The sequence below is a fragment of the Meleagris gallopavo genome, chromosome 6, assembly GCF_905368555.1.
Source record: "Meleagris gallopavo chromosome 6, MGAL_WU_HG_1.1, whole genome shotgun sequence".
NCBI lineage: Eukaryota > Metazoa > Chordata > Aves > Galliformes > Phasianidae > Meleagris > Meleagris gallopavo.
In genome coordinates this window covers 24,827,773-25,116,130 of record NC_139409.1, presented here as the reverse complement: position 1 = coordinate 25,116,130, position 288,358 = coordinate 24,827,773, and the positions used below count along the sequence as shown (strand labels likewise).

The window sequence follows — 288,358 nt, the reverse complement described above, 5'->3', positions numbered from 1 at the left end:
CTTTACCTTGATTCTTCATTAGCCATTCAAATTCTTGTAATGACATCCATTTGTTCAAACTAATTCTTTTGACATTTCCCTATGCCGTGTGTATGTCATTATCCTAGATTTTGTATTATACTTAATAGCAAGAAAATGCGTAAAAAATGAATTCACAGTTCTGTAATGTTGATGCAAATATCTTTTCTCTATTTTTTTAAACAAGATCATTTTCAAGAAGCTATAGGTTATATAAATAAAGGAGCATTTGCTTATCCCTTCAGTTTTAGCCTTAGTGTATAGACAGGAAATTAATAGGCTTTTCCATTAGAATTAGCTTTTTCTACACTGAAGCCTTATTCTGTTATTTTTTTTTTTTTTTCATGGAATTTTGCAACATAGGAGAGGGTTTATGAAACTGAAATGTAGTTAATTTGTCCAGTCTAAAGCATACTGAGATCACAGGCATTATTTTACTGAAGGAACTGAAATCATTTGGTGGTAACAGCTTGTTGTCATACTAACTACCAACGTGGCCTGAATTGAAAGAGGATCCCTACTGAGATTGTTACCAGAACTCATTCATTAACTCCCTCTCCTTGTTCTCGTCTGCTTTGCAGCTGTAGCCAGGTGAGAATTAACAGGGCAGTTTACATCAGGCAGATGGTAGATTCCCCAAGACAACTCTATTTAAAGAGTAAGGATGAGAAACTAGTAACTGGATAACAAGCTTGGGGCAGATGGGAAATACAGAGATTCAGGATTTAGTATACTTCGAATTTACGTTTGCTCCTGGGTGAGTGTCAGTGGAGGGGAGAAGTACAGAGTCTCTCAGGGGTTATTGTCAGTTATTGTCCTAGTTTCAGCAAAACAGTACTGATTATACACCAGTGTTTTGATGGGTGATGAGAGTATTCTGTGTGCCAGACCTACCACTACCTTTATGGTTTGATCAAAAAGTCTCCTTCCTTATCATAGTCTTTCCTTGCAACCCATTTCCTAGTACTGCCAGCTACTATGAAGTTACTGCACAGTTTACTATTTTCTCTAATGTTAACTTTTTGTCTTCCTTTTAAATGATTACATTAAGACATATTTCCACCATGCAAAATATGTCTTCCTTCAGCAAGCAAGAGGTATAAACACACTAGCTTAATGCATTTGCAGCTTGGTATTCTATGGTATCTGGATTCCGAAGGAGTTGTGTTGTGCTTGTGGGTTTTTTCTTCATTTACTTGAAAATTCCTATTTGCTATTTTATCTACCAAGAGAAATGTAGATAAAATGTTCTTCTTTTGCACTCTGTTCATTCACACTTTTTGTCAGAGTAAACAGTAAGACTCTATTAGTAACCATACAAGTAGTGGATATAATGCAAAATACAAAGATTCAGCTTTTGCATTTCTTATTGAAATAGTTATCGTAATAATATAGAGCACTTAATTAAAAAATTACAAACTTTTTTTTTTTTTTTTTCCCCAAAAGTAATCAAGAGCTAAACACGTGATACTGTTATGATACCCTGTTGGTACCCTCCATTGTGGGATTAGAGAACTCAGGAACATGAGCTATTTTTGTCTCTTCTGAGTGGCTAGGAAGTTTTCCATCAATACCTAAAACTCTCATTCTGCCAGTGACTGTAATTCCTGGTGAAATATAGATAAAACCCAAAAACATGCATGGAAACATCAAAATTAAAATGTAGTCTGGTTCTTCAATGTTAAACACAATATCTATTTATAGATACCAGCACAGACTGTGTATTTGGAGATATAATTTCTGCTTGAAAATTTTTAAGATTTTAATGTAATTTGAAAAAATATGCATAGATCTCTTCTTTAAGTAAAGATAATTTGATTGAAAAAAATGTATCAACTTCTCTCCTGTTTGCAAATTACACTTCTCTTTGACTGGAATGATATCTTTCTTCTATCATGAAACTTGAATGTTTTGAATGTGTAGGTTATCCTAAAAATTTAGTATCTGGCTGGAAATGATCTTTTCATCAGTTCTTCCTCCTTTGGTCATTTGTTTGTCTATACTCTCAGATCCTAGTGCCTTTAGAAGAACAGAATATTTCCATCAATTTCAATTTAGGTCTTCGTATAAGGTCTGAGCAATTAAAAAGAATTGTGGGATTTATAACATATTCTGATGCTAACATTTGCCAGCTTAGAATGTCTATATATTTTCATTTCAGATAATGAATATAACAATGTGCTCCTCTGTGCACCTGCTTGAGATAGCTCAGTTTATTCTAACTGCATGCACACTTATTGCTATGTTATTGCACACCCTGGAAGGAAGGATCACAGAATAAAATACTGTAGTTAAGAAAATTAAGCATTGTACTCCTGTATTAACGGTCATCTGCTTAAACATCTCTCTAGCTGCCTCATACTATGCTATAAATAAGATAAACAGAAACAGGATCTGTTCATATTCATTTCCATCTTCATTCATCATGTAAATGGTTACTCATTCCATGTAGTGTTAGCTCTAAAGCGGAAAAAGAATTTTTCACTTTAAAAATTTGTGTTCATATTCCTTTAATATCTACTTTCAAGCAAGGAAAGAAAATTTGAGCATCATCAACAGTTTTTTATGACCTTTTAATATACACTGTGAAAACATAGTCCTTAGTTACAATAACTAGAATTTCTATCCTTATATAATTCAGAGGATAGGGATATTCCATTTTAGTTTTATTTTGTTTTATTGCAGATATGAAGGATGTACAGCATCGACAAAGTTTAGGTTCCACACTTGAGGCATTTCATTTCTCCTGCTGGAATGGTTAATTAAAAGTCTTCCAAGAACAAAATAAATAAAAGCAATATTTAATATTAATAGTCATTTTGAGCATTTTCCAATCTATACTGCCAAGCAAGCTTTACGTCAACTTTTGTTTCTTCCCTATTTTTGCAATTCTATTTGATTTCAGAACAGAATCTCTGTTAATTCAGAACAGCCCATGCCTTCGCAGTTCACCTTTTCCAAAGCCCAGGCAGCTCACAGGTGCTCGTATGCATTCATTCTTGATTAATCAATCTCGCAACTTGGTAGAACGCACAGCAGGAGCATTCTAATATTGCCATGAATTGCACTCATTTGTATACATACTATGAAAGAACAGTGTTTCTGATAAACCCATCTATGTTTTTCTTTGAAAAGTATTGGTTACTGTTTATTGATCTCTAATTTTAAATGTTTATTTTACTATTGAAGTAGTAGTATTTATTGCTCACACCTGAAAGACTGCTGCTTTGTCTGCAAGTTTTGTGTGTTTTTCCAGCTACAACTTTTCTCCAAAAGTAAGTGTTCCTTCTTCATTACCTTTTTTTAAAATTCTGTTTATCAAATGAATGTGCCCATAGTATGTAATTTGTTAAACTGTGGTGGAGGGGGAGGAGGGGAGAAAAAAGTAATATTGTAACAATGTCTATTTCACATATTTTGTTTAATTATTTATTTGACATTAATTACATGCATGGGAAATATCTAACATACTTCTGAAGTTAGTTCTTATTCATCTTGGAAATTGAAGAGGAATTTGCAGACAGCCATATGAACTTCTGAAGACTAAACTGTTTCAAATTCACCTTGGTAGGATGCAAATTTTCTATGTAAAGTTTCAATATTCCAATAAGCACACTTGTACCTCCAATCCAGGATTTATCTGTTTATTTGGAAAGACACACTTTTTTTTGTTTGTTTGTTTGCTTATTTTGTAGTGCTGTATATTCTTACAGAAAATCAAGTACTTTGGTGCCTTCTTCTTGCAACAATAGGACACTCATTTAACTGTAAAGCATCAAGGACTACTTTATATGTAAATCACCTGGAAATACAGGTTGTACATGTGTGATGGGAAAGGGGAAAGGGGAAGTAGGTAAAATTAATCACAGTCATCTTCCTCTCAATTTAGATTTTGGGAAAATCATTGTTCTTTCCTCAGTATCCTTCCCACATTTAGAAGGTGAGGTTAAAATAGTTAGTCAATTAGAGACATGCAAGCGCAAGAGAAAATGACTAAAAGTTTTATAACGCTATTTTTAAACTGTGTCTTTACACCAAATAAGTTCTTGCTGAGAAAATGCAGAGGTCAGCTCAAAAAATATAATGCAGTCTTCCAAAATTAGTAATTTTTGCTAATCCTAAAACATTGTATGTAATTCATAATAGGATTACTTTCTGTTTTATTGGTCTGCATTAGAATTAAGGTAATTTCATTACTTATGTTTCTATACTTAGAAATGGTTCCAATAAAACCAAATAATATTAATTTATAAATATGTTTAGTGTTATTTGTATTTGAAATATATCAAAACATAACAGCAATAAAATTTAAAACAAAAGGACTATATCCTTTTATTATATACCATCAGAAGAAACTGCCCTGCTTGATTAATACAAAATGAAGTTAATAACAAAAAGAAGGAGGCCAGCTTGTGCTGTGTCTTAAGCAACAGGTTATTCTAAGCAAGGAACAGCAATTCATTCATCTGGAGATTGAAGAGTTCTGATCAAGACTCATAGATGCTAACTCATTAATTTTAAATAAATAAATGAAAGTAAGTACAGGAAAATTTCCCTCTGTGTGATGCTTCAGAAACCACAGAGCAAACCCAATTTGTTTTACTCAGGTAAGTATTTTTTTTTTCAATTGAGTGAGAGGGCAGTCTTGAACAAGTAGACTTGCAATTCAAAAGAATTACATCTGAAATCGATGTAAGTAGATAGCTCTGAAAGTAGTACTTCCTATTAATTTCCATAGAAACTGCAACAAAGGGCACAAAAACACTATTTGACAGAGGAAATCTCAGCTACAAAACACTTGTTTTCAAAACACTCATTTTCAACATAGTCATCACTGTTAGCTGTGCATTTTAGACAGTGGAAAGCAAGAGTTTGCACGAGGCGGTTGTAAAAGTATTCACCAGTGGAGGTGACCCACTATTTCACAGCTGCTATGAGAGCATCATTGCTGAAATGTACCACTCACCACTTCACTGTTCTCACATCCACTGTATGGCCTCCATAAATGTTCAGTAAACATCAGCGAATGTAATTGAGTGCCATTTTTTCCTCATGCTCCTTTGCTCATGACACACTTTTGCTTCATATGCACTTCTATGCCAGATGCCATTTTGTCAGATTGCTCCTCTGCTGCCATCTGTTGTATGGAAACAAGATGTAATGGGATATTGGTGGGAAGATCTGAATGTGACTGCCATGGCACCAGTATCTGTGTCTGAAGTTATGGGCAAACATAATAAAATAAGAGGCATTATTTTCAGAGTGGTCCTCAGAATAGGATAGCAAGGGATGTCTGATTTTGTACTCTGTAAAGCAGACACTTCAGCATATATACCAACTTTATTCATCTACTAGTACAGAAGAGCATAGAAGGTATCATGTAGGAAGATAAAGTAATATTTGTGTAAGCTGTCTAGGTACAACAATCAGTTCAAAGTCCTAGATCAAAGCCTTTACACTAATGCACACAGCATGACAAATAAGCAGCAGGAGTTGAAAACAATGATGTGCTTGGATAATTATGATCTGGTTGCTATCATAGAAACGTGATGGGACAAATCTCACAACTGGTATACTGTGATTAAGGGATACAGGCTCTTCAGAAGGGATAGACAGGGTATGTTGTATACAGTCCGCAGATGCTATTAGATAGTGCCTACTTGCATGTTTAAATGTATTAATATCCTGAATGGAGACCTTGATCATTACAGAAACTCCTCCAGACAGTTCCAACCTTAGGACTGATGAAATTGTACATGGAAAACATGCTTGCAATTATTCAGTGGATATTGTTCTTGCAAATGTGAAATTGATCATATAGGATCATGAGTCATTTAGGTGCAAGGATCCAGCAAAAAGTGCTTCAGGAACTTTCATTCAATCCAACTGGAGTCACTGTTGCTCTGGATATTGTGACTGTCACTGGTTGAGCAGCAGCTAAACTGTCCTGCTTAAGCAGGATGATGTGCAAGAAATACCAATGATTTCATTTTTTCACACTCTGTGTCAATGTTAATTTGAGCATATTTAATTAAAATAATGAGGAAAAGAGTAGAGAAGGATGGTTTTAAGTACTTAGCAAGTGGATTGGCACAGTTTATATTCTTCATACGTAAGATAGGTTTTTCATTTCACAGGCATTTGCAGCTGCTTTCAAATAGTCACATGTCTGTATGAAGATATTAGACTTAACAGCAACTTAAAAGCTTTTTTGTGTGTGTGAGAGGAATTTTATTTCAGGAACAGTATTTATGGCTTTTAATTTAAACATGGTTGCAACAAAGAAAGCAGAAAGAGACCCAATTTTTATGCATTGCTGGTTTAGTTTCCTGAAGTAAAAAATGGCTCTTGAGTCATGCAATACTCCAGTCTTTCAGTACTGTCTTTTATATTATTGGTAAGTGAGAGAAATTTAATTTAACTAGAGGTTTATGCTTCTAAAGCAAATTTGATTTTGCAATTGTCTCAGTGATTTTTATGATTCTAAACTTCTGTATGCAACTGACTGCAGAGACTTCAAAACGCAACAATATCATAACTATGGAAAGGGGTCAGGTCCAGTGACTTCTATGACATTAGTAACAGCCCAAGGAAAACTGACGATTACCTTGAGCTTGAAATGTAACATTCATCCCAAAATAATTCAGTAGTATCCTGCGAAGGATAGTGTGGTTTTGACCTCAAATGTTACTCCTTCGCCAGTTGTCCTAGACCACTCTAAACTGCCCACTAGTGATGCTCTAAAAGCAGCACGTAATTGCAACAAATGCAGGATGTTTTCTTCTAGATGTTACTACTAGCCTAAGGCTCTCTGAAAGGCTTTCTTGTCTAGATGTCATTTCTCTTGTAGTTTTACTAGTTTTCACCTTGTTTGTACAAATCAAATGTATTTCACTTGATTTTTGTCAACAAATTAATTAATCACCTTCCACCATCTGTTTGTTGTCAGCTTCTGTATACATGAAGATTCTATGACGGAACAGTACACAGCTTTTTCTTCTGCTGTTCACCATTTTGAATCCAAACCAGCAATTTCCAACTAAGTTCTTTCCAATCTTAGGATTGTGGTACTTTTATGTACAAACGGATGGAGTCCCGTTATTTCTGAAGAAGTACAGAATTTCCAAGACAATTTGGAGACTGACTAATCAAGGTCATTTTACAGGCATTAGTTTTGAAACAGGTAGCAAAAGTGATTTATAAACATTCAGAAGGTCATAGCTGAATTTCAAGGAGTATAAAACATTTTTAGTTTGAAACATAAGCCACAGCAGCTGCCAACTTTTGATACAAAAACAATCATTCCTAAAACTCCTTTCAGCAGATTAGAAGTATAAATTACTTTCTTCTCTACTCAAATTCACATTTTACTTTGTTGCATAGACTTGCCTGATATTATTCAAAGTTCTCCTTTCAGTGATGATTCTTCATTTTAATATTTTATTTACCAACTTATACTGTTGTATGGATTTAAAAAAATACATAAATTTTGGGGTTTATAACACTTTTGTATCAATTTATTCCCTCACTAAAACATATCAGAAATCTTGAAACTACAAGCAGTCCGAAATAAACTTAGGAAAGTTTTCAGCATCTGTTCTTCCAATACTGCTTTTCACTAGGAATATTATAAATTTTTCTCCAAGATTTCCTTGCAAATGGAGAAATTTATTTACAGTTCAACCTATCAAAATTACTCTGAGCCAACAGAGACTTGTAATAAGAGCATTAACAAGCACTTTCTGTTTACCAACAAGAGCAGTATTCGTTGCCTTCTTTGATCACTGTTCCTGCAGCCCTACAGGGAAAAGGATTTTCAGGAAAAGTATATGGTTTGCTTAAAGTGGTAAAGGGATGAACTAGTCTGTCTGATTACAAAAAACAAAAACAAAAACAAACAAACAAAAAAACACCTTTATGTATTCTAATTGTGACATTTACCATAAATATCCTATCACATTCATTGCTCTTATATAACCACTCAAATGATTATTACCACTGATTTTTCATTGTTTGTCTCAATATGAACAAGACTTTATAACATGCAAGGACTGTAAATATTAAATTTGTCCGAGCCTCTTCAACAGTTCAAATTTCATAGAATCATAGAATGACTTGGGTTGGGAGAGACCTCAAAGATCATCTAGATCCAATCCCTCTTCCATGAGCAGGGTTGCCAACCACTAGTTCAAGCTTCCCAGGAACCTATCAAGTCCGGCCTTGAACGTCGCCAGGGATGGAACATCGACAGCTTCTCTGGGAAGACTGTTTCTGTGCCTCACCACTCTCTAAATGAAGAATTTCTTCCTAACACCTAACCTAAACCCCCTTTCTCAGTTTAAATCCATTTCTCCTTGTGCTGTCACTAACTACCTAAGTAAAAAGTCAGTCCTCCTCCTGCTTGTGCACAAGCTACTTGGGTAACTTGGAGATCTATTCTTATTTTCCATCACTTTTTTACCCCTTCTCTTGAAGATGCTATTGTTGAGAATGAATTTATTGTAAAACAGTGATATTTACCTGTCAGGGACTTCACTGTTGTGTCCTATTCTCTTTGTCCCTCTAAAGGAAAAACAGATAAAAAGATATTTCATAAAAGAATCCATCACTTTTCTTTTTGGTACAGTCCTTTCCAATATTCCCTGGTGCTTTAGGATTTAAGCTCTTTCTGGAAGGAGTTTTATGCTAGTATTTGTCTACAGAGTGTCTACACTATTGTTCATTTTTTGTTTGTTTTTTATTTATTTTAATTAATAATAAAATAAAGGAAGGTATCCAAGATTCTTCTCTATTAATAATGGGTTAAGTGTGATCCAGTCCTCTTTCCTGGTAGCTGCTGTTGATACATAAGGACTCTTTCCATCTATCCCTTCACACACAAATGAGCCAGTATGTTTGAATTCGTTACTGAGATATTAGTGGCTACATGGTATACATAAAAGCACTCTTGTGCTCTCTTTTATAGTTAATTATGTTTTTGCTTAAATTCTCCTTTGAGAATAAATGATTTAACCCCCAAGCTACCTAGAGCCTTGTGAATTATGCTCACGCCTCACTTTTTGATTATGGTAATGCTACTGATACCATCAGCACAATAATTAATAGCAGGTTTTGTCAATTTTCTGCTCGAAAAATCCTCCTCGAGCCTTACCTACATCTTACCACATCACACAGGATTACATTCTTTCCCTTCTCCTTTTAACGTTCTTTCACTTTTCTTGTCTGCATCTGAATATCTTGAGCTTAATTTTAAATTGTCCTTATTTCTTTCATCTGCAAGCAAAAGAAATAGAGTATGGGGGGACCCCAAGGCTTCTGCTTACTCATTTTCAGTGTTTAGTAATGTTTTACCAGTAAATCCTTCCCAAAATAAATAAGGGTACTCTGGAACAATTTGTTTTTCAGCTGCATCTTGAAACAGCCAGTGCACAATAGGTTAAACAAAGCTATTGACAATTTCAATTTACAGCCAGCAGCAGAGAAAATTTTAATAGAGAAAAACAGGAAATATCCACAGCAAGACCCCCATTATCTGACAAATTATTTGCTTTCAAAATGTATTAAAATCACGCAGATCTTTGCAGGACTGTCTGTAGCACAACACTTACCTGCCTCCTGGCAACACAGTTACAAAGGCGAAGTGTGTCTCATTCCACTTGTGATATTATAATGAGATGTGAGCCTACATTAAAGAGTAACATGTTTGTTTTCTGTGTGAAATTCCCCAGGTATTCCAGGATGCCAAGCAGCCTTTCTATCTGTCTGTTCTATTGTTAGCATGTTTCATAAATCTAACTCAAATGCAGCTGAATCTTTTCCTTTACAAAGCATTAGTTTTGAATCTAAGCAGCCATCACATGCATAAAATGGTTAATTACGTTGTGGCTTTCAAAAGCAATCTTAGTTTAAATCATTTGCTATTCTGTGAGGAAAGGGTCACCTATGCACCATAACTACAAAGGGAAGGAGGCATTTCTGCTGTCTGTTCTGTCTCCATTTTGAGTTCAGGCTGCCTGCTGATTATTTTGCATTCACTTCTCTAAAAAGCTTATTAATGTGGTCTAGAGGGAGACTGTCAGAAATGGCAGAGTGAATCAAGGGATTTTCCTTCAACATCCAAATGACATGCTGCAGCAAGAGAATTAAACAGATGACTAACCAGTGCCCTTTTGTCTGCAGATGAAGATGGGATTGCCAACTTGTAAACCAGAGACTGACATTTGGGTGGATTAAATTGTCCTGTTATTGTACTGCTAGTTTCTAATCACTGGTGCTTTCTTGTTCTCAAGTGCCTCAGCTGAAAGCCTTCTCAGTTCTCTAAGAATTGTTTGCTGAAACCCTCAGCAGAGCTTTTGCTGTAAACATTTATCCATAGAGAAGTACCGCTCTGAAGCTGACTGAGGAGAGTAGTTGGCTTCTAGGTATTTAATTAAAACATTAAGTAGAAAAAAGCTTTAGTGTCAACATTCACAAGTGCTTTACTATAGCTGTGGGTTCTTATAATTGAGTTTTCCTGCAAATGCTTTTTTCCCTCTTTCCTTCTCTAAGAGCTGGAATAGCTTGAGGTTCGCTTTGCCTCATGCTGTTAGTTGTGGCTTTGAGACTGTGCCCCATGCTGTCATCCTCTGGATTCTTTCAATCTGGTTGTTAGCTTTAATTTCTAAAATCAAGATTGGATGGCAACAAGGGGCTCTAATGAAGAGTGGAAAGAAAAAAGTCATTTATTAAACAGCATTAAGAATTCTTATTTGCAGCAGCACATAATGTGGTCAAGCTAATCTGTTCTGATTTTGTAAGCTGTCAGATGCTTTTCACTTTGCAATTAATATTAACAGGAAGAATACACTGTTCAGGAATCAAAGGTACAATGACACCTATAGCAGTTCTGCCCAGGTATACTTTTGCCATGATTCAGATGCTTTGTCATTTAGAAAAACAGACTGCACCTTCCCGTGAACATTGTCATTAGAAAATACTGTGCTCACACAATTAATTGTTGTCAGTTAGTTCATCAAGTTTCTACTTTCAAGAATACTGCTTTATTTAAATTAGACAAACAAGCAAACAAACAAACAAAAAAAACAACCAGTCTTGTATCTTCCAGATTGGAACTAATAGCAGAGTAATATCCTTTCACAACACTTCTGAATTAGATCTGTAGAGAGTATGCTTTTCTTCCAGCACTCTGGGAAATCTCAGTTCTACTACCTCAAATGGTCCATGCATTTTACATCTTCAACATAATGAGTTAAATAAGAAGTTGTTGTCCCTGAAGAAAGCAGGGAGGTGAAGATTTAACATAACATCTTAAGTCATAGAGACAACTTTTCTGAGATCGTAAGCCACTGTTTCCGAGTTGTCCCTGGTATTCTGCATATAGAAGTATAGAATCTGTAGGTTACATAAATTAAAAGAACTTGTTAAGAAACATTCTGAGATGTCTACTTTTGTAGTTATTCTTGCTTTTACCTTAATCCTCACTTCCCTACCTCGGACAAACAGAAATTAAAGGGAAAATTTTGGTACAGCATACTTTAATATAGCCAGCTACCTGTTCACAGCCACTTTACAATCAATATATTTCACACACTTCAATTAGAAAGGAAATTCAGGTTTAGGCTGGTACGAAGCTGCCAGCTGTGTGGTGTGTTGCTGGAGCTCTGGGTTTCTGGAGCCTTGGCCTTGCCTCCCTCCCTAGCCTGTGGTGCATTGCAGCTGGCAGCACAGCTCCTTTGCTGCAGCTGGCTGATTCCCCCTAACTATTCCTGACATCAGGAGACAAAGTGTGTTTGCAGTTCTTTATAAAGTATTTACAAAAAGCCCTGGAACCCAGGGTATTACTCTATTAAGCAACACAGTTATGCTGTATAGACATAGCATGAATTAGCATGACACAACTACTGCATCCAAACTCAATTCCTTGTGACCCTCAGCCATTTCACTGCAGTGATAGATATATAGAAAAGCACAACAACAGTGTTACCACTCATATGCTAGGAGATCATCCTATTATGATGTATGTTCACAATAGTTACCATTCAAAATCAAAGCAGTAAATCATTTCTTTTTGTTATTGTATTTACTGTGAGAATAACCATATACTTTCACCATCATCCCAAGCCTTTACTACTTTGATTTGCATAACTCCAAAAAACATTGCAGATACTTTTTGAATCTGTTAAATAAGCTTTTGAAGTACTATTACAAGATGAATCAGTCACATAAACAACTTAAACAACAAGATTTATTATTATTGTTTCATTCTGTAAAAAAGGAAACAATGCCAATACTAGAATATCTTGAGAGAAAAATCTTTGAAAACTTTGAAAATGTTTCTTTGGAAGGTGGAAATAACAAGTAAACATACAATAGAGAACAAAATTGAAAAAGAGAGAAAAACTCAATAGAATTAATTTAGTTGCAGAAAGTATACTAATTCTGTTCAACTAAATTCTCCTCTCTTTACACCTGCACACACACACAGACACACAGACATATGTTGTATTGTCAGAGAAATGCATATCCTTTTTTGCATCAATTTATGAGCTAGCTTATTAAGATTGGAATGCCTGAGTAAACATTTACTTCTCCCTTCCCCCACTTTCCAAGAACTGCATTTTCTGTCAAAGATCTGCAAGAAGGAAAAAGAACACTGGCTGAAGACTGCTATTTTTCTTTCTTTTTGTTGCTATTATTAACTACTATTTTTAATAAAATAAAAATTAATCTACAAAAACATGACTCTATTTGAAAATTTCTCAAAAAGAAAATTCTGAGCAAAATAATTTCACAATAATAAATGAAAATTAAAAAGCGATATTTATTCTGAGATTTAAGTGTAGGAAATAATTAGGAGAGACAGTACAATATGCATTCTTACAATTATTTTAAAAAATATATATGATTTATGATTTGATGAAAAGTTATGAACTTATGTTTATAAGTAAATTAATTTAATTTCGATATATGGTTTTGATTGTGATAAAAAGTCCTGTCTAAACTGTGGAAAATATTTTACAATGCATTAATAAAAATGGATGATATCTCTTTAAAACTTGTATTAGCAAGCTGGAGAAGTCATTAGTACACAGCTGTAACCCTAAGAGCGTAGACTTGAAAGAACTGTTTATTTTCTGCCTTGCAGCTGTGTGTAAAACCCACTGAGAGAAACTTGTTACCAATTACTGGTTTAGAGGCTTCAAGTAAAGACAGCAGGTACCAAGAGAGTAAAACAGTCTAGCACATAAATAACTATAAAACACTGAAATTTCTTAAGAACAGTTGTTGAAGGAAAGGAGAAGAAATATAAATGCTGAAAAGAAAAGGAAGGGATAAAAGGAGGGAAGAAGGAAGGGAAGGAAAGAAGAAAGGAAGACAAAGCAAAGTGAAAGCAAGAGATGAAGAGGAGAAACAGTTAACTGAGATAGAGAAGGAAGGTTTTGCTTCCATTTGCAAACATCAGATCAATACTTGCAATCCAAGAAAGCAATGCAATTCAAATAATGTCCCAGTATTTGTAATAACCAATTGGAAAGTCACACCTATACAACATAATGTAAATGAAGAATATATTGCAAAAGGAAAGAACATTTAAAGAGTGCAAGAGAAATTATTAACATGAACGACTGCAAAGAAAAATCCAATTCTGACTTGGGAGAGATTTTATCAATCAGTGAAAATAACGTGATTTTGTTAGCTGAAAAGAAAAAAAAAAAAAAAAAAAAAGCAGAATGTTTCAGGTCACACATACACACAAAAAAAGGATTATTAAATGAGAAACAACTGATAATCCTGAAGTGAATAAGATAAATGAGCAAAGTGAGAAAAACTCGGAAAAGTCATGTACAGGTAGGAGTATAGAGGTAGTCTGATATGCTCTATAGCAGTTGTGCCCAACCCATGGCCCACTAGCTGCATGCAGCCCTGGACGTCTAGTAATGCTGCCCCACAGTATCTTAAACCGTTAACATTACTATGTGATGTTTAGTATTGTTTTTTCATGATTCAATTGTGTGTAGCTCAAGTGCAGTCTGCACAGGCAACAGTGGAAAACTGGATGGAAGGGTACAGTGCAGTGTTAATTCCACTTCTCCCACCTGCCACACACACTCAGTTGAATCAAAATTCTGTGTGTATTAAACATCACATGCGCTTGTGTCACTTGGTGAGTAAAACACACTAATTGCCAATAATAATATTTCAGCCCACTTATATCTGCCAGTAAAGATGTATTTTTTTGTTACTAAGAAGACATGCAGGTTTTCTTATTTCTCTATTAAACTTGAGCCTGTGTTATTTCAAAAAATAAGTCAACACATTTGGTGGAAGAAATATCCAGAACATGTGTGTAGTGCTGACAGATTTCATTGTCTCAAAAGAAAGCTGAACCCAAAAAGAGAAAAAAAGAAAAAAGACGAAGGAAGGATGAAGGAAGAGTGTTCAACAATAAATGAACAGATGTCAGCAGATTTGTCGACACAAATAATAAGGTGGTATGCTTAATTTGTAAGGAAATAATATCATTTTTCAAAGATTACAATTTGAAAAGACACTATATGAAAAAACATGCTGTTTAATTCAGTGCTTATCAAGGAATGTTTTGTAAAGATAAAATAGAGGAACTGAAAAAATGTCTGTCATCTTTACAAATTTTTTAAAATATTACAACTCAAATGGACTCTATTATTAAAGCTAGTTATATGGTAGCAAAACAGATGGCAAAAAAGAACAAAACCACATATTGAAGGTAAGTTTATTAAGCAGTGTATGGAAAGCAAGTCATATACAATTAGTACTGATGAAAAATAGATTTTTCTAAAATCTTTTTTAAAATCACCAAAATACAGTTCAGGAAAACTGAAGATATAGGAAAATCTACTGAATGAAATTTGGGGAGTAAAGTTACTAATTTCAAACTTCATACTTTGGTGATGAAAGAACAGATGCTACAGATATGGATCAACTTGCCATTTTTATTAAAGTTATGTGGGCAAAGATAATGTCATGAAGAAATGCTTCTTTGGTGCTATTTTAAGGCAAAACTACATCTCTTTATTTGTATGAAGTGGTAAAAATTACATTAAAGTGATTTTATTTAACCTTTGTCATCACATCTGGTATACCTACTGATGGCAGCGTGTGTGGTGATGGCTGGTAAAAAAAAGTGGGGCTTTTTTAAAATCATTAGAACCTGGGGGTTATAAAATTAATAGAACATGATGCAACTGCCACCAGCAATTCACGTTTGATGAAATAACCCTGCAACATACAACAAGAAAATTTATGTATGAAAATTTTAACAATAGATAACGTCATGCAAATCATTATCAAAGCCGTGAATTTCATATAATCTAGGGGATTGAAGCATCACTGATTCCAGGAGTTCCTTGAAAGTATGGATGCTATTTATGGGGACATCGTTTACTTTTCTAGAGTAAGGTAGCTAAATTGGGGTAAAATGCCAAAAAGATTTTATGATCAGGAATTCTTCATAAAATCTACCACTTTGGTTAGCTTTGTTCATAATACCTTCAGCAAAAAAAACAAAGAGTGATAATTTCTCTAACCATTTGAATGTGATACACAAATGAGCCTCAAACTTCTTTCTTCAGATTTTGGTCTACTTCTTCCTTTCTTCCCCCTCTCATTTATGGATGACTGCCAGTTTCATATAATCCTTGCATTCAGAGCAAGCAAAAGCTAGATATTGTGCTCAGAACTGGTAAAAAAGAGAATATTGTGGGTATTTTCTCTTCTCTTTTACATCCTCACATTAACAGGATGAAGTCCAGCTGCTTGTACATTATGTTTCTAAAGCAATTTTCATCAGAGGAGCTCAAAGTGCTGAACAAATATAAGCCCTATAATACTCCATGGAAAAGAAGACTTTCTACTGTATTTCTGCCCATTCAAACATAGAAAGGGAAAGAAGTTTGAAGACAAAGTCCAGTTCAGTGAGATATTAAGCAGAAAGCAAAAAGAATCAGAATCTGTTAAAACATTAAGCTTCTAAATCAGGTTGCTCTTGTCCCTATCCAACCTGGCCTTGAATGCCTTTAGGGTTGGGACATCCACAACTTCTCTGGGCAGCTTTACCAGTGCTTCACCACCCTCTGAGTAAAGAATTTCTGTGTAATGTCTAATCTAAACCTCCCCTCTTTTAGTTTAAAGCCATTCCCCTTGTCATATCACTGTGTAAAAAATCCCCCTCCTGTTTATAAGCTCACCTAAGTTTTGGAAGGTTGCAGTGAGGTACCTCCAGAGCCTGCTCTTCTCCAAGCTAAAACAGTTAAAAATTTTATTCTCCATTACACTATGTAAGAAAATGTCTTGAAACAGAAGAATGATTCCAAAACCTGAATACTGAGCATTAAACATTCTAGAGGAGAAAATTACACTTCCTCATCACCATCGAAAAAGGGCTCAGACTTGCTATTACTTGCCTACAAACCAGCTGCTTTTGGAATAATCTTTTATGAATGTATATGGGGTTTTCTAATCTCGGTTTTCATTTCTTCATCCCTGGGCATCTATACTATCCATGGGTTTGTATAGACTTTTCAGTCTCAGAAGTATCATCAGTATCAAGGCAAAAGAAACAACTATGAGAGGAGTGTTTGATCCACTCACAATCACTATCACAATCAGAATAATATCAGACAATTCAAGAAACATATACAAGGGTTATTATATCAAAGCAGAATACTAAAACAAGAGCTCTGGACAAGACAAAAGACTTGAAGCCACAGGCAGTTTCTAAAATCATATGCCTACTGAAGTCAGCAGGTAGATACTCCCAGTAGGAACTGGCTTGAGCAAACAGAAGAAAAATTCTCCTGTTCGTATGGTCTTCTATTAAAGCACAGTTTAAAATGTCTGTTCTCATATAGACTTACTTTGTTTTTTGGTAACCCATAAATAAAAACTTTAAGTTATTTTTACGTATAAAACGCTGATAAAATTAGAAAAATTAGGCAAATACTGATAACAAAATGAAAGTTCTCACTGCACGTGCTATTTAAACATGTATCACTCATTACATCTGTATATCATAGGCACACATACGTAGTCTTTACATAAGCTACTACTCATGTGACAGAAGGATTTCTGATTATACATGGAAATCATTATGAGAGTAACTGAATTATTTCCAAATTTAAAGGAGCTTTGTAAAGATCGCTGTTGCTTACCCTAAATGCTTTTTATGTGTTTTCCTTTAAGGTGCAAATTGTGACTGCATTGGTTTTAAAGGCTTGCTAAAAGGATATTCCAGTGTTTACTTGAAAGAGGCTGCTTAAATGTTTAATGACATTAGCTCTTTGCAAACGGCATTCATTTCCTGTATATGCAAATTTTCTTAATGTGAAAACCCCATAACAGGTAGAATGTAGAAAGTTAATGAAGCTATGTAATTACTATCACTATAGTGACTGCAGTCCCCAGAGAACAATAATGTGATAAAATACATGGGTTTTGACTTTCTTTGGAAACAACAGCTTATAATTTGAAAATAGATAGTAAAATATTTTCATTATCTTCTGCTGCTTTCTAAAGCAAATGGCAGGTAAAAATAGATTATGCTTTTATTAACTTCAAAAAAGGAAGATAATGTAATTAGGTAACATTTAATTGTATTCTATTTTCCATGACTGGCATTGTTTTGGGTTTAAACTCTTCTTTCAGTCATGCTGTAAAGCCAAATTCAAACTGACTTCAGCTTGAAAATATTTATTTCTAGGAATGGAAAGGTACACATTGAAAATTATTATTTATAACTCTGTAGTATTTAAAAAGAATCAAAATCTAATCACAAACTCTGAATGCCATTTGAAACTAAGATTTAAAGAGCTTTTTTCTGAATTTCAGTGCAAAATTCTAATATGTTTTGCAAACAGTCAGGAAAACAGTCATGAAGAAGTGTTTAATGGGTATATTTACAGGCTATTTTTATTTATTTGCCTGTTTGTTTGTTTGTTTGTTTGTTTATTTATTTATTTATTTATTTATTTATTTATTTATTTACTGATTACAATGAGCACTACGAAGAGAAGAAGAAAGAAGACACAGAAGAGCTCTTTCCTCCAAAAGCACATTGTTGTGGCAGTAGTATGGGACAAGTCCTGGAGCATCAGAAATCAGATTTCTGATTATTCTGAGAAGATTGGAGCTGGCTCACAAAGAGCTTTTCTGGCCTTTCACTCCCTATCCAAGAGAAGAATCTAACTTCAGAATCTAGTCAACCTGAAATCTCTGCAGGATAAGAAAATAGAAAAATAAATAGATAACATAGATTGTCTTCTGGAAATACAGAACGGAATCAGAAATTCCAATAGAGGATTTTTTTCTTCTTTTAGTGGTCCTTAAGCACTTCAGGTAGGTGACCAAGGTTTTCTTCAATCCTTACTTGTATCTTTACCCTTCTTGCACAACTTATTGATCTCAAAGCTGTGGAGATATCATGTCATTTTATTATCTGAATTGATTTTTGGTTTTCTAGATTTCTTGTGTCTCAGAATGGAAATTTTATTCGTATTTTGCTATCATAGAAGATGTATTTTTAAAGGAAAAGGATACTTTATGCCATTGCAGAGTAGTGAACCCTTTCTTAAGTGACAAAATGCTGTCTTAAACAAAATCTCTCATCATCAAAGCATTATTACAGATTCCACCACAGTACTCTCATTTCCCACAATACAATTTTGTGTCAAGTAACACAGAGGTTCTCCTATGTAGTGTGTGCCCTTCCTGCTTTACTTTATGTACAGCTTGCCCACTGTTTAAAGAGATCTAATAAATAATATTTATTTTACTCTATCATCAACAGATTTGCCCTGTGTTTTGCTGACCTTAACATCTAAAACTGTAGTGCCAAGGAAGCTGTAATAGACTGACTCAAAGTAAAGCAAGCAGCTATAAATTAAAGTCAGGGCTCTCATGTGTCATGTTAAGTCAGCAGCAGCAGCTCTTGTAAGAAATGTCCTGCCTGACCAACTTCATCTCCTTCTATGACCATGTGACCCACTTGATGGATCAAGGAAAGGCTGTTGACATAGACTGATGCAAGACTAGACTTCAGCAAATCTTGTGACGCTGCTTCCCATAGTATTCTGGAGAAGCGGGCAGTCCATGACTCAGATGGGGAGCAGTATTGAGATGTAGTTAAATCCAGTTGATGACTGATCATGAGTGCTTTTCCCTAGGATACTGGGGCCCATTCTGTTTAATATCTTTATTGATGATGTGGATTAGGGAATTGAATAAACCATCAGTAAGCTTGTAGATGAAACAAACTTGAAATGAAGTGTTGATCTTGAATGTAGGAAGGCCCTATAGAGGGACTTGTCAGGCTGGATCGATAGGCTGAGGCCAATGGGATAAAGTTCAACAAGAACAAGTGCCAGGTCCAGCACTTTTGTTGAAACAATCCCATACAACACTACAGACTTGGGGCAGAGTGCCTGGTGTGCTAAGTGGAGTAAAAGGATTTGAGAGTGTTTGTCGATGCTCAGCTGAACATGAGCCAACAATGTGTCCAGGTGGTCAAGAAAGCCACTGGAATCCTGATTTCTATCAGAAATAGTGTTTCCAGAATGAGCAAGAAGGTGAGGGTGTACTTAGCTCTGGTGAGGCCACAGTTTGAGTGAACTTGCGTTCAGTTTTGGGCCCTCCACTACAAGAACAGCGTCAAAGACCTGGAGCACGTCCAGAAAATCTGGTAAAGTGTTTGGAGCACAAGCACTATGGGGAGCAGCTAAGGGAACTGGGGATACCTTATCAATCTCTACAAGTACCTGAAAGGAGGCTGTAGAGAGGTGGATGTTGGCCGCTTCTTCCAAGTAACTAATGATAGGAGAAGTGGGAATGGCCTCAAATTGTGCCATGGAAGGATTAGTTTGGATATTAGGAAGAATTACTTCTGAGAAAGAGAAATTAGACATTGGAATAGGCTGCCCGGGGAACTGGTAGAGTTGCCATTTCTGGAAGCCTCTAAGAAAAGGGTAGATGTGGTACTTAGGGACATAGTTTAGTGGTCAATATTGGTAGTAAGCAGACAGTTGGACTAGATGATCTTAGAGGTCTTTTCCAACGTTAATGATTCTATGATTCTATGATCCCATGTAGCATTACCAGTGGCAGTAACAAGAATTGCACCTTGATATAACATGGTTAAATCATCCTAATGATGAAGCTACAATATCGAGTATTAGCAGCCTGTAATTTTTCCACAAAGGTCAAATCTGACACCTGTTAAATCTAGTGCTGATCTGTGTATTGCAATTGGATGTGGGCTGAGCTCCACAACATGTTCTGGATGCACAACCTGCAGTCCTGTACTAATGGCTGCAATCCAGACTAGAAGGGCAGGTTTTGTCTCTTCCACTCCTCAAACCAGCCTTGAAGGAGACACTGTTATGTAGCTCTGTCCTTGCCCATTAATGGGAAAAGGATATGTACAGGTTATGCATGAGAAGCTTCAAAGTTTCTTGTTCTATAGCAATGGAAATTGGACAGCTAATTTCCTGAAGCACTATCTAAAACCCAGCCACAATGAGCATTTTGCAGTACATCCATTTATTGAATTTCATTTGCATAAAATGTTCACACAGTTGTTAAGCACAAATAAGTCAGTAAAACTCCATGTCAGTTTCTGAACACTTCGCATTGAAGGAAAAAACTGTATTGCTTAGATAAAGTAATTGTTGTGAATTCTTCATCCACCTTAATTTATCATTTACCTCATTGTGAGGATTAATTAATGTCAGTGAAGCAATTATGAAGATGAAAATTGTTAAGTATTTAGAAAATATTTGTTCTGGAGAGACTGTGAATCATATCAAAATATTTCTCATGCCATCTCAGAAATATTCTACACTTATATTTATTCCGGGTCTTTTTAGAACGTGACAAGTTTTTTCCACAGATAGAGGACAGATTCCTAATGGCATCGTTGTGTCAGGATTTCAGCGATATTCAGTCTCCTAAATGTCTCCAATGTTTTTAAAAAGAAGCATGACATTTAGGAGACTGTCTCTAAGTTTGATATACAAATGTAACCAGTAACATTCAACTAAAAGAAGCAAAGGCTCCATTTGATATGGAGCATGAAATCATACTTTTTGAACAAAAATTTTAGAGGGAGACCTTAGCTTAAAAGGAGTGTCTCTGTCCTATTTATTTTATTTCTTAAAAATAATCTATGAGGGGAATTTATTTCACATTACTCTAACTAATATTCTGAATTAAATCCAGGTGGAAAATTGAAGGATACATTCTGAACAAAGGTGTGATATTTTAAGAAATTCCATTTAGAGAATTCCTTACTTTGAAATATTTTCCAGGTGTTTTTAACTTTAGAGAGAATGTTGTGCTGTATGTTTCTTCTTTTGTTGAAAGAGAAGAGAAGAAAAAAATTTCCAGCAGTTAAGAGATTGAAAACCTGAAATTGTTTACCTTAATATATTCAGAAAGTTAGTTTTACTTTGAGATTGCTTCAAATTACATTGAAGATGTTATTTCAAAAAATGACCTGTTCAGAGTTATAAAACATTTCAAAGATGTATCTTAGGGGAAAGTACCCTTACCAGATAATCCATAACTTCTAATGTGATTCAGATCAAGTTATATTTCAACATCATTCAAAAATTTGCAAAACTGTGCCTTACACTCAGCTATGACATGTGAATACAAAGTCCCCCTGAAGTTAATCAGTAGTGTTTGATGAATGTCAGTTGGACTTTGATTTGGATTTTCATGCTTTTTCGTTTTGCTTTGTTATCTTTCATGAATATTCATGAGATTGCACCTCTGTGCCTGGAAAAAAATGGCATGCTTCATTGATACATAAATATATAAGTATTATGACATTGTTAAACTGGGAAAGGATAGTCAGGAGTGGGGAAATAAGTGTTTAATTTTGGGTTTGCAACAATGCGTAAATAGGCCTCTACAGAAAGAGATAAAACAAATAACCATAAGTTTGAAACATATTTTAATTGTATTTGGAGATAGAAGACACGTTAACTCCTTCAGCCCCTTTAGAGACACCTGCATGCAGCTTGGATTCCATTTTGGAGATAGACACAACATGTTAGGCACTACCAAACTTTAAGGAGATTTTTCTTGGATCTGAACATTAATCTCAAATCTGTAAGGGACACTCAGCACAGAAGTGTGAAAATGAGAGAAAAGTCAAGAGCAATAAAGACAAAATGGTTTCTGTCTAAATGCCAAGCCATCTGTGAAATTTTTCTTTCAGCTCTATGGACAATTATTGTAGTACTTACATTTGTAATTATATGAGGCTTATAGATTTCATGGAAAGAATCTTATAAAAAAGAAATATAACAAAATTTAACACTCAACACAGGGCACTTTTTGGTCAATAATCAAAAAATACATGGTTTATTCTAACAGATTATTATTTTAAAATATAATTTGTGGAATTGAAATGCTGTACACATCATTATTCCCCCAATTTCACACTAGTATAAGAATGAACGGAAGGCAAAGTTTATTTTCAGCATCATCACACAGTGCGTAATCATGAAGATATTGGTATGAACAAAACTAAAAACTTATCCCAAACAGGAAGGTATTAATAATACCTTCAGTCTTTTGCTAGTTCCATACAACAAACAGAACAGTTCTGGTCTTATATATAATGTGAGCAAAGTAATGCATCATCATCTAAAAGGGAATAAACACCTAGTGATTTTCCACATGGTATTAAGGCTTCTTTGTTTGAATATTTGTTTTTATTTATTAATTTTTTCTTTTTTAACAGAATATATTTATAAATTCATGACAGTTCACAGGATAAGATATTCTGATTGATAACATTCTCCTACAATTACAGTAGGCTTATATCTCATTTATTTAATTGTTTTAAATTAGCCAGTGCTAAGCGGGCGCCAGGGAAGTTTATTGTTAGCAGAAATATTTTTTTTCTTATTGCCTTCTGTGTCCTTGAGCAGGTCACTTAACTTCCTTACTGTTCTGGTTTAAGCCAGCAGGCAGTTCAGCACCACACAGTCATTTACTCACTCTCTACTTCTAGTTGGATGGGGGTGAGAACTGAGAAAAAAAGAAGAATTGACATCATTGGTTGAGATGAAAACTATTTACTAAGACAGAAAAGGAAGAGAAAGAAATATTAGTAATGATGATAATAATGTTTGTTTATATATATACATACATATACAAAACAAGCAATGCACAACACAATTATTCACCATTCGGTAACTGATGCACGACCATTTCCCGAGCAGAGGCTGCACCCAGGCCATCTCCATACAGTTTTAAAGTTTTTTTCAAATGATGTCATGTAAGTAATATCTCTCTGGCCATTTTAGATCAGATGTCCTCGTTCTGTCTTCTTGAAGCTTCTTGTGTCCCCTCAGCCCTCCTCACATGCAAAACAATACAAGAAACTGAAAAACTGAAACATCTCTGAGCAATGCAACATTGCTCAGCAACAGTTTAAACATCTATATGTTATCAACGTTGTTTTTCTCCTAAAGCCAAAACCACATCATACCAGACAAAATGAACAAAATTAACTCTGTCTCAGTTGAAACAAAGACACTTTGGACTTTGATTCTGTAAACTAGGACCAGTAATGCTTTGATTTTAAGTGAATTGTTTCCTAGCCAGTGTTTGAATAATGTTTTAAGAGGTGAGAGTTGCCAGTGATGACTGAACAACAAGCCTAAGGAAAATAAAATAAATCCAAGGTGTTTATGTAGTAATATGAGTTGTTTATGAAGTTCAAGAGTTATAGATTTTGATCATGTTAAATTGTATTATCTAATAGATTGAATTGTGCATGTTTGTTAATTAGAATTATCATACTACGATATAATATGATAAAGGATAATAAAAAACGCTTATTCAAGATTGTTAACAGCAAAAGTATGTTAACAGCAAAAGGAAAACTAGAGAGAATGTGGGCCCCTTACAAAGTGAGGGGGGGGTTCTGGTAACGGGGGATGCTGAGATGGCAGAGATACTGAATGCCTTCTTTACTTCCATCTTCAGTGAAAAGGCTCTCCCTCAGGTTTCCCACACCCTGGAGGTTAGTGAGAGGGTCTGGGGAATGGGAGACTTCCCTTTAGTCAGGAAAGAGGATGTGCGTGAGCGCCCAGGCAGTACTAAGGTCCACAAGTCCATGGGACCTGATGGGGTGCATCCACGTGTGCTGAGGGAGCTGGCGGAGGTCATTGCCGAACCGCTCTCCATCATTTTTGAGAGGTCTTGGGTAACAGGGGAGGTCCCTCAAGACTGGAGGATAGCCAATGTCACTCCGGTCTTCAAAAAGGGCAAGAAGGAAGATCCAGGTAATTATAGGCCTGTCAGCCTCACCTCTGTCCCTGGAAAGGTGATGGAACAGCTTGTGCTGGATACCATCTCCAGACAACTGGGAGAAAAGGAGGTTATCAGGAGTAGTCAGCATGGGTTCACCAAGGGGAGGTCGTGCTCGACCAACCTGCTGGCCTTCTATGATGCTGTCACATTCTGGGTGGATGGGGGAAGAGCGGTAGATGTAGTCTACCTTGATTTTAGAAAGGCATTTGATACTGTCTCCCACGACATCCTTATAACAAAGCTGAGGAAGTGTGGAATAGACGAGTGGACAGTGAGGTTGGTTGGGAACTGGCTGACTGGCAGAGCACAGAGGGTCGTCGTTGGCGGTGCAGAGTCTGGCTGGAGACCTGTAACCAGTGGTGTCCCCCGGCGGTCTGTGCTGGATCCGGTCTTATTCAACATCTTCATCAATGACCTTGATGAGGGGATAGTGGCCACCCTCAGCAAGTTTGCTGATGATACGAAGTTGGGAGGATTGGCTGACACGCCCGAAGGCTGTGCTGCCATTCAGTGAGACCTGGACAGGCTGGAGAGCTGGGCAGTAAGAAACCGGATGAGGTTCAACAAAAGCAAGTGTAGGGTCTTACACCTAGGGAGGAATAATTGCATGCACCAATACAGGCTGGGGGATGAGCTGCTGGAGAGGAGCTGTGCAGAGAGGGACCTGGGCGTCCTGGTGGACGACAGGTTGGCCATGAGCCAGCAGTGTGCCCTCGTGGCCAAAAAGACCAATGGCATTCTGGGGTGCATTAAGAAGAGTGTGTCCAGCAGGTCGAGGGAGGTGATCCTCCCCCTCTACTCTGCCCTGGTAAGGCCTCATCTGGAGTACTGTGTGCAGTTCTGGGCTCCCCAGTACAAAAAAAGACAAGGATCTCTTGGAAAGAGTCCAGCGGAGGGCCACAAAGATGGTGAAGGGCCTGGAGCATCTCCCCTGTGAAGAAAGGCTAAGTGAACTGGGTCTGTTTAGCCTTGTAAAAAGACGACTGAGAGGGGACCTGATCCAGGTTTATAAATATCTGAGGTGTGGCGGCCATAGTGGTGAGGCCAGTCTCTTTTCAGTGGTACGTGGAGACAGGACGAGGGGAAATGGACACAAGCTGCAGCACAGGAAGTTTCACACGAATGTGCGTAAGAACTTCTTCACGGTGAGGGTGACGGAGCACTGGAACAGGCTGCCCAGGGAGGTTGTGGAGTCTCCTTCTCTGGAGATATTCAAGTCTCGCCTGGACGCTTACCTGTGCGACCTGGTGTAGGGAACCTGCTTTGGCAGGGGGGTTGGTCTCGATGATCTCTAGAGGTCCTTTCCAACTCCTACAATTCTGTGATTCTGTCATTCTGTCATTCTGTGATAATTTTGCAATTCTAGGTGAAATTTTTTTTTTATTTCTTAATTAGTCTTTTCTTTTCTAATTTGTCCCAAAAATATGCACTTAAAATGAAAGCAATAACCCAGCTGCCAAAAAGATATGTAAGTATATACATCTCATTTTATATACATATATATATTTGGAAGAGTACATTCATATTAAGATTCCATAGCAATAAACTATGTAACAATATGATGAGCTAGTTTTGATTTGTAGATTTTGGTTCGTCTGCAACGGTCTGTGATAATAAAATGCAAAGAATGTAGCAGCTCTGCCTGTGCAAGTACTCCTGTACATTAGATATACCCTGGTGTGAACAAATTAGGAAGAACAAAGGACAACAAAATATACTATACTGATAATCCTCTAGAAGATTGCATTTATATATTAAATGTAACATGAAACTTCAGAAATATTTAGAGCAGAGAGTGTAAACTTTCACAGCATGATTTAATAAAACTGCATAAATAAACTGAATAAACAAAACACTGAAAGAGTCATTACTTTCATTAAGAATATTACAGTGAATAAATTAACCTATAACAATAAAACCTGAGCAGCAGATATATGTAAGTCATTTACATCGTGTAGTAGACTCATTTGGTGTAGGAAAGAATGAATATGTTATGGTAGAGGTTTCATTAGTACTTGCATTTCAATTGACTTAGAAGCGCACCATAATACAAAAGCAATAAATATCATCCATAAACAAGAATACTGTAAAAGGCTTTTTTTTTTTTTTTAATAATAAAAAAAAACAACAACAAGATGTTCGGTGCCATTACACTTTAATAGTCATCTTGCCCTTTCAGTATAAAAAATGCTAAGAAAACTTGCAATTTTGTCATCAATGAAATCAGTGTTTGTAATTTACATGACTATATTACATAATTCCAATGTTAACTCCATGTATGTATTGTCATTTGATGAGACAAGATTCCGGGAAAGCAGACTTTATCACATTCTGTTTAGGTCACACTGAACTACCTATTCTGGACAAACTTTGCCCTCATTTCTAAGAATTTTCTACAGTCTAATAAAGTAGTCCACTGAGTCTTTTATATGTTTATGTTTACATCAAGAAGTATTTTTCATTATCATTTTGTTATCTGAGCAAACAGAGAAATCTCTTGATCTATTTCCTACAGGATAAGAAGACTAAAAGGATTTCTTGACCAGGGGACTGAACTCTTTTGCACACTGTCATTTCTAGAAATAAAATTCAATATAGGCTGAGTTATTGGTTTGGACTGCTTGAATCTTTTTAAGCATCAAAGATGACTGAGGAACTGCCTGTGGATTATGTTTATCAGCTGTGATCTATTGCTCTAGAACTCTATTGAGCATGTCTGGCATCCTATGCAACACTGCAGTACCTGATGAACTGTCTCTAAAAACTAAGTATGCAAGGTACTATACGATTCAAGCAAAAGAACCAATGTTGTCGTAACTTTATGAATATATACACACATCCCATGAAGGTGATTTTTTCTATAATATTTTCATGAAAATGAATAAGAAGTTTAATGACTCTACAAGTATTTCCATTTTTCTTATACTTAGAAACGGCTTGAAAATTGTTATTGCAAGTAAAAGTGAGTGTCCTTTTAGCCCATAATCATAGTTGAAAAGTGACTACTAACAGTTTCTGTAGAGAAAATCTATAAGAATAGGGCAAGAAGTGCTGTATGATTTATTTTTTAATATACCCACCCACTTTCCAGAATTCAGAGGAGCATCTTCATTACTGTGTATGACATTCCATGTTTGCTCCTTATTTCCATTTAATGCTTTAAGCATCCAAACCACCTTTGGTAAAGTTCAAAACTTAATGAAGTACTTAATGATAAGTATTCTATCAAATACCACTCCCTGCTTTGTCTTTTTTTCAAGTTGAGTTCTAATCTATTTCATCACTCCTTATACAGAAGTCATTCAATATCTCTAATTATTCTTGTTGCACCTCTCTGTAACTTATGAAATGCAATTATATAATTTTTGAGAAGGGATTGATTGAACTGCTACACAGGTCACATTCTTGATAGCTGTTCATCACTAATTTAGTTGGGTATAAGTATTTCTTTTCCATTCTCTTTAATTTTCTTTATAAAATCTAATATGTATTTGTCTGTCTGGAGGAAAGAAGATAGAGTCCACCATCATTCATGAGCATTCAAGATTTCTCATTCTCAGAGTGACTTTTCTGTACTTTTTAAGAATAAATTCATTTCCCATAATGACAATTAGACCTTCATGAGATCTTCATCTTTCAAATGTTAGCGATGTAAACATAGAGTAACTACATTAACAACAAATTTATCTTTATTCATTTTCTTTTTTTTTAGATCATATATGAATATATTAAACACAATTGAGAGTGAACATTTCTGTTTGGGATTCCTCTAATAATTGCCTTTCTTGAAAGCAAATAAAGGTCATATTTTTTTATGTTTTAAACATAATATATGACTCTTCTTGCTTCAAGATTGGTTAAAATTCCTTGCTGAAAAATCTTCTTGGAAGATTCCTGAATACATGTAAGATAAATAATATTTTATCATGTGTCTTTTAATTCTTCAAGGAATTCTAGTAGGTTAACAAAATGTATTCTTCCTCTGGGAAAGCCATGTAAGTCTTTATCAATATACAAATCTATCTATCTATCTATCTATTTATCTATCTATCTATCTATTTATCTATATACAATGAACCTAATAGTTGCCATAGTTTCAATCAATCTGCCTGTTACAAACTTCAGAATTGCTATCCTGAAGTTCTCTAAATTTTCTCTTGAGACTTTTTAGTGTGCTAGCATGTTTACGATATTTCTTTGTTCCTAGTACAAAGGCTGATTCAGTAGATAAATTATAAACTACAATTTTTATTTTTGCTGTTTCATACTGTGATTCCTCTATAATGTTGGGGCTAAAATTTCTAGTCATGGAGATATCAACATTCATTGCATCAATAATTTCTAAAACTTTAAATACTGGCAGCACAAAATGCAGTAGTCCATCTGTCCTATCCCCCTTGGAGAATAAGGTCTAGATTTTCATAAGCTCTTTTGCAATGAACAGAGTCAAATAATTCATTCTGATTTTCTGTAGTGTCCGCATCCTCCTTGAGAACTCATTTTAGATCCTGAACTGTATATAAGAGCTACCAATTCCCTGGCAGGCTGCCAGTTTTTTACTGTGTTTGAAAAGTTTTAAGAAAGCTGCTTTTCAAAACCTGCCAGTGCTCTACTACTAACACATGGGTATGCCTAACAGAAAGACGTATGTACAGTATATGATATTCTGTTTTCCACCAAAAAATGCTGTGGATGAAGGGTATGTTTGTCTGTGCTGAGTGAAAAAGACAAGATTGGCAAAAGAATTTTCTTCCCTGCACTTAATAAATGAAATTTTCAGACTGTGTAGAGTCACACACAAATACAGTCATGAAGACAACAAAAGATTTTATTATTTCACATCTGGGCCTAAAGAAGACTCTGCTAGCTTTCTTAAGCTCAGAAATTAGTTTGCCTACCACTTTTGATGCCACAAGTGGTAGATTAAGCATAAGTCTACAATTATGTCTTCTGGGAGCTCTTCAGTGTGCATGGTTTTTTTTTTTGTTGTTGTTGTTCATTTGTTTTTTTTTTAATTTAGGACTTTTAGAATATATTAGTAACATAGTATCATTGAGAAAGAGTTTTTAATAGTCCTGTTTCAATTCACTTACCAGGACACATAACGTTATACCTCCAGATGTTCAGGCTTTTGTCTATCTCTACCTCTTTCCAGCAATGTTTAAATAATTTTTTTTTTTTTAAATGAACATATTTCCAAAACTAGATTTTCAAGGACTAACTAGGTTTTTATAACTCAGAAGACTTTTAAAATTTTAAGTGTATATAAGCTTTTTTCATTACGTTGTGCTGCATAATATACAAAAGTGTAGAGTGAGAGAATGCTGACCACATCCCTTGTGCCAATGACTAAGAAAGATCTGACCGTATGTTGTCAGTCCCAGATATCACATAAGCATCTAGTCATATTTTCTCTGCACTCATGTGTATATTGAAAATACTCCCATGAAATAAACGTAGAGAAAAGTACGTGTTCTGATAGAGATATGGATAAAGATATTCAGCCTACAAATCATTCATCCTGAAACCAAGCACCAGCCTAGAGATAATAGAAAAGGTCATTAAACTGTGACTATGTAAGTGACGTCACCTCAAGAGCATCTGGCAATTGAAATTACTGCATTCATGGAAAAGTCTTTTATCTTTATTATGCAGGTAAGAATGCTAACCAGTGACTCTATGGACATGAAAGATACGCATTTCACTTAATATATCCTATCAGTCATTGTATACTTACAAGTATTTTCTATGTTTGTTACTGTTAGAATTAAAAAGTGTGACATGAAGAAGAAAGATATTAAGATTTTGAATGTAAAAAGAAACTATAAAGCTCTAATTCAGCTTCAAATCTGTTAATGAGACCCCTTCAAAATCCAATAAGGGGTCCAGGGTTGGAAGGGACCTCAAGGATCATGAATCTCCAACCCCCTACCACATGCAGGGCCACCAACCTCCCCATTTAATACTAGTACTGTGTACTGTAATGACTGTAACATGACAGCTGAAGCGTATATAGTTGTCTCCTGATGTTTCAGAGTTTTTTAGTATACAAAATAGTTTATTCAGCTGTCATATACTTTTCTTCTCCTGTATGTTCAAGAGTTAATTTTAAAAGATTTTCCTGCAGATTCTATACCTAGTAGTCAGAGGTTTATGATTGTCATCAAATGATTTCATAACTATATTGCAGTGAAGACATGCCAAGAATTTTGAAACAAATAAGAGCGATGAAACAAGTGGTAAAAGATATCAGCTAAAAATCTTCTAACTTGGGAGCATCAGTGGAGTGTACATTGAACTATGCATAATTTTGTCACAGTATTAGAGCTTTTGTTTATTAGCAGGGCTAGTACATAGTTTTTATTTCAAAATTTGAACAACATTTTACCACTAAAGTTAATTTGTTTAAGCTTTGTGTGGGGTTTTTTGTTGTTTGTTTGTTTGTTTTCTTTACAAGAAGTTCAAGAATTTGGCCAAATTTCATCAAATATTGAGTCATATTTTCAAGAAGATTTGTGTTCTGTCTCAAATAAATTTCCATTCTTTTATTGATTCACAGTTTGTTTGAGTTAGGCATAGTGCTGCAATTTAAACTCTTTCACTTTTCGTGCTTTGGTTGATTCAAAATGCAAAATATAAGCAGGAAAAAATATTATTTTTATCCAAAAGAAGATTCTGATAAAATTTTATTACAGTGAAAGCATTTTGTTGCTGCTGTTAATGACAGAAAAATGTACTCTGACTTGATTTCCCTTGGCTTCTCTAGGTGACAAATTTGTTTTTACCAGTTTATCTAATCTCATTCTATTAACAATGAATATTAATTCAAAGATCTCTCATGAAAAAGATTGAATTACAAATATTTCTCAGAGTTAACATTTTTTTCTGCCAAAATTCATGGTAGCAGAATTTCTAGCTCACTGATACAGAATGTCCTGAGTCAAAACCAACCAAAATATTTTTATTAACTGCAGGAGAGCCCTGCTCCTCCACAAATTCAGTACACATTTCTCACTTCCGTGTCTGCTGCTAGGAAAAACATGTATTAAGCATGAGGAGACATCTAAAAAGCAGTCTGGTGATGGCTCAAAAGAGCATAAATTTCATTCTATGAAGTTTCACTCCACATCACCTATCTGTTTTCCCACAGACTGTGTTGGAGCTAGACAACATGAATTCTTTGTGCCTTTCTTTCATCATTGTGTCTCTTCATTTTTGTGCCTTTACTCATTGAGCAGAAACCTTTTGAAGAATTCAGAGTAGAGCTCTTAATTCATTTATCTCTCACCACTGAAGAAGCACATACACTGGATAAATACCTGATCCTATATACTAGTCTTATAGTAGGCTCTTGTGTGAAGTCCAGCTGGTTTGATGGGGAAGTATTAACACCCACATGAAGCTGGGAGATGTTCTTTGACCAGGGACACCCCTAGGCAGCACATTTGTCAGTATACCCCATGTGAGATGGGGAGAGATGGCTGTCAGAGATGATGAGGTAATTAGCCACTGTGAGCATTTTACAGTTGATGCATGAGATTTAACCAGCCTTCTTCAATTGGATTTAGATACCAAGACATATTTTGAATGTCTTTTTATTGGTTTGCCTTCAGGGACTGAAAAACAAGACCTTTATTTTAGACTCTATTATTTCCCTGCTTAAAGAATTACTGAAAATCTTCCATTTGTGATAAAGTTTGATAAATAGAAAGTATAAAGTGCATCAAAATTATATTTAAAAATCCTCTTCATCTGCAGAAGTCCTGCTTACTAACTATATTGCACATTGGACTCCAAGGGTTCTGATTATAATCAATAACTAATCAGAAAGTAACTTACACAAATCACAATGAAGTTCTGAATAATGTAAAAGTCATAACTTCTCCAAGTACATAAATACCAACCCTTTTCTTGAAAAAAATATGCAGTTAACACTTTTTCCTTTTTGTTGTGGCATCTGTTTTAGAAATAAATTTTAAAAGAGTTTTCAGAAGCAGCAGCCTCTATTTTCAAGTGCTCAGTATCTACAGTAGTGAATCCACTTTAATCAGAGAAGTTGGATAAGTGCCCTATCAAAAGCATAGTGTGGGGGAAAACATGCAGATGGAAATGATTGGAATGGAGGGTCCAGGGGTAGAAAGCTCTCCTTAATAGACAACCTCTCTGAAGTGGACAAAAGTGAAGGAGAAATCCATCTGCAGAATATGCAAATTAACACTTGTCTCAGCTCTGAAGCATAACTCAAATGCAATGGTAAAGAGTGTGGTGAATAGAGTTATTTATGGATGTCCAGGGATGAAAGCTTTGCCTATAAAGAAAACTCACACATACTTCAGTGATGTAAGTATCAACAGCGCAATAAGATTTAATGTGACCATCAAAAGAGAAATAAAATGGAAAACTTTTTGATCATACTTTCTATAGTGAGGGCAAACTGCAGGAATGACCTTTACTGTTAATGCCAAAACACTGAGCCAAATTCACTTCTGGTGCCATAGTGCTGAATTCCAGTAAATTACAGCTGGGATGACCTTGGTCCATTCTGTTTATGTATCCTAGCTATAAGCACCCAACGGTAGCCAGAGTGTACTGTGTTTGAAGCAATAACATTTAACAGTCCAGAGGTGAATTAAAAAAATAACAGTCAATTTTACTGACAACTCAATTCAACTTAGGTTTAATTGAAATGGCAACAATAAACTGGAAGTAATTCCTGCTTGGGAAATGGCTTCACTACACACCCAAGACACAATATCAAGAATCAAACATTTCACTATCAGAAAACAAAGCCAAACAGAATACTTCTCATTTCTATTGAACATCCTGAAGGAAGAACTCTTGGTATCTAACGGTTTTTGAAAGCTGTTGCTTTTAACTATTTCATGGAAGCTCTTAGGCCAGTTGTGGGATATGTACAAGCATTAAATAATACTATTTTCATACTATTTATAAAAATACACAGCTAGTATTAGGATCATTTTAAAAGTCCTGGATATGCTGACCTTCCCATTTAAGTTTAGAGACTAAACAAAATAGAAGACCACTCTATATGAGCAAAGACTTAAATTTACGTGCATGGTATTTCCCTTACACAGTCAGAAGAATCTGCATTGCATATGCAGTGAGTCTAGACTGCATAGACTGTTAGCCCACCATGCCAGAGCTGCCAAGTACATTCAGCTTCCTCTTCACTAGGACTTAGACATCCAGACTTAGCTCACAGTCAGATCAAGGTCTCCTTTTCAGGCCAGAGTCAAGTGAACTTACATACAAAAAATGCCAATAACAAAAAGTAATTTTCAGCCATTAATTTTTTTTTCATTACACTTTTAATCAGATACATCTTTTTACTCCCTGCTCTCTCTTTACAGATAATCAGAAGGATAGCAAGAAGGCTTATTAGATACATTCCTGGGGTTCAACTCACGCTGTCCAAACTAGCAGTGAAGTGATAGGAACAATAAACCGGTGCTGACTACTGAGTCATTCTTCCCCCTAGAATAAGGCTAGGTAGTGCTGGTGCAACAGTCTCTAAGACGTGGAAAACTGAAAACGTCGTGATGGAGTTACATATTAATTTATTGCTATTGTTACCCCTTTAAATATTATTGTATTTAATTCTGCAGAATCAATGTGAAGTTCAAAGAAGTTAGAAACAAATTTTAAGGTGTAGGCAAAGACTATCACAGAATCCAGGAATCACATAGGATGATTCTTCATATTTTATTCCAAGGATTCTTAAATATTTCCAATCATAGTTTGAATTATGCTTCTGTTACCTTGAAAAACACAAAAATAATTTTTATATATGACTTGCTTGATAAAGGAGTTGTATCAGATAACTCTCAGAGGTCTTTTTCAACCTCAGCCATTCTGTGATTTCAAAGTTTTTCAATGGCCTAATTTCTGGCAATTGCATAGGAACAGGAAGTTATGTATAAAAATAAAGATATCTCCCATAAACAAAGATATAATTAAGGATGGTTATTTGAAGGCTTTCACACATAAAGGACTGAGAATATTCTGTTCACTTGCACCAGTTGATAAAGGAGGAAAAGTCACCTTTGGAAGAGTGATTACCACAGAATTAGAGAGAGATAGAATAAGAAAACAGAAAGGATATTAAACAATTACTTAAGCACAGCCTGTACAAATGAAATCAATGAACATTTGGCTATATCAGAAATTGGATTTATCAGGACAGAAGAGAAGAAATTAGAAAGTATCTTGATAACAGAGTTAATGATTATTAAAAGGTTTGAAAATTGCACAATGCTAATACTCATAGATCAGAGTGTATAAATTCAAGTCCAAGAATGCTAAGAGAAGCTAGAAAACAAATTAGAGTAATTTAGTGCATATTTTTATGAGTTTATTAAGAGAAGACATTTAATCCTAGAAAGTAAGAAAAAACATTACTTGCAGAAGACCAACAATTTTCACTAGACTTATCACTAGATAAATTTATTATTGGGCACCACATAACTTTAGTCAATGTAATTTCATTCCCTATGAAAATTCAAGTATTCATTGTGGCTAGAAATAGGAGCATCAATCTTCCTCAAAGGAGGAACTCTCTGATGATGTGCATCAACTCATTTTAGCTACTAGCAAGTCAAGATCAGCCATCAGCAAACACTGGTTTCTGTGCATTCATTAAAGAAGTATTTTTGAAGAGTCATTAGGGAGAAAATGAACAAAAACAGGCTCTGTTAATGTAAACTAACTAGCTGATCTAACAACTTGTTGTACTCTATCACTAGTAATCAATAACCAAGGAGATAGATTCTACTGTATTATCAATAAGAAATTCATTGACTTGCAGCGTCTGAAGTCTTTTCTATGCTCCTGCTGTATACCTTCCCTCTTCACATTTGCCACATGACTTGGGTAAAGACAGAGAGAGTAAGGCAGGACACTGTCATGTACAATCTTTGTATCATAGAATCATAGAATGGTTTTGAAAGGGAACATATTTGTACTTAAGCAAGTGCAAGTCTTCATTTCTCATTTATGACTAGAAAATGTTACTTTCAAGGTAGCTAATATTGTCTGGTCCACAAATGTCTGAAGGAGATTTTTCATAAGGTCATATGCAAATTATAAGATGTTTAATTCAATCTTAATTCAATCTGTGCTGTTTTTTATTATTATTATTATTATTATTATTCATGTCTTCATCCAAATTCTCAGAATAAAAATTGCATGGGACTTTATATCAAGGACCAAGTGGTAGTCAGTCGCATTTTCAGCATCTCCACAATGCAAACTAGAGAAATCTAAACTACATTTCATTGGTTTACTCAGACATGCAAGAGCCAACTAGCTGCAACAGCTACAGAGTGAAATCGAAGCCTACTTTGCTGAAAAACATCCTACAGAGAAGGTTAATTTAGTCTCTATGGTACTCTCTGATACTGTGTCTAGAGAGCTCCCAGTACCATGCTAATTAACTTTAAAGAGGCTCACTGGATATGTTTCTACTGTATTCTTCAGTAGCAGCATACAGGAATAGCAATAATCAAACCCACAAACCTACTCTGTTAGATATAAAATGGACATACACAAATACATGATATTGCAGTTGTGCAAAGAAAGGATTCTGAAAAAAAAAAAAAAAAAGAAAAAAAAAAGAAAAAGAAAAAGAAAAAGAAAAATTCTTTCCTGATGTGAATATTAATCACAAATTAAAGCAAGATGAAGAAAATATTGTGTAGGTAAAATCTTGTCAAGTTTAAAACTCATGCATATGCTGAAACAATTTGAGATTAGCTATAAAACTGCACATGGAAAAGAAGAATCAAGAACACCATTTATTCTTACATATTCTTTCTTCAATAAAAGCAGGATTGTGATAGTGAAGAGAAATCTACAGACAAATTTTCTATAACAATGTTTGTTATATATGTAGGTGTTTTCCCTGAGACAAATAGAAAGTCTGTTACCACGTATTAGAAATGGAAACCAGGAATGATGCAAAATTCACTTGAAATGTATGGAAGGCTGGCTCTAAAATTGATGCGACAGAGTAGAGATCAAAACTGAAAGTCATTTTCTACTCCAGTGCCCAAAATACAAAAAGCAGAAGAAAGATACTTCCTCAAAATATCAGGAATAATAAAAGCTCTCATACAAAGAAGAAAACAGCTGTAGGAGAATTAAGTTTAGTTTTAGAAAAATTGCAGATGACAGGAATAGAAATGAAATGCATTGAAAGCAACTCTCAGTTTGGAAATAAATGATAATTCTGAACATATATGCCAAAAAGAAGCATACTTTTAAAGAAATTGGACTTATACAGTTGCTGGGTTTTTATTGTTTTCTGAAAATTCTGCTTAGCTATTTAAAATACCAAAGCATGAATGTATAATGAATTATTATAATAGTGATGTGATTGTAAATAAATTAACTTAAATATCTTTAAAATATGTTAAATACCCTAAAAATAAACCTTTAAATAAAACAAAATTCCTGAGGAAGTACCTAGTGCAAATGCTTTCTGTATCTGTACCTGTGTCTAAGAGTTTTTCTGCAAGCTAGTTTTTTTTAGAAGACAAGTAATATAACTAAGTTTTGCCTTTCCAATTCATAAAAAATAATTATTCAGTGTTCATTGCAGTTTGTAGCTTCTTAACCTCATTCCCAAATCTTGCTGTGAAGTTTTAAGTATGTATATACATAGGTCACTCCAAAAGTACTGCTTCCTTTTTGTTTTCATGGAAAATACAGCAGACGTAATGAGCACAACGCTATCAGACAGAGCGTTTGTAGATTCTCAGCTACAAAATGCTATTTTTCAACATAGTCGTCACCACTAGCTATGCATTTTGGCTAGTGATGAACAAGAGCCTGCATGCTGCACTTGTAAAAATATGCATGACTGTCCAGAACATGGCTTGTCCTTCACATCTCTGTTGCCACTGTTGCAATTCATGACCCACCTCCTCACTGTTCTCACATCCACCATTTGGTCTTCATAAACATTCAACAAGCATTGGTGAATGTCAGTGAGTGCCATTTTTTGTGCATGGAGGAATTCAGTTTCGCACCTTAGTTTCATACACGCTCCCGTGTCAGATGCTATTTTGTCCAACTGCCCCTCTGCAGCCATCTGTCACGGGCAACAACATGTAATGGAATATTGGTGGGAAGGTTCTGACATCATAGGCCAAAAAAATAAAATAGGATACATTACTTCCAAAGCAGTCCTCATAATACAGGAAAAGAAAATACAAAATCTTTATTTACATGCAATTGATAATCACTATAGAATCCCATCAGGGAGAGATGGTGGTATTCATCATGTATTTTGTTTTTGATTTTAGAATAGTTGAATTTTGTGACTGTACACCAAAATTTGTTTGTTTGGGCAGGTAAATTAGATAAGAACATATCATCTACTTGTATTGGAATTGAATAGTTTTATCCAATCAAAATATAATTTAACATATTAACATATTGTGGCACATATGAATGCATAGGTAATTAAGCATGAATTCTCTAAAGATCTTAATATTAATTGGAAGAAGGGACAAGAAGACATGTAGAAGTGTGTAGGTGAAAAAAGCTAGGGTATTTTTTATCTTGCGTAAGATCTTGTATGGTTGATTGCTCAAGATAGGCTGCCCATAAAGAAGAACAATAGCTAATGAGGATGGATGCATCACCTAAGCATATCAGAAATGGCTGCAGCAAGAAGAGAATTGTGATATATGTAGAGAGCTCTATTTTTGTTCAGCTCTCTCTCATATGACTGGCTTTGAAAATGGAGAGAAGTACTGTGTGCCTTCATTCCACTTACTAAAAAAAATTATAGAGGCAAATATTAACCTTATTTAAATATTTAGATTTTATACTTTCTTTGTTTTCCAAAGAAATAATTCAAATGATATTCCCTTACTACTGGTAAAAAAATAAATCCTTTAGTGGAGAGTGAGTTAACTTCAGTCATAATGAAGATAAGCTAAAAAAGATAGGGGAACTATTTTATAAAGCGATAGAGACATACTTACAAAAGGATTTAGGTAGCAGAATAGTGACACTGCGGTCAAATAGCGCCTGTTTTTATCAGTAAAGGATGTAAGAAAAAGTAATGTATAAGAAAATCATATATTTTTGTCCTTTCTGGAAAGCAAAATACACTGGCTTAATATGAAGGGTCTTCCTGTTGCTTTTTCTATGAACTCAGCTACATGAAATAATATAAAATTTGGCACTTGTTACAGGTGTTTATTTTGATATCCAGTAAAAATAAATATCCTGAACAGGCTTGCATTTTCGTCTGTGAATAACAAATTTGAAAAGGTATGGGAGGCTAACAATATCAAGTTGTTTCAGAACAGAAGGAAGGTTCATCAGCTGGATGATTCATTTACTTGTTTTAATAGTATAAATAAATAAAACAAAAATGTTAAAAAAAAGAAAGAAATTAGATTTATATATCTTAAACACTTAAATCTAGAAGAATATGTTTGTCTATTTGTCTTTTAAAGCAGTGTAGAATCCAAAAAGACTATCATTCCTGAAAAAATAGTCTGTTCACTTATGTAGAGAACAAGATGCTATTTTTCCTTGGATGTAGGTATCTACTGCAGCTGAACCCTAAACATGAGAAATGAAGCAACAGGCTTTACTCCGATAAGCCCCAAGCTGATGAGGATGCTAAGAAAATTACAGTAAAGGCATCACCTCGGGAGAAACACAAACACTTATCCGCACTGTAAGTTCTTCTCTGTCTCTCTATTTCCTCCAGGGAACTGCTTACACTTTGTTGCTGACCACTATTAGCAGTAAGAATGTTGCTAGCTCAGATGTTCAGGCTGCCATGCACAGGGGGTGAAATATTTTTTCTGTCTCTCATCACCCACACAGTGGTGAGAGCATTCATCTACTTCCCCTGAACCATATGCTAAAGATTCAAACACTCTCTGCCAAGGCCAAAGGCACATAAACCAAGTGTGAAATCATTTAGTTAGTACATGACAATGTGACACAAACAAAAGTGTAGCACTCTGGGTAACTTTCAAAAGATTCGGAAGAGCAATCCACTTCATAGGTAACAGCTATGATTTTTATATAAGTGTATCTTTTTCATCTGTGGCCTTCAAAGCCAAAAAGAAAAGGGAACAATAGCTTTCCAGATGAAATCATGGTAAGCATGATTTCTCACATGAGTGTGGGGTCATCAAATGTTATTGATTGGTTACATATACTTTACCTTGTATATTTTTTTCTGCCGAAGTTCATAATATTGCATGAGTCATCAATCTATCCTTTCTCCTCATGCTTCTCTGTGTAAAGAGATCAAACAACTCCAGAAGTAATTTCTAAATCTTGCTTTATGTAATTATAAATGCTCTGTAGTCCAGACAGTTATGATGCTGGCTTCTAGGACACAGTCCCAGTACTCTCTCCTTCATCTGATAAAGCTGATTAAATAAAATAAACCACTAAATTACATTGGAATCCACAGTCAGTTATGTTCAAAATCCTTAAACATCAGCAGAATATTTCAAATACTTTTACTATAGTAGACTTGACTGATCCACGCAAGTGAAGCTGCACTTACCTACAGGTCGACACTCATTTCTGTCCTCAAATATTGCTCAATTTCTGTTAGTTACTGCAGTATTTTCACTGCTAAAGGTTTCAATAACAAATTTAACTTAATATAAATATATCACCAACAGCAAAATCTGTTCAGCCACAAGCAGTATTTAAGCATATCCTGACATATAACCAACACTGTCAAAAATAGTACTAAGAACCACATAAATGAATTACATATAAATTTTCATCTAGAAAATTTCCTTCTAGGATAAAAACCTAAGGTTCAGTTGTTGTTAGAGCTAGTATTTTCTACTTCTTCTACTCAATATCTTAACATTATTATTAGCATGAAAATTGCTCTTGATATAGTTAATATCAAAATGACCAATACTTAAACTGATGGCTAAAATAAAAATAACAGAACTAATGTGACAGTGGAGGGAGTAATATAACATTATAAACTTCAAAGGTCATAATGATGATTTTTTTATTATTATTATTTTTATTTTTTAGAAAAAGTGCTTTCTGACACTGGATTGTGTCATGAAGTACTCTCAAAGAAGCAATGAGAAGTTATACTAGCTCAACTGCTGACCTACAGCAATCTTTTTTGTATTTAAAAACTATTAGTCCTTAGTCAAGGTGTTTACTACAAAAAGCTATACTCCTTTTTTTTTTTTTTTTTTTTTTTTTTTTTGAAGTACTGTAGAAAAATGAAATATGTTGCTATATTTAGAAAGGAAACCTTTTCCACTGCATAAAAAAAAATAGAATACACAAATGCTCTTGCTCTAGAGACTTAAATCTGAAGTATCAAGACAAAACTGTTCCAGTAACCTTATCTACTGCTTTCATGTGTCTATCCTAAATATATCAGTGTATTTTTATTCCAAAGAATTTTCAAGAAACAAGAATAGATCAACTTCTTTACTAAAGGCTGAAAAATATATAATCTTTGTGGGATTATCAGAGGGACAAGAAAATAGCCAGTTTCTACTGGCACTTTATAAAAGATCTCAGTTTTCAATGTCTTGGCATTACTTTGTTTGTTTACCAAGTTTAGGAAGCACAACAATCAGTTTTCACCTCCCATTAACAAGAAGTGATTTTGTTACTAAACTGTGTCCAAATTGAGTGATCATTAATCTTGTACCATTCATACAATGCATCATATCATTTACACTTTATAATTTTGAGCCAGGCTTAGGCATCAGAGTGGTAGTTACTTTGTAACATGCTAATAATAATAGTCAATCATATACATTTTGGTACCATTACTTTTAGCTTAAGAAGAAAAAAAATGAGAGAGCCTGAAGTCTGCTCTGTATCAAAGTCAAGGATATTCGGAATGATTAGAGTTTTCCATATATGACGCAGTAATTGAATGTCTCTGCTTTTACACCACTAAATCAATTTCTTCCTTTCTGTTCTGACTTTACACCTGTCTGCATTTTGGCTAGAATCAACCCCAAAACAACTTTTCTTGTATCTTTGCAAAAACTCTATCACATTAGTTCAACATCATGGCCTTAAGGAACAAAAAGCTTATTCTTAAATTCCAAGTTACCCAATAGAAAGAGAAAACCTAGAACACACATTCTTTTCTTCCAAGGAAGCCTCAGGAATAATAATCTCCAAAATGTGTGTCCCTATACGGGCCGAACCAGCCTGTAAACCATTGACCATGAGTCAAGACTACAATATTTTGAGTCTGCATATTTAATTAATAATTATACGAAGAAAGGAAAATGAAGGTAAAGGGGGAAGAAACAGTCTGAGAACACTGGTTAGCATAAATCACCACACATAAGAACTATATATTTTTCTCTATATTCTGTTAAGTTTCTGCTAGGATTTGTTAAGATTGTGTCTACTAGAAATTTCATTATTGCTATGTAATCTTTAAAGTAATTAAAACAATGAAACTTCCTCCCTTTTTGTCCCAAGCTATCTCTGCTATAAACAAATTTAATAAAAATAATAAGTAAATATTGCTAAGGAGTTTCAAATAAGCTTTTATGTTTATGTTCAACCTCTCAAGCCCATTCTTTATGGCAATTCCTCTCAGAAAGAAAAGGCCTACCGCTGAAAATGATTCAGATGCCAATAGCAAAAAATTATTCATAGCCTATAATTATGATGATAATGACACCATCAGTAATCATAAATCATCATTATGAACACTTGATGACTGATTATTGTGGCAGTGGGCTTTTAGCAAGTGCCCAATATTATTTAAGGAGTTATATGACACACTGAAAACGTTGACTGCAGTGAGGCTGCTAATTATCAATGTAATGTTTCTTAAAACATTATGGTTTCTTGTTTAACTGTTTTCCTATTAAAATACATTCAAACATTTTGTTTGTGAATAATTTACTCTAAATTATTCAAATGTTACAGCATCATGCCTTTTAAGACAGAACCAATTACGTGAAAGAACTGGAATCTTCTATAATCTGGAATATTGTTTTTTAATCTAATTCTGCTTCTAAGATAATTACTCAGAATCACTCACTGTCAGGATTATAGCAGTAATCAAATTGGAGTTAGAAGCTGTTGATAATATCTCAGAGTCCAATTTCTTCCCATAATAAGGAGATCAAATCAATTCAGCAACTGAGAATTACATTAGGTCTAAACTAAATATAGTTTATATGCATCAATTTTCTTTTTGATTTTTTCTTTCTTTTTTTTTAATATGGATCTGAGTCTGACATTCATTTTATATAGAATAAGTATGTCCAGGTTCCAGTACTGATTTGTGATACATTCAGAAAGAACACAACTGAATGGATCATGAATGATTATCTTTGGGCCCTGGATAATGCACAATGACAAAGAAATGTCTGATAAACCAATATTTTGTAATTTCCACATACATGTTAATTCACTGTTATTAAATCTATAATATCTAAGTATTAAGTTATCATTAAAAAATTACAACTATTATTCGTTTTAAAATGATTTACTAAAAAAAAAAAAAAAAACAACAAAAAACCAACAGCAAGAAACACAACTAAATCAAGATCCTCCTTGATTTACATAAGGCTTGAAAAAAGAAAAGGGTTGAACTCTATTTTCCAATGAGAATAATAACTTAAGTATAAAATCAGAAGTAATCCAAGCTTTTTAAGATAAAAATAATTACACTTAGTGAATAGAATTGTAATAGTGAAATCACTTTACTGAAAACAGGCTACAAAATAACTTTCACTTTTTTATCTACTTTTCTTGTAATTGCTTACATTTGTTTACTGGATTCAGAAGCTATTTCTTCAGCTTATTTTGTATTCTTTTAATTATTTTGTATCTTCATTTGCTCTATTTTTCTAGAATAAATGGGTTAGCAGTTCACCATTTCATTTGATATGGTCTTGAAAAGTCAAAAGTACAAGGTCAGTTGCAAATCTGCCTGATTAATGCTAGTTTATTATTTTATCCAAGGATAGTTTTATTGGTAATCTTTCCAACAGTTACCATGTCTATCATTTTACTGTTTGTTATCTCCTCAGCAGAAGTGGCAAGATGATTCCCACATAGGAAAAAGTACATTAAAAAAAAGGGCAGAAAGGAAAAGAGAAAATAAATCAAATAAAATGAGATTCCAAAAAAGATAGTAGAGGTAAAATACATTTTAAAATACATTTTTTGAATTTTAACATTTTTACACAAAATAATTTATAAATATAGTTAAAATCAATTGCCTTCAATTAAGAAAATATAACATTCTATTTCATTTAAGTTAAATATTTGATTTGAACCAAATAACTCACTTCGTTTTTTTTGCCAAAAATAAAATGTTGCATTTTTCATAGTATCGACAATGCACTTCCCCCAGATATGTGACCAAAAATCATATGTAAATACATTTATAAATGGATATTTAAGTATTACTAGTACTATTATTTTCAGCCCAAATTTAATTTCTATGTAGCAAGATTCTGGAATGATACCCATACCATTCTAAGTTATTCTTACACTGTGAAGAAACATTAAATTGGTAATAAATTATGCTACATTCACTTCATGTTGATGCTATATTATATGGACAGAGACAAGTAAAAGAAGAAATAGATTTTCAATATAAAGAGATTTGGACTTTTAATATCTACCTAGTAATAAAAGCTAGACCTATTTCAAAGTCTGAGATGAAAGAAACTAAGAAGGTAGAATAATTTAGACAAAAGTTGTTAGATTTTAAGCTTTCTAGCTTGTCTTCTGGTATTCATTAATTATTATATTATATCACATTTATGAGAGAAATTTCATATCTAAAACCATTTCATATATAAAACCATTACATAGCTTTTCTTAAGGCAAGTAGGCTTTTCCAAGTGGAAGGCTGAATGAATACACAAGTGACAGACAGTTATCAGGGTTCCTTCAGAAAGTATGTTTCTAAAAGTTACAAATGTAAAACCTCCAGAACTAAGCAGGAAAATATTGTGAGCATGGGAGGCAGTATGTATATTATGGACTGCCTGACAGGAGGTGTCTTTGAATTTGTCATTTATTTGATGGCAAACTCAAGCCATATGCAAACAAGATTCCAACTAAAATCAGTGAGAGTTTTGTTGTAGAACTCATGAAAGTATTAAGAAGATTTTATTTTTGTTTTTGTCTTTTTCCAAATTATATATTCTCATTTTTTTCCTCCACATTTTACGTAAAGAAGGATTACTCTTAAGTCTTTCGTGTGCAATTTATTTCTCAGGTAAGTCATAATCAGGACTTTTCATTGCCAGTGTAAGATCATTCTGGATGCCATGAGCCACACACAGCAAAGAAAAAAGCAGAGCCTCTGGACTTAGACATTTGTGCTGCTGCGCCATAACTTCAGTGATTCTGAAGTGCCACAGCTCTGGGAGTTACTCTAACAGTTATTTCAAAACAGTTGTGGTTTGCTTGTTTGTTTAAACAAAAGGCCGTGTTGTGATGTTTTGAACCTAGGAATCAGACTTCAGGATACCATATGAAATATCATATAGGTGTTTCAAGTCTCCAAAAATTATGCAGGGTGAAAAAAGATCTACAACACATAATGTCTAAATGTGTTTAGTAATATAGAGATAGTATAGGACAGAGAAATACAGTATTTTCATCCTGCAGCACTATCATTCTGTTATGCTTCTGCACCTAGTTCATTGATTCACGCATAAGGTGTAGGCCATCTGACATCACTGAAACAAAGAAGTTTTTGATGACACCATAACAATGAATTGTGACACCTAAATTCACTTGCTGTTTGCAAGTATAAAGCATCAACTTAAAGCTTTAACTCACAAGCTTGTTACTTTGACCTGCCTGCCTTCCTTCACTAACATCACCAGACAGTCTCCAATTGGAAGCATGCAGCCTAGTTGGGTGCTTACATCTGCTGTGGCTGAATATCAGGGTTTGAGGTCTGATGACACTATCATTTTCTCCTGGAATGAAAAATCATATGCACTGAAAAGTACAAATTGGTATTCATGAATCATCTCCTGATGATTGCAGTCTCACTGAGTTTTCAACAAAGCAATATGAAATCTGCTGGCCTTAAGTTCTCTGAAAATTGAAGTTGGGTGAAGATTGACCAGAGCCTGATTTAGACCTATTTCCCCTAGGAGGAAATTCACTGAGACATATCTGGGGAGACAGAAAAGCCACAGCGCTGCTTGGCCCAGTGGATCCAACAATCTGCTCTAGGGAAGAAGGCCAAAACAAAATTAAATTTAAATCCACACATGAAAATTATAGAGGTAATTAACTAATGTGTTTAATAATCAGAAAATTCCCATTGTAACTGAGCAAAACAACAGATGTGTCACATATTTAAAGCAATAGCATCCAAAATGGCAGTTTCCAAGTTACAAGATATGGCCGTGTTCTTTTTAAAAGAAAAAAATACTTGACACTCCATCTATTTTTTATATTATAGATGACACTGGAGTGGTTTTATATCAGTTCAAGTGAAATAAACAACTCCCTGATGACACTGTAGCTTTGAAATATAGCTTTCCCCCATTAAGTCAGAGAGAAGTTGGAGCTACATCTAAACTAGGAACATTTTGAAGGTAACAAGGTGAGATATATCAAATATGGATACATATATATATTCTGAGATTTTATCAAGTAGATATTAATGAAGCATATATTCCTCCTCTCCTTGCTTTTAGAAATGTTATATATGCCCTCCAAGTTACAGTAAACATTGTTGTTATATAACTATGATGACTATTGCCTCACAAATCATAGCCCAGGGCCCAAGTTTCTTCAGCGAGTAGCACTTAATCAGTCAGCTGCTTTTACTGACATCACACATTGCTGCTAATATGCAATGGTTAAGTACATATTACAAAGACAGGACAATCACCATTCCCTTAGAGCATTCTTTTACTCCTTGACTAACAGAGCAGGTCAAACAACAGAATTTCTCATAAACAGTTTGATGTTGTGCCCCAAACTGGGATAAAACAAATTAAAACAGCAAATTACTCCCCCTTCAAATATGCCAAAATATGTTTCCTTCTGAAGGAAATTTTCCTTCAGTAAGGCTTCAAAGAAAGACAAAAGGTGATCTTTGAGTTCACATATCATTTTTTTTTAATACTATATCTGAATTAAGAATTTATAGTACAAGTCTCATGTAATAAACCGATATAATAAAACAAAATATATTATTTTATTTTTTTAAAATGCAATCAAATTTATGCAGAAGTGTTAATATTATTGAAAGAATGAACATTTTCCCAATGTAAAATTGTTTCAGTGCAGGAATATCTACAAGTTGTAGAAATCCATTCCCTGAAAATGAAAGAACTTTTAGATATGTAGCTAATCCTATTCCAGGGTGAGGAGTTGTGTTTCTAATCGTGGTGATATAGCCTTCATTTATTACAAGTTCAAATGAGAACAATTTCTTAGATATGATGATTAAAATGCATAACTCAGCGGCTCTGCATTTCTATATATGTAGTTAGGTGTCTCCAAAAGTAATGCCTTCTACTTATTTCCATGGAAACCAAAACCACAACAGATACAAAGTGCACAATAACACTATTTGACAGAGCTCATTCTTCAGCATATTCACCACCATAAACTATGCATTTTCATCAGTAATGAATTAGAGCCTGCATGATGCACTCATAAAAATTTGCATGGCTTCCTGATATTTTCTATATAGATAACAGTAAACACAAATAATTCTGTGAATTCTGAGAGCACTGGCTGTTTGACATGCATAAAAGAACTTTGCAACGGATCTACACTGCATGTGTAGCACCATGTATGAGGTGCTGATCCTCTAAAGCAATATGCAGAAGAACAAATTTTACACAGTCCAGATGTGCTTTCGCATTGTTATCTTGTGGTAACTGCAATAAAAGTTACCACTGTTGTTTACTTAGATGATGTTTAGGTTGTTTTAGGATCTTAGCACAAGATTGCAGCCAGGATGCCCATCTCATTTCTAAAGCTTAGATGTCTCCATTATTTACTCTTTTTCAGAAATCTATGTGGTCATGATGTAAATAAATCCTGTGTCTATTAGTTTTTGGGCTTTTTTGGATACCAGAGTAGTTACTACCTAGGAAGACAGTCAGATTTTACAATCTGCACATCTGTGATTGACACTTCCTTACTTTAATATTCTGCATGTAGAATTGAATGCAACTTTTAAAATCCCAGTAGGTTCTGAGTATAGTAGACCATCTGTGAAAGCCATGAGAGTTGCCAACAACAGTATTCCTCCTGTGCTCTGCTTTTTAAATAGGCTCCTCGGAGAATAATAGCTGAGAATCACACTGTCTCAAAGCAATCCAAGAATCAAGAAAATGAGATGCCCAATGGCATGATGGCAAATTCTTCAGGCTTTGCTGTTAGGTAGGATAGAAATTATGATGATGATGACAGTACACTAAAGAGGCTAATGATATTGTAAGTTGGGTAAGTTATCAAGGATCCCTTAGAGATATCCAAAGCAAGTAACTAGTAGTCTCGTTTAGGTTTCTTTCTGATAGCTCACATGTATGTGTAAGTATTTACTTATCCTTCTAAGGGTTTTTGTCCTTAACCTTACCCAGACTCTTTAAAATTTCTATTCAGTTCTAATTTTTGATCTAAGTAATTTAATGTCCTTGTTTCATGCCAGCTTGGGCTCTTTCTTGTTACAACAAAAATCCACAAAATATTTTAAAGTTAAATTAAAATGTATTTCACCTTTCACCTAGAAAACATATAATGCATTTACAGTATATGTAGGTATCTCCAAAAGTAAAGCTTCCTATTTATTTCCATGGAAAACACAGCAAATAGAAAAAGCGCAATAACACTAGTAGATAGAGCCCATTCTCAGCTACAAAAGACTGTTTTTTCAATACACTTACCACAATGAACAAGAGCCTGCGTGCTGCCTTTGTAAAAATCTGCATGACTGTCTAGAATACGACTTGTCTTTCACGTCACTATCAGCACTGCTGAGATGCATTACCCACCACCTCATTCTGCTCAAATCTGCTGTTTGGTCTTCATAAACATTCAGAAAACTTCAATTAATGTAAATGGGTGCCATTTTTCCTGTATGGAGGAATTCAATTAAACATCTTCATATGTATTTCTATTCCACTAGCATTCATTTCTTACATCGTGGGCCAACATAATAAAACCAGAGGCATTACTTTCAGATCAGACATAGTACCAAATTTTTATTTCTTTTCAAAGATGGCACATAATCTGCATTCTGACAGAATTTTACTAAGGCAACTGAAAAATCACATTTAAATCAATAGACATTATTCTGTATTAATCAAAGTCAAATAAAATTCTTGTATGGATCCCTGCAAAGAAAAACCTCCAAGATTCACAATGTTTCAAAGCAATACAGCTTACTGTAAAGATATCCACAGTTAATACTTTCAAAATTCTAAAATTTCAAAATTCCATGTTGTCAGATTTTCTAACATGCTGACATTCTCTCCAAAGAACTTTATACATTCAACGTACATGGAAGCATATTTTCCAGTCAGTAATAGCAAATTTATATTGTCTCTACCAGCTGAACAAAAACTGTATTGTGAGGGGCAGAAGAAGAAGAAAGGACCATTAAAGATGCCTATGTCTTAGAATGGGTTGGAAAAGATCTCAAAGACCATCTAGTTCCAGTCCCCTGTTGTAGGTAGTAATGCCACACACTAAATAGGCTGCCCAGGGCCCCATTCATCCTGGCCTTGAACACCTCCAAGGGGTGGGACATCCATAGCTTCTCTGGACAGCCTGTGCCAGTGCCTCACTTCACTCAGTGAAAAAATTTCCACCTAACTTCTAATCTAAATCTCCCCTCTTTTTGTTTGAAGTCATTCATGCTTGTGCTGTATATGTCTGTTTCCCTCCTGCTCATAAGCTTTTTTTAATTACTGGAAGGCCACAATAAGGTCTTCCCAGGCCTTCTCTTCTGCCAGCGGAACAAACCCAGTTCCTTCCCTTTAGTGACAAAGGAGGTGCTCCAGCCTTTATCATCTTGTGAATTAACCCCTTTGTTTCCATATATTTTTGTCAATCATACTATGGATTTCATTTTCACTTAGCAAAACATTCATTTGCATCAGAAAAAAATAAGCCAATATTCCTTATTTTAGCAAACACTATATTGATTCCCAATTTGCATACACTCGGCAATATCATGGATATCTACTATTTTGTACTCAGAGACTACTTTCTTTATTGACAGGATATACCAATATATATGATTGCAAAGGTTTGCGTCCTGATTAAGATTTGTTTAAAAGCTGTGTGTGTATTTAGAACTGTCAGTTCTAATAAGGAAACTGGATGATCAGCATATCTGACAAAAGTCTCTGAAACTGCATTGTACCAAATTGTCAGGTTCACGCACTGTGACTACCCATTCCCTTATGCACTGAATTGCAGATAAGGACTCACAGTGATTATGTAAGTGTAGTCAGACTTGTATGCTTAAAAGGAAGTATTAAGCTTATATTGTTTTAACATTGCAAGTACATGCACAGGAAGGCCCATGAAACAAATTAAGGTCCCAGCCCTTGAATGAGTTCAGCAAAGGTGGACCTCTCATTTAAATTATGTCCTTGTGAATCCCTGATCAAAATTCATCACTAGATCAGTAGTCAAAAAGACCATTATAGTTTCTTACTCTTTGTTTCTGGATGCAATCTTATTTTTGGGTAAAATACTATGCCTGCTCACTTCCCTCTTTCTTTCCTCTCCAAGACACACTCATTATAACTGAACATCTGAAAGTCTCGTCTTAGATTTTATGTAGTCTTTTATTTATATTTTGTCATCTATACTACAGATACTAATCATCTAATATCTGGCTTTAAACAGTGAAGCTTAGACAGCGTTAGATGTTAATGGTCAAAATTTAAATATACAGAACTGCCAGTAACTCCTGAATGTTACTCTCATATTACTTATGTTTCTCCTAACAATTATATGTGAAAATGCTTTAGAAATGTCAAGTTACAGAACTCAAAGTAAACCCTCAATGATATCTATAATCTGAATATTCATAACCTATCTCCTGTAATATATATGTGTATACCTAAGCATTTTTGTACCTTGTCATCTTTGTCTTGTAGAGCTAACCTAACTTTTCCATTCCTTTTTACCCCTAAATTCAAAAACACTCCTTTAGATATCTGGCACCTAGAAGTTGTCAGTACTGTGGTGCTTATGAATGTAATTCAAGCCTCACATTTTATGTAGTTTTCTCTAATGGAGTTTATTTGTTTTTCTTTTTTACTTCTTCCATGTTCTCCTACCAAAAGCTCTCATGCAAAAGAATGATCTAGCATCACTGAAACAGTTTCCCATATTTTTAAATTTCCCCTCACAATAAAGTACCATACTACAATTTTCATACTTTTTTTAAGCTATATTCAACAATCTCTGTTATGAAGCTTTATTTGTGTACCTGATTCCAGTTGAAGAATATTATGTCTACAACAGTGCAACAGAAGACTGAAGGCAGGCAGCAAAATAGAGGAATAACTAAGGAATTAAAAAAAAAAAAAAAAAAAAAAAAAGCCCTCACAATAAATGTAGTTATTCAGGCATATCCAGGCATATCCATATCTTAATGGGATTTTTAATTGGAATTGTGGTTATTTTCTTTATCCACTGTTCAGAGATGAAATAACGGAATGACTTTTTAGGACAGTTTGGAAGAAGGCACTAGAAATGTCCTTACATAAATGTGATCTGTTTGGATCTTTTTTGTTAAAACAACAAGTATATTGAGTGGAACAAAATTATTTTCAGTGAAGCAAAACTAATGAAAAAGAAACTCTAAAAATATTTACTTTTTACTTCAAAATCATTCCTGTCATATTGCAAATGCCTTCCATGAACTATCCAGCTTCATCAGGTTTAGAAGTAATTTAGATTCTTTCATTGCTATATAAGCTTTTCTAAATCTTTTTTTTTTTTATAAGAAAACTATTTCTAATTTGTAGTTTAAATTTATACATTTGTACCCATTTAATTTTCTGCAAGTACTATCCTTCAATATTTATGCTTTCACATTTATTTTCTGAATGTATTTATGAAAAATAATCATACCCTTCTCAACTTTTATTTTGCTAGGCTGAACAAACCAATTCCCTTTAATCTCTTTATATATGATAAGTCCTCCATTTCCTCTAGTTATACAAGTAGTCGTCTTCTGCTCCTTTTCCAGTCTCAGGGGATTTTATTTAGTTTGTTTTAAATACAAATTGCTTAACCCAGTATTACAATATTCTAACTGTCCTCTTACTAACAGCCTTTTATAACAGTTGTATAGGGCTTGGAGTAACATTTCTCCTGAAAGTATATGCTGCAAAACTGCTAGCTTTTTCCACGACTGAGGTTTAGCTTTCATCTTTCTCATTCAAGTTTTTTTCTTCTTCCATCATAGTAAATTCATAAACAACTTTTACATAAAGCAAAGTTTGTTATCCAGCCTAACATATATGATTAGAGTCTCACTGCTAACACTCCATCCCATAAAATTATACTGTGTGATAATCTTCTATTTCCCCACACTGATTGTGCTGATTCTGTCTACACTGTCAAACTCATTAATGAAAATATTTTACTGTCAGTATCCAAAAAAGCATCATAGAAAGAAAACAACCAATCATATATCCTCATTCTTTTTTTTATATTTTTATATTTTTAATCAGATTTTTATTCACCAAAAACTCTGTGCATCCCATTGTTCCTACTTCAGTGATTACTTGTGGAATCTAAATCAAACGCATTTTCTTAAACCTAGCTATATTAAGAATTTACTGTTTTAAAAATAAATTAGCTATCCTAACAGACGCTTAGTTTATTCAGTAGAAATTACCTTTGATAAAACTGTGGTGAATTTTAGTTTAACTTGCATTTATTACTGTATCCTTTACAAAATTTTCTTTGGCTTTGCATTAGGAAGGTTTTTTTCCCAGACTATCTTCGCAACACAGTATTTCAAAAGCTTGCTGTTTAATTCTCTTAACAATTTAAATGAAATAATTACTACTGGGTTTTCAGTTTCATTTTTCCAATTCTTTTAGGTTAGATTTTAATCAGTTAGCATTCTAAATATTGTTTATACCAGAGTATCTCAAGATCATCTACAACTATCTACATGAGCATTACTGTTCTCACCATGACTTCAAATAAACTTTCGTTTATTCTTTTGTTCACAAAATTTCTTTAGCCTTATGAACACCAACTGTATTTGGAATGTGTATGCCTCATGTTCCTACATTTTCTCTTTATATTTATGTGGCTGAAATCTCTCTTACTACTGCTGTTATTTTTCCTCATCAGTTGAAGAACCCCTCAGCTTTTAGATATTCTCATTTTGTTTATTAATTTCAATAACAAACTCCTTTGTTCATCAATATTTTCCCAAATACTTATCTGTACCCTTCTTTTGAATATCTGCATTACTTTTTAACTTCGATTATCTTTTGTCCTTTATAAGGTTATTTCTTTCTGTCTGAGATATGCACTCTGGAAAACATGGAATAATTGTATGTGGAATAATTCAGGGAATCCTTTTTGTATGAAATCTTTGAGCGTGCTTCTTAGTTAACAATTTTCTTTCTTTTCCCATACTTTGCTATTCTAAGTTCTAACACCTTATCCAAAGATGTATTTTTCTATAAGAAACTCTCTAAGAGGTATCGAAGCAACTCAGAATTGCTCACTCCCACTCTTTTTTCCATGGACTTTTCTCAATGAACTCTACTGTTTTCAATTAATTCTTAAGAGTTAATTAACTTCTTAAAATACTGATTATCAGAGATGATTATGCAGGTGATACATATGCATCTGTCACTACCAAAGATACAAAGCTATGACTGGAAGAAAGAACTAGCAGGGGTGAGGTGGTAAGGGAAAAAAAGAGAATAGAATGCAAAAGATTTAGAAGTGTGTTCAGGACAAAATAAAGAAAGAAAAAAAAGAGGAAGAAGAAGAATTCAGGCTAATCTACTTAGATGGAGAGGGAAGAAAAGGAAAAAGAAAAAAAAAGAAAAAAAAAACAAACCAGAATACATACATTTTCCAGGCAGAAACCTAGACACTCAAGATAGGAGTGATAGTGGAAAGCAATTTAGACAGCAGCTTGAAATATGGCACCAGAACCAAGCCAATGCAATTTCAGACTGCCTATGTATTGGTATCATGACACAGTGGAGCATTCTGTCATCTAGAGAAAGGAAAAGTAACTCAAGAATTTAAGGATGTTTCTATTGTGCACCTTATATGAGGAAAAGTAATAGCATCTTTTACTACAACCACCACAGCATATCTTACTATATCTGGGAAACGTCTGTCTCGGATTAGATTCAATATCTAAAAGCAGACTTTGTTGAAATATTGTTTTTAGATATCCAGTGTGGATTCCATGTTGACTGCAGTATTGCTGGATGCAGTAATAACAACTGAGGAAGATGGAGAGAAGTGCAGTGTATAGATTCAATCCTTACTAATTTCTTTTTGCTTTACTAAACCACTGCTAAAGCACTGCTAAACGAAAAAAATTGCTAAAATATATCACCCCAGGGCTTTTGGATTCATCCCAGGAAGTCATATTCTACCTCAGACCTACAGAAAATACATATATTTTAGCATTAAATTAGGTAATTCCAGACTGCCAGACAAAAGTCAGACTCATTTCAGTACATCAGATTAGTGCTTTCTCCACAGTGTACAAGCCTTTGAAAAAGAGTTTCTCCGGTAGCTCCGGTAGCTCATAGCCTGCCTCACCACAATTGGTCATCTTGACTGATCAGGTAGTAAAAAGTTTTAAAATATTTACTAATACCATATAGCAGAAAGCTAGTGTATCTGGTATGCAGAAAGCAATGATGTTTATTACTTTACTCACTGCTAAAAAGGGCTGACATCCCTTAACGCAGAAGCATCAGCATTCCCTAAGGAAGTGATATCATGTAGAATAACCAAAATTCCCATCTCATCCTCACATCTCTTTTCCATCTTTTTCAGAGTGAGCATCTGTCCTTTGTGCTGTAGATTCTCACGGTGTTTTGTTGGCTGAGCCACCTAAGACAGCAAATATGATAATCACAGTGACATTGTAGCAGAGCACTAAGCCTTTATCAGGTGCTTGTAAATCACTCTGTAAATACCTACCATTGGTTTCTGCTGTGCATTCTCTCTTTCAAGGAGACCTATACTTGCAAGGCCACTCCAATAGGGAAATGCCTAAGGCTGTGATCCAAGCAATATATGCAATGTAAATACATCCCAGAATAGCAAAAAGTAAGATACCATATCGCCCCAACCTCCTGAAACCTCATCCAGATTTCACTGTGCACTGTGCTAAAATGTGATTAAGGTACAAGATACCAAGGACCTTCAGCTTATGGTCAACTTGGCTATTACTTGGCTAAAACAAGTATCTAAATGATGCTGAACCCTTTGTTTATATTCTATATTATAAATATAATTAACTAAAAAAACAGCTGAGATCAAAATATCCAAAGACAAATCTCTTAAAAACCACTGAAAAAAACAGTCAAGCTGGAATTAAAGAGTCAAGAGGAAGCTCAAAGAAAGCCTGTCACTGTCTCCGAACCAATGCAAATTCTTACTGTGAAACATTCCCATACTTCCTGAATTAATATTTTTCCCCTGTACTACATGTGCAGGAAGTAAATCCTGTAGAAAACATCTACAGCACACTGATCATGTAACTCTTGTTAACTAACAAGCATTTGCACTGACCAGTGTCATAACAGCCCTTTTAGCTGAAATCAAACTGTATACAGATTCAGGGTTAAGAAGGTGCCTGCTGAGAGGAGTTCAAAGAAAACTGACATAGTTATCTATGCAGATTTAAGAAATGATGGATTAATGGAGGATTCTGGGACAGACACTGTTATAGTAGCTACACTAATTTAATGTGTCTAAAAGCTTCAAACTACCTGATTAAAAGAAGTAATATGGCTGACCAATTGTATAATAGAGATTTTGTAAGCAGAATCTAGAAAAAAAGTCTAGTAAAAACATACAGTAATAAATCATAGAATCATAGAATGTCTTGGGTTATAAGGCACCCCAAGAATTATCAGATTCCAATCCCCTTGCCACAGGCAGAGCCACCAACCTCCAGATCTGGTATTAGAATCAGGTTGCCCAGGGCCCCATCCAACCTGGTCTTGAACACCTCCAAGGACAAAACATCACAGTCTCTCTGGGCAGCCTGTTCCACCACCTCACCATTTTCTCTGTAAAGAGCTTCTTCCTGACATCCAATCTAAACCTTCCCTCCTTGAGTTTAAAATCATTCCCTCTCATTCTATCACTGCCTACTCTTGTAAAAAGTTTATCCCCCTCCTGTTTATAATCCCCTTTTGAATAGCCTTCTATTCTCCATGCTAGTAAGCCCAGCTCCCTCAGCCTGTCTTCACAGGGGAGGTGCTCCAACCATCTGATCATCAAATGCTCTGATTTTCATTATTTGAATAATTTTTCATTATTTACTAAATTCAGCAGCCTTTCTTGAGACCTGAAGGAAGTATTTTGAGTCTGGTTTGAATCTCAAGTGAGAAAATGAATGGAGCTTTTATTTCAGATTGCATGAATCATAGGTTACATCCATTTGTCTGTCCTTATTTGCAATCCCTAAAGCCATTCCCAGACCCATACAGTTTTAGTTTTGGAATGGAAATCTTTTGTATCATTTGTCTTCCTACTTGAACTCCATATTTCAGCTAAGGCTTTATATTTCCCCATTCATCTCCCCCCCTCTATCATTTGTGCCATCAGCAAATGAGTAATTTTGGAAAATGTTTCAATAACTACCTTCTCCAACTATGCTCTCCATAATCAGTTTCCAGATTAGTCTTGAGTGTGATCTCCAATGAGTTATAATCACTGAAATTGTATTCGTATTTATACAAAAACCCTGCTTCAAAATTTCTGCCAAAGTCAATCTTAAGCCCACCTGTTTTATGGATTAATTTTCAACTGCACTAGAATCTGTAGATGTTTGCGTTCACTTATTACTGAAGGATTTGATAGACAGAGAGATACAAAGTTTTAGTAACTTAAATGATCATCTGACCTATAGTTGGATTTTGATTCCCACATCTACCTATGTCCATAATCTTTAAAGCAAACATGGATTACAGAAAGCTTGACTGGAGATTGATATTGTAGTGTTTATTTTCAGCAGAACTATTCCACAGGCTCATTGGATTTTCAGGAAGACAGGCAGCGTTAAATACATCCCTTGTTTGTCTTGATCTAAAGTAAATAGGATTTAGCTGAGAAATTAATATTTGTAGTCATTTGTAAAATGGAATCATAAACTCAATAAGAACTTTTTATTACCCTGTGTTTTGTATCAACTTCATTTATTGTACAATGAGTAGCTTTCATGAAGACAGTAGCTTTATATTAATCTCTAGAAAATGTAGCATTTATCCTTATCCTGATAGAAAAAAACAAAAATGACTGAAAAGAAGCCATATTTTCTTACAAAATATTACAGTACTTTGTATTCTTTGTATTCCTGCTTACTGCCATGTGAATTTGGATAGAGATTTTGTTTTAATTTCTGCACCTTTAAGATGGAAACTACAAATATTTTTCTGTTTATCTGAAATGTTTACAAAAAACGAATGTATTAAGACCTGAACAAATTCCTAATATAAAGCACAGCTTTTAAATTCAAATGGAAATAGAAGTATTTAAAGTATATTTCCGATAGTGAGCGTGATGAAAGAGTGATTACACTCTCCTCCTAGTGACATAAGAATGGGAAACTTGTTTGGGTTTCACTGCTCTTTATAGTAGTTTCCATAAAAATAAATAGGAGACATTACTTTCAGAGCAACTTATCCATATAGTTGGATTGTGATTCTAATTCTTTCTTTCACAAGACAAATTGTTGACCAAGTCTCCAAGTGCCAAAAGAGATTATTTCAGAGATACCATAGCTATTCATATAAAAAATATTCAGTGGTTAGTAATGCAGTAATATGAGTAAAAAAGCAGAAGACAATGTATTTAAAATTTATATTTTCTGTAAAGTTCATGAAGTTATTAAATTCTGCTCTGTTATTTTTTTCTTTTTTATTCTAAAGGCTTAGAAGCATTTGGAGATTAAAGAAAGATTAATTTCAAATCTACTTTCTCTCTCCCATAACTATTAAATGAAGATTTGTACCCACTTTTAAATCAGAGATTATATCTGTAGAAGTCACCCATGATTAAAGCAGCATCGTTTTACTGTCTTTTAAAAATGTATTTATAGTTTTCAGTGTTTTTGTATTTTTAATATTCTAGTAGTGAAGCAACATATTGCTTAATTAAAACAAGTCAGATTAATTTATAAATCTCTGATTTGAATTTGTCAAATAGTGATTAAGGTGTAATAGAAAGATGCAATCATAGCTACCAAGAATTTAGCAGTTGTCTCACAGCAAGAATCTCTTGACCTTACAACTCATTTACTCTTCAGCTTGGCCTGGTAATCTCCAGAAGGAAATGATGTGGAACACATGAGAATTCAGGTCAGAACCTTGTTAGAATCGGTGTGAAAGAGCAAAAGATTATTAGGACTCTCAATAAATTATGACTTAAAATGACTTCAAGTGAAAATTATGCTAGGATGCAAAAAAAAAAAAAAAAAAAAAAAAAAAAAAAAGGAAGAAAAACCATGTTCCTTCATTCCAGTGAAACTGTACTAAGTGAGTTCTCTATAAAATATCTACTTAGGAAAACCTTCATTTTCTGTAGTATACTCTAAATATTTCTGGTTTTTTAAACCTCTTTCTATTTGTGGTGAAAGACATCAAGAAACCTAGGGATGAGTATCATAATGCACATGTCCAATTTTCTGTTTGTTCCATTGTTTACATTGATAAAATCTTGCAGTAATGATGTGCAAAAGTGCTTATACAATAAGTAGAATCAGACATGGCTATTTACAAACAAAATCTCTCTTGAAACATTACAAAGCTCACTTGTTCTCACATTCTGATACTTTGCATAGTCAAAGTACTCTGCACTGAAGAGAAGATCAGCAAGTGGAAATTTGTACATAAATCAGATGTAGAACAATATGTCCAAAAGGCTTTCTTCAGCCTAAAATCAGTACTGACAATATGTGAAGAAACTATGTTCTCTGTGGTAGGCTGCAGCATTCTAGTTTTGCTTTCCACATGTTTACTTTTAATTCTTACATAGGTGTGGTTAAGTGTTGTTTAGCATAATTCTTTTCAGGATTATTTTCCCACTCCTCAGCTTTAACTCCGAAACCAGAACTTACCTAAACTTTCCCAGTTCAGGGAATGAACATCTCATTTGAAGCTATTACATCTGCCTCACTGCTGCTCTAAGTCTCTAACTCTAATGGTTAGGTCTTTCAAACCCCTGCAAATTTTCACAATCTTCATGCTACTTAAGAATGCCTGTTCTATTCACAGTGGTTGTAAATCAAGAATCCAGCTATGATTCACCAGTATTTTCCCCTACTTACTCACTCGTGAGTGACTGCACTCCCTTCATTACCAAGATCTCTGACATTCCTGAGGTTCTTTATCCCAAAAACAACAACAACAAACAAACAAAAACAACAATCTGTATTAAAAGAGGATCTTCTGTGACCTTTTGGTTTCATTATGTAATTAAAGACGAGAAATATGGTTGTCTTACTGAGTGCCAAGATAATCTCCAACAGAATGTGTCCTTTCTGCTTCCAAGACAATCTCTGACGAAAGACAACAGTGAAACAGTGTTCACATTTATTCACACAGGTAAATGCAAATATAAAGTAAATGATTTTAAGCAATCATCAAAAATTGGAAAAATCAGTTGCTCAAAGACCATGAGATAAGCAAAAAAAAATAGTAAACAGTATATGTAAAAATACTTTAAACTTATAAATAGGGCTTGTCATAATAATATGTTCTCTTAAATAGTGGTAAATACGCTGTGGCTTGGCTCTTACTACCAAATGCTTAATGGAGTGAGCTAGGGGAGAAACTCTCCAGTGGTAAGAGCTAGATCTTCATAATGCTATGCTTTCAAAGAGCATTTAAAAGGCATTTTAGAATCAGATAGGAGATGCTATTCTTATATATCCAGTTACAAGCCTTTATTCCATCCAGAAAATAAGCTTTTGTCTCATTTTTTATTGTGCTTGGTGCAATCCTTAAAATAATTTCATGATATTGTATCTGCCATCAAGATTTTCCCAAATTTCTTGCCATTGTACAGAAAACCACCAGATGGCGACTGGAAATGCAGCTCTTCATCATTCCCTGAGATCATATAATGCTGTGTTCATCTGTCTTCAGACTCAGCTTCTTGGTGGCCTAAAAGGGCATACAACCTAGAATGTATGAAAGGAAAGCATTTATCACCTTCTGCACTATACACCTGCTTGCTAGCCAAAATTGTTAAACAGCTGCAAGGGAGTTAAATTTGCATAGCAGTTCATAATGTCATATTCCATTATAAAATTTATTCTGCGAGCTCTCCTTTGTCCCAGTCTAGTAACATATAGATTCTCTGAATGTCACAAATGTGTGCTGTGTTATTCCTTAAATTCTACAGCACCTATTAGCAGTGTCTGGGAGCAAGTTGTATTACAACAGCTGATAAGAAAGATAAAGTATATTAGCAGCAGAAAGAAAAACAAAAGAAGGTATAGAAGGAAAATAACTGGTGGCAGAAATGGGGAAGTTTTAAACTATGGCAATAATGTATATATGTATTATTTTATCTTAGTCTTGCTTTAGTCACAAAGCAGTGGTTATGTATCAAACGAATGAGAGTATCTTCATAGCCAGTGAATCAGCTTAACCGGTTTTATGATTCTCTTTGCTATAGCTGCTTCATTAGTTTGCTTTTTATGACCTGATAAACTACTGGCAATATATTTAACTGTTAAATAAGCTATATGAATAGTAATTAAAAGTGGATATTCATTCTACATTTGTCTTCCTCTGAGTGTGCTGTATTCCACTCCTTTGAATATCACAGCTAATAAAAAAGGTTCACAGTTCTTATATCCTCTAGCCTGACTAGCTTTGTGTCTTCCATGGCTAGTGGCACTTATATTTGCTCACACTGCAGTATGCTACCTCACTGTATTAACTCCACAGACTTTAACTAGTATGAGTATGAGTTCCCTGGGTCTTACTAAGGAACATACTAACCAAACTAGCTTTGTCTACATATTACAGATCAGAAAACTAAATAAACTTTTGTACTTAAACTCTTGTTTATACAAGGAATGGTAAAACAGATATATGGAACAGTGTATTTTTATGTATTCAGAAGTTAACTTTTCTTCTTTTAACCTACAATTCGTAGCTATTTACAGCACTGTCTCCTTGGAAATCTATATCTTCTAGGAGCTCAAATGGGAAGAAAAGATATCTGAAGGACAACAATTATGTTTGTCAAACTATATCCTTTCACTAAATCCTATGCAAATATATGAATTTCAAGGACTTCCTGTCCCACAGTTGGTGTATAACCAGGAAGAACTATTCTTGGAGGACAGAGTAATACAAATGGTTAAGCCATCCAGAGAGATGTGGCAAAATACTTCATGTCTATCACCCCAGGCCCCTGAGTAAATGATTGTCAAATTTCACTGCCAGTTCCATGCAGACAATAGTATACAGTTTATTTAAATAAGCTATCTGGGATTAGAACTTTGAAGTACCTGTAGAGATACATGCAGATTCTGCAGTCATAAATTTACTCTTTCATCAGTTTAATTCACATATGAAAGGAAGCAGGATGCTTTTAGCTATCAAAGCTTCTAACTTCCCATGCTTTCTACCACTTAAAATTACTGGGGGAATAATACACTTGGTTAGCATAATCTTACTCATCAGAATCTATAGATGTTTAGAGTTGGGCATTCACTCTACTTTACTCAGATGCTGCTCACAGAATGTAAGATTTCTACTGTTATAAGATCTGTGACAGACAGTGTAGAATTAGAAATGTATATTCAGTGGAAATTATGACTGCATGATTTCAGTAAATCCTGAAGGGCAATTGATCTACTTCTGACTGAATGCTCAGAACACTGACTAACTAGATTTTAGAAGGCAGAAGTAAAACCATCTCAGACATTATTTTTCTCAAGAAATGTAATGTCTGTATCTACCATGGTTGAGTTCTTCATTTGTCCAATGGCTGGATAAAGATGAATGTTTTCTCATTTATGATTTTTGTTTGTTTGTTTGTTTTTTGCCATTGCCAAGCTCTTTCAACCAGTCCTCACAGGAGAGATGTTCCATTCCTTGGATCATTTTCTTGGCCCTCCTCTAGACATACTTCAACAGGTCTGTGTCTCTCCTGTACTGAGGACTTCACATCTGCACACAATACTCCAGATGAAGACTCACCAGTGTGGAGTAGGGACAGAATCAACTCCCTCAACCTGCTGGCATACTTCTTTTGATGCAGCTCAAAATATAGTTGGATTTCTGGGTTGTGATGGCACATTGCTGACTCACATCCAGCTTCTCTTCCACCAGTACCCCTAAGTCTTTTCCAACTGGGCTGCATCCAATCTTTTCATCCCCCCAGCTTGTATTGGTAGCAGTTGTTGCCTCAACTCAGGTGCAAGACCTTGCACTGGGATTCGTTGAACTTCACGAGGTTAACCTGGGCCCACTGCTCAACTGCGTCTGGTTGGCCTTCCATCCCTCTGGTGTGCTGACTGCACTCCACAGCTTGGTGTCATTAGCAAACTTGCTGACAGTGATCACACTGTCAATGTCATTGATGAAGATATTAAAGAGTATCAGTCCCAGCACCAACCCCTGGGGGACATCACTCATCACTAATCTCCATTCAGATATTTCGCCATTGATCACCACTCTCTGGACTCAATCCTGCCAGCCAGTTCTTCATCCACTGAATAGTTTACCCATCAAATCCGTATCTTTCCAATTTAGAGAGAAGGATGTTGAGGGGTGCCATGTCAAAGGCCATACAGAAGTCTGGATAGATTTTATCAGTGTCTCTTCCCTTGTTTATTGCAGTACAGTATCATAAAAGGCAACTTAGTTGGTCAAGCAGGATTTGCCCTTGGTGAAGCCATGCTGGTTCTCCCATCTGACCTCCCTAACTTCCATGTGTCTTAGCATAGTTTCCAGGAGGATCTGCTCCCTGATGTTTCCCGGAACACAAGTGAGACTGACAGACATGTTCCAAGGGCCATCCTTTTTACTGTTCTTAAAATGGGTGTGATGTTGCCATTTTTTCCAGTCACCAGGGACTTCACTTGCTTGGCACGATTTTTCACATATCATTCAGAGTGTCTTCACAACTACATCAGCCAATTCCCTCAGGACTCTGGGATACATCTCATCTAGGACTTGTAAGTGTTCAAGTTCCTCAGATGGTCATTAAATCTGATCTTTATTTACAGAATGAAGGCATTCCAAATTTTAGTTATTTAAACGTGTGGTTTATAATTTCATTTATATTGTAATTTACATAGTCGATGTAACTGCAAATTGTCATTTAAATTTAAACACTATTGCTGTAACTTCTTGGTCAGGGATCAAATTTTAAAAAAGAAATTCTTGTGACCTCTCATTCAATTAATCATCATACTATATATTTTTAGGAATTGGGCTTGACCAGAGTTTTCATAAAAATTCACTATACATTATAATATATATTCATTTGATAATTACATCCAGTTGCAGTGCATTTTGGTGGTACTGCTTTTATTTTTTCTTTAACCTAACAGCTGCACTGAGATATGCCCAAAATATTGATCTTAAATGAAAGAGAGAAAAGATTAATATTTTATCTAACAAGTTGGAAGCTACCCACTAGTGAATTACAATACAACCCAGAGCAATTTGCTCCATTTTCAGACTAGCTCTCTGACAAATTTACCTTTCAGAATAAAATGTAGAAACAAACATATAGTATTTTGAAATGCGGCTGCAATGTATTTCTATTTTCCAGCCAATTCTGTTTACCACAATAGAGATGATTGTTCAAATTTCCCTAAACTTGAGATAGTTTTGTTAACACTAGACCCACCTGGTGGGTGGAATTTGAGTTTTCTGTTTGTTTTACAGTTCTTATTCTAAAATTTTTTTCAAGAAGAGACTGATCCTGATGGGTAACAAAAGCAGAAAGTTAACGTAATGTTGCTCCACATTGGAAGTTTTGGTGAACAAGGTCTGGAGCTATAAGTTCTCAGTAGTTCCCTAAGGACTCCAGCATACCTTCCCCCTTTCTTCAGACATATAGAGACATGGATGAACTAAGCCCTTTACCGTTTTCATTCAGGTACACCTAAACCTTATTTAAATATTTTTTACTACTCCCGCCTCTCTATACAATCACTGATTGTGGCATAAAAAACAAGACATTGAAATGTGAAAATTCATGAAGGAAACTATATAAATAATACAAGTTTCAATTACAATTCCCGCTTACCACGCACTTCAGTAAAACCCCCACTGACTTCAGTAGAGGTCTTGATCAAGTAAGTACTTAATTGGCCCAATGTCAGTAAATTCACAGTAGTCTAGGGAGAAATCTGCCCTTGTGCTTCTTCTCTGAACAATCAAGGTGAAAACGCTGATAATTCAGGCTGGCAAATTATTCCTAAGAGCCTTACTTCCAATGAGACTGTGCAGCTCCTGACAGCTGATGGTGTTCTGGGAATGTCCTTATGGTAATAGAAGGTGTTCAGGAGCTGAGAGTAATACTTCACACCTAATGCAGCAGCTATATCCAATGATCTGAGTCATCTCGGAGCAGTGTTCTGTCCTCTTCCTATTGTTGCTTTGTGCTGCAACATGGAGCTGTGTTGTGTACGTGTATACAAAACAAACAGACAGACAAACAAATAAAATACAGTAGTGGCTGAAAATTAGCTGGAAAGATCTTTTACAAACAACTTTGAAAATGTTATTTGAACAGGCTAAGAGCTAGAAGTAGGTGAAGGCCTAGACAGAGACAAACTGTTTATTGTATGCATTTCTTGTGTCTGGAAGACTGGAATGCAATTGATGTAACCTCCTGAAATAACTGTAATATATGAAGCATTATTGTCCCCATTTCTGAGCAAGGAATTGAAGCACTGGGAGATTAAGTGAATTGCCCAAAGTAATACAGGTAGCAAGAAATAAATCCTAGTCTTCTGACACTAACTCAGTGCTTTAGTAATCCTCTCAGTTACAGTTGCTGTAAGAAAAAAAGCCTGATCCCTTGTAAATATTACCTAGGCTTTCCAATGTGTAATCCTAGCTTGAATGCGCAATGTCTGCTTCAGTGGCTGCAGAACTGAAATGAGCTAACCATATATAGGCATCTTTATAATGCTGTAACACTGTCCATGATTGTATTGGAACACTTTTACTATCACTATTCTGCATGGATACAGTAATGTCATGTCAGAAGTTGCAGAATTGGGAATTTATATGTCCTTCTATCAAAATATTAATTTTTAAAATAAGATTTTAAAATTTCACATGTCCAAAAATTATGATTGTACACATGCCAAATCTAGTACTTTTTTTTTTTTTTTTAAGGTCATATCCACTTATTAACCTTAAAATATCTCCCTTAGACTATGATCAGAGTCTACACATTCATCTGAAGTTCCAGCAGGGAAGAGATAAGAAAGAAAAGCAAAAGTAAAATTCTATTTTACATAACAAAAATGTGCTTATTAGCTCTATCACTTTCAAAGGACAGACTAGATGCTAGACTAGACAGTGTTCCATCATCACATCTTGTCATGTCAGGTAACTGAGCAAAGCTGGCTGATCTTAGCTTCTCCAGACTCTTCTCCCCACCATCTCATTACAAGCAGAATACCACCTGTCTTCAGGCGTCTTATCTGCTCTAGAAAGGTCTATCACCATATCCACAATTGTTCATGTAGAATGAAGACAGATTGTACGTAAGATAAGAGGAAAGTGATAGTAAAGCAAAGTTAAAGGAAAGCAAAATTAAGTCTAAAATATTAGAGATAGTGCCATTTGTATGTTTTCTTGTTTTGCTTGTCGGATTTGTTTTTTTTTTTTTTATGCCATGTACTAGCAGAGAATGATTTGAAAAGCAAAAGTTACCTTTAGCAATAAGTGTCTGTCTAAATATTGAAATTCAAAAGTCACTTCTTAGTACTGTGTCTTTGGCATTTAACAATAAAAATATTTCCATATAAAAATAATAAGAATTTTGAATATTGAACCATCTTCTCAAAAAGGAAGCTGCCATCTGTCACACAGCGACAACATGTAATGGAATACCGGTGGGAAGGTTCAACCTCTACTGCCACACCACCAACACCTGCCTCTGATGTCATGGGCCAAGATAATAAAACAAGAGGCATTATTTTCAGAGAAGCCCTAGTGATTCTCTTGTAATTGCTTTAAAGGAAAAATATAATTGACACCAAAAATTTTAAATTTCCTGGGATAATGAACAATGAATTCAGAGGGAAGGAAATTCATTTCTGTGAAAAGTAATTGGAAAACTTCAAACAAAATTCTCTGCCCCAATCTTATTTGCACCACACCTGTGGAGAAACAAGGCCAGGAGGAAAGCAGAGCAACAACAGATTTGTTTCTATGTAAGGAGGAATTTGTTATTATCAACAAAAGCTTAAAAACAATAGATTGAAAGTTTGTCAGTGGCCATTGAGAGAAAATCCTACCTCTCCTGAAACAAAACTGTTTAAACTAATACAGCAGGAATTACATTTTTACTGGAAAGGGAGTGTAGGTACACATTAGAAGTTTTATCAGAACAAAAGAAAGAGAGACCTCAACAGATGTAGCCATATCTCAGTAGTTGAGCATTTACATGTATACAAGGGTTCTTAGTGTACAGACCTCCTTTCCCAAGATCATATAGAGACTTGCCTTACGTCCTAGCTGTGTGTCTTGGCTATGGGTTAACATTGTGACATTCTGTGCAAATAATTCTTTGGGTCAGCTACTTAAAGGTTGACCAGTATAATGTCAGAAGGACCAGCATGATGTGAAGATATGACAAAAGAAGGAAGAGAAATGCTCACCCATCTCTGAGGATCGTGGCTTGCAGAAGAAACTCCACAGAGGGGAGATCTTCAAAAATAAATCCTTCCTCAGTGTCAGTCAGCCTTTAAATGAGGTCCAAGAGAGGTCCATCCCTGCCAGTTGCACAGGTGAACTGCCTTCTTATCTGCACTGTAAGTTGATCTCTGTCTCTTTATTTCCTCCAGGGAATTGTTTGCACTTTGTTGCAAAATATTTAATCAGTTATCTGATGTGAAAAAGCTCCATTAAGAGAGTCTGGAAATAAGAGAATTCAGAAAAGACACCACATTCTGACAGCTGCTGAACATATTTACTTGCCAGGAAACACCTTGCATATCTTGATCAAAATATAACTATATGTCATAGGAGAAAAGCTGTGATAACAGAAAGCTTTCCATTCTATCACACTATTTTGATCAGCATAAAGGCTAGAAAAGTTCATCTAGGAAGTAAGGGAGAACATTTTAACTAGAACTGTTTACTAATGACAGTGATGGATTTTTCATAATGTCTGTGTATTTTTAAATCAAGATGCATTCTAGGTTAAAGGAGGTATTGTTCGGGGAAATCTCGTAGCCAAGTCAGTCAGAAGGTATGATTAGGTCATTACAATAATGTCTTCTGGCTTTGTAAGTTTAGAATTTATGAAGACAACAAAATGCAAAGAGGCTAGTCAGCATAAAAGGACAATGAAATATATGTTTCCAGCTTTCTGTAAGTGACCTACTGCATTCATTGCAATTCTACACTATTAGATCTAAAGAAGGTACAGAGAAAATTTTCAAAAGATGGACAGAGCTCTTTCAAGTTGGACGATGCATATGCTAGGCTGAAGATTTTTTATGAGATTACAGACTGAAAAGGATCCTGCAGGCTTCTCACCATACAGCAAGCTGAAATTATCTTTTTTTCTTTCAAACCTATTTTCTATTTTAGCAGTCAGAGCTGTGACAACATTGAAAGTACTACTTCTCTATGGAGTTTTTTGATAACTTGAATGCTTTGCTTGTATAGAATTATCTTATCGATTCTGGCATTTCAGACAGATTTCATAGCAGTGAGGAACAGATGAGAGTGTGGAATTCTTACCCTATGCATCCACAGTCTAGTCTAATGTTGGCATCAGACTTGCTGTCTGGATTCCGTTATAGTCTAGGAGAGCTAATCAATACAGGTAATCGAGTTTAGAGAACAATTCATCTGACCAAATTTAGGACAAGATGAACTCCTCTCTAGATGTGTTTGACTGTATTGGCTAGTCCTCCATTGACTATAATGGGACTTAGATAATTAATTCAAACACGAACAGATCTGTTACATGTAACCAAGGCAAGATGAATCCTAACCGCAGTTTTTCCATTATTGTGGATAATGAGAACACCTACAACTACATCAGACTATGGACATGATACGCCTGCAAAAGATCTTTTTGTTAAAATCTCTTTGTTTTTTTTCACAATAAATTGGACTGAAGACTGTCCTCAGTTTTCATCATGACAAGGAAACTGAGAGTAATCAGACATTGCTAATAATACTGTTGCTTGAGTGGCATGGCAAAAAGAACTGCTCTACCTTATCAGTGCTAGGTGGAAAAGTCATTTAAGTTTGAGCAGTTTATTGACTTTAATCCATGTGTGAATATACATGCATACACACTTCAGCAGTCAACCTGTCCTCTACAATAATAAAATAAACACACTACCACAAGAAAAGGCTGGACTTCAGAGTATAAATTTTCAAAATAACAATATTTAACTGTCTTACCTTAAAATGGAAAGAAAGAAGAAATTAGATCTCTAGTACTATCCTTAGATCTTAAGATTTCCTTGGTTACAAATGACATAATTACTTAAATATGAATTTGAATCACAATGGATGAGTACAAAAATTCAAATAAATAAAATAGAAATAGAAATAATAGAAATAAGAAATAGAAATAAATAGAAATAGAAATGGAAATAGAAATAGAAATAGAAATAGAAATAATAGAAATAGAAATAGAAATAAAATGGATGATTCAGAATGAGCTATGTAATTCAGTGAGTGCACAACTGGTCTCTTCTCACTGGTGACAGGTGACAGAATGAGGGGAAATGTCCTCAAGTTGCGCCAGGGTAAGTTTAGGTTGGATATCAAGAAACACTTCTTTACAGAAAGGGTTGTTAAGCACTGGAATAGGCTCCCCAGGGAGGTGGTTGAGTCACCATCCCTGGATATGTTTCAAAACCATTTGGATGTGGTGCTCAGGGACATGATTTAGCAGAGGGTTGTTAGAGTTAGGGTAGTATGGTTGTGTCACTGTTGGCCTTGATGATCTTTAATGCCTTTTCCAACCTGAGCAATTCTATGATTCTATGATTAATGCAATATTGTAAACCATGCTAGAAGATGAAAAGTTCCTTGTGAAAATTGCTATCATGAGGTGTATGTAAATGTTCACTATGATTAGTATAATCTTATTATACTCTCTTTTACCATGAGTATATATTTGGCTTAAACTTTAAGAACTTAGTGTTGAAATCATATCAGCCAGATGACATCATAATTGTGGATCTGTGGAACATGGACTAATATCTTCAGGTGAAATCTTTTCAGACAAGACTTATCTGTAAGTGGTCTTCTCTTACCTTTAAAGTTTGTGTCATGGTCTTATGGTTTTTTATCTGTATTCCACATCATAACATCATGTAGTGTTCTGGTAGTTAAAGAGTTAATGCTCCAGTTCCATGGATTATGGATAGTTCTGGGTACCTGGTTCTCAAAAGAAAAGAACTACATACTACATGTCCCAGAGGACTTGTTTCTGTTTTCTGTTCAGAGGGGAAGATAAAACTGTACACATACCACTCTTTTCCTTTCTGCTCAGCCTGGCTAGATGTCTTGCCTCAGCTTACTTAGAGTAAGGCCTTCAGTTTTTGGACACTCTCTCTCATTTTATTTATTATCTTCAATTCCAATTATATTGTATTATATTGTATTAAATTGTGTTATTTTGCACTCTGATATCTTTTTTAGTATATTATTTTGTTTCTTCTCAGATCATTGCTGCTGTTTTCCGTTTTTCCCTTTTTCCCCTTTCCCCTATTTCAGGGCATGGGTCCATGTGTCCCCTGCCCCACTAGACATGGAACCAGGCCAAACCAGCCCGTAAACCATTGACAGTTTGTTTAACTGAGACCAGTGTATTGTCTAAAAGTACAGTTATACAGCTAAGTCTAATTCCAAAATTTTAACTGATGGGAATACAATTTCTTAGAGTCATCTGGGGCATTCCATTTTCAGTAACCAGAAATAATCATTGAGTTGTTTTCAAAAGTTCAGTAACATAGAACAATGATTTTCTAGAAAATGATAGATTTCATGGATGTTATAGATTGAGTATTACAGTTAAATTATTTTGGTTTTGTTATAGACAGTATTCTCTAAGTACCTGTTTTTAAAGTATTATTTTGGTCTCCAGAGAAAAATTATTTCTGGCAAAATTAAGTAACAGGAAATTTTTTCCCCAGATTCATGGGCCAGCTTTCGGCTCACTTGTGAGACAGCAGCAAAGGGATTCTCAGCAGTTTTATAGCTGAATGTAAGAAACTTGAATATGCAGACTAACAACTATTTCATTTTGCTAACTTAATTCATGACATTTTGAAAATGAGGTTATCAGCAAGCACAACTGCTTAAGATTAGTGTACAAACAAGATTGTTTGCAAAAGGAGAGAGAAACTCAATGTGAGCATGTAAATCCATACACAGGTTAGAAAAAAAAACCAAATATATTGATCTATTAAAAACAAGCTTCAAAGCACAATACGAAGCCATAGATGGACCAAGTGGTCTACACAGACCACAAGTGAAATTGTGGAAAATAGAAAACAAATTGAAAAGAATGTCAGAAAATGTAGGCCTATAGCTGGGGTGAAAGGTAAATATTTTCATGCAGTCTGCCAAAATGCTCTATATGACCTAGAACTACAACCTTATCATTGCAAGCATGATCTTTTTCACCTGAGAGTTTGCCTAAGAACGTGAACACTGAAAATAATTCCATTAAAATGATGGGAAAGACTGAAGATGGATGTACATGGATGTTACTCATTTATAATCTGAAGTTATTGAATCCTTCTTGTAGAAAGTATATGTTCCAGTTTGACAAAAACAAAGGAATATTTATTGAAAATATGGCAACCTTATTTGTTTTACTCAAAATTTGGGCTTTAAAACAGTTCATGATTAGCACAAAGCATACTTTTTTTACTCAGGAGAATGACTGGAGGTTGTTGATGTTAGGGAGCAATTTCTCACATAGAACTATGTTGCTAGAAGAGGAACTTCAAAGATTACCCTATTTTAGTCCTAAGCAGAGACTACCTGTAACTTGGCCAGAAAAACACCACAAATTAAGCTTAACTGCTAAGGGAGTACACAAGCATTAAACCACAGCTCTTCCTCCATATTAGTGAACCCCCATGGGATGCAAAACTAATCACAGTAGCACTACTGAAGTCTTCTAAAGATGCTATGTTATTAGGCTCAGGAATAATGACCAATCTGACCATAATCTTCTACTTATAAAATGCCTATCAGTGTCTCAAGTATTGTGATTGCCCAAGAAAATACTGTGCTGCTACCAACATAGTATTCATATAATATGTATATTACCTTAGCATTCTGGTATTTTCAAAAGAGAGACTTGCAAAATGCTTCCTTTTTTACTAATTTATTTCCACAGATTCACTGTGCTGATCATCATCTTCATTCCTCAGTCTCTAGGAATAAAACAAAGTAACCAAAAGTGACAGCAAACAGCAGGGAAATGTTTTCAAAGCAGGAGGAGAGGAGAAGATATTTCTGAGCATGTTTTTGACTTGCCACAGAGACCCTGCAGAGCAGAGTAGAAAACTTAAAGAAAGGAAACATTTGTTTTAAAAGGTCTCTGATTCTGCTGTAGCAGAAATTCTAGGGTGGTTGTTTTGTGTTTTTTTTCCAGCAAGTTATTAACCATATTCACACTCAAGTTGTAGAGTCTATTCTTGGTCCGTGCCTACCCTTTCTACTGATGTTAAGCAGTAAGTTCATTTTTTGTGTTTCACATATCCTACCTATCAAAAATTACTTTTCAGCGTATTCATGCAGTCATTTTGGGACAGTCTGTGGGCATAAACTTAGTCTGATAACGTTTCTTTCATATTTACTAACTTAACAAGCAGTGCAGTGCATTTCTAGATGTTAACTTCAAATAGTTGTAAACACCTAAATAATTCCATTTGTAGAATTTCAGAATAGAATAGTGGCATTAAATCATAGTAATCCTGCTTTGAAGCAAACCTTCATTATCCAGCAGTAACAATCACCATAGTAGGGAAGACAGTAGCAGTAAATCTTCTGATGCTCATACAATTCAGCCTCTATCTGTGAGTTTAAGCAAAAATATCAATCCTTGATTTTCTGAAGCTAAACTCAAACATAAGACAAACTAGCTCTGTTTCAATTCCCAGCTTCCAAAGATTTTTCTTAGTTTCCTTTACAGTACTTATAAACCCAGCTTACCAGTTCTTAAGACCCTTCGATTCCATAATCCTCCCTTTGCTCTGTGCTCTGTAACCTCTGAATGCAAATCAAGGATCCTCTACTGATAGTTCTGGCTGGCTGTTAAACAGTCTTTCACATTGAAGTCTTTTATCATTACGCAGATAATTCTCCCTAGTTCACTTACAACTACATTAAACTTCTATTTTCTTGCTATGTTATTTAGGCTTGAATACTTTCATAACATTTTTTATACTTGGAGAAAAACCTAGATCAAAGTCAAGAGGAATCCAAAAGGAATTTGAATCTGATTCATTCTAGTTCATCTAATTGGCCAGAGAGCATCTTCAGATCCATCCCTCTTTCTGACTTTGAAAATGACTACAATCTAGCAGTAAATTTGAAGGCTGCTTCCCTATTTTACTTCAAAGATTTTACATCTGTTTCATTTTTGTTTCATTTTCTCCAAACAACTATAAATCCTCAGTAAGATCAACTAATACTGAAAAAGACACAAGTAGAGACATTCAACAATTCAGAAAACTGTTAATGAAATTTGTCTACACAGCAGACCAAACTTTCTCTGTAAGAAAATTCAGCATTCAATTAATCCTGTTTAATCACCTTCTTCCCCCCCTTTCTTTTATATCAACTTTCCCAGGGCAAAAAGAAAAGCTGATAAATGTCAGCAACCTGAACACCTATAGGCCACTTGGGATTATATCTCAGAAGACCTCAGAAGAAAAAGAACTACAGCATAGGTTGTCACAAGGTGTTGTTACATAGCCCTGCTTGCCAGAGGTGACCTGTTCCAGACTGAGGTTCCTGCTGCAAATTTTTGAAGCTTTGTTCAGATGTTATTACAGTCAGGACTCATTAAGTTCTCTGCAGACCAGGCAACATGTTTTGAGCTTATACTAATAGCTTTCTAATATCCCTGCAGAACGGATCTCCAGGAATTGCTAGTGACAAATCACATGTACTGTTAGAATATAGTAGAGAAAATACAGCTGAAGACAGATATTGTACTTTTTCTTCCACTTACTACAAGAGAGGAAATACAGTCTTTCTTCATGAAGAAGGGTCATCTGAGTCCTTTTCGCTCCCAGTGTGAACAACAAAGTTCACAGATGTTCCTCTCTGGAAGGAAAGAAATGATGCTTTCTTGAAATATAGAGGACAGACAGGCCAAAATTATGCCTTTGTTGCATAAAATTCAACCTTTTTGACCAATATTTTAATATCAGATTTTTTACCAAAAAATATTATACCTTCTAAACAAGCTGATTTAGGAAATGACGATACATCATCAGGTGGGAAGTCTACTTTGTAGGGTTCCTGGTCTCCTCTCTTGGAAAAAGCAGATAATGCTACTGGGCTCCCTTGTCTCCTATCCCCGAATAATGGCATTCAGATGAAGACCCAACATGCAGCATAGGAATATAAGTCAGCATAGTTCTTATAAGGCAGCAGAAGCATTTTAGACTTAAAATATTTAGGTAGGCATTCCAGGTATGGGAGTGATTTTCTGAACTCTTCCTGTGGGAGAAAGAAAAATGTCCCCATGTTGCTGGTCTTTGTCAAAACAACTTCATCAATCTTCTTGTTCTCTGCCTCTTCTACAGTGATTGACTACCTATCTAGATTTCTTGGGAGCAGAATAGTCAGTTCCTCTGAAGCTAGGTGACTTTAGAACTGCCTAAAACTGACTAAGATACTCAAAAATTATACAGCAGAACAGATAGACAAAGGTGTGAGCATGTGAGCACATATAGACACATTGTTCAAATCCAGGTATACAAGATGGTCACCTAGATCTCATCTGCTCACATGGGCAACAGGACTGAAACACGTTAATAGAATATGTATAAAGGCATTTATACAGTGTCTGGTGAGCAGAGTATTATAATCTGTCTCAGTCATTAAGACACAATAATTACATAGGCTGGCATTTCCTACAGGCAACAAAAAAAGAGCTGCCATCATAAAAAAATTTGCATACATGTAAGAAATTTTTTGTGAAGAAATATTATTTTGTCTGTGGCAGGAATAAAAGCATATGGAAACCGAAAAGTGTTTTTTGCAAGATTAAAGCAAGGTATTCTGATTCAACCACTCTCTGCTCATGATTTTAAAGATACCAAAACTCAGAAAGAAACTGTTGCCTTCCTACGTCGCTCAACATTTCTTTATACTTGAGCTTCTTTCACCACTTGCAAAGTAAAAAATCTCCATTTTAACAGAGTAAAAGAAACAACAATTGAACTCTTTTTAAGAGAACGGAGTTACCCTCATATATTAAAAATTCCCTATGTAAAGGCCATACCAATAGAAACAAGTAGAGGGTCTATTTCCCTGTACCATCTGCAGACTTCCTTTACACCACAGTGAAAATTCCAGAACAGACCAGTACTATCCAAATAATTAGACAAATTATATAATAGTAATAACGAATAAATGACAATATTGAGACGTATCCTAGTAATTTCTCCCAAGGACATTCTATTTTTTCCTATTAAAATAAAACAAATGAAAAACAGCAACATTTTTATCTATTTTGAACGTGTTACTTAAAAAATGGATCCCTCTTAGAAATTTTGTTAAAAAATGTTAAATATATTCTGCTTTTAAAAGTGGAAATGATTCTGTGCTTTTAATTTCTTTCTGAAGTAACAAATGGCTCTGCACCAGAATGTTGCTTACCATTACTGGTCCTGGCCTTAGGGAATGTTACTTTATTACCTTTCCAAACCATACTTCAGAGGAATTAATTAATTGATGCTCTTAGCAGCCTCATCCTGACAAAAACATATGATACTCAAATGTTAAACATGGAAGCTAAGATGAAACTGTCAGGAGAAGGCTGAAAGTGGTTATTAATATGGGTTTTGATAAATATCTTCTCAGGCTCACACTGTGCCTCATCTACTTTCATCTTGGAAAGTAGTTAATCTGATTGATGAAGATTCTGTTTCAGATTGTCTCCATGCTGAGTTTAATAACTGTGCTTTTTTTTCTAAAAAATAAAAAGTCCCTTATTGCAAGGCAAAAATGCTTTGCACTGGCAAGTTTTGTGATCATGTAAGAAGTCTAATAGTGAAACCCTTGGTTTTTGCTCCCTCCGTGCTTGAATAGTGTTGCTTAATTATCACACCATTCTATACACGACAGCATCCCATTCACTTCCCCCTCTCTGTGCACTTTGGAAAGCAGACTGATAGGAACGTTGTCATATGTTGCTAATGTTAAGCCCTCAGGCTTAAAAGAGCAAGCTCATCATGGCATCCTATCAGGTCTCCAGCACAAAGGGGCAACACAGCGAGACAGTTTTGTGCCATTACTAGTATTACAGTATTAAAAGAGAACAAACTGATTTTTTTTTACTATTATTTAAACATGTTACCCTATACCAAGAAATTATTCATGTTATAAAATATCACAACAAAAAAATTGATAAAAGAGAATCTCAAATATACAGCATTGCTGAACATAAAAAACAAGCAATAAGATTACTATTAACTACTAGTTCAGCTTTGGCTGTAACCATCACTGTAATGTGTCTTCAGAAAATTCTTCTGTTAATTTGAACCTCAGATACATTCTGCATGAATATCCTGATTAATATTGACAGCATATATCACCTGTGATTTCCCTAATCGTAACAATTAAGTTCCCCATGCAGTCTATTCACTGTGCTACATAAAGGTGACTTCCTCAGGCCACTACTTTAACTACGCTGTGTCTTTCTTGAATCCTACCACTGACTCCACCTTTTCCATTATTTCTTTTGTGTCTTACAGACCACAGCCTACAAAACAGATTGCAAATTCAATCCAAGCACACCATTGAGCTAATCATACACTCCTGGTAATGCTTTCTTTACTCCTGAATCTGACAATTAGGGATTTCGCACCCTCTTAAACATCTTTTTACTGAAAAGACTGGAAAATCTTCACAGCCCTTAGATTTCTGGAGTGTGGAGACCACTATCTGTTATGACGTGCTTGTTTCATTCACTTATACTTTGGGGCCCAAAACTGAACACAGACCTTGAGGTGTGGCCTCACCAGTGCTGAGTACAGATGAATGATCACCTCCTTAGTGCTGCTGACTACGCTATTTCTAATACAACCCAGGATGCAAGTGGCCTTCTTTACCATCTGGGCACACTGTTGCTCATGTTCAGTCAGCTGTCAAGTAACATTCCCAAATCCTTTTCCTCCTCTCAGCTTTCCAGCTACTCTGCCTCAAGCCTGTAGAGTTGCATGGAAATATTGCAACCAAAATGCAGGACCTGACACTTGATCTTGTTGAAGCTCAGTTTATTGGCCTCAGACCATCAATTGAGCCCGTCCAGATCCCTCTGTAGGGCCTTCCTACTCTCAGGCAGATCAACACTTCCTCCCAGCTTTGTGTCATTTGCAAATTTACTGCCAATTTATGTCATCCCGTAGTGATTCTGAAATGTCTTTACTGACTGATACTTGTAAGCCTTGGGTAGCAATTGTTTTATTCTTAAGGAAAAAAGGTCCCACAATTACAGTGCTAAAAATAGGCCATATTCAAAATTTGTATAGAAGTTCCCATTAAAGTATCTTCTAATCTGCTAAATCTACAGCTAAACCTGTATAATACTGAAGTCCAATGTGTGGGTTGAAGTTAAAAGGCAGTGCAATACTGAGGAGCAAGTATTTTGTTTTATTAACAGTCCAGTCAAGAATACAGCCCTTTAGGAAATTGTCTGGGAAATGTCATTTTGTGCAAAAATACTGATTCATCAGAAAATAAATTTAGAATTTTTCAGATTAAATTGGCCTTCTATTCCAAAAGCTAGGTAATAAAAGTTCTCTTCTGAATATTTTTTGTTGTTGTTGTTTTTTAATCTGAAAGAGTTCTTCATTTCAGGCTTAAGTTTGTTTAATGATTATTATTTCTTATTAAAATGAAAAGTTGAAATATTCCTAAATTATTGTAAAAAAAAAAAAGTTCCAGTCCAATCTAAACTTATTTACATGCTGGTACTACATAAATATTTTTGAGAGGAGCAGTAAAAACTTTTTCATGTCTTAAAACTAGACAGAGAAACACAAGAATTGCATTACATCAGGATCAGAGCCTGCTGAAGTCTTCTCTCAATGATGTCAACAAACTCAGGTTTTTTTGCTGCAAAACTAAGGTTCCCACTGGAGCCAGACTGTTCCTTGTTCTAGTAGTTGGGATCTTAGCAGATGTATGAGTGAATAGAGAAGACATGAATCCATGCACATTCTGAGATCTCCTCAAACATGTTGGAGGAGAGAGAATCAAATGCTGTTATTCTTACTATCCTGAGAAACAAGGAGAAACTTTCATTATATTTTGGTGGGAGTTTCGTATAACCTAAAACATAGAATCTGTTTTCCGTGCTGAAAAATGGAAGAATAAATGCTGTGTGGAATGAAAACTACAGAGAGGCAGAAAAAGAGAGAGAGAGAAAAAGAAGAGGAGGAATTTCACTTAGGAGAAAAAGGAATTAATGATGAATGGAAAATATAGATTTTTTGATGCAGTAAAATTAGATATTTTATGTGGGAAATTGAAAGCTATTGTCCTTGGTAGGCAGAGAGGAGCATATTTTCCTTTGGACTGGGCAGCATCTTTCGTACAAGGAGTAGAGGATGGAAGAGGAGTGCTGGTTCTCTCCAAGACAATGTGTAGTCGATAATCTCTTCCCTTTCTCTTTCCTAGCTCTTGGTCTTCCCTCTTCTTCTTATAGCACTGAATGATATGTAGCATAAGAAAATTAAGAAAATTTTCTCTTAAAATTTCTTAATCATCAGGCCACTAGATCTTCCCTCTCCATCCTCATCTCCTTATTTGACTTTCATTTCATGTATTTTCTTTCCTTAATGAAACTGATGAGTTTTATTGAACCTACTAAAATTGTACAACATGATTCAACTCCTCTCCTTGGGTAAATCTCAGAGATAACTTGTTTAGAATCTGTCAGATCATTGCTGAAGGGGCAATTTTCTTTTTGTAAAATAGTGCGTTATATAACATGTTTAAAACTTGTTCACAGAAGTTAATTGGGAGTATTGGACCTTATTATTTCTTTATGTTTATTTATTCTTTTGTTGTTCTTAACAAACATAGAAAGCAATCACCTTTAGGAGCTGAAGTATAACAGAAAGTACTACAGAATAGAAGCTTTACCAAAAAACCACCACAATATACTGGTGGCAAACAATTATTAAGAAATGAAATTTTAAAAAATAGAGAATGACATTTAGTAGTAGCTCTGAGAAGCTGTGAGGATACATATTAGTTGCTTTAAAAGCTGTGGAAGAAACATTAGGCTTGAATATTTTCCTCCTGTTTGTATCAAACTCTGTGACTGTTAAAGTGATAACAGTTAAAGTGATAAAGTCACCGCTTTGTGACTAACAAGAAGTTGATCTCATTACCTGCTTCTTGTATCAGCCTGGTGAAAGAGTAAATCTAAAGTTCAATTTCTCAATCTTTCTTCTTAATCAGTCTGTAAAAATTGTCTTTAAACTAATGTAACTGATTCCAGAGGGGGTTGAGGGCTGAGGAGGAAAAATAACTGTTCTCATCTTTTGAAATCTAGGCTTTAGTTGAAAGCTATACATTTTATTAAGATAACTTTTATCAGCCTAAGAAATTAAGTAGTCCAGAAAGAACATTTAATAATACTGCAGTTAGGCTCTGAAAAGCACTTAGGTATGAGCAAAATGAAATTAAATAAGAAAATTCAGTACCACTACAAAACATTCCCAAAACCAATACATGGGAAAGAGCATATAAAAGTGCCAGTATATGTAGATTGTTCTGAAAGTAATACCTCCTATTTATTTCCTTAGAATCTACAACAGCTAGAAAAAGCACTATAACTCTGTCTGATAGAGCAAATTCTCAGCTACAAAGCACAATTTTTCAGCAGAGTCATCATCATTAGCTGATTTGAGCTGACTGAGACATTCTTTATTTCATGCTGTGACAGCTGTGTATGACTGTCTGGAACATAGATGTCTTTTACATTACTGTTGCCACTGTTGACACCATGGTGGGATACTACCCACTACCTCACTGTGTTAACAGGCACTGTTTGGTCTCCATAAACATTCAGCAAACATCAGTGAATGTCAGTGGATGCCATTTTTTCTGCATGGAGAAATGTAATTTCACACCTTTCCTTCATATGATCTTCCTCCTCAGACACCACTTTGTCCAAGTGCACCTCTGCTGTCAGCTGTCTCATGGCAACAAAATGTAATGGAATACTGGTGGGAAGGTTCAACCTGCACTACTATACCACCAATATATGCCTTTGGCATAGTGGGCCAACATAATGAAACAAGAGACTTTACTTTCAGGGCAGCTCTCATAACCATATTCACAGCTGCAGGAAGGCTATGGTTGCTATTTTCACCTTATTAAACATCACAGAATTCAACTGTGAAAGCCAAAACTGACAAAAATATAATTTGATCATTCTTATTAGCCGAGAAAGTTTTCAGAGGACATTATTGGTATTTATTTATAAAGATTACACATATATATATTGTATACCATATATATTATATATATGTGATAGGAATAACTGGCAGGTTTTTTGCAACTCAGCCAGAAGTAGAATCCTGAGTATTATGGCTAGCTGTAGTAATTTACTGTGTTGGAAGTGCAGAGGTGTAGACCTGCAGTTAGAAGCCATAGTTTTGTAGGACGCAGCTGCAAAGGGGAGACATACCTCAAAAAAGTACTGTCAGAAAAGGACTTTGGAGAGGACAGATTGGCCAGCTACTGCAACTGCCATTAGGCAAAGCTCATAGATAGAGGAGCAATACAGCCAACTTATGGGAGAAGGTTTTATTTTCATAGTGAAACATACTGATTACTGAGGGGAGAACTTCTGCTTCTGTATGAGCACAATTCATAACATTTGTTTACGGTTCTATTAATCAGTTCCTGTGGCACAGATTAAGACACTGGAATGCAAGCCTCTAATTTTTGTCCAAGGTTAGTCCACTGTGTTTAAAAAATTGGAAAAGGGAAGAGAGTAAAGACAGTTTCAAATCAGGTGATAGGACAGAGAAATGGATGAAAAGGATTTTGCCATGCTCACCTTCGTGGGTCTGAACTCTTAATACAATATGATTGAAAGTGAAGGCGACAGATTAAGAAGACATTTGTGTGACCTGGCAAGAAGAAAATAATGAAACTAGACAAAGGTCTTGTAATATAGTGCATTGATAGATAAGCAATAAGGAGCTATGGCAATCTAGGTTCATTAGAAAAGACATAAATCAGAATGACAGGATTCAGTCAGGACATACAGAGTTATCACGTAGCAAAGGAAAAAATGCTAATACTGTGACCTTTCACTGTGTAAGAATTATTAAGGTAGCAAAACCAGGGACTAAACATGAAGGGTATTTGGATGCTATTGAAAGCTCATCCAGGCCTGGCAAGTTCTCACAAATCCTGGTGTGCAAGAAAAGAAGTCCTATCAGAGCAGTTCAGAGTCTTCTTTTCCATTTTTAATTCCCTTGGGCAAGACCTTGCCAATATAGGATTTTTTATACAGGTGTGTGAGCACATAAGGAAAAGAAAAAATCATAGTGAGGTTTATAAAAACATACAATTTAATGATGGATTAAATAATAAAATTTAAAATGAAAAGAATAAAATGTGAAAATAAGTCTCACAAGGTAGTTAAATACTCTTAAAAATCTGAGCCAAAGTAAATTTAGATTTAGAAACAACTTGAAAAAATCAGTGGGACTTCTGTTTCTATGTTATTTATTTCAACATGTCACTTTTGGATTCTGATGAACTATTTAAATTCCCCAGTTCTCGAAACATCTTCTTATGTCTTAAATAGTCTTCAAAGAATCATGCAGATATTTTTCCTTGTTTTCTTTTTCTTTGCTGTACTAAAAAGAAAATATGAGTTGTATACCACATTCTTCTGGTAACCCAAGAGCATGAAACAACATTCAATAAAATGCAAGAATTAACTGGACTGTTTCAGTGTCCACTGATGACTGCTGCCCCTATCAGTGTCTATATTTTCCAGAATGAATTATTAGTCTAATGAAGATCAAAAAAACTTTTAATGTTCTGAAAAGCAAAATGAGTGATGAGCCATCCTTATGTTTGGATTCTATTTGAACTGTAATTCATGACATTTTCTTACAAAAGTTACAATTAGTGTCATGGACATTGCTGTAATTTCACTGCAAATACTGTGTTTCTTGTCTGTCAAATTCAGAGCAGCTGTCACAATTCTACTGAGTTGAAAAGAAGAGTAATTAAAAATCCCTACTTTATAAAATTTCCAGTACCCTTTACTAAAGTCAAAGTAGTAATTATACAGATTTCAGTCAAAAATGTATTCTTCAAGCTTTTTTAACAGAAAATATTGCCGCCTTCTTCTTTTGAAGTGCCAGTTGTGATTCCCCCCCAAAATTAAAAAAGTAAAAATAAAAATAGAAGTCGACTAAGAAAAAAGAATTGCAGTGTATGTCAGCATTAGAAACTAATACCATGCACATAGAAGGCAAAAAATAATGGTTTATTAAGTATGATATTTTATTTATTATTTATTACATTTACTATTATTCATTATTATGTATTATGTGTTCATTCTATCACTTAAATCTTCTTTGTGCTTTGAGGCATTTACCATGTAAACTAATAACATGTCATTAGAGAGTCATTCAGAATCAGATACTGACTTTATATCACAGTTTTCTAGGCCCTCAGAGAGACAGAATCACCTAGAAAAATTTTACCACTAAAAAAAAAAACAAACAAAAAACAGAAAACTACCTGATGCGGTCACTCTCTCCACAGACCTACTGGCTCATGTAGAATAAAGCCATGAGCCAGCAGTGTGCCCTCGTGGCCAAAAAGGCCAATGGCATTCTGGGGTGAATTAAGAAGAGCGTGTCCAGCAGGTCGAGGGAGGTGATCCTCCCCCTCTACTCTGCCCTGGTAAGGCCTCATCTGGAGTACTGTGTCCAGTTCTGGGCTCCCCAGTTCAAAAAAGACAGGGATCTCTTGGAAAGAGTCCAGCGGAGGGCCACAAAGATGGTGAAGGGCCTGGAGCATCTCCCCTATGAAGAAAGGCTAAGTGAACTGGGTCTGTTTAGCCTTGAGAAAAGAAGACTGAGAGGGGACCTGATCCAGGTTTATAAATATCTGAGGTGTGGCGGCCATAGTGGTGAGGCCAGTCTCTTTTCAGTGGTACGTGGAGACAGGACGAGGGGAAACGGACACAAGCTACAGCATAGGAAGTTTTGCACGAATGTGCGTAAGAACTTCTTTATGGTGAGGATGACGGAGCACTGGAACAGGCTGCCCAGGGAGGTTGTGGAGTCTCCTTCTCTGGAGATATTCAAGTCTTGCCTGGACGCCTACCTGTGTGACCTGGTGTAGGGAACCTGCTTTGTCAGGGGGGTTGGTCTCGATGATCTCTAGAGGTCCCTTCCAACCCCTACAATTCTGTGATTCTGTGATTCTGAAAAAGGGAGACCTTTCAGCTAACCTACAGATCTTTACAAGAGCTGTTGGTTTAAGGGTGACAGTGTGGCTTCACGAGATGTCACACAATTTCTGACTAGCTCTACAACTGTGACTGGACTCATTTATTCAATAAAAGGTACTTTACATGTGACCTCAACAGCAAGACTTAGTTGAGTAAAAGTATATGAAAAATTCCTAGGAAAAAAAAATATTTGCAAATATTTCTGCCTCTTGAGAATGTTTCTTGAAATTTAAACTTAATTCCTTATCAAAGATTTTATTCAGAAAATTTCTTATTGTGGTTTGTTTGCTTATCTCTAATCTCAGCAAATTCATCAGCACATTTCTAACAGAATAACAGGTAGATAAAGCAAAATAATATATCAATCTTTCTTCCCAAAATTTCTGAAGGGATATCAAGGGAGTTGAACATGAGAGCTCTAATCTGCTTAAATACATTTGTGAGCAGATATAAATATCTAAATTTGTAAAAAAAAAATATTCACTGTTAATAATTCTTTTGTTTCAAGCCATACTTGATTTGTTTCTGAGTGCAATGTCCTTTCACCTTTTCCCAAAAATTACCAGTCTCCTTTTATACAAAACATCGTATTTTCAGAGCACATGTGGGCATCCATATAACTGACCTGATTTTTAGAAATGTTGAGACTCAGCTCCCTCTGTAATCAATATATATTGATTCCTCACACTACATTCTCTTTATGCGGTTGAATACATACCAGTATTGGTATCCAGTATTTCACTGGGCTGCTATAAAAAATCTTAGATATCTGTGCTATTGATAAACTAAAAATAAGTGTCAAACTATAATACCAGTAGTGTTAGTAATGCTCAGCATAAATATTTGTTAGAGATCTTATTCTCTGATATGTAACAAAGACTTTCCAACTGAATGCAGTAAACAAGAGCTGAAAAAATTACCTCTGACCTCTCAGATATTTTGCTTAAAAGCTTTCTTAGAGATGTACTTCTTAATTTTATATATTTATATCCTACATTTTGTGTAAGAGTAGTTTTCCCATTAAACCAAGTCACTGATCCTAAAAGGTTTGTTATGTTTTGTTCCTATCATTCTTATCATTCTGAAAATGCCATAACTTCCCTCACCTTAAGGCTCTTACTGGATTATAAACTGAAAAAATCGACGTCCTATCTCTGTTAACCTTTGGCAAAGCTTGAGGAACAATTTCTTGCTCATGAAAAAACCATCTAATTGCTAATCTATAATCCTTTTAATATGCTCTACATTTCGGATTGATCTATTGCCAGCTGACCCAGCAGTGCCTGTGGCTATATTAATCCTATTATTCACATGTTCTGATGGAACTCTTTAATGAAGTCTGAAAGGCTTGCATACTACTGATATTAAGGATGGTTACACTTGTATTGTATTGTACCTAATTATGGAGCATTCTATTGTCCCACCTAATTGTTCAAATTACGTTTTTTCCCAAGGCATAATTTATTTTCATTATAAGCACTATCATCTGTGTTCTTTTTTTTCTTTCTTTTTTTTTTTTTTTTAAGGTGATGGGAGCTTATTTATATTGGTAAGCATTACAGTGCTTGACCAGACTATCTGAAAATAAAACTAAATAAAACTAATAAGGTAAACAATGATACCTAGAAAGATAGGAGTAGTAAGTAATAATAATATCTTGTAAATTTAGAATATAACCTGAGGATTCTAAAGCATCCTAAAAACAAAGAAATCACTTGATCTTAAAAATGCTCTTTTAATAAAGAGCATTCAAAAATATCTTTGCTATTGAGAGAAATGAATGAAGCATATTAATAGAAAAGGCAATTTATCTCAACTGCTGCAGTTCTTAAGTCCAAATTCTTCATTGCTTGTTTGTTTAGTTGTATTTGTTGTAGTTGTCTGCTGTTTGCTTTTTTGTTATTTTTTGTTGTTGTTTTGAGGGTTTTTTCCTTCAAATACAGGAATAGAAAGCATTGCATTGACTTATCATTTAGTAGTATCATACATTTCACAACTTCGGAGAATGATGTCATCACTTCAGTGTCCCACATTAGAACACAGATCTATCTTTTCATTCCACGCACTACACAGCAATGAAAGCATGCCATCTGTAAGTACTGCATAAGAAAAAAAGTTTCTAATCCAGCTATCTCTATTACAGCAGAAGTTGGAAAATAGAGGCCCCTATTCCCTACACTGATGCCCTTCACTGAGTCTTATTATATCTTGGGTCATGTATCTCCAAAATCCTGCCCTGCAGTTACAAGAGAAATCACTTACCTTTCATGATGCCATAAGAAAAATAATAGTCTGGCCCCTCAAAAAAATCACTCAAACTGATTGTCACATGTGTTATTCTGTCAAGCCTCCCAAGAAGCAAGAACATCAAGATCAGGATTACTGTTTTCTAAACTTGGAAATGTACTCCATTTGCTTTGCATTGTCAAATCATGTTTGTTTTATTTTAAATCTTAAATATTAAAGAAGATTAAGGATATTGCAATGTCTTAGCTGCTGAGTGATCAGCAGAATACATATGCTCCCATTGGCAAGAAAAAAAAAACAAAAAAAAACCACCATACCTCAGCCAAATAGTAACCGTCAGCTACTTGTGCTTTCTCTTTCGGATCTGCTTCAAAACAGTAAAACTTCACCACCAAGGTCTAACCTTAAACAAGTAATGTCACAATGGAGTACTCATCAGTCTCTTAGCCTCGCTAACTCTTATCAATCTTTATATACAAAAATAAATTAATAATAGAGTATATTTAAAATATTTTCCAACCTTGGTGATTCTAGGATTCTATGTGGCTTATCCTGCACAGTATTGTGCAATTGTTTAATGGCTTGTGCTTCCTGCATTGGGATTTCCATACTGGATTCTTTCTTCTCTGCGCATACATCTGAATTTCCTTACAAATTGTACAAGGGAGACTGAGGAATTTGGTATGTATCTTCACAGCATCAGAAATTCAGGAACTATCTCAGAGGACCTGACTGAGGCAACATTTTCCATAGCAATTGTGGCTAAATTCTCCTACCCTCTCTACATCCTATGCAACGTGCTACTCTCCTGAGGTACTTTCTACACTGAAGGAATCACCTGCAAATGAGGTGTACAGTACTTAGAGTCTTGAGAAGCCAGAAATGGAGACGGAAAATTCCCGTGGGATTTCACAACAACCCAGTTTCCCAGTCTGAGTCATAATGCCTTTGCCTTACCAGTAACCTTATTGTCATTCTAAGGATCCACTCTCTCAGGTGAAATTCACATGGGCAACAGTGTAACAACTAGGACAGAGAGTTGTTAACTGATATAAGTGGAAAAATAAGTAGTTCAACTGAGGGAAATCAATAGATTATTCAACCCTTGGCAATACATGCTATTAGCATAAATGTGCTCATTAGTCTGCTAATAGACTTAACAGCCAAAAGCATCTTTCCTTTCAGGGGCATTAACCCGCAGAATGTAGCAGAGACTTACACTGATTCATTGTATCATCTTAAGAGAGCAGTGACAACAAACGCATTGCCTTTGACCAACATTATCAAACACTCACCAAATTGGATGGGGGGAAATTCTCTATGCAGGACATTGGCATTGCTCAGTTGATGCATTAATTGGAACTTGCTCAACTGACAGTAATTAAATAATTCAATCAGCCATTAAAGGGTTGGAGAATCAAGTTTGAACAACGTTCTCATCTGGTTTTCAGCTGTGATATTTTTCCTCACTCTAGTTCACACACATCCAACTTTTTGACTTGCCTGGCCCACATTGAATGAATAGCAATTGCCTTGAGCTGCATGAAAAATATATAATATAGATAATGTATGAGGTCTGCTTTAAAATTAATGTCTCTTATTTTGTTATGTTGGCCCATAACATCAGAGCATCAGAAGATGTTGGTGGTACAACAGTAGAGGCTGAATCTTTCCGCCAACATTTGAATTTTTCCACTGTTACATTTTATTGCTGCGCAACAGATGGCAGCAGAGGGGCAGTCTGACAAATTGGCATGGAAGTGCAGATGAATCAAAGGCGTGGAACCATGCAAAAGGTGTGAATCCATGCACAAAAAAAAATGACACCCATTGGCATTTATTGATCTTTGATGAATGTTTATGGAGACCAAACAGTGAATGTGAGTACAGTGAGGCAGTGGGTCATGCATTTCAGCAGTGGTGACAGCAACATGAAAGACAAACAGCATTCTGGATGGCCATGCATAGGTGTCACATCATGAAATGAAGGATATGTCAATTTATCCATGCAAACTGTCATATTATTAACAGAGAACTGTGTATGGAGCTGAATATTAGCTTCAGTATGTTTGACGCAATGATGGCAACACTCAAATATTTCAAAAAGTTTGCACCAGTCCCAAGAATACTCACACAGGAGCAGAAAGAAACCTATATGAAGTTTATCAGACCTATTGAACCAATATGAGGCTGAAGGTGACAGTTTCCTGGATTGCATCATTACTGGTCATGAAATATGTCACCATGATGAGCAGACCTCAAAAAGGCAGTCCATGGCAGTTCATTCACATGGCAGCATGTGATTTCCCCATTGAAGAAAAGATTCAAGCTGCAGCCCTCAGTGGGTAAAGTAATGTGAACTGGCTTGTGTGGGAAAGGAGTGATCCTTCTGGATTCCCTGGAATCTGGATAAACCATAATCTCTGACTGCTACATTGCAACACTGATTGAGCTGAAGGCTCCAACTTCCAGAGTCAGGCTTGAGAAGGACACCCTTACTTTTGCAAAATGATAACTTCAAGCCCCACCTCAATTTGAAGACCTTGGAGCACATTGCCAGTCTTGGCCAGGCTGTCCTGTCACGCCCACTATACAGTCAGGATTTGGTGCCTTCTGACTTCCATCTGATTGAGCTAATGAAAGATGGACTGTTTGGGCAACGCTTTCCTAGTGTTCCTAGCAATGACACTATCATAGGAGCTGTAAAACAGAGGGTCACCTCTGCTGGTGTAGACTTTAATGAGCAAAGCATGCAGGTGCTTGATCGTCATTGGTGAAGGTGCATAACTAATGGTGGTGTCTACATTGAAAATTTAAGTTTTGTACCTAATAATGTTCTTTGACAAATAATATTATTCTCTTCTTTGTATACGTTGTAATTGTCATGGAAATAAGGAAGAGGAATGGTAAAAAATAAAATAAAATAAAATAATAAAATAAAATAAAATAAACCTTGAAAGTAGTGGGATAATTGATTTGTTTTTGTGAAACTGATGCAATTAATTGCAATTTTTACAAGTTCTGAAAGTATTCATCAAGATTTCTAATGAAATTTTACTATTTCTATACTTATAGTTTTTCACAAATGTATGTATTGTCAAAAAGCAGTTGTGTGCATCACTTTTTCTTTGTTTTGTTTTGCTTTGCTACCTTCTCCCTTCCCTTCTCTTCCCTTCCAGTTAAACCATTTTTTATCTGCTCTCAAAACATCATTTTATACTTCTACAAGAAGTAAAATAATTACCCATTTTTTAACATTAAAAATGAGATTATATTTTCCTTTTGGGAGTTAATGAATGTTTAACTCTGCAGATTGTCAGTTGGCATTCTGGATACTGCTTAACTGAGCTTTGAACATCTCAGCAAGAAGGCTTTGTAACATTCCTGTTGTTTATGATACAGTCAGACAGTCTTAAAAGAAGGAAAATGATTCAGTTACTTCTACTAATATATTGATGGATTTTCCTGAAATTACCAGATTCACAACTATGCTGCACATAATGTGCCACTAAACTAACTTTACACCTGATGCTGACTGGAAGAGGTAATGGTACCAACCATCAACTCCTGACCTCTGACTCTGTAATCACTTGGAAATGTTGAAACATGTTTCTACTTTATGTAAAATTATAAATTAATTATATGTTCTTTACTGGATTGCATTTGTTATTTATTTTTACCAGAAACATGTATTAGAATTCACTTATAACCAGTTCATCATGAAGAGTAATTATTAATCTGTCATAATAATTTAGAAGTGCAATATGTAGTACTTCTCCATACAAAGCGCAACACAATCTTTAAGTTTCTCCAAATTAAACTGATTGTCCACTGTAAAATATTCCTGGTGCCACGCTGTATTCTAATTTCTGTCAATGTCCCATGAGCAAGTAAAGAAGTTACAAAATGTGTGTCAGTAAATCCACAAATTAAACACCCATTCTAAAGAACATATCAACTATATTTAAAAGTCAAGAATAAAAGTTATAAATTGTCATTACTAACTGATTTAGGAGTTGATTGATGAAAAAAACTTAAGCAGCAATATGTTTCATACAATAGTGAGAACCTTGTGGCAAAGCTATCAAACATTAATCAAAAATTGTGCAATGCAATAGCTGAAGGTTTAATAAGTATAAACTTATATACTGAAGCAAAACATTTGGTTAACCCTACACACTCTACTGAATCAGCAAACTACACTGAAGATTGTTCTAGTACAGCATATCAATATCACATAATAATTGAAAATATCAGTTCCTATAGGATCAACAATTTATTCATTTTCATTACAAAGAAAACTATATGAGCAGAGGAGGGAGAAAGAGAAAGAGATTGAGAGTACACTGGCTAACAGTAAAAAACAGAGATAATTTGTTTATGCTAAATATGTAGCTTGCCACAAAAGTAATGCCTCCCATTTATTTCAATGATAACTACAACAGATACAAAAAGCACTATTTGATAGACTCCATTCTCAGCTTAAAAAAACACTATTTTTCAAGGTAGTCAGCACCATTAGCTATGCATTTTTGCCAGTGATACACAAGAGCCTGCATGCCACTCTCGTAAAAATCTTCATGGCCATCCAGAATGTGACTTGTATTCTATATCACTGCCACAGTGGTTGAAATGCACTACCACTGCCTCACTGTGCTCATATCCTCTGCTGGGTTTCCAAAAACATTAAAACATTCAGCAAGTGGTGATGAATGCCAATGGGTGCATTTTTGTCTGTATAGAGTTCAGTGACACACCTTTGTTTCAAACATACTTCATGTCAGATGCCATTTTGTCACACTGCTCCTTTGCTGTCATCTGCCACACAGTAACAAAATGTTATGGAATATTTGTGGAAAGGTTCAACTTCTACTGTCATGCCACTAACATCTGTCTCTGAATTCATGGGCCAACATAATGAAGTAGGAATCATTACTTTCAGAGCAGCATTGGTATAATGGAAGATTTTGTTTCCTGAATGCTGAATTCAGGTTGTTTCTGGAACATCTTATATATTTTCATTACAATCTGACAAAAATCAGATTCTAGTTAAATGTTGCCAAAAGAAAAGGATGAAAGCATGTAAATAATATTTTGTGTCAAGGATAGTAAATATCTGGCCATATCTTCATTTGTTTCATTATACTGTTGCAGACTTTTTATCACTTTTTTTTCCCCTATGGGAGAATTTTAAAGATCATCTCTGAACAACCTACTTATTTTGAAACACAATTAGCACTCTCAGTGGGCAGCATCCGACTTCCACAGTGCAATGGGTATGAAGAAAGAAAAAATACAAAAAGTTCACACAGGGAAGAAAAAAAATCAGTTTGTAAAATCTGTTATTTTGAAATATGTTTACTTTAAAGATATCATTTTTTAACTGTCATTTTTTTAGATTTTGTTTCTTCTTTTTTTTTTTTTCCTGCTAAAATATAAATCCATTTCAGATACCAATTCCAGGCCCTAAAATTAGTAAAAGCAAGAAAAGTAACTAGTAAAAGAACGAAAGAAAGAAAGAAAAAAAGAGTAGTCTGCAGTTGAAAAATGCAAGGGATAAGCTTATGAAAGCTTCTGCGGGGACACAGAAATGTGGAAAATAAGTAATGGCTTTGGATGGTTACTGTTATCTCCAGGGAAATCTGATGAATCAAGGAACTGTACAGACTGTACTGAAAAGGAAAGTTACATTGTTTATCCAATTCCTAAACTTCTGAACTATTAAACATACAGGATCCCAGAATCATGCACTACAGTCAGAAGAGAATAGTTAACCCTCAGCTGAATCCTTGGTCATCTTCTATTTGCAACTATCCATCCATCCCATCAGTTGCATGATATCATTCTTGAGGCTGCTGCTTGGTGGCACAGGGAATATTCACATCTCAAAGCTGTCCATGCACTATGAACTGAAAGAGGAATTTTGCATTTTCTACTGGCAGGAAAAGGGGAGATGGTGGCGAGAAGGAACAGATATCTCAGAATATGTATTAATTCAGAGGGCAATAACATGAGGTAAGAATTAATTTATTTTTCTTTTCCTCTTCAGCACTAGGATTTTACTAAAAAATTTGCACAACAATAAAAGATGTAAATAAATTTAAAAGTTTGCTTATTGGAACACACATTTGAATGCTGGGACACAAGCATTTTCTGTATTCAGACAAGAACTTAGATATCATGCTTCATGTTGAAAACCAGTACTCTGACAAGTTGCCTACTGGATAGTCTCCAAAAGATGTTTCTTGATAACTCCTTCTCTTTTTTTAGAATTGTCAGTGGTACACAATAACTGCCAAAAAACTCTATATAATGTGTATCTGTATGGTAAGATATGTAGAGGAAAGTAACAATATCTCATGCATCAGACGAAGTCTCTAGACTTGGCAGACAGATTTTACAACTCAATTATTTTCCAATGTTAAAAAAATAGCAGCAAACTCAAAATAAATCACAGTTTAAAAGAACAGATTTAAGCTAAAGTACTCCACGGAATGGTTTTCAAGGGAAAGATAGATAGAAGATATAAGAAAAAGTAGTATGATCCAGAAGTGATAGGAGAAACCTGCAATGTACAAGAAAAACAGAATTACAACTAAATCTGCAATTTGCAGTACATTTCAGAGTTACAATTTTAATCCAAAGACATTATTTTTGCAAGTGTTTTGTAGTTTTCTTAGAGCATCAAAACTAATAGATTGGGAAATGGCTATTCTATTAAAAATATTCTCCCACTGAGTTTTATAAGCTGTCCGAGCAAATCCATTTTGACACACAGTGATTGCATTTATTCCCCTGCATGTGGCTCTAGATATAGCAAATGAAGTCCCATTGACAGAAAGCACATGTTTGATTCATGAATTTTGATGTTACCTTTGGGATAGACAAGAAAGGGGTTGATGGTGTTGTCAAGATGTTAGATGTTGCTCTGCAAAGTTCTGGATGACATCAGCTTGCTGGATGCTTTGCTCTTGTGACGAGCTTGGTGAGATGACTTGAAAAGAAATAAATTTTTCTGTTTTGGGGGACAAGTGGAATAAATAATTTTGGGATATTTCCTTCCAGAGTCAATGATTATCATTTAATGATATTCCTATTGATTATTTTATGTTGTAGCATGTGAAAACTGAACAGTAATGTTTATGATGTTTGGGACTTTTTTGGCTTATATTCATTTTCTGCTTTGAATTTATACATGGCGTAAAGATATTGAGAAACAATTTTTTGGACATTCAAGCAAGAACACATATTCACAGAAGTCTCCATTCCAGATGGAAAGAGACTTCAAACAGAAAAATCTCTGTTTGAATAATAGATAAAATGAGGATTTATTAACAGTTTTATTTGGGATATGCTAGATTAGCCTATAAACAGTCACTGTCCCAGTTGCTTGAATAAAGATTGTCTCTTTAGACAACAGTTATTAATTTAGCATGTGGCAGTCCTGAAATCAAGTTCCCAGTACTTTCATTCTTTCATTTTTTTCTATTCTGTTAGTTATCTTGGCTAGAATCCGAGAAGTTATGTGTAAAAGTTATAACTAAAAAGCCTCTCTGCACATTTCTGAAAGTATGCCTCATGCTTGTACAGTTCCATAAAGCAAATGCCTTCTGATGGAAATTTTTCTCACAGTCTCTGGTCAGGAACACAGTAAATAGTTATTGTGGGAACGGGTTATCCACTGAGTTTGGGTGGGTATCTTAAAATATAAATACTTGAGGACTCTAATGAAAAAAAAGTCAGCAACTGATATCTTCATCCCGTGGTAAGCCCAGAGGAAGAGAGATGAAAATTCAGGGAACAAACTGTCAAATTAATATCTCTTACAATTGTATCTTGAGTTTTACTAAACAAGGGTGTAGTGATTAAATTAAGTTGTATGTGTTTCTGCATATTTATTTATCGCTATTTACAGACTTACTCTTTTATATTTTAAAGTCATTTGATAGATTCACCATGAGACTTACTTGTTTAGTGAAAATAAATATTATATATATACATATATATATATCTTATATTTGTGGCAGTTACTAGACTAACAGTTTGGAAACCATCTGATATATTTTCAAGACCTGCATTTCTCTATCTTTATTTTTGTAATAAACCATTCTATACACTTTCAAATTTGACAGAATAAAATTAAACTTTTTGGAAAAGCAAAACTCAGAATACTTGAAATGAGTAAGCATTTCAAAATATCATAAATACTTACCTTTCTGCATTTTCCTGACTTAAAATGGCATCACCTTTTTGATAACACAATAAACACAAGAAAAAAGTTACTATAAAAGAACTATAACTTACTATTATGGTATAAAATTTGGTTTGACATGGATAACAACATCAACAAAATATATTCCTTATTAACAAAATATCAACAAAATAGTAATTCCTTATATTAAGAAAAATTTTGGCAACTGAAAACAGTGTGAGAGCTTGTCCAGTGAAGCAAACAAACAAACAAAAAAATCAATTTCTTTGCATTTTATTTAAAATAAATAAATAAATAAATATAAATAAAGGTATTCTATTATAAGTGTACCTAATGCTTTTAAAGAAAGCCTCTCGATTATATTTGAAACTTCAGTTTAGAAAAAATCAATTATTCAAATGGGTGTTTTCCAACACAGAACTATTGAGAATAATAAGAAAAAAATATCATTTGTGCACGACAACAATCATAAATAGAGAAAAAACTTTTCTATTTTGGAGTATTTGTAATATTCTTATTAAACATTATCCACCTTCTCTAATGCAGAATTCAATTTCCAGCACAAAAGAGATAAAACACTGATATTGGTAATAGATTTTAATCTGAAATAAAATGAAGAAAACATAGAAGTGTGCATTAAAATATGTTAATATTAGTGTTTGCCTAATATCCATAATATCACAGTATGTTTTCAATGTATTTGGGCAAACTGGAAACAACTGACATTAACAGCAGATAATAAATCCCTTTATTTTGTCTGTCCAGATATAATTTACATGCTGCTACTGTGTTTCTTGTCATGCATTTGCAATGAAAACAGCAATGAAATAAATTAACCTAGCACTATTGAAGTGGGCACTGCAGTACAGTCTCTCAGTGTTTTTCAGCCTAAAAAGTACATCAAGCATACAGACAACAAATGGGGATACCTTACACCAATGAGTTCTCTCAACACATGGCAAAACTGCCAATATGCCTTTGGAAAATATATTGCACTAAATATGTCAATAACAAATTCTATCAGCTTAATGAAACAGATGTTCAGGATTTCAAGTGGATTGAATGACACTGATAACTTCATTCACAAGCAATAGTCAATATAAAATATGATTTTCTTAATAGAGTAGAGCACAGTATTGATAATTAAATAAACTTTTAATAATGAATCTGTCAGAGAGCAAGAAGTGCTATGAATCATTCATAGTTACATGCTTGAGGGAAAAAAAATGAAAAATGGCCGATTTTTTTCACTTTCTTTTCTGTCAGATTTGCTCTTCCAAATTAGCCAGTCAAACCAGCTGAATAATGAGGTCAAATTTTTGACAGGGTTAAAATATCATGGGTTAGGAGTAATAAAACATAAATAATTTAAATAAGAAGACAACATGGAATTACTTCTCAGTAAGTTATTCAAGATTTTTTTAAAGAAATAATTGTGATGGAGTCTAAAAAGTTTTGCACTGCAAAGTTGGAGTAAATATCTTCTCTTCATATTTCACTGTATCTACATCCTCTGAATAGCCTTTCTTTCCACTACTCTCGCCCAATATCGTGTAACTACTTGAGCTAAGAACTGAATTGCAGCACAAATCGCTGTCCACAGAGTATACAACGGGGTATTTAATCCCCTGTGGTCATCCTTGATATAACAGGAAAGACCTGAGGCTTCTGTCAAAATGACCCTCTAAGATGCTTCAATCAGGCACCTCACACAAAGCTATACAAAAGACAGCTCTTTCCCTCAATGAGTTCACTCAGAAAACTGAAGGAAGAGAAAGATGATGGTAAGTTTGCAGGTGGCACCAAATTAGGTAAGGCAAGTAAGAAGCTCAAGGCACAGCTGCAATCCAGAAGAACCTCTGCAGACTAAAGAAATGAGTCACAAGGGCCTGAGAAGGGCCTATATCTTGATCACAGCATTGGAGGGGTCCTGACAATGACCCAAGTCCCCAGGATTATTTACAACTAGAGACTCAGTTCCTCCTTGGGAGTACCACAATCAAATAAAAGTTAGAAGACTGCCAGTTTAGGTGCATGTCCAACACCTGAGGAAACCCTGACTATATCACTGGATCTAAATGTGGTGATATCTCTATATCTTCACTTTCGTAACTTTCTCTTTCTTTTTATCACTCTTTTCAAGGTGTATCATCAGAGCTTATTGCCAATAAATTATAAATATATAGATCTTATTATCATAATGAAGTACGAATATTTTAACTGACCATTTGGTGTGGCTTCACCCTAATTGACCCCAAGAGGATCTCAGATCTTCTAACCTTTGCACGCTACCCAAGAGTCAGGTCACAACAGGAGAAGCTTCACTGAAGTGTCTGTGGGGTTCGCAGAGTGTGAGCTGAGCATGAGTTCATGGTGAGTCCTTGCAGGAAACAGGAAAACAGTGTGTTGTATTGTGTGGGCAGGAACTCAGGCAGAAGACTGAGGGGAGTGATTTGTCACCTCTAGTAAGTATTCATTATGTCACATCTGGATTCTGTCCAGTTTTGGGCCTCCAGAATAAGGCATTCATAAATTGGAGCAAGTTTAGAGGAGGACAACCAAGATGATCTTGAGCGCCTGTGAGAAGAAGCTGAAAGAGATACAGAGAAGAGATGACAGCAGAGGTGACAGATGTGTGAGACCAAGTAAGCAGAGACATGCTTTTCACAGTGTTGCATGGTGGCTGAACAAATAAAACAGACTTAGTTTGAAATAAGAAAGGTTCAGTCTGATTATATGGAAAAACTTGGTCACCATGAGGTCAGTTTGACAGGTAAGCAGATTGTTATGGAAGGTTATGTAGTCTCCATGCCTGGATATTTTCAAGATTTCACTTAATCCTGAGATCCAACTCACAGGTGACTCCACTGTGAGGTACTCCAGATGTACTTAATCTGTAATCTTAAATTATAATACTAGATATATTAGTTTGCATCATGCTTCATACTAATCTGACTAGTCCACTACTGAGCTCACTGTCAACTACTTTTACCATATCAACCTGCAGATTGCAGGACAGAAACAATTTAGTAGATAAATAGTACTGATGGCCTCTAGTATTGGATTGTCTATGATGTGTCAAGCATCACTGCTTGCAACTTTTTACACACCCCTAGAGCTTTTACACTTAGCTTTCCCCAGAAGTTTGATTGTTTGACACAGATGTATTCTAGTCTGCCTACCTTTTCTCTGCTGTGCCATGTTCCTTCAGTTTCTTTTTTCAACAGAATTTCCTCTCTTACAATCAAGTACATACGGTAAGTAATGCAGTATCTCTGTATTATACTCACGTTCTTAATTAGTTCCTCCCTATTGAAGAAGTAGATCCAGGACAGTTTCTTCTCTGCATGGATTTTCTACTTTCTGGATCATAAAGCTGTCTTCTCTGTATTCTAGGAACTACTTTCATGTTTTACTGTCTTCATTACCTAATGGGTTTCAAAACGGTTATTGTTAAGTCCCTCATGAATCCAATATCTTCTGGTTTTTAACACTTCAAGAATTGATGTAGGAATTTTCCATTTTAATCCATTCTATAATCCATTCTATAAAATCTATAAAAAATATGCACGGCTTACTATAAACATTTATTTTTCCAAGGCATCCTCCGCAAATAACTTACAGCTATGTTTTCTTATTTTTCTATATAGGGTTCAAATATTTTATTTCAGCCTTTATTTTTTACATATTTTAATACAGACCTAGTTTCCTCCTCTGTTTCTGTTTCTTGACACGGTAAGTTAAACCTTACTTTTCTGCTATTTTGTCTAAATAGTCTAGAGTGTGAGCAACTAAAGATCTTTTTTTTTTCCTTTCAAGTGATAATTAATGGTTTTTCCTTATGGGCTTTGCCAGAAAAGATAAAGATCTTTGTCATCCGTTTGTATTTGTATTTTCTTTTGAGAAAGCTTGTTCTGTATATTAACTAGAAGATATAGTGAGACAAGGTAGTTGCTAGGAGATATTTTTTTCGCTGCAATAAAAGAACAAATAGTGATTTGTCTGAATATAATTTATAGTTACCCCCAGGCCACAGTAAATTATGCGTATTCTTTTATTCACAGAATGTCTTACAAATGTTTACTTCAGATACCTTTTTCCACCTGTTTTTCTCCTGTAGTTCTACATATCTTTAATGCAGAGTAGTAATATGTTCACAAGAAACAATAACATGCTTTGATAAGTTAACTTCCATAATATGTCTGGTTTCTCCATAAACATAAGTGGTAAAGTAGTGAACGTCTAGTTACGTGTAATTTTTGCTAATGTCTAATTGTTACTGATGAACAAGAGGGAAGTTCTAGAATGTCTGTTCCTTCATCGTCCTCCTCAAAAGCATTAGGGACATTCTATAAACATCTGAAGTACTTTGGAGAATAAATGCTAAGCTTTCAGAATTTGTACTTATATATTATTTGGTTATTTTAAAACCTGCACTGAAGAGTGTTGAAAATTGAAATTAATTTTTTCAATTTTGTCTTGTATTAGATTATTTCACAGGGAATATTTCTAGTATGTGTCTTCATTATTTATGTCCCCAAAGCAACTCCTGCAAAGAGAACTCTGAAACAACTCCTTTGTTCATGTCATCCAAAAATGTCTCTTGTTCAATCACTCTCACTTGTGTCTCTCAGAACAGATTTACTGGCATGGTAGACCTCTAAAGTTCTGAAACTAAAGAAACTAAAGTTTCTGATATCTTTACATCCATCAGTTTACAGAATGCAAACTTTGGCAGAATAATTCTATCATATACATGTGGAAGTAATTTAAGCAGTTTCCAAAGGAATGGCAAGTAATGAGAATACTTGCATCCATTAAAACTGTAGCTGCATTTTATTTAGTGTAACAAGGAGACTGAAGATAATGATGTTTTTGATGTATGCAGGCTGTGAAGTCTTAAACACTGATCTTCAAGACTGATATTTTAACAAGCCGTGAGAAAAGTGATAAAACATAGAATAAGAAACTTTCTTACTTAAATCTTTCTAAAAACAAACAAACAAACAAACAAAACCCACACCTCTCATTTTCTAGTAAAACTTTTATGCACTCTCTTGGCTTCTGGAGTTTAAGAGTCAATATAAGATATCATTTATAATAGTTCTCTTTAATAAGAATATTTTTAACACAGTCTAGAGTTATTGATAAAAGATACTTCCTCTGTAGCCTACTGGATGAAAGTATAATTAGTTACTACCCCTGTTTTCTTACATCCACACACTAAGTCATTACATGAGCATTACTTATGATCATTAACATTTAGCTTAGATTTACAAAGCAAACCTGTCTGATCTCTAGTTCTTCCTGTATTTCTAGGTTACCATCATTCTTGCTTGCTTCCTGAGTTTTGTGAGAGTCATGTATTGAGTATTGCTTGTCCCCTCTTGTATCTAAAAATGTATTTTCTGAAATGTAAATTTTCTGTTGCATACAACGAAGAAGTTGAGCAGGCTCAGAGGGGCTTATAGCAGCAGCTGTTTTATTATGTGTTTTTCTTGCAGTTTTTACCAATTTGGAACATAGAACCTTAAGATAAAAGGTCTCAAGTGACTTATAATAGAAGTCTTCAAGTAGGCCTAAGTGTTTTCTGAGTTAGTGGCTGACCTGTCTCCCTGCATATGGAAATATTTTGAGCATAGGCTGGAACACGTTTCCCCTTCCCCTCTAACACTTGAAGAAAGGTTTGACTGTCAGCTGCTGACAAATGTAAATGAAGTTCACTGTCTTGTTGTTAACTTGATTGATATTTCTTGGGTAAAAGCGCTGTGGAGCACTCCTGTTATGTAGTGATATTGGGTGAAATAGCTGTTTTGCACCTCTCCAGTTATCATTATGTTAATTAAGTTAATAATGTTATAGCCTCTAGCTGTAATCATATTCCTATATGTGTATCTTATTTGCCTGAAGTGTTTGAATCAACATGCTAGTCTTATCAAGTCTGACAAAATACACATTCTGCTACAGAATTACCAGTTTAAGAAGAAGTTTTGGGGGATTGGGACGTATTGAGTTACTGGCACCTTGATGCTTTTTTTTTTTTTAGGAAATATACCAAAGGGATATATACAAAACTTTCTAAATGCCACTGCAGTCCCTGTATGCAAACTTCATTCACAACGGTGAATACATTTTACAGATCACAGGAGAGTAAATAAATTCATATTACTTTGTAAACAGTATTTGGTAGATTTTTACATTAAATGCTGTCATCTCCACTTACTTAATTAGATTTTGTTTTCCTATATGTTGGTGAGAATATCCAACCATCCTAAAATTTATCATGGCTTTCAAAATAAGTTGACTGTATGATTAAGAGATTTTGTTTTCCAATCTCTCTCTGGATAATGATAATGCAACTGGATTTAAAATTAAAATGCAAGTGAAAGGAGAAAATTCACTTTAAACTAATGCAGGCTACAACTTCTTATTCTTCCCAGTGGTTCTGAATTGGTATACAGAATCCAAAAGATATTTTTGAAAACTAACTAGCTTTATAGTAGTTTTACCTGTCACAGTTAAAAAAAAAAAAAAAAAAAAAAAAAAAAAAGATAGATACATAAGAACTTGCATATAAAGTAAATTGAAAGATTTTTGTTTAGATAAAAAAAAAAAAAAGAGTATGTATGAAATTAAAGATACTGGTGAGCAAGATAATCCAAACGATTTCTACAATATTCCTTGTCCATCCCTCTGAGACATCCATTTCTAGTCACAATTTGATACATGCCATAAGGTAAATATCCTTCCATTTTACCAGAGAATATTGCTATATGGGGCCAACAGGATAAAGAAACATCTTAACTTTTCTAGGGAATGCTTCCTCACCTGTTTTTACAACTCACAGCACACAGTCAGCCTAGCTTTGAATTGAAAATGGCACTAGCAACTAGACTGATAAGGTGTACTCATATAGCATTGATCTGTTGGCTTGTAGTCCTGTTCAGAAGGCTATAAAGGCCTTCTACTGTAGAAGAGATGCTCAAAAAAATCATTGTGGATGTTTAGAGATAAATATGGGACTGCACGGTGGTTAGGAGATATGGGTAGAGAAGGAATTGGTAGGTTGTTTGGCTCCGAAAACACATACTATTTTTAGGAAAGATTTAATAAACATGTGGAAATAGGCTGAACAGTGAAAGGGAAATCGCCAGAATAAGTTGTGAAAGTGGACAATGTTAAGTATTTTACACAAAGAATGGAGCAGACAAATTCAGAAACTAAAAGGCCACACACAAAATGCATCCATTAGAACATTAGAAACAAATAATTCCATTATTTTGGAACTGAAATCATTGATATCTTGGAAAAGATAGCTGACTCGTGAATCGCTTGGTTTGGAAACAAAGTCTTTTTGATGTTTTTTTCCCAGATATCCAGTAGAATTTCCAAGCTAATGCTAAATGCAGCTCTTCTGTGTTCACAAGATAACTACTGAACATAACAGAACAATCAGGTGGTAAACTCTAATTTGCTAAGATATTATGACTGTGTTATCCACAATGTTGTGAATAAAAGTCTTTCTTGCTATGGAAACCATTGAAGTAAACTGAAGCTGTACTTCATGGATTTATAAAATTTAGGGATCAAATAATAAATTTCAGAGCTGGTCTGACATTTTCTATAGTCACTTAAAAAAAAAATATCCAGGAGGCTGAGGTGATCTCGCCCAGACTAGTTCTTTTGGAAGGGATCTACAAATAATATCAAGTCTAATTGTCTGACAACTTAAGGGATAACCAAAAGTTAAAGAATAGTATAGAAGACATAGTCAAAATGCCACTTGAGCACTGAGAAGCATCCACCTCTCCAAAAATCCTGTTCACATTTCTGACCGCCCTCACAGTGAATAAATTTTTTCCAGTACCCAGCCTGAACCTCCTCTGGTGGGACTTAGTGCTGTTCCCTCACATCCTATCATCAATTACCAGGAGGAAGAGGCTGACATGTTCAGATCTATTTTCCCCTTAAGGAAATTCTAGGTAGTAATGAGGTTGTTTCTTAGACTTAGCTTTTAGTCTGCTTTTCTGCAAACTAGAAAAGTATCATCCAATCATCCTCCTCTCCTCCCAGGACAAGCCTTCATTCCTTTTTACCAGCCTTGCTGCCTTCTTCTGGATGTTTTCAATGACCATAACATCCTTCATACCTTGTGGAGCCCAGATTGGTTATTCTGCATCAACTCTAAACATACGGGGAGAATCACCTCTATTGAAAAGCTGGCTATGCAGTGTTTAATACATCCTAAGATATGGTTTTCCCTCTTGTCTGCCAGTATATGTTGTTGGCTTCATGCTCTGTGTGCTGCCACCCCAGGTACCTTTCTGCTAACCTATCTCTAGCCACTTATCTCCTATTCTGTGCCTGTGTCTTGCTTTACTACAGGTGCAGCGCTCAGCATACTCCTTCATTGAACTTCATGTCGTTGCTGACTACCCTGTGCTCTCATCTATCTAGATTCCTCTGCAAGGCCTGTGAAACCTCCAAGTATTCAACAACATCTCTCAGTCTAATACCATCAGCAAATTTGCTGAGGATGCATTCAACTCCTTGTTCCAGACAATTGATAAAATCCTTGAACAGCACTCACCTTAGAGTTGAGTCCTGGGGAACACCACTGATGACTAGCTGCCAGACACATATAGCCCCATTCACTACAAAATTTTGAGCTCTACTGCTCATCCAGTTCATCATGCAGAGTAGCATGAACTTGTTTATCTCACAGTTGGACCATTTATCCATCAGGATACTGCTGAGGGACAATAGAAAATGCCTTACTAAAATCTAGAATATCTACTACCTTCCCTTCTTCCATTATACAGGTGATCATATCTTAGAAGATCAGATAACTAAGGCAAGACTTTCCCTTGACAAATCCATGTTGATTATCACTAATTGTTTTGTTCTTTAAATGCCTCTAAATAGCACCCAAGATTGTCTTCTACATAATTTTTCCAGGCACTGAGGTTAGACCGATAGGCCTGTAGTTTCCGAAGTCTTCTTTTATGCCCTTCTTGTAGATTGAATGACTTCCAGTCAGCAGGGGCCTTCACATAATCCCAATCTCTGTGGTAAATTGTTGAGAGAGGTTCAGCTATAACATCTGTTTCTGATAGATTTATATGCATTTATTTATTTTTTCTGAAGGAGCAATTACATCATATTGTACACCGAATAGTGTTCATCGAAGACAACAATTACAACAGGCTTGATGATTTATTGAAAATTTTGTTTGTTTGTTTTCCCAGCTAGTGCATTCTTCTTCCATTGTACGTTTGCATCAAGTTGTTTAACTATTTGCTAAAATTTTAAAATTTAGCTAAATTCTTTTATTATCCAAATTTGCCTATTCTCACAGTAAATCTGTTTACTAGCCCCTAAAAATGTATGGTATTTGATCAGACTGGTTTTCTTTAATTTCAACCCGCAATGCTAATATCACAAAAATTTAACTCTATACCATTTTCAAATCTGCCACTCGCTTGAAAGTTCTTTCTTGGGTTGACATGAAAAGCATGGACATTTACACTTGAATGGCATTTGGGACTGACACTGTCTGTAGCAATGGTATCAGCACATCTATAGTGTGCAGATTATTCCAGTTTTACTGTAAATGTCTCTTATTGCATCTGATTCTTTTAAATGCCTCAGTAATCATAAACAACACATACATTCATGAAAGCTTGTTTTTATAATCAAAATTTTAACAAACTCTTCAAGGATACCAATTTATAAATGTTCTCAGTCTCTTTAGTTTTTAAGGAACAAACTTATGGTGTGACTTTAATGTTTATATTTAGTTTATTCCTTTTCTATGGTTTTGAGATTTTTGAGGGGGGTTCATTTCCCATTTGCCTCTGTTTCAGCCAAATTATCAATGTGAGTTTTAGTGCAAATCGCAAAGTTTTGGTATTGATTTCACAGACACCTCAAACAGGATTTTGAAAAGGAAAACCGATTAGGAAACTTAATCATTTGTAGTAAAATTATGTTAGCTACTACTTGGCAAGATTGCTTTAGAGCTAGGGCTTTGAAGCCTGTCACAGGTCTTAAAAATAAAATTGCTTGAGTAGTTGAGGAGAACTGTATTAAAATGCAAATTTCCAGCTGTTAATATTTCTTCAAAAACCAATAATCCCTCAAGGCCACCAATATGTCAAATACTTAATGGAAAAATATCCCTTAGGCAGAATGGCCTTTTTAAGTTGACTTTTGATTAAACTTAAAATACTATATATAAAAAAAAAAACTTAAATCAGAAAGGGGATATAAATATAGTACTAGACTAAAATGTCATAGAGAATGCAATTGGAGGGGCAAAATTAAGGTCACTAATTTTTAAGTAATTTTCTACTCTTTCTGAGGATTAGCCAAAGAAATAATTGGTAATATAAGGTATACCTTAAATCACACACTTACAAATGGGACCTGAATAAAACACGGGTAAAAAAGAACCTAATACTTTTTCAAAGAAGGAATATATGTATCTATATAAAGTTAGGGTATAGTTGGCATGTATAGCACGGAAGTTAAAGTCCCCACTGCTGAAAATTTCTATTCTAGTGAACAAAATCTGGAACTTGATCAAAATTATCAAGTAAAAATACTTGCTATCAAATTTCAGGACTCCATATGTCTCTGTCAAACAGGATTCAGATTTCCTTTGAAAAAATGGCATAATCAAAAGTACAATCCTGTTTCCATGAAAAGCAGTGATAAAACAACAATGTAAGCAGAAATAAGATACTAATTTGCTCACGCTGAGGTATGCAATTTTGAGGAAAATAAATTGTCGTTTATATACCAAATCAACTTTAGGACCAATAGCTGCCAACAACTTAAGGTACTTAATTCCAAAGCTTTGGCCTATAGAAAGTATTTACAGAAAAAAATACTGGTTAGCAGTCTGTACTCTGTAACATCTGTGCTGCTGTAGTAACTTTTTTAGGAAGAAAACTGTGCCAGCTAGGTGAAAAAGTGGAATGGGTCTACATTGCATTCAGTGTCAATGACTAAAGTGTATTTTGAGTTGCAAGAAAAGGCAACTGAAGTATAATCCAGTCTCAGTTCATCTCTATGATACACTTTTTTTAATTTAAAAAAAGGAATTAGATAACTGTTTTTATCAGACAAGAAAATCATGAGACAACAGATGCTGGATTCTCAGGTGGTGCATAGCAGAGTAATAATAATTGATGTATCACGAAGATAAGAAGAGCTACACCCATAAGGACATGACATTATATTCTGTTTTCAGAAGATACGTAAGGATGTCTTTAAGCTGTAATATAATTTCACAGAACATGCTTTCAGTAAAGAAACTTTCTTATAGTCCTTCAGAATCTGTAGAACTACTGAGGCTTCAGACACCAGTGCCTTAAAGCTGGAGAATGTGACTCACCCAACCACAATGAAAAGACCCAGGGAGAAAAAATAATAGTAATAATTGCTGAGATAATTTTCACGTTCTTGTTTTAAAATGGAAGGAGTGCTGAAATCTGTAGTTTGCACCCATAGAATAAAAATATCAAACAGAAGTTTCCTTCTTCTTTTTATTTTGTAAATAATTCTGAAGCAAAAATTTACTGGTGATGACTTACATGATACTTTAATCAAAATTGGTTTGTTTCAGTTTTGAAAGGTCCTAGAATTTATCAGTGTAATCTAGAACTCCTAGGCACCTGGAAAAAAAAACACGATTTTCCAATTTCTCTTAAATTTCTGTAGTTTCTGGATTTCATCCGTCACTTAATAAGCAATTTTGGCAGCATTCGATTGCAGGTTCAGAAAGGGATGTGAGAACCTAAGAAGGACATCAGGTAATTTATATACCCAACTCCTTCCTCTATGTGCTTTAAACAACTAGAGTTCTCTAAAATGACTGTGGGTAGAAGGTGGATGGAAACAAAGTTATAACAGCAGATGTGGGAAAATAATGGAAAAGATATAAGCACATATCTTTACAATATATCTCCAAAGACTGTGTATCGAATCTGTAGAGACTCTAGTTCTTAACATTCCTAATCTTAGCATAACCTCCCTAAAAAGTTACAGAAGTACCCTGAATTCTGTATTCCCATCATCATTTCTCAGCAGTTAAGAAAGTAACACCTTTAGATCTTGTCTTAAACATCTGACCATCTTCCTGTGTAACCTCACACATTCATACAGAATTCTAGATTTTACCTTGAGTTTAAAGACTATATGTTTTAATTCAGAAGCTAATACTCTACTTTAGGTACTTTAAAAGAAACTTCAAAAAGAGCACCCATTGTTTTGAAACCCCAAGTATTTCATTTTTGGTGAACATCCAAACCAAATAAAATAGAAATTGAAAAGGACATTCTGTGTGATCAGCAAGTTTCCAGTTTGGTGATAGCCAAGTTATGCTCTGTGAAAAGAAACTGATGTCTAAAGAAACAAGAAACTGTATTTCAGTTTCTTATGTTCTTATATAAACTACTGTTTTAGACACAAAGAAGCCACTTACTAGATGTTGAGGACACCATGCTAATGACAATGACCAGTTTTGATTATGACCAATGATTATATTCAAATCTTGGCTGTGACCAACTACCAAAATGTATTTGCTGACATAGCGTGTCACAACAGCATTTCTCAGAGCATCAAAATAGCTATGCAAGCACTTTTATTTCACCAGCTGCAGGATGAATAGTAGAACTTTGACATTTTCAGTTTAACAAATCTCTGCTTCAGAAAGGGCAGAAAATGAAAATGAAATATATTTAGAATGACAATAAACAAAGTTATTTCACTTAAAGTATTGTTTGAAAATTTTTAAATGAAAAGTTCAAGAGAATTTCAACATAATTCTCTTCTTGTCATAGAATTTTTTACCAATTTATGCTGAAGTTTTAGCTGCATCTCCAACCAAAGTACGTCATCATTACCGTATAAGTCTCTTTGTTATCCCAGCTTCTCATCATGTTCAAAAATGCTTTTTTATAAACTCATTTTCAGTTGTTTGTGAGTCAGACTTAGAAGCAATAAGCAGTTGTGATTAGTATTGTGAAGCTAAAGATGGAACCACACTGCATTCTACGTTCAGTTCAGGGAGTTTTATATCTCTCTCTCTCCATAATTTCAGGGCAGAAGCAGAGAAATTCTCTTTTAAGCTTGGATGTATTCCAAATTAACAGCTGTCATATTTTCATTCTTTTAAAACTTTTTTGTATGTTCTCTTGTAATTGATTTGAAGCCATGAATAGGTGATCTACTATTGTATATGTAGAAGAGTTACAGATTTATTTCAGCATCACTGCCATTTTTCCTTTCCTTGTCTAGCACAAAGTTCTGGCAAGACTTTAAAAGTTAGTTGTATTACTCTTTTATTTAGTTTATTTTCTGATATTTCCCTTTATTTTCCTCAGGGCCCATGGCCCATTTGGAGTTAAAATTCTGCTTCAGATATACCCAAACACCCTTGTTTATCTTTTCTCCGAATATCCTTTTAAAATTTAATTATTCTTAAAGGGCTCATTTTACATTTTAAATGGTTGATTGAGAAGTTACTCTTTTTCTCATTTACTTTTCATCTTTGAAAATGGATTTTTGTCCCAGTTGAGTTTTTGGTTTTGTTTTTAGTTAAACATTTCAGAATGTTTCTTGAACAATGTCATATTCCTAATTAATTCTCCAAATAATAGTATTGTCTGAGGGTTTGGTTTTTTTTTTCATTTGGGTGTGAGGCAGGTTTATTATAATTTTTTTGTTTGCTTTTTTTGTCGTTGTTGTTGTGGTTGGATTTTTATATTATATTTAAATGCATATTTGTTTTATCCAGACAACTTTTTCATATTTTACATTTATTTTATTTTTTTTTACTATTCATATAGCAAGGGAATCAGGAAGTTGTTATACAATGGTGTATATTTAGATATATGGGAATTTTAACCTTCAAATTTCAAAAGAGCCTTGTTATTGTGAGAACCCTTCTTTGTTTTCTGGCTCAAAGCTTGCTTCCTGAGGTATTTCTTGTGATAAGACTCCAACTGCTTTATTGAGGAAGCAAGTGATGGGTGTTACTGTGTGACAATCAACATCACTTTATGGACATTTGAAAGCACCTTCCTTCAGACCTGCTTGCCTCCGGAAGAGAATGCTCAGGAGTGTTTACTGACGGAAGATCTGGCCTGTGACTTAAATAGCTCCAGCTTGGTATGGGAAAACTGGGGAATGATACTGTCATGTCCTGTGAAAAAAAGGATGCAGGTGGGCATCCCTGCTCCCTCTTATCTTCTGGCAAGGCCCAGAAGATGGGAACAAAGGAGTTTCTGCTGAGATTCCAGAGCCAGAAGTTGCCACTCCAAGGAGACCTGGCTCAACCACTTTGGATTTGAGCTGTCACTCCAAAGAAAACTGATTCGATCAGTTTGGACTTATAAATAAGTTGGTACTACCACTGAAAAGTTGTCATAGTCAATGGAACAACAATGCCTGACAACGTACCGCTACTGAAGATCTGACTGAACTACGAACCACACTGGATCCATGGTGGTGACTATCTTCCTCTTGCTTCCTGTAAAGACTCCTCACTTCTATTTCCTATCTCTTCTATCATCCTTCTTCCCTTCCCCATTTCCCTGATTAAGATTTGTAATATACTGGTCAGACCAACATTCAAACTGTTGTTTCTTAATCTCACATTGGATATACATATATCAAAGAACCTCCTCTCTCTCCTATAAATTGGAGAGAGACAGTTATCATAAAAAGTTTAGAAACAATTAAGGTTTCAATCAGAGAAGAATATGAATAAGTTAAAAGCAATGTTTTTCCCTAAAACACATCCCAAAAATAAGAGTTTTCTAAAATTTAGATAATGTTCTCATATAAATTGCTTAAAATAAAAATTTTATCATCAAAGAAAGATGAAAACAGTAAAGAAAAAGCCCAGTAAGAGACTTGCATTTAGTAACAAAGAATAATACATCTTCTGAATTTCCCTTTTGAATCATCGTAACTAAACTTGTTCTTCTTGTTTGGTCTATTGGTTCACTTTCATTTTGTTGTGTGAGTGAGATTACATTTATCTGAGGCCAGGTGGTTCCTTAAAAGAGGAATTCTTTTTCATATGAGCTTATGATTTGTCTGTCTTTTGACAAAGTTGGTAAACAGATTTATAACCTGTTACTTCTGACTACTATTTGTCCTTGGCCAGACAATCACCAAGATGCTCTCCCTGTCTCTCTCCTCAACTGCAGAGTGGGAGAAAATAACATGAAAAAAGCTTGTCAATCATGATAAAGACACAGAGTTCACTTGTGATTTACTATCATGGGCAAAACAGACTTGACTTGTGGAACATTATTTTAGTAGTGGTGAATTGAAACAGATTTAGATGGTGAGAAATAAAGACAGTTGAAGTAACATCACATTCATATATTCCATTCTTCTCTGGTTTATCTTCATTCCTTCATTTCCAACTCCTCTACCTCCTCCATATTCCAAGCAGTGCAGACAAATATGGAATGAGTCTTACATAACAGTTCCTCTCTGTTGTTCCTCACTCATGCTAATCTGCTCCAGTGCAGATATCTCCAGGGGCTGCAGTCCTCAAGGATAAAATTCGTCCAACATGGGCTCTCTACAAGCCTGTTCCATTAGGAAATATCCACATATTCCGTTGTGAGATCTTCCATTAACTACAGCATGTTTAAGACAAACAAGTTTAGTAAAAACTTTTATGACTAACAAAGTATAATATTTCTGGATATTCTTTTTTCGTAAGTAGCATAAAGCGTAAGTGTTTCAGCGTTCCCTTATTTAGATTGAATAAATAAATTGGGCAAAGACTGTGCAATGTATTTTTATATCATTTTACGTATGCTCATCAAATATTGTATATGAAATTGAATGCTTATTCAAGTCAGTAAGTATAGAAGTTCAACAACACATATTTCTCAAAATAAATTGGAATTATTTTATTGACAAGTATTTTTGCATCTCAGTTAGGATTTTCTTCCTGTATTGGTTTCACAGCATCGTGCAGTTGCAAGAATTTTATTCTTGCTGTTAATGAAAATTGAGGTAATGATATTGGATGGATGAGGTAACAGAGGGTCATATCCACCATCAACAGAAGTGTCAGAAGAAATCTAATTCATTTTCAACTTGTTGGTAAATGAGTAAGGGCCTTTTCAGCCAAAAAGGTGTCTGTAAAACTGCAGTCATAGGTAGACACTTGTTATATGCATTTTACATGAGAATATGAGCAATGCCATATAAAGGGCAAAGATATATGCAATTGCATGTAGGAGGGATCCAGGTATTAAGAAATTTAATGTAAAGAACAAGAGCAGAGGACTGTAACCACGTAGGATTACCACGTCAAATATTCAAAAAGGGTAGACTCATTTCTGAAACATTTGTTACAGATTAACAATTGTTTATATGAAGTTATAATAACTAATAATACATAAGTGCTAAAAATCTACGTAAAATATGGGAAGGGTAGTGATTGAAAGTGGTAAGTTTTGGTTTTTGACATTCAGTACACTAGTTTTTTCAATAGATTAAACACTCCCATGCATCAATCTTCATTATATCTATACATGTTGATGTGATTATTTGAAATAAACTTCATGGAAGATCTCCATCAGCATATTTTTAAAATTGTAACATCCAAGGGTTTCCAAAATTTGAAAGAATTACCTCGGTAACACTATACAAACTTTTTAATTCGCTTTTCATCTGAGTTTTTTAAAAAACAGTAAAAAAAAAAAAAGAAAAAAGAAAAAGAAAGCAAGTAAATATAATACTTAGTGGACTGTCAGCCATTTAAGGCTTGTGCTGCGGTAACTCCTGTTAGTTGAGCACAGCAGAAGTTATGAGAAATAACGGCTTTGCAAGGCATTTTGAAAATCTCTCATGCTATGACTTGTCAATTTAAAAAAAGGAAAACGGGGATAATCAACAGTTTAAACACAATGGATTCACTGTGACTGGTTCATAAATAACAAAAAGAAAAGGCTACTTAATTTAAAATAACCATATGCAATTAGAAAAGGAAAATGATTAATGTGTTAATGTTTGTTAATGGATTACGGGCTGGTTTGGTTCCGCGACTTGTGGGGCAGAGGAATCCACAGATCCATGCCTCCAGAAAAGAGAAACAGGGGACCCCAAATAATTAAGAACAGTTGCAATAATCTGAGGAGATACAAACTAATTTACTAAATATAATACTGGAATGCATCACAGAGTAATACAATACAATATAATTAGAATTAAAGCTAATATATCAAATATAATGAGAGAAAGAGTGTCTGAGAATTGAGGGCCTCAGCATATCCTAAGGCGAGATGCGCATTTAGGGCGAGCAGCACGGAAGAGAGCCAAAGGAAGAAATGTCCATCAGGTGACCTTTCCAGGGGTTACATCTCCTCTCTGAACGCAAAGTGTTCTGGGGTAGGTAGTTGTTCTTCTCTTCCAGACAGGTGCCCAGAACTGGAGCATTAACTCTTTAACTCCCAGTACACTACATGATGTTATGATGCAGAATACCAATAACCAAAAATCATAAATCCATGAAAATGTGGCATAGTTATGAATATTGAAGATTGTGAAGCATATTTTCATTCTTCTTTTATTGTCTAATTGAACAAAAGAAGGACAAGTTTTCATATGTTTACTTTGGGTAGAAGTAATGGATAAGATACATCCATATGTCAAATATGTTTCTTCAGTTATAGTGACAGTCCTATGAGATTAGTCTCCATAATTTATTTGCTTCAAAAGGCTGAACTCAGGATTAGGAAAACAACTCATAACAAAGTAGAATTTCTTAATTGTCACCTTGCTGCACAGTTAGGTCATTCATTATTTCCTGGTAAAAAAAGAGATTGGACATCAGATTTTCCACCCCAGAAGAAAAAGACCCTGAAATTTGAAAGTAGTTAGATTAGCTCCATATGAAAAAGTTATCCTGATATAACTTTATTTTCAAAATAATGCTTTAGTTTTCCAAAAAAAGGGGAAGGAGAGGGGAAATCACAGGAAATGTGTTCTTATGTGTCATTTCTTTCCAGTGAGTAAGATTTAACTTAATGCTTCATCCTTCTGGAATTGGAAAAAAAATAATATGCAGCAATTGAGATCTTTAGAACCAGCTTTCAAAACTTTGGTTTTGAAACAACCTAGACCAGTGTTTAAGCTTTTTTAGATTTTTTGGTCTCAAATTCCTCTTACAAATTTGTTTTTCTTTCTTCCCACATTTATTTCCCATTTCTGATTCTGAACTGGACTGAATTTCTTCTTTCAACTCAGGCTTCTCACCTCTCTCTTAATCAGCAAAAATCAGCAAAAATCTCCCGAGACACTGACCTTCTAGTGTTTCAAAATATTATTGCTGTGATCTTTTCTGCATAAGAGCTACCAGACACAAATGATTCATGTTGAGTTTGTCAAATGAGATGACTAATGGGAATGGACAGTGGATCTGTAGATGGACTTCTTTGTCTCATTCTACCCCATGCACTTGCAGATATTTCATCATTTAGTTGACTATCATTTTCTTATTTATAACAGTTTTTATACATTCAAACTAGAAAATAATCCCCCTATTTTCAAAATCATTATCTCAGAGATTACTATCCTCAAAGTCATATTAAATCCTACTATAGGATATGAAGGCTTTTTCTAATTAATTCAATTTAGTTATGCAGATTTGGTTCTGTCTACATAATTTTTTCACATAGCATTTTTAATATTACCCCTTTTACAAAGAGATCAGACTTCAGAAATTAAAATAAAATCTATGTGAAAAATAGGATGTTGTTGGTCTTGCTTTAACCCTAGCACCTACTTCCTCTGTAAGCTAATGGGTACTGAAAAAAAACTACAGCTCTTAACTTGAAATATGACTGCATAAATCATGCAAAACAATTCAAAGTTTCTAGACATCAAGAGTCTTGCAGATTTGAGGTGTGATTGAAGAGTAATAATGTACTTTAGTCAGTTAGTTAGCCTGAGACTGAAAAATAGACAAGCTGATTGAAGGACTTGACCTAATGATCTCATTCTTTTCACTCTACTCTGTGCTTGTTTCCAGTCCACTCTAGATCTTTGTTCTCCATTTCTTAGTAGACAAAAATTCTCGCTCAATTCCACTTATGTAAATGTGTTTCACTGAGCCTGTCAGTTTGGGTGAGATCACTTTTTACGGTACTCTTACTATTTTCAGCTGATGTGACAGAGGTAATAAAAATGCCTTTAGCATGGAAGTGACAGGAGGTTATTTTCAGTAAAAGTTCAAATGACTTAAAAATCTGTTTGACTTGAATAACAACATTTTAAACAAGTTAAGTAAGATTCCAGGGAAAAAATAATATTCTCAAAAATCAAGAAGAATGAAAAAATATACCTATTTACATATGGCTATTTAGACTTATCTTGATTTCATTATCTGAAAGAAAGATTCATGCGCTTTCTATTTCATTAATTATTCCCAATCTATGAATTATTGTTATGTGTTTGCCAGGACTTTTCACAGACCCTATCAATTACTCTGCAAAGGGTCACTGCTAGTATTTAAAATCTGCACTAATGGATCAATTGAAATTTCTCTTAATGGCCTAGACCATGCTTTATTCATCTTGCTCTAATAAAGAAAAATAAATAAATAAATAAAAAATCTGTGACATGCATCTTGAAAAAAGAAGGAAACAAGACTACATTCAATATATTTTCAGTGCAGATAAAGATTTTATCAACAAAATACAAATTGTTAATAAAAATTAATTTTAAGAAACCAAATATAATACTTATTTCTTAATACTTAGTTCTTGTACTTTTTGTAATTTATCCACACTTGTCACATATGTTATCAGAGAAGAAAGCTATTCTGAATTTCATTAAATGTATGCTTTTATAACAATTCACAGGTGATTCTAGATTTTGGGGTTCATGTAGAAAATGTAGGCTTGATTTTAAATAATTAACAGGAGAATGTAACAGTGAAGGTATGTGATATAATTTAGGTATAACTGAAAATGGCTGCTCAGGTAGTATCCAAAAGTGCATTTCCTCTGAGCTGATCTTTCACAGAAAGATCATTTACAGTATCTTTCCATCAACCGTTTACTATATGCTTTGGCTATTTAAAAAGTCATTGAACAACTGTTGCTAAAGACGTTGCTTGAAATTAAAGGAATAGGGTTGGTTCTTTATATTTTGTCGTTTTCAGAGTATAAAGAGTAACCAATTTATTTTAATATACATTCATAAAGAACAGTTGTAATTTTGTAAATGCTATTTCTCTGCGTTCTTCCAATATTATATGTGCTGCTTCCCCCACAAAAAAATCATCCATAAAGAAAAAACCTGCCTCCCTTTTCTTATTTTTATAAATGATTTATTGCTTCTGGAGATTTAATCAAAGTTTTCCCATGGAAGTCTAATTTTTGAAACCAATTTACAACTTACTAGCTCTTATAGAATGAAATTAATCAGCTGAAAATGCAATTTTATGTTTAATTTTTTTAGCTGAGAAGAAGATTTTGTAAGCGTAAATTCATCCAGTACCAAAAGCTTTGCAGAGATCTGCTTTCACTATTTACACCATTTTCAGGCTATAAGTGAAACTGTTAATGATGCTTGCTCAGAAGACTTTAACCCAATTAAAAAATCCTTGACAAAATAGGCTACTGCACTTTTGGCTCAGTTAGCCTCAGGAGAAAACATCAGGGGTAGGGAGATGACAACTGGTCAATTAACATGGCTTCAGATGTGTTATCCTCACTCCACAATGACACTAACTAAACTAAAGTGAGCTAACACAATTAAACAATAGAGACTCTTTATTCATCCAAGTGCATCCCAAAGAGTAAGAAAGATGACCTAGTGCCTGGCAGATTAGTGAAAAATTCAACCTGCATCTACATCTCATCCTTAGATATAGTCATTTATTTAAGTAAAATTGGAAATCAGTCTTCAGTATTGCACTAATCCACTACATCTCCAATCTCTTTTGCATAACTGTTTACCATTCCAAATCTTTATAGCTGCATTGAAATAAGAGGTCTGCTCTGACAGTAATATCGCCTATTTTATTAGGTTTACCCACAACACCAGAGGTGGATGTTGGTGGTATAGGAATAGAAGTTGAACCTTCCCACCAACATTCTGATCTTCAGACTGCAGCAGTGGGGCAGTTTGACAAAATGGTGTCTGACATGGAAGTGCATATGAAACAAAGCTGTGCCATTGAATTCTTCCATGTGGAAAAAATTGCATCCATTGGCATTCACCAAAGCTTGATGAATATTCATGGAGACCAAACAACAGATGTTGCTAGTGAGGCAGTGGGTAGTGATGTTCAGAAGTGTCAATAGTGATATGAAAGATAAGCCACACTCCACACAACCACGTAAATTTTTATATGCATCAGCTCTTTCTTATTGCTGGCAAAAATGCATAACTAACCACTGCTGAAAAATATTGTTTTGTATCTGAGAATTTGCTCAGTGAAATAATTGCATTGTTATTTGCGCTTTGCAAAGATTCTGATAAATTCTCCTGAGAAAGAATTTTTGCTTAAGTTCTCCTTTTCCTTAGTCCCCCAAAATAAATAGTGTATATCTGTGTCTCTCAGGCTTTATCTTTGAGCGTAAATAAGCCAACTTAAGATCATCTAATGTAAAGCAAAATTTCACTTCATTTGCTCATCAATCTTCTCTGTAACTTTTCTAGTATGATTTTACCTCTCATGAAGAACAAAAATTCTTTGATTCTGATTCTTCCATGAGATTTTTTGTCTTAAATGATTTCACTCTCATTTTTAACTTCTCGAAGTTAAACCTATGAAAGTCAAAGCTTCTCAAATTTATCTAGAATTCTTCTGCATTCACAGTCATTGAAGAAGAAATATTTTCCTCTTTTTTTCTTTTTTCTTTGTTTTAAATTTTTCATTTCTATAAAATAGTCCCAAAATTTAAAAAAAAACGTATTAGTTAGATCTCACCAGCAAGTCAGTAATTTGTTTCAAAACTATGTTACTGTGCATAGTAACATATTTTCAATTCTCCAGCTAATTTTTATTGATATTCTATATTCTTTATGCAACAGAAAATTTTCTTGCATTGTTGTTCAGCATGCCATTCTCCATTTCTGTTATACAGCCCTGAATTCAACTATTTCCTTTGCATTTTTCACCTTATCTAAGTCATATACACTAGTGAGTTTTTGTAGCAGGAGACTCTTCTGAACCTCAAGCACCTCTGAGATTTTTCTGCCCAGATTCCTTCCAGAAAAAAAAAGTGTTCTCCTTTAAAAGTACAATTCATAAGCCTGTTTTTGTTTATCTTTTTGTTATAATTGAGTCATCTTCTTTGACTAACTCTCTCTCAGCACCTGCAGAAAATGTTAGTACCATTGAAAGTTATTTCAAATTACCATTATTGAATGCAGAGGAAAACTTCTTTGCCATCTTTCTAATAGGCCCTTATCCAAGTATTCTAGTTTTAGTGAAGAAAGAGGTGTATGAGCATTTGTGAATTTCTTTAGTTATCTATGGGTTTAAATGGAGAAAGAGTAACTAGAAAACAACAGGCTGAAGAGATTAAAAGGTTATGCTGAGAGGTACCACATGACAGTCTTTCAAGAATTGTTATGCTTCAGAGACCTATTGGTCTCTGAAGATCCTGTTGAATCTACACAAACTTATGAACTGAAAGCACTAAGTATTGATCAAATCTTTGAAAGACCACCAGAACACACTGGCATCAACAACAGGTAATTAGAGGTAGTTTATGCCATGTGATGGCATAAAAAACTTCAGGAATTCTCATAAAAGAAGGGACCCACTGAGGGGCCTTCCAAATACCTACCTAGATATCACTAGTATAAAAGATTTTAAAATTTTTATTTGGAAAGAATTTGGATATCTAGCCCACAAGAAAATGAAGCAGGTAGCTAAAATTTGTGTATTAGGATGATCTCAAATAAAGATAAAGATGAGAATAAAATTTAAATTTCTTGACCCCATTGTGAATGGTAATGCCCACGAACAGGTTTATGAGAGTTTTACTTTCAATTCTGGTTTTTTTCACAAATCTATTAAGCCCAACCATTCACACAAAGAAGGAAAGCACTTTTCAACATCTTTAAATACTGAATATGTCATTTTGTGTTGTCCTGGACGTCTCATTTTCCGTACTGTTTCCACAAACTGGAGATGATTTCTCCTGTCAGTTAGAGATGAGCTATAACTTTAAAAGTCCAAGATAAGCATAAACTGCTATTTTGTTTTATTCTATGATTTTACATTATTGCTTTGACATGTAATATACATCAATTTCATTCGAAGTTTGTACTGTCTTTCCAGGGAGATCAATTAAAGACAGCCAGACAAATTCTTGATTATATTCAGAGAGTCAATTTTAATATTACTTACATGAGGGGATTGTAGGATTGTAATCTTATCAAAGATGTAATCTCTCCAGTTCTGCTTTTGGTTACTAGAAAGTTTAAGAATTGTAATTCAAACCAATGTGATAAGAAATGTGAGCAAAGTCCAATTTATCGGTGTTCAGTCACATAAGCTAAGTAAATAACAGTGTAATGAAGAAAAATCAAACCTACAGAAAAGGATTTCCATTAAGTTGCCCAGCAGTGCAGTGGCATTTCTAAGAGTGTATTCTAAAATGCCATGAATTCTAACACCAATGCAGAAAGTGAGAGAAGAATCAAAGTAATACCAGTTTCAGACAGAGGAATATGCAATATCATATTGGATTCAGAATGACAGTTTATCATCTTTATATTCAAAAGACAGCATGGTAGCCTTGAAAGAACAGAGCAATGACATAACTTGACCCTACAAACTGCAACCTTCACTGAATATGGAAATGTCAGGTACTTGCTTTTTGCATGAATGTTCAAATTCAGTAAGAATTTATTGATGAACACTGATTGAACACTGGACTCAAGGTGGATAAGACCCTCACTGTACTTAAAATCAAACCTCTTATCAAGTGTATAATTTTAGTTGTATACCTTGATATTTCTGCAAACAAAATTGTAATATTTATGCTATATTTCTATCATTTTGAGGTTTTATACAGTCATTTTGTGGCCCTGAAAATTCAATGTGATTTCTATTGAACATAAGTAGACATTTAGAGCATGAGGAAACAGTCTCAAGTTATATTAGGATAGGTTTAGATAAGATGTCAGAAAGAACTTATTCACAGAAAGACTGATGAGGCATTGAATGGGATGCATAGAGAAGTGATACAGTCACCATCCCTGGAGGTATTTAAGAGATGTGGATGTGGTACTTGTGGACACTTTACATGTGGTACTTCTCATGGACTTAGATGATGGCTTGACTTGATAAGCATATTCTTTTTTTTACATTTTCTATGATTTTATGATCTGACAACTGATGAAATGAGCTAAAGTCTGATGTGAACATTAATGTATTGAAATTTTAATAAGATTCAGATAATCATTTAGTAATTTTTGAAATGTATTTTGGTCATCATTTGCACATGTGTGTAGATCAACAGGGCCCTAAGAAGTTTGAATCATTTCTTGTACTGAAGAGGCCTCATCCACATAAGGCTAGTCCCTCTGAAATAAATAGAACTGTGTGTATGAGTAACAGTGCACCAGAACATCACACTGTCTAAAGTTTACCACTACTTTCGATTTCCAGTTGTTCTTCACTGAATCTAAGATTTAATCTAGATGATGGGACAACAAAAAAAAAAAAAAAAAGAAAGAAATATGCACAACAATATTTGAATGACTGGTCAAGGAGTGAGATGACATGGCTTTTTTTGTACCTTTGCTTATATTTTTTTTTTAAGAATGACCTTTTGCCTTTGCATCAGTAAAGTTTAATGATGGCAGTTTAGCCAGAACAATATGAGTCAGGGTCCTTCCCCTATACTCAGCACTGGTAAAGCCACACGTAGAGTGCTGTGTCCAATTCTGGGTTCCCCAGATATGGATCTACTGAAGATAGTCCACTTAGAGGTCACAGAGATGATTAAGGGGAATGAAATACCACTCATTTGAGAGGTTGTGACTATTCAGCCTGGAGAAGTCCCAGGCTTAATTTCAACAGTGTATAAATATCTGAAGGGAGGTTGTAGAGATGAGGGAGCCACCTTCCTTTCAGTGGTGCCCAGTGGCAGAACAAGCTAGTGTGCACAAACTGAAACACAGGGTGTTCTATCTGAACATAAAGAAATGTTTTTACTGTGATTGTGGCCAAACACTGGCACAGGTTGCCTAGAAATGCTGTGAACATTATATACTTGGAGACACTCAGAATTTGCCTGGACCTGGTCCTACACAGTCTGCTGTAGGTAGCCCTTCTTGAGCAGAGGAAATAGGCAAGTTGACTTCTTGCATTCCCTTTCAACCTGAATCATTCTGTGATTCTGCTTCTGTGACTCAAATATCTCTTAATCATTTTGGAAAGTAACTGAAGTATATCCAAGTCCTCAAGACCAGCTTTGTCAAATATGGGACTTGCAAAAACAGAGAAGTGGGAAGAATGGCAAAAAGGGAACTGGGCACACAGGTCAATAGCACCATACTTTTGCAATTTCTGAGCTACATCCCACATGCCAGGTGTAAAGGCCTCTTGGGATCTCATGATGTTACAAGATCAGTGTTCGTGACCACAGCTTCTATAAGTTCACAGAATCACAGAATTGCAGGAATTAGAAGGAACCTCAAGACATCATCAAGTCCAATCCCTCTGCTAAAGCACCATACTCATCAATAGGTTGCACATGTAGGCATCCAGACAGGTCGTGAATATTTCCATGGGAGACTTCATGTCCTCTCTAGGCAATTTGTTCCAGTGCTCCATCACCCTTACTCTAAATAAGTTATTCTGCACATTAGTACAGAACTTCCTACCTTCAAGTTTTAGGACATTAGTCCTTGTCCTATCTCTGCACACCATTGAGAAGAGCCTGGCTTCAACCATTTGCTTCCTACCCCCTTTAGTTATTTATATACATTAATCAGATCCTCTCTGTCTTCTTTTCCCCAGGATGAACAGATCCAGGTTACTCATCAGGTTTCTTCTCTGCCCTGTCCATCCAGGTATGGTTGAATGGCAGCACAGCCTTCACATGTGACAGCCAGTCCTCCCAGCTTTGTATCATCAGCAGTGATCTGAAAGTCAAGTGATGCTACAAGCCACAAGTAGCTCCACACTTAGCCCAAAATAAATCTGTATGACCACTTAAGAGAATTTTCATCTGTGACAGTAGAAGCTTTTAAATAAGTCTTTGGGCTCAATTTTTTAAAGGGATTTATGGGTCTTTTAGATGATCAGACATGCTTACAATGGTCATAGTTAGAATAGTGCCTTGTGAAGTGCCTTGTGAAGTGCCTTGTGAAATTTGACTAAGTTGATATGTAAGCCTATGTGATCCATCGCATAGCGGTTATGGAAAGAGTGGGAGCAAAGAGTGGAAAGATTAGGAATCTGCATCCGATAGCACCAAAACAGAAAACTTGTCCTATGTGGATCCCACATGAAGTCAGGCTTCTCAATCTCTCTTACCACTTGCAGTACCTCTTTAAGACACAGCCGGTACCATTTGGCTGTTACTTATGGAGATATTTGAGATGCTGGGGACTTCAGTCTGACTGTCTTGCCACAAAGTTTACAGAATGGAAAGCTTGTGTGATTATGCATCATTCACAAACAAGACATTCCCAGCATCTTCAAGACTTTAAGGCTGGAGCTAGTACTACAAAATGCTGATCAGTATTTTGCAGCAGTACTTTGGTTGCTTTGACAATGCCAGTTGCGAGAGGCTGCATGTACTGAATTGGAGACCTAGGAGGTAAGGATGTATTTACAGCTGTGAAAACAGAAGCACCATCAATACAATGTGTCTAAGTACCAATCTGTTGCTATGGGAGTCTGAATTATTTTGAAATCCATACGAAAATATCTCAAGGAAACTTACTGTTGCAGCTACACAAACATAGCTTGTGATGAGATGTTTCAAAAAGGCTCTATATCAGGTTCTAAGTTTGAGCAGTCATATCAGTTCAGCTCCACCACAATAAGTGTAACTATCCTCTAAGAATGGATTGTTTGTTTGGGCTAAGAATGCCACTGAGACTGGCATAACTGCTGAATGGAAGCAGCTTTATAGCTAAGCAGGGTAAATACCCCAAAACCCCTATGTCTCCCAGGAACTTATGAAAATTGGATTTTAGGTTCCCAGGTTATTTTTTAGTGGATTTTAAATTCTTGTTCTGAATTCCTAGAACATAAATAATGATTCATCCACCAATAAGGAATAGATGCCACTAGCAGACTTAATATGACATATTCAGGACTTACAGTCCTGTGAGACATATCTCACAAGACTGCAAGACTTTCAGTTCCACTAGCAACAAATGCAGAAATATTTTATTCAAAGAATTCTGCAATACTGTTCAAAATCACTTTTATCTCAGTAGGTACAGTGTGGAACATTATCTTCAGATTCTTGCATGTATTCTTCCTGCTTTGGGAAAATTATGGGATGTTAATTCCCAGTATATGATTTTAAACTCGTATCAGTACTTCATGAAAAAAGTCTAAATTTTTTTTTAATTTACAATAAAAACAATTATGCCAATATGCTTTCCATTTAGAAAATCTGAAAAAAATTTAAATTATACTGAAGTAACAGTAAACACAGCATATTTATCCAGTAGTTTTAAATAAAATTTTCAACCCAGCAAGGCTAGCTACAAAGCATTTCTCTTCCTACAATGAGACTTTTAATTCAATTACGTACTCATAGGGGGAGAAAATGGTGTGTGTTCCAGACTGCAAACCCCATTGTCCACATGTGCATTCTCTGATCAAACAGATCTAATAATTCCTTGTTAAAGTCATCATTTCCCATTAGATGAGCAACTGTGGCTGGTAAAAGGTAATGGTTACAGTGTGTTACACAATTAACACAGTGTGAAATGAACTGAAATATGTGTTCTAAAGATGATTTTCAATGGAAATAGAGTACTTAGACACTATGTATTGAAAATACATATCCGAATGTGTGCTGTGATGAATGTTCTAACAAAATTGACTGTGCTTATTCACCACACATTCTACACATTACGATTACTGTGTTGTCTAAAGCATATCAAACGTTCTTTAGTGCTATGAAAGAGAAAACTTGCTTTAGAAGAAAATTACTTGAAGTTGTCTGGATATGGATAAATGACAGAAATGTTTTCAGGCTTTTTAATGGTTTCTGCCACAAAATGTAGTAAAAATTCAGATAATCACAAGGAATGAGATGTATAATAGACAGCCAGTTTAGTAGAATGAATTAAAAAGAAAAAATTACATGCCTCTGAAAAAAAAGTTAGCAAAACCATGAGTGAACAGTGTTTTCTACATGATGTGTGCCAAATTGTGCAAATATAACTCGAGTAGTCAGTGAACCACAATTCCAGTTGTTCATAGATACAGAAGTTGCAGCTTCTGTCTGTCATAATAAATAAAGAGAGCAGTCTGGTAGCAATTATCTGATCTGATAAAAAGTTCCATAAGTCCTTTCACATAGCAGAGCATTTTCACAACCTATATGCTAAATGCAACTCTGGAATTTAAGGCAGTGCAACCATTTAATATTTCACCTAAGCAAAGACACATTTCTAGAAATTGGCAGTGCCCTGTGAGATAAAGTTGCAAGTTCTATTGTTCAACTGCGTAAGTCTGTAGCTTTCTAAGAAGATTTATAGCCATTCTACATGGGCAACTGGTGACTGTAACACACCAGATCCATGCACGCTCCAAGCTACAGGAGATGGAGTTATCAGAGATTCCTGAGTGATTTAAATCAGATGGTACTTGACTGAATCCCTATTGAAAATCCTTTTTTCTCAAATAGATTTTTGGTATGACCCAGTGTGACTAACTCAGAGCACCAGTAATGTTAAAGTCTAAGTGGCAGCCTTTAATCCCATAGACAAATCCTGAAATACTATTGTTCTCAAGAGAGCAAATATCTATCCTTGAGACAGCCACACGGGTCTTTGGTGCTATAATACCTTGAGTTAGCAAGGTACGGAGATATTGTTAAGCATCTCAGAAAAGAATTTCAGAAGACAGACATATTCTGATATTCTGTAGTTGAGAGAATCCGGCTGAATTTGTAATATTGGCAGCAGTACTCTTCAGGATACCTTAGTGCTATAAAAACCAAGTTCACCTTCCAGTAGGGGTGAGATTAGGCCAATCAGCAATTAAATTACACAAAGTAGGGAAAGAAAAAGGAGAAAAAAAAATAGATACACATTCAAGCATATCTTTCTGAAACAACTTACTGACCAGGAAGACCTTTCAGATGAAAAGATGGAGAAAAGCTAGGAGAGTCTTAAAACCAAGGTTCTATCTATACTGTGTGATGAAGAACAGTACAGAAATTCTCCATCTAGCTACTGGTAAGTTTTATCTATTTTTCTGTCTTGTACTTACACTGGATTTCTTTTCCACATTCATTCTTTTGCTTTTCTCTTGAGTGTTGTTTTATTGTATACACCTGTGCTTGTCCCTGAGGCTCTTATTTTACAAGCCTACAAGGTATCATGTTTGATGACATCAATTCAGAGCATACTTATGAGATACTCCCTTTCTCCTAGCACTAGTGCATGGTAGTACTTAGATGGTTTTTAGATACTAGCCAATACCTCCATATCTGCTTTTCCCCCCTCCTTTTCTTCCCTTGCTTTCATTTTTATCATCCACAATACATGGGCCACTCTCTTTTTGTTTCCTGGAAGTGGGATGAAGTGGTGTTCAGTTTTCAGAATGAAAGAGATGAGACACAAAGTAATCTGCTGACTAGATCTTGCCTTTCAAGCACAGGAAAAAGTGATTAGACTGTCTCTTCCACCTAAAAGAAAAGATTCATTAATGTTAATTTACAAGACACATCATTATGCAACCTATAATGTCTTTGGGTTGTGCCAGTATTCACTAAAATCTGGACAGAAAATCCACTGATTCCAGTGTGAATACCACTACAGATTTCAGTGGGCTTGAAGTTAGTTATCACAAAAACAGATACGTTTGCATTTGAGACTACTCCAAAACTGAGTACTTCAAATCATGTCAGTGTTTTTATTTAAGCAAAGAATGGCAAGAAATACAGCCCAAAAACTGGTCCAAGGGGACAAGTGCAAATATTTTAGAAGAGTTGAATTTCTCACAGGGTATAAATGCAACTTTGAAACTGTGACCTTTGCAAAAATGATGCAACATAACATGCCCAAACAGTGAAATGCATGACCATGATACCTCACTCCAGAGTTAAAGATACACACAACAGAACAAACCAAATCTTAAATCAAGCACGCTGCACCCATTTGTGGTTGATGTTCAGCTAGGTTACTTCAATTGATTGGCAGACAGACAGAGTTTACAGCCAAATCTCTTATGAACAGCAATTTATTTTCAGTCCACAGAACTTCCAAGCTCTTTGTGATTCAGATTGTCCATAGATGATTTTTTTTCAATACACTAAGGGCATCTGATAGTTCAAACTTACAAAGAAAAGATTGCCAATAATGAGGTTCCTCAGTAGCTCTTTTCAGAAACTTCAAAACAATGACCTGTTATTGTAGATGAAGAACTGTTGTCATCTCTCAGCACAATGGCATTTCTTCAAGTGTAATATCTGCAACAAAGGACCTTACATAATTGTCTAGAATAGTGCAAAGGGGACAGAGGAAAGCATAAGGATTGCAGGACATGCAAAAACAGCAATGGGTAAGAAAATGAGACAAAACTATCTTATCTCCTTGAACAGTGGGAAGCAGCCTGAGTAAGAAAAAATCATACAGCTCAGGAGCTGATGCAGTGATACACAAAGACGTTGCTGGGAGGTCATTGTCTCCTCCCAGTGATAAAGACCTCAGAAATGTGAGGATCCACACTGTACTCTACTTAGACTGGTGGTTAACAGGATTTATAATAACAGAAATATAAATAATGTAAGAGTGGAAGGACCCACTTCTAACAGCATGTCTTCAGGAAATGAGCCAATTTATGCTGGTCGGGAGCAGCACTGCAAATAAACCCTGAGCATATTGACTATTCAGTAAACAAGTAAATAGAGAGTAAAACTGTCTTCCATTGCACTGCAAATGGTGTTTTCTCTGTTTAATTAAACTGTAGAGGTTAGATCTTCAGAAGGACATATACACCTTGAAGTCCATCAAGTTTGTTCCAGTGATCACTGAATCCAAATTTTCACAAAACAAAACTCCAGGACAATTGCAAACTCCTGCTTAAGTACTGACCACAAAGAACATTTAACATCTAATGTATACATAAGCCTGGCATATTTCTCATCTTGAATGACTGGAGGTTTTTAGTTTGGTAAGTTGTTTTATAGCGCATAGAGCAGAAAAGATGGGATTCAAAGTACTAGAAAATGCAATGACAGTAGGAAAGAGAGTCAGTAGGAGTACCAAACTCACTGCTGCTTTCTAGGCAAGTGTTGTAACGAGATGGTTCTTACAAAAAACATGAAGATGAACCTTGCGTATTTTAAAAGGGAAATCTTTGTTCAGTTCTTTGAAGGAAAGAAATGACCGAGGGTTAATTCAAAGTACATTGCAGCTCTCATGAGAACTGATTCAGAGAAAAAGATAATACTTAATGGTGGGAAAAAAACAGGAGAGGAGAACAAGAAATGGAAAACTGCTCTCACCAGTCTGCAGAAACTAGCCTGTTGTTAAATGAAATCACTTCCTCTCTTTCAGTTCAGACTCCACAAATTGTTATTTGATTGTGCTTTTTGTTTGTTTGCATTTGTTGTTTTAAATTTTTTTTACAGCAATGATTGAACGAACTTTATGGACTATCTTGTGAGATAACCTTACCTCCCTCCAGACCAAAAACTGTGCAACTGCATCACCTCAGTGATGTTCTCACATTTAAACCTATCAAAAAGGTTTACCAGCACAGGAGAGTGTGTTATGGCTTATTTCCATAATGATATTTATTATTATAGAAGCGCTGGCAAAGATTTTCTCTGCATGCAAGTAACCACACAGACCTACACAACTGTTTCCACATGAAGCTGTTCCATATGTCATTGCAGACACTTTAGAAACAAACGGAAGTATACAGAGAGTTGATAATTAATAGTAAAATAGTGTAGGCAGTAGCTGTAGGTGAGTTTTGTCTTTTTTCATTTAAAAAAAATTAAAAATGAGGATCAAACTCAATTTAAAGCTAAATTACCTATCTTCAGTGATCAAAATTAAGTAATATTTGTAAGAGTTGAAATCCTTGTTTTGATGAAAATGTAAACATGTATCCTAGCTTTACACAGTTTCTCTTGAGCACATGGTACATGTTAAAATCTTCTTTTAAAAGGAAGCAAAAATCATTTCCCCAAAGTGAAAACTCATCCACACAGTGATTGCATTTGTAAAACACACATACAAATGGACCAGAGGTAAGGGTAACTTCTAATCCATTAGCAGCTCTCAGCAGAAATCTCCAAAAGACTACTACTCTTCTGTAGAACTTATTCATTTGTTAATGTGAACAAGAATTAGGCATTTATTAATTGTGGATAGTTCCAATAGAGACAGTTTTCTTCACTTTACACAAAAATCTACTTAAGGTTTGAAGTTGCTGACATTTTTCTTCCTACAAGAAGGCAAATGATGAAATTATCTCATTCCCTCAACATGTGGAAGTCACTGTTTCTGGTGAGTTTACTGTTTAGTCCCCAAATAATCATTTCTTTAAACTTGTGTGTCTGTAGTGTAAAGAGTAACTGTAAAAATGCCAGCTTGGTTATTCTAGAAACTTTAAGACCCCATCTGTGCCATTTTGCAGTGATTTACAGTATCATTAAAGACTATGAAGCGCTGATGTTGTAAGTTCGAAAGGGAAAAGAGGAGGAGAAGGATGCATTATTGAAAACCAAAATCATGTTGATAAATGGGAGGAATGGTCTGAAATCAATAACAGGAAATTCAATAGAGATAAGTGCAAAGTACTACACTTGGGGCTTGACAACACAAGTAGGTTAGTACAGCAAACTAAAACATGAGTTTGCAATACCCTTGCTGCTGCTGCATACTAACTTTTCGTGTTAACACTCCTACTAAGCACTAAGTATAGCTGTGTGATGCTATTTACTCCACATGTCGCACACAGCTTGCACTAGAGCACACCACAAGTATCCACAAGGGGAGCTGGCAAAGAGAAATTAGCATGCTGTATATTTGTATCCCAACCTACAGCAATTTACTGGTTTATATACTCATTTAGGCAGAAAAATCAAATGCAAATGCAAAGTATGGAGTTACAGGCTAGACAACATTACAGCATAAGCAAGATATAGTCAGCACAGAAAGCACAGCAAGCCATCAGTGATAAATTATGGAAAATAACCATGATATCTGTATTGCATACAACACAGTTGCTGACATGGAGTTAGAACCAGAAGATAATTTTTCATATTATGCTTTGCTCACTGTTGTTAAGAGTATCAGCAAGAATAGACAGTTTCTTTTGGGATTCCAAGCTTGAAAGATAAGGCAAGTTTTGGAGCAGCTGTAAGAATACAGTCAAATATCCTATAATGGGAATTTAAAAGAAATGAGACTTTACAAAATCTATGACTGCTGTCTGAGTCTGGCTTTCAAAAAAAATATAAAAGAATGCTTTGAAGGGAGTCTACTGTTTTTTTTTCTTTTAGTCCATTAGGAATTGAAAGGAAATATATGTTCCATTTGCAAAGATGGAGATAGTCAACTACATTTGAAAAATGTTGAGGTGTTATCAGCCTGAGGGGTACATGAACAGGTCAACAAGAAGAACAGCAGGAAGAATACTTGGGCTTATTATTTTCATTTCTAACCTTGAAACATGACAGTTCTACAAAAAGGAATAAAGAGGAAGTGGGAGGAGGAGAGGAATAGAGAAAGAGAGGCAGAAAGGAAGAGATTAAGAGCAAAAGAAGGAGAAAGAAGAGAAAGAGAGAGGAAGGGATTTGAACAAGCTTCTAATGGGGAAGGGGCAGAAGAATATATGCTTGAGAAATACTGGCTAAGTTTTGAGACAGCTTACGTTCACAGAATGAGGAAACAAATATATTGGAGAGTTTACACAAACATCTTTCTGTGTGGTCTAAGCATTCTTACACCTTCTTGGCAGGAGCTCAGAATTAGCTTTGTAACTCCCTTTTCTCTATCTCTTGATATCTATAAAAACCACACTAGAATGTAGACCCTCCAGTGGCCTATATGTGATTTAAGCATATGTTTTGCAATTAGGTACAGGGCAGAAACATCTATTATTTCAAATGTAAGAGGAAGCTACCCTAATTTTCTACTTGATCAATCATGCTTCTGTTTTCAGCGTCTCTTCTAAGTTATCTTCCTCATCTTTGCATTATCACACTTACAATTGCAAATCATAATAAATAATTAAGTTTATGGTTACATATAAAATTGTGATTATTGGTGGTTTATGTGCCACCTGGTTATTCAGATAATATTTCCATCACAGTACTGTTTCTATACTATATATATATATTTGCAGTTTGCATGTTATAATGGGTTCAACAGATCTTATATACAGCTAATCTTAAAATAGAAGCCAATAGAATGTGTTGACAGTATTTCTCATTCAGACAGCAGATTGAAAAGCTCTTGAAGTGGAAGATGAAAAATCCATACCTGCTTAGATAAAGATGGAGAGTTTAGTTAAAGTATGCAAACAAAACAAAATAGAAGTTCTAAAAATTCACAAATTTGTAATGTTTAAGGATAAATGGTGATAACAAAGTTAATTGCCTTCTCTTGGCCACTAGCCATCAGATGTTTTAAGCCATATATGAAAAGCAAAGGGAACATAATATAAAGATTTTTTTGAAAACAATGTTAACAATATCTTGGGGAGAATGAGAGAAAGTAGAAAGAAGCCTACATGCTGGTGATTTCAACTATATGTTAGCTCGCTACATAGAAGCATACAAGAAATAGCTGGAAAATAAATGGAAATAGTGTATCTTTACTAGCAAGTGAGATTATTTTGTTGATTTGCTCTACCTCCAAGGAAATCGTTCTGCCTTTCAGTGATATTTAGAAACTCAGAGGCAACAAGTTTCTGTACTTCCCAGCCCTGCAAATATGGTGGTTTTTTTTTATTATTTTTAAAGCCTACTGATGTCTTTACCTAAGGATTAATTAAGAGCACCAATACTGTTTGTTACTTTGCATTTCTAAATGAGTTAATGCAATCATCTCATTACTTCCACTTTAGTAAAATAAGTAGTTGTATCTCATCCATTCCGCTGTATATAATAAAGTAGTGCGGAGCACTATTTGCATGTAATCTAAAACAGGCAAAATGAACAAGAACGAAACAGTAGTGTAAGAAAAAACACAGACAAGTAATAAGGATAATAGACAAAGCAGAAATCAGTAAGTAGTGAACCATAAAACATTTCTCACCTCTGACATAGCAACAATCTAGAAATAGGTACAAGTAATTGTCTAATGAAGTTCATTAGGTGGTTCATATACCTGTGATGTTAAAAGTATATTGAAAATAGGCATAAAGAGGTAGAGCTGAAGACAATAGCATAAGCATCTGAAGACTGCTATTTCAAAACTCAAATGATGAAATAGAAAGAATACTGAAAAGCAGTATAATTAAGGCTTGTCATTTTTATAAGAATTAATAGTGGAAAGCTCATTAGAAGTCTTTTTTACAGTTTGAGACCTGAGAGTGACCACTGAAACTATGAAAATGGAGAAATTTATTAAAAAAGCATATGATGAGCAAATTTGTTTTTCAGAGTCCATCTAACATATTACATTAATCTGTAGATCTTAACTGCAGGAGACATTGAGGAAATGGAAGTTGTTCAAAAAGATGAACATGCATCTTTCAGAATGCTTAATTGTCAACTGTACAGGTAGTACTTATTAATTTATGCAATAAAACTGGGGAAAAATCGTAATTCCCATAAACAAAAGAAATGGATTTTTTTTGCCTCAGTATGAGGAAAAGTCTTCTGTCAGGGACATAAATACTTATATAGTCTGTAGTGAAATATTTAGAGACTTGCATGACACTTCTAAATCAATGTTAGAAAAATTAAGAAAATAATACTTGTTAAAGGGAGAGATTATGTAATAAAATGTTTTTTACTGTAATAGCTTTGATTGAAGAAATAGTGAATAATAAGACTCTGATATGCAGAGGGGATAGCATCATCCCATAATATGGGTAGAGTTACAGTCGGAAAGTACTCTTAGGAAAACAGTTCAAAGTTTACTTTTTGAAATGTCTAGTTTTCAAATCTTCATTGGTGTGTTTCACATTTATGACTTTTTTTGATCCCTCTAATTTCACACCAACAACAGAGAGGAGTTCATTTCACACATCACTAAAACTCTCCCTCATATCACTACCTCTACTTGCTGCAGGGCTGAAGTACTTTTTGAATAAACAGTAAACATCACTTATGCTGCAACTTCTAGAATCTTATCCTTAACATTTACCAGAGCACACACCTTATTCAGCAGTGGACCCACATTTTCCCTAATCTTCATTTTGCTATTGATATACTTAAAGAAATCTTGTTATCATTGACCTCCCTCACCAGATTTAATTCCAAGTGGGCCTTAACCTTCCTTGTTGCATCTCTGCACACTCTGACTTCTTCCCAAGTGGACAGACCTCTTTTCCACATTCTTTAGACTTTCTTCTTCCATTTGAGATTTTGCAAGAGCTCCTTACTCATCCATGTGGGTCTCCTTCCTAATTTGTCTGATTTCTTAATCCTAGGGATACCGAACTTGAGCCTGGAAGTAGTGATCAACAACCTCTTTTTTTGGGCCTCTTTACTTTTCAATGCTCTTACCCATGGCATGCCTTCAAGTAAGCCCTTGAATAAGTCACTGTTCACTTTCCTGAAGTCAAGGGTTGCAATTGTACTTATTGTTTCTTCCATGTAAGATCCTGAACTCCACTATCTCATGGTTGCTGTATCTGAGGCTGCTCCTGACCTTCTCATTCCCAACATGTCCTTCCTTGACTATAACAACAACAGGGTCCATCAGCACACTCTCCTCATTGGCTCCTCCACCACCTGCATTGAGACAATCATCTTCCATGCACTGAAGAAACCTTCTGGACAGTGTGTGTGTGGCAGTTATGCTTTTCCAGCAAATATCGGAGTTGTTGAAGTCCCCCATGAGAACCAGTGACTGTGAGCGTGAAGCTACATTCAACTATCTGTAGAAGGCCTAATCAGATTCCTCCTCCTGTTAAGGCAGCCTGCAGTAAGCACCCTCAACTGTGTCACTCAGATTACCCTACCTCTTATTTCGCTCCCATAAGTTCTCCACTAGTTTATCAGTGATCCCTAGGCAGAGCTCGATACTTTCCAGTTCTCTCACATAAAGATCATTTCCACCACCTCACCTCCTCATACCACATTGTATTTATAGCAGTTTGTAATATTCCTATAGAATACCAGGTTACAGCATGAGAGTCAGAGAATGCATGAGAATGCTGTGATTTAATCACAGTAACATGTACTCCACCTTAGAGCAGTATTGTCTAGGCCAGCATACACCAAAACATCACAAAACCTCCCTTCTGTTCTCCTATAGGTGGAGTTATAATATTTCTCGGTTCATCGTAAATAAGTACAATGAATTTCAACATTTTCTGGCATTATATTTTTTCACAAGGGAAATTTTAAAAGACAAGATTTTTTTAAAAATGTGAATGTACTAGTTTGTTTGCTATCCGTTCAAACCTGGGGAAAAAGGGAGAAAGGGATAATATGTTATGAGTCATTTCATGAGCAAAGAAGAAAGTGAATTTTCTGTTCTGTGCTGAAGTATTTTGATATAAATAACAAGCTAAAGTCTTTCAAGTTTTCATCACTGTATAGAAGTTTGATCTGAGACAAATGCAACCTCCTGTTTCTGGTATCCTAGACTTCTTGCCTTAAAAACATGGAAGATTATAAATAAGCCCTAATGTTGATCCACCCAAGGCAAGTTAAATATATTGCTCCTTGCCCAATTGTATGATCCATGTATTTTTGCAATGATTTGTTTCACTAATATACACATTTGCAAACACTTTATATTATTAAAAAAAAAAAAAAGAAAAAAGAAAGAAGGAACAAAGCCACTATCCTCATTTTGTAAAAATCAATACCTTAACCTTCTTTAATCCTAAAAATATACCTTTAGAGCTATGCATCTTTATAATGTCTAGAATTGGTGACCTGTAGTAAGGCAAGATTTGCCTAGTCTAGCACTCCATTAAGGCATTGTTCATGTACTAGAACCAGATATCCATACGTACATTGTTTAACTGAATTAGAAATACTCATGCTCACTGAATTCCTTTTTCACCTATCAGAGACAAAAGCATTTTTTTTTGAAAGTTAAAAAACACAAAATATTTCCCGGAGAAACTGAATGAACTGCAATGTAATACTAGCAGATAAGTAACGCATTGTATGCTTTGATTTCAGATCCCTGTTTCACAACCAGATCATCAAAACAACTCTTCCAAGTTCAATCTCAAGAAAGCTTATCAGCAGTAGCAAATTCTTTTAAGGCTTAAGACTAAAAACTTTGTGACTGGCTATGAGAGAGGCAGATAAAGTATCAACTACCACAATTAGAAGAATCAAATCTATTGCTTGAAAAATAACTCTTTTGCGTCTTGGAGTTACTTGAAATCTATCTATCTATCTATATCTATGCAGTATATATATATGTATATAATTCATACACTTCATAGAATGCAAATACTTCATATATTCATGAACAGTATAAAAAAAATATAACAAAGTTGTACCAGTAGTAATCATTCACATTCACTCTTCAGGAATATAAACAAGAAACCACATATGTAATGTTCAATCATAATACAGGATGCTAATCATATTTAAAACTGGACATCTTTATACTATTAAATGTAAATTAGTACCCTATCTAACTAGATAGCAAAATTTTCATTGACTTCAATGGAGCCAAGATTTTACTCCTAGTCATAGAATGTATTACACTGTGGTATATATTCACAGCAGTTACTTTCCATACAGCACAAATGAGGAAACACTACTAGTAAAATCACAGTTCCTGTCAAAGAAAAAACAAATGAACTGTAGCCCAACATACACCTGAATGTAATCAGAATCTGGACTGTATGGCTTGGACATTTTCTTTCTCTAAATCTACACATGGTCCAGGACCACAAGGTTGTCTTTGGAAAGTCACATATAATGAAGAAATAATTCACACAGGCATATACGTTTGAAGGACCCAAAGCATTAATAATATGCAAGTCTCCTCTCCTACTTGTACATTATTAGGAAAATGTTTACTTGTCAAACATATTATTTATTCACTTTGTTTCATTCTCGTTTATGTTCTGCATGTTTCAGCAAGAGATGTCCACAACTGGATATTGTTTCAAACTTCTCACTTCTTGAAACATTAGTAGATTGTTTATTGGGACTTTGTAGAAGATGCTCATGATGTTGTGCACATTTGGAAGCTGACCCATCTCTGTATTCACAGCTTTGACAGAAGAGCACAGAACCTGGGGTAAGAGTGAGAGGGGGAAGGAAGCATTGCTAGGAAGGATAATTCTGACAGATAAGAGAAGAAATACTGAGTTCTTCCTTAGGCAGCCTTGTTTTAATCATGGCGTTGCTATAGTCACTTGTTAACCGGCTAGTAAGGGTAAAGTGTGCCAGTATACGCACAAAAATCCATAAAAGCTAGGAGTTTTTCATTCATATTAAGAAAATTCCCTTAATCCATATACAGGAATCTCTTCATTCCATAAAGAGAAATCAGTGCCTCAGAGGAGGCTAGAATTAAGGCAATTGCAGGCCTGAAAACAGTGTGGCATCATGTTTCCCCACTTCTAAACACTAATGACTCATTTCAAACAAATCCTAAATTTTGTAATTCATCTGAACGGGGTCTTCCACTCAAGTTATCAACACCCTTCATAGTAATGACATTTTCTTGCTAAGAATCGGGCCTGAGAAGTTTTTATATATTCTCCATATATGTCTACAAGTATTTACACATACTCTTATGCACACACGTATATATACACACACAAACATGCCCACACGCAAATTTATAAATATATGTACATATGCAAAGAGGCAAGATTGAAAACCATGTCAGATTTGGAATGTTACCCACTTTTCCAAATCATTTAAACTACCATCTACACAGTACATATTGAAACTCAACTTTAAGATTTCTTTTATTTTTATGTACAGCTCATTTTTTTGTTTGGAAATAAAATATCTAAGTACAGACAGACTGTAATGTTTATATGTATAGCTTTCAACAATACTTTAGCTGAATAAATGCTTTGTACATAGTTCTGTCTTTTAATGAGTTTACAGCTACATTGATAAAATGGATTCCTCATTTCCTTGATTGTTTTTAACCAATAACAAGCAGAGAGACAATTACAAGTTAATATTAATAAGCAGCTCAAATAACACTGGTTAAATTATGTACAATACAAACCATTCATACAAATCAAGACTAGGATATTGAATTTGTTACAATATTTTGTAATAAAGATAAGACAGCCACTTATAACTTACATGTCCTTCACGAGGCATTTTCCTTTCTAAAGATCATTGGGAGGATTTTAAAATAGCTTTGCTGGACTAAACTCAACCAGGTTTAAAGAATCAGAGCTTAAAGAGTCAGAGAAACATAAAACCAGAATGTCTGCCCACATGTAAATTCCAAATGTTTGCCCATCTTTACTGGTAACAGGCTCACTCCATGGAAAAAGAGCCACCTAACACCACCTTGAATGTGCCTACTGTATGCTGGAAAAAAGTCACTATGCTTTGCTGTGTTCATATAGCAAGGAATACTGAACTCTAGACACACATTTTTTCCCCACTTTAACAAGTATTTAGTCCTACGGTATTATTTACTGGTACAGCTACTCCAAGCAGTAGAATGCATGAGTTGGGATTATTCGTATATACTCAAAGGACTTTCAAAGAGATTTCCACCACAGTCTGTGTAAGAAACTGTTCTCTGTCTAGTTAATCCATTTTGCTTGATGATAGTTTATCCCAAAACTTTAGTTATCAGACAATGAAAATCTCTCTTAACAGGAATCTCAATAGATATGAGCTGAAGAGTGTGTGTCTCTGTGTTTATGATTTTATTTCAAATCCATAGTGATTTACAACTAGATTGATACATGGTGCTGATTGGGCAAAAATTACATTAGATTGTTTTCCACTAACATATTTGCAGCCATATGACATCAGCAGCAGGTAGACACATTCCAGGCAATAGATGTGGCTTTCCTCCTTGAGGTTACAGCCCTGTCATACGAATTCTTTTATTCCCCAGGCTTCAGTCTCAGACATGTGTTTATCCTCACCCTGAGGGGAAGTAGGGTGTGTCACTGTGGTAGTTGTAATCAGGACACACCTTCTGTACTAGTTTATAATCTGTACTATAAAAGGAAATGTAAATACAGATTACTTTAAAGGGCTTGGAGCAGAGCCATGACACGTGGCTCTGGGTCTGCTCCTGATAACAGGTTTTTGAAGGGTCATAGTTGCAGAGTGTGTTCTTGGTAGCCTTGTCAACCTTTTCGTACTCGATTCGACAGTTAAAGGACTTGGAATCTTTGGCATCAATCACTGTCTGTTGTGCCAAGTCAAATTCCACTATTTTTGTAGGGGGCACTAGGCTCACAGATACATTCCCTTGACCTGTGGAGTTATGCCTGAAGTAAACGCTAAACGTCCCATTGCCATGGTCAACGATTTTCCCTGTTATTAACAGATTTAGCTTCACAGTCTTGATGTTGGAATGAAAATCGCCCCAGCCAAACATTTTCTTAAATTTCCCAGTCTTGACAATAGGCCGTCTCTTTGCCCTGGGCCGAGGCTCTTGTAGGTCTGTGGAGTTCCTCAGCCAGTCCCAGAGATCTTGCTCAGTATAAGTTTCTGGGGCATCATATCGCAGGTCCAAATCTGTATCGTTCTCCTTTCCACGAAAAGTCTGTGACAGCAGTCGGCTGATGGACAAGTCTTTGCTACTTTCTGTCCATATGTGCTTTAGTGTGGATTTGGAGCTTCCTGATTTGAGGAGTTCTGATTTACCTCCATTTGTTAAATTTGCACAGGTAACCTGAAAAAGAATGAACAAAAAAAAAAGAAAGAAGACATTGAGATATATAATACAAAACCCACTGTTTCCACCTGAGAAAATGAGCAGATTTCAAAATCATAAAGAACTATTTTGGGGGAGAAAAAACTACATTTTCTGTACTCAAATAGAACAAGACAGAACTGTCTATTTTCCTCTTCTTTCCAAGTAGTTGTTATTTAATTCTCTTTCATCAATCTTTTGCCTTCAGAATTAATTCTGACCATTCATTTAATTCTTCAGCATACAAGCTACCTCTTCATGACGCCTGTAATTGATGAGTAAAGAATGAAATGTGCAAAAACTAAGGTACACAGCTGTGCCATCCTGCTTTCAGTGACAATTTCTAACCTCAGAGTGAAGTACTTTTGTTTTAATGTTTTCTCCTCACAGTAGCTGTGTTTTCCCCTATCTGAGGCACACTCATTTATCTTTACTGCCCCTTGAGTTCACTGTTAGGGTGTTGTCTTGATGATGCCAATCTGACCATGCTCAAAGTCCATGTCACTATAAATCCAACAATAGCAACCTAATTTCCCTACTCCTTTTGTAAAAAAGACATTTGTCTGCAGTCCAGACTAAGACCTTCAGTAACAACTACAGTATAAATAATAGAATAATGTAAGTTTCAATGAGTTTCTTCAACAGCAATAAACCAACTGTGAGTTATACCCCAATTAATGCAAGAGGAGTCACGCTCTTTTGCTCCCTTTCTAGATCAGCTACTGATTTGCCTTGTCTGTATGAAGTTTGACATGTATTTCTCCCTTCCTCACTTCTGTTTCTTCACACCTTTCTCCATGAACCAGAGTGGTCTGTGCAAGACAGAGAGTCATTTGTTCAATTTCAAGAAAAAATATGGCCACTTATCTGAAAGTAATAATTTTAAAAAATCATACAAAGCACATTTAATTTTTTTTTTTTTTTTTTAAAGAGAGAGAGAGGGAGAAAGAAAACTTTGGACCGTGTTCCTAAAGATCATAAATTTCAGAGATAGGTTTTCACAGAATTCACTCTCAGAGCATTTTTTTCTTATTTATTTTCTCTTTAACTGTGTGGAAAACCAAGAACAGATGCAGCCTCACAGCTGTCTAACAGCAGTGATGGAGAGCAGGAAGGGCTGGAATTAGCAGAGGACAGCAAGAAAACAGGATGCATCTACAACACCCTTAGACTCATTTCTTTAAAAACTTAGACCAGGTGCACTACCACATTTTTTTAGTATTTGAACTGACGTGAAGAAGCCATTGAGCTTCTTATTTCCCTTTTCATTACTCATTCTGAAAATGCCTGGTTTATAACTCTGTGTTCCAGCACTGAGTTACATTTGCTTTCATATTTTCAGTTACATCTTTCTTTTCACTTAAAATAGAATAGCGTATATTCCCAACTAAGGAAATATATTGAAAATTAGCTAATATTTAAGCCATGACCTCTCTCTACTGGTATAACTAGAGGTATATGAAATGGACAATATCTATCACAGCTTGACTTTTTCATTTCCTAACAATCATGGAATCGAAAATGCTTTCATTAGCTTAAATACACTTTCAAGGCCAGTTGAAGACATATACATAAAAGCAGACTAAGTAGTCTTAGTATCCTCGGATAGGAGGTATGTCCACAGCCTTTACAGTAAACAAATAGGTAAACTGTTCTGTCACATCCCACACTACAGCTTCTCAGTGCAATTCCAGTGAGAGGAGTCAGTAGAAGTAATAGCTAAAATATGGGTTTTATTTAAGACCTTGCCAAAGGGATGACTTTTTCCTCTTTTGAAATGAAAGAAGGATAAACAGCCTAGCATTTTGATAGCCACTTTCTAGCTGCATCTTAGAATCAACACAGCGAGCCAGGAGAGAAGCTGTAATGAAATGCACTGATGGTGCACTGGTTAATGAAGCAGCAATGAAAATGTCACAGGGAGAGCGAACGATACTCAAAATATAATTTTGCAGTGGCATATGGGGAAGGCGTGCAAAATAAGGGAAGATATGTGGCTAAAAGGAAAAATGTGCCTGTCCAGCATGAATCTGTCAACCTGTTATGAATCTAAGCAGTTAGTTAGGAGAGCTAGTCTACCTACAATCTGTAGGTAGGACACAGCTTATCACCACTATATTTTTCTTCCCTCAGAGCTTGCTTTTCCTTTGTTTTTCTTTCTGCCTCCAATAATTCATATTTCATAGGATTATGCAGCGAGTTCCACGTAACAAGATGTAAAGGAATAAAAACCATTTAAAAATAAGGTCTTTTTTCTGTCTCTCTGAACAACAGAGAAGCAAGGCTTTTTTTTTTTTATATAATTGCTGACTGTTCCAATACAAGTACATTTTTGAAAGCCAGTATATTTCATGGAAATGAATGATTCAAATCCTATGTATGTTCAATAGCTTCATACTTGACCTAATAAATACAACTGATTGTTACTGTCATTGATTTAGTAACGTCTCAAAGGTTCTGGTCATGCAGTTAGCCCTGAGACCTCTGCAATTTTCGTTGTGGGTAACTGACTACATTCATGACGAAAGGCCTGAATCTGCCCTCCCTAGTCAAGTGTTTGTGTGAGTACTCGAGAAACAACCCACAATTGTTAATAAAAAAGCTCTAGAATTCATAGCTCTTCACTAACATTTTCCAGCCAAGTGCTTTTTCATGTACTGTTAGTGCACTATGTGCTATGGAAAGCAGCTAAATTTATCCTCAGAGACTTGCACACCCAATAATACAGAGCACTTCTGTGTAATAGAATTTCTGCAAGTGCAGCAGTTATTTTCACATGAACTAATCCACAATTTTCTTCTGTCTCTCTTCTTTCCAACCGTAAGTCTGAAATAATACAGGAAAGATCATAAAATCCATGTGATTTTGCACTTAGCATTGTGAAAACCAGCTTACTGAAACACAGACTCATTTTACCAAAACCTGAAAAAAGATTCAATTTAAAATGTCTAATTGAAGGTTAAACCCCAGAGTAGCCAAAATTCCATCCTGGCTTTTTTCCTTCTTCTTTGACTATATGTGCATATAATCCAGAAATATGTGTACAGTCCCTTAACAAGTAATTCAACATAAAACGAGTTGCCTTCTCTTCCAAAACTACAGCCACTCACAGTCTGCAATGCATTCCCCTTCATTATTTGTCTTTTTTTCAGTAACAAATTTCAGTAAGAATTCACTGGGACTATTGAAGCCTATACAGTAGGGGAGAGAATGAGCATTTTTCTCTATATTTACATTATAAAAATTTATAGGGATGACTGGAACAGATTTATGTCTACTTCACTCTACAGAAATAAGATCTATTTCAGCTTCTGTTGGCTGAAGTGATCAGGGTCCAGGCTTGTTTTTTATTGTATGTATATACAGAGCTTTCTATGATAGCCAGTCTTCACTGGTAGCTTAAGCTTTATTCTAATGGAGGAACAGTAGAGTATACAAGAAACAACAAAAAGTTTTGCCAAGTACAGTGCAATACATCAATGTTGCAAAAGGGCTGAGGAGATGAATTTCCTGTGACTACATAGCTAGAAGTGAATAATTATGATGTCAGTAGTGTCTGTATAGAACAATAGTAAGGAGAAAAAAGATTTAGGAAAGCTTAGCCATTACGACAAATGTTACTGGAAAAGCAGCTCAGTAAGTATAACAAATTGACCTTTGCTTCCAGTCTTGTATCTTTAATGGAAAATACGACTTTCCACTACCTAGTAAAGCTTACTGATATCAAAAAGGTACAGGGAGCAGACTGCCTGGAACCTTTTTCAATGAATAATGACAAACAGCTATTCCATTTCTTCCTATGTTTTTAGGCAGAAATATAGACAGTGGTTTCCCTGGACACAATACATCAAAACACAATTAATAAAATACATAGGAACTGATCTGTAATGCAGTTTTTGCTCCATTAAAACAGAATTTTCTATTCATTCTATATCCTTCTTTCTAACGATGAAGAAATTCTCATGATGACGTTTAGCTTCATTAATGTGTTTTAGTGAATATCTGCAGTTCATTTAGGACTTCCTAAGGGATAGGTAGAATTTGTCTCAAAAACCTTGGAGTCCTCTTTAAGACACTGAACTCTGAATGCTTAGTCAGATCAAATCTGAACGTTTGAAACAAAGAAAACAAAGTTGGAAAATTATGTCAGGAAGTCATCAGGGTCTCAAGTGGTGATTTAGGCTCTATTCTCATCTCAGGGCAAAATTAACCATAGTAGTATTAATATTAAGATTAATAAATTTGAGATTTAAAGAGTCATTCAAAGAGATACACAGTGTGTCTTGATTTCTCACTTTTCTCTAATACAGTTCATTACCTATAATTACAGTATTGGCTCAGAAATTATGTATTTGTTTCTCTGAATATATGACTACTTGAGGGCAAATGAAAATGTAAACAACAATCTAATACTCAAGGTAGAAAATCTCTCTCTTCAGGTAAACAACTAATCAAAACTGAAATCATTTTTGTTGGCATAGCTCTGTAACAATTTGGCAGCACTGTTTGTATACTCTCTGTACACAAGAACTTAGAACTTCTTTCCTCTGTCAAATATCCCAGCTGATAGAACAGTACTGTTGGACATAACTGTAAGGTAGACTCAGTGAAGGAATTGTGGCTGCTGTAAATTGATATGTGAGAAGAGGGCAAATACAGAAAATCTCCCAAGTTTCTACCTCACATAAGAAGAAATCTGTGTGTCAAACTTAGAAAACATCTTTCTGTTTGTCCAGCAAAAAATAAGTATTTGGATTTTTTTTCTTTTTAAATCAAAGCATGCAAATTCAGATGAATTTGACAAATGAGATAACAAATCCTAATTTACTCAAATGAGAGCACAAAAATGGTTATGCGGGATCAAACCAAAAACTCAGAAAGGTTTCTGGCCTCCAACAGCAGCTGGAGGCCATTTATAAATATGTTCAACAGAGGTCCTTGCACAGAGCCCCAGAGAATTCCATCGGTGATCTTCTTTCATTACTTATCATTTTAAATGAAGCACCTGAAGTTTTCAATATTATGTAAAATAGTCATTTGGGATCATTCACTTCACTTATGTGTAAAAAAAATATTTATGTTGCACAGAAACCATAGGGAAAGTAAAATTTTTTTGTTGTCTTTTAGCTGTGAAATAGAATTTAACATATGCTGCAGTCCTTTTGTAGATTTTGTTTCATTAAGATTTGCTTTGTGCTGTTCAAATTCTTGTTTTAATTTTTAAGCTATACTGTTTGTTCCAAATGGCTTTTATTTGAAGGAAAATTTGAGCTTTTTAAATATTTTGCACAATAGAGATTATCCAAGACCAGCAGCTGATATGAATTCAGTGAAATTTAATAGAAATTTAAATTAGAGTGCTTGTATCAGTTGATATCTGATTTGGACCTGACTAAGAATCAAAGGGTAGTTAGAAAATTCATATCCACAGAAAGATGAGGGCTCTGATATATCAATAGGTAGACTTCTTTATTTAGGTGTATTACAATTCTTTGTAATTGTATTGTTGATTATAAACACAATGTTAGTAGCCTATTATATGTAAGTATGAAGACTAGTTAGTTTCAAATAATTTTCTGAAAATGCAAAGATGATACAACATATTCAGAGGTAGGTTTCCAGTAAGAATATTTTAGAATTACACATCAAATTTTGTTTTAATCTTATTTACTATCCTTTGAATTTATATTGCCTGTGGCTGTTGCCACAAGCTCTGTGAATGTTAAGAAACAGACTGAAGAAGGAAAGTGGAAGACTGCCACCGCCTTTTAAAAAGGAGTCAGAACATATCCTGTGTCAGTCCAGTTTATGATTTAGAGTGAGAATCATCTCACTCACCACCTCACTTGCACGGGATTTAGGTGGTAGATACAAACAACTCTTCTAGGCTTATTCCACAACTAATAACGTGAGAAACAGAATGAACTATCTCAATTAGCTATTGATGGACCTTCAAGGACTGAATAAATGCTCATCATCTTGTACTCCTACAGTGCCTATCACTTATGAAATTGCCATTGAGAGAATACTGTGGAGGGAGCACAAATATTGCAGGTTAGAAGCTGGACAAGTTTGCTCTATCAAAACCCTTTCCACGGGTGTGACTACAATCACACCAAAGTCTACCGTACCCAATACTGTAAGTGCGCTGAAGCTAGTGCTGTGTTATTTGTACAAGTAGTGTAGTCTTAGAATCATAGAGCCACAGTATAATATAATTGTTTGGATCAGAAGGGATCGCATGGATCCCTTGCCATGGTCAGAGATACCTCCACTACCATCTTCCTCCTATCTACACTGGGCTTGAACACTTCTATTATTCCACTTGAATACTTTCTAGTATTGCTCATACTTTTGGATCTAGGAAATTTCCTACAGAGGGCTTTCCTTTTGACGAGAGTATAGCTTTGTACTATTTTGTTATCTTTGGGATTTTATTTGATCTTTGATCATACAAATCATTTTCACAGGTGTTTATAGTCTGAAAAATAACCTTCCTTGAGCCTGTTTTGTTAACTAGTGATTAGAATAAATGCTTAATACCTGGGCGTTCAAAGAGTGCTTAGCCTTCTAAAGAGAGATATAGGCACTCAAAATCAATCAGACAGACTATGTTTATGGGGATATTTCTTCTAGCAACACTGCTCTGACACATTTTTTCTTTCTCAATTTTCTCTGCTTTGCCCTACCCAAGTATTGTCTCTCAGCTGTAGCAGCAAAGCTCTTTGGAAATTCCTTGTAATGATTTTCTTTTTCCTTTCACAAACTACCAGAGTGGAAAAATGACTTGAAGTTAAACACCCAGACTCCTCTAAGTACCTGGAAAAAGCTGGGCACTTTGAACCAGGAATCAAAACCACAGATCCATACCAGAAATTCATGAGATATCAGCTCTAAGAAACATTCTCCCTTTATCTAGAAAGCAGAGGCAAAAAAAGGAACTGCTGTCTCTACTGCCTTTCAGAAAAGGATCTCATTGTTTTTCTTCAAAAAGTATCTCCTGAAAAAAAAAAAAAAAAAGAAAAAAAAAAAGGAAGAGATTGCCATTGAAATTAATTTAAGAGCTTGAGAACATCAGCATGATGCCACCTAAATTCTTGTCCTGAAGACCACAACAAAATCTAGCATAGCACCTGCATTTCTCTAGTGTAGTTCAGGGAGAAGTTCGGTACCTGGATGCTCAGACCAACCAGAGCCATAAAAGAAAGCGTGGCACTATGCTTCCAGGGTCCAGGTCAAGAAAAGGAAGCATTGCCTCATTTAAAGGTATTTCAAGAACTGGGCAGCTCCAAAGGTGGTAGAAAATGGACTGTATAAACACACTATCTAACTGTGGTTCTAGAATACATGAAAATTTATGAACTGTCTCTGCTCAATTTATTAGTCAGTTCTGACCCACCACTGAAGTCAATTATAAAACTCCTAGAGGAGCAGAAGAATGAATATAGTGTGGCGTTATGTAGTTTGTTTTCATTTTCTTGACTAGTAATATAATTAAGGTAGAATTGATGCTGTTCAACATCATTTCTGTATCTATTTAGAAAACATTACACTACTGCACATAACAGCCTGTGAACTGAAGGACCAGCTGAGTTACAATACAGTGTGAAATTCTTCTCATTACAATTTTACAGCTTTCTGCTTTCTTCCATAGAAGTGTTGGAATTTGCTCCAAATATTTCTAATGGTAGAGATGCAAGTGAACTTATAAAGATTTGGAAAATGATTGAAATATATCTGTATGAAATATCCTATTAACTCTTGCACTACATTTTGCATTTTAAGAAAGAATTAAAACTAAACTGTTGAAGCTTGCTGCCTGTGTTGTCATTAAGGATTTTTTACTTCACTGGATTATGGCTTTTGAAAATTCAACCAGCTCTATTCAGCAGGGGATTAAACTTCCATGGAATAAATTAAAGTGGGTTAAAAATGTCTAACAGAGTTTTATGACCCTTGTATTATCCCAGTATTGCACAGTGCTAACTTTGAAATGAAAGTCTAGGTAGGTAAATAAATTTTGTCAAGGATATATTTCTCTTTCCATATTCCTATAAGCCTTCTTTTATTAATATTGGTATGCCATTTTCTGCATACATGTATAAAGTAATATTAAATAAAATTAGATTTTATTTGAAAAGCCACAGAGCAACATTTTAATCAAAATTTGCACTGTATTTTTCTTTACAGATAACACACTAAAGAAAATGTCTATTTTCGTATGGCTACACATACCTTCTGATGAGGATAAAAAAGATTGTAGCGTGTTCTACACTGGTTAAATGGAAGATAGCCCAGTACTATATAGTGGTATCACAGTTCTGGTTGAGATAATTTTCTTATGATTCTCTGTTTTGGGGGGGGGAGGGTGGCTGGTGAAAATAGTTGTCACAATACACCAGAGCAGTGTTTACACAGACTGAAGTACTCTTCTACTTCTCATGACAGTGCCCTGACAGTGAGGAGCAGTAGATGCACAAGGAGCTGGGAGGCAGCATAACCAGGACAGCTCAATCCAACTAACTAAAGAGATCTTCCATACCATATGATGTCATGTTCTGCAATAAAAGTTGTGTTAAAGAAAGATGAAGGGAGAGATGTTAGGAGTGATGGCACTTGTTTTCCCAGGTAAGCGCTATATGTGATGGGCCCTGCTTTCCTGGAAGTCGATGAGCAAACCTGTTGCAGTGTTCCCAGATGGCAGAAATGTTGAAGACATAAGGAAATGGCAAAATTTGCTCTTGATCTAAATCTGAACAGGACTCAACTACCAGTGCACATTTGATCAGCTGGGATGCAGAAAGACCAAGCAGCCTCAGACGAATACTGCTTCATTTTATATACATTGTTGGCCTTTCTGTAACTCTGAACACAGATATTATGCAATATCTATTATTATCTTAAGAAGAATAAAGCTACAGACTACTAGAAGAGGATACCATATACCAATTTCTCTACATTTGTAAACTACATATATTTATTCAGTTAATTACTCCTTTGTAGTATAATCCCTGAACTTCTGCAGATTAGTTTTTAGGTCTGTGGTATATTTCTGAGTTGATCAAAGCAGATGCTGTGAAGGAACCTAGCATAGTCAAAACAAAATAGAATACCCAACAGAAAAATCAACATTTTCTATGCCTAATAGTTGTCTTGTATTTTCTTCCTACAATAGCATCATAGCTAATTAAAAGTGAAAATTAATAGCCAATAGGATTAATCAAATTCCATATGCAAATATCTGGCTCATGAGAGCTTTGGTCCAATTGCTAGTACCATCACTAAGGTCATTAATTTAAATTGAGATGAGTTACGAGTCTTTTGGGCATTGACACATAAGTTGAAGGAGGTTACTCATTGCTAAGTTTTTCATACCAAAAATGAAAAGTATAAGAAGAAAATACATGAACAGAAATCAATATGCTGAAATGCTAAGATAATGAGCATTCCTATGAATTTGTCTTTGGAGGACCACAAGTACTCTCCTATAACATGGAGTAGTTCTGACACATAGTTTTACATTCACATTAAGATGTACCAAAGCAAGTTGAATACAGATATTTCAAGGTCTACTAGGCTGATATCTTTGGGATTATGTTATGCTTGCTGATCTCTGCCTAGCACCTTCAAAGAACAGAGAAACTTTTTTTAGTCAAAACTTGAGTCCAAGTTTCATAAACCCTTCAGAGACACTTTCATAGTCTTTCACAGAAAAGGACCAAAGTATTCCAGTTAGCAGAAAATATAAACATAGCTTTCAAATGGAAATACAGGAGCCCTAAAGCATTAATTATACTAGAGGTAAATGAGTGCATTCTCAGACTAGCATCTCCTCAGCTCACTTCAACTACTCCAGTGTCTTGATCCATAACTGCATTTCCAGGCAGGATGACTAGAAGAAATTTAGTCTTTCAAGGCAAATAATTATGGACTGCCCAAAACCTATGAACTTTCTCCAAATGCTGATGGCTGAAATATTTTAAGTTGAATAGTTAACAGAATGACTGCAGAGTAATAAAGTAGTGATGTATAAAGTAGTGACTATATCACATTTCCTACATAAGGAATAAAAGTATAAAATTTATTATTCTGACCTTGTATCACAGTGGCTTCTCAGTTATGTAAAAAATTCAACTGGTCTATCAAAATGAATTAAGAAAACAGTGAATTTCCAACACGTGTAGCACTCAGAAGGTTTTGAGAATTAGAGAAAAAAGTGGAGTCCAGAAAATAAGGCTGGAATCCTTATATGTGTGGGTTGGAGTATTTAATCAATAGTACGTATGTAGAGAATCATACAATGTCTTATGTTGGAAGTGACCTTAAAGATCATCTGGTTTCAATCCCCTACTATGGGCAGTGTTGCCACTCCTCAGATCAGACTGCCCAGGGCCCCATCCAACCAAGTCTGGAATGACTTCAAGAATGGGGCACCTACAGATTCTCAGGGCAGCCTGTGCCAGTGCCTCACCACACTCTGAGTAAAGAATTATTCCCTAACATCTAACATAAATCTCCCCTCTTCTAGTTTAATGCCATTCCCCATTCTTATCACTAATACTATTAGACCATGTAAAAAGTCAGTCTCCCTCCTGCTTGTAAGCTCCTCTCTAGTACTGCAAACACTAAAATATAACAAACTCAGGGTTCAAGAAAAATCAGACATTATTAATTCCAAATCAGCATGAATCAGGAAATGCGGGGGTTCTAGAGATAGATAGAGAAGAAGGAACTTCTCATATCAAGTTTGAGAGATCCTTCATCTTGGAAACAATTCTGCTTTGACCTCAGATCGTTCTGAGTGTCACTGCCTTGACCACACTGAATTGTTTGGGCCAATTCTGTCCGTAGTTCCATTTGTACCATCTCTTGTTTGAACTGCCTTTCAGTGGAGTGGCTCAGATAGGAATTAATTTCTTCTACTTTCAGAGAATAAATATTTCTTTAAAGGGAGGTCAAGACCACAATACATAAACATCTGCCCCCTCCCTAAAAGCAAATATATTTCTTCCATTATTGTATTCTCTATATTCTGTGAGGCTGAACAACAGCACAAAACAATTTAACCTTAGCAAGTAAATTTCATTTGTTACCTGCCAAGTACCAGTACAAAAGATAACTATGAAAAAGCAATAAAATCCTCATTCTAAGGCAATAGGTAACATGCTTTTACTATAATATACTTGCTAAATAACATTCAATGAACTCATAAGAGCATTTAATTTAAATTTAAATGCCTGGCAGTTCTATTTTTCAAGGAGTAAACTACACCTTTCCTTGAGTTCCTTTGAAATGCATTTGCAGAATAGACATCATTTCAAAATCCACTAGTGCTATATATGATTACTATTACTGCAGTGCTCGTGGTCCATCCTTTCATCAGGATTAGGACATACTAGAAGCTGCAAAAAAGTACAGTTCCTGTCCTAGACAGCTTTATCATAGAAATAGAATTTGCCAAGGCAAGAAAAAAAGAAGAATTATTGGTGATGTCACAGTTCAACTACAAAGCTAAGAGTTTGTACAAATCTCTGCACTTTTATTTTGAATATCATATCCAAGATGTCCCAAAAATGTTGATTTCAATCACCAGCAGAGACATAAAATGCCACTAGTTGTTTTGAAAACTATACAAATTCTGGGAAAAAAAAGACATCTCAGAGGAGATTTTTATTGTATTTTAAGTCCATACGATCAAAGGAACCAAAACCCACTTATAGGGCACTAAGAGATATGAATATTCTCCACAGGCAAGGATATCTCTCCTTAGTTGTGAAACATGTATGACTTGTTGCTTTGACAAGAATTGTAGTAAAGGTAATGATATATATATACATATATAATCCATCCTTGAAAATGTGAATTCATCAATTCCCCCCTCATTTTTCAGCTGTCAGTCAATAGCACCTCTCGGTAATTTCTAAACTGCATAATAAATGACATTTTCTACTTTTTTAAATTTACTTAAAGTCTGATAATATAATTCCCATAAACTTACTGAAAACCAGTAAAATCTTATTCAACTTAAAAGGATAGTTGCTTTTTAAAGGGTTTCCTTACTTTATCGTATAAGTAAGACAGCAAGAAAAGTCCAATTTGTACTTGTTACAAGATTATATCCATTCAATGAGTTTTTTTGAACCCTCATCTTACAGATATTCTTTCTAAAATAAGTTTATAAAATAGTAGAATCCAGCAATACACTGGATGAACTAATAGAATAAATTGTTCCAGTAATCTCAGAACAATATTTTCTATGGAGCACAATGTATACAGAGATTTGGTCTAAAAGACATCATGTTTACAAAAGAAAAGATATTCAGTCACTCACTAGTTGCAGGATAGTATAAGATCAGGCTTTGTAATTTACAGTATCTGTATCATGGTAGTAAATATAACCAAATGTCTGAAGCCTAAACTCCAAATCAAAGACCTAATCCTTAGCCCCTAAATGTGTTTGGTGCCTAGGAAGTAGGAGAAGGGTAATGACTGTTAGGTTCTAGAGAGAAAACACACACGTGTATGCAAATAATTCAGCTATGGCATACTTTTGTCTAAAATTACCCATGCCTTTTCAAGCATTGTCATGTACGTTGAGTAATGCAGAAGCAGATCCTTTGACAACATCACTGACTACCACTTAACTGATTTTCAGTAGGTCCATGCCTGATTAATCCAGTTGAGGATCTGACCATACATATTTAAAATTACCAAGTGCTTCATTTTTAAGTTACAATCAAATCACTTAAAACAATTTTTAACACTGAGGACAAAAAATTAACAAATATATCTACTGAATGTAAAGAATTCAGGCAGGAAAAGCAATTTTTCATCATGTCCTTCAATCCAAAAATGAGCGTAATTTTCGTTACAGGGAAGAGCAGTAAGGGATGCATAGCAGTCTCTGCGTCTGTTCAATTAACTGCTCATTCTAATCAGATTGCCAGCAAGGGATCATTAGGAATTTAGTGTTTATGATGTAAAATATCTACTAGGAATTGGATTTTGATCATAACTTCATTTCACATCTGTTTCACACTAACCAATAGAACAAAAGAGTGTTAATCACTCTTGACCTTTGCTGGATTTGAACTGGTAACTTAATTGTTAACCCCTACTGAAGGTCTCTGAAGTAACTGTAAAGCCCTTGAGGCATGCAGTTTGACCCCCTCTTTTTAACATTGGTTTTAACCAACAACATCATCAAGAATATGCTCAGACTTGCCAATGCTAATTACAGCTTTGGCCATAATTTTTCAGATGAAGTATAAATGAAACTGTCTAACTAGAAATATTAAGAAAATATGCTGGGCTCTTTGTGATTCTACATTAATCAAAAAGTAGCTCCAGCCAAGATCTTGCAGCCAAGAAGATCTTGCAGACTCATGCAACTATACAGTCAGGCTGCTTCAAAGAAATGCCCAGTTCCTGGCAATTGGAATTCTTAAGGAGCCAGGTGGAAATCTGTTAGTTTTGGCTTGTATCAAAATCTTCCCCCAGATGGTAATACAATTCCAAACAAACTGAGATTCACTTTGCAGTGAATTTCATTATAAGAAAGGATCATACAGCAAAGAGATGAACAAAAGGTTTTCCCCTCCTCAAATTTCAAGCTATAGTATCAAGAGCATTTCTTTGAGGCTTTATTCTGAATATGATTATCTTATTCTAAGTTTCTTATCACCAAATCGAATCTTTTTTTCTTGGTTATTTTCAAATTTACATTCAATTATATTTTAAACAATTACTAACTGAGAAAAGAAAAGCAAAGAAGCAATAAGGCCTACCTTGCACTCAGCACCCAAACCAAGTTCTGGCCAGTTGGAATTGGGAAGGACTACAGCAGAAGCTAGTAGTTCACAAAGGGAAACATATTAAAACATACTTCCCAGTTTGATGGGCTACCAGATACTCAGTGTACACATCAAGGGACAAATAGCACGGTTTACCAATGTGCAAATAAAAGCAAGTTATGCTGACTGTGAGCTGACAATACTTCAGTGGAGTTATTCTAATACTGCACATACACGACTGAAGCCTTAATCAGTTCCATGTGTTCCATGTGTTTACTGAATAGTCCACTGAGTATCAACTTTCTGAAATAGGCAATTAATTTTTGTCAGAAGCGAGAATATTTTCCCTTTCCGGATGTCTTGGTAATACTGTGACATGCCTGCATATGTAATACAAACTACTTTAAAATTAATAATTTTGACAATTAAGGCCTAAAAAAGAAAAAAATCCTTATTTTTTGCCCTAAACTCTTGGCAAGAGAAACACGTGAGTACCTAAAACCAAAAGCTGACTGTGAAAATTTTGTGGTTTGTGTTTTATTGGAAATATTTCATCAACTAGTATTTTTCAAACTTTTATACACAAAATCACACATCAATCTCAGTCAGGCCCTTCAGAGAACCAAAAAAAACACTTCAAGAACCATGAAAAGACTTAGAACTTTTGAACCATTCCCAGCCCTCCTATGGTTGCAGCAGCTCGCCAACTTCCACAAAAAAAAACCCTGAACAAGGGAACTGAGGTATTGGATGGACTGTAAACAGAACTTGTGGCCAGCATGCCAGGCCACCTGTTCTAGGGGGAATTGTGCCATGGAAAGAAGCTGGATTCAATTTCCTTAGCAATTCCCTTTACATGGCTTCCCAGTATTTATCAAATCTCTGCCACCTGGACAAACTCCCATTGTGTCTAGCAGAGAAAGGGAACAATGGAGCAGAATGTGTATTCCCTCTCCCCATACAAGTTTGACGTCAGAAAGCCCTAAGTAACTAATACAGATCTTACAATGGGAATGTAAAATCTGTTTAAATAATAATAATAATAATAAAAAATAAATAAATGAGGAAATTCCTGAGAGATTTACCAAAAAAATAATAAAAATAATAAAAAAATTTTGATCATTTTCTGCAAAAATCAGTGAAAACTTCAGGGGACTGAAAGAGTGAAACACCTACAGATATTCCAGGGGGAAAATATTTGTCCATTGCTCTTATATTATTTAACACACTAAGTCTTAGATGTTTGGAGGAACATAAAACCATTCACCAGCAAATCCTCTTTGTCTTACTCCTCAATATACTCAAAGATATCAACAACATACCACCAGAAAATTATATCAGACAAACACGTATGAGAATTACTTTCTTCCTTTATCTTGCAACAAAAAAAGCAATAAAAAATTCTTTCAGTGTTTGAAGGAAGTATTTAAATTCATTTCTTCTTTTGACCATTTATAAAATGTAGCTTGAAAAAACCTTAGTGACATAAAGTTTGTAATACCGCGGGAACATAATATACAAATAATATGCTCAAATACAGCACTTTTTCTTGAAGACATCAAAGTATTTTACAACAGAATCAAGTCTGTCTACTACATAAGAGTTATTACTATCATTAAAAATATAAATGGCAAAATGAAAGTACTGACACAACTTGCTCAAGAGAATCCAAAACTACCCTAAATGCCACTTTGACTGAAAAATTGTATCATCAACAAAAATCAATCCAAGAATAATCAAGGCCAGTTATGTGGCATATTCGGTGAGGATATTAATTCAAATGTGGTCCTAGCAGAAAACACAAATAGAAGAGTATTTGTAACTGGAATCAATTTTAAGCTAATAAATATCTGCTCTGATTATTCAGGAAATTCAGGAAATAATTGCAAGGTTAAAAATAGAAATAACTAATAGCATAGTTTGAAAGTAAATGTGTACACTGAAATCCAAATAATGCAAAGATTTATTTTTTTTTTCCAACAAAATACCTGACTTGGGTAAAAAAAAAATGAGACAAGTAGACAAGGGTACAAAGCTGTACGGTGCTGGTTCATCATTGACAAAGTCATATTGAGAAAGGAAGGTTTATAGTTGGTAAGGACCCATGTGACACATTCTGGAGACTGAAGCTTTTTATTCAGAAAAGAAACAGATGTTTTGGCAGATAGCATAGAAAGAATCCTGTCAAAGACTATAAACTAGGCTTGAAGGGAAGAAAAAAGAGTGGGGGAAAAATGTGAAGTATAAAACAAAAGAACCAAAATGACATGGATAAAATAGAAATGCAGGAAAAAAAAAGACAAAGGCTTTGTTAAAATTGAAAAGAGAAAGTAATGTTCTAAACTCCTTGTAACTTTGGAAGAAGTTTTAAGGCAAAAAAAGTGAAACTGATCTCTCTTCCACTGGCAAAGCTCATTGCAGCATAAGACTGGGAGATTAATTTTATAACTGCAGACAGAAATCTAATAAAGGGAAGAGTCAATGCCCTTTTTAAGCATCAGCAGAGAAAAATCACAAGAACCCAGCCAATATTAAAATGCAGCCAAGGTTTATGGCCAACATTTATGTAGGTTTATCCTGGAATAACAGAAAATAGCTGACTTTGTAAGTGAAGACAGGCGTACTTCAATCATCTGCCCCTGCACCTTTAAGTTTTCCTCGTTCATTTATTTGTGATAAAGACATTCCTTCTGAGCAAAACAAATACACTAAAGAAAAACGCCAAGACAATTTCTGTGCATACTCTCAGCCTTGATAAAGAAGTTTGCCAAGAAACTTCTAGCTTGTTCCATTCCAAAGTCTACTTCAGATGGACAATTACCTGCAACTACTTCTAAAAATACCCTCTTTAACTCTCAACAATAACATTTTTTTGGAAAATTTGAAGGAACTTGGTGTCAGGGTAGCAAAGTCAGTTAGCCCCGCCATTTGCATAGAACAAAGTATCAGCTGAAGATACTTTGATATGTGTTGGGGTAATATATCTAAATTGCAATGCAATAAGGCCTCACATAATGCACACTCCCAGCTGTGTATCTATTGTGCTCTCACTGACACTTAAACAAGTTATCATAAAGGATTCAAATACTATATGTCAGCTTCTCCACAGAGCCTTACATGCCTGTCCTTAATATATAGTAGATTCAAGATATGGCAAGGGCATACAAATGCATAAACAACAAAACTATATCACAAGGACAAAGCAAGATTATAAGTTGTTATTATGGAATAATCTTAACTTCCATTGCAATAAACTTCCTACGCCCTAAATTAATATGAGTCAGCCAACAGGATTGCTGTTTAAGGCACAATTCCTGAAGGTATCTTCAATTCAAAGATTAGAATTAGTATTTAAATGTTGCCCTATAACGAGACACTATGAAATGTAACAATAACCTATAGTTCTCATACACTGCACAAAAGAAAGAACTAGAAAGGTAATATTGTTATGAAAGTGTTACACTCTTTAGTCTTTTGCATGATAACCCTTATATCAAATCATTAAGATGTGCCATGTCTTGAACAGCAAGAAATAGAATACATCTGTAAAAACAGGAAACCATGACAATATTCACATTCAAAGGAACGTACAAGGAGTGATAGCAAGGAAATTAGTATATGCCTCAATTAATGACAGGAAGAAATAAGGTTCATCTGGATAAAAAACTGACCATACAAACACATTTTTGCTTTTCATATGTATTTCCATCAGAGGATCCCATTTGAAAAGTTCTCAGTTTAAGTCAAGACCAGATTTTCCTGTCTGGTGAGCATGAAAGCACAAATTCACATCTGCACATTAACTATGTTCTCTGTGCTTCAACTGTTACATGCAAAATTATTTCTGGAATTGTATCTTAGCTTATAATTTAATGGTTATTGTACATTTGGGAGAAGAGAGTGCACTTTAGTTTGCCACAGCTACATTTTTATTGACTGTGCAGTACTGAATGGGGAAATCTCTTTTTGTTATCAGATTGAGCACACATAACTTGGAAGATTTACAGGATGCATATACAGCATCAGTGATCAATTAGCATTTGCAATTACTGTGGGATTGAAAAAGTATCTGCATATGTATCTAGGATGCTATTCCAACTATTTAGCAGCAGAAGAAATTTTTGTGTCAGAAACGTTAAGGGAAGGCAGTATAGCACTTTCACCATGTTTTTCTCTGGGAAGACTTTTTGTACTCTTACCACCACCCCAGCCCCACATTTCCAGCTTGTTGTTCATCATTAAGAGAGAGTATGAAGTATTCTCTCCAGTGGTTTCCACTGACTATAACTTTTAGGTATTTTTATATGATCAGTCCTCCCTGGGAAGATCTATATCATTCTAGTTTATTTCTTCCAATTCAGAAGGTATGAAATAGACAATAACACAAGATCTTTCACCTTGTTTTCTCACTTCCTCTGAGGCATTTAGCTTCCCCTCTTTCCTTCACCTCCCTCAGACTTCTCAAAATTTTCTTTTACTCTGAAAGTTAAGTCTGCGCATTCTGAGAAACAAATCCTTCCTTAGTCTGATTGAAAGTTCTGATTAAAAGTAAATCTCCCTTGTTCTGTAAAGAGGAAACAACTGAAATTAGTTCTTACTGATGGAAAAGTCCAAAATGCCAGAGGACAGATGAACTGATCAAAAAGACAATGAAATCTTTCCACTAACTTTGATAGACTTTTGCATTAGGTCATTAATCACCACTGTTAACAACTTGAGGGGATGCTTTGCACTGGAAAAACAGAGGCAGACAATACAACCTTGACATTTCTACTGCACAGGGAAAGCTCAGGAGATGTACCCAAAGGCAGTGGGTATGTTCTACAGTTTTTAGATTGTAATAAGCTTTATATTTAAATATAGTAGAACAATGACATATTAAGTATGGAACTAATGGTATTTGGTTGGTCACTGAGTTTTTCTGATTAGTTGCAGTACTGGGTGATCATCTTTATTTTCACTTTAGAAATAAAAAGTGTATCTACAATAAAAAAGATATGTGTCCTTTGCAGAATTATTAGTTCATGCATGCTTATTCTGAAGTCTTCTATGCACCAAGTTATTAATACAAGACTTATAATGACAAAAACAATAGAGATATTTGCACCTCAGATTTAGAGATTTTTAATAGCATGCTAAAATAATTTGTATTCAGTACCTAAACTTATATATTGAAGTTGCTATCTTTGTTTACTGCTATTACACCCTATGTAGAAAAATGAGCAATATGCATAGCATTTCTTCATCTTGATCTTCCATCTGATTAATGCTATTTTGCATGTGACTATGGGGAACCAGTCATTTTTACAAGTTATTTTTACTTCTCTAACACTCTTCTACCTGGTATTTACTAGCCAGTTCACTGAACCATGTTCCTCAGTTATTCCAGGCAAGTGTGAATTATTCCACTTACCTCTGTTATAATGCCACATTCTTCACAGCTACAAATCATTACCACTTCTCATCATTTTACTCACCTATACTTCTTCATTGTATTGCTCCAGTAAGTGAAAATTACCATTGTGCTGATAGTCACAAAATGTAGCTGAAGTCATTTGCCTTCATTTATATTTGCCATTACCAGCTAATTCCAGTGTTCTTTCATCAGCTGAAGTTAATCATCTTCCCTTATCCAAAAAATCTCAACATTTCAGTGGTTGCTGCTGTTGACACTGACTTGTACTTATTCCAAATTGGCACCATTTGTACTATGGGTGTGATGAGTGCAGAGTCTTTGTAGCCCCACTGAGCACTTTGAACATAGTTAGAGAAATCACAGACTTAAAAGGTGGGATACATACATTCAAATAGATGTTTACTAGTACCTCTTTCAGATTGTGCTGTAGCCAATGCTTGTCAGAATAAATTACATTTGTTTTCCTTTTCTCCCTTCACTAGTTAACTTTTAATCCAGCTGAGGTAACAAGACAAGTACTTGAAATTAATAATTTCTTCCTTTTATTTTTGTGTTTTAATCATGATCAAATAATACCTTTCTGAAACTGAATGTTTGGATCTCACTATCCTGAAGAGCAGAAGTAATACTTAAATATCAGTAATTTCTTGCTTCCCAGTTTCTAGTCACTTCTTTTAAGTCCTCTAACATCTTCCCTCTTTTATAATGTAATTTTTACTACACTTGCTCAGGTGTTTTGGATCCTTAGAACAGACTTATGATGGCCCTTGAGCTTTGCTAAATTTTAGAGATTCTAATATTCTGATCATGTGCTCAGGTATGGCCTTGATTTCCCTCAGTATTTCTTCTACCTCTCCTAGGAAATTTACATCAATTCTCAGTATCTGTCTCCCACTCCTGTGAACGTTCAGGCAAACCATTAATTTAATGTCTGGAAGTTCTGACCATTAATTATACTAGCTGCTTACTCCTGCTATCTTTATGAACTTCTCATGTAAAGTACTTTAAAATGACTTCACAAAAAAGTTCAGCATGTCTTCTCCTATGTTGATACTTTCTATAGCTTTAGGCTTCACAAAAGGAGCACATATTTGCCACCTTCTTCTGTAAAACTTAAAAAATGAAATCTGTTTTGTGCACTAGTTTTTCCCAAATGTACTATTATCTCCTGGTCTCAACTGTGGGATCTAGTAATAGATCATCTGCATTAATTCCCCGATTTTCCAGAAACTGACCTTTTTTTTTACAAGCATTTAGATATAATGTATCTTGCAAGAGAATTTTTAATGGTGAAGACCATTAAAAATTGAAACTAATCAGCTAAAGCTGAATAAGAAAATAATGGGATAGCATAAGTATGTATCAAAAATGTGCAGAATTGACTTTTTGTCACTACTACCAGTGCTCACACTGTATTTTTGTACATAAGCGAATGCATTTTTATTCACACGTGATTTTTTAAATTCTTTCATTGTCTTCATTCAAACAAAGAATTTAGATTTACACACTAGAAAGGATGGACACTGTTCCTCTGACATAACTTCCTTTCAGTGCCAATTAGTGTTTCCCTTTTATGTATTATAAAACTGTATCAAATACCTCTAGAAATTGGGATCACATAATATCCTTTGTAAACAAGTCAATACTGTAAATGATGCTAAATATTTTCTCATTTTGTTCAGCATTTCTGTAGATGTTTCTGCATAGTATCTTTAAAGAATACTTGTTCCTATTCACCTACAAAGCCGAAGGTATTATCCAGTCTGTCATAAACCACCTCAAATCTCTATTATTTTAACATCTATTCCTCTGGTGAAACCTGACACTCTCACACAGAATCAAATAGAACAAAATTGTCAGCTTGTTTGACCAACTTCTGCTTATGATTTTCTAAATAATCAGGTATAAGTTGTTTGGCTTCATCTTCAAATTCCCTCTTATTTTTATCCTACCTATCCAGTGAGATTTTTCTCCAGTTAGACAAGAATGTTGGCTTCCATTACCCATTTGTCAGATATTTTTAAACAATCTCCTCTGTGATTTTTTTCCAAGCATCTGCCTCACAACCTCATTATCTTCCTTCAAATCCCTCATTAAAACTCTCTTGCTGTGATGCCTACAAAAAACATGAGAGAATGTTTAAGCTAATAATGCACTGAGACACTTTCTCTCATGCTAACCAATGTTGCTTCATCATTTCGTTGTACTTGGCTGTCTGGATCTATGTGTTGACTCTTATCTTTGATTTGAATCATAGCCTCCCCATGAGGTCCTAGTTTATGATTTATAGCTCTTTGGTGCTGAAAATATAGATAATCAGAAGATAAGGCTTTTCCTTCTCATTATACATTGTTACCTCCTTAAAACCTGTTCGCACTTCCCTTTTCTGTTAGTTTCTAGCAAGTAATTACAGAAAGTCATGCAATATAATCTCAAATTCCTCTCTCCTTTTTGCAAGGAAACACACAAATGAAGGGTCAGTTCATCCTCTATTATGAAAAAAAATCTTTGAAAAGAACTATGGGTAAGAGGGAAAAGCCCAGGTTTTCAGCATAATTTCTTTTTCTGAACAAGACAAGGAAGTTCAACTATATTTTCTTGTGACCTTGTTCCTATCCATGACACATTATTGCTGCGGATTGTACACATTTAAAAATTACTTTAAACAGAAGTACAACTCATTAACACAGTTCACCTGATAATTGTTGATTACCTGGAGAAAAGCTAGCACTTTTCTAATCAGAGATACATAGTGTTCAAACAGAAAGCTTTTTTCTGCCTATAAGAAAAATGTAAATATAAATATACGTAACAAATATCCATGGATGTTACAGAATACATTATTTTGCATGTAAGCAGCTTTTATACCTGCATTTACATACCAACAAAGATACAAAAAGTTAGACTTTGTATTGCTCAGTTAAGTTTAAGTCTACTCAAATCCATAGAAAAAATTTTCCTTCCACTGCATTTTGTAAAAAGAGAATACTAACAATGCAATCTGGCAGTTTGTATCAGTTATGTTCATGAATTCTGAAACTGAATTCTGTCATTTTAGTCAGAGGTATCAGAAAATAGTTTAGTTATGAGAATTTAAGAATTTGTAGAGATTTAGTAGTTCATTAATCCCATAGCACTTCTATAGGAGGCAACTCAAGTGGTAGGTAAAGCCAGACACTATTTTAGCACAGAAGCAGTTTGAAGACAACACGGAACAAGTGTAATCACCACTATAAAAAGCATTTCAGACTTGAACTGTGGAGCTGCAGAATGTCTCATTGTGCTTGTAGGGGAATCAGGCAGCTCCGTGCTGTTAGCATAATCTCACTCTACAAGCACAGTAATGTCCCCTCCTTTGATTATATGCTGACAACCCAGTCTCCATTTAATCATAAATTATTATCTCAAGAAAATTTCATGTCTTTGTGACTTTTAGAATATAAACATGAAAAATATGTTATTGAGTAATGCAAACTACCAGGAAACTGTTTCTTATACCAGTATCTGCTAATGACTTACTAGCAGTTACACATATTATAAAAGAGAAGACTTTCAGTCCGTGCAGCATATATTAAAAAAATAATAATTGTGTGTTACAAACACAGTAGAAGCTCAGTTTTGACAGCTCATAGTGCAAGACTTTCATTTTCACCTAAGTATTTCCAATAAACTTTTTGTCTATCTCCACACAGCATAGGAAAGCAATCGGAACTGAACAGATCCATCTTAAAATGTTGAGCAGCAAAAACAAAAACAAACAAACAAACAAAACCCCAATTTCCAGAATTTCTCTTTACCTTTTTCTTACTTTCCTCTGTGGGTTTTGATCACTTTCCTAACATCACTTTCAATGTGTCTTATATCAATATCAATTTCAGTCAGTCTCCAAATTCAAGCAGATATCTTCATGTGAAATTCTGTTCTGATTCAGCAAGAGAAATGACCTTGCAAGACAGCATGAAGGGTAATTTAAACAAGCAGAAGAAATAAGGATAACAGATTAAGATATTAGACACTGCTTTATGTTATTCGCATAACAATATCAATATTAAAAAAATACTCAAAATATGAAAAGCAATGCTATGATCATATAATGACTGAAGTCGAGGAGAAAAATCAATTATATTACTTGCATTCTATGGATCAAATTTAAAGTTATGCACCATTTACGAAGATCTTTTGAATAATTCGCTCATGGAAAAAAAAGTTCAAAAAGTACTGTCCAATAAAGCACAAATCTTTACACTTCATTTAAGCTATGTTTCTTTATGCACAAGTGGCCATTTCTCCATTATGCATTCAAGAGTGCATAATCACAAAACAAGGTGGACTGTGACAGAAAGGGACATGACCTGTTCCAGTACACAAAATATATGCATTACCAGTGCTCATTTAGAAAAGGGAAAGAGGTATAAAATGTCAAATTGCCCGATACAGCCTTAACTTAAAACAAATGTCCATTAGCTTTGAGAACTTTATTCTGAGATTTGCTGCAATAGAAATAGAGGATGAAGAGGAAAGAAAATAAATGTGATGACTTCGAGAAATTGCACAAGTTATTTATGTGAAACCTCAGTCATGCAATTTGCAGTTTTTGTGACCCATATTTTTTAAAAACATCCACACTGATCTAGAAGTAACATAAATCATCACTGATAAAGGCTTTAGATTACTCACATCTTGATGTAAGTGAAAGGTAGCAAACCTATTAGATGAACAGCCAATACAAATCCAACAGGACACTTTAAGTGAATTGGATAAAAACTGAAGAGATTTTCTAAAGGTTAAATGAAAATATAAATTTTATGAAGAAAAAGTTTTGTCAGAATCTTACATCACACCACGTACTCAAAAACATTTGTTGGAGAGGAAACCAAATCAAAACCCATGACAATACCATTCCCAGAATTTTCAAGGAAAGGGATTTCAATGAAAAGTATTGTGATACTTCTTTGTATGTTTGGCAACATCCTAAGCGTTGCCAAACACACCATCTCTAGCTGCAGTGTTTCAAGAAGAACACTGGTACATCACAATCAGTTGACAGAAGAGCATTGCGCAGGCCTAGCAGTTCAATTCTGTTCGTAGCAAAATATTCCATGAGCTCAATATTTTAGAGAAGATTAGGAATGATTTTATCTACAGCTTAAAAGGATGTTTATGGGTAACAGAAATTTAGTAATGGCTTCTTTGATCTGTGGTAAAGCATAATTTTAGGGACATATCTGAAAAACTTCAGAAAAAATGCAGATAATATGAATAATTGCCATCAAATGTGAAAAGATGAGGAGAAAGACAGAAAAGACTAGGAATTAGAAAGATGGAACATTTAACATTATTTAGGTCCAAAATTCCTGAATTTTTTTATGGAGAAACTAAAGCAGAGTTGTGCATAATTGGTAGTCTTCTCAGAGATAGGATACACAGAAATTTATATATTCACACTGGACAACATGAAATGGGAACAGTTAAATATACTATCAAAAGCCATTGAAAGTCATTAGTGGATAAATATGTAAATAATATTAAAAGGAGATAGCTCAGAAGTGATTTCATCAGTATATTTACTCTCACTAAAGTTTAATATCTGATCAGTGCTCTGAATATTTTCAACAACCGTATGATGTCTTGTAATACCCACAGACTTAGCATGCTAACTGTAGAGGTAAAAAAAGAGATGATTCATGATACTGAAACTACATCAACATGAACAGATCATACTATATATACAACATATATTCTGGGAAAATCAAATACAAGATTAGGGGCTTTTCATGGTTATTTTGGAGGAGTTATTTAGTATGGTATGATGGACGTCATCGGCAAATTGTACATTAGTTCCTCAGGCAAGTCTGAACAATTACCATTGTATTTTATAGAGATTTTGCTTCTGACAATTGAGCCAAGGGATACAAGAGACTGTACAAGACTTTTACAAGAGTATCAATGCATGAAGGAAAGAATATAAATAATGAAAAGTCTGATAAATAATAAAAATGGAAATAATTTTATTTCAAGGAATACCACTACAGAAATATTATAGGAGTACTTAGACAAGCTCCATAAAGAGAATGAAAAGGCTAATAACAAATGGCCATTTTCCAGACAGCTGAGCCAAATTTTTGAAGAGATTCAAGAGGTAATCAGAACTCTTAGGAATAACAAGCACCAGGTGTAAACAGTGCTGCTGCTGCAAATCTAAACAAACAAACAAAAAAACCTATAATATTGGAGACCTCATTTATGATTTCACCTTTTATATGGAGGCCTGTGAAAACGCTAAAGGAATTAAAGAAAGCAGACATATTTCTAATTTTTAAAAAAGAGAGACAAAATGTAAAGTGACTGCTTTCTCTGTGCATTATGATTCATAGAATTCTAGCTTTAGACAATTATATAGATTTTCCTCTTACAGACAACAAACAATAGGAGAATGCAAGTGTTTCTAGACATATATGACATTTCATATATCTCATCCTTATGTATCAGATATTTTTAATGCTTCAATGACAAAGAAAAACTGTAGTTTGATTAGCATGCAAAAATAGATTTTAAGAACTGTGTGATAGCACTTTTCCAACGTAATCTTTGTACTACAGTGAAAGAACTGCCTAATAAAATTATTAGCGTTGTACAATTGTATCTTATACTACTGAAAAGTAGACTGTGGCATGGGAAATCCTTATGTGATTTTGCAGTGATATAGGATTAAAAAAGGGAAAACTATGTGTACAAAAAATCTGGTGATCTATAGGTTATATAGGTTATAACTAACCTGAGATTAAAAAATAAAAATAAAAATTGAGTCCCAAGCAAATTCAGTGTCTAAGCATATAGTCAGAATTAGGGAATATGTTCCAGACACAAATCTTTTGGAAAACTGTTCTTAAAGAGCCATCAAATAAGCATGTAAGGTGCTGACCAATAAGGGGGCAGAAAAATACAACAAGCACTGCTAAGGATCTTTAATGTCCAGGCGATGAAATAGAAGAAATGAGAATCTGAGCTTTATTCATCAGAGTGATATTCAAGTTTTATAACTTTTGGCCTTCATTGAAATTGATAGTTACATGAGTGTAATTTCAATAGTGAAGCTGAACATAAACTCAGTAGTAAGTTGTGTTATTCATTGAGCTATGCTTCCTTTGTTATGTTTGTTATTTATGGCCTGCCCTTGGAGTTATACCTTGCTTGAAGTATGTTTCTGAATTATTGTCAGACTTTACTTGATATTAAACTACATAACATTAAAATTTTGCTGATGGGTAGTTTTAATATTCATACGAATGATGCAACTGTACTTTGTCTTTATTATTTATATTATTTTTATTTAATTAAGGTTACCTACCTGAATAATTTTTGTCTTCTCTTTTTCTTTCAGTGACCATTTCATGCCTGTCTTCTTTATCTAATAATTATTGCTCTAGGCAGTTTAGATCCAGTTAGATTGAATTCTTTTGTTACCAATTTTGGTTTGTCGAGTCATATTGTTATTTCAAAATCAGAAAATGAGATACCTGATATGCTTTTTGGTACAGATATTTATACATTTAGAAATTATTGTCTATATAGATATAGACAATTTGTAATTCTTATTCCTTTTTAATAAACAAGATTTAAGAGGAAGAAAGAAACAAAATTGGCATCTCAGAGCCAAAGGAAGGATGAGTATGTCATTGATCCTGGAAAAGACTCACATGTCAAGGCTATCATGTAGCATTTCAGCATTTTCTTCATTCATTATAATATTCTTCAAGAGGTACTCTCCTTTCCAAGATCATGAATAGTTTTTTAACCAAGAAAAATTTGCTGAAGATGATATGATTTAGCTAAGGCTATATAGTGATCTTTACAAATCTTTCCTGAATATATTGTCATTATGAAATAACTCTGTGCTTGTTATTTTATTTATTTTCTAATTTCTGCCTTCCATAATGCCTGACTACTGTGCTATGAAAATTACAACTGAATATTACACCTGAATAAAGAATAGAGATGCCTTCTGGAACAACAGAATAAATTTCATCTTTTTCTCATCCTTTCTAAAAACAAACACTGATTGAATAGACCTACTTACAAAATAACATCAAGTTCCTTAATTGTAGTCAAGAGAAAAAAAAAAACATTGTGCACCAATAAGTTTTTCCTAATCTTCAGTCCTTAAATCAGGAATTGCTCATTTAAATTTCTTCTCTTAAATTAAACATTTTCATAAATACAATTTTAAATATACTTCTAAAAACAGAGTATTTTTGTGCAGACAAAAATCAACTACAACCTGCAGAACAGTTTCTGAACAAAGTTTAAATGTATTTCAAGAGAAAATCAACTCTGTAGAACAAAGATATTGTTTAAACAAGCTATTCCCAGATGAGGCAAAAATGGAAAAATGGGAATATGTGACTTATAGGGTACTTGTTCAAACTGACAGAATACAGTGATAATGCTGAGATGTAAGGGGTTCAATGCTTTAAACAAAAGCTATGTTCATCCAGGAATTTATGTGTTTTGTTTTTATATGATTTGAAGAGTAAAATTCTCCCTCTACTCAAAGCACAGAAAGTCATAGGTATAGTTCAAATGTATAAAAAATAGATATAAATTATTCAAATGTATTGTTGCATAACCAAAAAAAAATTCCATAATTGCATTACTAGTTTATTATGAATTTTAGGAAAGACTTCCTAGCTTTCACAGTACCTGGCAGCACTGAAGAGCTGAATTTAAAAAAGGACAAAACTGATTCTGTAGCTGATTGTATCCTTGCATGTATATCCATGACACCACTTTCCATTACTTCGATGTCACCACTACGCATCTTCACTATACTGTCAGATATTTGTCCTTGAATAGTAGGTCTAGTTATGCGTAAGGACAATTGTAGCTTAACTATGAAGAGCAAAAACTTGTTTTGCAGAGTTTAATTTTTGAGTTCTACCTATATATTTCACTTTTAAATTATGACTGCTTCTTAGTTATTTTTTTATTCTTTCTTCATACCAATATTGTACTCATCACCTGAAACTATTACTTCCCCAGGGAAACAGAAACACAATATATTTCATGAACGTAGTAGCATAGCAGTGTATACTCATGTACACATATACGGACCAAATGAAATAACCATAATGCGCAAACAATATTCTTTCAAAAGCAATATTGCACCTGATGTCAAGAAAATTATCCCAAGAAAAAATATCATTGGTCTGAAAGCTACTCATAACAGCCTCTATTTAGGAAGACTGAGAATTGTTCCTTGCTTAGTGTTAGTCTTTGGAATGAATAAGCATGCAACAAAGAAGAGTAGAAACGCAGTTCACCTCTTCTCTCACACTAGTCATGGAGTGAGCCAGGTGAACCTGTGTGCCTTGCATCTAAGAAAATGGCACAGTAGACATCTTACTACATGAAAGAGAGCGCAGGGACATAGCACCTTGCAGAGGCTCTCCTATTTTGGTAAGGCTCCTAACATTAAGCTTGTTTTAGCTCATCATCAAAATATCAGTTGAAATTCCAATGTAACTTTCTTTCCAGATCAAACTTTTTGCAAAACTCTTCTCAAAAAAAGAGACAAAAGAATGGCAGAGTATACTGTTCCACTCTGAGCTCGGCCATTTTTGCAGGCCATTAGAGTATTTAAATGTCCAGAACTTCCTGGATTGCTTTAGCAAGTAGAAGGAATTGTGTTTAGACCCCCCTGAGCACATGCTGTAATTTACTGCTTTGGCTTCCAGAGAGGACTCTGGAGTGAAACAACAGATCATTCCCATGTTCCACGTAGAAGATACTACTTACTACTCTATTGGAATTTCACTAAAACAGTGGAAAACTCATATATAATCACTTTCATATCCCTTAATAGCTTTAGATGGGTTTTCACTCTGAAGTTTTTGGGCTTTGAACAGCAACATTTCGCTTAGGGTTTCAAAGCTGTTACACTAGGGAAGTGCATGCATGAGTCTCAAGAAATAGAAAACAACAAATTTTGAATTATTTAATTTTGAATTATTTACTATGCGTTTCAAAATTCTGGAATGGAATGTATTCCAGCAGATTAAAGTTTTTATATTTAGCACTGTCCAGTAGTCTGTCAGGGCACAACTCTTCTCCATTTCCAAATCTGATATTTATAGTACTGTGATAAGGTTATATGGATAACTATATAGTTCTGATTGCAATGACACCCTAGCATTCTGATGTCCCTCCTGTACTTTGCAAAGATCCCAAAATCTTCAAACAATTTCATTTCACGACACCTTTGAGAAAGTAATCTTTCTTGTCTTATACAGTTGGGAATGAATGACAAATTTTGTCAAACTACAGAGGCATCTAAAGAAGTAGATTCTGGCTTCCCTGAATTTTCAAAAATATCCAAAATATCTATGCACCGGGGCATGAAGAATTATCTCCAAAAAGCAAAAGAAAATGAGACCCTACACATCTCTGAGAATCTCACCTTAATCATACCTTAAAAACATAAAAGCCTGATCATTTTATTTAAAATCATTAGAAAGAAATATTCTCTAAACAGAAGATAGATGTAATTTCAAGAGGCTATTGTCCTCTTCTTGAGACAACTTTCATAGTGTTTGCATATGCAGGGTTTGCATATACAAAGTCAGGCTCACACTAGAACTGTAACTAGGTGTACAGACATAACAGAGTTGTCAAATATACTTGAGATGCTGAAAAAGTGTCAAGAAGACATCATGCATTTAGATATAGGCCTCTGGTACCATTTTAAACATGTAAAGTTATTCAAGCTATCAGATACCCTAAGATGACAAAAAAGAAGTCTCTATGCAACTAATTTGAATCTTTCTTGGTATGACTTCCAGGAAAACAAACTCCATAGCCTGAACTCTATCCTGCAGGTACACTTCAGCTGACTAAAACTACCTAGGCTGTGTCTATCATCCAAAGCAGGGCTATTTTGAAAATTATCAAAAATAACTATAAGCTTGTAAGACTTTCCACCCTATTCCTTATGATTTTTCTCTGTTCAAAAGTTTTTTTATGCTAATATGTGTCCTGATCTTGCTACTGTGACAACTGTACTTATATTCCTATGGAGATATATAGCAGCTTAATTAGGTCTCTATACAGATCTAAGGATTCAGTTAAAGACTTGATCCTCATAGAGCTATAAGTTCTTTTGTGTGAAGAACAGAGGATACTTAAAAGTATTTAGATCTAACAATGAACAGATGAGAAGTAGTAATAATACTGTCCTTCCTGACAAACAAAACAGAAAGTAGAAATTAAAACTGGAAATTCATTCAATGCCATCCTATGTTGCTATTTCAGCTAGGAAAAAAGACTCATATAAGCTCCTGGAAACTGTTTCAGTTGTAAACCAACTGTAAATGTGTTTCTATCAGTTTTTGGCACAAGTGATCTGTGTTAATTTTGACATGCCACAATTTAGCTGGTAGAAACAGTCTGAAGTAGTCTGGATGGACAGTCTGGTAGAAACACACTGAAACCTATATATATCTGTGTACATATATATATGTGCGTGCATGTACACAGACACATATTTATATATAAAATACATTTAACTGTTATCAAAAGTCTGAATATACATCTGGCAATGCATCAATCTTATGAAATCATGAATGTTCTTCCTAGATATCATGATCAAACTCTAAAGAGGAATATATTACAGCTAAAGGTAACACAGTGATAAGATGAAACTGGAGTAAACCCTAGAAATTTATGCTGAATGCCTTTCTAGCCAGACTTCTCCAACAGCCCAGCTGTAAGGAACATTCATCACAGAATTCACTTTCAATTATTTCAACCTCTAGGAATCTTTGTACTACTATTTGGTTTCTTTCAGAGACAGTGCCTACTCTGTAATACATACAAAATCCTCAAACCTTGGGATTAGTACTACTGACACTCAGCCCTTTAACTCACTGTGAAGAAGAGGCACAGAAAAGTAATACTTGAAGGTAAAGTTGCATAAATCTGTTGGTGCATAGCTTTAAGTAAGTAACATCCGTAGAATTATTCCCAAAGGCAGGAAAAGAAGGAAAACTTCTACGAAACAGACCAAGAAGGTGTTTCAATTGCTATTTAGATTACGGAACATATTTGTTAATAGGTGCTCTCTAGGAGAATCCTCTACTAGCACAGCTCACCTTGGGTGTCTGCAGACCTTTGTTGAATCAAGGGACTGCTGAACCAAATGATCTCAGAATTGAAGCCTTTACAGAAGAGTAGGACAATTGACATAGCAATAAATCAAGTACAAATAAATTTCACATAGATACATAAGCTAAGAGGAAAATTTCAAAACTGCAGAAGATACATTATGTATGACAGAATCACTGTTCCTGGAAATCTCCCCCAGCTCTGTTTCTCTGCCTCCTAAGTAACTTTTACACAAGATGAAGTAATTCCACGCAGAGCACTGTTCTCTCCTAGATAGGCTCACTTGAGCTCCCCATGCAGTCCTTCACCCACTTGTTTCTTCTCAAAACCACTTAATTAGTTCAGCTGTCTGGAACATCCATATTTGAAATTTCTTTTGAATTTGGATCATACAACAAAAGCAGCATGCAGAGGACCCTACCAGGAATGTTTGTGTCCACATGGATTTGCCTCACTCTTGGATGTGTAAACTTGCTGGCTGTGTCATTTTCAGCTAAGGAGGAAAAGACTATCAGACACCAAAAAAAGGACAGACCCCAGTAATTAACTGTTCTAATAGAAGTTCTGCAGTGTATCGTCTGGAAAACAAACTCTCATCTGACTCACAACTCGCCCATCATTTATACAGGGTCAATTTAAGAGCAGCAGAGCAAATGGACAATGATAATAGTCACTAAGGCCTTGATAATGGATCAGAGATACATTGCTGCACTGAGGAATGGCTGGAAGTCAAAGGATTAGGGATGAGAAGGGAAGAGTAAGTAGCAGCTCCCATTGGTAATGCTCCTGGGGTAGATTTAGAGATCATAGACCTAGATCTGCAGCTAACCCCATGCCCTCAGGCAATTCATTTTGTTCCTGTTTTCCCTGGCATTTATTTTGGGCTGTATGCTGGTTAGGATAGCAGCTGTTCTTATACAGTTCGTAACCAATGGCGCTCTGCACTTACAAAAGGCTTCTAGACACTCTTAGAATTCAAATGATAACTAATCTTAATTTAGTAAATATTTATTGAGTTCTCTCAGGTATTATACCTAATTACTGCCATTCTCACTTAAAGAATTAAACCATCACTCTGCTGAAGAAAAAAAGACCTTTTCAAACAATGGATTTAAAATCTATCTACTTGGAGAAATAATTTGTTCTTATTTTCTTCCTATCTTTTTATGCAAATTTTTTGCTTCCTTGAGGGACAACTCTAAAGCCTCTAAACAGTATTGAGCAAGTTCAGATTCCGTACTATATGAAGATGCAGAGAGAAATTTTCTATTTCTAAAGATATTATGTACCTACAAGGTCTACATTCCACTCAAAAGTCATTAATAAAAGAGCTAAACTATGCATAGTATCACAATCCAACCACCTAATTTGACAACAATATATTAACAGTACATGTTCTTCTATTTCTGAAGTTTGTAATTACAGTTCCATAATTATCCATTTCCACCAGCTCTATCTTTTAGCATTACACCCTACAGTTAACTACAGTTTTGGTAGGGAAAGACATATTTTTGGGAGTACTCCTTTTTTTCAAGTGGACCATTTTGAGAGTCTAAATTTAGATATTCAAGTACTTATTTGCATAACTAAGTAAATGAGGCGTAACTCTCAAGAAAGGCCAAAAATATTTGAAGTTTGGCAGCCCACATAAGAGGTTTGACTAACTAGAAACTGTTTACTTCAGCTAGTTACAAAGGGTTTGCTAAAGTTATCAATAGAAAGATTCCAACGAACTTCAGCAGTACTCATCATACACAGACAGAAAAAAAAGTAGAAATTCTCCCTTCTAGTTGAAATAATAGCCTAGTGAAAGAATGAGAAAATTTTTCCTTTTGTTTACAAGTTTTTAGTCTATGTCAAATATGGGATGCATCAATACAGTGACACAAGAACTGATCACAAGTTTCTGTTCTACGAAGATAAACACATGTAATGTGAAAAGGAAATAAGTTATATATAAAAAAGTTATAAGTTATTTTGTTATCGATTTATTTTTTGGAGGTTTTACGTCCTGTTCCATCTGTAATAAGCAATTTGAAATAGGTGTTATTCTGTTACTAACCAGCTCATATAGCTGTGATAATCAAAACAAAAATTTTGGTTGATCCTCATAATTAAAATTCATTTATTGTAAAGGTTTGAAAAAGGGGCATTAACGTAAAAAAAGGCTGATGGTAATTCCAATTTGAATTTTTTTTTAAGCTATCAATTTCTTGTAGAGTGTTATAGAACAGATCCAGATGGTAAAACAGATCAGCCTAGAAAGGGTACTGAAAAAATTGGCAAGTTTATCCATTTATCTTATTCCACGTGTATCATTAAACTGAGGGACCATAATGTATTTTATTATAACAACAATGGACCAAAATAAGATTATAAAATAACCAATGGTCCCTACGACTACATTCATTGATCCTGTATAAATGTGTTCTTAGTAGTGGATTGAATCTCATGAATTAGGAAACTAAACCCAATTTGACTACTATGTGTTGTGTAACCATCACCATTTCATGATATGACATTTTGTCCCATTCTGACCGTCTGCTGTCCAGACTGCAAGTTGTGTGTGGGGGTACTCTCATTTACTCTTTATGTACACGTTTTCTAATATAAATGGCCTCAATGTCACTCGAAGCCCGTAGGTAATTCTAAAACTCAAAACATACATAATCATTAGCTCCATCAAAGCAACTCATAACACATCCAGAGACAGGTTACATAACTACAAACCTGAGGAACTCATTCACATCCCAGATTTACATGGAGATGAAAATGATAAACGTGCTGAAATGCCATCCAGTTACTGGACAATACAGCTGGTTGTCACAACTTTTTGTCATAACCAAAATCAACATGAATGAGAAGATTTAAAAGAGGAAGAAAAGGCAATAAGAAATGAAAGAGAGGTCAGGACTGTGGGCACTGGAAAGATGAAAGAGGGCTATCCATGATCAACAAGTACAAACACCACCAGAAAATAGAAAGGCCATAGCACTCATGCAACATTGCTGCTCATGCAACATTGACTTTTCTTAGCAAGATTTTTAAAGGCCAAGACTTCTACATTCCATACATGACTTAGGGAAATGATAGGCTTTGTTCTTATGTACAGCTTCAATATCAATTTGTTTTCATATGATCAGTTTTTGAAGTTCAGAATCAAATTGTGTCAAATTAATTAGTTCTACAACAGTGCTCCAATCTTCTGAATTCCTATTGATTACATTGAGTCTGCAAGCAACATAGCAGGTCTTAGAGCTCCTAATTCTCTTTGAGAATCAAAGCTGATACCTCTAGATCAGTTTAGCGTAGCTCCTACACAATATCTCTGCATTCGAATTTGATTTTTATCCTACTCAAACATACAAATTAAAAAGACAGAGAAAGGTTTGCACTTTTAGTCATACGTTTCCAGTATCTATATGACAATTACCTGAGCTTTTGATTTTGTGTCTATTATTACAGTGAGTCTGCAAGTATGTCAATCTATTAAAAACTAGGATCAAAATCAGCAGACTTTCTATGGCAATGCCATTATTCAAGTTTATATAAATTTAGAATTCTTCTTATTATATCTTACCAAATTTAGTCCTTGGTAAGGAGCTTAGTCTGAGATGTAAAGAAAACACTGGGAAGTGATTTCCTACAGATCTCAATAGTCTTCATATTTTAGACCAAGATGCATGTGCTCCATAATACCTGTTAAGATTGTGAAATTGGTTTATTTCTGTTATTTCTTTTGTTTGCTTGTTTGTTTGTTTTTACCATTCTCATTTTAAGAGATTCGTAAAAGTCTTGTTATAATTTCAGTTTCCCATTCAGGCTGATTTATGGACTTCCCCCATTGTTTATGCCCTTTTAATGCACCACTTTATAGAAGCCATGAATACATCAGGAGTTGCACCAAAGAACTTGTGTAAGTAGATCAACACCAGCTGATAAAACAACATTCTGATTTAACAAGACTTTTTCTTCTTCAGGTTCTCTCAGTCTGCTTTGCGTCAATTACAGAAAGCACGGTCAGAAAGAAGGCTTAACTCAGAGTTTTTCTGCAGAGACTTTAGCAATGCCATGTTCAGAGCAGTTTTCCTGGTCTTTATTATACTGTTAGCCCAGCAGAGGAAAGAAACAGTTTAAAAAATGTCACAGTAGGAGCTGGAATAACTTAAGTGTTAGATCATTGATCACAGATGTGAAATATTCCAGTTTTGTTGGAGCACGTGAAGGCTTTGTACAGAATTTTTAAATAAAGTAACATGATTTTACTTTCTTTTTTTTTTTAGAAAAAAATAAATGAACATGAAGGAAGAGATTATTGCATGCCCTTATTAACATGAGATGAGCCAAAACCTGGGAACACATGATGGTAGATGATAAAATGAATACCTTAGAAAAAGGTCTCCTTTGCTGGGCATTTTTTTTTTTAACTGGTTTGTATTAGGTCACTCGTAAATCTCTAGGTAATAATCAACAGGAATTATTCTTATACAAAGTAATAAAATAAATTCAGATATGATCAAACCAATATTCTAAAATCCAGTGCTGTCACACATTATCATAATTTTTGCCTTCAAATTTGAAAAACCATAAAAATCAAAATCTTTAATAAAACTTTAAATGATGAAATGATAGTTCCTTAAAAGGATAATAACAGTTTGTAGGCGTCTTAAGCAATAAGGAACAAAATACCCTAAACCGTGCAAAATTTTGTGATACAATCTCCTGACAATTTTCTTTCCCTAAACTGGTATTATATTTGCCATAAAGAAACTCATCCAACCTATTTTTCATTTTTTCTGTATTTCCCCAGCAAATACTTTCTGCTTTTTAAATATTTTGATTTTCACATTGAAAAATCTGCAAATTAAATTTATACAATGGTTGCAATGCAAATAATGTCTCCTATATTATTACGATAGCCCACGACATCGAAGGCAGATGTTGATGGCATGGCAGTAAAGATTGAGCCTTTCCGCACATATTTTGTCATGTTGTTGCTGTGTGACAGATGGCAGCAGAGGGGCAGCCTGACAAAATGGCATCTAACATGGAAGTGCATATGAAGTAAATGTGTGGAACTGAATTCCTCTGTGCAGAAAAAAAAATGCACCCACTGACAGCCATCAATGATTGTTGAAAATTTATGGAGACCAAAGAGTGAATGTCAGTGTAGTGAGACAGTGGGTGGTGCATTTCAGCAATGGCGATAGTGACATGAAAAACAAGTTGTGTTTTGAGCTGCCATGCAGATTTTTACATGTAGCATGCAGGTTGTTGTTCATCACTTGTGAAAATGCATAGTACCAGTTTTGGCTATGTTGAAAAACAGTGTTTTGTAGCTGAGAATTTGGTCTATCAAATAATGTTATTGTGGAGGTATTTCTTTCAGAGCAACCTGTTTAGATTTGATAACAGTATACAGACACATCAGCAATATAAAACAATTTCCCTACATGCAATAGATGCCAATTTTTAATTTTTTTCATGGCTATTACAAAGAGGAAAAGTGTTAGTCCAGTGTATGACAACAAACAATGTGCCTTCTAGTCCTCAGCTGTAAATATACCTGGAATATGGACAGAAGTAGCACTCAGCCTGAACATCCATCACTACTGTGATTGTTTGAAGTGTATCTGGTCCTCTGGAGTATATTTGCTGTGATTTACCCAGTTCAAGTCTTTTTCAGCTATTGTGTGTGTCATAAGATGACAGTAATGAAAATAACTGCAGTCATTATTATAGGATTTAAGGTTTTGCCATCTGTTGAATATTAGCCTTTGCCTTCCCTCAAATGGCATGTACTTGTGCCAAAATCAATACATAAGCAGTGTCACTATATTACGCTTGCACATATTTGTGTATCTCTTTTACTTTTACATATCCTAAGGAATTACACAAAATAGTTTTAATAGAGCCAAGTAATCACTAAGGAAAAAGATCAGACAGAATAAATGTAGTCCAGGTATTGATACCCAATTACAGTGGAACACAGAACTGGGGACTGCAGTTGATATAAGTCTATACAAGCTATACATGCATGAAAACTTAGTGCAACTGTGTTTAGCATATGTTAAAATGCAGTAATGTCAAACACAGATCCTAACAGATTTTTACTATACAATCAACATCACTTGGCATGCTGTAAAGCTTAGCTACAAAGTAATGTAGAATACTAGCAATTGTACACTGCAGTACAGTTGAATACAATATTCATCCTTACAAAATATCAATGTTTTCTCACATATACAAAGTGTGCCAGTATCTGAATGCCTTGTATGATTGTCCAGACTACAAAAGTTTCTCAAGTCTTTGGGAGACTTACTCCCTTCTTTTAAGATTAAAAAATATATATATGAAAATATTCTGGTACTGGTTAACTCCTCCTCACATACAGCCTACTTCACCATAGGCTGATGGAGTAGGCTGTACCTTCCATAGCAATACATACACTACACATACCATACAAGAGATCATTCTAAGCAAATTCATAATTTATGCATTACTACTCTCCAAGCTGGACCAGCTCTGAGCAACGTGATCTAGCTGTGAATGCCCGTATTCTTTGCATGGGAGGTGGACTAGGCGATCTTTAAAGGTCCCTGCCAAATCAAAGGATTCTTTGATTCTATAATTTTGTAAAAATTATATGGTACTTCCTGACAAATGCAAGATATTAGTGGTGACTACTTCAACAATAGTCCTGTGGTTGGTGACTCTGCACACAGCAGGGGGGTTGAAATTAGATGATCATTATGATCCTTTTCAACCCAGGCTATTCTATGATTCTATGATTTTATGATATGACTATCAATGGAAATGAACTCTGTGAGATATAAAAAAATCACAAATCACAATCACCAAAGAACTTTTGAGTATCCCTTTTCTGGATTAGACTGACAGGGAAGATTGGGCAAGAGTCAAATTGCTTTAGTAGGATCAAATTTTTTGGGTAGCATCCATAGTCGTCATTTCCTGCCCTGTTTCTGCCTGGAATATATTATCTTCATTACATTTGTTTTCAAATATTATTATTTTGGGAAAGTTTTGGCACTACAGTTTCATGATCCAATCAGTAAAGATGAGAAAAATGAAGATGCCTCAAGCTATTGTCCTCAGCCGAGGAAACCACCTTAAGTGAGAATATCATTGTAGTGAATCTGATTGAAGAGAAAAAAATTGTGAAGGAGATTCTACTAAATTTCTAGTATTAAAATCACTCCCTACTCAATACTGAAAATGAGCCAGATGAGCCATGAGTAAGTATAACAAAAAACTATCACAATCAAAAACAATACTGAGGAAAACAAGCACAATTCCTCAATCTCCAGGACACACTGTAGGACTCAGAATGCAGCCTGACTTTTCCTGAAGAATAGCTTGTTCTGTTCCCAGTTAATCAGAGTTTTTGGTCTTATACTAAAATAAAAATACAGTAGCTTATATTGTATAACTCATTCAAGAACTTATTAATGCTAGAACTCAAAAAAAAAAAAAGGTATTTCAGTAAACACTATGATCATTAAGCACTTGGAATTGCGTTTTTTTTTTTTCAGAAACAAACTAAATCTATAGAATATATCTATAGAATATAGATATCATCTATAGAATAAAAGTACACTGAAACGTAGTCACATTGATCTAGCAATATATTGTCTGCTCAGACAGTAAGAGGTTTTACAGCAACAGGTATCAGCTTCTATAAAAATAATGCAGTTCGCTTAACTCTAGAAGACTCTCATGCTATCTTTGTAACCCTAAGATTTAGGTTACTTAGACTGAGCAAAAGAGGAAAGAAGAATTAAAACATGTGGAACTACTTCCAGGTTTTTCTCTTGGTTTTCTTCCTAGTTTCTTGTCAGCTTGCCAACATGTCCATACAGTTCTTCAGTATTTTCCCTATTATTGTTATCCAAATTTTTCATCTATGTTTGAATTGAAAGATGTAGAAGATTCAAGATAGTAACTTGCCACCGTATATGGAAATGCCACTTTCCAAAACATGGAGAAAATGAGTGAGAGTCCAACATCCATAAGAGTTGACATCCTAAGGAGGAAAGTTCTTACCCACCATTATGATGAAGTCTCACTTTTGGTTCATTTTCATACTCTCACCACATTAATGTACTATGAGATAGTAGCTCTTGGTAACAGCAGTCTCTCCGTTCATCTCACTGTTTTTAAGCAGAAGTTCTACCCATGAGGAAAGTAACCTTCTCCCTTAGGCTTACTAAATATTTGCCTAACTGTAAAAGATTTTGTGTTCAGTAACTTTGGATTATAGAATCATAGAATTATTAAGGTTGGAAAAGTTCACTGAGATCATCTAGTCCAACTGAGAATCCATTCTCACCATACCCACTAACCATGACCCCAGTGCCACATCTGCACATTTCTTGAACACTTCCAGGGGCAGTGACTCCACCACTTCCCTGGGCAGCCTGTGCCAATGCATCATCACTCTTTCTGAGAAGAATTTTTTTCCAATATCCAACCTGGTAAAACTTAAGGCCAAGGATGTTTTTAAGATGCACCGTTTTATCAAATGATGCCTAAGGAACGTAATTCTTTGGTACTAGATAGATCCGAAGGGAAAATAAATAAATAAATAAATAAACACACACAAACAAACAAAAGAAAACACCACAGTCCCCATAATGGAAGAAAGGCAACATGTAACTGACATTTCACCACAGGGAACTGTAATCAGGTTAAGTGCTATAAAATGTAGCTGCAAGTATTTGCAGATGATAAAATCCACATACAGATATTTCTTAAATCAGATTTGAGGATTAGAGGTCACTCTGCCTAAGAGCATTTTAGTGTAATATTTGTCAAGGCTCTGTCACTCAGGATTTTTGTAGTTGATTTTGTAAGAAAGAGTTAATGATTCTAATACACGGCACACAACTTCTTTATACTCAAATGCAAAGTCATGGACAACTCAAAATGCTGCCAAGAAAAATAGTGCTGCAGGCCATCTTCACTGACAGAAGCACAGCTGGAATGAGAACCTTCACTAAGATCTCCACTGGAGCATAGGAGTACAAAGATTAAAGAAACAGCCACATAACTGGGCAATGGACAATCTGTTGTGTTTCTAGGGATACAGAATTTGACCAAAGTAGAGGAAATTATGAATCTAGACTATTCAGCCATCTGTGAAGTCAATATGAAATGTAGTGGGATTAGACAAAAATTCCAATAGTCTCACTAGATTTTGTAGCAGAGTTGTGTTTCAACATTTCCCTCATTCATCCAGGAATGACAGAGACAAGAACTTTTATCTCAGGTGGAAGGACACTACCCTGTACCATCCACATCTCTAAGTATAGAGAGCATATTATGTGAGGGGGAAATGTGATAGAAGAAACAGTAGATGACAGAAGACAACAGAAGATAAGTCCATTCAGGGAATCAATGAGGGGAAAAAAAAGTCTACTTAAGCTACTACCCTGAAGAAGCCCATGTTTTCATGAGTATAGCATTCACATATAAGTAAAAATTAGTTTTGTTTTGTTCCAACTATCCCAGCTGATTGCCACAAGATTAATCCTCTAGTACAGATCCAAATTTTCTGAAAGCCACAAAATAGCCCCAGTTAACTGAGCCTGGTCAGCATACATACCCTCATTCTGACTCAATAGCAAGATATATTTTTTCATTTCTTTCCAAAATCAGTATTACACCAATAGCTTGAAAAAAATAGTGATTTCACTATAATATCTTGAAACAGAATTAAAACTTCTATCAGAAGAATCACTGTGATCTCTATTTGTTAGAAGTAAAGCAAAGGGCTATAAAACAAGCCTTATACAACAAATACGCCATAGAGTAGAAATATATGACAGGTAAAAACCTGAAAACCACTTTTGCATTAATTCAGTGGCCAAGAGCAGTGACATGGAAATAGATGCGCCTGAAGAAACACTTACAGAAATTATCCTGAATTGCTTAGTAAATGTGGAGTTATTTAAAAAGAAAACAAAAACAAAAGATAAATATGCTTCGTTCTTAATTCTGTGAAAGATCCTGAGACCCTAACAGACACAGTGAATCAATCAATTCATCTATACAATCAGGTGGTATGGTAGTTATTGTTCATTCATTGTGGTGTGGCATTCTTGAATCCAAATTAAAAGAATGGGAATGAGATATTAAAAAAGGGTTGCTTGTAGATTGACACATGCCATTGTGCTACATTAGATCAATTAAACTATCCAGACAGTCCTTTGAGAATAAATGGGTATATGCTCAAAGAAAATAACTGCACAATCTGATGAACACTTTGAAACAGCAATTCATCATTAGTTTCAATACGAATGGCAATAAAGACTGAGCAAATGACAAATGTTCTATGCAAAGTTAGCCACTGTAGAAGAATGCAAGAGATAAGACACTTCAGCACTTTCCAGTAATGACTGTAATCACAAAGCCAAAACTCCATGGTTATAGAAATATTATTTCACTGAAAAAAAGAATCCTCTGCCATTAGTATGGCTCAGTCTGTTTCACTAAACTTCCCTGAATGCACAGCCTGGACACAAATAGACTAACAGAAGTTACTTTTTACCAGCAACAGACCTTGTAGTAATTATCTAACACAAGCCACTGTTTGGTTAAAGGGGAACATAATGAATCACAAGAACCACCACATCACTAGAATTGCTCGCAAAATAATAAGGAACACTTATGCACCAGACTAATTTAAGAGGATTCTGGAAGTGAGTTTCCACAAGACAGTCTCAAATTCAAACTAATTCTACAAGCAATTCTCAAGGAGACATTATAAGACCCATGTCTTCTGAACTCCTCTTGTATTAATCTCTTTCATCCTGTCACATTCACTTCTTCTTCCCTGACTATGCTTTAAAACGGCAAGTTGGCTGCCCCTTGAGAGCCAAGAAATGATTCAGAAGGGACCATAAGGTCTCAAAGTGTCATTTTAAAACAGCTTAAGCCAATCTCCTTTCCCATGGCCATAGATTGTTATTCCCTCATTTTCATCAATTCTAACACTAAATAGAGCCATACAGAGGCACATCAATTTACTAACCCAAAGGAAAATCTGTTTTTTGGAGGGTTGACTTCCAGCGTAAGTCATCACACAGTCACACGCTCACTGTTTCCAACACAAGAAGCTGAAAGGGTAGAGGGAAGAGCAAAATCACTCTTTCATTTGCAATAGTCAAACTAACATAACCTGAACACAGCACTAGTGTTGTGCTTCACTGAGGGGAAGTAGAAGCTTAGAGGAAGCTCTGCTTCTACAAGCAGTTCTGTTCTCCCCAGAGCAGGAAAGTGAGAAGCTACTCCTAATTAGTAGCTGAAAATGTTTACACTAGCCAAGGGACTACTAAATGCTTGTAATTTCTGGCAGAAGCTCAGATGTTCCAGGACCAAGTGCATATTCACACCAGTTAATGATTTTGTATTGACTGTCTTTCCCCAGCCTCAAGGGTATGAGCTGCTGCCAAACATCCAGAATGACATACATGCAGGGTAGCCCAAGAGGGTCTCATAAGATCAGAAAACATCAAATAAGGGTGCTTCCTTCATACAAATATTTCCTTTCCAGGAATGAGGATCCAGAAAGAGATAGAAACTGAATGCTTCTGAAGACTGCGGAATGTAAGCATTTTTCCATCCCTGAATAGTTCTGCCAAAAATTGCCGATAGTTTGAACGTAAAGACTTTTTGATGTTTCAGCAGTCAGATTCAGTTGCCTCAGAGAAAATCCTAGACAACCTGCAGTGACAACACCCAGAGCAATCAAGAGGAGTGTGTAAACTAGACATTTGCTCTTTCTGTCACCAGAAGCTATTAGGATTCTGTGCACCACAGCATCAACACTACAATGAGAGGTCAAATGTCCTTCCTCAACATAACCCATTCAGCTTCCTAGCACAGCTATGAACTCAAGTTTTAAAGGTGAAACTGCAAGGCTTGAGGAGCACAGCACAGCTGTGGCAAGCAATAAGACCTTTGCATATTTTGTTGCAGATGGCAAAATCCCAATGCTTTAATATAGAAACTACTGCTGGAGTTAAGATAGGGAGTAACTGAAATAAAATATTCAAAATTAGTGAATGCCTGCACACTCCCACTTGATCACTAACAAGCCAGTGTCAATGAAAGTTTTCAGGGCAGATAAGCTGTTATTTTCTCATTTGTGCAAAACAGCAGCATCTTCCAAAACAAACACTTTCTCTTGCAAAAGAACACAAAAAATGTTTTCCTTCCTTTAATTATCCTAGTGATTAAAAGGCGGAATATTGAAATTAACTAGAGAATATTTTGTGCTTTCTCTATTCCAAAATATTTCCTTGCTTCTCATTTGTTTGGCTCCTTTTTTCATGACCAGGTAAATTAATCCTCCAAACATACTCATCAACAGAGATCCTTTTAGGTGCCAACATTTTCAAAATCTTATTTTCCAAATACTTTATGAGCACACATTTTAGTACCTGGCAGTATCATCACAGATGAGAAATTTTGTAAAGATGGACCTTAATATTTAAATGCAGTATTACACAGTAAAAGTGTCGATTTTAGTCAATAAAGCAGTCTGCAACATTTGGAACTTGCCAGAGAGGAGGCTTTTTTCCTAGCCAAGCCAGCATTTGAAATTTCCATTTTCCAGATTTGTCCTAATTGTGCATTGTGTTGGCAGAATGACAGTGTGCCAACTGTAGTGCTATGGTCAACATGGGTTACTAAACAGGAATCTGGTTCGTATCTTGAAAAGACAACGAATGGAAAGATAAGGAATTGATTTTGGAGTGTTATATCTTTTGAAATTACTTACTTATAAAGTATAAAAAGATTAATCCTTTTTTCTTTTTAGAAACTTTTTTAAAAAATCTTCCTTATTAGACTATTTTTAATATGTAACAAAGGTGAAAATGAGTGATAAATTCAAAATTATCATCATCTCAAATCCCATGCAACGCAAGTGATTTTCTCGAGTCAGACTTTTTGATCAATTGTTCATCATCTCCAACACTCATGAGTAAAATTCATTCACATCACTTGTCCTACCTCTATCATAAGTCTTATCTGTAATCCTCTGTCAGAGGATGTCTGTTAACTCTAAATTGTTTGGAAAATGAAGATGTATTGTGAAGAGGGATCTCTTCATGTTTTAGATTTTTTTCTGTGCAGCTGCTTTTGGTCACTCTCTATGAGCAGAGGTTACAGAGCCAGGTTTACCTCTAACTTTGACAAAAAATCATACAGGCTGGACATCTTAAAATTTGCACTGACAACTGCTTTATACAGTGGAATATACCACACCATAACTGAAAGATCACAAACAGAGCTGTTTCAATACTAGAATAAAATGAATAAAGATTCCAAGAGCAGATGATATGTGGCAGTAACTATCAGTAGAAACACATAGGCTTAATATCTAATGTCCAAAATGACACATCAGGAGTTAATCTGAAATTTTTCAGAGAAGAATGACATTACCATAAGGCAATTAAAATACTTTATCTTGTGAGGTGGAACACCTTGGATCATAAAGACCAAATATTTTTATCTTTCTGTTGCACTATTTCCTCAAAACTCTTCAAAGTGCAAAAAAGTAGGCATTGGAGAGTTCGGATTCAAAGACTGGTGCAGATCTGATATGACAAAATAGAGGTTATATAAAATTAGAGCTATGCTAATGCTTTCTAGTCTGTAAGGGAAAGTAATGCATGCTATCAGATCCCCATTCTGAAATACCACAGAAGATTTTTCCATAAAGCCTATTTCATTATGCTTTGCATTGAGGTAGCCAAAACTTACTTTTACTTCTGTTCACCATTAGTTTACTTCAAAAGTATTTTATAAACAAGAAGCTTCAGAAAGCCAAAGCATATATCTCTTTTATGGGTTATTTTTATTCATGGCAAGGTTTTGCTATGAAAACTCCATTGCAAGATTTTTCTATTTTCCTAATTTTGTAAACCTAAGAAGAAAAGCATATCCAGAATATTAATCAATACCTAAATCACTCTTTAAGGTCAAACAGAATTTTTGAAGTTGATATATCTGATAAAGGATTATGACTGTAAGAGTCACACCTGTACCTTAAAAGCAAATTTGAGTAATGCCAGATTATTCCAATTCTAGTTATAAAGTCAAGAAAAAAAACACTTTCATGCAGTACATTTCAAGTTTTTTCAATAAGTCACTCAGGTATTCATTTTCCAGAATACGTGTTAAGTATACAACAGTTTCAACTTTAAGGCTTTTGTTATCATAAATTATGTCACTTAACAATCAGTAACATCTGAGAATACATAAAAAAAAATACAAGCAAACTAAAATATAAATATAAAATAAAAAAATAAAAACCAAAAAACTATTCCCTCTCCCTCTCTTAGCAGAGCATTTGAGTACAACAACCTGCCTTGCCTATATGTGATATTTGACAGCATTAGCAAAATGTATAATATACAAAAGTATTGTATAGTATACTAGTATTTCATTATCTCTTTTTAGCTTTGTATTGGGCTAAAAAGAAGAGTCCCACATTGTCTTGCCCTGCTATTTTATTACTTCAGTTGTACCATTCTTTCATTGTGTATGATTTGTATAAGATTGAGGCATTCTTCTTCAGAGAAAGAGAAGCTAGCTTATTAAAGCAGAATATCACCCGATTATCCATTCGTACTATAGTGGGGTAGACCCCTTGAAAAACAAGAGCATCCAATAAAAACTTCTACTTGGAACCGGTACTGTGAAGTATGTTAGTGTGGGCTCTGCAGCCTACTTTTCTTTCCATTTCTTCACTGAGATATCTATCCTGAGGAGCTAAGATTATATTTGATTCTCCCTTTGTCCAGCTGGTACATGGTACCACCATATTGATCAGTGAAAGAAAAAATTGGTCCTGATGTTGGCTTCTCTTAGGGGAAGGATGCATTAGTATTAATGCTCTAATCTCCTTTGGAAATGAAACAGGAGATAAGAGCCTCCTCCCAAGGAGAAAACATTGAAAAGGTCATTTTTTTAAGCAAACAGCTGAGCAAATATAAGCCTAGAGGCAATTTTGTGCCAAATCCTATTTTGAGTTCTTTTTTGTTTTTCTAAAGTAAAAATATCATCTGAACTGATTTTATTCATTTTTGTGCTCAGTTCAGATTCACCACCTTTCACGATGAATAAAGTAAAATGTGGCTTTCATGAAAAACTGCCATTTGTGCTTTAAAGAAAATGTCCTTGTCTTTTTTTTTTTTTTTTTTTTTTTTGCATAGTGCTTAGTCCAAAAAGTTATCTGGCAAGCTTCAAATGGTGTATTTAAGTAGTCAAAGTGGAAGAGTTCATACTTGACTGACTTTAGAAGTAATGGATAAGAAAAAATTAATTAACACATGAAAACATATTTTGTAGCATAAGCCAATAAGGGCCATACTTTGTGCCTATATCTATATGGAACACTATAGTATAATAACAAATCTGATTTAATGCCCCAAGACAACAGAACTACAAGTATGTTTAAGGTACTAGGAAGTCATGGCTTCAGGTATTAACCCAGTTCTGTGACATCAACAATAAGAGTATTGCATTACGTACTTAGTACATAGAAAATGTATCCTACCCGTAACATAAGCACAACAATTTCCTTGTCTTTACAACGCTAGTGATCCGACCTTACAAATACACTGTATGGCAACCGTGGGTGCAATTAGTTTAAAGGAAGTAAAGCACCCTAAAAGAATATTTTTATTATGTTAGCTTAAGAAATTCACATTCTCCAAAAAGTAAAGCAATTCAAAGTTATGATTTCCATGGCAAACGCAACATCCATGCTGCATGTAAGCTTGAAAATATCTGCCAAAGGAAGTGTTAGAAAATTCTTTGTAAGGTAAAAGAGGACTATGTTAAAATTCCTGTGAGAATCATCATTTCAAATTCTCTGACTCCTCTCTGCGTGTACATTCTTATCAGGACATTGCACAGACATACTTTTTTGCATTTCATACTAGACTTCCACTACATTTGTAACACTGTGGAATATTTCACTCTGAATGTTAAGCACAGGAATTCTAAAACCTTGCTCTTATAGAAAAGGCTTACCAGAGCAGAAGCTGAGTTGTATTAATTTACTGTCATGATGAAGAGGATAGTGAGAATCAGAAATGACACTAACTCTTTCTATTTTCTCCACTACTTTTTGATTGCAATCATTGTGGTCTCCATGGATGTCTTATCCATAACAGGCATACCAGCATTTGAAGCCGTTTACTGAGAGTGGAAAACAATTCTGATCAAAAATGTGCTGCTGCCAGAACTTGGCATATTAGAGTGTCTGAAAAGATTGCCAAGGCTGGCATTTTGCCTGTGTTGCTCAGGGCTACAAAAGATTGGCATAAACTAAAAATAGTTGAAAAGATCAAATATATTTGTTTTTATGAGGTACTTTTCTTTAAAAACACAACTTGCCTATCAAATCACAAAGGCCTAATGTGACAAGGTGCTGACGATTTCTAGAATGGTGCTACAGATCATATGGGTTTCGTAAAGTTTGAAAGGATCCTGCATAATTGGACCTACAGCACATGCAGATATGTAAAGTGTTATGCACAAGGTGGACTTTGAAAAAGATCTAAAGGAATCAGAAAATCAATTTTCAACGAAAATCTCGTAAATAATATCAAAGTTGAAGGAGAAAAACTAAGGACAGTTCAAGAATTAGCATGCGATAGAGAATTTAAAATGTTGCGGCCTTTCTATACCCACAGAAAATTCAAAACTTTAGATGCATGGAGGCTAAGCCATAGCACAATAATTTTTATTCCCAGTTCTGCAAAGATCCTCTCCAGAATTTTAAAAAGTTTAAAAAGAAATTGTCCCAGTTCTTGTAGAACCATTTGGTTGTATGCAGACAAAGAAAATATATATTCATTTTCTTTGGAATTTTTAAATCATTTTCTTCCAGTTTTTGTGTTTGTCTGTCATCATGAATGAAAGCTGTATAGGCAAAAACATACAGAGAATGCTAACTACTAAATCAATCAAAATTATCTAACTGGTAAATGCAATAAGCTAACAACAAGTATCAGAGGATTTTTCAGACTACAGAGTTTACACTTTAATTAATTACTTTAGGATATCAAGGAAAGATAAGCATGGGACAGCTTTCTATTGGATGCTTTATAAATAGAAACATACGTTCACTCTGAGATCAAATGGTTTACAATGGTGAGCTGTTTACAAGTTTTAAATCTAATGCAGTCATGCAGAAGAAAAAATATATACTGAAAACAGCAGTAGGTTAGTTAGTTTTCCAGTATCCACAGTTTCTGTCAGTTTCTTGCCTAGATCTCAACCTACATTCTTTTGAACCACAAGAGTTTCATAATTTACAAATTCATATTGTGTAATCCCCAAAACTCAAAGTAATTTTAGGTTTCTTCTAATGGATTTTCATAAAACTGCCAGAAGCTCCTTCTAGGTTCTGTACATACAGATGGCGTAACCACTTTGAACTAGGATCTGGTGATCTTCAGCACCTGAAGGTACTGAAAGATATTGCGTGTTTGAGGAGGAAGCAAACCATACAGACTGGAAAGCTGCTTCTAGCAAGCAGTTATAACAGGAGCAGTAGTATATCCAAGGAACATTATGATTTTCAAAGACATTGCTATTCAGATATGGAAAATGGAGGGGGGAGAGGGGTGGAAAGAGGGGGGTTCAATTATTTTTTATCTGATAAAGATGAAGTACTGACTTACTCAAGGCAAGTAAACAAGAAAACTTATTTCAGTAAGATGAATTTTTTCTGGAGAACCAATAAAACTTCATTTCACAAACTTCTCTCAACTGCTGATCCACACATTTCCAGTTACTGGTTTTTGGGCAGCTGCCGAGTCATCACAGTGACTGACATCTTTTTCTTTTCCCCATATACTTTTGACTTAAAAAAAAAAAATTTAAAATGCTTATTTGGTGCATCACTAGCAGTTTTCAGTACACTGGTTACTGTGCCCTACAGACCTCAGAGTGGAATTCGACCTTCTCTTGGCCCTTAGAGGCAGTCTCCAATTATTATTTCTGCAATATTGGCTTCCTCTGCCTCTTCCAGAACAATAGCAGGTTGAATGCTGCAAAGCACAGATGCCACTAAACTCACACCTACAACTCTCTTCCCTACTACCTGCAAATGTTGTACCACACAGCAACAGTAAATAGTGCCTCTTAATGCTGAACTAGATCTCTAAAATTCTGGATTCAGATAGCCACCTCTCTTTTTCCCTTCCTCTCAGTCTCTAAGAGATAAAATTGATATGTAAATCAAGTTCTTTTTTTTTTCTTTTTTTTTGTTATGCTGGCAGTAGTGGAGCTTGTCCCTATTGGTGGCTGTGATCACACCTGCATGTCTGCATGTTATTGGCCTACTTTTCATAGAGATTTTTGGCATGCATGGATGAATTTTACTATAAGAAGTTTCATACTGAATGTTGGCCACATGGGAAATGTGTTTGCAATCACTAAGAATGATGTTAAATATATAAACACAATTTATAACACAATTTATTTCCTCCATTAGGAGATTCATAGATTTTAAATGACTTTTTTTGTGTCTTGGTAGCTACATAGATAGGAATACATGTTAAAGAAGTGTTATCATGCATTCAGAGACATCCTGATCCAACTAGAGTGTCACTGATGGATTCCTGATTGCGATACACTTCAGTCTCTGATTTGTGCTCCTATTTTCTCCAAATCTATATAAATAAAAACATAAAAGCACTATAAATGCACGTTATTAGCGAAATTACTTTTACAGAAGTGCTTTTAACTTCTTACAAATTATATTGTGTCTGCCATTAAAGAGGAAACAATTTTAAGGGATAGTCTCTCTTTAGCACATGGAAAGTGAAAAGTTATTAAAATGCTGTCCACCATAAATGTTTGTAGTATATCTGATTTTATACTCTGTATTTAAAAGTTAAAAACATTTATTCTCCTAAACCAAGCCAGGTGTTCTAATCAGAAAGCAACTTAGAATAAAAAATATCTTGTGCCATGCTTTAAACAGCAATTAATACTATGATCAATGATCATACAAAATAGAAATATTAATGCACAGAAAATCTTTTTAGCAATAGCACATTTAGAAAGATGCTCCAGTTTTCAAGCACATTTTCACATACAGCAGACTTTACCCACTCACGGGAATCCGTACACGTAATATCTACCTCCGAGTCGATCACAAAAAAAATTTATTTAAGCATACCACATTGATCTAAAGGCTACAAAAACTTCATAATGTAGCAGCTGTCATCTGAACTATCATAACACTCTACCTCAAATCCAACATAACAATACTTGCTGTACACTTTGAATATAAATCCATTAACAGGCAATTGTAGTAGAACACACATGTCAAGTCTGCCTATTTATCAGGTGACTTAAATGACTTCTGATCATATGGGATCAGGACTAGATCTCCAGGAATGTTCAAAGCCTGTTGGAGCTTAATTATTAACTTACATAAAATCTAACTTAACTTACATAAAACCTAACATAATTAAATGCAAAACTAACATGGTACAGTTTTTCAAATGAAAACATTTCTGCCATTCAGCCTGGGACCTAACAATCTGGCTCATATGTTGCTCCAGAGTCAGAATTTTTGTGAAGAGATTGTGCACGTTATACCACACCTCCAAGTGTGTTCTCTTCTGCTCTTGCACTGAAAAGAGGAATTTTGAAAGGCCTTCAAGAAGGCAGTGAGACCATCATAGGAAAGTTCTCCTGATGTTGTTGGCATATCTGATGTGCTCCCAAATAGTTACAAATACTGAAGGTGAAACTTGATCTAACTAGTGGAGCCGTCAGGTTTGTCTATTAAAATTACGCTGAAATTATTATTGAAATGCTGAAATCAGCATGAATAACGCAGTCACTCAACCTCTTGAGTGTAGTCACTTAGTCTCAGCCAGAGAAAAGTCTTCTTTACAGAGTTATTTTTTAGTCTGAGAGTTGAGCAATCCTATAACTCATTGCTGTTCTGGTTGGTTCTTATTTCTTTGCTTTCGTAAACGATGAATTAAGTCACCCAATGGTACTCTACTAGGAGAGATTTGTAAATCTCTGTTATCTAATGTAAAAAGAAAACACGAAAGCATTTGATCCTGGTTTATCTTGGTCCTTTAACAGCATGAGAAATATTCCATCATGAAACTGGAGACCCATTAATTCCTGTAGAATGAATATTCTTGAAGGATGGATTCATCAAAAAGAGAAAACACCATCTGGCATTAAACTTAGCAAAAATAAAAAATAAAAAAATAGCTGTAATGAAAACTTACATGCGTTATGCATTAGAAAGTGCATAAAGTGTATAATCCTGCATGAAATATACATAGCTTTATGGACTATGCAAGCTCTGGATACTAGTTACACAGCAGGCAAGCTGACATGTTCAGATGAAAGATCAAACTTCAACAGAAAGAAAATACCAAAAATAACTCTACTATGAGTTGAGAACAAATTCCTTGCCTTCATCTACCACCACCCCTGGTTTCTGGACATCTTCCCTCTATGAGCCATGTATACCGTAAGACCCATTTCCCTAATAAACCCTTGTTTCTTTGTTCCATTTCTCAGGACTATGAATTATACCTTGCTTCTTTAAAACTTTGCTCTTTTCTTCTACTTACTTGCCACTTAGATATGCATAGCTGACAATAAACAATTCCACTCTAAAAGTTATGACCTGGGTTTCAAAGCCAAATCACAAACCAAACTCAGAATAGTTCAGATTGATTTCAGTTTGTCCCTGTTGAAAATAAGATCATTTTTCTCCATAACAAATGAATTGTAAATATTTGGACTTTTTATCTATCATTATTCGGGTAATCAGAAAAGATCATATTTGCCTTCCCATTCATTCACTCCCTATTAAATTATTTAGGAAGATAACTGACACATTTATCTTTGCAGCACTTTTCCTTGTACAGTACCCATAGCAGCATCTTGTTCATATACTGCAGCAAAGAACAGGAAAACTTTGAAAAGGTGAGAGTAGTTGATATTGGCTTTCAGGTGTGGTCATTATCCATATGTTCATCTGATGTATTTATGAATGATCCAAACCTACTCTGTTAAAGTGGACTAAAAAATGATGCTCAATGTAATTCATCCTTTTGGATGAATTAGAATTATTTTTTAATTAGAATTATTTTTTAAAAATAGCATATTTCATGTGGTATATCTACATTTTTGCTCTGTCTTAGGTGAAAAGGGGAAAATAGAAAATGGTAAAAAGTGAAGTAACACAAGCCATAGCTCTTGAGAGATATTAAATATTTGTCCTAGATTCAGTTGCGATTTTTGGAGGAGGTTGTTTCATATCTAGCTCTGTTTGTCAAAGCCTTATTTTACAGGGAGGATTTCCAAAAATAAATGCAAGAAAATATTACTTTTCCTTTCTCTAAATACACACAAACATTTAATGTACTAAACTAAGCTACTGTGCAGGCACATCCTGGTTATTGTGCAAGAAACCGCATCTGTGCAGGTGATATTAAAAATCTGATCATGTACACAAGATGCTTTAAATCAGATGATTAATTACTTTTAGAAGTGGGTTCCTCCTTCTAAGATGAAAGGAAATATTTCAGTTAGTTGAGATACCTTATTATTTCTCCATAATATAAGGAGGTTTATAGAAAGATTAGGTTTATTAAGTCAGACTCACAATGCAGGCTTTCAACTGCCATTTCCAATAAGTACACATTTGTTTAATAGTAAAGTTCCCTTTCAAAACAAAGTAGTTAAGCCTACCCTCACATTTATACATCTGCAGTTTGTTTGATAACTTACAGCATAATTACAGGCTGTCCTCCCACTAAATGCTGTATTCAGACTTATGAAACAAGGTAGTAAAATGTGCACTGGAGCCTGAGTACTAAGCCCGTAATTTTCCACAAGTACCAGGAAGAAAAGAAACAGAGGGGAACCCTGCTATTTAAACTGCTCAGTTATCATGTTTCCCTCCCCCACATACACAGTAGCATATAACCCATTCATATTTCAATTTTACATTTCCTAAACTGTCATCTTCTCATGTTTCAAGTTTATCTGAAATGCAATCTGCTTATCTGAGCAGCAGTGAATGCTTTTGCAGATCAAGCGAGGGCTGTCTCTCCCCACTAACAAATAGGTCTGCAGCAAATGGGTTGGTAGCATAGGGCAGGTATTGTGGAGTTAGGTAAACTACCTAGAGAGTTCTAGAGGGGAGAGCTGTGCAGACCCTTTCTTGCCTCCCAAGTTCAAGCAGTGAGAGGAGAACCTCTACTGGAGATGCAGCTAAAACAAATAGGTAAACTCAGATAGAACAAGATCACATGGAATGGCTGAGTGGCCACACTTCAGACAGGTTTCCCTCATAGGGTAGCCAGCCATGGGGACTCAGAGAAGTGGCCAAGCTCCCAGAGCCCTGGGTTGCCCACTGGGAACTGCCTCACCACCCCCTCTTTACTTTGGGGCTGCTTGCTCAGGCAGGGAACAGGGTTCACGTGGAACCTGAGCTCTTCCCTTCCTTGTCCCCCAGCCCCTTTGTGCAGGGCTCTTGTGGAAGAGAGCACTTGCACACTCTTTTCTTCAGGGACAGGGAGCCACTTGCCAGAAACAGAGCTTTCCACACAAATATATTCTCTTTCTAGTTTTTTTGTTTGTTTGTTTCTTTGTTTGTTGTTTTTTTTTTTTTTTTTTGAGTCCATTCTGTTATCATCCTTAACCACCAGTTAGAGGTTTTGAAGGGTGAATTTCAGCTATATGTATATGTAAAGCTCACCATGCAGAAAAACGTTCTCTGAATATCCCTGTTCTGTAAATGCGTCAGCTCACTTGGTGCTGCTCCAGCCTGCATTTGTCTCATCCACTGCATATAACTCTAGCAAATTATTCAAGTTTTAGATTTTAAAAACTGAAAGTCACATCTTCACATACTGAACACTTCCTGCAATATAAAAGGAATGACTGTTAAAAAGCATATTTATCTTTCATTTGTTTTTTTTCCACCTCCTTTCTTCTCCCTAGACCTGCAACATAAATATCAATGAAAACACATTCACTTCTGATTCCATTTTCAAATCTCTCATCTACGTTTGGCAGGTTGCAAACATGAAAGTCTTAGCCTGCTGCAAGAAAGTATGTTGCACCAGAATAGCATCTTGAAAGTGGGTGTCTGACTTTCATAACAGTGGTATCAGGGAAGAGAAAGAAAAGATGTTGAAAGCTGAATGCTTTAGTGTACCTTCTTTGCTAAAGCATCTCTACAAAGCAAGCCTAGGAAACATGGGTCCATACTCACTTGGTTTGAAGTACTGTGAAAGGCTGGGAATACCAGGAAAATGTAGTCTAACCCACTTGCTCCTTCTTACTACTCTCGTACTGATTTACCCAGGACACACACCTCAGATTTTGCTTGAGCTTTCAAAGGCAAAGAAAGGACATTTCAGTCATGCCCAAATCCAGACTGTTTTTGTCAACAGGCCAGATAAGCAGAAAAAACTGTTAAAGACACAAGCTACAAAGAAGTTATGGAGAACTGTTGAAACTTCATCTCCATGAATTACATCCAAAGTTGCAGCCTTAGGGAGAGCTTACCTTTTGTATAAACCAAAGAGTTATCTGATAATTACTCAGAAAGTAAGGATTTGAAAAGGTAACATTTCTGCTCAGACCTATATGGATGCAACAAGTGGAACACAACTGTCCCTGTTCCATTTAAAGCCTTGATCTAAGGCTTTTGTAGAACACTCAACTCCCATCACTGCCTCCAAAAAGAAAAGATTAAGGAGTATTACTGAAAATGAGAGATATAAATTTAGATGGCTAAAGGAAAAAAACAGAGGAGTTCATGAAGCATTTTTTCAAACTAAGTCAAAGAGCTGAAAAAACTCAGTGCATGTGTTACAAAATCAGAAGAAAAATATGGCATTACTGTAAAAGAAAGGATGTGGAGAGCCTGTCAAAGTACTTTAAAAAAAAACTGACATTTTTGAAGCAAAGTTTCTATATAAAGTTTACTATAATCTACATACATGTATCTCACTATTATGCACCTATTATGAACCTGGCCACATGAGAATCTGAAAGCATATGTAATATTGATCATTTTAGGTACAATTTATGCTCCTTTCCCTAAACCTTCCGTATGGTAAATGTTGAGTCACAGCCTGAACCACTGATTGAGTACCTGGGGAAAGGACGGGATCAGCCCAGGGAGCAGAGGTGAAGGCAATTCATCTGTGTGTGTAGAAGTGGTGGAGCCTGAATGCACCTCTCTTAGACCTTTTTAAGGGCCAGATTCAAGGGCTGACTGCCACTGTGGAAGGATCTATGGTTGGAGATCCCTCTGTTCTGGAGTTTTTCCTGTAAGCCTAGATCTTTGCAGATGGGTGAGCACCTTCTCCTTTGAAATACCATCCTATCTGTACTAGTGCCTTTGCTGTTCCACTCCTGTATCAACTTTCCTCCACTTTAATCTCTCCTATTGTAACACCTTCCCCCAGCAAAATATCTTATTGTCAAATATTCTAGCTGTTCTCTTTTCTCCACATCTATCAATTGTCCAGAAAATATTTTTCATTTGGTGAAATAGACTGTGATACATACAGCTGAACTATCTGAGAGATGTTCTGTATGACACAAGTTTGTATATGGGCACATCATAGAATCACAAGGTTGGAAAAGACCTATAAGATCATCTAGTCCAACCGTCTTCTCATTACCACCGCTACCACAAACTACTAAACCGTATCTCACAGCTCCTCATCCAGACACCTCTTGAACAGTTCCAGGGGTGGCGACTCCACGACTTCTCTGGGCAGGCCATTCCAGTGCCTGACCACTCTCTGAGAGAAAGACCTCTCTCTTCGTTCCTTTAGGTTTTATATCATCACCTAATTGTCATATGCCAATAGTTCAAATAGCAGTAATTAAAAAAAGAATGAATTACGATACTCAGAAAAGGAAAGGAAACACATTATAACTAATTCTGAAAAGACTTTTTGCATCTGTGTACTGACCACTTGGTGTGAAAATAAAAACAGAGGTGCACACGCATCATTCTTTTGGTCTGCATAATTATCTGACCATACATTTTTGTCTCCTGTAATTAGGTTTGCTACAGGGAAGGGTACAGCACTTATGGCTGGATTCACAAGAAGGTGAATTTTTTTTTTTTCAATTTCTGCCAGCAGCAGCAATCAGCTACTGACAGATGTACTATGAATCAGAGTTAAATTACTAGGTGACTGGGCACTATATTGCCTGATGTTTCTTCAAAGTTCAATAGCAATGATCTTTGGCAGCAGTGCCCCTGCTTCCCCAGCTAATGCATTTATTTGGGGTTTATTCGCACTGCTCTGTTTCATAGCAGCATCTTAAGTCATCAAAGTGAGCACCATGAAAAAATAAGATGTGACAACAAAAGTTGTTCTGAATTCCTGTTGCAGTTCTTGATCTCAGAGGCCAAAGTTAAAGCCTTCTCCTATTGGAGATCTTCTCACCACTCCCAACCCCTCAGCACCACAGCTGTGAACATCAGCACTTCAGTCACAGTCCTTCTCTCTAGACAGGGCTCTTTGCCAGAAAGATGGAACAAGAGCTACTGCAATCTAGACAGATTATTCAATTATTTAAGGCTAATGATCAAGGCAAAGGTGGATGCTGACTCCTCAGAACAGCTGTGTGTAAGGCAGAAAAGGTCAAAAATGCTGCTGTAAAGTCAGCTAATAGGGAGACACAGTTACTTCTCAGCACATTGGGCCCAAAGCTCAAGACGGAGAAGATCAGGAAGCCAAGACCCTACGTGACCTCTGATGTATGGAGAGGGAACTGCAGTGCTGAGAAAAGGGTTGAAATCCTTCTCAGCTGAGCTTCTGAAACCTAGTCCACTGCAGACACCTTAACAAGCTTGATTCATCATTAGGGAAAACTCAACATCAGGCAATTTTATATTATTCGCCCTATTCCAAACCTTCTCTTTTGCCTCTGGAAAAGATTTCCTTCTTTTAGTATCATTATAATAATTAAATCTGCAGCTCACACAAAGTAGGAGCCTGTTTATGAAAGAAATGCTTTTACATTGTCTCTTCTCAGAACTGCACTAGAAAAGAGACCCTATAGTTATATATTGACATTAATGAGAAACAATTTTTTCCATACCATCTACTGTCTGCTCATAGTGTTCAGCTTGTAAAAAATTAACTTGGGTTAAGAAAAAGTAATACTCAGGAGTGAATTTTCAATTATTCCAGATTCTTTCAGTTACAGTAGAAGCCTGAACACACTGTTAATCCTACAAAAATATACATACAGGCTGTGTACAGTACTACTGATTTCCACTTATTAAACAAGTTATGAGTGAAGATGCTGAAGAGCCATTAGGGAAGGAAACACTACCACGAAGTATTTTTATTCAAAGAAAACTTCAAAATGGATTGCAACAAGTGTGAATAGTAGAACATGCAAGTCAACAAGTCAAGGATAAAGACAGCAATCTACACCACAAATGCTCCTTTAAAACAAGGCTAATCAGACCATTGCCAATACTTAACAGCCAAATTATTTCAGCTAGTGTCAGCTTCCCAGACAGTCACTAATGCTGACTGACATGCAAAGATATTGCAGAAATATCAAACAGTAGTCCAATTCTTGAGGTCCTGACTCATGCATTTTTCTCAGTTGTTACTAGGGCAATTTTTTTTATTGAAGTCAATCCATTCTGACACCCTGTTCTGAATGCTTGTTGGACTTGGCAATAATAATTCCTTCTGCTTCTTTTCATGTGTTATCCCTTCAGCCTTGATCCTTTCATCTGTGTCCTCTGTAGAAACGATGTGAAATCCCTACTCTATTTCCAATTATTAAGACATCTGGAGATGGCAGTGAGAAGTCATGACAACTAAATATAACAAAGGATCCTACATTTAAAATGCTATATGACCTAACATTTACAGAGAGAGAAGAATGTCACGATAATAAATGTATCATCTGATAATCTACTAGTTTTCACTGTCTGAAGTATGTTTAATTAAAATGAATAAAATAAATTTACTCTTATTAGTCAAATAATTTATGTAAGACTTAGATATTGATGGAAACTCAGGATGTTAGAGGGCTGAAAACGTCTCTACCACTTGAGAAACAAGTAAATAGAAAGCTCAGGTCTCCTTTAAACTGCTTCTGCAGAAATTTTATGTTGATTGAAATTTTAGTCAAGTAATGCTGAGATACAAAATATTTTGTATCAGATTTATAGATTATAGAACCCTTTTTCTTCTGCAAAGTAAGAATATGGCGTATTATTTTTAATCTTTTATATAAACCACCCATGTTCTGCAATTATAAGAAATGAAACAGGGGACTGTTAGATAACATTTAAAATCAGGACAATAGGGAGACTGACAGCAAATACTTTGGTACACTTTCTCATGGCTTATAGTGAATATCACCATCCCAGAAGCTTGACAGAATATTTATGTTCTATGTGCAAAAGGGGAGGATTGAGGACATTTTGTCATGCCTCTGAGATAAACTGTCTATAAACCCATGTATGAGCTACATCAATTTCTACTTGTAAAAGATTGTATCCTGAGTGTTTATGGTTTGTAGACAGCCCACTGTTTGTAGGTAGCCTTCATTTTCTGCAACCCACCTAGTTGCATGTCATGAGTGCTCTGCTCTGTGCCTGTCAGCCACAATCTAATAGATGTGCAAAGAACCCTGCCTAAATTCTCATCAATTATTTCCCTGCAGGATCAGTGAAGGTTCCTGAAAGGAAGGAGGAAAGTCTGTTTTTGAAGCCTATATCATGCTGTGCAACTAGCTCACAGATTTGTGTCATGCAAACCTTAATCTCTTCACAACCTGTCTAGTTGCATCTTAGTCTGTTCTCAATATTTTCTCTCAGCTGAGGGATCTGGATTTCTCATGATCTAATCATATCCCCTGTCATCTCAGTACAGGTTATTTCCTCTATATCTTTATCACAGATACATTCTTCAAAACATCAGTTAAAAACAATGTGACAAAATCAGCAAAAGGCTTTGCTTTACTGAGTGCAAGCAAACTAGCTGTTGGGCATTCTAGCAAAATGCCATAGTCTTTTTTCTAATCTTTAATCTTAATGTTTGCCTTTTCAAAGCGGCTAGTTGCTTCCTTTCCACTTATCTTCTGAATCAGATAGTGACAGTGTGTTTTTATACTACATTGCATTTTCATAACCCATGTAAGCTGAAATGTTGTTTGTGTCAAGTTTTTTCCCATCATTGACTACTATAAAAGTAAGTATTCATCCACTGATATTCACAAAGCATTTTTTGTGTGTATCCTTGAATATACCTTCAAAAGCAATCATTCTCTCTTGCTCAGAAATATAAAAGCTTTTCAAGTATATTACCACCAAAAGAGCATACATCCGTGGGCTCTGTGTGTGCTTCTTTCTTTGTTTTTCACTGTGGTTTTATTTGAATGTTTTATTGATTTTTTCCTCTCAGATCCAAAACCATAAAAACAGAGGAAAAAATGTCTACTTGTAAGTGACAGGAAAGGAAAAAGGCAGTTATGGGCAAGAGCCCATAACTAAGTCTGAAAGTTGAAGGAAGAATCCTAATGAGATGGCATGATACAGCTGCTGAGTCTCTGCTAGTACACAGATAAGAAAGTGCCTTCCTCAAATTTAGCCTCACTTGTAGGAGAAAGAGAAAGGCAGCAAACCCATGTCTCCATGTGAGCAAAGAGATAGAGGCAAGAAGGGTAGACCAAACAAAAGCAGCACATCACTGGAAGCAAGCTGGCCCCTAACAAACCGAGAGAAGATCATCCTTTCCCCAAATAGGAAGGAAGCAGGTGAAATATCTGTTTGAGGAGGGGTGCAGTTACACTTCATGTATCCAGACCTTTCACAGGTACACAGTGCTGCCTTCAGTAGCTCATTGCTGTGAATGCATTATAGCACAGCTATCAGCCAAACGCAACCAGCCAATTCACAAGCAGGCAGACTGAGCACTTCATATATCACTCTATCCAGGACTTTGCCTTTAAATCCTCTTATTTCTCTACCTCAAAGGCACCTCAGTACGTCCTAGTTGAATTGGCTGCACCATTTATCAATAACAGCAGTAGCTGCTGCCACTTCTTGCAGTTACTTGGAACTGTAGCAATCCACCTATAAGGAAACAGCGAAAAAAAATCAACAAGATTGCCTCAGATCTGCACAGCTAACAAAGGCAGGGCCCTGGTTTAGAGAGGCCAATAACATGCTCCAATATCGCAAATTTAAGTGAAAGTGACATTGATTTCTCCTGCAGCTCAGTTCTGTAATTAAAGCTATAACCGAAGACTCTGATTCATTGTTTTACTCAGGCACATTCTCACTGCAGTCAGAGGAATCTATCCAGTGAAAGACCAGGGAAACGTGAGCAGCAGCTCAAAGGTTTAACCTTGCTTGGTTTATTTCTAATCACACCCTTTTAAAAGCATAATTAAAGCCACTTGACATGTGAGGTGCCATATACTTGCTCCAACATAACATGAGAAAGATACAAGATAAATTCTTCATGAACCAGAGCCATGATTTCATCTTGACTTCTGATTCAGACCTCTCTATCCCCTGTCCCTGTAACCCACCTTCCCTACACCCATGCATTTGTAGAGACCTTTCATTGCTCTCCCCATCTTGCCTCTCAGCGTTCTCCCTTCTACATTACAGAGGAGCAGACATTTCCCCCACTCCTGAAACTTGGATTTTTACCCTTATTTGCTTGGTTCCCTTTTTCTGAATGCTGGAGATGACCACCTGGTATTGCGTTTGTCACTGTGTTACTGCTGCCTTTCATAATTACAGGACAGTGATCTCCCTGTGTAATTTAAAATGCAGTTTAAGGATTAATGATATTACATTTACTTTTCTCCTGACAAAGTTGAACTGTTTTCTCCATATTGTTACATATTTATAATGAGCTCTGAAATTTCTGTAGTGGAAGGAACAGTAATATTGGAAGCAATCACCAATAGTGGTATGTATTGCGATATCAAATGTGTATTTAAAATAATGGATAATGGTAAAATTTAAATGTTTAAGTCTTTTTTTTTTTTTTTTTTGGTATACATTCAGAAAGCATTTAATACACTAAAAATAATGGAATAGGTCACTTAGCAGCAAAGCAGTCAGTGAAGCTATCCATCTTTACAGCAAAATATTAATGCCCTTTGAAATAAAAAGGCAAAGGAGTTGTTCTCTTTATTGTCTAATGTTTTGTACATTTTCAGACCCAGGTCCAGAAGTATTTATCTTTCACCTCCAAACCTGATTGCTGTGCTAATGCTATTTAAAACTAAATGGAAGAAAATTATATTCTCTGCAAGAATTCGATTTATTTCTTTCTTTGGATAGAAAAAGAAATAATAGTCATTTTTATTCACACAAAGCCCTGTATAGAAACCTCTGTGTGTAAATCACATTGGACCTCTATAATTTGTTATTAGCTATTGGTTATAGCTGGGATAAATGCATGGGAACACTATGTATGTAATTGTAAGCAATGTTACTTTTGGATTTGGGACTCAGACCTCCTGCAGCTTTCTACAAATCATTACTCTTTCTCTAGTTTGCTCTTTTTCCTGTAAATCTTTGCACTTAAGCCAAACAAGAATACTTTTCTTAGGCACAGGAAGAGTCAAATTAATTCTTGGAGTGAGCAAAAAAAGAGTACTCACTACACAGCCACATCAACCTTGTGCAAAATGTACAAAGTAGCATTTGAGGAATTAAATGTGCTGAAACATTCAAGAGCTATTCAAGTATTCAGTGACCCATTGCATGCCTGGCTCAACGTGAACACTCTTGACAGGGAAGTCTAACATGTTTTCCTGGCTTCTGACAACCAGCATTCCAAAGGAGACAGTTGAACACCACAGACCACACTAATCCTCATTTTTTCTCATATTCTGTCTTGTGATCTTACCCATTGTGCCGATAGTATGCACAACTTAACATGGGACAATAGGACCAACTCACTGATACACAGCTACAGAAGATTTCAACAGAAAATTTTAATATTTGTGTATGATGCTCAAATATCACCTTCCAGTTGAAGCAGGAAAGGCACTGAGTGCAAAGATCTCACTCTGCTATGCCCTTTCAGTCATTATCTTGAAACGTGCATCTTCATATCCAGAATAAAATTTGCAAGTTTTCTTTACAAAGAATTGTTAAAATACATCATGGAGAAATATTTTAAGTTTTAGCACATAGAAATCCATATCCATGTTGTCTGCATGAAATAAGGCTCCAGAGCAATGAGCTTTAGTTACATACGCAGGTAGCACCAATACATGATCATATAGTTTATATGTAAATAGATAGCTGAATACCTACTTAGGAGTTAAGTTTACATGCCCCAGATACAGAAATTCTGCATTGAGTTTAGTTACTTAATTGCATACTCAAAGCTTTGACTTTCTGTTTGTTAATCTGATCTTTATTGGATTTTCCCTGGATAACAGATTCCCAAAGTACATCAGCCTTTGCATTGCATGAAATTTCTTCCCCTCTGACTCTTATTACAGCTCTCTGGGGCAAACGTATTGTTTACTATCTCAAAGCACGTTCCAGCTCTGATCTTTCTATTTGCAAAAGCAAGAAATCATTCTGTTGATCTCCAAATTGTCAGCAGCAAGAAACAGTCCCTTGATCTCTTGATTAGAGGCTGTTTTTGTGCCCAGGATCTGTAAAGTGGGACATGTATGTGAAGAAAGGCTCCTTGCTCTCTCACCTCTTGGATATACATGCAAACACCAGGCACAATGTAAGCACCAGAAATTAAAAAAAAAAAAAACAACAGCAGAAGTGGATGTATCTGAACTACAATGCAGGCAACCTAGTTTCTTCACTCAGAAGAAGCCCCATGCCTCTCTGGACTCATTACTTTACACATGCAAAAATTGGTCTTTCACAACTAAGAATTCTGAACTGTCTCACAGTTCAGTTCTCACACATCAGCTGATGATGTATGTTACAGTCCACTAGGAACAGATCTGAAATAATTTTATTTCATCTCACCTCACGTCAGACAACACATTAGCTTAGCACATTTTAATGGAGTGGTGCACAGTATCTCTTTCACTTAATGCGACCACATTCTGATGAGAGACTCTAGTGGGTTAAGGAATCATAACCATAATGAAATCCAAGGTTTTAGGTTTTGGTTCATTAGGCAACAAGGATAGCTCTTCAGAATGTTTGGTTCCAAAAAGGAATACAGATGCCAAGATTTTATATCTCTCTGGAGAGTTTTTCCACAAACTGTCATTACTAAAGAAATGTGTACTGAAGGGAAGTGGGAAGGAAAGAGGGATTAAAGAATTCGGCTGGGCTACAACATATTAATCTATCCAAACAGGATAAAAAGTTTGTTCCTATGTTGCGTAAAGGGAAAAAATACCTCGTGAATTGATAAACTTACACTGGCTAAAGAGCAGTTTCTATTTCCAGAATAACACATATCTTACATATATTCAAGGTATGGACACCAACTGACAGTTAGGTGCACCCCTTTCCACCATATATAAAATACATACAAACACCAAATATGGTCAGCATGCATATCACCGATCTTTCATGGATCTTTTCCCAGAAGAAAAGAGAATTGTAACTAAACTAGAAACAGACAACAAGAAAAATGATTCTGGTAATAGAGGAGGATGGAAAGGTTATGGATTTTCTTGCCCAGATATGGTCCCTCTGGTAAGGTAAGCCAAAAAGCTGTACAATTTTAAGGAAGGCTGAAGAAAACGAGATAAAAGAGAGCAGGAATTTATCCTCCAGTGTGTTCATGTCCACTTTTTTCCCAGAATCTAAGCCTTACACTTGAAGTAACAAGTAATTGTGCTCATTTGAAAAATAGTAAGCAATATAGGAGAAGAGCGAGCAGTTTACATACTACAGAATAAGCAACATGCCTTCCATTAGCAGTGTGGGAATGCTACAAAATCAGATGGAAGAACTGGAAGCACTGAACAGTTTTTATTGCTGCAAAATATAAAAAGATTTTTCTGTTCTTCTTTACATGTACAAGTCATGGACTACACAAAATCTCACAGAAAAGAATATGCTAATACCTTCAATTTGTGAAGAAATGAAAACAAAGTACAATGGATGTAGTCAAAGCTTTCATTTCCAAGGTTAACATTCAGACCCTACTAGTCCTCCAGACATAATAATTGAGCAGAAAGGATGATTAAAAGTCATAATGCATATTTTTTTCCAAATCCCACACTTGACTTTGATCAGAGCCTCTGATTACGAGGCACGCATAATCAAAAATACTGTAATTAAATTGCATCAAAGACTGCTGACCTTTTGGTGCAATCTTTAGTGTAAAATTCACAGTATACAAACATGCTTTAATCTACATGAAACATTTATCATGCACAAAGAAAGGTAACTTTGTGACATCAACATAATTAGCCCTGGCATATTGACTCTACATGTCAGCCCTTGGCTGTAAGCTAACTTGTGTGAGATCTTGACATAATCATGTTAAGTGCTGCCAGTTTGTGTAGCTGCCATGGAATAAACAGGAAAAATGGTATCAACAACGTAGGCGTATGTTCTGTGCTGAATGTTAATGAAGCCATTTGCACTAAAATTGTTGATATTTAGGATTTTCCTTTGTTTTAATCATGTAAATAATCAATACTATAGAATCTTTATACTTTATTAAAAAGGCCATTAATTAACCCATGTATTATTGTAGAGAGTGGGAGAAATATTATTTTGCAAATATATTCACTTTTCCAAGGACTTCTCTATTCCTTCTAAAATGCTGTGATTTACTGGCAGAATAATGTGGCCATTTTATCATATAAATAAATAGCCATAATAGCTACAACATAATTTATAGACTATTTCAGTTCTCCTTGAACTAAACCACCTACTAAAAGAAACTTGCCATGAGAAAAAAAATTGGATTTATGTCCATTGAAATCACAGATTTTCATTCTCTCAGTTTTATCTGAAAGTTACTTAGTAACAGCAGGAACCTCTGAAGAGTTTTCAACTTGACCTGTCTTCCACCTTTTAATTTACATATTTGATATCCTACAATCACCTTCTGAAATCTTAGAGTACTGCCATTTCTGTTAGCAGTAAGAGATAAGAGGATGTACTTTGCACATTTCTTATGCCTGATAGAATTAAAATACTGTATCTTGATGTCAGGAGAAACTTCTTTGCAAACATCATACTGTGGTTTTTAATACATGCAAGGTTTTAACTATCCATTTTTGGTTTTTTATTGCTGTTATTATTACAGACAATGCGGTATTAATATTTATTTCAGAATATATATTGGAACTTTGATGATCTAGAGTAAGGCAGCAAATATTACTGAGTACAGAATAATGAAGAGACCTCATTTTAAGGCATTAAAACACAACTTCAAGCTTCTCCTCTATTTATAGCACACAAACATCAAAGTCTGACTGCTAAACACAATGATGACGTAAACATAAGACACAACCTCAGGATCAGCAAAATCAGTGTAATAAATCTAGCATTATCTGTTATTGTTATAAAATACACTTGCACATACTGATTGTTTCTGAAATGATATAGTATTAGGAATTCTAAATGTGCCTTCAGCCCAGTGCATTGCAGGGTGAATAACTTTTATTTCATAGATCTGAGCCCACTATAGATTCCTAAGCCAAGTGTTAGTTTGGACATAAAATTTTCCTTCTCTTTTAGATCCATCTTTTCTTCAAAATTTAAGTATAGGAAAATAGAAAATCCCTATAAATAAGAACTGCTGCTTTCTCCATGTTTCCATCATTTATTAAAAAAAAAAAAAAAAAGTTATGAAGAGTGACTGAGAGAATTGAGGCAGTTTAGTGTGGAGAAAAGGAGGCTGAGGGGAGACCTTATTGCTCTCTAAATCTCCCTGAAGGAAGGCAGCAGCAAGGAGGCGGTTGAATTCCTTTCTCAGGTGGCCAATGGTAGGACACAAGTAACAGATATCAAGTTGTGTTAAGGGAGGTGACATTAAGGGACATAGCTTAGTAATGGAACTCATTAGTCAGGCTGATGGTTAGACTTAGTAATGAGAAAGTTTTTTCCAATCTAGATGATTCCATGATCCTATGATTTTAATTCTGAATCCCCTGCAACTGGTGAATGCTCCTAATCCAAATCCAGCTCTAGAGCTAATTCTGGCTGAACTGTGCTATTCAGGTTCTGTACCTCTGAATCTGAATCCTGTTATAGGGATTGTCTTCAGAGTCCTTTTCCACATGGATTTAAACCTGTGCCTTGACAAAATAGTCTTATTATGTTATTAATTTTCTTTATTTAAAAATACCTCTGAAAGTTTGTTTAATCTTCAAAAAAAAAAAAAATAACAAAACAAAACAAAAAAAAAGAAAAAAACCTGAAGCAGAGCATCTTAATAACCTGACTGTTCTGGAACAGGGGAAAGGGTGGAATTATATATCTCCCTATTACAGAACATTTTTAGGGTGCTTTAAGGCAGTTGTTCTGATCTTGGAAGATAAAGCTATATTAATTTACCTAAAAATAAGTATTTACTGCCACTGGGACAGTCTAGAGTAGCCTGACATCCAGTTGCCCCCTATAAGAGGACCAGTACTGATAGCACAGACACCTACAGTGCCTCAAACAACACTAGGTGGGCAACAGAACTGAGCACAGTTCCAGGGTAGGACTCAGCTGAGGAGTGAATATGCACACCAGTTGCCCAGGCTGCTTCTGTTGTCCCTGGAGAGCTAGTGAATGTAGGCAGTAGAATCCAGACTTCTAGCTGATTAGCTCAATGCCTATTTAGGTTCCAGTAATCATAAATACTTTGGGCTCAATTCAGTTGCACAAAATTGATACTTTTTGCTTCTAGGTGCACAAGTGTAAATTTAATGCAAATGTAAATGTAATATAAGAAAAACGGGAAATCCAAGCTCTTCTGAACCAACATCTTGCAGCCATGGGCGTCTGATTTTCAATTGCACCAGGTAGCCATGCTTAAGCGACTGAATTAAAAAAGCCCTGATGATTATACTGTGAGTAGAGACTCCCAGCTCACATAAAGACACCTAGATTTAAGTCTCTGATCTGGAACTAAATCTAAAAATGATGTCCTAATGGCCTGAGAGTTTTTCTGTTACTCTCAGCAGTTTAAATGAGAAAGAAAAAAAACAAAATGTAAATTAAATTATTTTGATATGCAGCTGAGAGGAGAATCATCTGTTTGACTTCTTTTCCTATTACTGCCCATTAATGGTATACATTTTACAATTTTGCAAACCATAGACTTATTTCTGACATTCCACGCATCAAATCAAACCTAATTCCAGAATAAGACTTAAACTTCTACTACCTCTCCATCCCCTTCCTGCACAGTATCTTGTTCTGCTGCTTAGGGCATTATCTGCACAGAAAACTTACACGAAACCAAGTATTTTCAATGAAACATTCCTGTTCTGCTTCTCCCTCTTTATGTCTGCTTATTCTTTAATAGCAAAAGAACATTTCAGGAGAAATTGTAGTATGCCTTCCTGTTTTGCATTATGTTTATTAAAAACACTTCACAAGCAATCTTCACAGTACAAATATTTAGTGAAATTACTTTCTTTTACTTTGTGTATTACTGCAGAGGTTATTGGTTCAGGAAACTAAATGTAATTTATTTCCAAGTATCTCAGACATTTTATCACCTTAGTATTTATCCCCCTCATCATGAATACTAGATATACTTATACTTGCAGGACTTACCATGCAACTTTGATGTAAAAAACAGTTGTTCTTTCTTCTGCAAAGAGAGAATGTAATACTTAAAGAACCCACTGTGAAAACACTTATTCATCTTCTATGCACAGATGTAAATTTTAAATCTTCATATGAAGTTATGTATAAAAAAAATATTAATTGTCAAATTACTCTGGCAATCTGTGCTTGTTTCTGACTCCACTTTATATGCCAATATCTTCAGATTCCCTGATGAAATATGCAATCCTTTCCTCTTTCTTCTCCTATATTTCAATGAGATCTAAGATAAAACAAATAGCTGACACCAAACAAGAGGTATAGGTCTCAAAAACAAGGCTAGGTAATTTGCTATGTTTTTCTGGTACTATGTTCAGTAGCAGCATGAAAGGTGTCATGGAGCAGAAGTTAAAATTCTTCCTGATCAATCAACTTCCCAAAAAATCATTTGAGATGTGATGCTAAAACATGTTTTATGGGACTCCTTTAGATTTCAGAATTCCTCAAGCTGTAACAGCTGAATTCCTTTAAATGCAATAACTTGAGAAAGTTTTCCAAACCTATGTCTAACCCAGTCCTCTTTTTTCTCAGTCACTTTTTTTAATGAGAAAATAAGGAATATTCAAGAAACTTTGAAGTTTCCACTTTTCATTATCTCTTTGAACTATACTAAAAAAAAATAGTAACAATATTGGAAATTGGAGTTCTATATCAGTACATAGTCCATATCAAGTATTCCAAACAAATTTTAATTTACAATAGTTGATTTTATATCTGACTGCAAAACATTCTTCATCAGTTGCTGATTCCTGATTTGGGTAAGCTTCTATGACAAGTTCTAATTCTTCTTGACCTGTGTTTTTTTTGTGTTTTGTTGTTGTTGTTCGTTTGTTTGTTTTTGTTTTTTTTACCTTCTAGTCATCTCCTTTTTTCTTCTTACATTTAACTAGGAAGAAATAAAAACCCAAAATTTCAGTTTCTAGAAATCTCATCTGCACTCTAGGCACCTATTACTCCTGAGTGATCAAGGAGAGTTTTTGTCCATATAACAGTTGTTTAACATCTTAGAAAAGTTTTCTTTCAAGTTTGTCAGAGCAGGAGAGTGTTTTTGTATCTAAGGTTTAGTCATGGAGTTACTGATTTCTTTAAGAACACAGTTTTTACCTACAATCCAGTATCTGACACTTAATCAAAAACAGTGATTAACCACAACTGTGTGTGCAAAAATCTGCAGACTCTCAGAATGTCCCTCATTTTCCTGATTACCATTATGTATATAACCCAATATATATACTCCATTAATAATCAACATCCTGCATACACTCATTCTATAAAATTGATTGTCAAAATATCTAGACATTTTTAAAGCAATTTTTATCAGTGTTTTATATACATACATTTTATGATATTTATAATTGTGTAGACTACCGCAACCTGAATGAGATTTGCCAAAATTTCTTGACTTTCATACATTCCCATCTTGACTTTCCTGACATAATGTGTTTGACACAAGCATTCATGTTATACATTATGATTTTATAGATCAGCTTATTTCTGATACACTGTCAAATCCTTATCAGAAAGGCTGTTAAACAGCATGTAGAGACACATTGTTATCTATTGATTCAGTAATTCACAGAAGAAGCCAGGCAAACATGTCAAATGATGCTCCTTTTATAATCATTTCCAGCCACCTGTGTTAGACTGAATTCTTCTGAAATTTCATCCTGCTTTCAACATGCCTACTACTCTCTTCTGGAGGCTTATGATTAAATCCTGCATAGCAACTGCTCCCTATATACTCACTCACTGTCAGGAGGTTAACTGGTAGATCTGCATTTACCACATTTTCTCCCAGTCTCCAAAGCCTTCATTCCCTCTTCAGTGATAAACGGAGACCTTAAGAGAACCACTCTAAGTACACGTGACCCTCACTTCCATCTCTGCATGAGCTTTCTCTTCACTGTTCCCTAAGCATTACATGCAGCAAAACCACATGCTTTTTCCTGTTATTCAAACACACTATGCCTGCTGAGGGAATGAAAATGACTGGGCCATCTTTATAATAGTAATTGTCAGAGCAAAGCCCCTTGGACAAAGCACAACAATTTCACCTTATAAAGAAAAAAACACTACTATTTGTGTGGAGGAAGGAGAGGTAGATAAGCCTGAAGCATCTCTCATACTCAAAATTAATAGCAGTCTCTGCATCCAAAAATTGCATCAAGTCTGAAACTTCTTATAACATGGGCTTCATGAGGATTTCTGTCATCACCACGACATTCTGAAAATCTTAGTTTACCTCTATTTATTTTTAGACATGAAAGAAAAGAGGATTTCTCTTTAACAAGCTTTAAAGAAAAACTTCTGAAGATAAAAATAGTTCTCCAGTAATAATATGCTGAAACCTCAAACACTTCATGCTAATTCCTTAAAATACTAGATGGCAAGTTTTACTATTTCAGTTACAGACAGGATATATATATATCTGCATGACAGAGCTGTGGTCTCTTTGAGCATATCATTACAAAAGTCAGTTTCAAACTTATCAAATGTTACAATGGGAAAATTCCTCTTTACAACATGTATGAAATTTCTTTAATACTTTATCCCTAGATCACTATTTATAGAGAACATATTATAAGATCTCCAGTACTTGAGGTTGATTTGCTTCATTATTGTAGTGGGCAGTAGAGATAAGAGGATACAGATATTCTCATGTATACAAGGCATTCTGGATTCCATTCTCTTCTTCAGTTACTTATACATCTAAAAAAAATCCTACATTAATATTTTTCATGTTTCAAAAATCTTTTTCTCTGATCAAATTTAATTCATTCCTGACGTTAAGAAAAGAGTAAGTCTCAGTGTGGCATTAGATGTGGAAAAAAATGCACATTTAAAGATACTCAGTTGGTGTAACACAGTTTTGGACCAGAGCACTGAGAAATATAGTTCTCCAATGATGTTCTTCAAAATTGGCTCGTTCCTTCCAGTAGGTTTCCAATAGAGCTAAGAAAGCATATTTTGTCTTCCTACACTGAACACAGTATGATTTTTTCATTGAAGAACAAGAGTGAAGTGTGGGGAAAAAAAATGGCTAGCAATGCTAGTATTAAAATTCAATATCATTAATTTTAACAAGATCTCTAGATCAGGGACAGTTTTTGTAGCCACCGAAATGAGTATGAAGGCACTTCAGAAAATTTTGAATCTGAACAGCATTTTAATATTGGTAAAGTCCATTTCAAAAGTTGAATGATTTCTCTCTTTGAACATGTCTCATTCTCCCATCTCAATAAAATCTATACAAATCCCAAACTGAAGACCATTTAAAATGTATTAGCATGTTCCACTGCAGTTTACTGAAACACATTACAAAAACAGGTTTTCTGAAGTACATACCACAACCTGGTATTTCCAACTAGACAGAAGAGTTGACTTTTCAACCTCAGTAGTCCTTGATATAGCTAATTTCACCAGAATACATGAAAAGAAATCCCTTTTTTACCAACAGCTAGTATCTTTCATAGAAAGATTTATGTGTATTTTTCTAAGGAATTATCCTGTTTCACACTCGTAAACTAATGTTTGTCTTCTAAGTGATAAACAATTAGTAGACATTATGACAAGAATAAATGCAGTGCATGATACTACAATAAATCTGTAAACTTCAATCCTTGCAGAGTACTCTACCAAAATACCCTGTAGCAATCAATAATGTTTCACACTATCTTCATACTATCAATGAACAGCATAACACAGTGAAAGATGCATGGAAGTTTTTCCTATACCCAGTAAATTATGTTTCATAAACAAATATTTACTGTAGAATGGGCTGCAGCACAAAAAAACTCCTGGGAACTGTAAGTTCAGGATAATTCTTATAATGTCTGCAGATATATTTATGTCAAAACTGGAACATCAGGTTCCAAAGCAATTTGATCCATAGAGAAATTTGAACAAATGCTAGACCAAGGGCATTTTCTTCAGCATCAATAAACCCGACATATAGCACAGCACAAAGTTACGCTAACAAATATATTTTCAAGGATGATCCTAACTGCAAATAATAGAACAGATCTTGACTATAAATGTTTTTCTGTGGTAGTAACAGCAAAATACTCTATGGTTATGCTCTCTACCTAACTTAAATGCAAGTTTTCTTAAACTCTGACTAATCTTTGCAAGGTTTCCTTATAATACTAGTTAACAAAACATTTCACAGAATCACAGAATCGTAGGGGTTACAAGGGACCTCCAGAGATCATCGAGACCAACCCCCCTGCCAAAGCAGGTTCCCTACACCAGGTCAGACAAGTAGGTGTCCAGGCAGGTCTTGAATATCTCCAGAGAAGGAGACTCCACAACCTCCCTGGGCAGCCTGTTACAGTGCTCCATCACCCTCACCAAAGAAGTTCTTGCGCACATTCGTGCGGAACTTCCTATGCTGCAGTTTCTGGCCGTTCCCCCTTGTCCTGTCTCTACACACTGCTGAAAACAGTCTGGTCTCACCACCCTGCCCTCCACACCTCAGATATCTATAGACCTGGATCAGGTCCCCTCTCAGTCGTCTTTTCTCAAGGCTAAACAGACCCAGTTCACTTAGCTTTTCTTCATAGGGGAGATGCTCCAGGCCCTTCATCATCTTTGTGGCCCTCCGCTGGACTCTTTCCAAGAGATCCCTGTCTTTTCTGTACTGGGAAGCCCAGAACTGGACACAGTACTCCAGATGAGACCTTACCAGGGCAGAGTAGAGAGGGAGGATCACCTCCCTTGACCTGCTGGCCACGCTCTTTTTAATGCACCCCAGAATGCCATTGGCCTTTTTGGCCACGAGGGCACACTGCTGGCTCATGGCCAACTGTCGTCCACCAGGACACCCAGGTCCCTCTCTGCAGAGCTCCTCTCCAGCAGCTCATCCCCCAGCCTGTATTGGTGCATGCAATTATTCCTCCCCAGATGCAAGACCTTACACTTTTGTTAAACCTCATCTTGTTTCTTACTGCCCAGCTCTCCAGCCTGTCCAAGTCTCACTGAATGGCAACACAGCCTTCAGGCGTGTCAGCCAATCCTCCCAACTTCATATCATCAGCAAACTTGCTGAAGGGGGCCACTATCCCCTCATCAAGGTCACTGATGAAGATGTTGAACAAGACCGGACCCAGCACCGACCCCTGAGGAACACCACTAGTTACAGGTCTCCAACCAGACTCTGCACCGCCAACGACGACACTCTGTGCTCTGCCAGTCAGCCAGTTCCCAACCAACTTCACTGTCCACTCATCTATCCCACACTTCCTCAGCTTTGTTATAAGGATATAGTGGGAAACAGTATCAAACGTCTTGTTGAAACCAAGGTGGACTACATCCACTGCTCTCCCTCCATCCACCCAGCCAGTGACAACATCGTAGAAGGCTAGCAGGTTGGTCAAGCAAGACCTCCCCCTGGTGAACCCATGCTGACTACTCCTGATAACCACTTTTTCTTCCAGTTGTCTGGAGATGGCATCCAGCACAAGCTGTTCCATCACCTTTCCAGGGACAGAGATGAGGCTGACTGGCCTGTAATTACCTGGATCGTCCTTCTTGCCCTTTTTGAAGACTGGAGTGATATTGGCTAATCTCCAGTCTTCGGGCACCTCCCCCATTCTCCAAGACCTCTCAAAGATGACAGAGAGCAGTTCAGCCATCACCTCCGCCAACTCCCTCAGCACCCATGGAAATTTGCAACTGTGTAAGTATACTTCAGATGAGAAACATCACTTGTATCAGCTATTTATATCATACCTGAATTAACACACACGCATTTCTCAAGAAGTAGTAAAACTCACCCCGTTAAAAGTTCCTGTTAAACTATTCCTGCTGTTTCCCACTTCGACCAGGACCTAGTTACATTTACAAAAGAGCAATAAGCTACTGACAGTAGTAGGGAAAAAAAAAAGGGAAAGGGAAAAGTTGCTTAACTAGAGTGCAGTTCCATCTGAAGTGGCTTAAATATTTAAATCACCATGCCAAAACTTATTGGTATTTCACTTAGTTTTGCACAACAGTGTCAGGAGGAAAGCAAGATACAATTGCCACCTGGAAACTATTGCAAGATTTCAATCTCCTTGTTTCAAATTGAAATTAGAAAGCAAAATTTTGAAATATTTTCTGAAGTGATTTTTCAGTTTTCTCCAGTTATCATACCTGTTCACAAAAATATGTAAGAAAAGATATCAATTAGAATTTAAATACATTTCTTTGAGATGTGAAGATAAAATCCCAAGCAAAAGTTCTTTCAAAATGAAAAAGATGAAATGATATGTTTTGAATGCTTTTCAAAACAGAACTTGTGAAGGTTTGGGGCAAAACGTATTATTTCCTTTTTTTTCCAATTATGAGTTGATCAGAACACACACGTGGGAACAGAAAGTGCACAAACATCATTAACATAAAGCAACAGATTCAGCTTTTTTTCCAAACAGCTCTATGTTCTTAGCCATACCTTTAAAGAGTAAGCGTTACCATCCAAAATGATCACACTCTGGACATATTTCCATTTTCAGCTCAGTAAATTTTTTACTACGTTGAAGGTCAGCTTGCTTTAGATAAAAATTATATTTGGAGATAGACAAACTGGCAGGAACAACAAAAACAGACATAACATCCCTATCTACTTTGGTGACAGCAGAACCCTGGAAATCCAAGCTACATGCCACAGCTGCAAAAAGACAAGAGGCAATACAACAGGCAGTAGTATTGTTAGTTGGCAAAAGAGGCTCCACCACAGCAGTGATTGTTCACGGCAGCAATATCAATAAACACAATTCTCTGTAGCTCAGCCTCCATCAGGCTCTAGCCCTTCTGCCTCATCCACTGTTCTTCCACTTCCTAGAAAAACAGGCAAAGTTCCAGGCCTGGTATATGAAGACACTGTTTTTCTTAGGCCTCTAAAATGATCTAAATAGCTTATTTTTCTTGCATCTTTCCTGAGACAATATGAGATAGATAGAAAGTAGACTTTTGATGGAACACACTGGGTAGACTTCCATCAAATCTGAAATATACCATAGATGAAGTTTAACTTACCAAGATCAAGTAAGCAATTGATAAAACCCTGCCTAATCCACTTAGGTTTCAGGGAAAAGTCTCTTCAGTAATTATAGATGTATTACTGAGGAAACTCAGAGTCATTCTTCCCCTTTCTGAGCTGGCTGCCTAGATAAGTCACCTCTTATTAACAACTCAGAAAGATGTGCTAGTGTCTGAGACTTCAGAGGAGACTAGATTTCCAGCCATACTCTGACCAAACATAATGCATTCAGATTGCTCTGAGTTGTGTGAAAAGTCTCTTATGTGGTGGCTGTTGGTTTGAAATATTCACATCAGCTGAAAGAGCCCAGCTTCAATAGAAGGGGCAAAGAGTACTTCCATTCAAAATGGTTGTGTTTAAGCCACTATCCAGAATGCAAAATCCATAGAGATACTGCAAATGAGAGCTCTCATGTCCCCATAACAGCACAGGAATATATTTGTTTACAATGTATACTTGTTTACTGAAGCATACACTGTAGCTCCAGGCCACGATTAGCTTAAAAAACCTTAAAACGCTCCCCTTTTTTTTTTTTTTTTTTTTTTTTAATATATCCTACTAAGTAACTTTATCACCCCAATGATTAGCACAGGAGATAGGGAGATAGTAGAGATCCAGATAGTCAAGAAGGTCAATGACATCCTGACTTGTCAGAAATAATTTTGCCAGCAGGAGCAGGGGGGTGATCATTCCCCTGTACTCAGTTCTGGTGAGGTCGCACCTCAAGTACCGTGCACAGTTTTGGGCCCCACACTACAAGAAAGACATCGAGGTCCTGGAGCTAGTCCGAAGAAGAGCAACAAAACTGATGAGGAATCTAGAGCACAACTCCTATGAGGCACAGCTGAGGGAACTGAGATTGTTTAGTCTGGAGAAAAGAAGGCTCAGGGGTGACCTTGTAACTCTCTACAACAACCTGAAGAAGGTTGTGGTCACCCTCTTCTCCCATGTAGCTAAGAATAGGACTAGAGGGAATGGCCTCAAGTTGCACCAGGGGAGGTTCAGGTTCGATATTAGGAAAATTTCTTCTTTGAAAGAGTGGTCAGTCACTGGAGCAGGCTGCCTGGGGAGCTGGTTGAATCACTATTGCTCATGAAAAGTTTAAATGCTGTACTAAGAGATATGGTGTACTAAGGGGAAATAGTGGTGGTGGGTGGATGGTTGGACTAGATGAGCTTGGTAATTCTATGACCCAGACTAAGCATCAAAACTGTGACACTCCATGTATGAAAAACTTTAGCAGTATAAATTAAACACATTTAGCAAAGGTCAAATACATGAGTGTAGAAGTTAGGACATGGGTAACAACTTGTCTTACATGACTAGAAAGTTCTTACAGCCCCAGTAATGCTTGGATCATGTAACCCATCTATTGGTCTGGTGCTAGGCTGTTGAACAGAGAAAGCACATTTCCTGAGAAGGGGATAGCAGATAAAGGAGATGCTCCACACATTTGTTTCTCTATTGAAAAATGTTTTTTGTCCTCATATATTTATTGTACATTTAATTCCATTTTTGTTTGCACTTTACAGATATTGGCTACCACTACAGATGTCCTATGTTGAAAAACATGACAATTTTGAAATGCAATTAACATGTATAGTGTCAACAGATGTTTTGAAAATATGTTCCATTTCCACACTCAGCAGACTTCTGCTACTGCTTCCCACAAAATAAAAGAAGTCTCATGAGGCTAATGGTTTTGGAACAGCCATCAGCCCATTATAGAGGACTGTTTTCTATGAACTGCTGTAATAGACTCTAACACCTTCAGAACAACCCTTGACAAGACTGTCCGTGCCAGTATCACAACTACCTTTAGGCATTATAAGACACATGTCTCTGGTGCTTGACAGTCCCCAGTATGCAAAGCTGGCATGGGCTCCTATTCTTCCACAGTCCTCTGATAAAACCGAATGATGACCTACACTGGTGTGATTTTCAAGTGCATTATGTGTGACCTCTCAAATAAATGTGAAGAGTGTGAACCAAGTCTGAAAGAGCAGTTGTTAAAACATGTTTTTATGCAATCTGGTTTGGATTTAAAAAAAAAAAAATCATTAAAAAAGCATTCTTATCTATAAATTGTCATTAAGTAATACACAAATAATTTGAAATCATTGCCAGATAATTCATCTCAGGGCACAAAAAAACAGAGTAGTTATAGTGTCTTCATATTTGAAGTGAGCTGACTTCCTTATGGACTAGTGCTCTAATCTCTTCTGCCTTTCCCCCAGCACACATTTCCCCAGACTGTAGGAACTCATATGAGGTCATAGGAGCATGGAATTCAAGGACAAACAGATGAGATACTAATCACATCACCTTCCTTCCTCTTATTGGTATGCTTCAACCATCCCAGCTCAGCAAGCCATCCTTAATAGGAGATGCAACCTTAGAACCTGAAAGAATGCTCAGATTTAGTGATGAGTTTAGTCCTATCACTTGCTTTCTTCTTCATGGTGGCATACTTTCAACAGAAATCATAAAACATATAGAGGACTTTTTTAATTCCATCCCTCACCCATATACACAAATGCTGTAAATAAATATGAACTAACAATTGCCTATTTTTACTGTCTTTTAGTTTAAGACAGCAATTTATTTTCTATTCTTAAGAAAAGATATGCTGTGAAAGCATAGGATCTCTCTCCCAACTGAATTTATAAAGGCTTTAAAATATTTTACTTATAGCATTTGAAATTTTAGATGTCATCTGACAAGTCAAAGCATTTACTGCACTGCACCTCTTGCAGGGTGGTAACAGAATCTCATTTTTCACCTTTTCTTTAAAACAGATGAGCCACTGCTGGCTTCAGCAGCATACCGCAAACAGTTCATGAGAGCAAGTAAAGAACAAAATTCATCAGCAGCAGTTTTAAAAATGACTTGCCCACAGAGGTGATTTTTCCCAAGGTAGGCAAACATGCTGATATCTGAGGGCTTAAGTCTCTGATTATTTTCTTGTTTGTTGTTTCCCACTTAATGTACTGAGAGTGTTTGCACTGTCTACACAAATGCCACAGGTTAATTAAGTATTTTATGTTTAAATGCATTTCCTTTCATCAGTTTTAATTGTGGGCTTTCAATTTCAAACCAAGGTCCCTTTCTGATGGAATCTTTAGAAAGTAAGAAGCCTCTGATTTAGCTTCTTATTAAGAAGCAAAATTATTATTCTTATTAATATTTACTATCTTGTATAATTCCAATGTGTATTTTTCTTTTCTGAAACTCAGTACTTCATCTTTTTCCTCAAATTAAAATTGCCTTATGATTCTAACTGTTTTCAAAGCATACTTAATGGCCTCTTCTAGTTTATACATATATGGCCTCAACAGGAGCACAGAGTTAATAAAGTGATGGCATTATATCTTCCAATTTCTTCCATGCTATATTATTTCTCTTCTGCTGATTGCTATGAAGATTTATAGGTTACTGTCCAACGTAGCTTCCAATATCATGTTTCCAACTCCATAGTGTTTAATAAATCAGGCTTAACTATATCAGTGTCACATCTGTCATCTCAGCTGTTGTTTCCCAATTGAACTAAGTCTCACATATTAGAAAAACAGTGTTTTATTCTTTGGAGTTTAGAAATGCACCCAAAGTCACTCCTCCTCTGGCATTTAGGCAGTTAATATTGTATTGATCTTCATTTTGTCACACAAAATATCTTAGTTGGGATGCTGGTAATGTTACAAATGTGCTAATCTGTGTGATAAAGCCCATATTCATAGGCATGTCCATGTATTAAGAAATCATATGTTCTTGGATAATTAAGAATAATTTAGATGTAGCACTACTCAACCATTTGATGACAATCTATTTGTTTCAAAGAGTGAAAGTCACATTTTTAAACATTTTTCTATTATTTCTCCAGTTTTCACAAGTCTCATTACCAATATGTCCAAGCAAGTTACTTCTTACAATTCTGAGCTGTGCACAAATATGTGTATATTTTTATTTTTGGTCTTATTTAATTTTGTTCTGACATACATTAGCTTTCCAGGATATTCCTCTGTGAACAGCACCTGTTCCTCTCCGAGTTCAATTGTAATTTTCCTTATCTCATATGACTGATGTCTTTGGGAGATGTCTTTGTCTGACCTAAATACTCCTTAGCACTTGTCAGTCTTCTCCTGTTCCTGCTTTATATAACTCCCCTAAACATTTGCCAGATTCTGTTGTAGCACTTTAGCTCTGTTGTGGCAAAGATGAAGCATTACATTCTGCAGATACATTTTGTTCTTCAAAACCTTCTGCAGTTCTAACTTGATTTAAGTCCCTTATAGTTACATCAGCTTTCCCATCACAGGTCTGAGATTGAGTACTTCTCTGTCCTGCATATACTGGTAAACTTAAATGCATTTCATGAAAGAGTTGCTTACTGCTGTATTTTTCCTTGGTAATTTAATTTTAATTTCTGAACCTTCCCAAAGCCATAGACATAAATTCAGTCTCTGGCCAGAATAGTTTGCTAGATCTTGCAAGAAATTCACTGACATGTCAGGAAATTGCCCATCTTGATACCTGTCACACATACCTTTCTAATAATCACCTAGTCAGTGAGTGAATGATTCAAAAAAGAACCAAATTTCTTACTGTGAAACTTATCTCATGGGATTGCATGAAAAACAGCTTCAACACTTTGAGAAGGTCCAGTCTGAAAGATGCTGAGACCACTGGAATCTTCCATTTGAAATTAATTACAATAAACAAACAAATGTGCATATTTTCCTTCAAAAATCTTTGTTCCAATGTATTAAAACTGTTATGGATTTCAACTTCTTAAATATTTGGCATAATTTAAATGTTTTTAAACCATCAGAGTAAAAAAAATTGAATTTTAAGTAGTAAGGGTGCAATTCTCCGTTTACATTTTTTTCCATAAAATTTTTCAGTGTGATAGTTTCCATCTAATGAACTAATCATCCCAGTAACAAAACTGGATTATAAGATTTCTAAATTATTAAAAAAACTTACAATGAAACTGTTTACTATCACAGTCAGATTTAGCAATGAAACACAGTCCCTATTCAGGCTACAGCCAATTCTCAAAGTCAACAACTGACTTTAGAATACAAAGCAAACATTTTGCAAAACGTTCAGCTCCTACAGTTGCAAGTCCCAACTAAATGCTTACTACTCGAGATCGCATCTCACAGCCTCTTAGATGTTTTCTCAAGGAACATCTTTGAACAAGAGGTGACACTGGCAAAAAAGGAGAAGAAAATAGCTGCTCCAGACTCAAAGAGATCATTAAAAATAGACTAATAGACTAAATTGGCTTACTATTCCCATAAGTTAGGCTGACATTTGGAGAAATGAGAGAAGAGATTGATAAGAAAAGGGATGAGGGGTATTGATGAAGAAAGAAAAGTGTGAAGTGAAGCTGGGGTAAAGAGGCTGTGAAAGATGAAACGACAAGATTTTCCCTATAGCAGTAATCTTACAATATATAACTCACTGTATTATTTCTCATTTAGAGATAATCCAGATTTTTGTTCCTTTGTAAAGGCCATATAAGAGTTCAATAAAATTATGTCTCAAACAAACTATAAATACTTTTCTTCACAAGTCATCTTCTTAAATTTTCAATTTCATATTCTTTTTATTTACTGCCAGGTATACATAGAAATAGACCAGTTTTGAGTTGTTATAAATACCATAGGCTACATAAAACATCAGCGTAGTTCAGTTAAAAGGAATTACCTATGGATATCTGATAGATTCTGTTCATATGTAGTCGCACTGGTTTTTAATACTGTAACAGAAAGAAATTTTCCCTCATGCTTGCTCCAAAAGCTTACTCCCTCACTTCACAATTAAGTCCCAATGTTGCAAAGAACTGAGAGCCCTCTGCAGTCCATGAGAATTGAGTTTTTACAACACTGTGAGGAACTGGCATTTTTAATTATCAAGGCTAGAGTCCTTAGGCAACATCATTCCCTAACTCAGAGCTATTATTTCTAGCAGTTCTTCCAAAGTATAAGCAAGCAGCTCTAGAGTCATCTACACAGTAGGAAATTTAGAAGTAGTTTCATTGCAAATGATTTCCTATAAATAAAAAGACACCAATAAACACAAACTATGATTTTTTCGATTTTCAGAAATGACCTAATGAACTGAGACAGTGAAGCTAATGTGCCCCAATTATGTCGGGGAGGGGATGAGGGAAGAAGAAACAAAGAGAGAACTTCGATTATAATGAAAGGTTGTGATTTAACCCTTCTGAACACCTCACTTTAATACTCAGTGAACAAGTCAGTAACTGAAAATATACTGCAATTTTCTAGCTACTGAGCTAGAGGGCTTTAAAGGTGTGTGAATGGAGCATGTTTTAAAGGTGATATGGTATTCTTCTGAACACAGCCAAGCTAGGACACCCAAACACATTACTGCTGGAGCAGGAGAAAAATATGATTGTCATCATCCTCTTCCAGTCTGCATGATGCATTAATTTTGTGAAGAGCCTGACATACAACACGAGACAGATCAGTGTGGAACACAGCTTTGATGGTTCCACAGCCAGCCCTACTCTTATCACTTCTCAAACTGTGTTAGCGAGACATAAACCCATTTTCACACAGAGGCTCTTGTCAAAATACATCTAACTAGTATCTCTCCATTCCTCTGCATCTTCTTCTCCTGACTTATAGTTGTAAAGACAAGCTCTAAAGCAAATATAGCTAGAGATGTGCTGCTTGACAATATGGGAACCTCCTGACAGACAACATTCTGCAGATTAGGACTCTCTTGGTTTGTTATTGTCTAACACATTCTCTCCTCAACTCCATTGCCTCTCTGGTCCCCTTATCAAACTCAATCCTTTGCACTTTGTTTCACTTCAGGATACCATTTCCCTACATTTTTACTTCCTATTTCCTCTTGTTAACAGCTGACAACACTCCTCTTCCTCTAGAAAGTACAAAAATGAACATATGGTTTGCTACCTTCCTGTTATCTTTTAAGACCTCTTGTTTTCTTCTGTTTAGGTTGTAAGCTTCACAGGACAAGGAGTCATATATGGATTTGTATGAATGCAGTACCTAAAACAAGGATCCTCGTGCTGAGGAATGAGTGAATTTCTCTTCCTCTGTCTTTAAAAGACAAGATGTAATAGAAGGTGGGAGCTTTACAAGAAGCATTATAAAACACTTTTTAACAGAACAATAAACTTGTCTTGTCTTCAAGCTCCACTATAGAAAGAGATGATTACTTATTCCTATGCAAAAGGATGGACTTATGCCAGGAGAGACACCGTCATTATGCCTTGCCACCTCATAAGGAATACAAGTGAAGGAAAGTCTGATTTTTTTTCTGATGCTTGTGCAACTGTACTGAACTATGCACACTCAATCAAGCTCTGAGGTAGAACTCATTTTTCTCTATTAAAAGTGAACCCGACATCTTGAAGACGTGGTCTTAAAATCAATAGCATACAATTCAGTAAGGACAAGTGAAAGTGTTATGTTTATGCAGAAGTGATCAACTGTACAAATAGAAGATAGAAAATGAGTCTTTAAGGAATTGTTTGGCATCTACAGGGGATTACAAACTGAGCAGAAATCAAGAAATTAACTCCACTGTGAAAAAATAAAGCTACTGTCCAGGTCATACGAGCAGTATCATATGCCAGAATCAGCTGTGGATATTCTAGAATTGGTAGGCAGCTAAACAACATAACACGCGCGCGCTTTTAGAAACTGTGTTTTAATAAAGATGTGAAACAATTGCAGTAGATCAGAGGAACAAGAAAGATAGATAAGAGGGCTGAATAAAGGTGATCTGCAAGGAAAAGAATGAAAAAAAGAGATCAGTCTGGAGAAGCAGTGCTTAGAGGAAATGTCATAACAGGCTTCAATAATATCCTGCTGAGGAATTGGAATCGATTGTTCTCCATGCCCATGGGGATTCGAGCAAGAAATAAAGGAATGTGAAAACTTTAGATTAGGCATTAGAAAAAAATTGTAACATGAAGAGAGTAACACATCAGAACAGATTGCTGGGAAAGACTGTAAAATCCATGTCATTGGATTTTTTTTAAGAATAGGTTCCAAACATGATTTATCAGTTTCTGTGATAACAGTTGTAACACCTTATGTTTCTCTCATGTGTTTTATAACAAAGAACCCCAGGGGGCAGCTCCCCTCTAAGTAAAATGGGCAGATGGAAAATTTGCATTCCACTTTTGCAAGCAATGAAAGAAATGTCTCTAAACAGTTGAGCCTGAGTCTCCCACATACTGAGGCCCTAAAAAGACTGCACAAGTAATCTGGAGTCTCAACTCCAGGAAGCCATCAAACCTAAAGCATAAAGACTCAACTAATACAACTTACATGATCTACCTTCAGATGTATACAAAGTAAATGCCCAAAATCAAACCTGTCATAGCACACCCCCATTGTAGTCAAAAGAGATAAACATATATGTTTAGAGGTGAATTATCTTAAAAGTTAAAAATAAAAAATAAACATAAGCTACATTTCATTTTTTCCTTGGCTACAAGTGCATGATAATCATCAATTTAAAATAAAGAACACCAACCTGTGGGGTGCAGTCAAGACACCCAAGGGATGGAATGTCATTCTGAGGGACCTAGACAGGTTTGAGAAATGGGCACAAGTTAACCTCATGTGGTTCAACAAATTCAAGTGGCACTTGGGTCAAGCCAACCCTGATTATCAATACAAGCTAGGAAATAAAAGGATAGAGTAGAGCCCTGCCAAAAAAGACCTGGGGATACTCGTGGATGGGAAGCTGGATGTGAGCCAGCAAAGTGCCCTCCTAAAGCCAGCTGTATCCTGGGCTCCATCCAAAGAAGCATGGCCAGCAGGATGAGAGAGGTGACCATGCCCCTCTGCTCTTTGCTGGTGAGGCCTCACCTGGAATACTGTGCCTAGATGTGGAGCCCTCAGTACAGGAGAGACATAAACATGTTGGAGCGCATCCAGAGAAGGGCCACAGAAATGATCCACAGAATGAAACCCCTCTCCTGTGAGGACAGAGGGAGAGCCATGTGATCCTGCAGTGTGTGTAAAGTGTAAAAGATCTCTTCAGATGTCCTAGACGCTTATTGTATAATAGCCAGTTCTAGTAAAAGCTTTCAAGTTCCTCTTCCTCCAGAAATCAATCTCTTTTCACACTAGATTTGTTTTTCAAAGATGACATCTCTTTCGTGGTCTCTTCTCCAGACCGTTTTCTTATTTGAAAAAGATCTTCAGCTTCAGACTGCTTCTCAGTCTTTCCACGCATACTTCTCTTTTTGCCATTGCTTGTAGCAATGTCTTTCACTTAACCATGATACATCTGAATAAGCCTAGGACAGGATAGCTTGTTTTGGTAGTATAGTCCATCTTTCTCTTGAGATAGCATTGCAGCAATTCAGTGACTTCATTAGCTAAGCATGTTTCATGATTGTTCAGACTGAAGACAAAGGACTCTGTCCCTACAATCCATGGTACAGGTGAGAAGACAGCTCACAGCTGTAGAGTAGAAGGCTTCCAGGTCAGCCATTATCACCAGGCACATCAGAAGACCAGAGAGAGGCTAGCAAGAATTAGTTGTTCTTAACACAAACTTCAGGGCAGTGCCAAACAGTTGCTTGCAATTACCACTTCCCTTATTCTGCGCAATTCTAAGCAGACTCCATTAAAGCGGATGGCCCACATAGCTATTGTTCAGCTGCCTAACAGTCATAGATGCATTATCAGCAGGTTGCTAATTTGAAAATTGTCTTGCTTTACAGTTAGTTTACGAGAATTTATGTTGGAAAAGGGGGTCTGATATTGTTTTTTGTTTTTTTTTTTAATAATTATTTTATTACACCATTGCCCTGGATGAGAGATGTTAGGAAGAGTAAGGGGAAGCTCCCATTTGGTTCTTACATTTACTTTCAGGCCCTCCAGGATATATGGATGCAACAACAGGCAATGTCTGGGTTAAAATTCTGCTGACAGTACCTCCTCTTAAAAAAATAAATAAAAATACCAGCATGATCACAATACTTGTTTGGCTTTGTTTTAGTCCTTTAGTTGGAGAAATGCCATTACTGGTCCCTTTGGCAATTTTCTGTCATCTCCTTCAAAAAAAAAAAAAAGCCAACCGGTTTGGCCACTTTGAGTGCTAGTTTGGCAGCTGTCACATTCCAGATTATACTTCTTGAGCACTGGCATCTGCATCTGTGACCAGCCTTTTCTCTAGCTTCTGCCCTGGCTTAGTTCCCAGCTGGTGCAACAGCCCTTGGGCTGGTGCAGGGCCAATCTGCTTCAGGACTTCTCTTGCATCCTGGTGGTTGTTTTCCTTTGAGTCAACCTTGATAAGAGAAAATATGCTTCACAGTAATTGCTACTCTTGCAGACAAACCCAAAATGGACTGCATTTTTTACTCAAGCATAGATGTAGTGCTCTTCTAAGCACACCTGGAAACTGTCTGTCGCAACTTGGTTGAGAGAGGTACAAATGTTTTGTATTTGTGCTGTTGAGCATTTTCTTCAGAAGCAAAAGTAGTATTTACATCTGGCTTATTTTCTGAGCCAGTTTCCCCACAAATTTTTGGTATAAAGTAGTACAAGTAATAAAATTCAGATACTGGCAAGTTAACAGATGCATAGTAACAGACTGTGCAAGTACCCTAAACCTGGATGAACCATCAAGTGACATACTAGAACTTAAGCCACCATTGCATGAATGCAGACAAAGAAAAAAAAAACACAACATACCATTAGTATTAAATGTCAGAAAACTGGTCTCAATTTGGCACTTGAAATAGGACATAAATTAATACAAATAAGGACTCAGGAGGCAAAGGCTACAAAAGACCAAGTCCTTCACAAGATTGCTAAGTTCTGTATCTAATACACAGCTACTGAAAATTAAAAAACAAATGGTCAAAGTTTGTCTGTTAATCACGTGCCAAGTGCTTTCTAGATCACAAAGATAAGCCCTGCCTGAGACAAAGATTCCAAATGAATTAGTTTCAACACACACTTATAGGCAAAGTATAACTCCCTAAACATGCACAGAGAAATATGGTAGAACTTTCAATCACTGAAATAGGCAGCACAGATTCTATGTATTCCATCTATATGTGATGTTTAATATGTAAATCTATTGTTTATCTGCTTTGACGGATACAGTCAAGCTACAAAGTACATGGAAAGCACCCGAAGAACGCCACATTGCCAAAGCTGCTCTGTACAGGGGGAAATCACAACAGATACAAAGCTGACAGAAGCTGCTCCCCTATCTCCTATGACAGTTTCCAGTTCCACCATCCAAATCCAGTACCAAGATGCAACATAATAATTAGGAAACAGGAAATAGGAAAGAAGAAGGGGGACAAAGACAGACCAAAGCAAACCTCTTTCTAACTCTTGTCTCTGTGAAGTCTTAAAACACTGTGGCTAAAGCATTACTTCCTATCACATTTGATTTCCCAGTCAAGAATTATATTCATCTGCCCAAGAGCCTTTTCTAGCCACACACTTGTTGGTCTAAGTGAAGGTTTATTCCTGCAGTATCATGATCCCATAGACCAAACACATCAAATCTCACAGACAGACAAGACAGTTTGCCAGTGATTGCCAGTCTGAAGAACAGTTTGTCAAACTGAGGATAAACACCATCCAAATGGTCTGATCCCTTCAGTGACACTTAAAGGTAGAACAAGCAGTCCTTTGGCATCACCATAACGTGACATCAGATGATAACCACAGAAATCATTACTTTAAAATACAAAGAATGAAAATGTATAGAACCAACTGTACAATGAATAAAGGATATTTACTGTATAACAGCATCATTTCTTAACTGACTAGATAAAATGCAGTCCAGCAAGTGCAATTACTTTGATCTCACTCCAGAATCTCAGAAGGTGGTAATGAAATAATATCAGATAGCTGGCTATCTTTAACAGTACATCTCCAAACAGGACAGTGTTGCATAGTCTCCATCATGCCCTCTCCTGCATTCCTAGGGTACTGTGCACAGTAAGTCAAGATTGTGGAAAGAATAGGACTGTGTTGTATCAGGCTCTCATCTAAGGCCCTCTTGAGAGATTCTAGCTTGAGGCTACTCAAGCTAAACAACTGGCCTCAGAAAGATCAGTTATCTTCCTGACCCTCTTTTAGGACTTCACTAAGCAAAGTGATTTTAAATGAATCCACCAGTCCTGCTTGTAATTTTGAGATTTTTTTTTTTTTAAGTCTTCTATTCTCTCTGCAAATAATTATTTACATATTAGATGAAGTGCTCTGAAACTTATATAGTTATACAGTCAGACTGAAGTTGATAGAGTTACATCAATTCAAATGGATGGATTTATCTCATATGAATTAAAATGTACTATTTAAAAAAGAGCATCAAAGAGCCCAGTGAACAAAAAGGCACAACATCTCACCTTGTATTTTATAAAATGATCAGAACCTGCCTTAATACTAATCTCAGAACAGGCTGAGAGTGTCAAGACTCTTAAGCCAAGAGAAGGAACCTTATAGTGGCCTTCTAGTTCCTGAAGGGGGCTTACAGGAAAGCTGAGCAGGTACTTTTTATAAGGTCATGTAGTGACAGAACAAAGGAAAAAGGTTTTAAACTGGAAGAGACTAGATATCAGGAAGAAATTTACAGTGAGAGTGGTGAAACACTGGAACAGGTTGCCCAGAAAGGGTGTGAATGCCCCCTCCCTAGAAGCATCCAAGGCCAGGTTGGATAGAGCTTTGAGCAACCTGGTCCAGTGGGAGATGGATCTAGTGGGTTGTAGTCATTCATTCTTAAGAAAACATTGTTCTCTAGCTGAAGAAACTGTCCACTGGGTTCATTCTGAGTATATTTATACAGAGCAGACGTAACCCCTTTCTGCCAGTCTCACCAATTCATCTTTCATGTTACTTTCCTAAAAAAGCTTGCCCTTTTCCAGAGTCATTGGAGTAGCCTTTATTCTGTACATAAGATTTTTCCTTTTTTGAATATGAACGATCAGATTTACACATAATTTTCCATATGAAGTGGCAGTAACAGCATTTCTCATCTCACTACTAGAATTATCTCACCTGACCTGTCTCAGGAGCATTTTACCTTTTTCGTGGCTAAATGGTGTCAGTAGGTGTTGGTTAATCCGTGGCCACTTGATTCAATAAGTCTTCCTTTCTTTCAGCAATTTCCAATTTCTCTAGTTCATAAAATAATTTCTCGTTATTAGTCCCCAAATGCAGTGGCTGAATTCCAAAAATTTTCAGTTCACTAACCTCTCTCTCCACTTCTCACGGGGGGAGGGGGGGGGAATCAAGATCAATCCTGCTGTAAAAGCTCTCCAGAAAGCAGTGTGTGAATTGGACTCCCACTCCATGCTTCAGCTGGATCAATGCTCAGTATCAGGAATTTTACTCAGTTCTTTAATTCACTTTATCTCAACACTAAAACACTAAAAAAAAAATTACTGTAGTTGATAAAACTTCATAGAATACACCCATCTTACAAAAGGGGAAACAGGGGAAGCCACAACAAGACTTTATCCAAACAAGTAACAGAGTGGCTCTAGAAATTACCTCCATCTTGTAAACCTTGCTCTGAGAAATGCAATAATAGATCACCACTGACTTCACTGAGACCAGGTTTTCCTTATAATATGGTTAGTAAAACATTTTAAATTTAGATTCTTGTTTTATTTTCTTAGGTTTTTTTTTTTTTTGTCTGTTTCTTTCTGTATGTGTAATGAGCCTATTGTGTTCATTTTGCTATTTATTCAATTTCTAATCAAGCACCACTTTTGGATTTATAGAACTGATGAAATAAGTTTACACCTGATTGAAAACCCTATTAATAATTAGGAGAGGAAAGCATCCCTAGAAGTGTCAGAAATTATGCATATTTCTACATTGAATTTATTTAGGCCATTTTGGGCCTAAATTATGTTGTTACTACTCCTTTAGCAGGCTATTTTTCCTCATTTTCAATAAATATTTTGTTGTTCATCAACTATGCCACTATGTCATTCACCAACTACAGAGCAAGCACAATAGATAATTAACTTCCACCAAATCCCAAAACAGGGCATTTATGTCAGAACAAGGTTGAACTATTTACTGTAATCATATAATAGAGAAGCTTACCCCACAACACAGGTCTCTGTCCAAAGTGAATTAAACTCTCCTGAACTCTCATTCTATGAATACACAATGTTTTTGTTTTTTTTTTTTTTTCCTTCCCTATAGTACAGTAAATTGCAACCATTCTTGCTGTGTCTCAGAGAATGTGAACTTGAAATGGAAACAGTCAGGTCAGATACACCACTCAACAATTCCTTACTTGGGGAATTTGCCTGAGAAAAAAATGCTGATATATTGAGTGCTGGAATAAATCTGATACCACTGGGTTATTCTGGTGCTTTTGCTATGCAGGTGTTCCTTCAGCACCAGAACATTGAAAGGTTCTGAATAATATCCACTCACTTTGTTTTACATCATTCACTGGGGCTTTTTTTCTGGTATTTTATATATTAAACTGCCGTTCTCAAAGCCATGAACTGAGCCAAGTGGGGGTAGCTTTTACCACAAATCTCAGAGAATTTTTGCTGGACTGCATATCCAGAATTGCTTTTCCTTCCACAGCAGGAAAATATTTTAAGAACTGGATCCAGTCACAGAATAGGTGCAGGCTGTGCTGGACAACCAGCACTTTCAGGATTAGCAAAGACTACCAGACATTTTAAGAGATAACACCCATATCTGCCAGGTCATTTCAGCCTTCTCCTATGGCTCCATTGGTGTGGATCAAAGAGACCACTGAGCCTGAGGGACAGCAAGATGAGGTGGGCCTCTGACAGAGATCAGCAGGCACAGCATTCAAAGATAAAAGGCTCAGTCACGCAAAACAGTGCAGTAAGGAGCAGAGTTCAAGAAATAGGTCATTATTAATCAAATTATAGATCAGGCCCAATAACCACATATTTCCTTGAACTTGCACTCAACAGCCCTTTTGTAAGATATTCACAGAGTAGGATCAATATCTCTCTGGAGATAAGTGGCATAAATTATGTCTCAACGTATACACCACAGGAGTTTTACTATGTGTTGTATACAGTAATTGCATTTTATAGATGATCGTGGAAGGCTTCAGCTTTCATTGATTTTTATCATAAACTAAAAGGTGGCAAGAACAAAAGAACAGCATTTTATATGAAGAAGCCAGTCAGCTGAGGCTGCAAAAGAAAATGAAAATTTCACATAGTATGCGTGATCAATCTGTGTTACATGCAGAAACAAAGACAGATATTTGATTGAGAGCAGTAAAAAAAAAAAAAAAAAAAACCTCAAAACATTCCACAGAAATACTCGTTCATCTAATAGCAGTCAATTGTGCTATCCATCAGCGAGGTTTAAGACTATAGAAGTCTCTCTAATTACAGGCAGTTTTAACTCTCATACCATGAATGCCATCTGAATCATTTATGAAACAAGGTAACTGAAAGTTGTGTTCTCACTATCACACATAATATGACTACATTCACATTGAGGTGATGAGTATTATTTAAGATCTTTATATCTAACATTTGTAACATTCAGAATTTTTAATCTTTAAATCACTCCTTTTCTGATTCTTTTTCATGTCCTTCACAGCAAGCAATTCAGAAGAGATGTTAATGCAGCATAACAACTCTTTACCCTTTTTCAAGGCCAATTTTGCAATATGGGCAAAATGATTGGAAATGTAGTCCTGAAAAAGCTTAAACCATCTGTCAGGGACTCAGTTAAGAAGATCCACACTGTTTCACAGCCAAAGATGTGGATAAATTATGCCTGGCTAAAAATGTCCAAAGCATGTGGGTTACCATTCAAGCTTATTAGGATGAATTACAATTTTTTTTTTAATTGTTCATTACCCTAGTAAGCTAATCTTTTCAAATTATAATATGCAATAAGCCATGCAGACCAGAAAGCAAGCAAGTGGTAAACACTGGTAATAACGATTTTAGAAGTGCCATATCCTTATATATCAAAAAGCCATATATGTGCATGCACTCAAATGCCTATTTGTTTGTCTGTGTTGACAAACTATTATCTATATGTTCATGCTTTATAAATTTTATGCTCTTTACATTACTGTTCTTGTTTAATTGCATGCCATAAACCACTTGTTTAATATTTTATTCCTGAATGTATTTTACTATAAATGTTAAAGATCAAGAATTGGGGATAGCTGTGATTAAGTTATACAGCTTATTCTACCAGACATAAAAATAAACTGAATATTATGATGTTGTTTTAATATCAGTGTTTTACTAACAGCTGTTACCTCAATGTTTTTAAACAAGAATTTTTCTTAAGTATTTTATAAACACATCCAGCCTAAAATTCTTCACAGCATATAAATGAAGCTTTTATCACAAATACAAAATTGATTATTAGCTATGGAAAAGTCTCTGGGTAATACACAAAATCAAGTTAAATCAAATGCTTTCCTCTAAATGACTATGGCATTATTTCAAAGCTTCACAGACATCATAAATGTTAAAAGGTATGCAAGTCATAGAATTACAAAATATCCTAAGTTGGAAGGGAACCCAAGGAATTACTAAATCCAACTGGCTCCACAGAGGAACAAAAAAAAAAAAGATTCAGTGCGTGAGAGTGCTGTCCAAATGCTCTTCAAACTCCAGCAGCTTGGGGCCATGCCCACTACCCGGGGCAGCCCTTTCCATGCCCACCACTTTCTGGTGCAGACCTGTCTCTAACCCCCAGCTGCCCCTCTCCTGACTCGGCTCCATGCCATTCCCTCTGGTCCAGTCACTGTGACACAGAGCAAAGCTCAGCGCTGCCCCTCCACTCCCTGTGAGGAGCTACAGCTGCCATAAGGTCTCCCCTCAACTCCGAGCTTGAGCAAGCCACAGAACCTCAGCTGCTCCTCGTATGTCTTGACCTCTAGACCTCTCACCATCTTCACAGCTCTCCTCTGGAGGCTCTCCAATAGTTTTATGCCCTCCTTATATTGTAGTGCCCCCAGTTGCACAGTGCTCAAGTTGAGACCACACCAGAGCAGAGCAGGACAATCCCTTCCCTTGCCAGTGGCACAGCTGGGCCTGATGCATCCCTGGATACAGCTGGCTGCCAGGGCAGCCATAAAACTCTATGCTTATCACAGATGTGAAAAATTATTCAGTATATTCAATAAGTAAAAAGCATTTTTTGCACAAAACTCACTAGTTTAGCCAGCTGAAATTGTATGATATTTTCTTCGATATCTATCCAAAAATTCTTACAAGCAAGTCATGAAATTCGCCACTTATCTGCTTCAGAAATGGCAAATTAGCACTAATTTCATCTAGGAAAATAAATTGTCTTCAACAAAGCATCCAACTAAATTTAACATGACCCTAAATCTCATCTTTCACATTCACAAGTATTTTTTCTGATTAGTCTTTTATGGGTGAAAATAACAATATCTGATTTTCTCATAATATTGTCAGAATTCAGAAATGAAAGTTAATGTTGTACCTGAAATAGACCACTGAGAAGGTGAAAGCAAACAAGAAAGAAATTACCTGAAACACTGATGCAATTAAAGGAATTAAACCTCCGTTCTTTCATGTTCTCAGTAAAAAGTTTAGCATGGCTGAATTATAGAATAGCTTGGATTGAAAAGGACCTTAAAGCTCACTTAATTCCAACCCCATACCGTACATCAGGGCTGCCATCCACCAGACCAGGTTGCCCACAACTGCATCCAAACTGGCCTTGAACACCTTCAGGTATGGTGCATCTACATCTTTGCCAGCCTGTTCCAGTGCCTCCGTAGCTTGTGAGGAAAGAATTTCCTGCTAATATCTAATATAAAACTCCCTCTTTTAGTTTAAAACTGTTCCCCCCTTTTATCCTGTCTCCATCAAACCATGTAAAAAGTCAGTTTCCTTCTGTTTATAAACTCCCCTCAAGTACTGTAAGGCCACAATGAGATCTCCCCAGAGCCTTCTCTTTTCCAGGCTGAAAAACCCCAGCTCCCTCAGCCTGAGATCAGGAACAGAAGATAAAAGGAGAGGTAGAGAACGTCTCCTTGCCAAGAAAGCAGCAATTCAAGAAAGTGCCTGCTGTAAAACAATGTGGTATACAGGGTACAGGGACCTTTACAAAATTTCCACTGGATCCTTAGTGCCCACTCAGAGCAATGGAGTCCACACACTTTGTACAGATGTATTCAAGTGAAAACATACAAAGATCACCTATTCCAAAGATAGATCATATGCATCCAAATTTCTCTACAAAGCCATCTTGGCATCCACATACCCTGAATGGTCTTTATTATATATTTACTGGATAATGAAAGCAATGTAAAATCCATTAATACAGCAAGAAACAAACAAATAAACAAAACAAAGCAGCAGCTGGCACATTAGGTGCTGTTCAGGTGCCAACACAGCAGTCTGCACCAAACATGATTATTTTGTGTTTGTTTGGCTGATTATATTCAGTGGAAAATAGATTGCAAGCAGAAATAGCAGCTTTATCAGTAGGGCTGACTGTAGATTCTATTAGCCTCCTGCAGAAAGTCACCTGCATGGCTTTTTACTCATATGTATTTATATTTTTTCCTCATCTCCATTTTTATGCTGACAAAGCAAAGATGTAATTCTGTGTGCCCAGTGATGGTCACTGAGTATCTGCCAGTCCCCTGGTCAAGTGTGTCTAATTCAGAGAAGATTGAGCCAAGTAACGCTTGGACTGATTTTGAACTGGTGACGTAGATAGTGGAAAATCAGATGTCTTTACTGTTATGCAGTAACTGGGGAAAGGAAAAATATGTTGCCCTTTCCCAATTTTATTTCTTTGAGCAAATTTGTGCATCCCTTGAAGGTCATCCTGTTATATCTTTAAGCTGTAAGCTATAGTCATGAGGTGACTGAGTTACCATTTATCACAGCATGTTAAAACCATCACAGTCTTGGTTTGCTCTTTAAGGAAACAGAAGAAAGGAAAGGCCTGACATAGCCATAAGCCCTTGCTCAGCCCTGCTCAGAACATGAATTTCTCTGTTGTAGGGACATGAAGGCTTCTTCCAAGTAATAGAGAAAGGGGAGAGAAGTAATGTATAAGCCATCTCAGCCCATAACTCTGATAGAAGTATGAGAGGAATAACCTGGTCCTAAATAAACTGTGAAGCATTTTGTTTTCTACATAGATATTGAAAGGAAAAGAATTAGAAGAGCAAAGATGGAAGTTTAGTTGGCAACTTCCTAACATACATGCCAATATACACATTCCTGTCTCAGGGTGTCCTCTGGTCTGTTTTTGAGGGAGTGCACACACAGCTGTCCTGTGTTTATTTTCCACCAATCTGTGAATGATTGTAAAGCCATATCCTAAAAACACTAAGGCTTTCTTCTTCAGCCCTCACAGAAGTCTCCATATTGTATTACATCTGTAAAATGACCAGGTATTAAAAGTAGAAGATATTTTATAGGCCTTTCACACTAGTGGACAGGAAAATTGTATTTGGAGTCATACATCTCAGCTCTGTTTTTCCTCAGTGTAAAACAAGTCTTACTTACCCTAAGTCTTGAACTGCACCAGTGGAAAAACATTTATGAAGCAGCTTCTCAAGTAGTCCAATACCTGCAATTGTTTCCTGCCCAGTATCACTTCTGTTATTATACTGTCCACTATCTGCTATATACAGTAGATTTTTGGATTTGTTCTGTTTACAGAAAAATAAAGCACTTCATATTCAGAGACCACCAAATGAAAAACTGAAAAGATACAGTGAGGGATTAATTGTTAGAGGATGAAAAAGAAAACTATTTTGATTTAGTCTTTCATATAGATGGCAGTATTTAAATGTTGACTGTTGTATGATCTCATGTTTTGAAGTTCAAAACAAATCCTGAATGCAATGCAAATGAGCTCATTATCTCACCTCTGATCTTTATGTATTTAATTTCTTGATGACCTGTTTTACTTTCCCTTTGCCTTAAAAGCAAGAAATTCAGAGACAGGAATATTTTTACATTTGTTTTATCTTTCTTATCCAGATCTGATTACTAATCACAATGAATAAATGACACTTAAATGGGCATACGCAAAAGACTGGTTAGTCAATATATGTTGAAGAAATTAGGTATTATTATGTGGCATTAAAAAATAACCTTCTGGTAAGTTTTGAGATGTTAATAAAGACAAGTGTCTATAGAATTTAAATTCTATTTTCTTAGCTCACCAGATAAAGTGATAAAAATAAAAAAGCTAAAGCAGCCTTTTAGTTTAATCTATCCAGCACATTAGTGAAATATTCATTTTAAAGAATGAAGCATGAACTTAAAAAGTCTCCATCAATACGAATGGATCAGTGTACTGTCTCTCATTAAGCCTTGGTCATGTTACTCATGTACAATACTCTTATTGTGTGATCATTTGCAAACGGAACTTTACTACTCAAAGCACTTGTGTGCAGTTTTTGTCAGTAATTAAAGAGCACCGAAGATGAAAGAAGCTGACCATGAAACATCAAAATTTTTTAAGTACCAAATTTTGTTACCAACATCTAAATGTTAAGATCATGAGTTATACATTTACAAATTGTCACAGGACTTTAATTTCCAGAACAGATCAGAAAAAGCTTGCAATCATAAGCCTACAGTCATTGGCAATTTTTTTCCCTTCCCCGCCACCCAGTACAGTACATGGGCTGTTAGTTCACACATTGAACAGGTAGATTAAATTAAGGTCTACAATAGCTTCCTAGAACTACAGTTTACTACAGGGGTTAGCTGCTGTTCACTAAAATCTAAGGAACATATCTGCCACTTAGGCTTGAGATTCATTTCCCACTTCCCTGGCACTCAAGTTTTAAGAGTGTTCTCAAAGTCCAATAAGCTGACATAGTAAAGTACTATTCCAAATGCCTTTAGGAATAAGGAATCATAAACATAGGGGAAAGAAAGGAAATAAATGCATATTCAGAGGTAATGTTCTTGGTCTGCTGGGTCAAGAAGAGTTTTCTATACAACACTGTGCATTCATGACTACTCTGGAGATTTTTGGACCACTGCACAATGTAGCATAGGATCTCATGTAGTCAACTCATGTAGTCCTTTCAAGATGATCCAGAACTCACCTGTGCTAGAGGGTGTTCAGAGGCAACCCTTGTAGTGTGCAGAAAGACTTGCAGAACCCTAAATTTGTCCAGCCTACACCAGCTGGCAGAGCCTACTGACCATGGCTGTATGTTGTACCATCCTTCGTATGCTCTTACTTGATGGTAGATTCAGGTTATAACAGAGTTTAGTCAACATAGTTGATGATTACATTCAAAAGAGAGAGAAAGAAAATCCTCTGTTCTGTACATTCCTTTGTTTCAGCATTGACATTTGCTTCATAAAACACAAGAACTGTTTTAGTGGCTAAATTACTAGAAAACATTGACTTTGATTTGCTTTCTTTGTGGAGAATAACAGAGAGAAATAGATAGAAAACAAGTCACAGCTTCTACATTTTTTTACTTAGGCCACAACCTACTTTAGATCAAACCTATCTCTTGCACCACTTCTACAAGTGTACATATCTAGCTAGTTCAGAAAAACAAGAAATACACTTTATAATCACTGCTTCAAACAACAATGAATAACAAAATTAGAGACAAATTATTTGTAACACAATGGAAAGCACAGGAATGATAGCAGAGCAGCAAAGTCCTAGGCTGCAGCAAGTAAGAACATGTTCAAATCTGGCAGCCATTGACACAGAAACAAAAGAAAGCATCTACTTACACTTAGAAGACCTTAGGTACACGGGGACCCCCAGAAAGATACCCTTGTCTCTACTGCCAACCCTTAAATGAGGTCTGGGAAGGGGTGGATCATGGTTCTACACCTTCTGGTCACCCAGATGCACTGCATGCACCAGAGCTCCCCTGGGTTGGCCCTGCCTTCCCACCAGGTGCTCAATCACTACTTCAAGCCATGACTTAACATTTCTGCTAAATTATCACTTGATAGTTAAGTTAATGTTCTGTCTTTTAAACAATTGACAAAAGCAAAAAATTGATGTTAGTGAAAAAAAAAACATTGCTAAAACATAGCATAATGTGGTAGATATATAATGCCTTTGTATATGTATCAACTGACCTTTTTGATATTCAGTGATAGATACAATTTGGCTCTCTTAATATACCTGTATGTCTCATCTATGAAAAGCCAGTTAAAGTGATGTTTTATGACATAAGGGATATATTTCAGGAATCTCTCTGTGGTTCTTCACATTCCAGAAACAACCAGACCATCTGGCACAATAACCTCTGTACATGTAGTCAAAGTACACAACTTTGCAGCAGCTGAGCATAACAGTATGAGAAAGGTTGCTTGACAATTTCTCTAAGCAGAGCTCAAAATAAGAGCATTAGTTTCTTACATTCAGGAGCACATCATTAAAATGAGTAATTGGGAATGAAATAAAAGGAAGAATCCAAGCTGCATGACAACACCACTGCTACAGTGTATGAAAATACATTTACTTTTTAATTGGCCTTTTACCGTCAATTGGAATTGTGTATATGTGATCCAAAATAGTCACAGCATGCCTACGTGAATTGGCTAATGAGATGTCCGCTGACTGCTGAGCCCTTCAATTAATCAAATAGCTGAATACATTTAAGGTAGCTAAATATTCTTCTCTCTGGTAATATGCTAAAACCCTACATTATATCAGACATTTTCACTGGACACTAAAATCTGAGTTCCTATTGGGATAGCCTTCAAACAAAAAATGACATTCATTTAGTGATTCGAACATCTGCTTAATTATTTTTATTACCCTGCTACAACTTAGGAGTAATATACTGAGAATTTGACTTACAAAATAAATTACCTTTAAGACAAAGAACGGCAGATTAGATCTGTGGTTAAGACACCTGAGAGAAAAGTAGGATTAAATCTCAGTTCTACCATTCTCTTCTGTTTGACCTTGGCCATGACATTTAACTTCCTATTCATATCTATTGGATATTTATTGATTTAAAAAAAAAAAAAAAGGGTTGCATATTTCTCTTTTGGGAATTTTAAGGTTTCTAAGATTATGTCTAGCCCCCACATTCCTACAGCAATTTAGCCATCATGGGATCCCTACAAAGGCAGTGTTTTTAACTGAGCTAGAAGGCAGAAACAATTCAGAAAAAAAAACATTGTTGTGGTTCAATTCCACAGGTAGCTGAGCGCCATGCAGTCGCACACTCACTCCTCCCGCCTAGTGGGATGGGGGAGAGAATCAGGAAGGGAAAAAAACAATAGAATTCATGGGTTGAGATAAAAGCTATTTACTAAGAAAAAAAGGAAGAGGAAAAAAAGAATCATACTTATGATAATATCTAAATATTATCAACTATATAGATATAGGCACACACACAAAAAAAGTGATACCAAGCAATTGCTCGCTACCCACCAACTGATGCCCAGCTAGTCCCCAAGCAGCATGTGCCCACCCAGCCATCTCCTCACCATTTTCGAGTGTTTTTGCATAGTGTCATATGATATGGAATATCCATTTGGCCAGTTCAGGCCAGATGTCCTGGTGCTGTCCCCTCCCAACAACTTGTACTCCCTCAGTCCCCCTCACTGTCAGAACAATATGAGAAAATTAGAAATTGAATTATCCTTGGCTGTGTGAAGTACTGCTCAGCAGCAACTAAGGCATCAGTGTGTTATCAACATTGTCTTTCTCCTAAAGCCAAAACGGCATCATACCAGACACTATGAAGAAAATATCAACTCCATTCCAGCTGAAACCAGGACAGACATATATGACAAGCAAGTATTAAGAAGCAATGTCACAACATTTCTATATAAAAACATTCTTTCACATACAGAGAAACTGTTCAGGGACTTTTCCAGCTTCTCTGCCCTGAGAGAAAGGACTGTTAGTGAATATGTTAATCTTTTTTGTCTTATCTTGTGTTTTCTTCTGATGCTTATGTTTGCCTGTTCAGTCCAAACCTAGACTTAGCCTGTAAGCCATTAGCAAAAAAAGACCATCATTTCACATATCTTCTCTTTTGAATCACATTGAGATGCCAAATCAGAGTCTCTATAAACTGCAAATTAGTGGCTACTAACTTTACCATAATAACAATGAACTCTGCAAATTCTAGTGATAAAAAATTGTAAAGCGGAAGGCAGAAATAAATGTTTTCATTAAAGATACCATTAGCTACAAATTATATTCAGTACACACAATTGCATACAGCTTCAGCTGTTTTCCAGCATGTGGCTAGGCTTTTGTTGTGAATCATTTCCTAGACCATTCCACAACTGGGCTCTGCTGGACATTTCCCAGATAGATTAGAATTTGTTAAAGCTGACGAATCTTGTTTTTCCAGCATTTGACCTGTTCTCTGCCTTCACCATTACTTGTGGTTGAATAAATGATCTGCTGCAGCATACTCAATCTGAAAGAAACACTTAGAAATGTTACAGTAGTGTTCACACCACACTCAAGATTCATCTGAGATGACCTGATGAGCAGTTGTGGTGAGTTGACCACAATGGAGAGCTAAGCACCCCAATCAGTTTTTCACTCACTTTCTCTCCAGGGGGACAGGGAAAAAAAAAAAAAAGAGAGGAGCAAAAGCAGGAAAAACCCATGGATCACAATAAATACAATTTAATAACTGGAGGAGAGAGGGAAAAAAAAGGACTAATAAGTGATGCAAACACAGTACCTCACCACTTCCCACCAGCAGATGGCTCAACCAATCTCTGAGATTCATCTACTTTGGAAAAGTTATCCCAATGTTTTATTGCGAAAACATTATATATGTGAGTATGTGGTATATACCCTCACATAGTATGGAATCAACTAATTTGATTCTGTTTTCCTGGGTGTTTCCCTCTTCCAACCTCTTGCCTGTGGCAAGGGGCAAAGTGAGAGAGAAAGCCTTGACCTGTGCCAGCGCTGATGAGCAACAGGTAAAACATTAGTGTGTTATCAGCATTGTTTTGGTCACAAATTTAAAACAGAATACTATAGATGCACACCATATTGTGTCAAGTAGAATGATATTTTTAAAAAATTCTTCAGTAATATTCTCCACACTTCCCCCTATAAAAAAAAAAGCCACACAGTGTTGTCAGTCACATGAACTCTTAATTTTACTCCTTAATAACATTTCCAAGTATATAACAATTTCCAAGTAATATTATACCATGAAAACATTCAGGAAATAATCAAGTAACAGGACCTTCTTAGACACAATCATGATAAAATGCCTTTGTTTCAGTGGGGGAGCAAGTAAACTTCTATTATCTCAGCACTCCAGAACACTTACAGAAAGGAATTTAAGGATTCCTAGGCCAAAGTTTCATCCACATAAAAGGTTGACCATCCTCTAGGTCCCTTACTATTCTGCTGGGTCAGCTCCTCTGCAAGTTGACTCAGGATGTCAGTACACTTCAACTGAAAATGATTTTGTCTGTGGCACACGTGGACATGAAGTATTGGTCACTTGTTCTACTGGTGCAACATCACACCAAAGACAAACTTCCCCAGCTGTTCACTTTGTCTTAAAGTGAAAGTGTCTAAACTTTTATTATAGCTGATTTTTGGCCTGCAGGATAAGTAGAGACTCAGTATATTCTTCCAAAACTGTACACACCATTTGGGGAAGACAAGGGTAGTGGAACCTTGAAGGATGCTTAGGAGAGTTGGTGATTAAAGGATAGACAGAACAATTTTATCAATAACATCTGTACTTCATCATTTTGAGCTGAATCAAATTGATCTCCTAGTTTGTATAGTTTATCTCTTTCTTGACAATTCCTTTTCTTTGAGCTGTTAATAATATTAAACTCTCATCCTGCAGTACTGCTTCTGAATTTTTCCTTTTAAGCTCCTCACTATCATAGGAAGGTCTATTGGCTTGTTCTTCTTTGAAGACAGATTCACTTGGTGTCACAGCTGATTTTGAGATTCCCATGACATTTGGTTTTCCTTTTGTTCCCATATTGCAGATAAGCAAATCTTTCCCTTTGGAGACACTGACAGGTAGAGCTAATTTGCAATTCCCAGTAATTGACCATTTCTTAAAGACTAATGAGGCAGTTCACATCTAAACAGTCTTGAAAAAAAAATGCACAAGAGCAAAGCAAATCAGAAGAAATGTGTATTTCACTTTATTAAAGGGCTTTCATCAGCAATTCTTTCTTAAGCTTTAAAGTGTCTCACTCTCTTCTGTGTTGATGCAATTTGTAAATCTAAACAGTTGGCTCAAGCTGGTCTCATTTATTAGATGCTTTAGTACACAGTTACTACACTTTCTACAGATTAATAGCTGTAAGTTATGAAATAGCTATTTTGTTAACCAGAATAAAAATTCCAAGTTATACTTATTTGTATTGCTCTTCACTGGAATATAAGACATTTATTACTTGTATTCTTAAAATATATGAACTCTCATAACCAATTTGGTTGTGTTCAGTGATTACTGTATGTTGCATTTCTAGATAAGATGAAATAAAAGACAACACATGCAGCTGGGGTCTCACCATTTCTAATTGTCCTGCACTGGAAGATAGAGGACTGTTCTGTCTTTCTTTCTCGTTATTTATTTAGCCAATTTTTATTATTATTCACTTTCTGAAAAATCTAACTTACACTAGTATCTCATGCTACTGTACAACCGAACAAATGCGTAATTACCTCGACTTACTAAAGAAATATATTTTTTTCAGAAGTAATCACTGTCTAATAGGAAATGGCAGCTCACAGAAATTAAGTGCATGCTAATTAAAAACGGCAAAAATCTTGAAATAAAAGACAATTGTGTTAGGTTCTTGAGAGTTACTATTACAGTAATTTCAAAAGTCTGAGTGCTATACAGGAGTTAGAAATGTAGGTAGTTTGGGGGGGGTCAAAACTTGATTGACTCACGAACACTTGACACTGGAACGTGCTTCTAAACAAATCATATATTCTTAAGGGTTGCGTAAGAGTAGCCTAGAAATTTAAATGTATCTAGAAGCACTTACTTAACATTCTGAATGCTGAAACTATTTCATATTTTTGGTCATTAATATGCTCTTTTTCCACTATTATCTAACTCAAGTTGGAAATATAATAATTCTTTTTCTTCTAGCCTCAATTTCATGATTTTTTTTTTTTTTTTTGTGTGGGAACTGCAAATATTCACTGTAATTTTTTTTATAATTTACACAAAGGCATTTACTCAAAGTGAAATAACTCTATGAGATATCAAAAAACCTTCTATTATGTCATAAAGATTGTGTGATTCAGTAATAAATCCCAATTACCAACATGGACCTACTGTATTTCATTTCTGCTATAAAATATCAATGGCTTGACTAATTGCTTTCATAGAAAAATAAGTCAAAGCTTGGAGTATAATAGGTACATAATTTTCCAAGGACTTAATTTCCTATACACCAGCAATGAAGCCTTGGACAAAAGACTCAGAGAGTAGAACTTGCATCTGAGAAAATGAATAAAAGATATACAGACTGGAAAGGGTTAAACAGTAGCAGATAATGAAGATGTATGTTGTGAAACAGAAACACTAAGAAGAGCAAAAATAGACCTTGAAGGGATAAAATGTAGTGGAAAAAGGAAATGAAAAAAAAAATGACTTAGGAGAGTTTAAGAGGAAGGAAATGACAGTGGAGAAGAAAGAAATAAGAGAAAATAATCTAACAACAGAAAACACCGGTAAAAGACTGGAAAAAAGTAGTAAAATTCTAAAGAAACATAGATGATATAAAGCAAAAATACCCAAAATATTAATAACAACAATGACGTTCATTTTACTGATTTCTAATTTGTAAGATCTTCATGTTATCTATCATACTTAGTTTACTTTGCAGTGAGCATATACACCTTCTACATGCTATGCGTTTGGTAACTTCTGCAAATAGAGGTACGTTTGCAAAATTAAACTTCAATTTTGCTCTGTAATCAATGGCCCATAGTCATGTGGAAGCATCTTTTCTGATGATATAATTTTTCTAATTCTTTATTGCCCAGCACACCAAAAGAACTCCAGCACACATTGCTGTGGCACCTAACACTCCACCCCAGAGTCGTGTCTACTTCTGACAGCCTTATTACTGATACATCCACTTGAATTACATGGGAAGCATTTCAGTCAGTGTGTTTTACTACAAACCTATGTAGTTAGTCACAATAATTTATTTCATCTGTATATAGATTTTGCTGGCAGCCATTTCACATTGCAAAACCTAGGAGTTTTTCCTGCTCGGAAGCCATGCAGGTATTTACTCATGAGCAGATTACAGATATCTCTTTTCTCTTAAAAGGAGATCTCTCTCATATTTCCAGATTTGAGACAAAGAGAGAGCACTAACTGTATGTATATTACTTCAAGAAAATTGGAATCTGAAATTGCTAGTCTCACTGCGTTTCAGACAATCACAAAATTTGTGTTAAATAGTGCTCTCTGTTTTCCCCAATAGTGGTATTTTCCTTCTGTACCAGTCACAAGGGAAGCTTCTGAAGTGGAAACTTCTCAAGCATGGGGTGTTTGGTGTAACATCCAAAAATAGACGTCATTCATCTTTGTGTCAACAGCACTATAGGTAGCTAAAGTACAATTTTTTTCACTTTCTGATTTACTGATGAGTTGCACCATGACCTAGAAGAAGATATTCATGAGAAAGCAGCCTTCTTTATGGAAATTAATTCCTTAGGAAAGTGTTTCGGGCATCTCCTCAGCAGCTACAAGCAACCAGTAGAAATGCCACAGCTGCTGAACGCTGAACATTTGAAATAGTACTGGGATAGAATAATCTAAAATAGGTTTCAAAACATTCTAAAATTAAAAGGCAAAAACTTCCTACACCAAGTGCATACTGAGTTTGTTTAATGTTCCATGATTTATTTATGAGGATTTTCACCACAGTTAGGAAAAAAACTTGGTTGAAAAATAAATGAAAACCAGCATGACATTAATATGACCAGAGAAAACCTCTTGCTCTTGCCTTTGGGATATGATCAAAGGACTCACTTCTGTGGGTATAGTTCTGAAAAATAATCACGTCTGACAGCTAGCATATGGCCCCGATCCTTAGCTGTACTTGAACAGCATTTGCCACACCAATAGTGCAAAGCATGCCTAAAGACAGCACAATTTTCTCCTGAAGTAACTACCGGAAAATGGGAACTTCCATAAATACAAAGGTGGAAAGTATCTAGCCCCTTTTTGTAGTCTGAGTAAAGGAGTTGAATGAGATAAAAGATAGGATAAAAGATCATCCCTATATTAAACAGTACCTTATGTAGATGGACAAAGAAAAAAGAAACCAAGACAACATGCAAACTCCAGGAGCTAAGGGAAATTTTGACAAGTATTTAAAATTAAAAAAACTTCCCTTTGCTCTTGAATTGTGTTGTTCATTCCAGAGACACAGCTGAAGAGAGAGACTATACATAGATTGGATACACTCCAGGATGCAGCCTACAGTTCCTGTTCACAACAAGTCAGTCGGGAACTTACTGAAAGTTGATGAAAGTTCCCCTTTCTCTTCATAAAATGAAAGCATAGGAAGGGTGTCATGGTTTCATGATTTTTCGTTATCAGTATTCCACATCATAACATCATGTAATGCACTGGGGGTTTGACTGCTGATGCTCAAGTTCCGGGTGCCTGTCCGGAGGAGAAGAAGAGCTACATTTCCCCAGGGGGCTTTGCAGTCAGCGAGGAGATATAACTCCCGGCAAGGTCACCTGATGTTCTCTTCTTTGCCTGCGCTGCTTCGCTTGCGCTTCTCTGCCTGCGCTTCTCATCTCAGCACTGTGTAAGGCTGATCCACCATCAATTTCACACTCTCTCTCCTTATAAAATTCTGCTGATACCATGTTTAGTAAATTACTTTGTTTCACCTCGGATTGTTGCCACTGTTTTCAACTATTTTGGGGTCCCCTATTTTCTTTTTCCGGGGGCGCGGCTCCGCAGATCCCTCCGCCCTTCTAGTCACGGAACCAGGCCAAACCAGCCCGTAAACCGTTGACAAAGGGAAAGGGAAATGAAGAATAAAACTGATGCAAGACAAATCAGGAAATGGCTGGGTCATGCACACTAATCCAGAAGCTGGAGAGCTATTCAGAAGTTCCACAGATTTCATACAGAAACTTGTGACATACATTTGCATCAACACTTCAAAACTTTTAGACCATTTGTTTTTGATCAGCAAATAATTTTGTCCTTAGTCACACATGCTTTCTATTGCTCACACATGTCCCTGTATCAGTTCATTCAGCAATCAAATCAGCACAAAGTTATGTGAGGGGAAGGTCCCAGATGCAGCGTACAACATAATACACTTTTCAAAACAGTCTACTACATTCACTGTAGGTGTCAAGAACCTACAATGTGTGAAGTAAAAATCACTTGTTCTTTCCTTCTGAAGTTCTCCCTTACTATAAATAAGGCCACTGATCACCCCAAAGTAACTTCCCTGTTCCTTCCTACTGCTGCAACCAGCATTGGTCTCCATGTTGACATGAGGAACAAGAAGTGGGAGGATTCCACTAAAAAATTCACAGCTGCGTTTGCAAAACCCTGTGAAAATATCAGGACTGTGATTTGTTGTCACTAATCAGAAAGATATAGCTACACTATTGAACAGTAAGTGTTTTATTAACTTAAGAACTGTGATTCACCTCAACAGAGAAAAAATAATGGAGCATAAATAGGTTTGTCACGTCTTCAATAATTTTCATGAAGTGTTCTTACTTTAATTTGTGAAAATGGAATTTGTACACACGATCAAAATCAATGTTGTTTCCCATTCCATTTCATTTACATGCAGAGATACATGTGTCTCTTCAGTTACTCCACCTAGGACAACAGAAAGGGAGCAAACTGTATTGAAATCCAATGCATAAATGCAGCAAATCTTCAACATGCAGTGAGTTTACTTAAATAGTTTCCCACACATCGCAGTGTAATCCTGTTTTCACCTCTATACTCTCACCAGTGAATGCTGTGAGCCTTTACCATCACCTAAGATTTTCTAAAGCACTCTACACTTACCATGATTTTAAAGTTCTCTCTACTAATCTGAAGTGACAGAGGCAAAAAAGGATCAATTAGCTGCAACTGATTTTTATACTTATAAATTGTGAAAACTTCAAAAATAGTAATCTCTAAAGATTTTATTCTGTTCACTTTTACAGTCTAAGTTCCTTGTTGTTATTTTTAACATCATACCCATTACAGATCATAAAACACAAGGAAATACATATAGATGCTCCATGTAGGTGTGCTATGTACAATGACAAGATCGTTCCCAAAAAACCCTAAAGCTATTTTTTATTCATTCTTGTTGTGTTCAAAAATAACAGTATGCTAAAGCAACTTGAATTCTGGACTACGAAAAGAAAAATTGTTTTGTTTAAAATTTAAAAATAGACTTTAAGTTTACCTTTTCTCTACATAGACTACTAAAGTATCAAAATAAAGTGTAGGTGTCCCTAGAAAGTCCTAGATTTTAAAAAGTACTTAAATAAAAGATTTTCATTTCAAAAGCACTAAACACCCATGAGTATCTATTGTGGAAATGGGAAATAGATTCCCAAGCTTTAAAACATGAACAGTTTAAACAGACTGAGGTATCTCATTTTAGGCTTAATCATGGTGACCAGCTGTTTCTTAGTCTTCTATCTGGAAAAGGAGCATCAACCTTGATTTATCATTTTATGCTTCATATGGTCATTCATGTTTGTGTAAAGTGTATATTACACTAGCATTTTTCCTTCATTTTTCTGGTGAAATGCATAAGTCAAAGTTAGTATTAAAGTGTATAAAATTAGAAGCATCTACTTTAAAGTAATTAAAAATACAGTTGATAAAAATCTATAATGTACTTAACAGATTTGAATGCATTTGAATTACTTTTTGAAATAAGTATGTTTTCCTATTCCATTGAATTTCCCCTATGATATGCCGCCCTTTAAACATGAAAGCAGTGAAAGAGTAATAAGTACAGTTAGAAACTGGAACTTCATAATAGCAAAAGTCAGCTGAAGCTTCCATTCAAGCTTTGAAACAGATACTATCTTATGAATTTTTTATGGAACTTGTGCATCTTAGAATTCCCACAGTGATTTTAGAAACCCACAGAGTTAGTAAATACCAAGCAGATCTGCTAGATGAACAGCAAATCAAATCAGAAGTAGAAGCAGTATGAAAATATACTACATAATTTTGATTTCTGAATCGCCTAGTAAACAGAAATACTTTTTTTTTTTTTTTTTAAATAGGCTTACTGAGCAGCCAAAGAACAAGGCAAATGAAAATCAAGTCCCAGTGAGCATTCCATTTTTCAGGTGGCTAGTCTCAAGCTCAGGTTTGTCATAGAAAAACGTTAATTTTTTAGAGCTTGCCAATTTTACTTTCTATCAGCTGAACCATAATACTTAATCTCAGGAATAGTGGCAGATGTCTCTTAGATAAGACAGCTGCTTCTTTTAAGTTAGAAAATACAGTCAAATTTCTTTAGCTGATCCACCTGCATGAGCATATTCTAGTTGCAGAAAGGAGAGTTGCCTGTAAAGCACTGATTGTACTTAATTTGCAGCAGTTCAGACACTTGTTACTTGTTACTTCAAGGGATGAATACAGAGACCCAAAGAATCAGATTCAATGTCTGTACAGTGTCTTAGGATGTGGTGCATGAAACAATATTCCTTCCTTGATGAGTCAGAAGAGACTAACATTACACAAAGCAATTTCCACCATTGCCTACAATAAGCACACAAGAACAAGCAGATAGGTATGACAGCATTTCAATACCAGCAAGAAAAATGTATCTAGAGAAGATTGTAAGAACAAAACAGGTGTATAGTGACATTTCCTCAGAATACCTTTCCAGCCTCTAGCCATCTGTGGCTCAGTCATCTCCTGAAAACAGAATATACTATTTCTGGAAAACACCCCCCATTGTCTCACCAAAGACAACTCAAGGTACAGAAAGCCAACTGCTTTTCATCTACCTCAAAATCATCAGTGATTCATTATTTGTGTCCTAAAGTCACAGCCTTGGCAAGAAGCTAAAATTCTGAAAACACAAAATCTCAAGGAGGCATATAGGATCGAAAACTCCCTTGCTTTTCACTGCTATAAATGAGCTACTCTATGTATGTTGCACCCTCTGAAATGACTGTTGGAGGCCAATTAGATCTAGCAACTAACCTGTTTCAGTGATAACTGCAGAGGGTAGTGATATTCTAGGGTCCATCTTCTCACTTTTCCTTTACAGAGTAGCCAGTGTTTGTAAATAGACAGTCAGAATTCCTTCAGATATCTCCTTCACAGACCTTGTGTTCAACTCCTCAATCCTCCTTTACAGGACTATGGACAAATGAGCAATGGTTCTGTATGTAGAAAGCCAAGAATGTGAAGTATTTCTGCTCCATACAGCATCTATATTATTAAGAAGTATAATAGAGTTTATGTTCCCTGTTCACAAAGAATGTACACTCTTCAAGTACAAGATCTGTACTTCAGAAGCCTAAAAAAGAAAATAAGTTGCCATTTTTATAATAAAGTTACCAAGTATTTTCCCCCAGCCCTCTTTGTGAAAGGAGGAAATAGTAGCTGTTGATAAGAAGCAGGTAATTTCCTCCTGATTCCTATTCATAAGCTCCTTATGAATGTTAACACTTTAGACCTTATGATTAAAGTATGATTAAAATTAAGATTTCTGCCTGTCAATACTTGCTTCCCTGTACAAGCTTGGCCTAAAAAGACTTCCAAATTGTTAGAGTTGTTTGCATAAGAAGAGAAGCTTCGCTTTATTGTGAGCCAAGGCAGCCTGGTAGGCAGATAAAGCCTTACCCTAGACAGGTGTGTTAACTTCGTTGTAGTTCTGATCTTCCCATTCAATTACTTTTTAAATAACAGAGAAAAAATAGATCAGATAGATGCATAATTTACAGTAACATCCACTTTCTTCATGCATATTATTTAATGGTAATCTCCTTTGGCTTTCAAAAGAGTAAGACAGTCTTTCAGATTTTCATAATGTAGAATTTTAAAATACTTGTCCTTCTCGAGGTATTGATGTCATGCAATGATGATCATTTAAAAATAAAATCTGTGATTTATTGTCTAAATGAACTGGACTTCAATGAGGCCAAATTTTAAGGAAAAAAAAAAAAAGCATGGAAACATTTCACAGACAAAAATTAGTATATTGATGTGAGTTCTGTTAAAAGAAATATAAAGATAATCCTTCAAATGAGCTTTAAGCTCCTCCAGTCAACACATACACCCCAGCTGTGGTGCAGTACAAAATCCATTAATATCAGTTTTCCATGGCCTTGGAACTGAACATCATGGTGCCATTTTTTTATTCAGATGCTACTGCATAAATCCCTTATGTTGCTCCTACTAGGGGCAATATGTACTACAGCCCTGTAGGCAGCTACCCACGTTCCTGTCAACCCTGTATGAGATCACGCTACATGCTTCCTGATAGGCACCCAAGTCCTTGGCTGTTCTCCTACTAATCCCTGCCTAGAGCTCACACTATGTGTTTGACAACTGCATCATGGAATAAAACACACAGCTTAATAGGCCTTACCTGAATCTGACTACTTACTTATGCAGCATTCATAGCCAAAGGAAAAGGAGATCAGCCCCTGGAGGAAGCTCTCAGACTTCCATCAAGCATGGATATATTTTGTAGCTTGTAGACTAATAAGGCATGGTAGTAAAAAGACACCTATTTTCCTAGAGACCCGAGTCATAGCACTCCACTAGGTACTCTTACATATACACATTATTTTTCTGAAAGTACTCATACTGACACATTGAAGAACCCTTCCCACTGAGAATACACCAAGTAATCAAAGGTTACCAAGATTTTATGACACACAGGACAGAGCACACAAGAAAAGACAGTATGCAACTTTCTTGGGTCAACTTGAAGAAGGCAGGAAATAGAAGAACAGATGCTAACAAGACAAAGGTCCTTTCCCAAGTCAGACAGAGAGCAGATGAATCATGTGTAAACAAGTCTGACCATTCTCCAAAAACCTTTACTTAAAGGTTTTTGTTACCCAAAACAAAAGACCTTCATTCACCTCACTACACACCTTTTTGCCTTCATAAAAAATGTATTCTGACAGCCCTATCTCAAGGAGTAGCACCCAAGTGCTTCTGTGCTTTCTTGGCACATCTGGAAGGCAAGGATGGCACTTATCACAAAGAAACCTGTCCTTAGCCCATTTTGAAACATGGAATTTCATGGGGAGACACGCCTCAGCTGTCTAAACTCTAACCTCAATGTTCTGTCAAATACAGGTAATGTTAAGAAAATCCTATCCTAGTCTCAACTGCTATTATAACAGGAAAAGTTGATTGTCACGTATACACATACATACATTTAGATATATTCATATGCACACATACATATATGTGTGCTCGAAGAATGCTACTCTGTCTCCACTGCTAGATCTTCGTGTCAAAACTGGTTACCATCTGATAATTCTGCACAGCAATGTGGATTAAAGTATATATATATATATGAGGCAGCCTGGTTTCCGATATAAAAATTCTCAACTGAAAAAAAAAACAAACCATACAAAAACAAATTCTTTAAGATATAAGCTTTTGTTCCTGTCCTTTGCACTTGCCCAGTACACCCTTCCAACACTCAATATCTGAGCCATTTCAAGTCTGTTCCTGTGCTTGAACCAGCTTTGCAGGCAGTCATTTTCTCACATGCTAGTTCCCAGGATTGCCGTCTGATTTGGCAGGGCTTATTTGGATGGCTTACATTGTGGACAGAGTCCCTTTTCCCTGCACAACAAAAAGAGAGATAGTAAATCTATTGCATTCCAAAGCAAGGGAAATGGCCATGCAGAGTAGCAACAGATGGGTCTCCAAGACCAACAAGCAGGGGAGAGGGTGAAAGAGCAGAACCTGGGACAAGGGAAAGATGAGGCCAAAACAAGTAGGTACAGATATAAGAATCTAACATAGATTACACTTTTGATTTTATCTTCTCCAGTCACTGAATGCATAGCCCGGGATGCCAATTAAAAGAACATTCAAGAGTGACTGAGACCAGTATAATCACAGAAGCAGAGACATGGCTGCCAACACTATTATGAGCTTGCTGTATAGCAAAATCAAGTAGGATGTGTATCTTTTCAGGTGCGCCTCTCAAATGTTGTCTTTTGCATTGGTATTTTACTAGAATAAACAGGCCAATTTTTACAAATACTTGCACATGGAATGTATTTGCTTCCTAAATAATTGTCCCTTACTGTACCAAACTGAACTGCACTGTGTACCTGACAGGTACTTGCAATCCAAGTTATAAAACAGCTAGGTTAGGAAGGAAACAATTCATTGCAGGTTACATGGAGCTGCGCCTCACCTTCTCTCTACTTTTAGCAAAACAAGTTCTCAGAGACATCGGAAGGAAAGAGAGGATCCAAGTGGAGAGGCTGGATAGGCTTCACAGCAGGGATGAGCAGCCAAACCCATGATCGATTTGGCTTTACACAAATTTGAGTAGAGACTGGTAACGACCAACTCTGCTACATGCATAATTAAAACTCGGAATGTTTCCACTGGTTGACACGAGAGCAAAGGAAGGACAGAGCAGAAGCAGCTACAGATCCATACTGTAACCTTGGGGAGAAATACTCATGCACGTCTTGTTCTCCACAGGAGTCACCGTAGCTGTCTGATGCCTTCCAAGGGACTGAAATGGAGCTGGTAGACAAACCCAGGCTACATTTTTCTCAATCATTTACCAGCATCATCAGCAAAATTGTGTAAGAAAGGTGTTTTCAGTTTAGAGAGAAAACATCATACACATCTTGTCCAGCTGCAGAAATGAGATATATAGGCTCTGGCTGCAGCAGATAGAGATCAGATGGGACACCATGGGATGTAACCAAGGACTGTCCTCATTATCTCCTACCAAACAGTGGACAATTAACGCTCCCTAGTACTGAGCAGGGCTAATTTGTAATATGGAAATGAATTTAATTGAGAAAACAGCCAAACCGAACTCTGACCAAATAGCATTTGAATTTTACCACTTTTACTAGTGAAACTGACGCATTAAAATGTAGTATAATGTAATTCTACCTTTTTCTCTGTTATTCCAATAGCTTAAAATTTCATGAAATCTTAGCATTAAAACTACATTCTGGTTTGTCTAATATCAGAAAAGTATTTACTCCCAAGTACCTCAGGGTTGAATTTTTTCCCAGCATCCACTGTAAGTTAAGACCAGTTTCAAAGACAGTCCAAAACCATTCCTTTATCCTACTTAAACCTTCCTTTGGAAAGTAGGTAAGTCTTCTGTGGGCCTTGCTCGAGGGCAAAGATCCTCATCTTGTGTACCATACAAAATCACCATTATCCCTTATCAATCAAATTCACATGGACAAGATAGATAACAAAGATGTAAGACACTATATAAAATAACAGTTATCTTTGTTATTTCTATTTTTTAGTTTGATTTCTAAGGCTATTGCCTCAAGCTGTATAGAGTTCAGGCAGTAATTCACAACTTGAATTTTGGCACTGAACAAGTGTTTTTTTTTTTTGTTCAAGTTGCAGTAGAGAAAAATGAGACAGTATTATATTAATAAGTATATTACAATATAATGTTCTAGGCAGAAATTTAAAATTTTGTTTAGTAATCATATATTGCTAGTGCAATAACTTACCCTTACATCCCTATTTACACTGCTCACATGTGCTCCTGAAGGACATAGCTCTCAACCCAGAAGAGAGTAGGAGCAAATGTTTAAACATGTGAAGTGTCTGACTGTAACTTGAGTTCCTTATTTAAAATTAAGCATGCACTTTAGAGTTTCACTGGACTGGCACTAACAGGGTTCCCATGTCAGAAAAAGAATATCATCGAGCAATTCCTCCCTATCTTAGTAGTGAACAATTTAATGCTAAACCTCAACCAGGATTTATTTGTGATAGTATAATGGATGCATGCAAGGAGCCTTTTTTATTATTATCATTATTTTGAAAATTATATATAAAGTACATAAGTAATATGTAGAGACCTGTCAAGAGCTATTCAGACACAGGAAAATGTTTTGGCATCTAAAGGCTATGGCACATCTCCACCAATACAAAAAAGGAAACTGTTCACCATTCTTCTGCTAGGTCTCTATCAAGAACAATGATCTCTGCATAGCTTTCTAAGGTATCATAAGAAATTCAAATTTGTTTGGTTCTTTTAAATCCTTTCAAGTCATATTTCTCTGCTCTGGGGTTTTATTACAGATGAGTTAGTTGCAAAAAACACATAATATCCCAAAACATCAATCTGAAATGACATAACGAGAGTAGGATTCATGTTTTTTAAGAAAATCAATTACTGACAAATCAATATATCTTTCTCCTACTTCTGCCTCAATGTTTTATACTTTCATGAGGTCTACAACTTCAATTAAAGACTAAATGTGTTGAGCTATCATATCATTAATTGTTCACAGTAGGTGAAGTGTTCTGACTTACATATTAACACCCTTGTGTGGTAGATGGGACAAGCAAAAGAGCTGGGACTGCCCAGCCCATAGAAGTGAAGGCTCCACGGAGATCTGAGTGCAGAGTTTCAGTATGTAAAGAAGGGCTATAGGAAGGAAGGGGACAGACTCTTTAGCAGGATCTGTTGTGATCAGACAAGGGGAAATGGTTTTAAACTAGAAGAGGGGAGATTTAAATTGGATATAATGAAAAAGTCTTTTACAGTAAGGGCAGTGAAGCACTGTAACAGGCTGCCCAGAGAGGTGGTAAGTACTCCATCCCTGGAGACACTCAAGGTCAGGCTAGACCAGACTGTGAGCAACCCCAACTAGCCTTAGATGTTCATTACAGTACAGTTGGACTAGATGACCTTTAAAGGTCCCTTCCAACTCAAACAACTGCATGATTCTATGAATTGCCTCACAAAGAGACTTTATTGCTGTAGTATGAATTCCTAGACAGCATCCAGCATTACTGCCGTTGTGGAAAGCCTGCAGTTAAAGTCTGATTTGCAAAGAACTGTTCTCGATCTCCAATTTTACTACCAGTTTCTTCATAGTTAGTAAGTCAAACAAGTGATGATTTGAATGTCTAAATTTAGAGGTACTCAAAATGGGTAGCACGTTTTACTATCTACTGTGTCTGGATTTAGGTAGGAGTTTTTTTGGTGGTGCTTGGGCCTTTATGTTTGCTTTGCTTTTATGCTTCAAAAAACTCTGAAACCTTTAATTGAAAGACTTTGATAAATTTGTCTTGTGGCAGTTTGAAAATGCAGCCATATATTTCAGTGATAAGAATTAGATCAGACTATGTGGAACATAGGAAATTAGTACACATTTCTATCCACATTCACTGCTTTCTATAATACATTGAGAGTACCATTTATAATCCTTGGGCTCCTCTGCTTGTACTTTCCACAAAGGACTGACAAAAGGGCAAAAAAAATAAATAAATCAAAGCAAGTTTTGTTTCTGCAAACCATGTAATCTTGCTTCTAGCTGACATAGATTCTTAGATCTCAATGACTTTAACAGGAGACTCATTTTAAAAGTATTCATTCTGAATATTCCCTCTCGATTAATAAACACACAAAAAATATATATATATTTTAGGCTCATGGTCTTGCTTTCATCTATTTCCCCTCAAACTGGGTTTTACTGTGAAAGTGACAACAAATAAATAAATAAACAAACTGCTCCCATATCTCTTATTGAATCCAAAAATATTTTGTAAGCAAAGATCAGCAAAAGTTGTTGACAAGAGGAATTTCACAAAGATGCTCCTGCTCCTGTGTTTCAGATAAAATAGTCATCTTGTTTGTTCATGCCAAGGTTAAGGACAGAACTCTCCAAGAACTCTGGAAGGGTAACCACTGCGTGGTCAAATGCTACATATGTCTTTGACTCCATGTGAGAAAACTCCAAGATAAAACTATTTGTATACAGCTATGCTAACAGATCCTTTAAGAGGCAAGACTTCTTAGCTCACATATTGCCATACCTAACTCAATATGTTCAGAATTAGGGATGCTTCATTCTGTTACCCCAAAAAAAAAGAGGCTAACCAAGAATATAGTCATCTGTGCATGGCTATGCAGTTGTGCTCTAAGCAAGAGAAATTACTATGTCTCTACAGTAACACTTTAAGAAATCTCTTCTAGTTTATGATGTGCTGAGTTCCCCCCACTAGACATAGTAACAACTCCTTCTATTTCTATATTAAATCTTCCCACAGAAGACTTAAGAATGTTTTTGTAAAAATGTAGTTCCCAGTATCTTCATGTAATACTAGAAGTCAGACCTTTTTATAGATCTATGGAAATCCAGGGGCATTTTTGGAAGTGTTTTCAACCATAATTCTGTTGCTGTAAAGAATTTGTAGATTCTAACAGTTGTTGAACTTCACTGATTACTCTCAATGAAGTGGAGATAGTATCATAGTAATGTGTATTCAGTGCATTCTTATTATAGAATGAAGTAATAGTCAAACCAGTACATACACTTTGGTGTCCTAATTCTACCTATGGCCAATATCAGGTGCAGATAAGGAAGTTGTAAATAGTGCAGAAGATAAAAATGTAAGAATATAATAAAATATATTTCACATTTCAGTGAACAAAATATTTACATATTGAGAAATTGTAAAATCAGTTGTGCGTAGGAAAGTTCATGCTAGCATTTCACGTTTAAGGGTTTGTTTCTGCCTTATAGCATAACAACTTACACACTTTCAGAACAATTGGTCTGCTAGCCAAGAGAGGAAACCACAACAGAAGGTATTGGTAGTCACATATGGTCAGATCAAGGGAAACATCCGGACTTAATACCAGCTGAAGCTCTGGCCATCAAATGTTCCAGATACCCAGAGAGTTAGCTGAAGGCACCTGGGTAGTCTAATTTGTGGCAAACCTTACACTTATTCCCTGACCTTACTCATGGGAAAAAAGAAAAATCTCACTTTTACCATACAGTTTAAATTTAAGCTCCTTTTATCCATCTCCATCTTTAAAGTAGCATAGTGATATATACTTGTTTTCTTACTCATCCCAAAACAGCTACAAAAATGGTTTGTGTAAGAATTACGTGAGATAAGAACATAAGAGTTTCTCATAAGTGAGAGAGAACTCTTGAACTCTTCCACTATTCATTACTCCTATCTTTTCTAATACTCTGTCTCACTATTTTTGTAAGACTGTAGCACAATATATCCTGGCATTTTAAAAAACATCTGTGTTTAGTACACAGTTATTCTGTAAATAAATCTGCAATGAAGTGATTGAAGGTTTATTTCTTACTTTTTAGCAACTATGCATAAAATATTGAGCTATAAAATGCTTACAAAACTAAATTACAGGAAGTGAATAGAACAGTTAGCTACTGAACAAACAGTGGGTCAAACAGTAGCTCGAATTCTAGTAGTGAGTATGACTGTGACCTTCACATGCACCATTGGCAGAAAGCAATTTTGTTTACATTTTTACATCCACATAAAAGTGTAAGATGGTACTGCTACAAAATGAAACTTTTTTGTAAGTCCCAAGGAAGAATAACTAAGCTCTCCCAAGGTCACATGTAGCCTGAAATGGAGCAAGGCTTTCTCAGTTCTAGTACCAGCACATTTTGCCCAGAACTGGTGGTGCTGGTTATCTATTTTCATTTACCACTTGAAGAGTCTTTGTATTTTAAGATGGAGAAGTTAGAAATGAGGTATTGTTTCCTTTACCCACTAGCTGCTTCTGCGAACCAATCACTAATTATATCTGGAGCTGCTATAGCAAGTTACTTGTTTCAGCTGTACAGATTAAATGTCTATCCATTGGTGGTGTGAAAAAAAATTTTATTTTAAAATTTATTTTAAATTTTATTTTAAAATAAATAAATCATCTCTTCTGGACAAACAGCACTATGATGTCTATACTTTCACAATTTAGGAAATAACAAAAACTATATATGGTTTAGTACAACCTGTATGCTTAAGTATTTAAATAGCAGCTCTTTTTCTATTCTATATACACCAGGTGTAGCTAGCTGCCATTTTTAATTAAAAAAAAAAAAATAATCCATCTGTTACTACATACCATTATTTTTGCTCTCTCTTAGCACCTCAAGACAAAATATTTCTTACAAGTCTGGTCTGTAACCACAGTACAGTCAGCTCTGTAATAAGGACAATACAAACAACTGAATTCTTCTAGCCATTCTATGTAACACTTCAAGCTTTTCCAGAGTATAACGTAAAATAAATAAATTTATAGAATAACACCATTTTGGAGAGCATTTACTGCCACACAGAGTGCCTAGGAGGGCACATGTGTCTATAAATTATAGGTGGTTCTTGTAGCAATGCCTGTGATTAAGGTTACCTGAAACTTCCCGTAATAAGACCTTTCTTCAGTTGCTTATAAAAGTTTGCTGAACTTTAACCACTTGAAGTAAAATTTTCACTGTGAGGTATCTGCCTCAGTATTTGTTTAACCTTTTTGGAAAGTTCCACACAAAATGGTTTAGAGAACAAGATTACAGGAAAATATACCTTGCTTTGATAAAACAGTTCTTCTTTTAGAAATCCTAATGTTAGCTTTTTCGAGAATAGAAAACCTTTGAAAAGTGGTAAGGCATGTCCCTTTTGCCAGGTATATAATTTTTTACGGTTCCTGAAATGTTCATTCAAAGTTAGTCTAGTTTTCTAGTTTCATGGGAGTTTTTTCCTCTTTTTTTTTTTTTTAATCACAAGTCTTAACTATTATTTTTCAGAAACACTTCAGATTTTAGAGCTAAAATCACTAATATGCCTTACATGTTCCAGCTCCCAGTTTTGTTCGTGTGGAATAACGTTTACACGTTCTAGCTCACAAAACAATGTGTTTGTTCAAGTCAATAGAACTAGATGCACTGAGCTACTATAAACCTGCAACTCTTGTTCCTGATGTCATAACCCAATTAAGGAGATGCTGAAGCCTAATTCTCCAGTTTTCTTACTGACGTTTCCTGCCTCAGAGGCACTGAAGATGACACTGAGACTAGATGTATAGAGAGCACAGTGTTTTGAAGAAATATATTTATGGGCAGTGATAGATACAAATACATGGACAGTTTCCTAGACGTACTTAGTTAGCTGTGCCATAGGAGAGGTTTGTTAAACTGCATTTAAGTCTGATTTTTGCTTTATAAAGAGGAAGCATTCAGGCAAGCAAATTATAAACAAGAAAGTACAATACTGCTTAAGCTTAATATTACCAATTTTAGCAGATTCTCCAGGTTAGATTCAAAACGAGCCTGAAACTGCTGCAATTAGGTACTTACTTTCTCTGTCTCAGGGACATGTTTAAATTCCTAATCTGGAATTAGATACCCATATAATCTCACTGGAAGAAGATTTCTGAAAGCACGATTTACAGAAGCTACTATACAATCCAAACTAAGCAACCTCAGGAAGATGAGAAATTAACACTTTCTGTCATTTCCTAGCCATGGAACACTCCTAGAGTTAGGCACCTTATCCTGCTATTGCTAATATGCCCAACAGACAGAGCAGGCAATGTAATTTCAGCTTTCTGGCTCAAGCATTTCTTTTGCATCCAAACAAAGCTTTTTTCTAACATGAGTTCTCAAAATCTGAAGTGGCTCTGCAACAAATGAAATCCTATGCATGAGGACGAAGGGCAAGAAAAAGACTTAATGGAAGTGCTTCAGAACTTACCTATAAGCAGATCCTGTTTCCTGAGTGTATTAAGCCAAGCATAACGTAATTTACAAATAAAATCAAGAAAATCTCCCATCTTATTCTACTAAATAGTGGTTGAAGTGTAGCAAGTGCGAGTGTAGAGTTCATATTCCTAAATCAGAGAATGAAACTGAATCTCCCAAACCCATAATGAAACCTTTAGCCAGTGGGCTGATGATTAAAATAGGAGTGAGAATAAAGAAAAGCATCCTGTGATCCTCCTATCCCCTTTATAAAACTCAGGTAAACTATAAGATCCAACTGAAGCCACTTTTTGATAGCCAGTACTCTTTTTGCTTTCACATTGTTGTAAGAATTAAGATAACTAAAGAAGTTACAGCATTTTAGGCTGTTATAGTGATGGCATTTAAGCTCAAAAATAACCCAGAAGTCTATTCCAGCTTATATTAATTCTACCATAAATAATATTTGAATGTGAAGTGCGTTCATTAATATGGGAGTAGAGCTTAGCTGCATGTTGTTAGTGTCTTGCAGCTGTGGTATTTCAGAGCGTGACTGAAGGTGTCAGTTGAGCTCAGAATGATCAAACAAGAAAGCTATGGCCTGGCATATCAGCCACAGAAAAGATACTGCATATTGAGGACATCCACATGCAAAAATGTCCAAAGATGATATTCAGAGTGTCATGAACAGAAATCACCATACTAATGAAAACAGGAGCTTGAGTGCATGGTAATGGGAATTATGAAGTTTATGAAGTAGTTCATGAATTAAAGCTAGAAGCTGTGACAGAGAAAGACAACAACAATGAGAAACAAAGAATAATATTAGTAAGAGAAGGTTTCTGCAGTCATTTTCTTAGACCTTGAACATTTGTGGGATTTCATTGCTGTGCTTGGTGGCAGTAATATTGTCTAAGCACAAGAAAACCCTAACTGAAGTTTTCAGCCTTGATCCAAAGCTGTGACCAAAGTCAAAATGTTAGGTTTGTGTGTAACCTTGTCTCAGTCATTAAATGTTGTGTAAATGATTCTTAAATAGCCTGGTAGAAATAAGCATTTAAAGAGCCAAGCTTGTGCAAGCTCAGCAATTTGGACTGAATGATTTAGTTTTTGTTGATTTCTTTGATTTCTCAGAAGGAAATTGAGCTAGGATTGCCATTTGATTACTGTACTGATTTCAATGCAACTTCAGTGACTCATTCATATTTTAAAACCAACAGTGTTTTATTAAAGATGAACATTCTGTTCATCTTTTTGAGAGCTAATAACACACATTTTCTACCATTCTCAACAAGTCCTCTAGTAAAAATGGAGGTGAACAAAGTAAAAAAGCTAATTAAATAGATTGAGCAATGCAATTTTTGTTTTTAAAGGTAGCTCTCATATCATGTTTATTTGTCATGAAACCAAAACAAACAAGGAAAAAAAAGCACAACCTCAAGTTTATATTTATAACCACTGGAGGTCACTTTTATGCTGGCATTCCTGCTAGGATTTCTCTGTCTATGCAGTGATACATTTAACATCCATAAATAAACCCGAAATTACTTTTGTTGTCAAAGATTGCTATCTCAATTAAAAAGATTGTTGAGGTTGTTTTCCATTAGGCCATCTTTATGACAGCGTTTGTTTCCGAAATACACACACACAAGACGTTAGAAGTTAGGATAAATTTATCAATGTAATTTCAGTAGAAACAAATTTCCCTTCCCACAGGGCATATTTATTGGAATCTGACTGTAGCTGGTCACATTATTAATAGCAAACAATTTATTTGATTAATTGACCCTACATTTCTGTTCCTGAAATAACCTCTGCTATTTTGATTTCTGTTGGGTTTTTTGTTGTTGTTGTTTTTGTTTTATTTTATGCATGAGCATTCTGTGAGTGTTTTCAGCATATTTTATGCTGGAGCTTGCTTGGGAGCTGTTTGTTTCATCTAATCGCAGTGGTTATTGTTTTACAGGATATGGTGTGACGTGAGTCTTCACTTACTATTGTCTTTGTTCCCTACTTGACTTTGCCACTTAAGTGCAGTACTAGTAACACTTCTGATGCGGTTACTGAATATCTAGCATTATGTTTGAACCTCTGACCATCTAAGAGATGTACAGTCCTTAGAGAAAGTCCTTAGGTTACTATTCTTTGGGAGAAAAATATTTACATAGACATACGTTGAAAAAATATACAAAAATAAAAAGGATGACAATACAGGAGAATTGAAAGGTTCTAAAGAGTGTGAACTTCTATAGCTGGATCATCATGCTATTATCCCAACAAATGTCAAGCTGTTTTTCTGTGAAACGTTTTCCATCACAGAGGGATCCTTCATGCTTTACTCCAACCACATAATCAGCTGCAGCTAAAGTAAGGAAAAAAGAGAAGCGTGGAGCATGGCCCATAGGATGTGCAAGTACATCTCTATGAAATTAGAATTATAGGATGTATAAGCAACTAATTTGCTATTTAAAAAGTTATTAGCATAAATCTACTGTAAATAGCCTTTTCTAAGCAGGCAGAAAAAAGAATTATTCTTCATATTTTTACAGACTGAGATGCCAAAAAAAAAAAAAAAAAAAAAAGAAAAAGGCAAAATGTAGATGTAGTAGCTAAAATTCCCCCCAAAAATCCTTGAATTTAGGAATTCATCTTAAATCAATCATGCAATGTGGACCATACTCAAACAGGTGTAAGTGTCAGTATTGTCTTGGACTCAATCTAATTTCTCCATTAGTATGCAGAGTTGGAGTGAAAATTAAACTTTCATAGTGACACCCTACAAGCACTGCACTCCCACCAATGTACAAGTTTTCTTGACAAACACATGAGCCCATATGCCTCTCACTTCCTGTAGTGTTTTGAAGTTCAAGAGATTAACAACTTTGCATGAGGAACAGAAGTGTATGCAGCTTTAGGGGATGTAAAATACGTGAGCAAACTTGAGTCAGGGACATGTCCAGATATCTGAATTTTAGCCTGAATAACCAGGCTAGCGAAGTCACAGCTCCACCTGTTGAGCTAAAGCAAATCATCCACCCATAACATTTAGCAACATAGGTTTTTTTCATTTTTTTCTCTTTTTTGCTAGACAGAGATCAATAACACTCTTCTATTTGGCTAAAACAAAACCTAAATGTTTAGGAACAAACCACTTAGTCATTATTCTAAGTGAAGGAATGCTGTAGCCACTGAGCAATTCTGCCAAAGCATAAAAGGACTTGAATGTAAAGGAAGAATTTAATGGCAGACCAAAGACAGGATCCCAGTCTTCTTGATAAATTTACTAAAGCATATCACAATGAGAGAAACAGTGTTAGAAATGAAAGAGTATAGAAGCCATTCAGCTCCTTCTGACTACACAGGAAATTAACTTGTTCAGACCAAAGACGATGAATATTACTAGCAAAAAACTTGCATCATCATAGACATACATAGATGTTCATTTATATTTCTTAAAATGCTTATTTCTTTCTTCTATGCTAGTTATAAATAGCCACTGCAAACAAAGAAACTCAAACTATAATGTAACAAAATATCATGCTCAACCACCTTATAAAAATGGAAATCAAGAAAAGGACACTATTTTATGACCAGAGTATTCAATGGCAAAGTTCTCACAAGTCTGAACAGTGTGAGCAGTAAACACGCAGTATTTTTGTGGAAGAAAATATAACGGTAATTTTTTTTATTATTATTAATATGATTGTCAATTCAAGTACAATTTTTTCTGAAAGGGGAAAAAACTGCACTAGTCTGTGAAAAAACATATCAATAGCAGTTAGACTTCAAATCTAGAGCATAGATATAATACTGCATACAGGCCACACATGGTCAGCTTCTTCAGATATGCTACCATTTACATATCTTTGTAATTTTAGAAAACAGTAAGTGGTGCTTGAAGACTCCAAAAACACATTTACTGAAAAGAAAATTGAATAATCTATCTGAAAAGCCTACTTTGGATTTCATTTCAAAGATAAAAATGTTTCCCAGGCTATACACAAGTTGAATTAGTAGAATAAATCATATCTCACAATTTCTAAAATTCAGAATTAGGTAGAAAAAAATATATTATTCAACAACAATGAATAATTTTTATTATCAAATAGCTTATTATCCAATAATTATTGTGAAAAATAATAAAGGAAATATTTTTAGGGTAAGGGATGATAGGTAGTGTAATATTTGCCTATAAGCACAATCCTGTAATAGATCCAGAGTAGACCAGATGTAAATGATTACGCTGTAGGATTCATAAAAAACATAGATGCATGATCTTTTCTGGCACAGGAGAAGGAAAAATTATATCCTAAAAGCAGAAAATTAAAAACAAAAAAAAAAAAACAAAACAAAACTTATTGCATTCACTTTCTTATGATCCTTGTTCAGTAAAATACTGAAGCCCATGTAAGCAATTCTCCTTTCTTTATTTAAACTTGCGTTTCATAAAAAGCAGTCGCAAAGCACTGGCATCTACTCTAAAGTGTCAGATGCAACCCCACAATTTCAGAATATTCCATTCATTGTGCAGAATAAAAGAAGCAGTCGCACCTCCTCTAACCTACTTAGTCACACATTTCCATATTCATTTGGATTGCATTACGCTGAAAGACTGAACCATATCATTACAATCTGCTAAGCCACCCAATAACTTTTTCAAGGCTTACATTCTGCTCTAGTTAGCAAATATTAACTACATTAAAGATACAAACATAAGCCGCGTTCTGATACCTTTATGATTCTGTGGAATAGTGTATTATTACAGTGACTGTTACTATCTGAGCCAGAAGAGCTACTCACAGAGTACACATCAAGAGAAGAGTACCCCACCACTTGATTAACTGTAAAGAAGTTGAAAATACAGCAGCTGGTTCACACAGAGCACTGTTTTATCAAAGGCCAGATGATGTTGTTCCTTACTCACACCAAATGACTGCTCAGTGAAGTGGTTTCACTGAGTTAAGAATATCCTTTGTACACATAACTGCTAAAATCCTATTTATTTATATTTATAATTCAGATATAAGTAGGTAGTATTACTAAAGGGTCATATTCTTGTACTTCTGCTTGCAACATGTATTACTCTACCATCTACTGCAAACAGTCCAATGAAGACAGTTGAACTGTTTATGAAAGCAGAGATAAGAAATAAGTAGGTATATAAAATTGTGTGTCTTGTTAAAGCAGTATGTATTACAGATGAAGGCAGGATGGAGTCCATCTTTATTAGTAGTCAAGGTTTTGGCATTTATTGTCCATATCTTTGTATTCATATTCCTGCTTATTTTTCTGATCTTTGAAAACCCATGCTCTTAGCAATTGTCACCCATATAGCTACAAAAACATTGCTATGTTTTACCTAGCACTGTTCACAAAAAAACTCAATGTGCAAAACATTTCCAGAGTAAGCTTTAAGAAAGCACTCTGTATGCAATACAGAGTAGCTGCAGTAAGTGAGAACAGAAATTACTCTAAATTAGAGTCAAATTACCAAGTAACATTCTGATTTTAAACAGACCAATATTTCACAATATTGCTATCGATTGTGCAACAATTGTGAGGGCACAGCTTTAATATTATTTTTATTTTAAGCCCATATCTTCTTCTGAAAGACTTCAAATGCTATGGATGAGATTGCAAATATAATAAAAGCAGTCCATTAATTTTATATAAGTAATTTTATGTACCTGAAGGTCTATGACAACATTCCTTGACAAAATAGCTTAACAGAAGAATTTTTCTTCTGAAGTTCAATCAAGAATGATTTATAAAAATATTATGGTACAGGTGGTCTGAACTTTCCATAACAGAAATTCCATTAGTAACAATTTTTGAAGTGCTGTCAATTATGCTTTCAATTTGAAGAGGCACCTGAATAATAACAACCAATCCTCAGTGATAGAAATGATATACTTAATCTTGAAAAGGAGACAGAATCTATACTCCTACTGAGTCTGCTGATCCCAGGGACCCTGTCCCAGCAATCATCTAATTTTAAGGAAATGCACAAAGAAATAGCATAGGTGTATTTTACTTAGTAGTTTTTCAAAAGTTCGGCAAAAAGCAGAGTGATTAAAAGCTCACACAAAAAGAAACAACTGGGCTGTACACACAAAGAAACACCTGGGCTGCACACATAAAGAAACAACCAGGCTCTTCATTCTTTAGATTTATTTGCAGTAAATGATCCTGGATTAGAAAATGAGATTTGAGGAAAATAGGGCACTTGTATCATTATCATTTGGTAGTCACTCAGAAAGCAAACTAAGCCTCGTTTCGTCCCTTTCCACAAACTGCAGATGTGGAAAAAGCACATTATTTTTCCGTGCATTGATGCACTGGTCAACCTGTCATCTAAGTGATGAAACAGCTAACAGAACAAGTGATACCTCAGAGGACATCAGCAAAACCAACATGGGAATGGACAAGACAGAGACCAACTAGCAAACGAATCCTTTTAAATCAGACACAGGGGACAAGAAGAAAACATTACTGAATGCCCCTTGGAGAGGCAGAGACAGGGCATCTGTAGAGTTGGATGCAGCATGCAAGGCAGTTGAACGTTCCTGAGACATTTGTCACTAGGTGTACCGCAAGACACTGACATTAATGAGGGTGGCATTTGGAAGATAAAAGCAATATCTCTGAAGCAGACAATACAGTTTCCAGGCACCACTCATGGGAACACGGTTTAATGAAAACAGACTGGAAAATGATCACATCCAGCGAAAGTACCCCCATCACTACTGATATTCATGGGAGAATATGGATCAAGAATAAATGGCTTTGAGTTTTGTCTGTGAGGTTGGTGGAGATTGTGGGTTGTTTATCCTCATAGCCCAGTCAATTCCTATCACATTTCTTTATTGAAGGGCTCTCCATCAGTCATCCACTTATACCTTCCTTGTCAACTGTCAGTATTTCATTGACAAGTGCTTTTCAGGCAGCAGACCTCTAGAGGACAGCTCTGTCAATAGTGAGTGGGGATTTACAGGAGTGGAGGATCTTGTGTGTGATTACCTCCTCGTGAAAGCAAGTAGAGAGCTGGAATATACCCCAGCCCTGGCTGTCTGAACAAAAGCAAGTGGAGTGAGCCAATCTGGCTGTCCCTTGAGGTTGTCTCAGAGCACCATTGCCCTGAAAGTAATGTCAACTCTTGGCTATGCAAGAGAGCTTTTTCCACTACAACCCATAAGATGGGAATTGTTGGTAGTAATTAATCATTTCTTACTCACACTTCAGTGTCAGTCATGTCCCATAGCCCATTTTGATTCCGATGCTTTCAGATGTCCCTGATCTTCCTCAAAAAGAAGAGGAAGCAGTGCTATGGGATGGCATAGGGCAAACCCAAGCATCACAGAACAATCTTCCCAACCCCAGAGGCATCCCACTGGGGATCTTAGATAATTAAACTCAAAATCTCATCCCTATTCCCCAACCCACTCAAGCATTACCCCTCTAATCAGCATATCTCAAGAAAATAAAGAGGCTGTTTTGCCGTTAAAGGAAAGCCAGTCCACAGCAACAGGAAATACATTGACCTTCTTGTTCACCCATCCACTTCTTCCTTCAGGAAAAGTGATGCAGGCAACAAACCCCCAGGTCCAGAGTGGATTTCGATTACGGTCTGTCCAGCACTGGCTCGAAATACTGACTGGCTCGGGACAGGGTGCCTGTGACGGAGGAGTTTCCAGGGGCCGACTTGCTCCCCGGCTGCACACAGCGAGCGGTGCCGGCGGGGCTCCGTGGCGGGAGGGAAGAGGGGTGGCTCTGGGCGCTGTCCGCGGTGCTGACGCCGCAGCCTGCCGGTCCCGGAGCTCTCCAAGGTTCTGAGTGGCAGGGCCGCGGAGCCCGTGCGGCTGGGGGCGGCCGAAAGGGTGCGCCAGCCTCCGGAGGCGGCTGGACCAGGCGAGGCAGCCGCAGAGCAGAGCATTGCAAGTCATCCTTGCCTCGATCCATCTGAAAACCCCAGTCTCCTCCCCTCACAGCCTTCCTCAACTTGAAACATTCAAAGCCTCCAACAGAGAGAAAACAAAAAGAAAACCACTTTTTAAAAAAATCACGTGGACTAATTGTCCACTAACGAACGTTTTGCACACGGATCCAATAATAAGGAAGAGGGAGGGAACCAAAATTAACTCGAAACGGGATAAGGACAAACTCTTTCTTTTTCCTGTTTAGTGTTGCATGCTGGTGGCTCAGATCCACGCATAAAGATGCCCATGATCTCGTCCTGTTGCAGAGTGTCAAGAACCTCCCGGCTGTCCTTCAAAACCTTCTCTTTCTCTCTCCACTTCAACTTGGGCTGTGGTAGAATAAAACTGACTGAATTCCTCCTTTAATCACAAACAAGACTATCAAGACAGATTCTGGGAAAGAAACTGTTACTAAGCAGCGACCGGTGTCATAGTTAAAATAGAAGAGAAAAGCCTCTCACAAAGTCAATTCTTATGTAGATGAGGCGACATAAGAGCTTTTCTCTCTCTTAGCGAGCTTAGTGAATTTCTAATTTGACCAAAAAAGCCCTAGAGGAATGAGGAAGAAAGGGTGGGAATATTGGGACTGCCAGTCATAATAAATATTGGCGTGCTCTGGATTGTCGCCTAGAAATACACTGAAAATTAGGAGATCCAACACCACTGTCTCAGCCGAGTTATTTTTCTTGACCTTCAGCTTTGTCCACCCAGGCTGAACAAACTCCCTGAAATGAGCATCACCCCTTCTCTCTGCAAGAAGCACAAGGGAACGAGAAGCAGTTTCCCCACCAAAGGAAGGACACTCTCAGAAGTTTAAAATACAGCCAGAAAAAACGTAGGGTTAAACAATAAACTAGGAAAAGTGCTGTCCTGTGGAACAGAGAGCAGTTTCCACTGCATTGAGAACCCGCCAATATATATCATATCAATAAAAAGGAGCTCTTCGAAAGCTTGCATAGTAATTGAGATTGGAGATCTTTTTTGATATGGGTTGGCATTTCCTCATATCAATCTGACAGAGCCAACTCAGGAAATTGCTGGTAATATTCATCTGGGGAGCAGTTTCATTAAACGTAATTCATTCGACTTTCACAATAAATTGAGTGACATCCTTACAGCAGAACCTTTTTATCCTTGATGAAGTGCTTGCCAGCCTTTGGTTTTCCACTTTATTGTCACATTCCTTAAAGCAGAATCGTCAACATGTCAATCTGCTGCATGAAAAAAAATGCTAAAGCTGTATTTACAAAGCACCCAGGAGGTGGTTTAATGCTGACTTATAAGAAGAGCGAGTTGAGAGTTAAACTATCTGATAAATCACAGCATAACTTCACCCAAGCCCAATCGAGAGAACAGAAGCCAATCCTGGAGAGGAAAGGATGGCTCACACATTCATTTTCTCCAAGTGCTGGCTATTCTGAGCAATTGGTTTCTTAACCTGCTTCACCGCACTTTCCAAGACGACTGGGAAATTGGCTTTTTGTTAATTAAAATGGCGGTTTAGAGATGCAGGGATGTATTAATGGGCTTAAAATGGATACCTCTAAGTACCAACTTGGAAGTTTTGGCTATTCAAAGGGGAGGGGATACTGGATTCTATTCAGGTGCCTCCCTGAAAGGTGAAAACTACTCGGAGCTACCTTCTCCAGAGATGAAAATAGCATGTACTAAGCAGCAGGAAAATAAATTTCAGTGCAGAGGAAACCCTGCTTAAGCTCCTAGGACGGTTCTTGTGGTTGGGAATGAAGGAAGTGTGCAAAAAGAACAAAATAAAAAAATGTATCACTGTATGCCTAACAGAAAACTAGAGAACAGAGAAGTTTACTTCACCAGGTGCAAGTGATTCGAGACCGATTTCTACTCCCGTGCCCCATCTTCCGAAAGGGTAACTATTTCCCCTACACCACTGAAAATGTGTCCCAAACTCCTTTAGAGAGGGGGGAGCGGGACTGTCTCAGGAACATGACAACTTCCCAGCACAAAAAGACACTTCTCTCCCCCAGCCCCCTCCAAGCGCTCTCCCCCCTCCACACTTCGGACGACAAATTGAAAAATGCAAAAAATCGCTTGTTTGGATAAAAAGCAATAGCCGAATGCTTTCAGCACCGAATGCCTCTGAGAAAATACTGTGGGTGGTGATTATGACAGGACAATACCTTCCCTCTCTTTTGTTTTGTGGGGTTTTTTTGTTTTGTTTTGTTTTCTTTTCTTTTATCTTCGCTGTTTGTAGAGCTGTTTTTTTTTTTTTTCTCCTCCCACATCAAAGTAGGATGCAATCAGCAACTATCTTAAAAAACGGAAAAAAAAAAATCAACTTATCTTCGCAGCACGTGATATCTCTCCACGTTCTCCATAGCTTTCATTAACCGGGGTGAAATGACCGCAAACATTGCGACACAGAGCGAAATTAAATGTACACAAACTGCGGAGCCTCCAACCCCCCGCTTACCACCTCAGCAAACATCGCACCGAGTGTGCCACTGCTGAGAACAATTGGAAAAAGCTCTTCTTCGTTACATTTTTGCAGGAGCCCCGCTCGGCTGTCGGAAGGCCTCCAATCGGTGTGGAACGGACCTGAAAATCCCACCGACACGAGAGGAGGTTCGCAGGCTTTTTGCAGATACCTCTGCCAACGCCGTCGCCCTGTAAAACGCTGAGCCCAGGAGAAGCTCCCCCGCGGAGCAACCTCCTCGCAGCCCACGTCGGGGGTGCGTGTGGGGGTGGGGGGAATCATGATTTGCCCTTGTTCCGTTTAAGTGCTTCACGGAGGAAAATCTCCCTACCAGACAACGCTTGCGTCGAGCCTAATTGACAAACCCGCTGCTCCGGGCAGGGAGCAGGCAGAGAGCAGGATGGATGATCCCAGCAGAAGAAGCGCGAGCTACTGTTCCTTCCTCGCAAGGGCTGGGAGGCTGTCCCCGGTGCCTGCGGTGTGGCAGAGCCGGGAGCGCGGCGGGGCCCGCAGGCAGCGGGCGGTGCGGGATGTCGCGCTGCGGGCGGCAGACGGGGCCAGCGCTGCCCCTGCCGGGAACCCGCCGGGCCCCGCTCGCACCGAGTGGTTCCGTGCAGCCTGTGGGAACGGTCTGCCTCGGCCTTTCGGCCCGTTCCGGAAATGGCCCGCCGAGAAACAAGTGGCTGGGAGCTTTGGCGGATTTTCCAGCAGGTTTGCTGTGCTTTGTAGTCGCTTCTGCAGCACGTTGTTTCTACCCCGGAAAGAAGAAAGTAAGGAAGAAGGAAATAAAAGCTGGGAAAGACAAGTTGGAGTTTTGTTTTGCTGTGGTGTCAGACAGAAAATTCACCATCAGCTAAGTGGGAATTAAACGAGAAGGTTTCAATGAAAGGAATAGTGTAGGACTCCGGTGTCCTTATGCACAGACAGAAATGAAACCCAAAAAGGAGAAAAAGTCTCCAGTCTCCGAGTGGGTTTTTCTCTCTAAATATTTGTATGCTTCTTCAATGACAGTTTTGAACTGGGCGCAGCACTGAGAGCTGAGAAAATATTACTCATTAGAATACCAACAAGATGCTTCAGAAAGGACAGCGAGGTGTCTCGGGGTAAATCCATCCGAGTGTGGTATTTTGAACACTTTGTGCAGCTCTCTAAATCTGAAGGAACAAAATCACTGCGGCCCGTGGAGATTAACTCCTAATTCTACCGCATAAATGCAGAGCCACCCATTTAGGCCAAAGGCAGCGAGCTCCCCGTGCAAATCAAATGTAATATTTGCACTACTATTCTGTAGCTCAGAACAAGGAGAAAATACATGTCTTGCACAGGCTACTTAATGTTCTTATCAATAAGCATAATACAGCCAAGCAAAATTCCCACTCATTGCGGTCAGCCGTGACCTCTATAAATCCCAGGCAATAAGGCGGAATGGCATACAGCTCTATTAAAAGGAGGGAGGGAAAGCAGAAGCACTTCTCTTTTTTTTTTTTTTTTTTTTTTTTTTTTTTTTTTTTTCCCTAAGATTTCATTAGGAAAAGGTTGAACGGTGGAAGAAGAGCAGAGCAGTTCGCCAAGTCGGGGGGGTCACACAGCAGCAGTGCTGTAACGGGGAGGCTCGGGGCGTTCGCTGAATGCCGCCGGATTCGGGAGGGGGGGACGGCTGTCCTCTCGCCCACAGACGGTCCTGCCACAAACTCGGTGGGAAGCTGATTTGCATCGTCATTTCGTTTACCCTTCCTAACAGGTTGGGCTCCGGCAGTCTAATTCCGAACTGAGTCCAAGCAGAGGGACACCGGGAGATAACACCGAGCGCTGCTGCGTGGCGCTGCGGGTAGAACTCGGCGCTTCCACGCGATCACTTTATCACTGCGAGGGCCCAACGCGAACTTTCCGACTGACTCCTGAATGCAGAGAGGAGGGAGAGGGGCCGGCATCTCCGAGAAGGGACTGATTGAGAGAGGGAGAGGAGCCGATGGGACGGGGAAACACTCCGCACCCCCCTGGGTGTTCCGGCCGAGGAGCGCAACCCCCCCTCCTTTCCTTTTGCCTTTTATTCCCGATTTTTTTTTTCCATATTCTCATTGTTTCAAAGGAAACTAATATATGTATATATATATCGTCTCCTTTGCTCACTGATGCCAAGCCCGAAAAAAAAAAAGCATTCAGGTAATGAAGTCTGTAACTAAACGGTAATTGAATCAGCATAATTTGCACACTGAATGGTTTTCAAATGCTCCCAGTTTACAATTAAAGGAGAATTAATGCTCTTGTTGTTCAGACTGCGGCGCATTAGAATAAATCCAGTGCTGTTGTTGTAATGAGTCGAGAGCAGTTTAACTGCCAGCAAACACATTTAAAATTTAACACGACGTATCGATCTCGCTCCGGTTCTTTGATGGATTGTTCGCCGCGCGCTTTTTTCCCGGCTCTCCCCACCCCTCCGTCACACAACCGGCGGGAGGCGACGCCCGGGGAAGGAAGGCGCGGGACGGGCGCGGGCGCCGGAGCTGCGCGGCCGCGGAAGAAGAGCGCGCGGACCCGCCGAGCCCCGCGCCCGCCCGCGATTGGCCGCTCCCCGTCGGCTGCGCCGCGCAGCGCTGCACCGCAGCGCCCCCATGCGGCGCGGAAGCGCCAACGCAGGCAGACGGGGAGGGCCGCCGCCCCCGCCCCCGCCGCCCCGCAGCCGCCGCCGGAGCCGCGGCCGGAGCCTCCCGCACACGGGAGTCGGGGTGCTTCGGCGGCTACCTTTCCCTCCGCCCCAGTGATGAACTACCGCCCGGCGTTCACCCGCTGAAAGCACCGCAGGCAGCGGCGCGGGCTTCAGGGAGCAGCCTGCCTGGTTTCGTTCCTTGCGATTGCGAAGGGAGCGAAGTGTGCGCTAACGGAGATAACGCCTCTGTGTACCCGCGTTCCCCCGGGAATCCTAAAGGAGGTTCGCCACGGAACTCAGCGGCGCTTCACGCGGGGGCACTCGCTGTGCCGGCGCCGGGGCTGCCGAGAGATGGGGCACGAAGTTGCTCCGGTCCCGAGCCCGAACGGGAGCCTCGCGGCAGCCCCGCGGGCACCGGGCGCCCCGGCCCGGAGGTGGCACCGGGACCCCGCGCCCGCTGCCCCCCGGCTGCGCGGCCCTTCCCCGGGGACGAGAAGTTCCGGCCGTGCCCTCCGCTCCTCCGCCGGGAGCTGCCCGCAGAGCCCCGCGCCGCTCCAGCCCTGCCCGGCCGCGGGCTGCCGGCAGCTGCCGTGAGTTTGTTGGTTCTCCGGCGCTCCCCGCTGCCGGCCCGTGCACTCACCAAGTAGAGGGTGGGCTGCAGCAGGAGGACCGCGCACCAGTACACAGCCTGCATCCTCGCCGCTCAAACTTCCCCCGTGCTGCCTTCGCTGCCTCTTTGTTCCTCGCAGAACATAGATCCACCTGACATCCACTTTACGGAACAAGCGGAGCTCTCACCAGCCTAGACAAAAATGAAATTATAGACCTCATGACCACAAGACAACGTTAGGCTCGAGACAAGGGGGGATGAGAGGTGTGTAGGGAAGGGGGGGCGGGGGAGAAGAAGACGGGGTGTGTGGATGGGGGTGGAGGGAACGGAAAACGATTAAAATCTAATTAATCCGGCGGCAGAGCGAAGTGACCGCCCGGTCCGGGCTGGCTGCGGAGCGCCCGGCGGTTGCGCTCCCCGTGTCGGAGCCGGGCTGGGGAGCCCCGTAGTGCGGCCGGGACGGCCCGGGGGTGCCATCGCCAGCCCTGCGCGCCCGCCTTCGGCGGGGGCCGGCACAGCAGACAACGACAGGAGGTGCGGGGAGCGGGGCTCTGGCTGCTCCCCCGGGGCGAAGAGCTCCATCGCCGGGCCCACCGGGCAGCTCCGCGACCCCCCAAGCGCCCAAGCGCCCACCTCCCTCCTCTCGCCTCTCCGTGCCTCGCTCCGTGCGGGGCCGCGCCCCGGAGCGCCCCGACGGGAGCTGCCCCCCAGCCCTGGCCCCAGCCCTCCTCCGGCCCCGCACCCCGCGGGGGGGCCGCGGCGGGGATACGTACGGCATGGGGGATCCGACGGCTCCGCGGGGCGCTCCATGGGCGAGCCTAGAGGGGCCGAGCGCAGCGGCGCAGCCCCCCGCCCCTGCGCATCTCCTCGCCGCGCTCCGCGCCGGGCTGTCCCGCGGCCGCTGGGCATCCGGCGCAGGCACTGGCGGGGCGGCCGGCGGGCTCTCCCCCCCCTCCGCCTCCCCTTCTCCGCACACAGTCGCGCACGGCTCCGCCGAGCAGGAGGACACTTACGGGAGGAGGGAGCTGCCCCGGCTGCCCGCTAGCTTTCGGCGGGGGGCGCGGGCAGGAGCGGCGGCAGCGGCGCTCCGGGGCGTCCAGGGCGATTTGTCTCTATTAGAAATGACTTATTGGCGAGGGAGCGGCGAGCGCCCGCTATTTAACTTCAGATAAAATCTATCTGCAAAGACCTTGGCCGATCATCTTAAAATAAAGCGCCGGAGCCGAGCGCTGTCCGAGCCTCACTGCTTGGGGAGTGAGAAAGAGCGGCGGAGGGGGGAGGAGGGGGAGGCTGGTTCGGCGGAGGGGGAAGGGAGGAGGGAGGAAGGGGAGTTCAGCGGCGTCCCATCCTCTCCTCTGCACGGGGTGATGAAGCAGAGCCCTCCCCGAGCGAGCCGTGCGCTGCCTGCCGCGCCCGCGCTGCCCGCCGCGCCGCTGCCCTGCCCGGCGCCTGCGGAGCTCCTCGGCCTCTTCTCTTTCCTTTCAGTTTTTCCTCTACCCGCGGGGGTGTCCCGTGCAGCCGCGGAGCCGCTCAGCCCGCAGACCGAGCTGGGTGACGGCTGCGGGAGCCGAGCTCCGGGATTAAAGGGACGCTTTCCGCCCGCCGGCAGAAACCTGTGGCTGGGCAGCCCCTCGGAGCGAGGCTGGAAGGCGCATCCCTGCCCGGTGCTGCGGCGAATCCCGCCGGCTGTCATGCAAGGAGAAAGGTCTCATCGACCTTGCTTTCCTTCTTCACAAGTCCTCCGGGTTCTTTTCCTGCCCTCTTCCACACAATCCCCCCACCTCCCCCCTCCCCAGCCCATGTCTTACCAATGTGACATTGGGACAGGGTGAAGGGGAGGACACCAACAGCACAGGGCAGCCTTCCCAGATCCCCAGCCTCGATAGCAAAGCTCAGATTTATCACCTCCCAAAGGGAAACCAAGAAGCAAGCCAGCACGCTGCACAGAGCAGGGAACTGGAGGGAGGGAGGACTTCAGCTGTCCTGCCAAATCCTTGCTTCTCTCAGAGCATGTCCTTGTACTTAGCATTTGCAATCTGAGGCTTGAGGACCGATCTGTAAAATGCTGTTTTAATCTCAGGCCCTGAGTTTGGAACACTAACATAGAAGTGGAGTGAGCAAGGTGGTGAATCCCCTCTGGAAGGGCAGCACCATAGTTCCCCCCATGGCCATTCCTGTTCCAGACACCTGGAAGACGGACGCTTCCATATGGCTCCAGCACCAGCCCTCTGTCAGACATGTGGGACGCTCACGTCATTGCTTTGAACAGAAGCATGCAGCCTGCAAGGAATCGTGCTGTCATCCTGCCCCTCAGACAGCCCCTGCAATACCATGCAGGCTCCAGCAGCCTGGGGACTTCTTGTTTCAAAGGGGTAACAAATCAAAAATCACAGCTGACTTATCCTTACTGCCAACTACCACCTTCCTATCTTTTCCACTCCTATTTTCTTATAAGTTGAGAGGCTTTGTCTGCATTTAGTACACAATCTATAGATAGAAAGAGAAATGGTACTATCATAGCACGGAACAAACTTGCCATCAGCTGAGTGGAGCCCACGGATTATCTACACTATGGCTCTTTGCAAGATGTTGCTGTTGTGTTTGTAGACCCAGCATGGTTACTCTTACCTTAGATATGAGACTGCCAGGTTCGTGCAGAACAGGAGGAGCAAATGCAAAGTCTGACTGATTGCCAGGAGCACGTTGCTGAGGAACATATAACTTCCTCCAAGAAGGAACTATCTTTCCTGCAGCCTGCACAGCTTGATTCATCCTCTCCAAGGCTGGATCACTAGTGTCTTCATATCAGAGGTGGTACGGAAGTAGACCCTGGAGAGGAATTCTTCCTTTGGCTGGGTGAATTAAGGTCTCCTCAGTGTTTCTCACCTAGATCCTCGTATCCCAGTTAGGTGAGCTCTGCAGTGGAACCCTGGGGCTCCTTGGAATCACAAGTGTGGCTCCTCTTTATTTCAACTCACTGAAATCTCCTCCCCCTGGAAACTCAGCGAGGTCTACTGTGAACAAGCCTGCATGTTGTTTGACTGAGGCATCAGAAGACTCCTGAGGTAAAGGTCTTAAGAGGGAGTGAATCTATTTCCTAACAGGCAGGGACTGACCTAAGGCTTCACTGTGGGCTTTCTCACTTCATCTGACCTCCCCACCCAAGCTCCTTAACTACAGAGAAGCCAAGCTTTCCTTCAGAAAGGCCAGTTGGACCGCATCCCTCTGTTGTCACTCCAAAAGAAAGAAGCAAGGATGATCTTTTTTGATTGGTCTTTTCTGCTAAAAACTAAAAACTAAAAAATAAAAAAATCAGAAATTGGGTTTCAAAGGATTCCAGCTGTGAACACGTGATACTTTTTCAAAGGGAATGGCACTGCTTATCTGACATTTAGGATTTTTCGACATAGTCATTTGACTTTTATCTGAATCTGTAATATTGGCAGAGCAGCTTAAGTGAAATATTAGATTTTTAAAAGTTAATTTTAATTCTAACCATTTGGATACTGTGTACAATCCTAGCAACAAGGTCCCCAGCAAGGTGGTGTCAGCTAGTGAGGTTTTAAAGAATCACAAATTCTGGGTTTACTAATGGACTTTTAAAAAGTCCAATTAGACTTTAAAATGCAATTGGACTACTTTTAAAGCTTTGAAATATATTCTGACCTTTAGGTAGCTTCCCTGTTATTGCGAAGAAAGCTTCCCAGCTTTCAGAACTGAAAGGGTCACAAGCAGAAAATCCGAAGACAATGGCAAGTGATTAATAATTGCTGGAGGTTTCAACAGAAGATGGGCACATGATTTAATTGCTTGAGGCACTAGAGGAACACACAGTGCTGTAATGATAAATATCAAATGACTGGGCTAAACCTGCTGTGCGATGTAGCTAACCCACCTGCATGTTATACATGAAATAAAAGCAGTGAGTAGATCTGGATGTCATGCAATACAATTCATAGAGCCTAAGTGTCTTCTTTTGGAAATAATCCTTTATATATATATATATATATATATATTTATATATGTATATATGTAAGAAGAAAAGAAAGCAAAGAAGCCAAGATGGGCTGGAATACTGAGTGATGAAGCAAGCCTAAGAAGGCAAAAACCTGATGCAGCTCAAACAACCATTTTTCAGTCTGTCCTCAATCAGATTTTTCTCAGTGTTTCACTGTTACAACCAATGCCTGGGTTGGGAATTTTGGTTTGGTTAACGTCAATAAAAGCTTTGTCCCATCTCTTTAAAGGATACACTAAACTGTTAGCAATTACTGTCTTTAAATAAATAAATAAATCAGCCTGTGCACTGAGCAAATATCATCTCATCTATATGCACACTGAAGTACTGTTGAATTCAACTGGAGTTGCATATACACAACAGTGACAGATTATGGCCTCCACAGCTTTTCTATATTTGTACTATACAGTATATGGGCCAGATGCCTCATATCAGTCATGTAAATAATCTTACTGAAATGTTCTTCATGCTGCCAACCATTCATTCATCAGACCTTCACTTCTTATCCCTTCCCCTCTTCACAATTTCAATAGATTTTGTTTGGTTTCAAGGAAATCTTCATGTTCAGAGTATTTTTATTGTTGGTATAAATACTACAAACAGATCCTTTGCCACATTTTATTTCCATTCTTTCAAGGTCATAATATGACTGTATATTCTATTCGTACACCTAAATACAAAAAAAATCTCTGTGAGACTTCTATTTTTATTACATTGATTTCTGCCTACTTACAAAGACGTACCATAAAGTGATGCCACTCTGTATGCCATATGGAAAAATACAGGGATACTCCAATCACTTCAACAGAAACACCTTGAATTTATGATGTTCTTAATTATTTCTCTTGTCACTATGTCAGGAGGAATCATGAAATGCTGGAGTGAGATGTGGCATGCAGCACCAAAGATGACTAAAAGGTAATGTACTAACAGTAGTGTCTGGATCACTCAATGCTTCTGTGATATAAATATGAGCAAGCCTACAGGCTTCATTGGGCTTATTACAGGTGACACTGTGCACACTCAGGATTTTTCCCAAAATACTTGAGATGAGGTGAGACATAAACTATTGTCTATAAGAATAAAAGTTATAGCCAAGTTTATCTACCGGCTCATTAATAATGCCTTTAAACCCACAGGAAAAAAAAAATATCTGAAGATCATAAATACAGTAAGTAAAAAAAGCTTTCTAATCTTCTTTGCATAGAGAGCTTCTTTTCTAACACAATATACATAAAGGGTATTTCTATTTGCATTCTATGTTTATTTCATCCATTAAATCTTGACAATTTCTACAGTAGCAACACAGGAAATAGAGTTTTAATAATAAGCATAAGAAAAGAAAAAAAAAAGAAGAAAATAATAACTTAAAGTATACTGGAATGAGTCTGTACTAACAAAGAGTAACAATGTCCAGAAAATACCACAACCTGGGTGATTTTCCTAGAGATGTAATTAGATTTCTAAAATTCTGTAGGACTAGGTGAATTTCTTAATTAAAATCCAATTATTGGAATACTTCATGATGGCACTCAAGGGATTATTAGCTGATAGCAACGATTGTTGAAATCACAGAACCTGATAACAAAAGTTTTATTAACATTTTTCTGCATTTATTTTTAACTGCGTGATAATGCAATGTATATAATGTCAGCTAGAAAGCTTTATGCAAGAGAGTGAAAATAGGAGAGATTTAAATTGTCTTAAAGTAGAAATTGATTGAGGAAAGAGTCTTTGAGGCCACCAGTATTTGCTTTCTGTGTGCTGGTGAGGAATAAAGTGGGGAAGATTTGAAGGTTATTGGACTTCCGGGAAGGCCAGAGGAAGAACGGAGAGTTGCAGCTGAGGGCACTGTTATAGCAGCTGTTCCTGGGAGAACACAGCCTTTCAAGGCTTGTCCAGAAAGTTCTTTGTACAAACTCGGAGCATTTGGGGCAGAAGTCCACTCCATAGAGGAAGGGGGAAAGGCAAAATTTCTCCCTGAGAGCAAGATAGGACATCACAGTTCTATATCACATGTGCCTGAAGTAGGAATTAACTCCATGACAGAGCATTGCTGTCACTGAAGGAAGATCTTCTCATGTCTTTTGCTCTGCTATTTTTTCTCAATCACTCTCCGTCAGTGCCTGGTTACCAGTCTCAAAGACACCATTTACCTGTTACTCTATGGAGTGGTGGCTTTAGAAGATGAGCAGGGCAGGGCGCCAGGCTGTCCCCTCCATCAGTACCTCCAGAGGCTCTGAGGGCAGCTCCTTCTTCACATCACTCCCTTCCAAGACCATGACAGTACACCCAACATGCAGCATCTCTGCTCCAGGCTCACTTCTTTACAGTTCCTTTGCATTGCAGTAAAGAGCTTCACAGTCCTGTTGACTTCAAGAAAAGTACAGATGGTGAATGACTAGAATTGTTGATGTCCGAAATAAACCTTCTTCTCTTCTAAGGAAAGAGCTGATAAAGGGGTAGATTACCTCAGTTAGAACAGCCTGAGAGCTGAGCTCAGATATGGGACTCTTCATGCCAAATACTGCTGCCAGTGACAGTAGCTAAAATGAAGTGGGCTCATGGGTGAGTTTTCAATGAGATATGTGCAGTTCTAAGCACTTTCAGACAGTTTTTACTTTGCAGAGAGTTTGTAAACTACCACCTGCACCAATGTTCCTGAGAACTCATCGTTTGCAGAATCTGAGTGAGGATGGTATTTTATCTTCCCTAATGACCGAGCTTCATATAGTTGGTCTTGCAAGGCAAAGTGAGCTATAAAGAAACAACTCAGGAGTTTTCTACTTTTCATGTTTTAGACACCTACATTCAGTCTATTGGTTTGCTCTTCGTTAGAGAAATGAAAGTTTAGAGGCAGTGTTAAGCCCTGACAAGAATTCTTGTTTAGATACCTCTTGCAGTGACAACAATTTCTAAAAACAGGTTTTGTCTCAGCCCTCGTCTAGGAGGTGACTTCACACAGCAAGATGTTAAGGCCAGCAAGGGTTAGCTTTAAAACCAGACAAGGCTGTATGCACTTCAGGAACAAGATCTTACCTTGTATCTACCGTTATTAGGGCTAAAAAAGATCCAAACACAGTTTTGGTTTTGATTATTTAGAGGGGTTCTCTGAGTCACACTCATTATCTTCTTCTTTCCTTTTTTTTTCTTTTTCCTCTGTATACAAAAGTTAAAACAGAATTCCTCTGGACTTCATTATGGTTTTGTGTCTTTCAGATGTTCATAGATACGAAAGATGGCCTTCAGCCAGGCATCCACTCACCTTCCTACTTCACTCAACTTAGAATTGGGTCTAGCTGTTTTTATACTTAGGGAATATAAAAGAAATGTGAGATTATGGGAAGGGGTTTATGTCTTTTGCAAAACTTCGTGCAAATGTGTCAAATTTCACCTTGTAACAACCATAAAATAATCAAATGCTTTGCTGATCTGAGCCTACATTTTCTATGAGAAAAATGCATGTTTTGGACAGAGTGTTGTGAAATCTTTGTTAGAAATGGACAAATCTTGGAAGAACTTTCGCCTTTGATGAAAACCTGAAATAGGCTTTCCACTTTGCTTTGCAAGGGGAGAGAAAGCTTCAGGCAACATATCAAAGAAATTACAGAGGAAATGAAATTCCTACTTTTGCATGCAGTTACTGCTGAGGTATGAATACTTGGCTGCAAAAGGAGGGACAGCTGACGGGATCACAAGTATTAATGAATACATGTTTAAATACAAAGGCGTGTTGATTTGTCGAGTTACTTTGTTGTGCTGATGCAATGGCTGTATTGCACACAGATGCATTTCTATTTTACTCTGGAGAAAACTTTACTAAAAATTATTGGGATGCGAAGCCAAAAATCAGACGAAAGAGAAATAACCAATTCCCATGGTTTACATCATTTAATGTGAAAAATCCTGCTTTCTCTGTGTAAGATTTATGAGGGAAGGGGAGTGGGGGTAGTTGTGTTGGGGGGGGGGAGTGTTAATTACAATGGATTATTACAATCTTCCAGTGCCACCTTGTGGCTTAGCATAAGACTGCAAAATGCATCCAACATTAAACTTCACGTTCACCAAGCATAAATACCCAATCACACCAATAAGTTAAGACAACAAATTCAGAGTGTTTTTCATCTTACGTATTGAACTACATTTTGCTTTGCTCATAAACAAAATTCCAGCTTTTGCCAGTATAGAGTTCCACTTGTCATTCTTGATGCCAACATTCAGATATTATTCAAACATGCCCCAAAGCTTACTGCAGACAGATTCTGAGGCAGGCTTTCCCATGTGTGAGAACTGCTTTAGCATTGCTCCATGACTATTCCATGTGATTTAACGTCAAGGATATACTTTCAAGAGTGGATATTGATAGGACAATGGGGAATGGTTTTAAACTGAGACAGGGGAGGCTTAGGTCAGATATTAGGAGGAAGTTTTTCACACACAGGGTGGTGGCGCATTGGAACAGGTTGCCCAAGGAGGCTGTGGATGCCTCATCCCTGGAGGCATTCAAGGCCAGGCTGGATGTGGTTCTGGGCAGCCTGGTATGATGGTTTGCAACCCTGCACATAGCAAGGGGGTGAAAACTAGATGATCATTGTGGCCCTTTTCAACCCAGGCTATTCTATGATTCTATCATTCTCTGATTCTATGATTCTATGAAACCATTTTTTCTACTTCACCATGATGCGTGCATCTATTCCAGTGCTTTGCTGCTCTCACTGTGAAGACTTTTTTCTAAATCCATAAGGATTTCCCTTGCTGTAATCTGATGCTCACTCTTACAGCAATGGGATCATGGTTCCTGAAGCAGAGCCCTTAGATGTGTCTATAATATAAACTCCTTGCATAAGTATCCCTTAGTGATAAAGGATTTCTACCAACAGCTAAGTGGGCTTCTTAAACCTGGAAGTGAAGAAATCTACATCATCCATAAACAAAACTGGTCAATTTCAGAGACTCATATCTGGATGAACATATCTTCTTTAAACAGGAGAAGTGTATCTTCAAGAAGGAAAGGCATACAAGACAAAGGGCTGTCAGCAGCAATGGCTGTGACTCTAGCAGTAGGTGCAAACTGGTTCATGCTCAGACTGGTGCTGTGCACTGCATTTCATGGACTGGACAGTCCAGTTCCCAGGCTGACTCACCATCCCACGTTCTACAGAGAAGCTGTCTTTTTCAGCTAAACAAGGCTTGAAGCAACGGCAAAGACATTTAGAGGACATAAATTAAACTGAGGGGAAATTAGTTGCTTGTTGTCCAGGAGTATGAAAGTCCAGGCAACTCACAAAAGACAATTGTATGAAAATAATCTCCGGGTTGCTAAAGCAGAATTGTCCATTAGCACCAAAATCATTTCTGGATAAATATGTCTAAAATTATCTTTCAATGCCAGTCAGGTATTATGTAACAGGTCTTAAACCAGCATTCCTGACTTGGAGAATCAACCATTTAACCTACTGTCAGTGCTATCTTTTACTTTTCAGCCTATATTCCATGTAGATCTACGCTGACAAATGTGTTGTTTCATGTCATCTGTCAATAGTATATATTACGCCGTTTTCAAAGGAGCTGAGCTTATGTATTGTACCACTCATAAGATAATAGGATCATAAAACATAATTGTAAGAAGCACATTTTTGGAAGATTCATCTTCTTGTTGAGGGTAGAAGATGTGTCCGTGGTTTTATATTCACACATAGATTTAAGGAGACAATCAGATGCTGACAGAAGCCTGATTTAAACAGCAGTGTTAAAGCAAGGTGGCCATGATCACTCCAGCTCCCCAGTTAAATTGAGCCTTGCAAATCTCATTTTGTCTTTACAGATCTGGAGGACAGTCTCAATATGAATGACTACAGTATTCCTGCCCAAACACATGCTAACCAAAGAGTCATCTTTGTGCACAGCCAAATTTGGATTCGCTATTTTCTCAGGTTTTGATATCTCCAGACTCAGATATGCAGTATAAAATTTTCTGCAGTAACAGCAGACTGTTTAGAATTAAATCTGCTTTTCCAAGCTGGCTAGTTTCAAACATTGAAGGAGTAAATTTGGGTTCCAGAGGTCAGAATTATAGTCGATATGTCCCTATTCTTTAAGGGGCATTGCATTTAAGTATGTGTGATGGCAGGAGGAATTATGTAATTCAATTAGACTTTAAGTTCAACTAAATTTGAAACATTGCCAGCATGGCAGAGTGTACTCACATAAAACAGATGTATGGAGTTCAGCTCTAGAACTTGTTCAATTTAAGCCCTTGTTGACTAAAATTTAGTAAAACCTGGTAGTTTAAATCCTGACTTTGAATTACATCCACACATTTAACAGTCTTCAACTGGATCAGATATAAAGCTGGTCTAAGAAAGTGATAAATAGGTAGCTGTTTGTTTTCTGTTTGAGTGCTGAGTACCACAAAGATTAATTACCCTTAATTAACTATCTCCTTTGTAGAAGCTTGGAGCAAAGTATCTAATGAGAGCAGAAGGAAAGCAGAAGCTGTGTGATTCACTTAATGCACAGGTATCACCTGCACAATTATCTGCCCTCTGAGCAGGTGGGGTACGCTCAGGACAACCACAATTCTGGCCCTGATAAATGCAACACATTGAAGGAACTTGGAGTGACAGAACAGCACTACTCACAGACAAATCTTAGCACAGTCTCAGCTGTGTGCTACCAAAGAGAAAGTAAGTTTTGTCTAAGGGTAGCATCTATCCAAAGAGGACTGAACATCTCCAGTAAAAGGGATCCCTGAGCGATAGGATACTAAGGGTATCTATATATTCTCTTGCACTCAGGAGAAGAAATCAAGATTGCATTGTTAAGAAAGTACTCTATAGAGATTAAATTTTCAGGCATATGGATAATCCAGTTTCTGATGCCACAGATATTTGTCCAATTATTTATATGCCACATGTTACAGCGATGGACTTCTGAAGGCATCTGAACAGTTTCTTATGCAAAGGGGACCTGCTAGTTGTGGAGCATGACATTATCAATGTCAAAGGGAGAAGAATAAATAAAATATCATCTTTTAGGAAATGAATTAAAGTTTAATCTGAAATACTCAAGAACCACAGAAAAGGTGCACTTTAAAGTGTGGTTGAGCAAGTAACAAAGGTAAAAAGTTTAGATTTTGAAACTCTCTGGAATATTTGAGATCGATATCAAAAAGCAAAGTCAAACTAGAACCAAGTCTTCAATTCATCCAGAAGGTTACAGATAACTTTTAAATAAAACTCAAAGAAAGTCAATATTTGTGGAAAAGTTCCTGTTCTTTCCTACGTTCTGTAATGTCATAATTCCCCCTCTTTTTAAGCAAATGAATGACTTTCATCTTCACCAAATTCACAGCTATGGCAAGACATCTGTCTCGCTTCATGGGGCACCTGACTGCCGTGCTGAATGAACTCCTTCCTTTCTTCCCTCTGTCCCTCAGAAGACTCAAAGATTCCTATGAAGAAAGAATTTCATGAGTGACAGTCCCTAGATACAGAATTGCCTCATCTCCATGATGACATGCCAAGGTTAATTAAAGATCCAATACCTGTATTTCCCAGACCTTTTAACACAAAGCAGGTATCCCCTTTTTGACTTGAGTCCCAGCTCCAGAACAGTCAGCTCCAGGCAAACTTCTAAGTGCCCAGTTTCAAAGAATCCTGAAATGGGTTGGGAACATCTGAAGCTTTGGGATGTAATTAGTAAACACTAGACCTGAAAGCTCTCAGGGACTAACTGGGAGAGTCCATTCTTTGCCTACAGCCCATAGTTAGGGAGTTAGAGAAATTAAAAAAAAAAAAAAAAAAAAACACAAAAAACACAAAAAAAAAAACACCAAGGGCTCTTTATTTGTAAGTATCTGTAAGGAATAATTATGTGATATTTGACAACTTCTCTGTCCTCACTGGACAAAATACCCCAAGGGGATACTTCATTTCTATTCAGTTTAGATATTCCCCCCTTCTTCTCAGATACTGATGGGTAAATCAAGAAGAACCCTCTCAGTACAATGAAAGAATGAGATCATATGTGGGTGATAAAGCCAGTCCAGGCAGCTGATAAGCATTAGAAGAATCTTCCTAGAAGTACTCAAAGGTCCCAGGGGACTGCTGCTGTACAGAGGGGTGTCAGAGGTGCCTACTGTGTCCTATTCTCTGGACATTGCACACTCGCGTTTGCAGTTTGAGTTCACAAGACAAAAAGCCAGTACTGACTTAGCTCTAAGTAGGCTGCTTCAAAGCAACCTGCAAAAGGCTTGCAATATATTCTCAAACTGCATGCACAGTGACTATGCCCATGGGAGCAAAAGAGCTGAAAGAATTAACATGAACTGATTTTGACTTCAAGAAAGAGAATTACCTAAAATGCTGTAATATGGGGGAGGGGAAAATAAATATAACAGGCAAAAGTGTAAACGTTTTTATATAGTGTGGAAATTGTTTTAAGATGTCATAGCATAGGCTCTTAGTAAGCCAGTAACAACTATCAAAAGAAATCTTTAAAAGGAACAAAATCAAAAGTCAGTTAGAGTAAACAACAGGATGAAGAAAACTTAAATGTAGAAACAACAGAAAGGAAGTTTAATCCAAGTGAGGAAAAAAAGAAGAAAAAAAAAACCTGGCAAGTTAAAGGGAAAACCACAAAGAAACCCAAAATATTTTTAGGAACAATTTGCTGAAGGCATAAAAATGTTTCATAAAAAGCTCTCTTTAAACACCTCAGAAGTAGGACGCCTGTCAGCTAGCTAGTCAGGCAGACATACGATCAAGATGTAAAAGGAGTGCACATGGAAGATAAGGCTGGAAATGTTTAATGAATTTTTCCACTTGTGTTCATGGTGGAGGATCTGGGGGAGGCTCAGGTACCGAAGTACTTCATACGAGGGAAGAATATGATGATGTGTCTCAGACTGAAATGTTAGAAAATATTTTGAAACAAATTATAAAATAAATCGTAGCAAATCATGTTCCAGGACTCAATAATGTTCACTCAGGAGTCCTAAAGGAATATTAAACTGCTGAGCAATCAATTCTATTTCATAGCTGTATGGGGCTGCTGAATCACGGCCTGAACCTCTGATTAATCACCTGAGGCGAGCAATGAGTCAGCCATGGGAGCACAGGTGAAGGCAATTCACCTGTGCTGCAGGAAGGGGTGGAGCCTGGCTCCACCTCTCCTAGACCCATTTAAGAGCTGACTGCCAGTGGGGAAGGAGCTCTCTGGAGATCTGCTCCATTGGAGTTCATCTTGTGAGCTCAGGACAGGGTGAGTGATTTTCTCTCATTACTCCAATATAAATTATATTAGCCAAGCTCCTGGGTATATATATATGTACATCATCTGTGTATCCATTGATTATACAATAACCTAAAACATACACCAGCCTTAGTGCCATAGATGTTAAGGGTGTTGCTGTTTTTATACATAGTTATCAATACTGAAGTTAGGAATTCTGTATTCCATCACGAACTGGAAATTGTTAAAAAAAAAAAAATACTGAAGGACAAAACTATAGACCCAGAAATACAGTACATTATAAAACATGACTTTTGTCAAGGGAAGTCATGCTTCATACATCTATTACTTTTTTTTGAAGAGTTGCTTAATATGTAAACAAAGATACTGCAATTCGTATTATGTAGATTTCTTAAAAACTTCTGCAAAGTTCTTGCAGATAGATATTCAAAAGCACTTTGAGTTTGAAGGTCCTATTACGAATTCAAAATTTTTCCAATGGAGGGATTTAGCCAAGGGGCTGCAGTGATCTTGGTACAGGCATTCTTGGTGTTCAAGGGGTTTGTAAATGATTTGGAAAGATAATCATAGTGATATGCCAAAACTTATTGATGATGCAGAATTAGTCAGGATACGAAAAAAATAAAGATGGCAGTGAAGAAGTATTTCATTTACAAAGTGGCTTGAATGTAAAATAGTAATAAGACTTGATGTGAAATTCAATGTCAGTAAATCAGAAGATAGAGCCTTTTGTAAATATATGTTCTAAGATGGTCACTTCCACACAGGAAAGATGTGTGTGGAAATTTCCAGTGAATCTATTAGCTGAACAATCCATGGAAATTGCAGAGACAAATAAATGTTTAGTATTTTTTTGAAGATAGGAAGTGAACAGGTGAGAAATCGTAAGTACACCACTCACAAATGTTCTGCGCTACAGTTTCCACATAAAGGAAGTTTCTAAAAATCAAGCTCTTCTGCTAGTAAAACCAGCAGCAAAGGAAGAAAATGATGTGGAGAAAGTAAGCAGGCAATGATTTTTGTACTGCTTTTCTCAATGCAAGAGTTCTCACCCGGTGAACTGAGAAAGAAGTATTAAAGGAAAATGGAGGTCAAGATGTAAGTGAATTTCTGAGCACATCATCAAAGGATGTGCAGGTTACACATCTGAAATTGTGGAAAAAGAGACAATTTTATGATAAATAGAGGCATTACGTGCTATTAAAGAGTGACAATACTCCAGCTGCTCTCTCTAGGTCAGCCAGTGTTTAAATTGCTGGTTACCTGAAGCTGGCAAACTGTTCTCACATGCTTTCCTTCTGCATTACCATCCAGAGATAGACTTTTGGTCTAACCAAAGCCTTTGTCTGTCTAGCAGTCCTTAACAGAAGTAGAAAATCTGACTGGGAGAAACCATTTGAACCACTGTGTCCAGTCCTTGGCAGGACAAGCCTCTATGGCTCAGAAGGGATTTGCTAAACCAGAAGGCTTCAAGGCTGTGAACAGCATTGCATGCTTAAAACCTAGATTAAAGGAGAAAAGACAAAACTGCAGTAAATTACTGGAAGAGAACAGGAGAAGATGAAGGGCTCCACCTTCTCCTCCATACCTTCCCACATAAACAGAACTACAAAAAGTAGATGTCTACCTAAGAGAGGAGGGCTAAAACAAAAGCAAAAACAAAAATGAATACCCCTGGTGATTTTTTTGCTGAACAGCAGTGACTGAAAAGACCTTTTTTCAATGCAAATACACCAATTTGTTTGTTCTTATATTCTTAAAAATAAAATAAAATAAAATTTAGACGTTGTTGTTAAAAAAAAATCTGGTGCTACTCTTTCCTTTCTGTGTTGCAATTTCTGTTTAGGTGCCTCTGAGTGACTAGGGCTCTCAGAAGGCAAGAGATGCCAATTTCTGTAAAAGGAAATGGAAGTGCTGTTATCCAACTCTACTATACGATCACTAAATCTTGAAGCTTGTCTCATAGTGGAGGAGCAGTGAAGCAGGAAATTGCTAATGCAAAGTGTGTAAGAGAAGATCCACTACAGCAGGATGCAGGCCCCAACCAAAAAGCCACAGTTGCAAAGGAAAAAAGAAATATGTGGATAGAGGAGAGTGTTATGAAAATACAACAGCTTTTTAAAAAATAACAATAAAATAAATAAAACAACAAATCATTTTACTATAATTTAATTGTTATATTTTTTGTTTGCAGCAATTGGTCTTCAGTAATGCACACAGCTGGCAAACAGCACAGTCCTCCAGAATCTAGACCATAGCAGTGTGTGTACATAGGAGTGAGGGAGTAAAATAATTTGTTTTAAAATTGGTGACTATCTATCTGAGAAAACAGGTTAGCAGTGATAAGCAGTAATACTTTGGCTTTGTAGATTCCTAGCTGCAAGTTACCTGCTGTTCCTGTGGGGTTTCTTGGGACCCTGCAAGCAGTGCTGATGGGCAGCCCCACAATGTTTCTGCAGACCCACTCAGAAAGTGTCATCTATTTGCTTAGCTGTGTGTGAAAAGGGTTTTAGATTTCTGATTAACGTGGGGTCCTTCAGCATCAACTTTCCCTGCTTGCTTAAGCAGTATCAAGCATCAACGGTACTATTAGTACTCTTTAAATTATGCACACATTTAACGTGTTTTCAGGGGGACGGCTTGTACCCTCTAGGCAAGTGTTCAGCTGTGTCTGGCAGGTATAGGCAGGTAAGAGCTACTGACTGACTGATAACTGAAAACGTGTCTGCATGAGTCTTCTTGGTATAAGACAAGAAATATGTCCATGTGTGGACAAATGACATCACCTTTTCCTGGGGTGCTGTAAAACCTTATATTCCCAAGCAAAATTGATTTCACACAGTTTGCTCTATACAGTTCTTGTAATTTCTGTAGTGAATGCTTCTGTGACACTGCAGAGATGACTGGAAACCCAAAAGGGAATCTTCCACATCCCACACTGACTCTGGTGTCTTCTCACGAAAGGAAGGCTGGGAATCCTGCTAGAACCATACAGTCTGGGGAAGAGTGTTACAGACAGAACTGTATCTGCCCTTTGGAGTCAATGCAGTATTATCTGCGTTTTATATGTTTACATATTTACGGAAAACATGGCATCATTTGCAAAAGCAGTTTTCTGAAAAGTATAGCCTTCCAGATGTAGCTGGAGCCATAATTGTTCAGAGTTGGAAGCATAATTATGCCTGTTAAACCCACATGATGATATTTAACAGACCTTAAATATAGAGTTACATAGTGCACACTTCTTCACTATCAGCTGCATGAGGTGTTAACGTGTCTTAATAGTCAGCATGTGCAGAGATTCAAAATATTGAATGAATGACCTACTCTCACAGCAATAGCTGAAGCTGAGTTTGGTTGTACAAGAGAATTTTAAATTAGAAAATGTATGGGATTGAACATATTTTAATTTCAGTAGAAGAACAAGCTCTAGTTATTCATAAAGTTGGGACCAGCTCCGACATCAAGGTTAGGCTGTGGATTGTACTTGTTGAAATCAACTAATCTAACTAATATCACTGTGCTCACAGATGCTGCTATAGATTTAATTTCCAAAGATTTTGGTACAATGCAAAATGCTTCGTATTCTTCACAGCCCCCCATGTTCCTTGGGCATGAACTAGGAGCACCTACTCTGAGTGTCTGTTCAGCTGATCCTTCTCTCTTAAATAGCATTATCAGTACAGAGAGCTAAATACGCAAAAGGGATCTAATTTAGGCAGTGTTTCCATAGCTATCATTTCTGATTTACAGTTCATCACATCTATGTGTAACCATGAAAGATTTGGCCTGTAGACTTAGCTCACTGTCTGGGATTCACAGTCAGAGGACTAGGGCAAGAAACTCCATAGGGCAATTTATCTTGCCTAGCCCAGGCACGAATCTCTAGAGCATTTTGACATTTGATTTAGCTTCCTGGCACCAATTAGGCTCCTGCTTTAGTGAGAGCATATTGTGCTTTGAAGATGCCATCTCTCTCCCACCGGCTGCAGAAAGGAGGTCTGACATAGATTAGATCCAATATTCCAGGCAACTAAAGTTAGGGAGAATTAAACCAATTTCTTGTGTCCTCTCACATGCTGAAATCATTAATTGTGGATTTTAAATGAGGCTATCTAGGCAACTCTTTGCTTGATGCTGCTTTCAGATACATTATCAGACACATAAATGCTAGTCTTAAAGTTCAAATTACTTAATGCTCAAAATTAGAAGCTGTTTTCTAAAAAAATATATAAATGATCCGAGATCCCAGCCCGAAATCACCTTGAAGGTCAAACTCCAAAGCCGTTTGCTCTTTCTCCAGGATGAATGTTAAGCAGTCACCAGCTTGGGAATAATGTAAAGGCCTTGCTCGTTACGGGCATCTACGTCGTACATAATATCACCGTATGTATATAGGGAATGAACCAGGAGCATTTGCTGTCAGAGAGCAGCAGTTATTTGCAAACACAGCTGAGGTGCTTCCAGCAGTGAATTGTTCACATGCTGCTTGATGTAAATAAGAAGCTTTTTTTACAAGCACCCTGGGGCAGGGATCTATTCATCTGAGAGGCTCACCTCAGCCACTCGGTTAAAAGTAAATAAAGAATATAATGCACAGAGACATCAGGGATACCTTTGCCATTCCAATTCCAGACAAGACAATTTCCCATACACTGTTTAGTAGAGAGATTCCAGTGGCTGAGGACTGCAGTCGTACACCTATTCTTGATGCCTATTTTGACTGTACAATACACCAGCACTTAAAGGCCTCCAGTTTCTCAGATCACTCATTGTTCATTTAAATGGAGATGTCATAGTAGGCATCAAAATTAATGGATGCCATGACAAACAGTCTGAATATGGTAAAGAGTTGAGTGTTGGAGCACTAACTCAAATTTATCTAGCGTTTGGCCTCTTCCAGGAGAGGAATAATAGATTATTGGATTAATACTTATTGTGTAGCACTGCTGGCAACATTCCCAATTCCAAGTTTTACTGCTGCCAATAAGCAAACCTAGAAATGAAATACCTGTGGAGTTATGCATTGCTCACTTCACTCATCCATTGTCCTCATTAGCAAAAGGCCTGAAGAAAAATGACTCCATTTGTATCAATTTCTTACCCAAAATTCCCACTGGATACCCAGCTGTCAGCACATCCCTATGTTTCAAGGCATTCAAGCATTTATAAACAAGATCTGAGTTTTCTTCAGTGTTAATTACAGGAACAGCATGCTGAGCTGATCTTCAATCAGAAATCTCCCTTTTCCCACCCAAGATGCACCCAACATACGGCTTTTGACTGAAAGTAGAAGTGAGAAGTCACAGCTGTATTTATCACTTACATAAAATTGAAATTGCATGTTTCAGAGGCCATTGCAAAAGAATTTGAAAAATTCTCACTGTATCAAATACTGTAATTGTAACCTGCAGCAGTAGCATAACTTTGAGCTTCTTTTGCCCTAACTCTGTGCTTTCTTCTACTGGGAGGAAAAGAGCCAAAATTCTGAATTTCCCAATTCCCTATCCTGTTGTATGCTCTGCTGTCTATGTGTGACAAGAAAAGAAAAATCAGATATGAGACCATATGAGACTGGTTCTAAATGAAGAGGTAACAGCTCAGCAATGAGAGGTGAAGGGACGTAGTCATTGCAAAGGAAGAGACTGAAAATGGAAGAAGCAAATGAGATGAAAGCAAGAAATGATCTCTGATTGTAAACAGGCTCTTTGTAAAGGAAAGTGAACAGGTCATTGGACTACATTCAGTGACTAACAAAAGATGAAAAAGAGTACTGTTTGATGAAAGGGTTCCCATTATCTACCGCAGCAGGTTCTTGAAAATGGAAATACTGTACTACTGTGTATCAGCTGATGCTAGACAAGCTGTTAGTGAAAGGCTGCATGAAAGTGACATTACTCGAGAAGAAACAGGATAAAAAGTGAATGAAAAAACTAGAGCATGTATGGAACTGCTGCCAGAATGTTTAAAGAGATAGTGAATGATAGGAAAGTGTCTGCTACTGTATGCCCCTTCAAAAAAAGCTATCTGTTCATTAGAACACTGGCAGCTGTCAACAAAGAGCTGCAAGAAATCAAGGGGAAAGAGTTTTTTCACTGTTCCCAAGAAAACAAGTTTTTCTATCCATTATTACTGACAGGACAATCTGTGAGAGGCTTGGCAACAGATGTTAGAGGGTGTGCAGTACATCTCCGATGATGCTTGTAGTGAAGAGAGATGTTGGCTTGAAGATGCTGGTCATTATATGAAACCATGGAAAGAAAGTGGGCCAAACTACTGCAGAAAGTCTCAGAGAGAGGGCAAGTGTGCATAGGTTCAGTTGTAGTGTAGCACCTCATCTCAGGGGCTGCTGTTGAGGTGTCTGCTTCAACTGCTTCAGTCGTGCTCAAAGAGAAGAGCAAGTGTAGAAAGCAGTGAGAAAGAGTAAGAAAGCGAGAGAGCAAAAAAGAGTATAAATAGCAAGAGAAAGCATTGCAAATGCCTTTGGAAAGTTGTGCAAGTGGCAATATTACCCCCTAGATAGCTCAATGGTAAAAACACAAGGCATTGGTAGGTAAGATCAATCAAATAGGTGCCTGAGCAGAGGAGTGGGGAAGGGACACAAGTGGAAGTTTCAGCAGGTAAAATGTTGTCTGAAGGGGGGGATGCACAGAGCAGCCAGGGCAAGCTGCAAATTGCAGTCTCTTATCACCTCCTCTGGCCCAACAGCAGAGCCTCAAAGTCTGCTGAAAGCACCCCATCTCCTCTTCCATCCTGCAGGAGGAGGTGCCAGGACAGCAGGTTCCTCCATGTGTGCAGATCCTGTCACTTACTTGTGCAGCTCTGGGATTCTAAGTTTGCTTGAATGTTTCTGCCTACATAAAACAGAGGAGCCAGACTCTGAAGACAGACTTTTGTCTCAGCTAAGCTGAAAAAATGAGAGCTAAAACGATGCCTGAAGGTACAGTGAGATTAGTTCATAGTGCTGAGCCTCAGCTGGACTCTCTGGAAGCTGCAGCTGCTGTGTAGTGTGGCTCTGAATAATAATAGGATGAAAACACAAAAATGTCACTAGTATTTGTGCCTTATATAAAATGAATTAATAGTGTCAGTTAGCTATTTCTGTACTATACTGAAAGGGTGGTGAGACCCTCTCTGTCCTTCTGAAACCTGTGTGCTTCTTTTTCATCCCTTGCTTAGCTTACCATGATGTATCC

At 36.4% G+C, this 288,358-nt stretch overlaps 1 protein-coding gene across 1 annotated transcript; it reads right to left on the bottom strand.

Moving 5' to 3' along the window:
* Positions 1-133,454: 133,454 nt before the first annotated feature.
* On the bottom strand, positions 133,455-268,048 carry NXPH1 (neurexophilin 1). Its single transcript, XM_085226965.1, has 2 exons — positions 267,920-268,048; positions 133,455-135,241 (listed from the first exon to the last, which is right to left on the bottom strand). The coding sequence occupies exons 1-2, from the start codon at positions 267,971-267,973 to the stop codon at positions 134,480-134,482; spliced, it is 816 nt and encodes a 271-aa protein (XP_085083091.1). The 5' UTR covers positions 267,974-268,048; the 3' UTR covers positions 133,455-134,479.
* Positions 268,049-288,358: the final 20,310 nt, after the last annotated feature.

Bases quoted from the DNA above. Each gene is read 5' to 3' on its own strand.
- NXPH1 (XM_085226965.1), bottom strand. From the start codon at position 267,973: ATGCAGGCTGTGTACTGGTGCGCGGTCCTCCTGCTGCAGCCCACCCTC. The intron at 135,242-267,919 runs GTGAGTGCACGG...ATTCTTTTTCAG, and splicing joins TGCAGCCCACCCTCTACTTG to GTTACCTGTGCAAATTTAAC.